This window comes from Carassius gibelio, chromosome A17, assembly GCF_023724105.1.
Source record: "Carassius gibelio isolate Cgi1373 ecotype wild population from Czech Republic chromosome A17, carGib1.2-hapl.c, whole genome shotgun sequence".
Lineage (NCBI taxonomy): Eukaryota > Metazoa > Chordata > Actinopteri > Cypriniformes > Cyprinidae > Carassius > Carassius gibelio.
Window position 1 is genome coordinate 12532714 of NC_068387.1, and position 257332 is coordinate 12790045.

The 257332-nt window shown below is 37.2% G+C and overlaps 10 protein-coding genes, 3 long non-coding RNA genes and 1 pseudogene across 22 annotated transcripts; 6 read left to right on the forward strand and 8 right to left on the reverse strand.

Annotated features, from left to right (window-relative positions):
- Window positions 1–1986: 1986 nt before the first annotated feature.
- Window positions 1987–5446, forward strand: LOC127933311 (cell growth regulator with EF hand domain protein 1-like). Of its 2 annotated transcripts, none has more exons than XM_052530198.1 (6): window positions 1987–2223; window positions 2481–2596; window positions 3417–3476; window positions 3858–3931; window positions 4153–4277; window positions 4671–5446. In XM_052530198.1, exons 1-6 carry the CDS (start codon window positions 2134–2136, stop codon window positions 5028–5030), a joined length of 825 nt encoding a protein of 274 aa, XP_052386158.1. In that variant the 5' UTR covers window positions 1987–2133; the 3' UTR covers window positions 5031–5446. The 2 variants fall into 2 exon arrangements, with proteins under 2 accessions (XP_052386158.1, XP_052386159.1); XM_052530199.1 differs by having other exon boundaries at window positions 1987–2215; window positions 2485–2596.
- Window positions 5447–5740: 294 nt separating this feature from the next.
- LOC127933310 (cathepsin B) lies at window positions 5741–10270 on the reverse strand. Its single transcript, XM_052530197.1, has 10 exons — window positions 10108–10270; window positions 8686–8809; window positions 8457–8542; window positions 8167–8281; window positions 7961–8076; window positions 7532–7617; window positions 7315–7461; window positions 6569–6685; window positions 6355–6483; window positions 5741–6186 (listed from the first exon to the last, which is right to left on the reverse strand). Exons 2-10 carry the CDS (start codon window positions 8806–8808, stop codon window positions 6113–6115), a joined length of 993 nt encoding a protein of 330 aa, XP_052386157.1. The 5' UTR covers window position 8809; window positions 10108–10270; the 3' UTR covers window positions 5741–6112.
- A 1442-nt stretch (window positions 10271–11712) lies between these two features.
- Window positions 11713–15276, forward strand: LOC128031611 (XK-related protein 5-like; annotated as a pseudogene).
- Window positions 15277–15887: 611 nt separating this feature from the next.
- On the reverse strand, window positions 15888–31357 carry LOC127933623 (protein eva-1 homolog A). Of its 2 annotated transcripts, XM_052530716.1 has the most exons (4): window positions 30920–31357; window positions 20552–20595; window positions 18482–18612; window positions 15888–17768 (listed from the first exon to the last, which is right to left on the reverse strand). In XM_052530716.1, exons 3-4 carry the CDS (start codon window positions 18570–18572, stop codon window positions 17398–17400), a joined length of 462 nt encoding a protein of 153 aa, XP_052386676.1. In that variant the 5' UTR covers window positions 18573–18612; window positions 20552–20595; window positions 30920–31357; the 3' UTR covers window positions 15888–17397. The 2 variants fall into 2 exon arrangements, with proteins under 2 accessions (XP_052386676.1, XP_052386675.1); XM_052530715.1 differs by lacking the exon at window positions 20552–20595 and having other exon boundaries at window positions 15995–17768; window positions 30920–31312.
- On the forward strand, window positions 17670–29878 carry LOC127933624 (uncharacterized). Its single transcript, XR_008147544.1, has 3 exons — window positions 17670–17785; window positions 21950–22045; window positions 29151–29878. It is a non-coding gene; the product is annotated as an uncharacterized LOC127933624 (long non-coding RNA).
- An 11908-nt stretch (window positions 31358–43265) lies between the features above and the next one.
- Window positions 43266–50209, reverse strand: LOC128031612 (intron Large complex component GCFC2-like). Its single transcript, XM_052619926.1, is given in 13 exon segments — window positions 43266–43461; window positions 43972–44038; window positions 44216–44292; window positions 44382–44503; window positions 44739–44876; window positions 45203–45326; window positions 47372–47555; window positions 48595–48698; window positions 48829–48926; window positions 49021–49171; window positions 49369–49529; window positions 49641–49742; window positions 49815–50209. Coding segments are annotated over 10 exon segments (963 nt in total). The 5' UTR covers window positions 49055–49171; window positions 49369–49529; window positions 49641–49742; window positions 49815–50209; the 3' UTR covers window positions 43266–43446.
- Window positions 50210–51589: 1380 nt separating this feature from the next.
- Window positions 51590–60318, reverse strand: LOC128031762 (14-3-3 protein zeta/delta-like). Its single transcript, XM_052620151.1, has 6 exons — window positions 60211–60318; window positions 58512–58894; window positions 54710–54833; window positions 53417–53580; window positions 53230–53325; window positions 51590–52921 (listed from the first exon to the last, which is right to left on the reverse strand). Exons 2-6 carry the CDS (start codon window positions 58803–58805, stop codon window positions 52862–52864), a joined length of 738 nt encoding a protein of 245 aa, XP_052476111.1. The 5' UTR covers window positions 58806–58894; window positions 60211–60318; the 3' UTR covers window positions 51590–52861.
- A 17615-nt stretch (window positions 60319–77933) lies between these two features.
- LOC128031763 (uncharacterized) lies at window positions 77934–80371 on the reverse strand. The gene is made up of 3 exons (XR_008188167.1): window positions 80044–80371; window positions 79262–79328; window positions 77934–78670 (listed from the first exon to the last, which is right to left on the reverse strand). It is a non-coding gene; the product is annotated as an uncharacterized LOC128031763 (long non-coding RNA).
- Window positions 80372–92931: 12560 nt separating this feature from the next.
- Window positions 92932–112973, forward strand: LOC128031764 (grainyhead-like protein 1 homolog). Of its 2 annotated transcripts, none has more exons than XM_052620154.1 (15): window positions 92932–93101; window positions 97572–97758; window positions 98183–98256; window positions 99096–99228; window positions 99855–99937; window positions 100223–100379; window positions 101261–101372; window positions 102034–102128; window positions 104155–104401; window positions 104511–104641; window positions 106576–106604; window positions 106925–107010; window positions 109022–109107; window positions 110962–111026; window positions 111487–112973. In XM_052620154.1, exons 1-15 carry the CDS (start codon window positions 93082–93084, stop codon window positions 111599–111601), a joined length of 1620 nt encoding a protein of 539 aa, XP_052476114.1. In that variant the 5' UTR covers window positions 92932–93081; the 3' UTR covers window positions 111602–112973. The 2 variants fall into 2 exon arrangements, with proteins under 2 accessions (XP_052476114.1, XP_052476113.1); XM_052620153.1 differs by having other exon boundaries at window positions 92934–93101; window positions 99096–99426.
- A 1033-nt stretch (window positions 112974–114006) lies between these two features.
- LOC127933283 (uncharacterized) lies at window positions 114007–123891 on the reverse strand. 3 transcript variants are annotated; one of them, XR_008147484.1, is made up of 2 exons: window positions 123559–123891; window positions 114007–114597 (listed from the first exon to the last, which is right to left on the reverse strand). It is a non-coding gene; the product is annotated as an uncharacterized LOC127933283 (long non-coding RNA). The 3 variants fall into 3 exon arrangements; XR_008147485.1 differs by having other exon boundaries at window positions 114007–116014; XR_008147486.1 differs by lacking the exon at window positions 123559–123891 and adding an exon at window positions 115798–118725.
- Window positions 117588–122914, forward strand: LOC127933281 (Krueppel-like factor 11). 2 transcript variants are annotated; one of them, XM_052530134.1, is made up of 4 exons: window positions 117588–117714; window positions 120050–120304; window positions 121332–122127; window positions 122206–122914. In XM_052530134.1, exons 2-4 carry the CDS (start codon window positions 120059–120061, stop codon window positions 122499–122501), a joined length of 1338 nt encoding a protein of 445 aa, XP_052386094.1. In that variant the 5' UTR covers window positions 117588–117714; window positions 120050–120058; the 3' UTR covers window positions 122502–122914. The 2 variants fall into 2 exon arrangements, with proteins under 2 accessions (XP_052386094.1, XP_052386093.1); XM_052530133.1 differs by lacking the exon at window positions 117588–117714 and adding an exon at window positions 118851–119019.
- On the forward strand, window positions 123063–129812 carry LOC127933282 (fibronectin type 3 and ankyrin repeat domains 1 protein-like). Of its 2 annotated transcripts, XM_052530137.1 has the most exons (5): window positions 123063–123194; window positions 127250–127313; window positions 128316–128381; window positions 128473–128626; window positions 129280–129812. In XM_052530137.1, the coding sequence occupies exons 2-5, from the start codon at window positions 127294–127296 to the stop codon at window positions 129520–129522; spliced, it is 483 nt and encodes a 160-aa protein (XP_052386097.1). In that variant the 5' UTR covers window positions 123063–123194; window positions 127250–127293; the 3' UTR covers window positions 129523–129812. The 2 variants fall into 2 exon arrangements, with proteins under 2 accessions (XP_052386097.1, XP_052386096.1); XM_052530136.1 differs by lacking the exons at window positions 123063–123194; window positions 127250–127313 and having other exon boundaries at window positions 127971–128381.
- A 196-nt stretch (window positions 129813–130008) lies between these two features.
- LOC127933280 (disintegrin and metalloproteinase domain-containing protein 12) lies at window positions 130009–208221 on the reverse strand. 3 transcript variants are annotated; one of them, XM_052530132.1, is made up of 24 exons: window positions 208054–208221; window positions 207781–207917; window positions 198054–198160; window positions 195975–196048; window positions 177970–178048; window positions 176331–176407; window positions 174264–174450; window positions 172662–172727; window positions 171395–171466; window positions 170946–171115; window positions 169993–170077; window positions 163393–163541; window positions 150146–150323; window positions 149127–149216; window positions 148337–148532; window positions 147837–147945; window positions 146764–146962; window positions 142553–142630; window positions 139464–139572; window positions 138102–138288; window positions 136754–136862; window positions 135654–135893; window positions 132064–132233; window positions 130009–131982 (listed from the first exon to the last, which is right to left on the reverse strand). In XM_052530132.1, exons 2-24 carry the CDS (start codon window positions 207890–207892, stop codon window positions 131943–131945), a joined length of 2883 nt encoding a protein of 960 aa, XP_052386092.1. In that variant the 5' UTR covers window positions 207893–207917; window positions 208054–208221; the 3' UTR covers window positions 130009–131942. The 3 variants fall into 3 exon arrangements, 2 of the variants coding, with proteins under 2 accessions (XP_052386092.1, XP_052386091.1); XM_052530131.1 differs by lacking the exon at window positions 208054–208221 and having other exon boundaries at window positions 130010–131982; window positions 207781–208042; XR_008147483.1 differs by lacking the exons at window positions 130009–131982; window positions 132064–132233; window positions 138102–138288; window positions 208054–208221 and having other exon boundaries at window positions 135866–135893; window positions 207781–208042.
- A 1489-nt stretch (window positions 208222–209710) lies between these two features.
- On the reverse strand, window positions 209711–215245 carry LOC127933618 ((E2-independent) E3 ubiquitin-conjugating enzyme FATS-like). The gene is made up of 5 exons (XM_052530707.1): window positions 214656–215245; window positions 213988–214156; window positions 213188–213251; window positions 212775–212874; window positions 209711–210263 (listed from the first exon to the last, which is right to left on the reverse strand). The coding sequence occupies exons 1-5, from the start codon at window positions 214851–214853 to the stop codon at window positions 210225–210227; spliced, it is 570 nt and encodes a 189-aa protein (XP_052386667.1). The 5' UTR covers window positions 214854–215245; the 3' UTR covers window positions 209711–210224.
- Window positions 215246–257332: the final 42087 nt, after the last annotated feature.

The following is a 257332-nucleotide window of genomic DNA, read 5'->3' on the forward strand; positions in this document are numbered from 1 at the left end:
TACACATTCATCAGTGTGACTAGAATAACAGCCACCTTCCTGTCTATAGGAACTTCCTGTTTATTAATTATACTGTTATGAAACATGTTTTAATGTGCAATCACTGTGCTTTCAGTTTGTGTCTATACAGCAGGCTGACTACATTAAAAAAAAAGATCCTGAATGTAACCCTGCTGACCTCAAATAACACTGTGTGAAATGACTGGGAGAAGAAATGTCTGTCCCAGTCCAACAGCACTTTCTGACAGGCTTCTGTTTGTGCTGCTCAACCCACTGATGCTGCAGAGACAGTGGGATCGGAGACAAAGAAAAGAGCAGCTCATGCATAGTGTACAGAAGGGCTGTTCACACCAGTCAGAGCAGTGAGAATATGCTCATCATCTTTATCATGCTCTACTTATCATTGGCACAAAATTTACATTTTTGCTGACAGAAACAAGAAGGGCATTAGTGCTCCTCTCTGGCTCCACACAGGCTTTTTAAGATATCTGCATATCTTATTGTGGTCATTCATTTAGTATCAGATTGCATGGACAATATTTTCATTTATATGATCTGTATGAATTCTGATGGGCTGGAAGGTGTGCATTAAAATTGTGTAATGCACAGGTAGTCACGGTTGGTGTTATGTGCGATCGTTGATAAAACGAGGTACGCTATGCAGGTGTGCAGCATAATTCCAGGAAATACATCTGCTTTGACCTTTGACCCTGTGATTTACTAACAACAGCTGTTATATCAGTTTACTCAGGTGTGGTTAAACAAAAACCGAATGTAACCATAAGGAAAAGCTCGGTTCCAATAGCACTGGATTAGAAGGATTGGCATAATAATTGTTCATAATGTTTGTGAAAACACAATAGCATTTTGGCTGAACTCTCTATATGAGGCAGAACAGATGATACCGAATACTATACACGAAACTGGCACAGCTGTTAGGAAATCGATTAGATTTACAAATGGCTAAGAAGAAAGCTGTTTCGATTTATGATCATGAACGTAAATAACAATTTTATCAAAACTGTGAAACATTTGTGTAGTGTTGGGTGCAGTACAAACGATGGTTTTACCTCCATGTGTTTCTGACAGAACACCTCTCAGTGACCTCTGTCTGGACACAGATGATATACAAGTGGAAATATTCAATCAACATTAGATTTACCTACAGTATGACTGACTGCTGGCAATGCAGGTATTGATTTTCTACCATAAACTAAGCATTAGTGCACTTTGAGTTGATCAACAACTAGTGAATCAATTATATCACCAACTCTGAGTGTGTGCATCTAAGTGATGATGTGATCAGACAGACAGACAGACAGAAAGATAGATAGATAGATAGATACACCTGAGGAGTACAAAATGTGTAATTTGGCCTTTATTATTTTGCTATTGTGTCTTTATAACCCACTGTGTGAAAATATTTCAACAACACGAAAACTTTATTTTATGAGAAAACTTTATCGTAGTCTTAAGGGAAGCAACGCCATCATGTGGCAAAACCTTGTAAAACAAAGCCTATAAATTACTAAAGTAAAGTAAAATAAAGTAAAACTATAAATTTTTATATTTTACAGTAATTTATTTTTTATTAATTCGTGATTTATTTAATTATTAAATCAACTTGTTATCAATCATTATTACATTAATTATTATTATTATTATTATTATGCATTGGTTTCACAAAGACACGGTATTATTCCATTATAGTTGCCTGCCACCTTGTGGTCAAATTGTGCAAAACCATTGATTTTTACAGTAATAATATAAAGCAGGAAGTCTGTCAGCAGCAGGACCGTATGAAACGTTTGTGCATTACACACTTCTAAATACAAAAACAATAAAATATATTTTCTGACGTCATGTGTTCTTTTGTTCTCCAAATTCTAGTATAAGAAATAGCTCTTACTTACACTGGTCACTTACTAACAGGGTTTCCGCAGTAACGGATAAGATATGGACCATAATAAGAGGCGGTGCATGCGGAGGAATTGCATGTTGTAAACGCAGTGTCAGCGACTCTACGTGGCGATTTTGGAAGCCGGTGGAAGGCGTAATGTGGAGAGCGCGAGGAGGAGCTGATTTTGTTCGGCCAACGACACGTCCACGGAATCCACGTGTAGCCCGTCACTGATGCAAACATACGGGGCTGTGCTGCTCTCATCAGCCGGGCTGGGTTTCATCATTGGGCGACCGCTAACCGTCGCTGCGAGAGGTAACGTTACAGGAACGTTTCACTTCTAGCTTCTCTGTTAATCCTTAATGTTTGCCTTGGGGGCCATTAAATCATACTAGCATCCTTAAGTACAGTGCGCATAAAAAATAAAAGAAGATAAGGCTCTACTGGCTGGTCAACTCAGACTCCTCATTTCCGAAAGAATCATTTTGGTGTTCGATTCAAACACTAGATTTCGTTGCTGAATCATGCTTGAGTGATCGAATTGCCTCTCTAATGATTCATGAATCGTTTGACTGTGGTGACAGGTGTGCCGAAGCGATCCAGTGGAGCAGTTAATATGTTCACAGCACGGATACTGTTCTTGCTCAGCCTCTTTACACTGAGTCTGTGTGCTCCACAAGTTCAGCAAACGCTCAGGTAGGCCGCATTAACGCCACGAGAGTATACTCTACTGTATTGTACTGCACTATGACTATTGGTGCCCCCAGTGGGCTTTTACTGATAAATTGAAACCTATTTAGAGAGAATGTACAGGATGGTGAGATATCATCCAAGATAGTATATAGTGTGGTGCAGTAAATGGTACAGTACAATTTGCTCAATTTTGATTAAAAAAATTTAGAACATGTAAAATGCATCTGATATAATTTTTTACTTAAGTATTATTTAAAATAAAAATATATATCACTACTACTTTTACTATGATCTATTGAAAAATTTGAAATGCTAAATCAAATATTATATGTGTGTGTGACAATTTAGTTGAGTAATTTAAGTAATAATTGAATAATGGCAGATAAATCAAATAGAAAGCACTATATTTAATTTTTCTTAATTTTTTTATTCACAATTGGCTATAATTATTAAATATTTGACATTATATTAATTCAACTAACTAAAATTAATGTATATTAAATGTAGATTATGTACATTTTTAGATTTAGATTTAGATGAGGCTATATTCAGTCTTAACAATTGTATATGTGCACATCTCAGAATTGTACAACTGTAATTAACATCTTGAACTATATAGCTGTAAATAACAACTGTACATTCATAAATATTTCATATATACCCTACATATGTTCTGATTCTGATCTACCATAATGGATGGAGTATTTTGATTAGGATGTATATAATAGCAAAATATGGCGTGAAACATTTACAAACTGTTCACAGATTTTTTTTTCTAAATGTGAAATAAATGGCCATTTTTCTTCTGATTGTTGTTTTCCAGTGATGACATCGTTGTGCCAGACCTTGCAAATCCTTTTGGGTCCAACGAAGACAACCACAGGTTAATTTCTTTTGACTACATCTCCGAGTCTTGCTTAACGATCTTCAAACCCGCCTGATCCAATAAGGTAGTACAGTTGGCCCAAGGTTCAAAGTCACATCAGAGATAATGCTGAGATTTCCACAGCTGACAGACTGTCACGCTGAACAAGCAATAGATAGAAAAGGTGCCAAAACAAAATGTTGTTGTGCCTTCCAACTTATTTAAAGTGACTCCTAATGAAAGACATTATACAAAAATGTTTCTTTAAAGTGTAAATGTTAAATAAGTCAATAAAGTACAGTATTAATTCATATTCTTGCTCTTTTTTTCCTTCTATAAATACTGTAATAATATAAAGCGAAACTAAAGTGGCCTATGATCTTTGATTCTGTATGACAGGCTCTTGCAAAGCTACATCAAGAGCAGCCTGAAGGAAGGACAGAACAGTCCAGAGCTGAACACAAGGGAACAAGGTTAATATAGTTCATTATTAACATGGTCTCTCACTAAACTGCTTCTGTGTGCTTTTCCATTTTTACATACCATTTCAATAATTTCAGTACTATTTTGTAACATTTTCATAGGTTTATTTTCTTAAATACACAGCAAAAATGATCCAAGTACAATCAGTATAGAGTCTTCTCAGGTTTTTAATAAGCTTCTTATTGTATGATTTGTTCTCTTCTTGTCACAGAGATCTTCTTCCTTTTCTCCCTGTATGACTATGACAGAAGTGGGCAGATGGATGGTCTCGAACTGATGCAACTATTGACAGATTTCCTGACTTATCATGAAATGATGCCAAAGTCATCAGATTCTGTGAGTGCTGCTTAGTTTTATTACAACCTTCAAAGTAAAAATGGCCTTGAGTTCTCTTATGACTTAAGCGAGAGTTTGAGTTAAGTTTATATACACTAGTTTAGAAAATGGTAATAAAATATGACAAGAACTCAGAGTTAAACTGTCTCATCTTGATAATGTCAGATAACACCCAAGCAAAACATGGTCAGGTCAAAGTGTTTGAATAATTTGTAAAATTTTGTAAAGATTTTACTGGTGGACCACCGTATAAATTTGTGTATGATACGGTTTATTTAGCTATGCTTACATGAACTATAGTGTCCAGCAACGTGACTAGCAAAATTATAGATTTTAAAAAAGAAAACAAAAAAGGGATATCTGGTGTCTGAATGATTTTTGGTTTTACTGTAGATTATATCTTTGGTGGATGATCTGCTACAAACTCATGATCTGAACCAGGATGGACTGCTGGTTCCTTCAGAGCTGTTATCATCCACCATAGACCATCAGCAAGAAAACATTGCTCCCCCTGCTCCACCTGCTGAGGAGGCCTTAAAACAGGAACAAACACACACCCAAGTGTCCGAACATGGAAATGAGACTGAAGATTCAGCTAAAGAAGAAAACTTGGAGGCTGAGGATCACAATCAGATACCTGAAAAGCCTGAAGAACAGCAGGACCGACTGCAGCCTCCAGAAGAGCAGGAAGTGCAAGATGCTCCTCAGGAACAGAAGAACATACCAGTACATCAAGGGCAACCAGAGATCTAGTGCCAATTTAAGCTTGAAACGCAAACTTTAGAAACTTGTACAAATCAACTTTTGAAACCACTCACCTGCTGCATATACTTTTTGTGACTTACGCATAATTTAAATTTGGATATACTAAAAGTTATGAAACTGAAGAGCATGTGTTAATGCTAGCATTGCGGTACAAATCACCTTGTGAATCCTCTGAATGGCGTATCGGGACCCAAACACAACCACCTGAATAAGTAATGCTCGGTTCAGACTATGCAAATCCAGAAAGTACAACTTGGATTTACTCCGTTAAATACTGGAGTCTAGTCACAGCCAATTTAGCAACCATTGTAAAGGTTTTGTACCCAACTCATGGCATATTTCTGTACCTAGCTCTTTTTGTTTTGGTGTTAAACACCATTGAAATAAACATAGCTCTATTAGAAGTGGGGAGTAGATTTTGGGCTTCAAGACAGTTGCTGAAAGTCTTTCATTTCAGATGAGAACAGAATTTGATGGTTAAGAATGGTTTAGAGTGCTTAATTACACTGCCATAAGGGAACAATTTAAGTGAGCAGTATTGCGGAAGTTTCGTTTTGAACCCGTTGCACAGTGAAGCTATATACTGCACTTACAAAAAAAAAAATCATGTCAGATATTCCTGCTTCCATTCTCATTTCTTGGTGCTTGGAATAAAATAAAAAACTTTAGAGGGATTAAAAACCAGTCATGACAGTACATTTAATACTTTTAGTATTTATTACATTAGACAGTGCATTAAAACAAATCGAGTAAAAACCATTCAACCTAAATAAGCTCATTTTAAAAGTCAAACATACTGGAAAAATATGGCTGATGCATAGTTGTGCTGAAATTCTAAAACTGATCCAAAATTGACCCAATGACCCGGACCGGTTTACATTCTGCAGTGCCTTATTGTCATTCCAGTTCTAAAACATACCTGATCAAGGATCCCTTTTATAAAAACTCAGTGATTAACAATAATGCATCATGTATCATAGCCATAGACCGTGGCAGTCAGTTTAAAGTTGAAGACGTTCAATGTCTAAATTGAACTGTACTCATTTCAGCCCTCCTCTTGCGGTTTTTGGTTACATTGGGATTCCAGCCACAATTTCAGATTCAATGCCACAGTGGTCCTCACCTCGGAGAATCTTGAAATATCCTGTAGTTGCAAAAAAACAAATATTGAGCGGATAAAAGCAAACTCCTGTACACAATACAGTCTGGAAATGTGTTTATACAAAGAGACATGAACACTTAAATTTGGTTGGGTAACAAACTGTAGACAATAAGGGGAGCATTTTAGTCTTCATAAGAAAATAACCCTTACCATTATCACCCCAGTCAGTGTTCCAAGAGTTAGCAGCAAGCCAGTAGGGGACGCCATTCTCCTCTCCCCAGCCCAGGATCTTAATGGCATGACCCCCTAGTGCAGATCCACTCACATGCTGATATACACCTGCAAAAAAAGGAGTAAAGAACCATATCATCAACAGCTCCATGTTGTATTAGTACTCTTGCCATGTACGTCAAGACAAACCAACCTGATTTATACAGCAGGAAGTCCTCGTAGACCGTGAAAGCTCCCTCTACTGGGCCGTTCTTAAAGAGCTCATTCATAATGTCCTTCTGATTAGATGGGACACTATAGGATGTTTTCCCTGTAGAGACAGACAAGACACAAATTGAGTAAGAAAGGAGAAGAAAAAAAAAAAAAAAAAAAGGGGATTCCACAGTTCTGGGAAAACCACTAAATAAAGTACAGAGCACACACACGACATGCAGGGAAAATAATCTATTTTTATATAAATCCACTTCCTGTCTGCTTTCTCATAAATCGATGTAGATGCATTCATTTAAAATGATTCAATGCAATGCTGCAAGGCTTTTGAGAACATCAACTCATTCCCAACTCAAGTCAGTCCAAAACACAAATTTATGAGGTGGACCGAAACAAGCTACATTTAATAATTTCATGCGCATAAATTAAGGGCACAAATTATAGAATCAAGCTCACGAATAAACTAAACCAACGGAACAAATTGGCAAGTGGTGCTCAATTTCCCCCATTCTTATTTTCTCCTCTGTCATGTGTGGGGCTCTGTAAAGAAACAATTTTAAAAAAACCATTAGGGCTGGGGGCCTTTAGATTTTCTTGTGGACAATGGAGAGGCTTGGAATCAACCGGATTCAGAATCACTGATCTAAAGTGATGTCTGAGTAGATGCAAATACGTAATCGGGGTGAAACATTAACTGAAAGTGAACCATTTAGGTCTGCAAATTCTTACCAAAGTGTTTGTCCTCCTTGTAAGAGGGGCTGTATCCAGCTTCACAGGACATATCACAGTTAGGAGTGTCTCCACCCTCTCCGGTACAAGGAGGGCGACTGCCATTCACATGATGCTCACAGGGTTCAATGGTGTATGGACGGCAGCCTAAATACAAATCAAGTTATATTAGGTTCCAGGTTTCCCGATCAATCATATTATCAGGGAAGTCACCAACCAATATGGGAGTTATAGAGTCCACCGCTGACCAGACCGTCAGAGCTCCAGAAATTCCAAGCAGCAGAGGGGTATCCACCGTCACATCTGAGAATAAAACATAAAATTTCCATCTAGTGTGCCAATTAAAGTGCTAAATCTGGAAGTGATTTGCAGTCAGCAATTGCATAACTAGGGTTTTAGAGTGGCTTCAGATTTTAAAAGTCATGTAGTGCATTCCAACATTTGGCCAAGCAACTGCATTAAACTAAAACACCAAATGCATGAGGACGAAAGTCAAAAATAGCTTCTGCAGTCTTGACATTGTTAAATCAATTGAGACATACATGACAATAACTGCATTTAATGCCATCATAATTGCCTAGTGTTATCCAGAACACATTAGAGCGCTCCTGTAGCTGCAGTGACATCACAGCATTGTCCAACTTACCCAAAGCCACAGCGGTCACAGCAGGTAAGCAGGTCCTGAGCGGAGATCTCCACACTCACTTTGGCATTGCTGTGGATGCAGATTCTGTCAGATATGGCTTCAGCAGCGCCAAATGCCTGCAAAGACAATGAAGATGCTCAAAACATGAAATGCATAAGTAATGGAAATCTAAGGTTGTATTGCAACCACCAGAGAGAAGCCCTCACCCAGCATGAACCACAAGAGCCCTGGTCTCTGATCTCTTTAAGAGTGGGGCAGTTGGGCCACTGCTCTCTGGGGTCAAATTTAGCGGGGAGCTTGAGGTCATCAGCATACTGTACCCTGGTTAAAGACAAGGTAAGATTTGTTATACCAGAATGCAGATAAATAGAAGGAAATCTTAATAGCATCATATGACCGTAGTCATATGTATACCATGACGGAAATGAAAGTTGCACTTCCTTTTTTATTCTTTTCAATTCACTTTTCACCACATACACACGTCTACTGAACTCACATGACGGGGAGTTTCGGTCCTTTCAGCAGTGTCCCACACAGCCTCTTCACATAGCTGTAGTCTACATCATGGAAGTTGTGTCCAGCCTATAGGCAAAATAAGTTTAATGTGAAATTATGCTATGGGCGCTAAAACTAAAATGCCTCAATACAAAGCCTTTTCCAATACTGGCTCATTTATCCTCACTAGGATGCGGTTTAGGAAATCAGTGTATAGAACAGCTTCTTACCTTCCAAGTAGTGTTTGCTTTATTGATGAAGTTTACCATCTCATGGGAGAGGGGAGCTAGGCGAGGTCGAGCCCAGCTAACCGAAAGGGCTGAGACCACGCACAGGAAAGCCAGCCGCCACATTCTGGAACACAAATTAAACCTCACTTACATACAGAAAGGTGGCTTTACGTTTAAGTCGAACAGTCGAAAAATCCTACTTTAACCACTCTTAGATGCAAACTGCAGCTTAAACGCTGCATCTATGCGGTTTCATGAATTACTTTAGCAAAATAAAGCTTTAAGTGCTAAACATCATAGCCTTGAATCAACATCAGTCAGGTGACCCATCAAGAACGGTTCTCTAACTCCAGATGAAACGGATCACTGACTGCTTACAGTAGTGTCCTCTTCAGACTGCAGTCATGCTGAAGTGAGAGCTCTAGACATGTTAAAAATAAACATGGTCAAGATTCCTAACAGTTATACAACCAGCCAAACAAGTCTTGATCAACTACTCTGGGTAAGAGGTCTACATTTTAGACACTTATTTTAAAGGGGGCCCCCTCACGCACTGGTTTAACAGTAGACGTGGTTTAAAACCATTTTAAAATTAATGCATTTAGCATACGCTTTTATCCAAAGCGACTTACAGTGCATTCAGGCTATCAATTTTTACACATCACTTTGTCCGCGTTACGGACTTGTACCACAATCTTGACAACTCAACTATAGTGAACGGTTGTCAAAGCACGCATTTATCAATATATTTTTTATTTCTTGAATTGCACTTCCTCCAAAAGGTCTAAAATGACGTCACCAGTCATAAGATGTGTGTGTGAGTCAGCAGTTTACAGGAACAACCTGCTAAATTTGAGAAAGCCAGCCTACTCTGACCTCAAACCCCGCTGTAATCCGGAGGATTGATCAAAAACTGCTTCAAAAAGCATCAACACCAACAGAATCCAACTAACGTTATAAAACGTAGAACGCACAAATTAAATTGTTAGTGCAATTGAAAAGTATCAACTTAAAGAAAAACTAAATTAGGCTGTTTGTGTTTGAAACCTAACGGTGTATTTATAAGTAAAAGAGCAGCGTATTGTCAATCCGAGAAACTGAAGCGTTCACTTGTGTTAAAACAAGCTCTGGTTTCCAGTTCTCCTGCTTTCGTTTTCAACTGCAGGCCTTTTAACTGTAAAACGAACGATGCATCCATTTCATAACAGATCAGGAAGGATCTTTGAAATGAAGATAAAGTCATACTATCCCGCTTTAATTGTTTCGCACTGTAATTTTCGCATGATAATATAAGATATGCTGCTTTACCGCCATGACATTTTTCTCATGTCTATCTGGAGATGAAATGATTAACTAAAACTACAATAACGCACGTCCTTGTCATTTAAAAAAAGATTCTTGGAACAAAAGTCCTAACGTTACCTGTCTTTTGTCTGCTTGCTGTCGTTCTCTTTGAAATGTGTGCCTCACTCCCCAAGAAACCCACTTGGCGGAAATAAACAACTTACGATGCACAGCACGCTGATGGCTTTATATCGCAACAACGGATCACGTGATGTCGTGGTCTCATGACTCTCACGTGATCAAATCTCTTTTCTTGAGTAATCGCGGTACTGTTTGTTAATTTAGTTTCGTGTGTAAATGTAGTGAATCGAATGGAAACCAAAGAAAATCATGCTCAAATCATCATGACATAAAAAATCTGTGGCATTAAGGGTCGAATTATTAGGTCATAATTTAGGATTTTTGTCTCAACTTTTATGTCATAATTACAGAAGTGCACTTATTTCAACATTATTTAGATTCTGATTATTTGTTATGAAAGAGGTTTTTTTTTTCATTATTGTCTGAATATTTTTTTTTCAACTTTGTTTAACATTTTATAGTGAAAATAAATATAAATAAATTAGATAAAAAAATTAATACAGTTATTAATAAACCAAACAAAGGCAAACAGAGATCAAGAAAACAGGTAAAAAGATAATCATATACGTACAATTCCCTTAAATAACAAATAAGTAAAAAAAATAATTATTATTTATTTATTAGCTATTATTATTTATTTTATTTTATTTTTTGAAAAAAAAAAAAAAGTTTGGGTTTCATACTCGGTATGTGACGTCACATTGAGCGGCAGCCACCGAAAACTGATCGGAGAAATAACACACAATGGCCATAATAGCAGAAATAATATCACAAACTTTAGACGCTTTAGTGCAACGATGAAGAATTGAAAGGGGAGTGCGAGTCATGTCTACCTCTACTATTTTTCAGGACTCTTTAATGTTTTATTGGAGAAAGCGGCATGTAAGTTATTTTTCGATTAATCATTCCTCCCCAAACCGTTATCTGTGCTTACTGAACATATTTTGGCAGCTGCGTCGGCATGTGGATGTGGTTTTAGCCTGTTTGGACATCTTTTATTATGAATTCAGTTTTGTTATTGCACATTATTGCTGCTAAGGTTTTACTGCATTTGAGCGCCTTTTCATGAATGGAGAGCAGGGGGCGTGTTCTGTCCATATTGTGTGTGTGTGTGTGTGTGTGTGAGAGAGAGAGAGAGAGAGAGAGAGAGAGAGAGAGAGAGAGAGAGTGTGTATGTGTGTATGATTTAGTGAGTGACACACACACACACACACACACACACATGCTTTATCGTTCAGTAAAATGTAAAATAAGATGATTTTCATCTATTTTGTTAAAAAAAAAAACTAAAAAAAAATTCACCCTGAGCAGTCAAACAAATGGCAATAACAAATTAAGATAATTAAAGATTAAATGCTTTCAAAAATATTTAATCACTGATGCAATCTTCATCAAATATGATACACAAGTCAGTCAGTGCTGATTTAGTTCAGTTCAATAACTGTGTAAAGTTCATCAATAATTAAATGCATCCAGTTCAGCTATAAGCAGCTCTACAGAAGACAATAGTTTTGTTATTCAGCTCGAGTCATTGTTTATTCAGTTCAGATCGGTTATAGTGTTGTTGTTGAAAATGGACTCTGTTGTTTGACTTTGCTGTTTATGTCATCACCTCTGGATGGGAGAGGGGAGGTGCTGCTGGCCTGGCTGACTCTGGCTCTGTGTCCGTCTGTCTCGGCTGTGCAGCTGCTCAGTCTGAAGTGGTACATCACTGATACAGAAAGATCCAAGCCTTCACTTCTGCTTGTGTACTGTCTGCATCTGCGTGGTCAAAAACGGTCTATCATTTAGAATTGGTTAAATTCAGTTATAAAGAAAGAGATGGAAAACTGTACTAAAATACTGTACAATATAATGATAGTGATATTTAATTGAGAAAAAAGTTAATGAGAACATGTTCAGATCACATTTAAGTCCAAACTCATGAAAATATCATAATGTAAAACATCAGAAAGTTCCTATAATAGGTTTAATAGGTTTATTTAAAAAATATAACATAAAAATAATAACAATGTATACATTATCATTCAAAGGTTGATCGAAAACATTATTTTCAGAAAGGGTGTTTTAAATTACAATCAAAAGTGATGGTAAAGAGACATTTATATTGTTACATAGATTTTTTTGTTCCAAATAAATGCTGTTTTTTAACCTTCTATTCATCAAAGAATTGTGAACAAATGTAACCCAATTTCATCACTGATAAAAATAAGAAATGTTTCTTGAGTATCAAATCAGCATATCAGAATGATTTCTGAAGGATCATATGACACTAAAGACTGGAGTAATGATGCTGAAAATGCAGCTTTGCCAACACAGAAATAAATTACATATTTTTTTTTTTTAAATACAAAATGGTTATTTAAAACTTTAATGATTTTTCACAGTTGAACTGCATTTTTAATCAAAAACTTAATGTTCTTTCAACAAAAAAAAAAAAAAATCTTACTAACCCACAAACTTTTGTAATTGAGTTAAAATATTTATCATACAATAGGCTGTTGTTGTTTTTTTAATGCCTGCAGGTTGTGGTGCTGCATGAAGTCTCAGGGTGGGCAGGTTAAGTTTTGTGCATTACTAATGCAGCAGGCTGATGTGTCTGTTACTGATCGAGGCCCTGATGCTCAGCCTGTCTCAAAGTCTGCTGCAGACTTACAGTTAATTCACCCTTCAGCCTTCAACTTTTTACAGTGGTCTTATGTGCCGGACTGAGCCTGCTGAATGTGTCCTGGTTTCTGGTCCTGGACAGCTGCTCATGCTTTCTGCTCTGTCCCAGTCACCTGCACAGGACTCCTGCTCATATGGAGAGGGGGCATGCTGGGTGCCAGGGTGGCCATTCTCATGTTCTTCTGCAGTTGGTTTCACTGGTGGTCCTGTGGAGTTATGGGTGAGTCAAGCTATGTGATATTGTGTAGACAAATACTGCACACACAAAAGCTTTCACAGTTAGTTCGCGTGACAGCCATGAGTGCTTTTAAGTAATTTGTCATTGCCCAAGTCTGACCTGGAAATGGATGAATAGTTAATAAATGGCTGCTTTGTGGTTGTCTCTTTAAATCCCTGCTCAGGTTTCCACTGGCTCATTTTTAGCATTCTGGCAAGTATCCCAGCAGACAGACATCTGCATTAACTGTGCTTCCTGGCAGCTCTTCAACTTTATCTTAGGAGCATTTTTCTCTTCCTTAACATTAAAGACGGTCCCTTCCGATACCGCAGGACTGGATTCTATTTGGTTGGTCTCTCTGAACTGTGTTATTTTAGTATTATTTATATATTATCAAAGTATTTATTCATATTTTGAATTAGCTTTTGTTTTTATATATTCAGTGTTCAAGTTTTAGTAATAGTTTTTGTCCTATTTATTATTTTTTAAATATTTATATATGTATATGCATATGTATGTATATATATATATATATATATATATATATATCCTTCATTCAAATATTCCTATTGACCTTTTAGCTTTTATTTTTATTGAATTGTTAGCTTTAGTGATGTTAGTACTAAAATTAAAACCCAAATAATAATATTAAAATATACAACTAAAATAAGTTGTTTAACTGAATTTAGGAATCACTATATTATCATGTAAAGTTTGAAAAATGGATACTCATTCTGAGATTTACTAATGATTATATTTAACAGTTTTATTAAATTAATGATGTTTTTAAACATTGCTGTTAGATTACAGCAAAGTGACCTGAATGGAAAATAAATATGCACACAATTAAATATCCAATACAGATACTGATCAAAAAAAAAAATAAAAAATAAAACCTTTTTCTAAGAAAATAATAACAATCATAAAAATCTGGTGTAGTGTACTGCAACATTCCAAAATGTTTTATTTTTTTTCTGTTTTTTTTCTGAGACTCCAATTGAGCTTGACAACTACTGACAGAACAACCGATGTGGACTGCAAGGACTCAACGCTGGAATCCTCCACACACAATCATGGGACTTTCTCAATGGATTTGCTCCCAAGTCCTGATAAGCACGCAGGAAGCTCTTCTGTTCAGCCTCTAGAGGGCGACTGGCAACATCATCATGCCTTAATACACCTGGCTCTCAAAACTGGAAACAGAGACAAGATCAACTACCTGTATGGAGACAGAGGGCTTTCAGATGAACCCAACACAGAGTAGTGGGAAGGTATGTAATGGAACCAGGTCAACCAGCCAAGCATGGAAACAGGTCAACAATCTAAATGTAGTCCAGTTGATTTTCTGTTACTGAAGTGAGAGAGCAGTCTCCAGAGAAGGGTGCAGTGTATAACACCTGCCCTGTGGACTGCAGTAGCACTGTTCGCTTCAGTGCAGAACCCCACTCCTCTTATAGTATCAGCAATTCTAAATTAGATAAAGAGAATATGGCTGTGATCAGTCCATTTATGAATGGAGCTGATCTGCACCTGACTGCCAAACAGCTGTTAAACAAGAACCAAGTTATACCTCAACTCCAATACCAGACCTCAAAACAATGCAGAGTATTGGATTAGGAGGGGCCAGAAGACAGGTAAATTTTTAAGTTAAGTTTTTGGGATGAAGCTGGTAAATATTTTAATTTTAATAGGTTTCTGCAGGTCTTAAAGATGTTATCAATTTCCCCCCTTTAAAGCTTTAAAAAGGTCTTAAATCAAAGCATAAATCTTAAATTCATAAAATTACAGAAATAAATCAAAAAAATTAATTTGCATTTTCTTTCTTTCTCATCATTTTATTTTCAGTACAAATGTCTGAACATCCTTAAATCAATCAAGATGCATTTACTTGCGATGCAAATGTAAAATGAAATGTTGGAAAATGTTACAAAATTAACTGTGTATATGCTTAAAGCAACAACAAATATCTATCAGAGGGGTATGAAAACTTGTTTACCTTTTAATTAAGCACCTTTGCAGATATTTGTTCTTGTTTTAATCACAAAGATGATTCATAAATCCTTTTGATCAAATGAAGAAGAGGATATTATATAATCGTGTTTCTGAAGTAGGTATTTTGATTGTAAGAATCAAAAACAGATTTGCATTGGAAAACACTGATGAAGAACATCACTTTTTGCATCATGATCAGAAGTAAAAGGTATTTCCATATTCTAGTGGATGGGAGCAGAGCTATTCAAGCCTCAAGGCTGTTATTTTGGGTAAAATTTATTAAAAAACAATGGAGATTACATTTAGTTTTACATTTTGAAGTGTTGTTAATACAGATTATTACAACTCCTTTTAATTTATTCCTTACATTTTATTTAATTGGTCTTATAATATAATATAATATATATATATATATATATATATATATATATATATATATATATATATATATATATATATATATATATATATATATTTGTCTTCATAAAACCTGCAGAGAGTTTATTATAAGCACAATTATAACAACTATAAACTGGTATTATTTTGTCTAAACTGATCTGTATTTTATTTTATCAACAATATTTATTTGTGTGTGTGTGTGTGTATATGTATGGGAACACATAATATTTTATGACAATTGTTATATTTGTCAAAATAAATAAGTTTCAAAATGTTTGAACTAAACATTCTGCATTTACACTTTTCAGAAATCTTCAAACACTTCTAATAAATGTCCTAGTAATTTAAACAGTTAAGTTTATAAAATATGTTTTAGGTAGCCTACAGTACCTGTTCTTCCCTTTATACTGCCCATCTATCTGTCATCAGCAGAGGGCACTAATACATAGGATTTGTGCAAAGAGACATACAGAATTATAGGTTTATTGGCATAAACGAAAGGTTTTGAAAGCTTTGGTTTTTATTTAATCGAAAGATGCAGTGACTTTATCCACAGACAAACGTTTTTGCACGTTACTTCAGAACAAAAAATGTTTAAAGACAACCAGATACAAATTCCTCACATATTTATTTTCTAGTAAATGCATATGTAAATATTGCTGAAAAACTTACACTGAATGAGTGTGGAATGTCTCATTGGAAGCATATGAGCTTATTTGTAACGTTATTAAAATGCTCCATATGTTGAACACCAAAGGGTAAAATGAGGACAGAAACATATTTGATATATCTGACATTTCTGGACCATTATGTTGGACTGAGCTGCTCATGCATGGATGGATTGTACCTATAGCACAATGTAGAAAAGTCATACTACCCAGTGAAAAATCTAGGAAAACAGACGTGATTGTCTTCCACGCATAATTACTAATTGCTTGAAGAAGGCATCACTGTAAAAATGAAAAGATACTCTGATCGACATACTGGCAGAACCCTCTAGAACTGATCTTTTAGTAAAATTGTGAATAGGTTTTCCACCTCAAGTATCTTTTCATTTTTACAGTGATTTTATTATTTTATTTTTTTTTTCTCAAATGAAGGCACAGACCATTGTATTTTGTTGGCTGGCAAAATATGGCAAATGAGTAAAAATCCTTCACGGAGGTCATGAAAACCCTGAGCTCCAAGACAAAGCTTTAGTATAATAAAAATGTTTGTAACAGAAAGACATTTTGCTTAAATAAAAAAAGATATTAACCATATAAAAAAAGAATAAGATCTCAATAAAATTAGGTGTCTGAATCGTCCAAAGTCAACATGGCCTAACCTAATTTCAGACAAAATTAATTCTAAAATACATATTTCAAGTCAAGCATATGCAAAGTTCAAGCATATTATTTTTCCTCCACTTGTTTATGATTGCATGGTGTATTCTTCATCAAAAACATGCTTTCATTAAAGGTGCACTAAGGAATTTTCCCTCATTAAACTGTTTTACACATAAAGATATGAATAGCACTTGGGGGGGGGGGGGGGGGGGTCATTAAGTCAACAGTTAAGTCAAATCAGTAACTTAATAAGCACTGATTTATTTTACATTGAGCAAAACAAGAGTGTATATTTGTTAAAGTTTCTTACTCGTGAGTAAAATTGCATTTCTACAGTGTCATCAGTAAATTCAGGTTAACTGGGATATTTTTGATTAGGACATTTCAATGGCAACAGTGTCCCAATTTACCTAAATTTACCACTAACCAAAAACATTGCTTTTTCAGTTGGTTGCGAGCCGCCCATAAGTTTAACACGACTATCGGTGCAACATAAACAAAACATATACCGAGTGCACCTTCAAAAAACACAAATTCTTGACTAGTTGCGCCAGTGCCACCAGAAGAGTTGTTCCTAAACGTTTCGTAAGTGTTTGTTTTTCTCATATTTCAGTCCCTTACTGTATCCCAAAACTGTATAGTTTAATATTTCCTCAAAACTTCAGTCTCATTCTTTCAAAAACTTCAATAGTATCGGTTCAGGCTGCGCGTGCCCGGTATGTCCGGCTGTCCGTTCATCCAGATCTCCCGTATAATGCGCTCGCGTTCCTCCAGTCGCTGCGCGCGCTCCAGCTCTTCCGCGGAGGTGAACACGTTACCGAGCGTCCGTTCGAAGCGCCGGTGGCGGCGTGCCGACAGGTCGGAGGTATTGTCCCAGTCCGAGTCGCTGTCGCTCGTGTCGCTGGTGCTCTCCAAAGTCTTTCCTGTTTTCTTGGGCGCTTGTTGCGTTTTGCAGTCAGTTCGACAGGAGATCTGCACCACTAACGCGATGAGAGTGAGAACCAGTCCCAAACACACCCCACACACAAAATACAGGGCCGCCCGTTCCGGGTTATCTGCAGAAACAGTTCAGGTCAGTAACAGTTTGCAACGGGCCACTCTTACATTGTGTGACGGAGTAAAAGTAGGTTGATTTGTAATCATTTGTTTTCTAATGATTGTATACAGCAGCTCTTGTATAGTAATGTTTTTGATTTCTAAATAAAGAATATGTGTGTACACACATCTATCTATCTATCTATCTATCTATCTATCTATCTATCTATCTATCTTTTTAGTTTAAAATGGATTTATTTTTAAGGAATCATTATGAAAAAAATTATGCAGAACTATTTCAAAGAATTTATCCTTTAAATTTTCCATATTATCAGGATAAACATACCACTCTGAAACAAGCCATTTATTTAGTAATGAAATAAAATTGTATAAATAGAATAAACATTTTAAAAATACAAAATGTAAACATGGTGCCACACAAAGTTTTACCAAACTGTACAAGTATTATACAGTAAGGCTGCTCAATTCTGTAAAAAAAAAAAACAAACATATATTTTGCTTAAAATTGAGAATACTTTTTGTTATTGTTATTTAACTTTTTTTTTACCTTTTTAAAAGTGGATTTTCTTGTACATTTAATATAATTACACAAACAAATAAACACAATTATATATATATATATATATATATGGGTGTGTGTGTGTCTGTGTGACCCTGGAACACAAAACAAAAGTCAAAAGTGTCAATTTTTCGTGTACCAAAGCTGTTTTACCTGCTATGAAGGAGTAAGCAGCCAGTGCATTGCTTACTAAAGCCATCTCCACAGGTGTGGCTTGCCTTTCATTGAGGAAAGCTGTAAACATTTCATCCACAGACGCTCTCTGGATCACTTATTGTGTGTAACTGAAAGAAAGTGAAAGAGGATGAGACTGCAAGTTTAAAACCAGTCAGAACCCACCTTCATTTTTTTAAATCCCTATAGAGGGAAGCCCTGAACCCTAGCTTATAATGATGTTGCTTTAATTATATTGGGATTTCTCCCTAGATTTAGATTGTATCATAACCTCGTGTGCAGCAAAAACTACTTTTACAGACAGGCTGGAAATTTCCAAACAGCAGAATAATGCTATATTTGACTGTGCACCCACAGACATTGTAACAACCTCCTCATCAAACTGTCACACAAGATCAGACAAAAAGACATCCAACACATACATTATTATTCACTGACAGGATGATTGACGATTACAATTTAGACAATCATAATAGAAATTATATGCTTTCATAAAGATTTTATTATAGAATGGCATCCTACCCCTGACATTCAATAAACCACTTCTAGGCACCGGGGACATTTTTAACAGTAAAATATTGACAGAACATATTAGCTGGTTTCTGTCTTCTATCTCAAGAAGAAGAAATAAAACGTAATGAAACAAAGGTGGCTGAACACAAACAACAGAGAATCAGTGAGGCAGGATGGCTGGACAGAAAGCTTGAGTTATCAGATGTTTTTCAGCAGTAGTCTGGTCTGAAGGTAGACTGCATTCACGTGGGTGTAAAGGAATGTAGAGTCTCGGTCTGTCTCATTTAAAGGAAGACAGGCTTCTCTTTCAGCGTATATCAGCAATCAGACTGCTGGCACTTCCCACAAATATAGGTACACATTGGTCAATTTAAAACACTCAAATGTCTGTATCCTTAGAATTTAGAATATAGAGGTGCAACCCTGCATAAATGTGAATTCTCATTCTATTTTCTTTATAATATATTTGTTTTTATAATTTTACAATACACTCTTCAAAGGTTTTGGGTTGGTAAGAATTTTTTTTAAATGTTAAAGAAGTCTATTCACCAAGGCTGCATTAATTTGATAAAAATCATTTACGCACATCATTGATAAGAAATGTTTAAGTATTATTAAAGTTTAAAAGAAATTAAAGTTAAATTTTTAGTAGCCATTACTTGATATTTCAGTGTTGCATGATCCTCCATTTCTAATTATGAGTTGAAAATAGTTGTACTAATTGATGTAATTAATTATTATTATTATTATTATTTTAAATGATAAGCCTATATATAATTTTTTTTTTTTTCAGGATTCTTTGATAAGTGCAAAAGAACATAATTTATCATGTATAAATGCCTTTAGTATCACATAGGATCAATTGAATGTGTCCTTGTTGCGGTAAAGTAGAAGTTTAAATTCTTTTAAAAACTAAATCTTGACCCCAGACTTCATATATACACACATATTATATATATATATATACACACACATTTTCTGAATTTTGTCTATTTATTAAACACATTTAATAACAAACATCAGATAATGTTAATATACATTTGCAAAAATTGCTAATTTTAATAGAAAATTAAATACTCTTTATAAAATTCTGATTAAGTCTAGTTTTTAAAGCCCTGTTTCGTACCATATTTGCGGAAAGTATCTGTTACCCAGCACTCCTAAGCTCATTTAACTGCGTCTGTTCTTCTGTGCAATCTTACAAAGCTCTACATTCACCCTCATCATTACTATCTTGTAATTATGAATCTCTCCCAGCCTCTGCACCATAATTTGATGTTTAAACCATATTTTCAAGTGTAAATACTCTAAACACTCTGTGAAACGCCAGTGCAAAACAATCTCATAAACTTTTACAAAGTGCTACGATCTGTGATGCCTGTACTCTCTCACAAATATTACACCAACATGCATTTGTCCCAATATTAATACTCAAGTGCTCTAGACTGGATCTACTTAGTGTTTTAGTTTTTTGACTATAGTTTGTGATTCAATTTCCCTGATTAACATAGAATAGCACTATAAATTTAGACTTACCTGGAGTGTGCTGACACATAGTGGTTCATTTATGAGATCTCACACTGCAGAGAAATAAGAACAAAAGCAAGTCAAAATGAGAAAGAAACTTCAGCATCCTCCCTTTGGCTCTTCAGAGCTGATGGACAAAGCAAAAAAAAAAAAAAAAAAAGGCTGGCTACTGTGTGAGTCATAATGATCTGTATAACAGAGCAGCCCCCTCAGCATTACGATAAGACCTTCAGTGGAAAAACTCTCTTTCCCAATCTGTGTTCCTGTGTTTGTGTGTGTCAGAGATCATACATTACACAGTATCACTATGAGTCCTTTTCCGGTACACACACTCCTCCATTCAACCACAAGTGATTAGTCAGGACCAAAACCCTCCCTAACTAGACAGAACCCCCCCCACAAAAAAAAAAAAAAACAGTAAAAAGGGGTCATGGATAACTATCTGACTATTTGAAAGCCACAGTGTGTAAAACACACATTTCTGCCGAAACTTGGTCACTGTGCATATCAGGATGTGATGTAAGAGCACTACACTGAGAGACGACTAGTTAGTGAGCGTTCCTTTCTAATTTTACACATTTTGAAAATCATTATCTGTTGTCCTATCTCTACTTCTGGCTGTTTTTAGGTTGGAAAACAGTATGACTAAATTGTTGTTCTTGTGGTTTATATCTTTTCATGTTTTTGGAAACTACACTGGACTTTTCCCAGGACAAGTTCTTCTTTCCCACGCAAATCTCATGGGCCGTATCCTGTCTTCATATTAAAATAGATCTAAATTATGTAACATCTTCCAGTATCAACACAAAGTTAAGAGAGGCCTGTACTTTAATCCTAAAACCCTAAATGATGTTTATGTCAGCTTAATTTAATGAATTCTGCTTTATAAAGTTTACATGGCATCACATTTTATAAAAATCTTCAACTTAATAATGATAGATAAAAGAAAAGCAAGAGAAATTTAGCACTACATCACTTGCTCACTAATGGGTCCTCTGCAGTTAATGAGAGTCTAAAGTGAAAGTGAAAATGCTGTGTGTTTGTAAGAAACAAATCCATCATCAAGGTATTTTAACTTTAATACATCACTTCTGGCCAAAATGCCAGTTCATAATCTATAATAATGCTTCCCCAAGTGTCCACTACCTGTCGTCCTCTCATATCAGCTGTTTTGGACTGTTTTGGGTGTGAACCGTGTTTGTGCATATTTCTCTCCTGTTTCAGATGAGGCAACGAGAAAGCAATATTATAGATAGATGGCTCCTATATTAGCCAGAAGCAACAGTTTGAAGATGAAAAAATCTTAATGATGAGTTTGTTTCTTACAAACAGCCAGTTTTTCTGGATTATTGTGATGTTTTTATCATCTGTTTAAACTCTCATTCTGACGGCACCCATTCACTGCAGGGGATCCATTGGTGGGATCCATTCATTTGTCACCACATTTCTCCAGGTCTGTGCTGATGAAAAAGAAAACTCATCTTCATCTTAGATGGCCCGAGGGTAAGTGCATCATTTTTTTGTCAAATTTTTAATACTTTAAATATTATTATATTTAATTACGTATTACTGAAATTGAGTCTTTAAGATTATGATCTGTTCTTTGACAGAAAGTTTGGTGTAACAATTCTCAGATTCAGACAATTCAGTGTAAACATTTGAAAGTCATTGAAAATTCTATCAAGAAAACTCTGAATCTATCCATTTTAAATACATTAATCACAAAGTCATTTTTTTAAGCTTAGTCACCAGGCCCATTGTATTTTTGAATGAATTGCACTACTACATGTTCCTAGATTTGTCCATTCAAATGTTTGGAGAGAGTTTTCACCATTGTCCTCCAGATGGAACCACCGTTACGTGCCGACATCAACAAAGGAAAGTGGCAGCTCATTTTTGGCATGGTTTTATTGAAGCCGGCAGCCTATAGTATTTCAGGGCCTTGACCAATGGAGCCTGGCTTTAATCAGACACCGAGCCAAACTAAGCCCAAACCTGAGCTTCAAAGCTGGCATGAGCCAATACTCTTTCATTTGACTTCACAAATAGATGTCGCGCAAATGAGTGACTCTAAAATGATGTTGTTCCTCATTGAATAAGTTAAGTAGTGCAGCCGTTCTGCATAGTCACAGATCACAAACTTTAATATGACTTTTCCAGGCTCTAATCATTTTAACAGGAATCCAAGCACCTGTTCCTCAACTACTGTATAAGGGTCAAAGACGTCAAGAAAAATGTACAAAAGTGATTTTGTGTCCATAGAAAGCACATTAAATGTAAGTAAAATGTCTACTTTTAAGGTTTTAAATAAGTTTTTGGAGAATAAAATGTCAAAATTTGGTTGAAATAATGTCACATTGTCATTCAGTGTAACACAATATTTATGCAAAAATTCAAACAACATGCTTATTCTGACGTGTACATATTAAAATATCTAAATGAATAATGGAGCATACTAAGTTTCATTGTGTTTTAAATTAGTAAAAAATTCATACTGACAAATGGGCAAAACCAAGGATAGTGGCAAATGTTAAAAATGTAAAATTACAACTTATTAGTATTTGGTGTGAAAGTAATTAGTCTTTTAATATGTCATAAATAGATTTTTGTTGTAAATACGCCTGACAAGCTTGTTACACTGAATGCCATTTTACTGGTTGTCTTCTGTAAATCAGGGGAAAATGTATGATATTTATTTTTTGCTAAGAAAAACAAAAACATAATTGCTATTAAGTTAAACAGAAAACTTTTAGCATTTTTTTTTTTGGGGGGGGGGGGGGGGGGGCTACAACAGTTTAAAGCAGTATTACACTTTTTTATGGTTAAAACTTTTTCGTCTTTGACCCATAACATGATATTTAAGTTGAAACAATAATGGATGCACAACTGCTGTCATTAGTATTCACAGCCAGTGTTAAAATGAGTTGAACTAGACCTCCAACAAGCATGCCAACCAGCCTGCTGCACAGCATGTGGATCAAGCAGGTCACTTTTAGCTGGCCAGGCATTTTCCTGTGCCTTCCGTGTCAGTTCCTCAAGAACAAACAGGTGGAGTGGAAAACAGGTGCATTTCACAAGTGTTTTACAGTTCCTTAAATGGATAGTTCATCCGAAAATTAAAATTCTGGTATCATTTAATCGCCTTCATGTCATGGCAAACCTCTAAGACATTTTTCTTTATAAGGGAAAAGGATATTCTTAAGAATATTTCATCATTCTCATAATTTAGAGCCCACTGACTTTCATTAATTAACTTTTTTTTAAATATATATACTGTACTTAACTTTACTATAAGGATCAGTCAAACCCCTGCTTATTTACATGGTGAATGTTGACTGCTAACAAATTTATTTCCTAAGAGAGTTTCCTTTTTAAACATTTCTTCCAAGCGTCAGAATAAACAGAAACAGACCACATCTTGTGGAAAAAACATTTCTGTCAGAGAATTGGGATACAAACTACAAGACCATTTAAATCTATAAAAACATCAGAAGGAGCATCTTACTGTCCTTATAAAATTATGATTATGAATTATGAACTCATGAGATCCAGTGGAGAAATGAAAGGGCAAAGGGGATTACTCAGACTTCAACATTGTTTTCATAGTAGAGAGAGATTAAACTAGTGCTCATAAAAAAGAGTGTTTGGAGAGTTTCAGATTTCTATTTTTAGAGGAAATGGTAAAAAATAGAGGGCAACACACAGCTGTTTTTGATCAGAGGTAATGACAAAATGGAGCTCTGTTCAAAGAAAGTGTAAAACAAAGGACCCCTCAACTAGTCATGTCTCTGTTACATAATAAAAGCCCTGAAGAATAAACACAGTAGAATGAGTGGGTGAGCATTTGATCAGATGTAAAGCGAACTGAATTCCCACAACTAATGACTGTTTTTCTTTTGCATCATTTAACTTTTATCTCATGTAGAGTTGGTTGTATCCACAAACCACTCAATCTCCTCACTTGTTATGATGGGAGATTAGTAGAGATGGCATATATGTATGTCCAAAATAATTCCACACACGTATTTGACTCATTTCACTTAATCTACTATGAGCCCGCAGGGTTTATAAACTAATATGAAGAGCACATTCACAAAAACACTGTCATTTAAAAAGAACAGAATGAGAAGCTTGTAACCTTTTTCAGTAATTAAGCTGTATGGTCTTTATCTGCTACACCAAGGATAAACAAGTTCTGTTTTATTATGATTTTTATTAAAGGTCTTCAATATTTAACAGGAAAAAGACTGATTTTCAGTCTTGTGAATTTCATTTTCACAGAAATGTGTGTGTGTGTGTGTGTGTGTGTGTGTGTGTGTGTGTGTACATTTGAATATATATTGGGTATAATTTATTTAATGTAACATGTATTTCCAATCTGTTAGAACATTAATATTAAAATAACATAATTTCAAAAATACCAGAACCCAAAACAGAATTAAATCTGTATCAATGAGTATTTCATGTGAGGGCTTGAGATCCTAAATTTGGCCATGATTTATTTCACTCTCATTATAATCACAAAACATGACTTTGGGCAGATTCATTTGCCAACCTTAGAGCTACACGTCCTCTCTACCTGGTGTTTTCTCTCTCTCTCTCTCTCTCTCTCTCTCTTGCTATTTTCTTCTCTAATATTATGTTTCAGAATGTAGGGCCAGTCTTAGCTCTCTCCAACTCAGCCTCTGTTAGCGCAGTGAAGCAGAACAGTGGAGCTGGAGGACCTGAATGTACTTAACCCCACACAGATGGGAAACTTAAGCTTTTCCATACCTCAGCTGCCTAGAAAAGAAACGAGACGGACAGAATGTTACTATTATTTAACGTCACTATAGCCGTTTTCTTTTCAGAAGGGTTTTTATAAAACTGTGTTTAGCTGTTTGTAAAGATGAGAGATTTAGTATGAAAAACAGAGGGCTGTTGAAGGATGTTGCCCTTTTGTTCTGATTTAGCACCAGTTACTTTGACCCATAACCACTATGAGAGAAAAGTGGGTACTTATGAGAGCCATGTTTAACATGCTATAACAGCAAGAAAAACATGATGAGTTCATTTAGGGCTGGCTTCCTGGAAACAGAACCTAGCTTTTGACTAAAGCAATTATTTTTTTTTTTTTTGTAGAATCACTTCTTTTTTGAGCACTTTAGTGGATATCTATGTTCAAACTGGCCCCGAGGGATGTCAGTGTGTGTGTTCTGTGTTTGAATGGCTCTGTGTACCTTGGCTGTAAGTGACTTGCACAACATTCCCAGTTGAATACTATCCTCAACTGAATGTTTCTTTAAATTTGGGGTTATGGGTAATTATTCTAAAAATGCAAAACCTCCATATTGGCATAAAATAAGTACAGCAGTATAGTTCAAGCAGAGACTCATAACCAGAGGCTATTGAGCCGTATTGTCCTCCATGTCCTCCATGCTTTATTAAATCCTGGCCACACGGTACTAATTAATTCCCTTGTTTTAGTAAATCGTGACCAGGTTTTACTAATTAGTTAAAATAGCTTTAATTAAAGGGGTCATATGATGCTGCTAAAAAGAACATTATTTTGTGTAATGAAATGTTTATGCAGTATAAGGTTCAAAAAACACATTATTTTCCACATACTGTACATTACTGTTGCTCCTCTATGCCCTGCCTTTTGAAACACATTGATTTTTACAAAGCTCATCGGTCTGAAAAGCGAGGTGTGCTCTGATTGGCCAGCTATCCAGTGCGTTTTGATTGGCCAAATACTTCAAGCGTGTGATGGAAATGTTACGCCCCTTTACATATTGTGATGCCCTGTCTGGCCGGAGCGTCGAGACATAAACATAAAACATATTATAAACGTGATTTAAACAAGATTTCTAGTTGTTTCCTCTTTTGGAAGGCCAAACAAAGTAGTTTCACTTTCTCAACAAAACAGCATCACACACCGCGGTCTAGAGTGAGCAGAGGCTGGCTTGAGTGCGCTGAGGTGAGCCGGCTTGAGAATGGTGTGACTGGCGGATTGCGGTTACCACATGTGACGACCCCACCTTTTATTCTCTAATAATAAAAGGTACGCCTTTTTGCTTTGCATGAACATCTGGGCAGTGTTATGCAAATCTTTCCACATAGTGATGTAGAGATGTGGGGGCGTGTTTGAACGAGCTGTTTTAGGAGGGCGCGGACGAGTGTTGACTTTTATAAAGAATATCTCTTTGGGTTTGAGACTTTAGTCTTTTCAACTTCACAGATCTTCTTTATGTACCAAGAGCTTATAACTCTCTTAAGAGAAAGGACAAATTCTAATCGCATCATATGATCCCTCTAAATCATGGCCATGTTGTTCTCTTGTTTTAGTAAATCATGGCTAAGGTGTCTAACCCTAACCCTAACTAATTAATTCCCTCATTTTAATAAAATCTAAATGAGGGATTTAATTAGTACAATGTGGCTATACGGTTAACTAAAAAGAGGGAACAAATTAATAAATCATGGATGGATTCTTAATTAGGGGCCATGATAAATATATTTTTGCCAATGTGTCATGTGCAGGGCTCTGTACTGAAGTAATAATGTATACCTTGTAGGGTTCATGCCATTCCACTGTCCTTCACAAAAACCAGGACTAGCTTCACCACGTAAGCAAGCCGGAGGCTAGATTATGCTCTTACTGACAGATCACATGAACACACATTCAGAGCAAACCCCACAAGATAAACAAACAAGCATTCAGCTAGTCCTCTTGCCATCGTAGCGCACATGGTACACAGTATCATCTTTGATCAGGTATCTGAGAGACTTATTAGACGATTATGAAGAACACTTGATCATTTATTTAATTTGCTATTTTATTTCCATCTTAGAAAGTATAATGCATTATGCATTGTTAGTTCTTTCCCAAAAAGTACTGGTTAACCTGCAAGAGAACCACAACAAATTATAACAGCTGGCCAAAGTCACTTGCTACACTGAGTGTAAATGAATCTCAGGTCTGAAAGAAAACGCATTATGTTAAGCGATGGTTAGTAGTGAACAGCTGAATTGTTGCCTGTGCAGTTGATCTGCTGGAGGCGACGTACACCTGGCTTAGAATTAAACAATTAGCTTCTGCGTAATTATAGGTCAAAGAGTCAGCCCTGTTAACATCAGACATTAACTGATCTGCAGTACATGTCCCAAAGAAACTGTCTGTGTGACAGATGCGAAGTATTACCATATGATTGCAAGATCATGTTTGAACAGAAACTATGATTGGTTTCTAATGCAGATTAGACTTCCTGGCTGCCAAAGAACTATTAAAAGCATTTTAAGTCTTATTATGCCGAACTTGTTCACCACACAAGCTCATGAAAGGCATGGGTTAGTGTCTATAAACTAAAAACTATTTTATTTACTCGCATGTATGTCTTCCAAACCCATATGAATTTCTTTTTTATTCCATTGAAAACACAAATTATGTGAAGTTTTGAACTATTTTAACTACTACAATTAATGAGGTCTGAAGCTATCAATTAGCTTTAGTAATATAGACTCAAAAAGCAAATAAAACCAATTATAATTATTTGTAGCTGTCTGAAGTAGATGTAACGTGCTACAATGTGTGGAGTTGTCAAACATAAATGGATATTTTCTTTATTTCTGAGGTAATTTCTGCATTTGGTCTGATTCCAAAAACACGTTCAAATGTTTGCTTTGATGGGTCCGGTGTAGCTGATTTGTGGTGCAGTAGAAATGGTGCACCTCTAGCCAATACAATCTTCAGTTTTAATTTCACACAGAATGTGGTTTTGACACGGGGCAGTGGAATGGGACAAAATGCAAGGTCTGGAGATGCTTTTTTTTTTAAGTTTAGTTTGCCTAACGCATATCTAGTCCATGTTTGCATAGTAAAACAATGGAAGGTAGTGCAGTGGAATGCAAAAACTTTTTTATTGTCATAGAGTAAGACTTTTAATTTGAAAATAGTAAACGTTGCAGTATTGAGGCAGGCATGTTTTAAAATGATGTAAACCTTAAAACAGACAACACAAAGGCCCATTGTTTTAGTTTGTTCCTTACTTTTTCTTTTTAACCATAGCCAACTGTTATTGTTTTCTTTTTTAATTGCTTAACTGCAGCCCATTGGCAGAGCAGCTGTATGCTGAATCGTGAAAGTGTGTGGTAGGCCGGCCATAGTGCAGCACAAAACACATATCTCATACAAACATAGGCAAAACTTTGCGTTTAATGGCACAGGGGCTCATAAAATACCACATGCTCCCTGTCAGAGTCCTGTGCTTTACTGAGCCTGATTCATACTGGCACAAGGCTTTTTTCCACTTTGTTGAATTACATAGCATAGTGAATTCAACCAACCAAACCAACAGGAAAAGGATTAAATTAAGTTTGGAGAACAACTGAAAATAAAAAAATAAAAAAAATTAAACTGAGTGTAATGAACAACAACAGGCTCCTTAAAAGATTTCAGGAAATAGTTAAAAAGGTGCTGATGATAAAATGTTATTCATGCTTTTCAAATAAATTAAAATGCTTTTTGTTCTTTATGGATCTTGACTGGCCCTAGTTACTGTATGCTTTCAATGTATAGAAAAGAGCAGCTAGAACATTCTTCTAAATCTCTCCTTTTGTGTTTCCACAGGTGAACGAAGGTCATGCAGGTCTGGAACAACATGACCATTCAGTTTGAAGTCACTGGCCACTACACTTATTTCAACTCAGACCTAAACAATGCTGCCCAGTGTGTGTTCAGGCCCACATGGCCCCACGGTTACTGCTCTAGGAGACAGGAGCTGACACAAAGCAGCTGTCTGAGTCCACTAGAGTGGCAGGAAGTCCTGCCAACATCTGGTCCTTCTATTAAGAGACCCTCGAGAATCAGAGCAGGCGACAGCAGGGAGACTCTAAAGGTGAGTGAATGTATTGTAGTCATGAGGTCTGTGGCCACAAGGACATCACACTCTAACAATCGGCTAGGTAGCTATTACCTAATAGTTCAATTATGGTTTAGACATTAAGGTCTTTGTGTATCTGAAGATAGAGGAGGAATGACTTCCTCTCCACAGACTCCATTGTCCAGCACACAGAAGCTCCTGTTAGTGTTGCCATTAGATAAGAATATAATGCTAAACATCCAGACTGAGGTATCTGGGCATGCAATTGTGTGTCTTTACAAGTTTAGCAATTTCTGTCTATCTACTAATAAAAACATCAACACTTCACTATAAGATTCAGCATGTTAATTTAGAATTGTACTATTAAATTACTTTTACTTTTGAACAGTAATAGCTTAACATTATTGTTTGCATAAACTAATACATTTTTAACATTTCAAGTTGTATAAATTAGCATTGACTAATGTATTTTGAACAGTCATGAATTAACAATTAACAGTATTATATTTATGCATTAGCCTTGATTAATAAGTGATGCTTATTGTTAATGCATGTTACCTTATGCAATAACTAAAGGTACTGAGCTGAACTTTATTGTAAAGTGTTAATCAAAAACCCACAAAAATACTCTAAACTCACTTTAATTACTTAAGTAATTCTACAGTGTGTCTACAAACAGCCATAATCAACATTTAGGTTTGGTTTCAGTCCTCAGTGGGTGTCTGGTTGTGCTTGAGGGATGGTGTTGACCCTGTTTGGCCCTCCTGAGCAGGGAAAAACATCCATCTAATGTGAAGTGTTAAAGGAAGTCCTGCGAGCGTGCTGTTGTTCAAACAGAGTCCAGAACCCCTGAGAGTCATTCGACAGCTTTTATTTAACACAAAGAGCAAAGGTGTTCCCCTTTAACTTCAACATGGCGCTCTCTAAAAGCCCCCACCTGAGACTGGTGAACTGACTTTCATCCAAAATCACTATATCATGTCTGTATACATGGCCACAGACAGGGGAAAGCAGTCAAATGCATTGAATTGTATTGAGGAGAACTTTACAGCTATTCATATATTACAGGTGTAGTCAATACACAATTGACATTCCACTTTTGAAAAGTGAAATCTAAAAAACTTGCAAGCAACAGAGCAGTAAAGCACATATAAAGCAGTCTTTGATATAATGTACAATATAATAGTTTAATATAATTGTATTAAAGTTATATATTATATAATTTAGTAGTTATAATAATAATAGTTTTCCTGTAGCGCATTGCAATATCAAACGTAAGGTTGGGGGTTCGATTTCCGATTTCCCGGGAACACATGATAGGTAAAAATGTATATCCTGAATGCACTGTAAGTCGCTTTGGATAAAAGCGTCTGCTAAATGCATAAATTTAAAATAATTAGAAATGTTAATACTTATTTATTCAATGAGTGCAACTCATTTAATTTAGTTGAATTAGTAACTAATGATCCAAAATCACAGTAACAGCACAGCAACATATAGCGCCACTCCAACTCACCCAATGTATTCTGTCCTTTCTCTTGTCCAAGCAACACACATCTGAGCTGGAGTCGTGAAAGACTGTTTTGCTTGAGTTTTCCACTGTTTGTGAGTGAGCTGTTTGTGTAAGTGAGTTTACATACAAGTCCAAAAAACTCAGAGAAAGGAAGAAAATAGAAAAGTAAGTTGTCCTTAGAGAGTCTGTTTGCCTATTCAAAACAGTTCAAACGAAGCCACTGGAGGTAGAAGGTGATCATAACGCCGTGTGCAGATGCATACTGGAGCTGTGCTTCTCTTTATAACCCATGTCAGGAGGACGCTGTGCTCTGGAAGCTGGAATGTGACATGGAGAAGGCAGGAGACATTGACAGACACAGACCGGTCACAATGGAGCTCTGGAGAGCAGTGAATATGAAAGAAAGGGACATAGGCAGGTCTGTGAGATTGAGAGAGAGAGAGAGAGGGAGAGAGGGAGAGAGGGAGGGAGGGAGGGAGGGAGGGAGGGAGGGAGGGAGGGAGGGAGTCTGGAAAAGGAGGGGGATGGTTAGACAACTAGTAGAGAACACGACATGACATGAGAATTTCATTCAGTTTGGACTTGGAATTTGCCTGTTAACTTTTGCTGGGATTTCTGTTCCGAGGCTCTCTGAAAAAAAGCCAGGTCCATGTGTACAGGAGTGAAATTATTATTAATAATAATAATCATAAAATTGAAATTACATTAAAATTCATGACCATCAAACAGCCATGAAAAATACAGAGTTGCCACAGAATACATTAGTTCACATAAGCCAAGATTAATAATGTATGATTTCTTGGCAAAGTATATCAAAATGTAATTCAGAGTGGCAGTTATTTTAAAGAACAGCACAGGCTCACTTTTAAAGCAAGTTTGTTAGGTTTTAGGAAACAAAACAATATATACACTATTCAGAATTGGAAGTATTCTGACACTTTATGGTTTTTAAAGGTTAGTGGATCATGTTCATAGTTAATGTGACAAACTGCATCTGTGGATGCCTCTACGACATCTTCGTGAACTTCAAAAAGTGAAGGTAGTTCTGAGAAAATGTCTAGCATCATTTGTTTGCAGAAGCCACTTGATATGTTGTCATTAAATGCAATGAAATGCGTACATTATTATTACTATTATTTAAATAGGGGAAGTTGTGGCCTAATGGTTAGAGGGTTGGACTCCCAATCGAAGGGTTGTGGGTTCTAGTCTCGGGCTGGACGGAATTGTGGGTGGGGGGAGTGCATGTACAGTTCTCTCTCCACCTTCAATACCACGACTTAGGTGCCCTTGAGCAAGGCATCGAACCCCCCTAACTGCTCCCCGGGCGCCGCAGCATAAATGGCTGCCCACTGCTCCGGGTGTGTGCTCACAGTGTGTGTGTGTGTGTGTTCACTGCTCTGTGTGTGTGCATTTCGGATGGGTTAAATGCAGAGCACAAATTCTGAGTATGGGTCACCATACTTGGCTGAATGTCACTTCACTTTTCACTTTTTCACTTTCACTTCACTTTAAATGTGCATACATTTCCAAATGCTTTTGGCTTGTAATTTTACTATGATAATTATTTTTATTTTATTTTTTTCATTAAAGTTTAATGCTTTTAAACCCACGTTTGTCCATCTAAATAATGAGCATTCCCATGACCTTTGAGCACACTCACTAATCTGAGTTTGTTGCTTTTATAGCCCATAAAAGCGTAGATAGTCTTTGACCTGTCTCCCCCCAATGTGACCATCTTCCTTTAATCTGATAGGAAGCTGTCTGTCTGTGATTGAGACCTGAGCTTTTGATCACTCAGCCGGATCTTTTAACAACTGACAAGAACAGAACTAGGGTTAAAATTAAGCAAAATCACTAATGAACATTGTCTGAAACATGATCTGAAGCAATGCTAAGATAAGGAAAGTGACTAAAAAGTGTTTAAAATTAGCTTTTTTCATTCTAAACAAGTCTAACATGCGGAAAAACATAAGAACCTTGTCGTTGCAATAGTTCCCCCCCCCCCATATTGCATTAGAGCGCTTAATCAAAAAGTAGCCCAGAGTTATCTCAAGTGAAATGTGATGTCTATTGATAACCTGACTAGTTAATGGCTGGTAATAAAGCGATTCAAGTAGAGACAACCAGCTATAAACAAACAATGAGCTCTGTACATTGTTGTCTTGCCCATCTTCTGTTTTCAAGTCTTCTGTTTTCAGGTTGAAAAACAGTGCCACTAACCTGTTAAACTTAATGGGGCCATCCTGAATAAGAAAACCTCTTTTCCTATAGAAGGTAATTAAGCATTTAATGGGCATGTTAATAGTTCACCAAAAGAACATGAAACCATGTGAGTGAATAAAAGCAGAGAGATAGAGCCGTGCTCGGCCAGATGAGATTCACAGATTCTGAAGGCACTTTATGTAGCAGATTGCAGAGCTGCTGAAGTCCAAACTCACTCATGGAGATGATTTGATTAGTGTGATTGTTCAAAAGCTTTATGTAACACTGGAGCATCTCCGGGGGAATATATATATATATATATATATATATATATATATATATATATGAGGAAATCTTTGCCAGGCTAAAGATCAAATCTAAAACCATATTGGCAATGCACAAAGGGAGAATATATACGAAAAAAATGCATTCAACTAAACTATGTAATTATGCCTTTCGGGTCTAAACCAGTAAAAACATTGAAACAGTATGACATACCAGCTTTGCGATTCATAAACTGCATCCTTACCTACACCCATCCTCCTGTTGTGTTCCTGCTGAAACAACGGGCGTAACAATTCAGCATCTGCCCCATGTGCTGGCCTTTATTGCCCTGCTGCCCAGAGTCACCAGGGCTGATGGGCTGTGACTGCATTTGACACAAGCTTCTGATGGGCCAGCAATGAAAAAAAATCACAATATGAAACTGTGTTAAAATTAACATTAATACATTACATCCACAAAATATGAAAGACATTTATTAGTTTTCAGTTCCAGTGTGTGGTTTATAGCATTATATAGGATTATTATTTTTATTCTTCAGTGCATCCTCAGATTTTGACGCAAACATATTTCATAATTAAAATTCTATTAGCTACATTTTAATATTACATTTAAGCTTAAGTATACATAAAATGCATATATGTGTTACTGATTGGCAGTGAGTGTGTTTTTGGACTCGGTCTGACATTGTGGTCAAAAGCGTTTTTTCAAATATTGCTTAGTGCACCTTTAATGCATAAATCTTCTCAATTGTTTTCCTGTACTAGGAAATGGAACACCCATAATAAAACTTTGGAATGCGACAGCATTTAAAAATGTTTTGTGTGTAATACAGAACTCTGTATCCATTTCATATGCTAGATTATGTGTTCTACATTTCTAAAAGAAACAAAAATATAAATACTGTACATGTAAAAAAAAATAAAAAATAAAAATACATAGAAAATACTATTCATCATTAGTTAAAACATTAAAATAAGGTTCAATTTGTTAATAACTAACAATGAAAAATACTTCAAGCAATTTTCAATGTTAGTTAGTTAGTTCATAATTTTCTAATACATTATTAAAATCAAACACTGAATATCTGCAAATATTATTTTATAGACCTGAGCTAACATGAACTAAGAATGAATGAACAATGTCCACCCAAACATTTATATGCACTATTTTCTACTTTTCCCTTTCACATGAAATGGCTTGGTGATGCTTTTCTTATTGATATTATATTAGCTGAACATCTTTAAAATTCTCAATTTTAGAAATGCACAAGAAAAAAATTGACATATTGCCCTTGAAACCAATGAATGAATGAAATGTTTATGTATGCATTAAATTGAAACATATACTATACATAAACGTTCACTTCCATGTTGTATTTAAATCTGTGAATATATAAATATGAGATTGCTAGAGGATCATTTACTTGAAACAAAAATGTATGTGTGTGTGTGTGTGTGTGTGTGTGTGTGTATATATATATACACACACAAATAAACAAACATACCGATTAGGATTCAGAGTTACTTTAACAGTGCTTGACATTTGGAGTCTCTCGTGTCCAAAAGGCTCCTTAGGAGGCACACAATTAATCACATCCTTTTGGCATGACACAAAAATATGGACTCTGTGAAGCTAGCAGACAAATATTACCTCAGTGGGGCTCAAGAGTCACAATGAAGAGCTGGGATTCAGTATAAACCTGATAATAAACAGAACATTAAAAATGTGAAATATGGAAACAAAGAAGGGTTATGATGCTCTTTAGAACATACACTAAGAAATATTTTTTTTATAAAAATGCAAAATATAAATAATTTAAATGTGTACTAAAATATTTTTGAATTCATTTTACTCAAAGGGATAGTAAAAAAAAAAAAAAGGAAAATCTGTCATCATTTACTCACCCTTAAGTATTCAAAACGTCTTTGAGTTTCTTTCTTCTGTTAAACACAAAATAATATTATATATGTCGGTGGCTACCGTTAACTGTTTGGTTACCAACATTCTTCAAAATATCTTATTTTGTGCTCAACAGAAGAAAGAAACGTGTGTTTTGAACAGCTTGAGGGTGAAGGCATTTTCATTTTGAGTGAACTATCCCTTTAAATGTCTTATTTACTTGTAACATGCTCTTCAGATTCTTTCTGAGTCATCTTCACAACTGACACAAAAGGTTCTTGCTGTGTACTATGTAACGGTAGAAATAGGGCTTATAATTCTACCTCGTGACTCATAAGATGAAGAAATCTGATAGGAAATCAAAAGTTCAGGATGAGGCGAAATATATGTATTCAGCAACTCCCATTAAATTGTTCATCCTGTGTTTTCACAGAAGTTGAACTCCGTGTCTGTTTAAATCATTAGGAAGGATTACCACCCCCTCCTGACCAAGACCGGAAAATTTGAATCCCCATCAAACCCTGGGATAACCTCTGTAGGTATTTTGTGTAACCAAAAAGACATGAATGGATCAAGAGCGGCACAACAAGGATCAAATGCCTCTGCCTGAGGGAAGGAAGACAAAAGGAAAAGAACATTGTAGTTTTATGAAACACTGTCTGGTATAAAATAAGTACTTGGATCCTAATGTGAACACCTAATTCAGTTTGAGAAGAGATGCCAAGTCCTAGCCTTCACGAGAATGCAAATCCTGGATCGGAGCTTTTGAACTACAATCTTAAACCTTTTGGGGTAAGAAGGTTCAAGTCAGGGCTGATTTAAACTTTAAATGATGATCCTTCTTAATGAGCAGTTTTCTTTCCTATCTTCATGCATTTCTTACTGAACAGGATTTATGTTTTTGAAAGAAGTCTCTTATGTTCACCAATGCTGCATGTATTTTATTAAATCTACAATATAACAGTAATAATATACAAACAAATATTAATTGTATGAATTATTATAATAGCTATAACTTTTTTCTTTATAAATGTATTTTAAGATGTAATTTATTCCTGTGATGGCAAAGTAAAACGGTCATCATCATTACTCCAGTCTTCAGTGTCACATGATCCTTCAGAAATCATTCTATTATACTGATTTGCTGCTCAAGAAACATTTCTTTCTATAAATTTTTTTTTAAATTCACAGTTGTGCTGCTTAATATTTTTATGAAAACTGATACATTTCAGGATTCTTTGATGAATAAAATAGCCTTTTGTCACACACCAATTCCACTTCCTGTTGATCTGTTATGCAGCATTATTCCAAAATGTTACAAACATATGTTGATACTGAATACTTTTTTTTTTTTCATAATTAATTTCCAGGTTCAAAAAAGACATTCTAAATCCCAGTTTTCAGTGAGGACTTTTGAACCTTATGCAAGTTGTCTCTGAGGATCCATTCAGTAAAATGCCATTGTTTGGTTTAGCGGTAATGATGTCATCCCTTATAAACCAACACGCACAGGAGGAAAACAAGCCACAACTAAACAATGAAGCTATTTATTGAGTCTACTGAGAAATAAAAAGCCCAATAAAATATATCCAGACTTGTATATTTTCCGGATGCCTGATGCTTGGCCATGCAAATCTCATTGCATCAATGCTAGTGTTTTGCTCTCTGGTTGCTAAGGTGTCTTGGGTGTTTTTTCTTAGCATGCTGTTATGTCTGTAAAGAGGACTCGTACTGAAACTTATTTTACTTTTTATTGTTCTCATCAACCTTACTGAACTCCCATCAACTCAGCACTCACATCACTGAACTGTGTGAAAACATTCTAGCGTCAACGTCACTGTCTGTTCCTTACTCTTAAAGTGACCAGCGCTCTTTATATCTTATCAATGTAACAAACACATAACTTTAATTAAACACCAGATTATAAGTCTAACTAAGCATGCAACATTTCCCCTCCCCTCCCAGTGAACTAAGTGTGAAAGAACGTTAAGTAGTCCTGAAAGCGAGCAGGCCGAGTGTGTGATCTGGTAGGCCTGCCTTGGGATGGTTCAGATGGTGGTAGGGATGTTGCTTGCAAGGTCACTGGATGCTGTGGTTGGGGCAGAAGGTATGAAGAACCAAGCAGAGAGCAAGGGAGCACAGTGTCTCGGGTGTGATCTGCACCAGAAGGGCACGGTACTTTCCTAAGCCGACTGGCATGCCAACGGGAACCATCAGATAGCTGGAATATAACTGGACCTTACTGCTTTTGTACTTGCTGTGGCTGTGACCAGAAAGTGTGGAGCTTGTTGTTCCGGTATGGCCGCTGGATCCGCACCCAGTCCATTGGGAAGATTCTTGGAATGCGGGCCTTTTTCTTTGTGTCGAATCTGCCTCGTGCTTTGAGCTGTTGTTCGCATACCCTGGCTTGCACCACAGGATTTCCACCATGAGAAGTAGGAGGGCAAAGTCTATGCAGGGGTAACTCCAGCTCCCGTCCCAGCATCAGTTTTGCTGGGGACACCCCAGTGGTGGAATGCTGAGCTGCTCTGTAGTGTAGAAGAGTCTGAGACAAGGCCTCATTGAAAGAGCAGCCTTGTGCTAAGTGGGCTCTCAGACCATTTTTTAGTGACTGATTGAATCTTTCTACGCCCCCATTCGACTGTGGGTGATAGTAAGCTGTTCGAATGTGTTTGATGCCTTTGCTTTGGATGTAGCTGGTAAACTCTGCGGACACTAGTTGGGGGCCATTGTCTGTCGTCAAGGTCCTAGGCAAGCCCCAGCGGGCAAAAAGCGACTCCAGAAAGTCAATGATGGAACTGGATGTGACCGAGCCTACAGATGTAACCTCTGGCCACTTCGAATGTAGATCATAAACTACTACAAGGAAACGCAAATGATGAGGCACACCATGGAGTTCCCCACATATGTCCAGCTGAATGTGGTCCCAGGGTCGAGTTGGCCAAGGCAAAGACCCTAGTGGCGGCGGCACTGGTGAGCCTGTTTTCCCGCTTACGAGACATGGAGCACAATCCCGAACAAGCTGTTCAATGTCTTTGTCCAACCCCGGCCACCATACTAGATCCCTACAGCGCTGCTTTAGTTTGACTATGCCGAGATGGCCCTCATGAGCCATGGTCAGCACTCGTCCTCTGAGTCTAGCAGGAATGATGGCGCAGTGTCCACGAGCCAAGCATGTGTCATTCCAGCATGACAATTCGTGTTTCACTCTGGCATATGGCTGGATATCTGTTGCCACTTGAGTTGGCCAGCCATTCAGGACATACTCACAGACCGCCGATAGTGTGGAATCAGCAGCAGACTCCGCTGTGAGTTCCTCCAGGGACACAAAGGCTGTCAGGGGTGCATGCACTAAATTAATAAAATCCCCGTCCTCATCCACCTGACAGAAGGCAATGGTCGATGACACAGAACGAGACAGCAAATCGGCCACCACATTATCTCTGCCTGTGGTGTATTGTATTGTAAAGTCAGACTGCTGGAGGCGGTCAGTCCAACGGTACATGCGCAGTGGTTTGTGACCAGAACCAGAAGGAGACATAAGCGCACTGAGGGCTTGGTGATCAGTCCGAAGGGTAAATTTTCGGCCATAAAGGTAGGCATGCCAGCGCTCGCAGGCCCATACACAAGCCAGAGCCTCCCTCTCTCCAGTGGAGTACTTTTGTTCAGTCAGGCTGAATGCACAAGAAGCAAAAGCCACTTGCCGTTCGATGCCATTCTGGAGTTGTGAAAGAACAGCACCAGCAGCAGTAGCTGAAGCATCACAAGTGACCAGTGTGGGGCAGTCAAGACTAAAGTGTGCCAAGACAGGTGGGCTTGTCAACAGCTCCTTAAGCATGCGCACAGCATCAGAACAGGCTGAAGACCAGGTCCATGGAGCATCCTTTTTGAGCAGTTGGCGTAGAGGGTATGTAATTGTGGAGTACTGAGGCAGAAAACGCATATAGTATGTTGTCATCCCTAGAAACGATGCCACCTGTGCTACGGATGAAGGCTCCGGCACCTGTTGTATAGCCTCAATATTGGAGTGCAATGGCGACAGGCCCTCGGCTGAAACATGAAAACCAACAAAGTCAACCTCTGGTACTGCAAATAAGCATTTCTCCATGTTAAGTGTCAAATTGTGTTGACTGAGTGCAGCAAAAACAGCCCTTAAGCGCTGTTCATGAATCACTGCATTTGGGGCATGGACAATGATGTCATCAAGGTAGATGGCAGTGCCAGGGACACCAGCCAGTATAGTGGACATTATTTTTTGAAAACAACTTGGGGCCGAGCTGAGTCCAAAAGGCATCCTTGTGTAACGAAATACGCCAGAGTGCGTAACGAATGCAGTAAGATTTCTGCTGTCTGGGTGGAGGGGAACCTGGAGATAGCCTTGACGGAGGTCGAGTTTGGAAAACATTGTCGAGCCATGAAAGTGTGTAGTCAGCTCTTCGATTGATGGCAGAGGGTAGCGATCTGGGATTACTGCTTTGTTGACGGACCTTAAATCTACACAAACTCTTAGTCCGCCAGATTTTTTCTTAGCCACTGTCAGATTAGACACCCATGGGGAGGCGTCGACAGGTTCGATGATGCCCTCTGCTTGCAGTTTCACAAGTTCTGCTGTGACTTCCTCACGCAATGCCAGCGGAATGCGGCGAAGTGGCTGAATTACTGGTTTAACTGTAGGATCCAAAAGAGGCTGATGAGTGAACGCAGCTAGGCAGCCAAGGCCTTCAAACAATGTTGGCCATTCATGTTGCCAGGGACAGCTGACAGTCAGAACTTGAGCCCCCTTATTGTCCAGCAAAGAAAAGCCCAGACTAATAAACAGGTCCAATCCAAGGATATTGTTGCCATGGTGTGTAATGTGAAAAGGGAAGTCGGGCAGGACCTTGTTGCCATACTGGACAGGCGCATGTACAAGGCCGATAACATCAATTGCAGAACTTCCATATCCAAACAGATTCAGAGAAGGCGACTGAAGGGGCAAGTGTGTCAGGAAACGTTCATAAGTAGCCATATTGAGTAGTGAGACTTTAGCCCCTGTGTCCAGTAGCAGTGAAATACAGGAATCTGCTATAGTAACAATGCATGTAGAAAACCCTGCTGAGTTGGTATTTATTGAATGAATAATCGCAGGTGTTGAATTGTTAACACGTGGGTTTCGTTGAGTAGGAGTTTGAACTGGGGCAGACCGACAACATTTTGCAAAGTGGTTCGGTTTTTGACAGCGTCGGCATGTTTGTCCCCATGCAGGGCAGTCAGGAGCACGTGATGGGTGTCTAGTGGACCCACAATTTCCACAACGCCGATTAACTTGAGGACGTGCATATTGTATGTCTGCATTTGAAGATACATCTGCCTCTGCCCTGTAAACTTGTGTGCATTCATGTATCATGTCTCCACTGTTTACACTTGATTCGTGTGATGTATTTAATTTAGCAGCACAATGGGCAGCAGACTCAATTTGAGAGGCCAGAATTACAGCTTTCTCTAAAGTGAGATCATCATCTTCCAATAACAGCCGCTCCAGAACGAGTGTATTGGTTGTTTTTTCAATCAACTGATCTCGTATCATCTCATCTGATAAAGCACCAAAACAGCACGGTTTTGCCAGTCCTCTCAAGTCTGCGACATATTGAACAATCGACTCACCAGCGCGCTGTCTGCGCTGCCGGAACTGCAGCCATGGGACCGTAGGTTCGCCAGGATGGGGCAAAAAGGGGTTCGGAGAAGATAGCGACAGCGCGGGGAATTCCTCAGCCATCCTTGTCGCCAATTGTTATGTCTGTTATGTCTGTCTGTAACTTATTTTACTTTTTATTGTTCTCATCAACCTTACTGAACTCCCATCAACTCAGCACTCACATCACTGAACTGTGTGAAAACATTCTAGCGTCAACGTCACTGTCTGTTCCTTACTCTTAAAGTGACCAGCGCTCTTTATATCTTATCAATGTAACAAACACGTGCTATTTCTTTTCTAAGCAGTCATGTTTTTTTTTTTTTTTAGCATGCCACGTGGTTGCTAGGTTGTATTTGTTAGTGGCAGAATACAGCCCATCTCAAAGCCTCTGATATTCTGGCACTGACAAATACAACCTAGCAACCACGTGGCATGCTAAAAAAAAAAAAAAACATGACTGCTTAGAAAAGAAATAGCACAATCTCTACAGTGTTTTTTAAAATGTTTTTAAAATAAGTATTTTATGTTATGTCTTATTGTCAGTGTTAAAAACAGTTGTGCTGCTTAATATTTTTGTGGAAACCATATATATATATATATATATATATATATATTCTTTTTTTCCCAGTATTCTTAAGATTAATAGAAAGACTAAAAAATAAAAAAACGGCATTTACTTTTTTAACAGTATGTATTTCCTGTCACTTTTGATTAATTCAAAAAGAAGTAAATTGGCCAAAATTAAAACAAACAACATTCTTGTTTCATATCCTTAATGTCAAATGAAAATGCATTAAATTAAAAAAAAATGTCAGACATACAAAAGTTTGGTTAAAAGACAGAAATTCAATGATTAATGTTACAACTGAAACTGAAACATATATTTGATGCGCAAAAACATCATTGGTTCTCACACGTCAAGTATGCATGTTTGCGCTAACCATTTACCATATTTACTGTAAGCTGAAATTAAATTGTAAGGAGTAACAAGTACTATTGTTTTCTTCAGAAAGTAATACCAGTCAGTTTAAATTGTCCTTGAGTAAAGCATAAATCCACCAAAATACAATATTACGTAATCAACGTTGGGTTTAATGCATCCTTGTCCAATAAAAATATAAATTTCTTTTAGAAAGAAAAGGTCCAGACATTTGTATGGTAATGAGACAATGAGGTAGTAAAGGTGCAACATTTTAAATGGCTTTCCTACTTGCCGGTCAACGTAGGTATCTCTGAATACCTCTGTGTACCTGGTTTGCACAGACATCATCAGCACGTTCACGCACGCTGTGCAGACAGAGCTAGAATGGCAGACAAACATCAACAACCCAGTCTTCATTCTTGGTATTGTAGTACTTTTTTAAAGTTTTCTCACTTGTGAATGGCACATGATGTAGCCCAGTAGTTCCCAATTCCAGTCCTCGCGCACATATTTTGCAAGTCTCGCTTTAACACACCCGATTCAGATTACCAACTCATTAGAAGTGATCTACATGAATAAACTGTGTTCCGATCTATATGATCCCTACACAGTGTTCATTGCTTCCTCCTCCCTGAGCAGGGGTTTACTTCGCTTCGGAACATGGACTGGAATTGGGAACCACTGATGTAGCCTATTGTAGTAATGTTGTCTCTGGTATTCTGGTCTGTGAGCATAAATGCTTTCAGGGGGCGTGGCTTTGGACTGTGATTGCAGGTAGGGTGGGACGTTCACTTTCAGTGCTATCAGGTTAATGTTAGCATTTCCCAAGATCTCCTATTGCACCTTTAATACAATTATGTGGCCATGATTGCTGCTAGAACGTAACTTAAATGTAAGCTGCTAGTATGCAAGTACTAGAGATAGTAATACTGCTTCTATAGAAAGTACCACTAATTACATCACTGAATCAGTGGATCTCTGTACAAATGCAAATGACAGTGAATTATTGTAACAAGTTTGCAAGAGAAGCATCAGTTATACTGATGGCAGGATAGCTTCTCAGTTTCAAACATCTGCAAGAGTATTTTCTTGGAAGGGCGAGTTACTTCACAACAGGATGAATGTTACATCTTGGATTAAGCTAGTAATATCTGAATTACTCGAAGTCTGGGAAACAGCTCTTTTGGGATAAACTGTATGTTCCAGAGACATCAGACCTTAATATATGTAGCATCCATAAACAGGTACAATGAGAACCATATATCCATCTATAAAAATAACTACATCGTGGAATAGTAAAATAATTATTTTTTTCTCACTGGAATAAATGACAGTTCTGACCAAGGTAAAGGAAAATGAAAACCATGTGGACCAAAATAAAATTGTATTCACTATACATACATATACATAGTGACTTGGCACCTTAAAACATGGCCGACACAACATGACTGCTACTGGAGAGCTTTTAACAGATCCTCACAATGACATTTTTCTGTTATAGACTTAATACTGTCGTGTGCCTTTATGTTCTTCAGGACAAACAGCACATCAGATAAAAGTTTCCTGAAAAAAAAAAACAGCATTAGAACTATTATAATAAATAAATAAATTGTTCGGCTCACGCATATACCTTTACTGTTTGGGTCATTATTAAACTCTGTTTCCGACATGCGCTGTATACAGTAGACTAATCACAACAGACTGGGCCATTGGACCAATCAGAGCAGAGTAGCTTCACGCAAAGGAGGGGTTTAGAAAGACGAATTTTCGGGAGTCGAGAAACCTGTTGTTGCAGACTCCCAAAACCAAATTATGAACCCTTTAACCTGTTAGCCAGCACCCCCAATTTAGGGACTCACAGCTGAAAGTGCTCTACCTAACTTATAATTGTAACGATCATTGTAACAATTTCCTACTTGTTACAAACATAATTTTACATTATAAATGTATTTACTGTACTAAATTGAAGTGTGTATTAAACTTACTGACCCTAAACCTTTGAAAATTATAAGGAAACAGCAAGGGCATGTTAATAGTCACAGTCACAACATGACCAGAAGTGAAATGTCAAACCTTCACTGATGACCAAAACTGCTTGTTCTTAAACTGGAACCGTGGGGACTGTTTATCCTCTAAAAACCTTAGCAAAAAGCAAAATTCTTGATTGGACACAAGACACAAGTATTTATTAACTGATTACAACAGCCTGATAATCACACACAAACATCTGAATGCAATAATTATCAAGCAAAGCACACAAATCGTTTTTTTTATGTTAATCAAAACATTAAAAACAACAAATCCAGATAAAACTTACTTTTTTGGGTACAGTGGAACAAAGACGTCGTTGTCTACTGCACTCCTTAACCTCTGAATAACAGCTTCTACAAAGGCCTGCAGGATGAAGTCACAAGCTGATTATATTTACTGACCTTATATCCATGAAGTTAAGTCTGGAGTTATAATGCATTATAAGACAACACCTTGACAAGTTTGCTTTGTTCACTATCAAATACAGAATAGTCATCCTGTGTTCTCTTGCACAGTGTCGTGAGGGTTTGAGACTGCTGCGCAGACAGAGGATCCCACACCAGCTCCACAAAACCTGCCCAAAAGAGAATTAGTTCTGGATCTCATTCTGCACTTCTGAACGAATGCTGCACAGACACCAATCAGAGAGCCAGAACAACACGTTCTGATATGCTTTGTAGTAAATTAAATTCAAAAGCATGGTTTTAAATTATTCTTTGAAACGTTCTTTTCCCAAACTCAATGTAAAATGCAGCAGGCTGGTGGCTGTTATAAACCTGTTAATGTAACTATGTGCAAATGACAGTTACCTTGAACCTTAGAAAGGATTGTCTTCTCAATTATGATGGGCAGCGTCGTCTTATCCATGCTCTCTGATTCTTCACAACCCTGAACGTGACAGAACCTCTCAACAGCAGATTACCCCAGCAATGCCTCAAAGTCTTCACCTGCCTACAGCAACAACAAAAAAACATACAGTGAAATACATTTAGATATAGTAGTAATCAAAAAGATTGAGAAGTTGATAGACCGATATAAAAACAAAACACTGGACATTAAAAAGTATTTTAAAATGAAATGGACTGATGATCCAGTGATGTGAAACAAATCTGAAGAGGGAACGAGAGTTCTGGAAATAAGGGCTATTCAACGAAACTATTTTTGTATATGAAAACATTTTTATTCATTGAAATTGTCATTTGGTTTTAGGACTGTAATGATATCAGATTTTCATTGCATGATTATCATGACCACAGTTCAGTTGTAATCTTACAGGTTAACTTCTGAATTTGTGAGGACTCCTCTTTTAGTGCTTCTGTTCTCTGACTCAACAGCACCTCTGCCTGGTCAATATAGAGACTGTGCATGTCCAGCTCAACTGAGTTTATTAAAGCCATCTGAAAAATAAAGCACACCACTATACTACTTTCCCAGACAGCAAACAGTTTTGGCCCCGATCCGGCCCACATCTGGCCCGCATGGATTTCACGTGGGCCAGATGTGGGCCGAATCTGGGCCAACACTATGTTGCTGTCTGGGTTATAAACAGTGTTGGGGAGTAACTAATTACATGTAACGGCGTTACGTAATTTAATTACAAAATTAATGTAACTGTAATTAGTTACAGTTACTAAGAAAAAATGAGTAATTAAATTACAGTTACTTATGAATTTTTTAACGATTACAAAGGGGATTACATTTGAATATTTACACACATCCACATACAGATTTAACTGATTTCTTTCCCAAATTGCACTGACTATTCTAAGACATACGCCCTAATAATTTCCGGGATACGGAAACACAGTCTGGTTCGTAGAATCCAGTCAGAAAAATGGAATGCCTAACGCGGACGGAATATGCCACATTTTGGATGATTAAATCAAAAGTAGGTCAGTACACTTGAATCAAAACATGACATGGACTGGTGTCTGTGAATATCAAGCCCCCAAAATGCAATATATGACTCCTGCACGTTCTGCGTGTCAGTTGAAATCACGCGCGGACTGGACACCGGGAGAACCGGGACAATTCCCGGTGGCCTGCCAGCTTCCTCAGTCTTCCTCAACTTGTCCCAATATTTTAATATCATTATTGTATAATTGCCTGCCTATTGTACTAAAGCGATCATTTGCGAATCCGCCATTTGATAATTAAATCTCTAATAAATCTGTTAGTCGTGACTTCGCGCGCTCTCGGCGCCTCCGCCAAACGGTGGCCAAAGAGTGGACTGTGGAAGCGCACAGCTGGAACAGAGAAGCAGAACTACTGTTCAGGGTTTCAGGTCAGTTTCATCTGTAAAGATGCTTTTTTATCTTTGTTATTTTTTTTATTTTTTATTTTTATCAAGCAGCAGCACGTTGTTCATCAGTCATCACTCAAAATATATAAAGGACATCATTATTATCTGTTGTAATGTTACAGAAGTAATTTAGTAATTTAAATGGTTACTATTGTTTAACTGTGGTAACCAAAAATTTAAAATTATTTTACAAATGTATTTATTTAAAAATAAATACGAATCCATTTGCAAAACAAAAAAACATACAAGGTTATTGTACTTTTATATAGGCTAATAAAAGCATGGTAAATTTTTGTAAGGGAAAAACATGACTCGTGTACAGTATTAGGATTTTTCTATAAATATATTGTAGTATTGTAGAGTATTGTATTGTAAAGTACAGTTTTGTTCAATCTTGAGTATTAAGATGGATAACGGGGCAAAATAATGAGACTGAAGAGAAAAATGGAAGTGAAGGTGCTGTTCAGGAGAGAACTTTTAATTATTTGACATGTCCCCATATTAGAGATTTAAACCTTTTTTATGTCAGGTCCATACAAAAAAATAGTATTGTCCATGAATTTGTTTGTATGAGTTTGAATTTTCCATTCTGATTTTTTTTCCCAATCTGCCCCTCCTGTAAATTAATGGCAAAGACATGGTTTCATTTACTACACATAGGCCTACTGAAGCTCGCAGTGTTTTCAACCTCTGCCGTCTCAATATATGAGTACACGAGCACATACACATAATTTCTAGAACTGCTCTGTCACTTCATGCATTTTACTTATTTTGAGAAAACTATCATCATATCATATATAAAGAGACAGCAGTTTAAAAAAAAAAAACAATGTTTCAGGAGTTTATTAAACAGCATATGACACATGCTTATTAGATAACTGTATTTGAGTTGATATATATGCTTTTATTTATTATAATGTTCACAAATTTAGAAAAGTAATCAAAAAGTACTCAAAAGTAATTAGTTACATTACTTTAATAAAGTAATTGAAAAAGTTACACTACTATTACATTTTAAACAGGGTAACTTGTAATCTGTAACCTATTACATTTCCAAAGTAACCTTCCCAACACTGGTTATAAACTATATATAGTTATATTAAATTACGTACGTACATGGTTAATTTAGCAAAGTTCAACCTTCTCAGACAGGCATTCCAGTAGGTTCCGGGAGAACACATTCATGGTACGGTAGAACCGCAGCTGCTCTTCTGTGGTATGGCTTTCGAGGCTCTCCAATGAGCTCCTGGCAATTTCCATATCCAGTTGCATCCTCCTTAGCTCTGCCTCCCGCGCCCTGTGCACCTCCCTCATTGAAACTAGTCTGAAGCAAAATATATTTTTTATTCTTGTGTGTGTGTGTGTGTGCGCGTGTATACATACATTTATATATATATATATATATATATATATGTTAAAAAATATCGTTATTATCTTGACGAATTATTTAAAAAAGCAGCTAATAAAACAAAATGTTACAAATAAAGTGCAGCACTAGCATGCAATGACTGGCAAAATTACATATTATTCAAATACATTATGTAATATGCCTATACATAATGTGAACATAACCAACTTAAGTACATTATGTATTACAACAAATACCTCCAGAGGGCGCCAACGGCCTGATGTTTAACTTTACATCATGATTCAAATCCTTGCTTAATGTTTTCCAAATGACATTTAAATCCATTTATTTGCAACATTTTGTCACATGCAAACTTAGAGCAAGGTTTTAAAATTTTAATTTATTTAGAAATATGTTGATGTATTCTCCTGTGATGGCATAGGTTTATAAATAATTTACTTTAACAAATCTATTGAGACGTTAAGAAACCCAAACATAACATATACAGAGGAAGAGTTTGTCCACCGAGCTGCTGAGATGGAGAAGTGCTTAACGCTTGTGAATGATAACAGTGCAACACAAAGACTTTACATGCATTCCCAAGTGCACGTGTTTGGAAACCCAAACCAAAAGCACATGCAATAAAGACAGAATATAATGCAAGGACTTTAAGAGGTTTTTACCACAACCCAACTTTATACTAATATACTTGTATGAAACAGCTTTTCACCTTCGAGTTTCATTGTCACGTTTAATATCGCAAAATCTTGTGTACTCCTGAAAGCCAGGTGAAATGGTTCTGTATTTATATTGCACTGAATTGCATCAAACATAAATTAGCTGCGATTTCATAAACACTGCCTTTTAAAAATTCAAGTACCTTTGCATAAATATGGCTGTTTTCCAGGACTTAAATGTCAAGAAGTCCAATTCATTCACTTTAAGCACCTTGTACGAACCCTGTATAGATATATAAACTATCAAATGAATCCATTCCTGCAGCTCTGCAGCTTACTTTGCAATGATTCTCTTCTTAATGACATCAATACTGACTGTTGGAAGTGTTTTGGGGATGTTCATTTTCTTCTGTCGGGCTGGTCTAGGAGCCTGGCATTCCTTCTGAAAATACAAGGAAAGGTCCTTGAAACACTTTGGGAGCAGTGTGTAATAAAAAGCAGGTTAAAGTTAAGTTATATACAATGGCTAAAGGAGATTAACTGAGCCTTCATGTTACAGCAGAGGGTCTCACTTGGTGTCTTCTGACTCCTTTTCTTATCTGCTGTTCTTCCCACATCTGCTGGTCTTCCTCCTCCTGGTTATCAGAAAAACTCTCATCACTATCACTCGCTACAGAACACAAACACAGAACAGACAGAACATGTCATCTATCGCCCAACTACTTAGTGTCTTAATATACACAAGTAGTATCACAGTTTCTCACCCATCTTCTCAGCCATTCGCTCTCTCAGAGTCATGTGTTTGGATGCAAACTCGATTCTGCGCTCATGATCGTCCGGCTCATTGTCACTTTTTTATTCTCCGCTGCTCGGACCTTCTTCCTGTACTCTTCCAGGAGTGTGGGGTGAATCTTTCTAGCATCAGGAATGATGACATTAACAACCAGACTTAAGAGTTAGTGAGTAAACGGTGAAAATTGTAATATTTTTTAAACTTAACTATTGTATACTTTTTTTTTTTTTTTTACTATTGCTTTAACTCTCTGGACTTTGGTGTAATGATGAACTCTGGAGGGTTATTGGTTGATTAGAGGGAAATGAAGCAGTCAAACCTCTTTTTGTTTTTAAAGACCCAGATGAACTTGACATGGAAGAAGATCATCGTCGTCGTCATCATCATCATCATCATCATCGCTGTCAGGAAGAACGTCTTCAGCTGAGCCTCCAGAATCACTGTCAGGCTGCACACTGACATCCTTATTACTCTTCTGAACTGAAATACAAATGTATTATTGATCATAACGGTCACTGGCAGATGAACAGCATGAATCTGCAGAACTGTGCCGTTAATGTTACTCCAGTTACTGTAAAACAGCAGACACACCTCGAAAGCTTGGCAACGATGCAGGAGAACCTTCTTTTCTCCGAGCTTGGAACAAAACCTCTCTTCTGACCGAAAGTCTCACGGTATAACTCTCCACGGTGGCTGTAAGAGTCAAGTTTCTTCGTTAAAACCGATATTATTAGCGCTTAGAACAGGTTATAATAAAATACTCACCGTCTCTTTCGTCCAGAAAGCTGAGTGTACTGCTCTTTGACAGCTGTCTGATGTCTGTGCACTGGAGCGCAGTGACTGAACGCTCGTCATCAATATGCTTTCTTTTCCTGCATCACCGCCGCCGATCTTGTCATTCTCGTCCTCATCGTAGACATTATATATCATCACTCATCACTGGATTCCCTAGTTCTCTGCAGAGCAAACGTTGGCGTTTATCACCATGTGGGTGTTTTCAAACTGCTGGGTGTTTCTGAATCATGCAATCTAAATGATCCCCCTTACCCAACCCCACCCCTAAACCTAACGTCACTATTACATCAACCAATCAGGTATCATGGTGCAAAAACACCTTGATCTAGTAACTCCCATTACTTTCCTGCATTGACCTATACTCATAGACATCATGCCTATACTTGTTTTCATCATTTTCCTTTGCCTGAAATCTTCTTCTTCTTCATTGGATTTTTACGGCAGTTGGCATCCATAGTGTTGCATTACTGCCATCTGTTGTCTCACGCTAGCGTACTCGTTTTTTCATTTTATTTAAACCCTTCTTTCCAGTCCATTTCTCCTTAGAAAATTAAATAAATATCTCCCTCCTCGGTCATTATTTCCATTTGTTACTATATTTCTAACACTATATTCTAATATACCTATTTCCCGTAGATGATTCTTGAACTCTTGCCTTTATAGTATATATTTCTTACATGACATAAAGATGTGATTAATTGTTTCCTCCTACTGACATTCATGACATAATCCTGTTGGGAATACGTAAATTAATCTCACAACTAATTTAAGAGTTATACTATATGAGTTGTCTTCAAAATAAGAATTCAGTTGGCAAGGTAATAGCTAGTGTACTATTTGGGTAAATGTTATGAGTAAATAAATTAGGAAGTAGCATTTCCAGTATTTTTATTATTATTATTTGTTGTTGTTGTTGTTTTGTTGTCATATTATATGAGGTGCAGTTAGTCTTAAATAATAACTAAACATAACTGAAAATGTCATATGGTGTGACTGTCTAAAGCATCGTTCAATAAATTACAAATTTATAAATTAAAAAAACATAAAAAACATAGAATTCTAAGAGCGTTGGAACTTGATACATTTCCTCACTGAAAACCATGTCCTCTTTTGTATATCTAGGTTTTAAATCGGGCAATTACTCTGACAACTTTAATAAGTTGAAGGACCCCATTCAAGGTCATGTTTACTTACAGAAGGCCATGTTAGGTTTCGTCTCAGAATTGTTCAAATATTCAATTTTTGAACCACTATAAAAGTCCTTTGGTGCGATACCACTAAATTATATATGTTTAATTAAAAACTGTATGTTAAACGTCATAATAATGGAAAATTATGCAAATGTGTCTTGCTAACTGCTAATGATATGTTAGCTAGAAATAGCAAGGTCATGAACTGACACAAAAGGCTGAAACACATTTATAACTGATATAACTATTCTAACAATTCTATGGGTGACAATTTTATCCAAGAACACAGATGAGTTTGTTTCTTCCTGACTTTTGTCAGTGTATACGATGTTACTTTATAAAATATAAACAAATTTAGGTTTGGAGGATTGAGCTGGACACCACTTTTAATTATATGTTTGAAATCAACAAAACAAGACATTTGTGCAAATAGACTTTGAACTTGCAACCTTACAGTGACTTAAATAGAGCTCTTTGGGCAACTAGTCCAAGTCTCCAATGTTACTTCCACTGTTAAAAATGAGACCAAGAAAAAGAACCCCACAAGCCAGCAAACTGGTTTATAAAATGTAATTAAGCATGTTACATAACATACATAGGGCACAAAATATTTTCACAAGGCTTTTGTGAGACTAAAATTCATGGGAAATTAAAAAAAAAAAAAAGAGAGAGAGAGAAAAACAAAAATCACATACACAATAGAATAAAAGACAAAAAGGAGAAACCAAACATGTAATAGTGGTCAAATCTATAATGACACTCTCTGGACAACCACACACCTGTGCACAATGTGTTGAAAAGTACTGAACAGAACTAACATTGGCGATTGATTCTCATTCGTGTTCTGGAAACACACCGGCCCACAGCACAGATTCACCACAAGCAGTCAGAGACTCGTTCCTGGTTTCTATCATTCATAACATGCGTTATGTGAAACAAGTTTTTAGAGTGGGTCGTTTATAGGTGGACCATCGAAACCATATTACCGAACTGTGCCACAGATCGTATCAGAATTGGTCTGCATGCTAGTGGGGTACTGCTAACCAAACAGCTTCACTTTTAACATAGCATTACTAAACAATCAAAATAAAATATGCCCTAAGTCGTCTTACAAATCGTTTTAATTTCTATGGATGATTTCCATAAAATAAAAGCAAGGGAACACTAAACAGACCAAAATCAAGTGAAAAACAGTAAATATATTATTAAACTGTTCATAAACCGAGGACCGTCGGATACTACATACCACTGCAGATGCTAATTTTTCCAAGTAAAATGCTGTTTGAAAAATGTCCATATTGAACTATTTAAAGCGTGTCTGATCACAGGTTTCAGTGGAAGTGCACGACCCGTGGTAGTGCTGAGGTGACACAGGTAAGAGTGTTAAAATACAACATACAATAAGTGTATACGGTTATCTAATATTATGCTTTTAATATCCCTGCAATTACTTTTTAGTCCCAGACTTACCTGTGATGAAATGCATGTCCTTATTTTTTATTTATTAATTTATTTATTTTCCATTCACTATTACTTTAAGATTATGTTTGTATAAAATGACACTAGTCATATTTTTCTACAGCAGAAACTGCACATTATGAAAGGCCAAGACAAACAAACTAAGGAACAGGGTTTCACCCCAGATATCTTTCTTTTCTTGTCCAAAAGCTGCACTGTGAAAAGACTCATTGATTTTATTTTAATTTTTTTCATAAACAGCTCTTCATTAATCATGGGTTTGATTTTTACTGGAGGAATTCTGGCATGGAGTGATAAGGAATGGAGATGTGTAAAAAGGTCGTTTTCTTTGTTGAAGGAGCTTATGGTCTAGTTCTCTCCTCCCTCGCCTGCTTCTGCCTCATCTGGAGCGTTGTCGGATGTCCATAACTGACGAAAGAAGAAAATATGACATGGTCAGTACACATTCAGTATTATTTTAGTATTCGTTATATACTGGTATAGTTTTTATTAAAATTTCCATCTAGCCTTTTTTTATTTTATTAATTATTATCTTATAATATTATTTAAGCTATATTCTAATTTTGTTAGAGTTTGTTAATGGTAGCACTAAAAACAATGGTAATTTTCTCCTTGACTGAACTCTTAAATTGCATCACACCTGTATATAAAACCATAACTGCCCAAGTTTGCCTTGGAATCACCTGTGAAGATGGAATGTCTCTGCTGTTACTTACTGTGAGGTTGTCTCTCAGTAGCTGCATGATAAGAGTGCTGTCTTTGTAAGACTCTTCATTCAGCGTATCAAGCTCAGCTATGGCCTCATCAAATGCCTAAATTGATACAAACCACATTCTTAAAAACAAATGGAAGTGCATACATCATAAAATGGAAGATACAGCAAGCATGGCCATTAAAAAGTACCTGTTTAGCAAGGGCGCAGGCCTTTTCTGGAGAGTTAAGAATCTCGTAGAAAAAGACCGAAAAGTTAAGGGCCAGACCCAGACGTATGGGGTGTGTGGGCTGCATCTCTGTCTTGCTTATATCAAATGCATTCTGATAAGCATCCTGAGAGTTCTCTATGGTTGCTGTAAAAAAAAAAGAAAAATACTTGGTTAGGCTCACAATGCATATTAGGTACAATAATGTCAAAGAAGCACTCAATAATAAGTTAAAGCTTTAGGCCAGTGCTGATTTACTAAATCTTACTTTCATTGATCTTGTACATGCATTTGTCTTGCAATTTTTTGTTAATACTGTTGTTGCAAATTGTGATTTAAATATTACATTATCTAGCTTGCTAACATAAATGTAAAATGTCGAAAATGCAAGAAAAGTTCGAGTCTCATAATTTTGAATGGCAATTAGAAATATTTAGCATCTTCATAGGGAAAATTGCAATTACGATGAATTCAGGTAGTTACATTAGTTTGATCTTTTTTTTTCCAACAAATAAAAATAATTTATTTTTTTGTGAAAAATTAATTAAAACTAGAAGTAGAATAAATACTACTATAAATATAAATATTTTAATTGTAATAAACACTATGTATATTTGCATGTATATATTATACATTTTTTTATTTAACAAATAAATTGCTAAGAAATAAAAAACAAAAATAATAAATATTTTTTTAATATTTTTTTTAATCCTAAACTAGAAATAGAATAAATACTACTATAAATATAAACATTTTAATTGTTAGAAATACTATAAATATTTGCATGTGTATATATAATATATTTTTTTTTAATTTAACTAATAAATTGCTAAGAAGAAATAAACAAAAATAATAAATATAATAAATAATACTAATATTATAAATACTTTTAAAAAATGATACTATAAACTACATCTTACAAATGTTTTATTGCATATGTTTTTGTGGTGGGGCCAGTGAAAATGTTGGCAACAAAAAGAATAAAATAAAATAAAAAATACTTACTGTTGAGGCACACAAACCTACACAAAGAAACGCTGCTAAAACTAGGTCAACCCAGAAATATAAATATGAAATCACTAATATGAGCCAAAAAGAATTTGTTGGTGAGAATGAGTATCTGTATTGAGCAGATAATGATCAGCCTATACTCAGACACAAGACAAACTTCCCCTTGTTTAGATGTTTCCAGTTACATCATACCAAGGAAAGTCCAGTTCTCCATTTTACAGAAATGTGTGTAAAACCCACAAAACCAGCAGCCAAACATTCTTACATTTCTTGTCGTCTCCTGAGGCCACTTCAGCAAGGTATCTGTAGTAGTCGCCCTTCATCTTCAGGTAGAAGACTTTGCTCTCAGGATTTGTGGAATTCTGGATTAAATATTTGTTCAGCAGCTCCTGTAGAAGAAGAGTAAAAGAAAGAAATGAAATGGAGGAAAAATACAGGCTAAATATCAGCTCATCCTCCTGTTAGTGCCAGTCCCATGCAGACTCGAAGCAGTTTTAAGGGATTTCCCTCCTTCATTTTAGTCCAGGATTAAGTTTAATCTCCATCTCAGAGACTAGCCCCTAGCTAAAGCTGAAGCTCCATCTCTGCATCCGTCTAGCCATCTACCAGTAATCGGTTTCAGGGAAAGCAACAGCTTTAAGGCACGGGTAAATACCAGATTAACCACCGCACCAAGGATGAGACAGATTACCACAGAAAGGCCAACACAACATCATGAGGTATGACCCCCTCCTTACCACGCTATGGTAAGATCAGGTCAAAAAATGCACCATCAAGAGCTTAATATTTCTCTCCATATACTTCACCATTACAATAGAAATCATAAGAAAACAGGAAACATGCTGAACTGGTAGGAGGTTTGCTCAAATCGAGTATAGTCCAACATTTCAATGCTCACTCAGTGATTAAAGGGATAGTTCACCCAAAAATAAAAACGGAGTCAACAATCACTCACCCTGAATGACTTACTTTATTCTGTGGAACATATGTTTTTGGCCTTACAATGAAAGTCAGCTGACTACCATTGTAAAGTATTTCAAAACAACTCCTTTTGTGATGAGTAAATGACAGAATCTCTCTTTATGAAAGGCCTGTAAATAATGTTTAGTCTCGAGGAGTACAAACTGCACCCAGAGGCTTCAAAACAGACAAAACCAGAAGTGTTTGAAAAATTCTCCGACGCGAGAGTCTGTTTCTTCTTGCTCGCCCGAGTAGAAAGGCCTGCCAGAGCATTTTTCCCATTCTTCACACTTGTCAGGGATTCTCAGCACAGAGATGCCAGTCACTGATGACCGATCCAGAGAAACAAGGTCACATATCTGACCTAAACATTTAGAAGCTTCTGAGAAGACTGAAAGCAGAAACTGAGCATCGACCATCTTTTTATTAGGACTGTCAACTAGTCTATCATCATTGTTTAAGCTTTAATATTTTTAGTATTGGTGCTAAAACTGGGATGAATTTACCTCTCACTGAGGGTTTAGTGAGCAAACAGTAAGTAAGTTCAGTAAGTTCATGCCAGCTACAGTTAAAGTGGTGGATTTGTAACAAAAGAACCACATTAAAACAATATATTTCAAGATAATTATTGTCAGACGCTGGATATCTTTAGTTGTTGATCATGAACACATACAGGTGAATGTCTTTATACATTCCCGTGATGTTCAACAAATATAAATGAAAGGTAAATGCATGAAACAGTAGCAACTGGTTCCCTACTGAGAGTGTGAGAGCTGGCAGCATGTGGCAGGCTGTCTGGACAGGTGGGGGTGTGGAACAACCTTGATCCCAGAGCAGATTCAACAGTGAGATGAGTCACAGACACACCCTCAGTCATCACAGACGAACTGAGGAGTTCTCTCGCTAAAGCCCTGCAAAGAAACCGGCCATGACTCACCGCTTACATAAGTTTAGACCGGACTACAGCAAAACCACTGATAACAGCCCCACTGATTTACCAGAAAGACAGTGGCTGATTGTGAATATTGTGAATTTCCACAGGAAGCACTCTGTGGAAGACATTGATTATAATGCTGGAATGAGAGTATATTTGGTCTTCGTACATGATGTAACTACAGAAAAACTCTTTGGTCATTTTTGAGCAAGATAAGCTAACGGTCCAATCAAGCTAAGCTAAAAGTGCTCCCACCGGACCCTGCGATCTGCTGAATGGATTCGAAAACGGTAAAACTCAACTGTTTAATTGGAGAGTTGGAAAATTAGCTTCTTTTTTTTTTTTTTTAAGTGGAGTGTTCCTTTCAGAAAAATGGATATTAATTTTGAGATTTGCTAAAGTTTACATTTAAATTATTAGTAATAGTTTAAAGATTAAAAACACTAATAACAGTGTTGGATGTGTATAAACTAGATGAAAGATCCAATTAATATCCAATACTGAACAATACTGATAATTATCATCCAATGCTAATAAAAAAAATTAATCTTATTCATAATTATCAACTTTACCTATATCTCATATGATGTCACTAAATTTTATTATGTACATAGGTGGCTTAAATAGTACTAGCATCTAACATTGTAAAAAAATTAATAAATAAATAATATATATATATTAGGAAACCACTACATATTGTACAGTACTGTTGTACAATACTATATTTAGCAATTATCTATACAACACCCATAAAACACAGTCCAATGGTAAAGAATTATGGTCTTCTATGAATAGACCGCAATAAGACCCTCATGTTACCATTTCAGCTCTTTCTGTGAGAAAATATACCACAGCTTCCATTTTTGGAACAAACCTCCTTCAGGCAACATTAAACATTATTGCATTTATTTAAAGAAACAAAGTGTCAGAGTGGATAATGCTGAATTATTCCACCAGCTGAACACTGAGAATAAGGAACTGCATAGCTCACTATTACCCAGCAGGCAGTCAGAAAGCGTTACAGAACTGCACCCGAATGCACCTTCACACACATCCACTGCTGAACTTTGAACATCTCATCAAGTCAGCGCTATGATTTGATTATATAAACAAACACTTCCTCCTGTGAGAAGTGTCTAACACTTCACTTTATACATAATACCAATTTGATCAAGGTAGGTTTGCTATACAAAAAGGCATTAAATACAAACTGCACAACTTCTAATTGGACTCATCACTACATATTCTAGATATAAAACGAATGAGTCGGTGACTCTCCTTGCGCAAGACTGTGCATGCTCCCTTTAATATAGGCACCGTCATCTCCAGCGTGAGCCAAAACTGGGCTGCTGTTCCATCAGAAAAGAGGACACATTCTCTACAATGTTATGTGTAACACACATGTGGTGAACACATACTAATATGACACATACATATGAATAAAGTCAAACAACAGCAGTGCATACATTTAAAACCACACTCTTCCTTTTCATTAATTCAGCAAAGACCAGATACAAAATGGCACACACACACACACACACACACACACACACACACACACATATATATATATATATATATATATATATATCAATCCTACAGCATTGACATGTCATCCTTGTAGTATTTGCATACTAATTTGGATTGGTATTTATTACAGACTAGTGCTGCACTATTTGGGGGAAATATATTTAATTGAGAATAATTATATAAAATAATAAAGGTGATCTCAAAATAAAAATATCTGTATTATATTAAACCATCAGGATGTTATTTGGGTAAAACACTGCAAGAAGCCCTTGAAGCCTCTCTTCAGTTGACAACAGTTGTTTTATAAGCACTTGCCAGATATTGTTTAGGATGGCACATTGCTTTCCCAAATGCATAATATAAGTGATCCAAACACAGAGCACATGAAGAGATGAGTTTGTGTTCGGAGCAGCTTTTCCTGCTGAAAACCCCAGCTCATGAGCTGCTTATGTGCAAATTAACACAGTGTCACGCTTAACTCTAAAACATGCAAGACATTTAATTCATTGATATATCACACTAAGCCATATTCCTTAATTATGACTGGTGTTTTCTTTCTTCCTGTTCATCCATTGCTATTGCATATTATTTTATAAAAAAAGTTAGCACTATTCTTTTACATTGTATGAATGTTTATACTCACCAACACATCGTTGCAGATCTCCCGCAGTTCAGTCTCCACTTTCTCCCGGTATTCCTTCACCATCTGCAGTTTCTTGTCGTTTCCTTCAGTCTTCTGCTCGATGCTGGAGATGACCCTCCAGGCAGACCTCCGGGCACCCACCACATTCTTATAGGCGACAGATAGCAGGTTTCTTTCCTCGTTAGACAGTTCGGTCCCAGCTTCAGTCACCGCCTTCATACAGGTCGCCATATCATCATAGCGCTCGGCCTGCTCGGCCAGCTTCGCCTTCTGGATGAGCTCTGTTCTGTCCATCCTGCTGCTTTTCTTTAAGTCTGTGAGTGTTTCTAGGTCTATGGGACACTCGACTGATCAATGGAGCGGAGTAAACCACTGCTTAATCCCTGGAGAGGCCGAGGAGGAAAGATAACGACAGTCAGACTCCATATATTGATTAGAGAATAGTGTTCAAGAATCATTTATGCGAAAAGAAATCATTCTGTTCACTACTATTACTATACATTGGTGACCATACATTGGTGAAATGTGTGGCTACTTTCATGGCTTCAAAGACACAAGAATTTGAATCCAAGTTGTGGAGCATTTCATCCGTAAAAAAACACAATTTACTGAATGAGTCAATGTTTTGATTCGGATCTCTAACAGTGACGTCTTGTCATGAATGAACTGGGATATCTCAACTCTTAAAAGAACAAAACCTGTCAACAAAATGATTCAATGAATCGTTTATATCAAAAGACAAATATGTCGCCACCTACTGGCGTAACGATTAGAAAGAGTCACTGAACAAATCTTTTAGATGAATGATTCAAAGGATTCGAATCATTGCAAATACTCAAAATCTCTATCACCCTTAGATAAAGCCCTTCCGTGTGAATCTTACACTTTCATTCGCTACAAAATCTAGTGAGTTGACTACCAAAACAGCATTTTGGGGCGCGTTACGTCCGATGCTGTCTAGATAGGCAACACAGATCCACGGATAAGGGTGTGTGTGTGTGTGTGTGTGCGTGTGTGTGTGTGCATCTTAACACATCTTTGTCAGTGCGATCTGTACAGCCCTGCCCTGTTCAATAAAACGTGCATGTCTTCAAAGTGGACCCATTGTCTTAACTTCATCTTAAACGCACAAAATAGGACACAGTAGTTCAATTTACCGATAACAATCATAGAGTCAATATTAAATCAATGAAATCCAGCCTGATTTCCGTTGCAACGAGGTTACAAGGTGTTATATCTCAGCAGTCAGATATGCATAGTACCATATATTACCATACATTTTAGTTTACCAAAAATAGCTCTATTTAAATCAAATTCTAGCAAAATAGAAACAAATAAGCATATTTTTAAAAAAGCATTTACAGCGATCTTACGACCCGCCTTTAACAGCGATGGGTCTCGTCGTATCCAATATATGCTAATATTTTAAGACAACAAATGTATAACAGATAAGCAGTCGGGAAATACAAGTGACCCATATCGCAAGTAAATAAATGTTTACTACATTGTAATAAGCAAATCAACCTTTTCCTGATCGATATGGACGCAGTTTTGCAGCCCCTCCTGCCTCTCAACCGACCGCGCGGTTATAACAATTACGCCTTTCACTGAAAGATTATAAATAGTATATAACAATATAAGCTTGTATAATAAATAAATACAAAACTGTAAAGCTAAAATACGTTGGATTACATCTCACCTCTCGATCAATGGTTGACTCCACCGGATTGATAGCCTGTGAGCTTGGATGGCTAGGAAAAAAACGTAGTAGAGAAAGACAATCGAAAGTGTTACCGTAGCACGTCGCTAATCCCGCCTGTCAGCCAATCAGATCCCGCGCTTCCCTCCCATCTCTCTTTTAACTTCAGATGATCATCCAATAGCTGGTTAGCGCGGGGAATGGAGGCGGGCCGATACGAAAGCGTTCGGTTGCCCCGTAGACTCGGACTTGTAGCCACGGGGTTTCCTCCAATTAGTGCACGGGGGATGACGTCACTATTGCTATGGTGATTCCCCCTCCTCCTACTCATCCCCAGCATCACCATCAGCATCATGATAGGGAACTGGATGCAGCAGCAGCAGATCTAGCCTACCTACCCAGACCCAAATGCCATCTCTCTAATTAATCAGATTTCAAAGAGAACTGCTTTGGTTCTCTCTGCTTTGGGCTAGCTGGGTCTATACAAGATGTTTTTGGGTTTTGCAAAAATGTGCAGTGTTCAGATCTTAAATTAGAAAAAGATGTTGTAATCCCAGCACAGATGTAAAGAGAAGGACAGAATTCCGAACATAGCAATAATAAATACACTTTCCCAAACTAAAAAGTAGGAGGCTGTTCCTCATTGTGAATATAACCATGCCTTAAGGACACCCTGACCAACCCATTTAACTGTGACTATTCACCATTGGCATTTTTGCATTTATATAAAAACTAAAATACTTCATATTAATGTTTTGTCTGTTACCATATCATGGATTCACACACTGATCCAAGGTTTGGGGTCGGTATGATTTTGTCTCTTATCAAAAATAAAAAATACAGTAAAAATAGTCAAATATTATTAAAATTTGATATATTTTAATGTAATTTATTGATGACAAAGCTACATTTCGCATTAACCCAATTTTTTGATTGGCAGCAAATAATACAGTTTTAAAATTTGTAGAAACAAAGAAATATTAATACATCAAATACAACAGAGAAAAACTCATTAGCCTGACCATTCCTAGAGCCTAAAACCCAGAGAGTTCCCATTAGACAACAGGCATTTTAACTTTGTTGAAGCATGTTTTACTCTCCACAGTCAATTTCCTGTGAGTTTACTTGGACTGAGTAATTGGGTGGAGCTGAATGTATGACCTATTTTGACATCCTAGCTTTGTCTGAACAAGTTAAAGTAGCCGTCCATTTAAACACACAATAACTCACATAAGTGACTATAGTTAGTAAAACATAGTTGGTATACATTTTGTTGAAATGATGTAAGACTTCAGCTAAGGACAATCAAGGAGTAAATTAAACAGGTAATTTATTATCAGATATAAAAAAAGGGGGGGGGGGATTTTATCATTACTTTAGACAACTCACACCCCACTCGGCTTTCAAGCAGAAGCTCATCTATTTTAGAAAGAAGCAGGATTTAATCTTCTCACACACAGTCTGTATGGGCAAAGACCAGGCTCAGCTCATAGATGAGAAGGCTTGTTTAATGATGTGTACTAAACTCCAGCAGGTCATGTCGTGTCTTACATCCTCACACACACGACCTACAGGTACATCACATGAAAATGTAGTTTGTTTATATATATAGTCCCTCAATTGTCCTCAGAGTGAAAAGATGGATCTCAAAATCTTACAGTCGCTGCTGGAAAGGGTTCAGAAAACCAAAGAATGTGCAGGAGCTGGAGGATCTTTCTGAAGAACAACATGCAGTTGAACTGTTTAGGACCAACAAGGGAGTCATAAACAACGATCACAAAACATAAAAACTGTCCTGTATCATCCAGGAAATGACACAAGAGTATTAAGATTTAAGACTAGGTAAACTTTTGAATGGGGTCATTTTCATAAATTCAGTTATTATTTTCTCTTGTGGAGAATATATAAACATCCGCTATGTGAAATAGCTCATTAAAGACAGTACTAAATAAAATATTAACATGCAATTTTCATGATCCCTTTTATTTTGTTAAAATTATAACCATTTTGCAGGGGGCGTGTAAACTTCTGTGCACAACTGTGGCATGTGATTGAGGTGTGCTGTGTTGGTGAAGGAAGCAGCAGAACTGAGCAGTCTGTCAGTGATGGTGCTGTCACTGTAACTCACAGGTCATGCTTCTACGGTCACACTGCCTGAGGGGAATCAATATGTGGCGTCAGTGCTCTGTCAGAGAGGAACAAAGACATACGCCGACATACAACAAAGTCCTGCAATGGCAGTATGCGTGTGTAGGACACATGACTCTGAACTCATCTATTGTTGTAGGATACAGAAAGGCTTAAAAGAGACCAGACGGAAAACAAGCGTTTCTGTCTGTACTAACTCTTCCCTCAAAGACCAGCACATTCCGGTTGATGGCTGTCCTCTGAGACTGCAGAAGGTCTATTAAGACTGTTTTTTAAGCCTGTGGTCTTAGAGATCCATATGCAGTAGCAGCTACATGGAGGTAAAGCTGTTCCACATGAAATGAACCACATTAAATCTACCCACCATAACCAAAAACACCTAGCTATTCTGTATTTAAAATGTCAAACACATGGTCAGTGTTGCACTTCACCCCGTCCGAACTTCCTCCATCCTATTAAATCCTATTAAACAAAATCGTTTACATTTCTAGAGTTTCCCACAGTAACGACACAAGCAGGCACTGGTTCAACGCAGTCATCCATCTTCACTTAAATTAGATTCGGTTCTAATTACCATATGAAAAATACAATAACCTTGTCTCAGTGGATACATCAAAGCCCCTGCTGAAAGTGCTCAAACCTGGAGAGCTGATTACCTTATTGCTTTGCCTCTGAAAATGAGGAGACCGAGGGGATGTGCTGTAGCAGTTACGTAGGTGGGTGGGCTCGGGGAGTTGTGGAGGCAATCTGATTGAATGAGACGAGGGTGTATTTTGTACTCTGCATGGCTGTGTGTGAGTGTGTAGGAGTGAAGGAGGTGTAATTGGCCCTTGGCAGCCTAAATTTCTGTCCTTTCACCATTGTGATCTTTATTGGTGAGCATGTAGCATTGGATCCACTACTGCACAGCTTTAACACAGCAACAAAGAGATCCTTTCTTTTCTTTTTCTTGCATCATTTGTTCATGTTATAGCCAGTTATTACTTTATTTACTTAATGCACTTTACTTTCTTCCCTTTGTGCACATTACTAATGTATACTTCATTAAAAAAAAAATCTTGTGCTCATAATATTTTATACAAATGTTTTATACAAATATATATATATATATATATATATATATATATATATATATATATATATATATATATATATATATATATATATGCCACGGGACAAAAACTGTAGATGGGACTTTTTTATCTGACCATTCAGACTTTTTTTCCTTGAGTTCTGAGTTTAGATATATTCTGAAAAAACAAATTTAGAGCTGTGAGATATAAATTATTTCAAGAAAAAAGTCAGAATTGTATGTTTGTCTCACAAAACTACAGATTGAAGTTCATAATTTGTGTATTCCTGCCCAGGGACATTAAGATCAATAGAGGGGTGGTGGCTGACAAATAAATGGGAAATCTGAGTGCAGCACACAGAGAAAGAGTACACCAACACTGTAATAACACAAAGGATGAAAAGCTGCTGTTCTTTAATTTATTACCTTTAAACATTGTGTGTTGATGTGCAAGGAATGCACACACAAGGCTTGCATTCTGTAAATCTATGAGTCCTGCCCTATAAATAATGCACCCACTAAGTGCAAAATGCTCAAAGGACCTTCACCACACAACTACACATGTTTATGCATGCATGTGGGCATGTTTGTGCCAGTGTGTGTTTGCATGTGCTATCTTAGGCTTAGTCTTAATGGTTCCTTTATGCTTTTTGCATTGAATTCATTCTGTCCCTGTATCTCGCACACTTTGCATCCATCTTATACACCTTCACTGTTAGCAAATCTCTTTCTCAGCCTTGCACAAGGCATTAGTGAAAGTTTCTCTTGATGTTAAAGGTGTGATATTAGCGTCAGTGGTATTTTTTTGCCTTGTTCAAACCTGCCTATAGCTAGACTGAGTCACAACCAAGAGCTCAGTCAGCTCCAGTTGTCTCTTAGTTATCATGGATATATTTTCGTACTGTTTCCATGGATGTGTATCACCTCTCCATTTGAAGAGATGGCTGGATGGAGACATGAGAAGGATATGGATTATAAAGAGGCACAAACAGATCGATAGTTTGTTTGAAAAGCTGTTTCCATAAGAATCCATTTATTTATAGGCAAAATCAGAGTTTCAATCTCAGTAATTATCATATTGAGTAACACAGGCATATATGGTAGCGTGGTTCTGCCACAGAATAAAAATAAATAAGCTAATTCCGATTTTTTTATTGCACAATTCTGACTATGAGTTAATATCTCACAATTACTTCATAATTTGCATATCATGCAAAATAAATTGCGATTACGTAAACTTGCAGTTGTGAGAAAAGGTCAAAGTTGCTAGTTTATATTCCACAGTTCTGCCATTATAACTTGCAATTTCAAGTTCTTTTCATGCAGTTCTGTGGAAAAAAGTCAGAATTGTTAGATAAAAAGTCAGTTATTAAATATTTTGTTCATTGGCAGAAACAAGCTACCATTGGCATATACCTATCTGTGTGGTTCGGAAAGATTAGAATTTCCCATTGACTCATTTTGCTGAGATGGGAGATCATTGTGTCTCTAAACAATTCAATTAATAGAGCTAATGTTAGCAAAGTGAGATGTAGATGGGCAAAGAGCGGTTAGGAGAACGTATAGATAACTAGTGTGAGGCAATAATCTCTGCTCCCGTTGCAGTGTGGAGGTGGAGAGCTGTTATGTAAGAAGTGGGTGTCCTCCTACTATCTGCTGTAGATTTCACTGCTCAACTCTGCTGTGTGGGATGAAGTGCTTTTGTCCCTTTTCACTTCTCTTTCTCTTTAGCCTTCCCACCTCCTCTTTCATACTTACTTTCTTCTAAACTCTCGTGCTAAAGGTCATGGCTGCATTACGTAAGACACACACACACACACACACACACACACACACACGCACACACGTAAAGCACACATATGTACAAACGTCTTCCTGGGAGGAATTTTTGTAGTGCTGTGTCAGCAACAATGCTATGCAAACTGGATACTTCATAGCAACCAGTTTCAACTGAGAATAGAAATATTAAATATAGAACAATTTGCATTCAATTTTTACATATTTTAAGTCTGTTTGCAAAACTAAAACGTCTGTTCATTGTTTGGGGCACAGAGAGATTAATTGTAAATTCTCCAATAGTATATAGTTTTATTGTGTTGCTATACAGTTGCTTGGGTGTTCTGAGTGGTTGCAAATTATGTAAAATAAAGCTGAAGTCTATTCAATTTTAAGTCATGTGCTCAATCACTGCTGAATAACAGTATCTCTTTACAGTGTACAGTTGCTTCCTGTGAGGAAATGCAGGGCCCTGACTGCAGATTTAGGGTGTCTCACGAGGCCTCTGGCTGAGGTGCCAGTGACTCAGGAGAACTCAAGCACACCCGCCTATTAAATTCACATTCAAACTATTCACTGATTGGAAATCTAACGACTGTAGTGAGAGAGAACAGCAGCAGGCTAACAGGTGTGGCTGTGAAATCATAGGAACTTTACACTCCATTATGTTTTTATCACCCCTTACGATAATTGTTCGGTTCACTCTGCTTCCTTTCAGATTATTAGACGTGCATCTGGATCACCACAGGAATCCTGTCATATGTGATATTGTGAGGTCAGGGTTTTGCTGGTTAGCGTGACCCTGTTAGAACTGCTGGAACTGTATGTGGCTGCAAAAAGCATTCTCCAGTAATAGCCATAGAAAATCAGCAGTGTATTGTGATTTTTTGCTGTTGTTTGCAAGCAACATATTAATCATCCATTTTTAACCAGTACTGGATTCTCTTGTCATAGTGCAAAATAATGACTAGTGCCAGGGCCCACTAGAGTGCCTCAGGATGACTTAAAAGTATCTAAATGATTTAAATATTATTAATATATGAAAGTGATCAAACTCTAATCTGAACTGAATAAAATAATAATGCAATATTTGCAATATAATGCATCTTTTTACAAGATGTAATATATGTCTCAGGTGTCCCCAGAATGTCTGTGAAGTTGCAGTTCAAAATACCTCATTGTTCATTTATTATAGCATTTTGAAAATGGCCATTTTGGGCAAGTGGAAGCAAAAACATGTCATTTTCATGCATGTATCTTTAAATGCAAATGAGCTGCTGTTCACACCCACTTTTCCGGGACATGGCTTTGCCTTTACAGCTCATTCCACAGATACACTGCCAAAACAAAAACATATAATTTTGATTATCATGTCTATCGTGCTGAAAACTTATTTGCATGCATTTTAAAGCCATATCAGAGTACGGTAAACTTCTGATATTTGTTTTCTGAGTACATGCGCACAGAAGTGAAGTGAAGTGAAGTGAAGTGAAGTGACATTCAGCCAAGTATGGTGACCCATACTCAGAATTTGTGCTCTGCATTTAACCCATCCGAAATGCACACACACAGAGCAGTGAACACACACACACACACTGTGAGCACACACCCGGAGCAGTGGGCAGCCATTTATGCTGCGGCGCCCGGGGAGCAGTTGGGGGTTCGATGCCTTGCTCAAGGGCACCTAAGTCGTGGTATTGAAGGTGGAGAGAGAACTGTACATGCACTCCCCCACCCACAATTCTGTCCGGCCCGAGACTAGAACCCACAACCCTTCGATTGGGAGTCCAACCCTCTAACCATTAGGCCACGACTTCCCCAAAAGAAAGCAGCTGTCACATGGCATCCCACATAGCAAACGGACTTGGCCCACATGTGGCCTCAAGGTGCCACTGCTGGCCTCCTGTCGGCAATGGCAATGGCCAGAGCTGGGCCACGTGTGGCAATGATGGCACGGCAGGGATCCGGCGAACAACTTGAGGGCCGATTGTTGGTGGGAGGAGTGTGGCCAAGATCAGTCCAGTGATATGTGACCCAAATCAGGCTAAGATCTGGCAGCATATTATGTCACCCATGATAAACAAGATAAATACAATATTCCATGATAATGGTTAAATGATCACATACATTTTAATGAAGTGCAGTATTGTTAAAATGTAGTCTTTGTAATGCTCATTGGCTCTCGGCGGTTTCGTCAGAGATTGCGACATGCCGTGTTTCCGGTGATGCTGAGTATCGGCACCAATAATTAAACCTGTTTTGGCCAAGATCAGGGCCAGCTAGGGCTGATTAACTGGCTGAGATTCGGGGCGGTTATGGCCAATGTGTGGCCCGAGTCTTTAATCCAGTTCTGGGCCACTTCCGGGCCGTTATTCTTTGCGGTACTTGGGGCGAGGGAAAAGTCATTGTGTGGCCCAGATCTGGCCCAGAAGACATTTGCTATGTGGGATGTGAGCACCCAACTAAGTTCTGTTTCATGCCTTATTGCGCTTAAACTGTCAAAAACACATAAAGTTATGTCAAAAACACACACAATTTACATAAACAAAGTCTGTGTAGTGGGCGGGGACTGTACAATGTGGCTTCACCTTGTACAGAGTCTGCAAACGGCTTGTTCCCAGATGCTGCTTATGTCACGGTTGGGTTTGGGAAAACACAAAGAGAGGGTAGATCCAAATGCAGGTAAGGGTTTTTATTTAAACAGAGGGGTAACTACAAAAATAAACAGTCATGAGAGACAAACGTAACCAAAAGAGGGAACCGGATGAAACGGGGAACTCGGAAGAATGAGAAGGTAGAGGAAGTCTCGGGGGAACGAGAGCATGAGACACATAGGGTAAGGACTCCATGAAGACAACAGAGAAAGACAGCTCTATATAGGGAAACTAATGACAGAGTATTGTCAACACCTGTGCGATTCTAATTGGAGTGCAATTACTGTGAAGACACAACCAGACTAGCGGAATTAAAGTGCCTATGGTGAAGTGCCTAAGGGGAAGTGAGCTCATTAGGGAACACCCAGGAAAACAAAGACTGGCAGCGTGACATTACCCCCTCCCTACGGAGCAGCTACCAGATGCTCCACCTAAACCCAGGAAAACCCCAACAGAAAAAGAGGCAGGAGGGAGGTGGAACGGCGGCGGACCAGGGGGAGGGACGGAGGAACAGAAAACAGGGACAGGAGCAACCAGGAGGAATGGAAAGGTGCAACACAAAACAAGGAGTCCAGGAGGGAGGCGGACAGGTGGAGGCTCAGGGGGAGGGAAGGAGGGCCAGACTAAACTAAAAGGAACAGACAGAAACAGAACTCAAAAAACACAAAACATAAGTCCATGAAGGGCATGTTGAGGCGTCCACCAGGACGGAGCAGATGACCACCACATCTTTGTGGTCGAGGCCGGAGTCCACCAGGGCGGAGCGGAAGACCACCACGGCCTTGTGGTCAAAGTCAAAGCCCTCCAGGGCGGAGCGGAAGACCACCACGTCTTTGTGGTCGAGGCCGGAGTCCACCAGGACGGAGCAGAAGACCACCACGTCCTCATGGTCACCGCCGGAGTCCCCCAGAGCGGAGCGGACGACCACCACGTCCTCGTGGTCACCGCCCGAGTCCCCCAGGGTGGAGCGGACGACCACCACGTCCTCGTGGTCACCGCCAGAGTCCCCCCGGGCGGAGTAGAAGACCACCACGGCCTTGTGGTCACCGCCTCGGGAACTGTATCAGGCACCGCCTCTGGAACAGCCTCGGGCACCGCCTCGGGAACTGTATCGGGCACCGCCTCGGGAACAGCATCGTGCACCGCCTCGGGAACTGCCTCGGGCACCGCCTCGGGAACTGCATCGAGCACCGCCTCGGGAACTGCATCGAGCACCGCCTCGGGAACTGCATCGGGCACCGCCTCGGGAACTGCATCGGGCACCGCCTCGGGAACAACATCGAGCACCGCCTCGGGAACAACATCGAGCACCGCCTCGGGAACTGCATCGGGCACCGCCTCGGGAACAACATCGAGCACCGCCTCGGGAACTGCATCGGGCACCGCCTCGGGAACAGCGTCGGGCACCGCCTCGGGAACAGCATCGGGCACCGCCTCGGGAACTGCATCGGGCACCGCCTCGGGAACAACATCGAGCACCGCCTCGGGAACCGCATCGAGCACCGCCTCGGGAACCGCATCGGGCACCGCCTCGGGAACCGCCTCGGGAACCGCCTCGGGCACCGCCTCGGGAACAACATCGAGCACCGCCTCGGGAACAGCATCGGGCACCGCCTCGGGAACAGCATCGGGCACCGCCTCGGGAACAGCATCGAGCACCGCCTCGGGAACTGCATCGGGCTCCGCCTCGGGAACAGCCTCGGGCATCGCCTCGGGAACTGCATCGGGCACCGCCTCGGGAACAACATCGAGCACCGCCTCGGGAACAGCATCGGGCCCCGCCTCGGGAACTGCATCGGGCCCCGCCTCGGGAACTGCATCGGGCCCCGCCTCGGGAACTGCATCGGGCCCCGCCTCGGGAACTGCATCGGGCACCGCCTCGGGAACTGCATCGGGCACCGCCTCGGGAACTGCATCGGGCACCGCCTCGGGAACTGCATCGGGCACCGCCTCGGGAACTGCATCGGGCACCGCCTCGGGAACTGCATCGGGCACCGCCTCGGGAACTGCATCGGGCACCGCCTCGGGAACTGCATCGGGCACCGCCTCGGGAACTGCATCGGGCACCGCCTCGGGAACTGCATCGGGCACCGCCTCGGGAACTGCATCGGGCACCGCCTCGGGAACTGCATCGGGCACCGCCTCGGGAACTGCATCGGGCACCGCCTCGGGAACTGCATCGGGCACCGCCTCGGGAACAGCCTCGGGCACCGCCTCGGGAACAGCCTCGGGCACCGCCTCGGGAACAGCATCGAGCACCGCCTCGGGAACTGCATCGGGCACCGCCTCGGGAACTGCATCGGGCACCGCCTCGGGAACAACATCGAGCACCGCCTCGGGAACAACATCGGCCACCGCCTCGGGAACTGCATCGGCCACCGCCTCGGGAACAGCATCGGGCACCGCCTCGGGAACTGCATCGGTCACCGCCTCGGGAACAGCATCGGGCACTGCCTCGGGAACTGCATCGGGCACCGCCTCGGGAACAGCATCGGGCACCGCCTCGGGAACTGCATCGGGCACCGCCTCGGGAACAGCATCGAGCACCGCCTCGGGAACAGCATCGGGCACCGCCTCGGGAACAGCATCGGGCACCGCCTCGGGAACAGCATCGGGCACCGCCTCGGAGACTGCATCGGGCACCGCCTCGGCCTCCGGAACATTAGCGGGCACCGCATCGGGAACAGCCTCGGCCACCGCCTCCGGAACAGCAGCGGGCACCACATCGGGAATGGCCTCATGGACGGCAGCCGCCCGCTCGGGAACGTTCTCCGGGTCCTGAGGAACAGTAGCTGCCTGTCTCCTCCTCCGCCCTCTACGATGGAGAGTCGGTGGCGTTGAGTCGGCCATCTTGTGCTGTGGTGCTGGGCTGGCGGCCATCCTGAGCTGTGGCGCTAGGCTGGCGGCCATCTTGGGCTGTGGGGCTGGGCTGGTGGCCATCTTGGGTTGTGGGGCTGAGCTGGCAGCCTTGTCTGGAAACTCTGGTGTGGTTGTTGCATTCCACTGAGCACGATGGTGCAGGTAATTGGTAAACCCCCAAAAGTCCAGGATCTCTAACCCCTTCATCTCCCATTGAGGTAAAGGATCATCCAGGCAATTATTAAACCAATCCTTTAGTGCTGCATCATTGTAACCTAACCCGACTGCCAAAGTCCAAAACAATTGCGCCAGGCCACCCACCTCCCTTCCCTCTTGATGAAGGGTGGTTAAGTTCCGGACTCTCCCCCTCCGTTCCTCCATGGTGGCTGGGGAACCGATCCGAAATCTCACACCGCTGGATCTAGGCATGATGGAGTCCTTCTGTCACGGTTGGGTTTGGGAAAACACAAAGAGAGGGTAGATCCAAATGCAGGTAAGGGTTTTTATTTAAACAGAGGGGTAACTACAAAAATAAACAGTCATGAGAGACAAACGTAACCAAAAGAGGGAACCGGATGAAACGGGGAACTCGGAAGAATGAGAAGGTAGAGGAAGTCTCGGGGGAACGAGAGCATGAGACACATAGGGTAAGGACTCCATGAAGACAACAGAGAAAGACAGCTCTATATAGGGAAACTAATGACAGAGTATTGTCAACACCTGTGCGATTCTAATTGGAGTGCAATTACTGTGAAGACACAACCAGACTAGCGGAATTAAAGTGCCTATGGTGAAGTGCCTAAGGGGAAGTGAGCTCATTAGGGAACACCCAGGAAAACAAAGACTGGCAGCGTGACAGCTTATGATTTATAGGTTAAAAACAGTAGTGGTAGGATTTTTAGCATTGAAGGGTGGTTGTGTACATACACTGCCACCACACATTTATGTACAACAAACCACTGTGTAAAAGTAAATTTTGCATAATAGGGTCCCTAAAATAAGGATGTTAAGGTTTTGGATTTGGTAAAAGAAGTCAAACTACAGAGGTCAGAACAATTGATCAGCTAAATGCTCATATCACAGGTGGGGCTTTTACCACACCTTATGTCACAACAACCTAAATCCCTGAACATTATTGTATTAGAATGATAATTGCACTTCTGTCCAACAGTGACGTCATGCTGGAAGTAGTACATGATGCACTGAGCTCTCAGGCTACACTGATTGAATTAGCAGCGCTCTCTCTCTCTCTGTTGGCGAGTGCAGGGGCAGGGGACAAATAGTGCAGGCTGCATGACAAATGTAATTACAGTTCTGCTGAGTCACTTTGTTTTGCCTCCAGATGAGTATCAGAAAGATCACTGAGGTCATGCTGGTTAAGTTGCATTATAGGCCAGGCGTTAAATTTATATGTGTATTTGCTTTTTTGGTGACAAACAGCTCACAGTAATTTTCATGGTACTTAAAACAGAGGTGAATGAAGGTTATTTTAAATTGGACTTTTATCCTTGGGCTTCGGAGAGGTTTTAGTTCTTGCCTTTGACCATATGCTGATTGTTATCACTGATCTCCATGACAAACCTCACCAAGAGGAAGGTAGGCTAATATAAAAACTGTGGATATAATATAAATTATACTGTGGTCTAAGACAGGGTTAAAAACATGTTTTAATTACTTAAAAAAAAAAAACATAATTTAACAATTTAAAAATAAATTAACTAAGTTTATAAAACTAAAATGTAACTAAAACTTATAGGAATATTTCATTTCCAAATTAAAATATACACTTTAAATGTACAAGGTTAACCAAGATGAAATATATATATATATATATTAGGGATGCACCGAAATTTCGGCCACCGAAAATGGCCTTTTTGGTTTTCGGCCGATAGACTTTTATCACCGAAACAACACGGCCGAAATGTTGTGATGACGCAAACAGAAAACGCGACCTGCAAGTGCACCTGCATAGCGCAGACCACGAGCTCCACGCGACATTCACTTAACACCAGTGAGAACATTCTCTCTCTTCGTATTCCTTTATTTGCAGCACTAAAACGTCTTCTAACAAAGAGATTAAGACGGACCACGAAGTGAAAACTAAGAAAAGTACAGTCTTATAGAGTCTGTTAGCACACGTCTCACTGAGATCTTGTCGGATCCTCTGCACTTCATCGCGAATGTGCTTGATCCGCGTTATAAAGACCATTACTTGGATGCGGAAATAAGGGAGCGCTCACGAGAAATGATCCAGGCCGCGCTGGATGCGGAGAACCCGCGTGGAGACGGAGAAGCGCCAAGCGCAGGAGACTGAGATCAGAGCGCAGAAAAGACTGGTCTCTGCTCCAGATAAGTGGCATGCACCCTCGGTGTCTGATATGTTCAGTGGAATTCTGCAAGAAAGTGCCTCAAATAATAATAATACGTTGGCTATTTTGTTCTTTAGGGTACTATATATACACACACATACATAATATCAGATTGTAGCCATATTTATGCTAGATTTTCTGCTAGATTTCTGCTTTAATTTGATAAAAATGTTTATTTATGCCCTGGCCCTATTTAAATACACTCTCTCAAATATTTCTCAAATGTCAGGCAGATGACAAGCTCAACTGCTCAACAGCTAGATGGTTAACTGTCTGAAGTCCCCATCCCCAGAAGTGATAACAGTCTTGCCAACTGGAGAAGTAATGCACTTTCTAGTCCTACATAGAAAAATTTCAAATGCACTTCACCTAAATGCACTTTGTTTTTATGAGAGAACTGTTCATTTTAAAACCTTTCTGCAGGCCAGTAGGCCTGTACATTATTATTAAATATACACATGAGTGGGATACATTTTTAGTTTGAATTTTATTTTATACTGTGCATTGTTGCAATGTGCTTAATAAATATTTGCATCATTTGTAATTATGTATTTTTATGTTTTTTTATTTTAAATAAGTTATGTAAATGTAATTATCTTTGAAACTTTAATATTAATTTATGCAATTGCAATGTCTTAATTTTAGTAAAGTTAGTACACGGTCATAGCAATAAATGCAATGGTACTAATAATTGGCATAATTTCTTTCGGTGTTTCGGTTTTCGGCCTTGGTTTTCTCTTTTTCGGTTTTCGGTTTCGGCCAAGAATTTTCATTTCGGTGCATCCCTAATATATATATATATATATGTATATATATATATATATATATATATATATATATATATATATATATATATATATATATTTTTTTTTTTTTTTTTTTTTTTTTTCAAATGTGTTCTGATGAAGAAGCAAACACATACACATCTTGGTTGGTGTGAGGGTGAGTAAACTATTTTTTTTTCACACATGACGCAGGTTGAATCATCCTCTAATGTTCCTTTTTATTTTAATTACTGATCAATACTTGATTTAGTCAATTTACTGAATCTTATTTAGCCACATGTGAGGACATTTTATAATGAGAGAAGATCAAGTGACTATATGCCTGCACATACAACGAGTATTATAGCTCTTTGCCTGTGCATCTTTTTGCATTCCTCCCTCCGCCTTTCTTGCTATGTCTAAAACACCACCCTCGTGGTTACTATAGCAATCCTCCACGACAACCTACACTTCCTTTTGTTATGATATGTAGAGATTTAATGCACAGGACAAAACCAGCAGGGCCATTATTGTTTTTTGCTTTGTTGTGGATTTAAACAAGCAAAAAATGCTTCAGGATATGCTTTGCACATTGCCTTCCCAAAGAGAGTTGCATTTGGTTTTTCAGAACAAGTCAGCTAAACTAAAAGGATTAGTTCACCCAAAAATGAAAATTACTCGCCCTCAGGCCGTCCAAAATGTTCATGACATTGTTTCTTCATCTGAACAGATTTGGATAAAATTTAGCATGACATCACTTGTTCACAGATGTATCCTCTGCAGTGAATGGGTGCCATCAGAATGAGAGTCCAAACAGCTTTTAAAAATGTGGTTTAGTCACATTGTTTCTGACTAAAATACTGTAAAAGTCATCTGTACATAATATTGCTTTCTCCGGTGAAAATGTCATCTCATCTGAATCAGGGGAGAAATATGCACAGATAAAGCAAGTAAAAACAGTTCTAAACAAATATATCATTTTGGTGTGAGAGAACAACAGGAGTTGACTTTTTTTACTAGAGGTAGCGTTATTATCGATTATGAAGTCGTATTTTGGCCAGGAGCGATAGTTTAAAGATAAAACATCTTAATGATGGACAGATTTTCACATCACAAGACATTAATTAATTGATTAGAGTAGTGTGGATTACTTATGGATTTTTATGATGCTTTTATCAGCTGTGTGGACCCTCATTCTGACGGCACCCATTCACTGCAGAAGATACATTGGTGAGTAAGTGATGTAATGCTAAATTTAATTAAAATTTGTATAGATGAACTTGTCCACATCATGGCCTGAGAGGGAGTACATTTTCAGCAACTATTTATTTTTGGATGAACTGTTCCTTTAAGTGAAGCCTGTGCAGATGGTTTCTGTGAAAGATACCAATATTACATTCACATTAGAGTTAATAGAAAACATGAGGTTTGAGAAGGCCAGTAATGGAAAAACCAATAACATATTACTTGCATATTCACCCTCTCTACTATAAATGCTATGATGTAAAGCACTCTTTATAAAGGTCCATCGTATTTGGACGTTGCTGCTTGTCATGGAGATTTGGTTTAATCAACAGCACAGTTCAAGAAGACATTGCTTATATCTTTCCATGAATCATTGTTGAGTTCACTTGTTCCACACACAGACACACACACATACACACACACACAGAGAGAGTGGATAATTTGTGAGTATACCTATCTTACACAGCAGAAGTTACAATAAGTCTGCAACAAATCCCCATAAAAAAAAAAAAGTCAAGGTTTGAAATGCTGAATGTGCAGATTCATCTTTATCACTTTAATCTATTTGAAATGCAGTTATTGGGGCGATTTCAACAGAAATGAAATGCACTAATGGCTGCTGTAACTTGGCAGTTTATGACTGATTATCAAAATTAAAAAATTCAGGCTGAAATCAGTTAGACATCATATGGTACTGTATTATAGAATGCACCTGACAGCTAAGAAATGTCATTTATTAAATATAAAATAGTGACAGGTAGGTATCATAAATTTCTCAGCAGTCATATGTGTTATATCCCATAATGTTAAACTACTGCTTCAATATCTGTTTGAGATTTGTGACATCATACTCAGTGAAATGAAGTTACACACTGCAACAACAATAATGCACTCCAGTATTTGAATCAGTCAGAGCCACATGCATTTCAAACAGAGAATCTTCTGTGATTAACACTGTTCTCTAGTCTCCATGGTTACCAGTATGCAGGGGCTGAATGTGGGCCGAAACTAATAACACGTCCACAGAGAATATCAGTGAGGAAAAAAATTTTCTGTACATGTAGTGTCTGTTTAGGCATTTTAATTAAAAAGGTGAACGGAATAAATGTAGGTCCTTATCTAAAACATTTTTTTTTTCTGTCAGTCACGGAAAGAGGGAAGAATAATGCACAATGTAAATAATCAAAAATTGTGAATAGTTAGGAAAGGTAAATAATTTAACCTTTATAATATTTGAAAGCAATTTCAAATGTTTATTTTACTAATAAATAAAAGGAGTAAAAACTGTTATTTGAGACTGAACTAAACTGAGATACTACAATAATTTTTATTAATAGTTTGAATGATTTAAATTTTTATTATTTCTGTTTTCCTTTTATTTTACTTAAAATATATAAAAAAAGATCAGTTAGTTTTTTTGTCTATACAGTTTTTATTACTTTTTTATTTCAGCTTTAGTTTCAGTGATTTTAGAACAAGTTAAACTGAATTAAAATGAGAAATGTTTCCTTTATGTATATACATTTCAGTTTATGTTTATTTCATTGTGCATTTTTTGTTTTGTTTTAGCTAACTATGATGACTCTGCTATTCCTACTAAAATATCTTATCTAGAAAAGTATTGCCATATTATAGACACATTATTATTATTATTATTATTATTTTATATTGCTTATATTATTTAATTTTTATTTATATAATATTCAGTTTTATTTTATACTGTTATATTGACATTTGGTCATTTAAACTAATTTTAATTCCCACATTCCACTCTGACAGCCCTAAAATTGTATTTATTAATTATAATTTTTTTTCTGAATATAATATAATATAATATAATATAATAAATGCATTAATTTAAATCAGAATCGAGACATTTGTGACTACAAGTTGTTCATTGTTGGTTGTATGCCTGTATGCTGTATAAACACACACACACACACAGTAGACAGTGATTACATTCTGCTTTGATAACAGTAGATTTTGAGAAATTGCCCAGGTGAAAATTATAGTCTACATTAGAATATATATATATATATATATATATATATATATACACACACATAATACAATAGCTGTCCTTCAGGAAAAGAAGTGTACGTTGCTTTCGTGAATAAGTGTGTGATATACATAAGCAGATGCACATGAAAGATGAAAGGCCATACAAACAACAAACCTACAGAAAGCAGCAGAGACTAAATTAGTGCCTTATTATCATAACATATTCATAGGTAGCTGCTCATCAATTCTATTTTAGGTGTTTTTAAGTATCTTGTCATGCACCTTCATTGTAAGCAATGTTGAGGTGGGAGTGAGAGTTAATCAAACCACACATCTACAGCATCAGCACTCTATGATTTCCATAAACACTGGATGAGGGGGATCATTTGAATAAAACATAGCTGTGAGTAAAGAGGAACAACTGACATTAGACAAGAGTAATGTCATGTTAGTGTGGCATAATCAAAACATTGCATCAATCCTTAACATGTTCTCATACACATCATGTTGATCATCAACAACACACGTCTTTAATTCACTCTAGACATTGATTGAGCAAGAAAATCAGTTCTGGGATGTAGCCTAATTCTATTATATTTTAAACATACAAAATATTATATTTTAGTTCATGTAATTGTTGGTATTTAAGTGCAAACAAACCCGTCATAAAAGCATTTCTGTGAATATGGGTTATGACAACAGGAATGGGTCAATGCTGTCCCCTTGTGGTCATGAGTTTAAATGATTCCTTGGTCCAATAAACCCGCCACATTTGGTTTCAGAAGTAAGGGTGCCCAAATGGGTGCCCTAAGCAGAACTGTACTGTTGTTGAAATCAAGCAGAACTCCAAATCTCTCTTTGACCTGAGTAAAAATTTCAAATCTCTCTTGAAGTGATGCCAAAGCAGAGTCCACAACACTGTTGAAAATTGTTAATGAGTCCAACAGCAACATCCGGTTGCATTGAACTAGACTGAAGCATCTTGTTCACCTGGTTAATATTTGTTAAGACCATACAAAAGTGCATATAAGAAACCTGAATGAAGCCACTTCTTCTGCCAGGGCTTGAGCCTCTACTTTGGCTACTGGATCATTCACAGTTTGCCTTGCCTCAATGAGAGCATTTCTTATTTCCTTCACTCGGTGTCTGACAGCTGTAATGCTTCCCATCTAACATCACTCCAAGACTTCAATGTGAGATGGACATGCTTCAACAAGATGTTCCGTCGTTGTGTAGATCCTGAAAAAAAATGTTTCTGCACATAACCAAAGTAGCCAACAGCATCCTTAGATGCCTTGGCTGAATCTGCTATCACAAGATTCATTGAATGTGCTCCACAAGGTACAAACAAAGCCAGAGAGAAGGATCAACTGGCAGAGTCCTCGAAGCGAACACCACATCAGTTTCTACTTCTTTATTGAGTGATGGTTCCTCTTTGCTCATGGAACTTTTGCCAGACTGAAGATTAAGAGTTGAGGCCACTGTCAGTGATTGTGCAGCTGCTGGGTCCCTCTGGAGCAGTGCTTGAGAGAACCGCTTCATCCTCTTTTGTAACAAATTTCAGCATTGATCCTGCATTAAATGAAGCAGAATATTTTAATCACTGAAAAAATACTGATGCACTTTTAAATAAACAATTATTGTTAGTTAATTTTTTTTATCTATTAAAACATAACATTAATAACAACAAAAAAGACCTCCTATTGCTTTGATTTTATTAATACTGTTGCCTGATTGAAAGCATTTAGAAATAACACAAAAGAAAATGAAGCAGTTTTACTACCATAAAACCATGGTTCATTTTTGTAAGGGTTGTGATGTCCACATATTTTTGTTGAAGAAATTATAGAGGCTTTAGCATTTTCTATAACTAAAAAGTGGCCAAAAATGAAAGATTAAGTGGATATTTGAATGAAATGTTTGGTCAATTATGAACAAGGATTTGATGTTATAAAAACAGCATTTGAAGTATAAAAACAGCCTTTGATGCCCTTGGCATGCATTTGTAATATTATTTTTTTTTTTAATGTTTTTGTTTGTAGTAAAACCATGCTTAATTTTGGCAAGGGAATATTGCCTTAGTGATAGTGAAATTGTTACAGACATTACAACACGTTATTAACGTTAATAGCCAAAAAAAGATTCAGAGGATTATGAACGTACCTGAAACTGATGCACGGGCTTGTTATTGGGCCTTTTTTTTTGTTTCTCGGTGCCGGACTGCTGATGTCTTTAACAATAATACAGAAAGGAAGGTTTTTTTTGTTTTGTTTAGTTTTTTGAGCCACTGGTATGGTGCCCCCCTGGGAGTTGGTGCACTACGCAGACTGCGTATTCTGCGTATAGGGAGCGGCGGTACTGAGCATACTGTATGCATAATAATAATAATTTTAACCCTCTCAGGCTCAAATTAAGTTTTAGTAACAAGTTTTTAGTACTCCAGATACATAAAATATGTATCTGGAGTAATAAGGTAGTTAGTTTTTAACTGTTGCAAATCAGCAACGCCTGGCTTGAGAGGGTTAAAAAGCACATTGAAAATGACTAGATTATAATATTTATGGTCAACTGTAACAACTTGAAAATAAATCAAACCTTTAAACAATTAAATTCTTTAAATTTAATATTAAAAATGCCCTGGACCTCACAGCCACGTTAAAGTCTTGTATAAGGAAACTACTAAAGCTAATACATTTCCCTCCAGTAAATATCACACAAACAATTACACAATAAGTTACAGTAAGTAACATATTGAATTAAACATAATTTGCGAAGTAAAATCATGAAATTGCATTTTCTTGGAAAACTTACTCCAATAATCTTTGTTTTATCAACTTGAGAAAATCATTTTTTACATTGTTTCACAAGAAAACTAGATATTAAATTGATGTACATTTAAATTAAAAAAGCAATACAATTTTAGGCAACAGAAGACAGTCATGTACCTCAGTCCTTTTTTTCTCTCTTTTCAGTACTTCCCAGATCTTTATGTCCGACAAGATGGAATCACAATCACAATCAGTCTTGTCCCCATGCTGTTGTTTGCTCACACATGAGCTAAATGTCTTGGCCAAGAATGCATGCTTATAAGTTTTATCCATACTGTGTACTGTTCAGTTATTTGGGCCAATGAGCACGAAGCTGCCACTCAGTGTATGCCCATCACATGGTGTGATAAGGGCACTAAATCCAGACTTGTCTGTCTTGTTGCAGGTCTAATAAACTGAACGGAAAGGAAATTCAATGATTTATACCATAATGCCTCCTTCTGTTTGAATGAGGAGGAAAAAAAACTGACAGTAAACTGACAGTTGAAGAAACATTACAGCTTTCTTTTGAAGTGCATTGATTTGGATCTTGAGGAGCATGGGACGGGCTGTAAGACTAGTTTAGAGATTAACACAGGACAGGTCAGACTGGTTTTATATAAGACGTTCCTCTTTAAAAGGTCCCACATTGACCATTCATGTAGAGTTGAATTCAGGTTTTAGGGAAGGTCATTTCTATAAAGAAGAGTATTTTTTCCCCAATATTTTATATTTCATTATTATTTTTTAATGTCTTGATATGTTCTTAAATATAAAATGTCATAGCTTTAGAAATAAATTGGTAAAAAAAATCAGTGATTTTTTTTTTATTTTTTATGTGCTCTAGAGATAAACATAAGAAAATTTGTGTTTGGTTTTATTTAAGTACTGTTCAGTAGACAAAAACACTTTTTACATATTAAAATATATTATTTGACATCTTAAAACAATTTGGTATTTTGCCTGGAAAAAAATGTGACATAAATTAGGTTAAAATTCAAAATAAATAATAATAATAATAATATTATAAAAAATATCACATATAGCTCAGAGTGTATATGTGCAATGCTGTAAATCTTATTCAATATTTATTTTTCATTTAGTTGCTTATATGTCCCTTAAAACCATCTATATCTATAACTGAAATTCAATAAATTCCATGCCATCATCCTTTTTTGATGTCATGGTAATTATTATTATTATTATTTTTTTCTTTTTGACAAATCACATTGCTAATCTAAAGACATTCAGATGTGATAATGTATGTACAGCAGACAGATTAAGTCTCAATCAGTCAAATTTATGCGACTAATTTGCTTTTTATGTAACTGAATACACATTTGCCTTTAAAAGTAATATGGATTTGCAGCATTTGCTTTGAATGACTGTTTCAGTGAAAGGTGTTTTAATCACTGAATTACAGTAGATGTCTTCCAGTAATACCCTGAACGCTGGCTTTTCCCCTTTGTCTGCAAGATCTGGCTCAGGTTCAACTGAAACTTGTTCGTTTTTCACAGGGAGTCGACTTGCCCCGAGTTTATCTGACACTGTGAAATCCTCTTGGATTGCAGTCACAACACAATTTCACACTTTACTCACTCAATGCACATCAGCCGGTCTTCTGCTCGGGCAGCTGTCTTGACCAAATGAGTGTCTGGGTTCAAATCTCTCTAAGAGCAAATACAAGCAATCTGGGATTGCCAGTAAGTTTGACTCAGATTTTGACATGTTGTGACTGATGACACACTTGTGAGGATAAGTTGTGCCAAACCATGCCCTGGATAATTACTGAAACTGTGTCATTTTAATAAAGCAGGAGGCAAAATAGGGGAAGTCGTGGCCTAATGGTTAGAGGGTTGGACTCCCAATCAAAGGGTTGTGAGTTCTAGTCTCGGGCCGGACGGAATTGTGGGTGGGGGGAGTGCATGTACAGTTCTCTCTCCACCTTCAATATCACGACTTAGGTGCCCTTGAGCAAGGCATCGAACCCCCAACTGCTCCCCGGGCGCCGCAGCATAAATGGCTGCCCACTGCTCCGGGTGTGTGCTCACAGTGTGTGTGTGTGTGTGTTCACTGCTCTGTGTGTGTGCATTTCGGACGGGTTAAATGCAGAGCACAAATTCTGAGTATGGGTCACCATACTTGGCTGAATGTCACTTCACTTGTTGTTTAAAATGAGATGATGAGGTGGTTTAAAGTTTATAGTTAAGGTGACTCAAGCTGTAACACTCACAAAGCCCTTCCCTTTGCAAGAAAATCTTAAATTAGGTTCTTCTTTAGTGTATCAGTCTGACACAAACAGGACAGATTTATGTGTAAAACTATTTTTTATTTCTATTCACAAGTAAATAGTCCTAAACAACTGAATCTAAGAGTGTTTTTTGAATGATTCACACTTTAATTTGTATCATGAATAAGGGCTATTGTTGGGAAGAAACTATATGGACATATTATGGAAGTAAGTTTCCCCAGAGTAGTCTTTTTGTGTCAAGATATTAAAGTTCCAATCTCCAACTGATGCTCTACAATGATCTCCAAAACTGAGCCACTTTTCAGGATAAAAGGGAAATCAATGTCTTAGAATTAGTGACGTGACATTCAGCCAAGTATGGTGACCCATACTCAGAATTCATGCTCTGTATTTAACCCATCTGAAGTGCACACTCAAAGCACTGAACACACACACACACACACCGTGAACACACACCCGGACCAGTTGGGGGTTCGATGCCTTGCTCAAGGGCACCTAAGTCGTGGTATTGCCGGCCCGAGACTCGAACCCACAACCTTAGGGTTAGGAGTCAAACTGAATAACAATAAAATCTAGTTATTATAGATCTAATTTTGTGTCCCAAAAATATCTGGACACTTAACATTTATTTAAAATGAATTTTCATTATATATTCGGATATATTAATTAGATCAAAAGTGACAGCAAACATTTCTATTTCAAATAAATGCTGTTCTCTACTACTTATGGCGTCTGCCCTTTTATTATGATGATAAATGCACGGTTAGCAGCTTTCTTCCAGGCTTTTTATAAAAATGTGTTTTCTTTTAGTACCTCATTGCCAGATCTTCACAATATGACACTACCACGGGAGGCAGAGTATTGTAACGGGAGACAGATGTGTGAACAGGGCTGTTTTGTGGTTCTGAGACTGAGTTGGCGGTAATAAGTTCAGTGTAATGGCTTTGGCATGGACTCAAGTGAAACCTGCCTGTTCTTACCTGCCCTGAGAGTGAATTTTACTGCAACTCTATCACACATACATACTATATCTGTCTGCATATCTGACAGCTTGCAACAAGTTTGTTTTTCTTTTGCAATACCTGTATTTCTCTCATTTTGCACTCTCGACCACAGTATTCAATTCAATTCAATTTTATTTGTATAGCACTTTGACGATACAAATTCAAAGCATCTTCACAGACAATTTTTATTTCCATAATATTTAGGAATAGCTTATCAGTGGTGACTCAGTTTATGTACATATGGCAGAAATGTATGGAAAAATATATTAAAGAAGAAATCAAACCACTCTCCTATTAGACACTGGACATATATACTTGGCAGTGGCACCACTGCTCGGTAAGTCCTGTATGGTCAACGGCTCGCAACCCTCCCTCCCTCCCCATTATAAGCATGAGCATATTACCATGCACCTTCTGGTTATCGTCTTCTTTTTTTCAGATCACTAAGGCTTTCTCACTGCTGAGAGACACTCATCTTCATAACCAGGCTACAGGATAGACGTCCCACTGCCACATCTACATGATTATCACTGTTTGCTTTAAAGACATTATTACAATTCTTAATTGTCATGTATTTCTAAACTCATGGTTCCGGGGGGATAATGTCAAAGTTCTTGTATGTTCAGTTATTCTGGGAGCAAGAACCCCCATAAGGAACCATACTGCCAAAGATAAATTGTGTTCGATAAACTCAAGTAAACTAGCCAAAGTGGTTCCTGCCTGAAATAGAAACTATATGTAGCTGCTGTTCCAACCAAGTAAAATGTATATGTTTAAACCAAGCTAAAAAAAGAATAATGTGCATTTGATCAGCAGTCCAGGATTATGAGATGCATTATTTGAATGCTGCCTTGGCCAAAGAGATGTCTCTTTAATCTAGATTTAAACAGAGAGAGTGTATCTGAACCCCGAACATTATCAGGAAGGCTATTCCAGAGTTTGGGAGCCAAATGTGGAAATGCTATACCTCCTTTTAATGGACTACCAAAAGTCCAGCGTTTTGTGACCTTAGGAACCGTGATGGATTGTAGCATGGTAAAATACTAATTAGGTACGCAGGAGCTAGACCATTAAGGGCCTTACATGTAAGTAATAATATTTGTAACTGATACAGAACTTAATAGGTAGCCAGTGCAGAGACTGTAAAATTGGGGTAATATGATCATATTTTCTTGACCTGGTAAGGACTCTAGCTGCTGCATTTTGGACTACCTGTAGCTTGCTTATTGACGAAGCAGGACAACCAACTAGAAGTGTGTTACAATAGTCCAGTCTAGAGGTCATGAATGCATGAACTAGCTTCTCTGCATCAGAAACAGGTAACATGTTTCGTAGCTTGACAATGTTTCTAAGATGGAAGAATGCTGTTTTTGTAACATGGGAAATATATTATTATCAAAGGACAAGATGCTGTCTAATATAACTCCCAGTTTTTTTTTTATTGTAGAGGGAGTAACATTACATCCTATTCCGTATAGTTGCAAATTGTAATCTACGAGATTGTGTGTACTGTTTTTATGTCCAATAAGTCATATCTCTGTCTTATCCAAATTTAATAAGATAAAATTATTAGTCATCCAATCTTTTAAATCTTTAATACACTCTGTTAGCTTAGATAATATAGAAGTTTCATCTGGTCTTTTTGAGATATATTGTTGAGTATTATCAGCATAACAATGAAAACTTATCCCGAATTTTCTAATAATATTACCAAGGGGCAACATGTATATTGAACATAGCAGAGGACCTAGGACAGATCCATGTGGCACTCTATATTTTACTGGTGATAAATGAGATGACTCCCCATTTAAATAAACAAAATGGTAGCGATCGGACAGGCAGGATCTAAACCATCTTAGAGCCTGCCCTTGAATACCTGTATAGTTTTGTAATCTATCTATGAGTATGTCATGATCTATGGTGTCAAACGCGGCACTAAGATCAAGTAAAACTAGCAATGAGATGCAGCCTTTGTCTGATGCAAGAAGCAAGTCATTTGTAATTTTAACATTTGTCATTCTTCTGCGCTATGGTGGGGCCTAAAACCTGACTGAAATTCTTCATACAGATAATTTTTTTGCAGGGAGCACAATTGAGCAGACACCAATTTTCAAAAATATGAGACATAAATGGAAGATTTGAAATGGGTCTGTAATTTGCCAGTTCACTAGGATCTAGTTGTGGTTTCTTAATAAGAGGCTTAATAACTGCCAACTTGAATGCTTTTGGGACGTGACCTAAAGATAACGATGAGTTAATAATGTTGAGAAGCCGTTCTTCTGCTACAGGTAACAACTCTTTCAGTAATTTAGTGGGTACAGGATATAAAAAACATGTTTTATTCTGGGATATTAAAAGTCTTAATGCTGCTGTGGTTGCATCATGGTCTGCAGAAATCCTGTATAACCTGAAGTGAAAATGTCTGACAGAGTTTTGAAGCGCAGAATGTGGAGGATTGAATTTGAAATCGAAAATCTCTGCAGTTGAAAACTTGCCTGAGCTGTAAAAGAAGCCTAACCGGGTATGGCGGAGAAGCATGTTTAACCTCAGTAAGTCAGTTTGAGGTTGTTTTACAGGTCCTAATCTCAGTTCTTTACAATGTAAACCACCCTTTATAACGGCAACATTCACAGCAGTTCAACTCTAATGAAGGTTTAAATGCAGTTGTCTCAGGAGGAAAGTGCAAGGTGTGACATAAGCATGTGTTAACTTGCTCGTTTAAAGTTCTCATCGTATCAAGCTCCTGTCCCTGTATCTTTGAGCATCAGGTGTCATCTTATGAAGTCTTTGCAGTGTCAAAAGCAGTGGCGTATAGTAAACAAAGAAAGAAAATGCTACTTGACCTCTTGATGATCTGAGATCATTTCTTAGCATGGCTCATGAAATCTGCTCTTCTCATTTTGCACTCGTTATATTTAATGGCTTGGATGAAGCATATAGATTTATCTGGTTTTTGCTATGGACCGTGTGCAGTGGTGTGAGTGCATGCTAGTATACTGTGACTATCCATAGGGTGTGTCTGTGTGTGTCATGCCTCTATGTATTATGACCTTAAAACAAATGTGAGAGGTATAATCTGCCATGCAACATTATTTTATACTGCAGCTGTTTCCATTACAATTCTGGAGTCTAAGAAAAACTGCCTTTCCATTCAAATTAATGAGTTCAGGTACTAAAACACCTTAGTCAAGTATTACTCTAAATCAATATCATTTGTGAAAAAAAAAAAGTAAAGTAAACCTTAGTTTAGCATCTAATATACATTCAAATTAAAACACACATGATTCTGATTCTGAAAATCTATTATTTCCTTAAGTATACTTATTTTTCAAAAGGGGTAAAATCATCCTGAATCTAAATCAAACTGAATGATAATTTAAATCTAGCAACATTTAAAATGAGGCTAAATGTGAAGCTTTATTGCAGGCACCACAAATGCTGTCAGTGTCTCTGGTGAAAGTGGCATTATACCAGTTTAAACTCTTAAAAGTAAGTTTAAGAGTCTTTGTTTGAGTGCTGGAACTAAATGGAATGCTGCAAGTTTTGTTCATCAGCATTCCTTCACAGTTCCTGTTTATGAAACCAGTAAACAACAAACCTGAGTGTGTCCCAGTATATTTACTGTGAACACTCACGGTAGACAAAGCAAGATCAGGACAAATCTGCGTTCAAACGTTTTCAACATCAACTCTAACTTTGTGTCTACTTTTATTCCTCCTAAGGGACCGACTGAGTAACTGAAATTGATATTTTAATGAAATATAACTGAGAACTCCATTATGTCTCCTGAGACATAAAAGAGCAATAAAAACATGCTGCAATATAAGTCAACAAGAAGTCTATGTAACAAGGAGCCAATAATTGTTTTATAGGGTTAACATATATTCAAAATACTGTATATGTATATAAAACAAACTACACAACCCACAAGTCTGAATGCATGTTTGTTTTAATAATTAATTCTGTCACGCAGCAATTACCTTGGCAAAAGTACAAAAACAAATATGGTACTGTTTATTTTATCAGAGGACAGTGTTCTGCAGTTTACAGGTTCTGTCAACCCTATAAGAATTATTCTGTGAGGCTTTGAGTATCTGTTTATCAAATGTACTTAATGTCATTTTTTTTTCGGATGGGCGTGCTGAAGCATTGCTCTGCGCTTCGAACATGTTTCAACCTGCGTGTTTCAACCGCTTGAGAGAAAGAAAGAAAATGATAAGTAAGTGAAATTGCTGTGGGAAAAGGGTCAGTTTTTTAGTCTTGACAGTTGCAAGCTCAAGCCAATCAGATGTCTTGCAACATCTTCACAATGGACCACGTCCCACCATCTATTGTTGTACAAATGAAATCTTTCACCCAACCCACTGGGCAAAACCTTGGATATAACATGAGTCATTTTTCACTGTCAGCTTGCTCTGACATGAAACTGAAGTTGCCTATGGAAATGATGTCATTATTTGGATTTCTGAATACTTCATTTTGGCCAAGTTTTCTAAATTAGATTTAATACTTCATTATGTTTTGTTGTGAGCAGGTAGAAAGCCCAGCTGTTAAAACTGGTCAATAACGTGATCTGTTCATTAAAAATACAAATCACAAAAACAATGACTTCTCTGACAAACACGTTTTTTTTCTGTATATTAAAATTAATTTTGATATATTTTGGGGCATAAATTCATAAATGCCAAACAACTGTCCTGATTGAATTCATCTTAATTGAATTGTCTGCAAAAGGCATGTGATGCGCCCAGCAAAGTAAAAAACCCAGGAAATGATAATGACCACTGCAGAATGCAGATCCTCATGATGGTATGTCAAGATCAATTTCTTAAAATATCAGATCATTTGACCTTTGGGACTGGTTTTACCTGTACCTTTGTAAAATGGCAAAAAACAACAACAAAAAAAAAACAAAAAACAAATAGGAATATTTATCAATATTGTTAATAATAAAATAGTAATAATAAAAATACATTAAAACATATATTTTTAAATAATAATGATTATTAAGATGTGTTCACTCACTTGTATTCAGCATATAAGGATTTGAAAGATGTGTTTATCAAAATGTATTCAGGGTATAAATACAAGAGTTATACTAATTAATGATTATAATAATGGTTACACACAATGACATTTTAAAGTCATTAAATTAAAACTTTAAAAATGGTATACAAATATTTAAAAAACAAATGCAATGAACATGAATACAAAGGGTACACAAGTTGACACGTGTTAGTTTTAGTGTCTTGTGTAAACTGATATGAGGTTAACAATGTACTTTTTAGTTTAACTTTCCAAGCAATTTAATACTCCACTAAACTAAAGCAGCCAGTCCGTTGATGTCCCATAAAACCTGCCCTTTCTGCTGACCTCAAGGATATGTCAGACATGAAAGGACAGGGATAGAGGAGGATTTAGCATACGGGCCCACGCTACCCTCACCCTCTCACTGTGTTTGCACTGTAAGCACACAAGACAGACTGATAACATCTTCCTAATAGTTTCTCCAAAACACCAGAGCTTATCCCACAACCTTCACTGCTGCTGTTTATTGGGAAAATGCAAATAGCAGTTAGTCATTTGCACACGTCAATTTCAGCTCATCATGGAGATCCTTAAGCATTTCTCTTTTATTTGAACAACATCCTTGAGGCAGTAACTGGTCAAATGGCAGTGAAGAGGTGAGAGCTATTACTGAGAGCAAATAGAATGTGTCTTGTAATAAATATCAGTAGGACTTTATCGGTACCTGAATACTGAGAAACACTAGACTCTATAAAATACACGCAGTCAGGATGAGTCCTGGCAAGCCTAAAAGTTGGTCTGTATTTGCATCTTATTACCCTCACATCCTGGTGCTCTACACTCAGACTTATGACTGGAGCTGGCAAATAACTGTCGAGAGCAGCAGCGAGGAGAGAGAACACAAACAGATCCTGGGGGAACTGTAAATAGACTCAAGCAAATCCAGCCAGCCGTCCTTCTTAGGAAAATGTTAAGCAACATCATTTCAGTGTTAACAGTGTTACAGTGCACACCGTAGATGCAATAAATGTGCATTATATTTATATGTATTTATAGAAATATTTTGTTTTATCCTACAGAACAAATGTGAGGAAACACTTCTCAGAAATTGCTAAAATTAATGAATAATTTTAATAACAAATAAATTCACAAGAAAACAAATCACTAAATTTCACAAACAATGATAAAGAAATGGAAAGTATCACACTGAATTAAATGTAAAATGGAGAAGTAGAAAGACTTAAATAGTATATTCTTGTAAAACATAATTCAATAATCGTTTTTTTCAGTATTTATAAGTGTTGTCACGGTACCAAAATTTCAGTATTAGGTACCGATACCACTGAAAATTCACGGTTCTCGGTACCAATTTCGGTACCAAAGCAAAACACAAAAATATGCTAATTAAAAAATAAACAAATAAAATAAAACCAATGCCATTCTTTATACCTATATTATACCTATTTACAATTGTGTTTAAAGTTTTTCTACAAGTAATATAATTATGGAAAACAGTAAACAAGTTTCACCCAAATTTAATTTGTATTTTAATTAATTAAATTTAAACACATTTTATTTTTTGGTAAATAAAGGGGATTTGCTATTAAAATTAAAACATGGAAGAAATATTGTGTGATTTATTTCTTTAAAAAATATAGTTTTATAAAAAAATGTCAACAGTAGTAGCAGTGTCACATACGTTTTACTAAATAACAGTAATATTTCCAGCACAATGTCTTTATGTAAAAATGAACTTATTTTGACGGGTTACCGTGAATACCTTTAAATTGAAACTGTTTTTTCTCAAATAAAATGGTAAAATGCTTGTGAAGTGACTCAGAACAGTCTGATTTGATTTGATTAAAATCAGATCAGTTTGATTTGATAAATTTATGCTAACTTTGACAAATTCTGTGACTGTCCATATTAAAATGTAAGTTTCATTTTCATGACTGGATTTTGAGATTCCATCCACGTTTTCTGCTTTGTGGAAATCATAGCGATGTATGCGTCATGAACCGGGTTGACTGGGTACTCGTTACCACCGGTACTTAAAGAAACCTGGTACCGTGACATTTTCATTTTTTTAGTACCGACTTGGTACCAAAGTACCGGGTCTTTTGACAACACTAGTGTGTATGTATGTGTATATATATATATATATATATATATATATATATATATATATATATATATATATATATATACACACACACACACAGTATGTGTGTGTGTGTGTTTACAGCTTTAGAGAGCCATTTTAAACCTTCTGCTCTGAGATTATACCTGACCTGTACTATCCTCATTTATATGTGTGATTAAAATCTAGAGGGATGCATAAGCTTGTGAAGTCTACATCATCTGTTTGTCATACATGCAAATGATTATTATGACTCTGCAGGCTGCTGTACTTCCTTGTTTAAGATTTCAATATAATACAGTTTCTTCCATATTCTACAGAATGCATCTTAAGTTACATGAGGAATATATGACAAATGACAGCTGTTCAGTGCTATTACATAGGTAAATAAATACGATAAATTTGCAGATCTATCCAAAACACCAAATAAAAAATAATTGTGGGAATGTTTTTTTTTTTCATTTCAAATCTGACTGACTATAATTTGCTCTAGGCTTTTAAGGATTTTCTTTGAATGCATAGTTTTGTAGGGAGTTTTTCAATGGGTGTTGGTTCAGTTGTTTTGCAATGAGCAAGAGAATAAATCCTTATTAAGTAAGCTTCATATGTACAATCACGTCACATTCTTGAGTCCAATAAGGGTTTAAGGACTCTAGATATTGCTCTTAATAATGAAACTGACAAGTACAGTAATAAACCTAATCTCTATTTTTGTAATACATAAATACTACAGCACATATATACTATTATTATTAATTAGAATCCACTCAATGTAAGGTTTGTGCCACAGCTGCCCTAAACTAACAGAATCTGTGATTACCAAAATTATTTTTTATGTTTCTGTAATGGTTAATCCACCAGTATGTGTAAGCTAATGTTAAAATATAATTGTTGTTGTTATCCATGAATTTTCAAATTTACTGTTTTACAAGAAAGGCAGAAAAAATTAAAAAGCATTTAATTTTTATTAAGATGCTCATATATATATATATATATATATATATATATATATATATATATATATATATACAATTCAAATAAATACAACCAAAATAAACAAGCAGCAATAGCTGAATTTGTTTTTGCCAGTTTGTCAGCAACCATTTGAACTACCCATTCCACTTACATACGGTCTCTAATATGTTCCTACTGTCAGCAAACATTCAAAGCCATGACAGCAAATATAAACAGTGTGCCTGCTCAAGCAAGAGTCTGTGCATTAGGGTAAATAAACACTGCAGCAGTAGTGTGTGTTTGGTGGGGGAGTATAAACTGAAAACTGACTGATAGCATCTCTTAAACCCTCTTTCACTAAGGAGAGCTGCTGTTTATTTTCTCATCCCTGTATCTTTTTAGGTATTATCTCTGCTTAACTGTCAAAATGTATATAGCGAGAACGACTTTCAATGCTCACATAGAGATATGTATTACTCTTTACAGTGAAAGAATGTCACAGATATTGAGGAAGTAATGAGTTTTGTGTGATTTGCCAATAAAAAATAAAAAAGAGTAAATGTCTTGGAATTAAGGAACTGCAGGCAAGATATACATCTCCTTTTTTAAATTAAAAGTATATGTAAATAAACACAAACCAGTGTTTATCTCATAAAAGAAACAAGCAGATTATTCAAAAGATCATTCACATTTTGCTCAGCATGTGTAATTATATTAAAAAAACATCGGGGTTAAATCAATATCATGTTTATCTTGAACATTTACATCATTAGCATGCACCATTATGTTATAATTCTACAGTAACTGATCAGTTTTTATTAAATATACATGTATAAACCACCCCCATCCTCCTTTTTTTGCTTGTTAAGGAGCTCTAGTCTTCAGTTTTGGGTTGGTGTGGGTGTTCACAGCAGTTTGAATCACGCCTACCCTACTCTGCTATCCTACTCTGAATGCAGGGCACTTAATGTTGTATTGGCAACACCTAATATTGTTATGCATACAAATCACAAGGAACTAAAAAGACACAAACACATGAGACTAGAAATGCTAATTTACAGCAAAATTTCATTGTTACTCTCATGTGATAACAGCATAGGCCTACGTTTAATTTGAAATTAAACTGTAATTTCTACATTTCAGTAAAATTTGTACATTTAGTATTTTTTAATCAATCTCAGGCCTTCATATGACAAAGCCATGGTTTAAACAATTCCATAATTTTCATCTTTACTGTAAATGTTGTCATTATACAGAAGCCTTAGCTACTGTAAGGTGCTTTGAAAGACTTCCATTCCACCCCTTGTACATTATAAAAGTTGTATTAAAAATAAATAAGTATCTTTTATGCTCAATCTAACTCAGACATGTTTGCAAAAAGCACATATTGAACATAAAATTACAGCAAAAAATGTAGTCCTGATCTATTTAAATGTTATCCAGGGAGAAAAACCTACTAAGATGTAGCTGTTATGTAGTGCTAAAATAAAAGATTATTACACTGCACCATTAATTCCATTAGGTTTTTGTGAAGTTAAACATGCACAGACCATAAGCAATGAGCTCATTGAATATTTAGCTCCTCCTCTCAGGTGTAATCCAATCCAGTGCCCTGTCACAGGTAAAACCGGCCCCAATTTCTCAGTATATCCAAAAAAGCGAGAAAAGCCAACAAAACCCGTTCTCATACAGGCAATTCTAACGCAGCCCTCATCCCATTCTGAAAACGCTGCTCCATACAAGAAGAAGAAGGATCGGATTTACAGTACCAACTAGAAAGTCCAGTTCGACCATAAGAGATGTCACAGGAGCATGACAAGTAAGTTCACCCATGTAGATCCATAGTCTACCGAGAGATGGTCAACAGAAAAGGATCTAATGATTGAAATATCATGCACTATTTACTGCTTAATCTTGGTTTATTTGTTGGAACTAACACAGATTAACTTCTTTAGTCTGACTTGTCTCAGTAATTCTGGAAAACGGTGTCTTACCACGAGAAGTCGGACTGACAGCCGAGAGCCGATTCCGCTACACAGTTGTGCTGTTTGGGCTCTTCAGTTCACCTGTCATGTTCAGACCTGCTTCGGTCACAGGTGTATCTGCACCTGCTGCGGGAGTTACGAGCGCTGCAATCTATGTGTCAGACTTTCGTGTTATTTCGTCAGTTTGTTTCATTTTTGCGTGCACGTTTTCCTCATTTGGAGTGAAATCACATTTGAGTCTAAACTTGTTAGCATTTATTATAAGGAAAGGCTTCTTGTAAGTACAGCTGGAAACAACATCTGTGATTTTGGAAAGGTAATACTTTTTTGGCGAAACATACTGGCTGAAATCGTTAGGTTTTTAGATAATAAAATACATTGTTATGGCAGATTATTTTATAGATTAGTATGTCAGTTTTTATCAAGTTAAAGGTTGTTAATGTTTTGAAAGATGAGTTCATTGCTTTCTAGACTTGGCAATCCTTCTCAGGAACACTGTTTAAGCCTTTTGTATATTGTTTAAAGCATTTAAAATACAATCTGCTGTGCTTTTTTAAAAGTTTGCGTTTCCTTTTCTACTCAGAATTGGTTTGCCTGTACTTAAAACATCAAGAAAGTATACACCCAAAATATTTCCTCATGCAAACAGAACTTTGTTGACAACCATCACCATAGTGTAAGCAATATGAGACCTTGTATCTGTGAATCCTGAAGAGAAAAAAAAACTCTCCTTAGTTAGTGTTTGGAGTTTGGTGGATGTGGCCAAAAAAATGCCATCATTAGAAATTTTTGCGCTTGGATGCCTCTTTTGTTTTAGAAGTGGGGTTGTGTGTCCACAGGGTTTTAGTGTCCCAGGATAACGGATCTATCAGGTTGCAAAGCTAAAATCAAACAGGGAGAAAGAATGGCACAATTAGTTATCAAATTACTCATAATCTGTTTGCGTTAACTAATCTGGATGCAAAGTTTTGTCATAGCAACACTTTATGGATTCATTACTTTAAAGGCTAGAGTGTTGTGTGAACTTAGAAAGACTAAAAAGACTACCGACCAGTAGTCCTATCCTGAATCAAATTTAAAAAGGCATGTCCTAAGTTTATACTTTAAAGGGGTCATATGATGCTTTTTTTAAAGATCGTTATTTGATGTATTTGGTGTAACAGAATATGTTGACATGCTTTAATGTTCAAAAAACATTAGTATTTTTCAAATACTGTACATATTTTAGGTCCTCTATGCCAGGGGTTCCCAAACTTTTCAGACCGCGACCCCCAATATTAGATTGCTGACGACCCCCCCCCCCCCGTGTTTCCTTCTTGTGATGATTTGCGATTTGGTTACATACTGACAGAGCTAAAACAAAAAGGAACACAATCTTTAAGCCAGGCTATTTTATTAACAAATTATGGACAAAAACAAATACATCCATAACTGTGAAATGCTTACAGACAGAATACGAACAAGCTGCCTATAACACGCATACAACAATAACTTACTTTGTATTCAGAAAAAACGCCTTACATACATGTATGGATTTCCCAATCAGGACCCAGATTTGGTCAATGGGTGGAGCAGATAATTTTATATTTTTATAATTTTAATTTCATTTTTAAGATTACAAGTAAACAGCATTCAATACTGCAAGAGTTCCAATCTATATGGGCCTTAGTACTCTTTTTGATGTTTTTTTTTTTTGTGTGTGTGTGATTGCATTGTTTGTGTAATATGTGCTAAATTGTGAATAATAATAATAAAAAAAACGCCTAATTTGATGGATGGGCGCTGTGAGCGGAGCAAAGCAGGTCCACTCTAGGTTTAATTTTGGAGATCGCCACCCGCAGATCATCTTCCACCTTAAGCCGTGACCTGTGTTTATTCTTAATGTAAGTCAGGGCGGAGACTGTCTTTTCACATAAATACGTTGAGCCAAATTGCATGAGGACATCCAACGCGGCTTTCGACAACTGTGGATATTCCAGCGCGACAGAAACCCAGAACTCATCCAGCGTCTTGCCGTCAAATGCCGTCCTCAGGGTTCGATCGGTTGAAAGCTATCAGCGCATCTTCCATATCTGACGCCAGATGATTTGCCGTGGTTACATTAAATTGTGACCTTGTCCAGTCATATTGGTCGGGAGCGTCTCCTTCAGGGAAATACTTATGAAAGTGATCTGGATAAATCCAGATTAAAAATTATTTTTTCATTGTGCTCACATATTAGATGGGGAAAATTACAGAGGGATTTATGGATATCTACTTTTGTTATCCTGTAAATCAGAATATACTATCAATAGCCTTAAAAAATGATTTTCGCCATGTTTTTTGTAATAAAATGTTATATAAATCAGGCTAGGAATAATATATTTACAAATCCCTCTGTAAATGTCTTCATTATAACTAGGTACAAGACTGGACAGTTTGGTGTATATAGGTGCTACTAAAGTGGAGATTTCGTACTTGGAGTATGAGAGAAAGGTCATTTAGAGAAAACGGCCTTTAAAGATTTATCATCAGCCAATGAGATTGCGCATTCAGCCATTTTACTTTCGCGATCTGTTGCTGATAAAAAGGAAATGACCATATTTGGATCTGACAGCATTGTACAGTGAAGAGAGAGCTTTCCAGCCATGCCTGTGATGAAAGAGAGCAGACAGAGATCGCGGATCGGCAGGATGATTTACAACGCTAACTTTTGTTGAATTTATGCGAAATCTACAGACGCAAACAGACAAAGTATAATAGAATAAAGACCTAAATGTGTATTTCGGACTTTTTTTTCACCATCTCGCATTAACATAAAAAAAAAAAAAGTTTCTGTAAATCATCTCGCGACCCTCCCCCACTTTGGGAACTACTGCTCTATGCCCTGCCTCTCTCAAATGCGTCGTTTCTACAAAGTCCCTCCTTCTGACAAGTACAGTCTGCTCCGATTGGCCAACTGTGACCCAGTGTGTTGTGATTGGACGAACTCCTCAAGTACTCGTCGGAAATGTAACGCCCCTTTCCATAATCGCGAGCTTCATCTTTCAAAATAAATGTAAAGACAGTTAATAATGTCCTTAGTTTTACCATCAGTTTAACCCTGAAATGGGAACAGAGTCGCTTGACAGACACAGTGATGAAGCTTGTATGTGTTTGCAGTACACAAGCCACAGATGGTTAAGACAGTCACTTTCTCTCTTACACACGCTCGTGCACACACACAAACACACACACCCACAAACAGACACATGCAAAACTCCACATTTGAACTTTCAATAGCAAAAACTTCAATAACAAAACATACTTACAGTAGCTGATTCAGAAGTGCCAGATTGTCGTAGCAAAGTTTGAATTACCTCTTCTCCTAGTTTCACGAAACGGATGTCCATAAAATGTGTTGCTGTATTGTTGTAAGTAATTTTAAAGATTCCTAAATGCATTTACTTTCGGAAGGCCAAATAAAGTGCTGAAACCACGCCTTCTTTCTTTGCGTGGACATTTGGGCGGCATTACAAATATTACCACATGGTGACGTAGACGTGTGGAGGGTGTTTGATTGAGCTGTTTTAGGGGGCGTGGCAGAGCCTTAACTTTGATACAAAATATCTCTTTGGATTTGAGATTTTAGTCTTTGCAAACTTTAAAGATCTTCTTCATGCACAAAGAGTTTGTAACACATTTAAATCACTTTATATGACCCCTTCAAAGCTTTATCATCATTTTTTGTCACGCTAAGTTCCCTACCAGACTTAACCTCACCCTGCTTAGCCAACCCAGGTTTGAAAGTTGAAAAATAAACTCCTTGTACCTTGTCCTTAATTCATTGTCAGATATTTTAACACATAGATACATTTAATTAGCACAATAATCAGAGTATATTTAATATTCTGTAAGCCACCTTTATCTAAATAATAGTTGATGGTACTCATAAGAATGACATAATGATGACGAAAACGCACAGAGGCCATAACCAGTTTTCTTAATGAACTTTGTCACAGTCTGAGAAAAGTCACTAGATCTCCTTCTGACACTTTACTGGAAGAGCCAGTAAAACATGTTGTCAAACGGGAAGCTGCGGTCTGCACAGAGATTTGTTGTTTGGGCTGGTTTTCTTACAGATCCTGAGATAAAGAAGGCCTTTTGTCAACTTTGACACCAGCAATAATGCCAAAACATCTTCAGATTGTTGATGCTCAACATCCATCATTTTGTTCCATATGACTCTGTGTGTTTACAAATCACACACCCCATCTACTTCTGCCTGAAGATGAATTGAGCTGTTGTTCTAGTACTGACTGCTCTTTCTGGACTGTTCCTTACAGTAAGCGGGCAGTGCTTGTGCTACAGAATGACCCGGCATACAGCCAACGGCGGCCTTTTACAAGTGAGGATGAGGCCTGGAAGTCGTTCCTGGAGAACCCCCTCACAGCCGCCACCAAGGCCATGATGAGCATCAATGGAGATGAGGACAGTGCCGCAGCTCTGGGTTTACTTTATGAATACTACAAGGTATGACTAGTTGTGTTTGATAACAATGATAATAACAATAAATTGTAATGCACTTTTTGCAAACACAAAATACACATTAAATATTCAATATTACAACAAACACAGTAAAAGTATAAATATCATATTAAATGTTATGTGTGTGTGTGTGTGTTTGTAGTCATTTTAATTAAAAAAGTAAAATAATCTTTAAACGAAGGGGAAGGAGAAACTTTAGGCAACCACAACAAAACTCTAACATTATTTATTACTTATGATTATTATTTGAGTACAAAATAACAAAGAATTAATTAAATGATGTCTGACATCCTTTTACTTCATAAAATGTCACCTAGTATGTTGTATATATTCACAGACAGATATAATGGGGAAAGCTATTGCTATTGGATGTGGTCAGACTTACATAGAGTTTGTTTACTTTCCCCAGGTGCCACGGGAAAAGAGAACAATATCCCAGCCAAAGGCTGACGTCCTGGGCTCTGATGTGGATCCCAACAAAAGGTGAAGCTCTCATCAAAGATGCAACAGTGAATGCCGTTTTTCCCATACTGAGAAGATGAGACCCTACTTAATGTCATCCATTGCAATTGCTACAATCCGCTTTTAAATAGGAAATAGTCAACAACGATTTATTTGATCAATCTGTCGGCTCTGTTTGCCAAATGCACAGGAGTTACATCAGTGACATCACTGTCAAAAAGTGCTTGAAGCTGTTCCAAGCATGAGAGCACTTTTTATTAAATGCTTCAAATATTATGCGCATAGGGTTTCAGGTTTCCACGCTGTAGTGTGAGTGTGCTTGTGTTGTTTAATGCGTTTGAGAGGGTTTCTCCCGAGCGCAGATATATTTTTAAATCTATATTCTGTATTTTATTCTTGTTTAAAGCCAAACAAATATAACCATTTCAGGGGTGAAAATGATTATTGCAGACAATACATATTAAAGTTTATACTAAATATTATACTCAGATGGATGCCCATGTGCGTCAGCCAGCAGCTGCAAAACAGAAAGAAAGGCTGTAATTCAGTTTTATTTTAAATGTTATTTGGGTTACAAAAATGTTGACATTTAATTTAAATCCTGTATACAAAGTATACTGTAAAAAAGTGACTCTTAATGTGTTTACTTTTTAACATTTAGTATTAAGCTTCTTTTTTTTTTCACGTTGTATCGTTTATATTTCATTTTTCTCAATGCGTAGCATTACATATATTGATAGGTTTATATATGTTTTAATAGCCTTGCATTTTGAACATTTGTTCGTATGGCATTGAAAATATATTTTAAACTTTTATATGATATATTTTGTTATTCACATTTATATTTGCATTCACAACAGAAACTTAATGGTCCCTCTCCAAGAGCCTTTGGCAGAGAACCGAATCCAGGGTCTGAAAGGAGTAAATATCATTCTTCCAGGGAACCAGCACACCCAGGACAAGAGAGGCCTTTTCCCCTCACCCGATACTACGGTGACAGTCTCCTTTGCGCCAAACTATCCAGTGAAAACCGAGGGCCAATCACATAGATTCTCCGTCACAGTCCCCAATCCCCACTGTTCAGAACCAGACAGTCACACAGTGGTATTTGACCCTCAGCTCCCCCACAACCAGTTCAGTCCAAACACACAGCCACGCACCCCAGACTCGACCTTCCCAGAGAACTCAGATGTGAGTTCTCACACACACACATATATCTCCTGTCTCCCACCCTCAGACAATACTTCATTTACCTGGTGACTCTAAAGACATTGTTGTATTGAGCCCCCTCCCTATTTTTATTTGAACATGCCAAAATAGCAGCTAGCATGTCATTATGCCATTGTCTCTCTTACACAATAAAGTGCTGTATTTTCCTCTCACATAATAGCCTGGGCCTTTTCTCTCTCTCTCTCGCGCTCTCTCTCTTTTACCCGCTCTCATTCCCGCTCCCTCGCTCTACCTGCTTTTTTTTTTCTGGAGGGAGAGTTTCCTTAGAAATTATAGTTTGTTTTGTTGTTTTTTTCTTTTGCTTAGCAATCAGCTTTCTCCCACTGACTGAATGTGGTGGTTGTTTGCGCTAATGCCAGGCCCTCTTGCCCCTCTTTTGTGCGCTACAGGTGTTCCCGTTCCCAAGGGATCTCCAGCTAGGCATGGGTCACATCTCACAGGATGACTATGCCACTTTTGACACAGTGTCAGGGTGAGTGTTTGTTGCCAGAAACATAACCTCAGAGAAAAACTTCCATTTAAGAGTTGGCAGATTCTATCAGCTGAGTGTGTGCAAACAGCTTGAATAAGGTCACTGGTGCATCCTTCTGACAGGTGCTCATGGCCCATTGGTAAATAAATGAACGTCAGTCAACAACAAATATGACAAGCTGCCTCTTCCCTGTAATAGCAAACATAGAAATTGTCATGGGTGTATTTGGTCTGATGGTGCAAATATGTATTAAGTGGTGACCCCTTTTTTGTGTTTGGTTAACAGTAACAATTTTGAATACACATTAGAAGCCTCCAAGTCTCTCAGACAGAAATCTGGTGATGGCACAATGACATACCTCAACAAGGGCCAGTTCTATCCCATCACCCTCAGGGAAACGGACAATGGCAAACTGCTGCATGGCCCCATCTGTAAAGTCAGGGTAAGAGGAGTATGAAAAAAAAAGTATATATATATATATATATATATATATATATATATATATATATATTAAAATAATAAAGTTACAATTAAATAATAATATTTCTACATCAATTCGTATTTTTTAAATATTGACATTTAAATGGTGGCTGTCACACAAAAAAATGGTGGATTTATTCAAGCATAAATTAAACATAAGAACAGTACAAATTATAATGAATATGTTATATGTTGCATATATTTAGCAAAATACCCCTCTCTACAGTTTATTTTTCTGGCTGACTAACGAGTTTACGGTCACCGAATATGTTTGTTTCTGAGTTAAATGTGACGTTACCTGACACTATTTACAAGACTTTATATTGACGTATTTACGCGGCTGAAAAACTGATTGAGCGATTACATGAGACACGACACGGATTGTCAAGTTGTACTTTTAACTTACCTTTGGATGTTTAGTCATGGCTCATGTTTATTTCTGTGCTGAAAATGGTATTAATGTGGAGGCGATGCTTAGTTCACGTGCGCCTCGCGCTACCGCGTCTGTTGAACTGCGGTCAAAATAATTTGGGGCAAAAAACAAAAAATATATTTAATTATTATTATTTTTATTTTTGGCCCCCAAATTATTTTGGACACTTCATCCACCCATTACTAAAAAATACAACAACAAAGATTTATATAATACATTTACACATTGTACTTTGCAACCACTAAAAGTAGACTAATTAACCCCACTAATTAACCTCCCAAAAAAAGGGAAATTATTGTAGCTTACTTCATAATTTAAGTGTAAATACATTTGGATCACTGAATGTATGGGTATTTGTTTGAGAGTGTGTGTACATTAATGGAAACCAGTAACACCATGTTGTTTTTCAGAGTGTTGTGATGGTAGTGTTTGGAGAGGAGAAATCCAGAGATGACCAACTCAAGCACTGGAAATACTGGCACTCAAGACAGCACACGGCCAAGCAGAGATGCATTGATATTGGTGAGAAGTCTTTGTCTATGGAGATCAGTACACCCTTGATCTCACTGATCTCACTCTTAAATTCATGTCTCTTTGCTTCTCTGGGTCCAGTGTGGTTCAGGAAGGATTAATGGGTACAGATATCAAACAAGCATAGAGACAAAAGGGATGCAGGGGGCTGCAGGTGGGGAAAAGGGAGAGCCATCAGTGACCTTCACGCTGAACAAAACAAATAAAACATGAGCACTGTAAAGCATGAAAGGATACACAACATTATCTTGCATTCAATGAAGGGGAAAATGCCCTTTAAGCCTTAAAGGGATAGTTCACCCAAATATGAAAATTCTGTCAGCATTTACTCACCCTCAATGTTGTTCCAACCCCGTATGAGATTCTATCTTATGTTGAACATATTTGTTTTCATTTTTCATTTTTGGGTGAACTATCACTTTAATGTCACAATATTATATTAGTAAAGTACAACATAAAAAAAAGTCTTGATTTTATCTAAATGGCTCATTAACAGTTAGCTCTAGTCTATGATAGTCACTTCTGCCTGTGTTATCGATTACAAATTATGATGCAACCAAAATATTCCATTCCCCATTTATCCGCTCTCTTACAAAATGTAAATCATCCACTTGTCTGACATTAATCAAGCTTCTCTTGTTGTCTCCCACAGCGGACTACAAAGAAAGTTTCAATACCATCAGCAATATTGAAGAGATTTCATATAATGCCATTTCATTCACATGGGACATCAGCGAGGAAGCAAAGGTAAAGACAATTTGGGGCACTTCTAATGTTTGCTTAGTTTTAGTGAACAGATTTAATCAATAAATAACATAATTGCTCTTTTATATTATTTGCCTGCCTTCTTGACATATGTTAAAGAAAATAATACGAGATAGGATAAAATTTACTTTCTGTTGAATAGCATTAGATTTGTTAAGAGCTTACAGGTGTATAATAGCAAACATCTTTTGTGAATTTGTTTCTGTGTTAAATATCTTGGTATGTGTAAAGGATCCTAAAATAGACATGAACTTTTCAGAAAAATAGTATGACTAACATAAAGATTTACACTAAAAATATACCCTACATAAACAAAGGGTTTATTCAGGCAACACAAACATTGTGCCGGATCCGGAGAATCATAACATGTCATTAAGAAAGATCCAAAGAAAGTGTGAAGAAGGGGCTTTCTGAGATTATTTTTAGTTTAGTAACTTGAGCTGGACATTGATATTTTCCAACATTGTCCAATACCTTTAGTTCAGTTTTTTCTTTCTCAGATAAAGATGCTGAACTGATGTAGATAATTATTATTTTTTTCATTGAGATTAGTAGTCTGACTTTGAAATGTCTGTGAATGCTGAAATGTTTAGTTCATTAGGCCTGACAGTTTAAGGGGAGACGCGCCCAACAATCAAGAATGAGGAAACACTGATGGGGGAGCAGTGAGCACTGACAGCTAATGGAATCCAGTTTGACGAGTGTGTCGTCGAGACTAGTCAGGTTAAACCCATCACAAAGTGACAAACAGATTTTGTTTAAAATCCTCTGCCTCGGTCTGATTAGTTAAGATTTTTCTGCCATTTTCTAAGTTGAAGGATCTGTCAATAGTCTTTGCACATACAGTTATGTATTCATGTAATTATAGTTCTCCAATTCATCCCACTAAAGTAAATAATCCTGAGTTTAAAAATTGAAATGGGGTATTTTGCAGTGAGCAGTGTTGTCCTATAACCAGTATGCAGATCATAAGATAGGCCCGGTGCTGTAGGATACTCATCCGTGTGCACAGTCTCCTGCGTGCTGACTGTTTGTAGTGTTGCATGTGGGCGTGGCTTGCGATAGGATTCTGTCTGCTCGGGAGGGACCGATAGAGAGAAACAGAAAGTGGAGAGAGAGCAAGGTCAAGACCCTTTAGTGATAGGTTTGGTAAAGGATGGTTGGAATGGGTTTGTGGCTCCCCCTAGAGTCTTTTTGAGAAATTACATGCATTGAGTGAATGCTTGTGCAAATATTTGATTGGTTGAAAATCCATTTGTTTGTAATTCTTATTATCATTTAAGAATGAGGCCTTTTGTTAATTATCCATTATTACATAAGATGTTGTATTGTCATTGAATAAAGTTTAAAGTTAACTTTTGCTTTGGTAGGAATAAACAGATGCTGATCAAAAGTTGTACATATACACAACCGTTCAAAAGTTTAGGTTCAGTAAGGTTTTTTTGTAAGAGAAATGAATGTGGGTTGGTTTCACAAGCCAAAATAGAGACCCACATTCTGGCCCAGAACATTAGTATTGTTCTTCACATAAACAAGTATGTTAACTTAGCATGTTTCTTAAATATCTGCAAACATATTATGGTATTTTTATGCTTTAGTAAAGTTCAAAGCTTACACCACCTTTAAGCAGAAGTCTAAAGAACACTATGTGCTGTGAATCTATTCTGTTTCCAAAAGGGGGAGACATACAAAACAGATAATGGCACCACAGTCTGGTGTTGCTGCTCACCTCTTACAAACCGTTCACCTTAGCATTCATAGAAAACAAAACTCATAAGTTCCAAACATGCAATGTGAAATATTTTAGAAAAATGATCATATTTAAAATAAATAATATTTCTTACCAGTCAGAATTTTCAGTGCATTTAGCTTTTCTTATCTTATGTCTTCACGCATCTGAAGTAATATAAGTTGAACTGAGAACGACAATACTCTTTATTTCCAAGGATCGCTTTGTAACAAATAATGGCTGCATGACAATTAATTGTTCCCTCTCTTCCCTCCTTAGATCTTCATCTCAGTGAACTGTCTGAGCACAGACTTCTCTTCTCAGAAGGGAGTGAAAGGCCTACCCCTCAACCTACAGATCGACACCTACAGCTACAACAACCGTAGTAATAAGCCTATCCACCGTGCTTACTGCCAGATTAAGGTCTTCTGCGACAAGGGTGCAGAGCGAAAGATCCGTGATGAGGAGAGGAAACAGTCCCGAAGGAAGGGCAAATGTCCTGACGTCAACTCTCCTTTGGGAAACTGTAAGCACAGTTTTTTTTTAACTGACGTGATGGTGCTTTATAGTAGAAACGTGTGACTAGAGCTCCAGTAAAACTTGTTTTCACTCTATCCTTGTCCCATTTTTCCCAGTTGGGCCAGATGTCAAGGTTCCCCTTCTGCACAAGCGCAGCGACATCACAGTCTTCAAGACAATGACAGAATTCGAGACGCAGCCTGTTCTTTTCATCCCCGACATTCATTTCTCCACCTTCCAGCGTCATGTGAGTACACTGTGTGCTAAACTTGTTTAATAATTTTCAAATATCAGATACACAGCAAATATCATAAGTTTCTAAGTTTTAAATTGCCTCTTTGAAACAGTTGGGGGGTCAATAAGTGCGGCACGTATAAAGCCTAAAAAGAGTATGATATTTGCAGCTTTATAACATTTGCATGGTTGTTAGACATTTGAAACGTATGAAACTTATGAAGCTCAAATGTACTGTGCTCTAAGTAATGTGGATTATGCAGTGTGTGTTATGACATATTACATGTGAGCGCTGGTGATAAGATAAGAGAATGTACGATAAAGTATTTTTGCAGCATGTGAGCAAATAATCTTATAGTTTAGGTTGATTTTGACCTCAGTAACCCTCCAGTTTCTGGGTTACTCCTGCCTGGCACTGAACTTGGCAACCTTTGCATTAGCAATCCAGAATTTTTTAGGATTTAAATTATATAATAATAATTTATTATTCTTTTTATTATTACTGATATAATTTATTACTAAATTCTAAAAATGTATATACTATACATATTTTTTTACATCAAATTAGGAACAGTGATTTAATATCAACATGATACTTTTTTTCGTATTAAAACCTATTAAACATAAATAATGCCCTTTTTGTTAAACAATCTGTTTAAGAGTATAAAAAAAGTATTAATTATCTATATGCCACTATGATGAAGCCTCCTTACAGAATAATTTCAGTTCCATATTATCATTCACATGTAAGTAGCTGTACATAAAAGCATATTGACATTATTATTTCAGGGCTCTTTATTGCATGTGTGAGTGTAGACTGTTGAACCATTTCACAGAAACAGCAGATTGTCGTTGGGTCACGGTGACCAGAATGATGCAGTCAGCTGGAAGGAGTAAAGTCATTTCTCGTGGTTATGAAAGCCATTTATTGCAAGGGATTGGCTGTTATCAGAGGGTTCTTGGCAAAGGATCACATCATAAGCCCACGCATGCACGGTTTCTTAACAAATCAAAACATGCATAATTTACCCCGCCAGCTTTTTTCAGTGTACCATTCTGGTTACCAAATGTTTTTAAATCAGATTTAAATCAGTTCAGTTTCTTGGTAGAACCCTTCCTGTAACTTCACCGTCCACCTTTGGCTCAAAAACCCGGTCAGCTGAAATTACATGAATCCTCATTCTGATGGAGAGCAAATGTTAGACAGTGTCCTTAAACATGACCTTTGATCATCAGTAGTTGTGTGACCTTGAAACCCAGAGTATATCTAGATCCAAAAATAAACCCTCCGGCTATTTACTCTTCACTAAAATCACAGAAAAGAACAAGAAAAGTGAACTTTGCCATACTTTTCTAGAGTCACACCAACGAAGCAAGCAATTATTGTTTCATCTCAAACTGAAATATATATATATATATATAAATATATGGCAAAGCAGGATTTCAGCAGCATTCATTATTCCAGTGTCACATGATCCTTCAAATAAAAAACTGATACATTTTTTCAGGATTCTTTATAGAAAGTTTTTTTTCTTTGGTAAAAAGTAGTAAAAAAAATTTTTTTAAAGGCCTTTACTGTCTTTACTGTTTTGATTACTTTAATGAATATTTATGTATTATGTTATGATGTTATTTTAGAACAAGCTTACAATAACACTTTAATGCTACACTTAATTGTATACAGTACATAACTGAGGCCCTATTTCTCTATGCACCATACTGTACTGTAAATGATTTAAGAGGTCAAAACTCAACATTTTATGTTGACTTGCTGCTTTGAAAAATTGCAATTTGCACCAGATCATGTGAACTGAAAGCCTTAAAATTCAAAATCAAAATTAGAGTTGTGACATCCAACATGCATGGGGCCCTTGGCCTGAAAAAGAGCCCTAGTTTATGCCTCCTTATTAATTAATTGTTTTTTTTGTGTGTCTATTCTTATTACAGCCTTTCTCTCCTGAGGACTCAGAGGAGGGGTGAGTTTCTGTTTTTTGCATTCTTTGTACTCATTTATGTTTTATTTTATTTTTTTTGTACTCATTTATCAATGCTTGTTCGAGATGGGGGAGGGTTTAAAATGTGAATTATTAGAGCAAATGGCCTTTAGCTTTGCCCTGAATACCTGCTCCCTGTACAGTGTTTCCAGGAAATGTGCAGGTGTTGCTAGTGTCATGGGTAATAATGGACATCCTAGCACCTTCTTTTTCTATAGGGATGGGGGTTTTCTCATAACTAAACTCATCTGCTGCATCTTTCTCTTCTTCTCCTCTCTCTTTCTTCTTTTCCTCATGTTCAGCTCAGCTATGAAGAGATTACCTTATTCCGAGGAGGAGTTTGGATCACCTCCCAATAAGCTGGCAAGGATGGATGAGCCCAAAAGAGGTGTGTTTTAACTGGAACTGGGTGGGATGTCATTTGTTTTGTCCCTGCTGTTGATAAGACAGATTTTTGGGGGTATTTTTGTGTGGTTTTTTTCAGTATTGTTGGCACTATAGTTTCAGCACTGTCATGGTGCAATGCCATTTGGTTGCTTGTAAGTAACCACACACAAACGCATCCTAATTCAAAGCACATTTGCTCTGTTCCAAAACCTAGCGAGCTCTCTATTGAGGATACTTCATAAGATTGTTTTTGAGTAACTCTGATGTGTCTCCTTCTTGGAAAAGAAAATCCCATAATGCACTGCAGTAGGCTCAGTAAAAAACAAAATCAAGATGGCAGGCTTTCTGAGAGAAATGTTGGTTTTAAATATATGCTGCATTCAAGCCATGTCATAATTATAATAAATATGCGATGACAACCCGTGGAGTTCATGTCCTCAAACTAGGAATTATGTCTTTCTGTAGCAACAGTATCAATGCCAAAATGAATTTGCAGCAGTAAGGTGGTACAACAGTCACATGGTACAAGTCAGAGCTCTCAGAAAATTCGGAGTTTACAAGTTTTAATTACAAGTTCTACTTGGACTATGCTTTTTACAAGTCAGAAACTCGTAATTACACTTATGATGTGAACCGTACCGAAGAGAATCTATAAAATAGTATAATTTCGAATATTTTTTTTAGAAAAGTAAAAAATCAATAATTGTTGTAAAAATATAAGGATAATAATACATAAAATGTTTTACTTTAGATTACTATTATGATATTTATTAATATTAATATTAATAATACATATTTTAAAATATAAAAATATAATTTTATTGTATTTAATTTGGATTATTTTACCTAGTATTTGTGTGTGCCATGTCACATGTTTTTATGTTTCTTAGCGTGTTAATTAGCTTGGCAACATGCTTTTATCAAACTTTATTAAAATCAGTTGTAGTTGTAGCTCTCCATTATTATTATTATTATTAATAATAGTACAATTTTAATAAAAATACTACTAATAATAAACTTTTTAAAAATATTTGTTTTTAATTTAGATTATTTTACCCAGTATTTTTGTGTGCTACGGTATGTCATTAATTTTATGTTTACTGTAATGTTAAGTAGCTTAGTGACATACTAATGCTCATATCAAACTTTTTTAAAATATTATTTATTATATGTGTGGCACTATTTATGTGGCATGCAGATTCGCTTGACCCAGTGTTCCTGATCTCCAGATCGGTTCTCTTATGAGGTTCCATGACGTTAGGATGCTGCCTTAGAAGGCAGATGCCTATGTGGACAGTAGGCAGTGATTCAGACTAGGTTTTAGAAAAGAGCTATTGTTTGTACCGAGATAGGTCCTTATTATAGACTATGTCTCAATATTTCAGTGGCAGTCACCGCTTCTTAGATCACTTCAACAAAGGATACAGAACGAAACATTGGTGGGATTTAGTAAATAAAGAATGGAAATTTGCAAGCTGCTAGCCCTCCCAACACGATGACTTGTCTCTCTGTGGCCATCCTTTGCTTGTTTATCTGTTGAATAGCAGTCACGGTCAGCCGTGTGGGTGGGTGTCTGTTTCTGTGGATTTAACCAAACCTCTTGCCAAAGGCAATACATCGGCTTTGGCTTTGGAATAGGATGTAATGTGTGTAATCTGTGTACTCCGGACTGTCCACAGAAATGAACCTCCCTTGCTGTAGCTCAGTGTTCCCAGTAATGGCTTGGGATGCTGCCCAGTCCTTCTGTGGCTTTTGGGTGAATGGGGAGGAGGGGACAGCACCAGTGTTTATACACAAGAATAGCAACCCCAACTACAGAGAACAGCATGTGAGACACAGGGTTTTTAAAGACATGCATTAGAAGAGCATATCAAATCATCTGCCACATGAAAGATTTGGCAGATGACTTGGACTTCACTTTCTAGTATATTTTGGTTCGCAAGTCTGACCTCAGTTTTAAGAAAACTTGTGCATGAGTGACCATAGCTGACCACATTTCTCTGCCTTTGCAGTTTTGCTGTATGTACGTAAGGAGTCAGAGGAAGTGTTTGATGCTCTCATGCTGAAAACTCCCACTTTAAAAGGCCTGGTGGAAGCGGTGAGTTCTCTTCTCTTTTCCCAAATGTCCACATTCAGTCTTATTAGTGCAGTTTGCTAAGGCAAGCATCACTATCACTTTTGATCGTATAGGGTTAAGAATGTGAACACACATTCCCAATGTGCACTGCGGTGAGCTCCATAAATCCAATATAGTAGATGTTAAAAATTATCCATAAAATAGTGCAAATAACTAAATAAAAAATGCTAAAATATAATAATAATTATCGAGATTTATTTACTAAAATATTTGGCAGTGCTTTGTGTTTTTATGCTTATTATGGTATTAGATTAACAGTGTGCTAACATCAACCTCTAATGAAATCAATTGCACTGCCTAAAGCATTCCCATAATGCATTGTAATAAATAAATCCGATAAAATTATTCATAAAGTAGCCGAATTAAAAATATATATTTATATGTAACAACAACAATAATAATAATAAAATCAAGATGCTATAATAAAAGTGCAGGTTTCTTTATGATTTTTTTTTTTGTTGTTGTTATTTGCATTTTTATGCTTAATAGACTTTTGCATTGTGTGACATCAAACTGTATTGAAATCAGTTGCACAACATAAAACATTCCCATAATGCATTGCGATGAGCTCTGTAATCCTATATCCCTACATTACTGTCATTAAACATATACTTTAGTTAAAATGATAATAAATAAAAATGCTAAAATATTATACCAATATAATAACTTTATTAAAATATTTGCTTGTGCTTTGTATATTTATGATTATTAGACTATTGTGCTGTTAGCTTAGCAACCTGCTAAATTAACCCCCCCTATTACCTAGAACTGATTTCACTTTTTAGAAACAATAATTCTTTGACCCTTTTCCCTGCCTGATGATAAAACTAATAGCAATGGGCTTTGTTCAGGCAAGAATAACTTAAATCTAATTTAACTAACAGAGTTTCTCTGCCTTTAGCGAAGGGTTATTTAAGGACACGGTCACAGAAATGTTCTAAACATTATAACAGTATAATTTAGTTTAGTAATGCATCGCTTGCCCCACACAAACAGACAATAACACATGAATACTTTCTCCAAAAAAGCTTCCACCCAAAAATTATACATCCCATCCAAACCCACAGCTACATTTCTAATGCAGGACAGCACCTCCCAGAGAAATTCAGGAACAGAAAGAAACCAGGGCCAGAGAAATGCACTAACATGTGGTCAGTGCAGAAAAGTCCCTGAAATTAGTGAGTTACATAGCAGGAGATTGAGTTACATAGCAGGAGATCGACAGACTGTCTGCATTAAAACATTGCAGGAGGGCACAATGAGAATCACGCCGGCTCACAAACACATAAAGGCTATAAAGGTTCCTGTGACAGGTATAAGAAAATTAGGCTGAACCACTCGTATCCCAAAATAAGATTAACTTTGATATTAGTTGGCTTGAAAACTTACTTAGGTCTACAAATTTTCCATTTAATCGTTACATAGTGTTGCATTACTCTGAGATTACTACTTTAAAAGAATAGTTCTCTCAAAAATGAAAATGTTGTCACAGTTACTCACCATTTGTGGAACATAAAAGAAGATACTTTGATAAATGTCTTAAAACTGCTGTTGAAAATACCTTTACCTTTAAGGAAGGGACCAGTCTGTGCTTTTCAAGATTGATTTGTTTTATTGTGACCACCTTGTATTGAGTGACAGTGATTCTTTCGGCCATTCTAAAAGTTTATTTACATAAGCGATACTTGCAAAGAAATACACACACTTTCAAAATTATTGTGCTTAGATAATGATCCATTGCTGTCCGTACTGCTATAATTAATAATAACATGTCAATAGACTTAACTTAATGCTAATTTATTTGCACTCCACCAGATTTCAGAGAAATATGATGTTCCTCTTGAGAAGATGGGAAAAGCCTACAAGAAATGCAAGAAAGGGTAAGACTTATTCTTTAAAAATGTATCTGGGCTGTCACTTGATCACATTTATTGGGGCTATCATTTGCATTATATATTGATTTTAACTTAATTTGTAATTATTAAATTTCTTTGTATAGATATTTATTTTTTCAATTTAGATTTTTTTCTTTATATTTTATATAATTTATATTTTTTTATTAAGTTATTTATTTGAACAATTATAACTAATGAATTCATTGTCTAAGGGAGGCTGTTCTGTTGGTTGGGGAGAATAATTACAAAAATATTAGCAAAATATTCTTCTTGCAAATTTAATCATTACTAGTTTTTGTTTTTAATATAATAAATGTCTTTTGTAAATAATTTTACTAAATGAACATGTTAAATTGACAGCCCTAATTGATCCGTCCTTTGATCACTGAAGTAAGTCAGGGGTGAAATTAAACCGTAGTGTCCCACCGTCTCTGCTTCGTTTCAGGATCTTGGTAAACATGGACGATAACATCATCAAGCACTACTCCAACGAGGACACCTTCCAGATCCAGATTGAGGAAATGGGAGGGATGTTTAAGCTCACACTGACAGAGATTTGAAGATCCTACAGATTGGTTTACACAAGTCTTCCTGCTCTATTAGGATACATTAGATCCCTCAGCAACTCACTGTCATCGCTTTAGTGTTTTCAGGTGATCTAACTCAGTATATGAGCCTCAAGTACTTTGTGAATTGAGAGTGAAATGATGCAGAATATCTCTCTCAAGTGTCTCTGCCAAATACCTTGAAGGTTTTGAGCCATATTTTCTATTTTACCCGAGTATAAGCAGAAAGCTGTCTTTTTATCGCTTCTCAGTTGTTTTGTAATGCTGAAAGAGGTCACAATAACAATAAACTATTATTTTTCCTCTTTAAAGTCATAGCACTGGAGATGCTAATCTCTAAAAAGAACGAATAGGATGTAGTGAAATGGGTTTGGGGACTCCGCAATGCTTCACTGTTTTGATATTAATAACCCTGAGCAGTATTTAGTGAGTACAGTATATTATCCCATGCTCAGCAACTCTATGAGATGCAGTGTCACAAACATGTGTGTGCATTATAGAGGACCAACAAAAATTCAGCTTGGTCATTTTACCAATTTTCAGCCTCAGACTTTCCTCAAAGTCTGTCATTCCTAATATGAACAAATAATTTCCATACAAATAAGGCCCTCTGATGAATCCTTCAGAAGGTGTTTTCAATATGTGATCCATAGGGAATCAAAACTTTTTTTATTATTCTAACAAAATAACATTAAAGATTTATAAGTACATTATTCTGTATTGTTAGCAAATGAACTGTGATTTTGTTGAATTTGCGATCTGTGCTGATGTAATTCATGGTTACCAAAGTTCCAACACAATATCAGTTTTATATCAAAATCAGCCAAAAGCACAGAAGAGGTGCAAATATCTTTGAAAAAACATCAGATTAATAGTGTTACATATTGTTTATTTGGTTACCTATTAACCATTATATGATGCTCTATAAATGACCTCAGTGCACAAACTGAAACTATAATTCATATTTCACTTCTGATTATTCCCCTTTCTAAAAATTGTTCTCTCCGCTTAAATGTACAGCTTTAGATTCATTTTGATCATTTGATCATCATCTTAATGTAACTGATACACTGTATACTTTCTTTTGTATATATTTATTGACATACTGGGATGGGACTTTTTTATATCTATAAAGTTTTCTATATTTTAAATGTTTAAACAGAATCATTCTAAATGATCTATTTATGTGAATGGGAATATTTTTAGTTTGTTTTGAATGTCTAAATTGGTTTTAATATGCATATTTAAGTGTTCTTATACACAAAAATATTATTTTCCTTCTTAACTGTTAGTCAGACATGTTTCCTTTTTGTATCAGATGCACATCTTAAGCACCAATAAAAGCCACTTGGGTCCTTGTATTTTATTTGGCTGTCTGTGTGTCCCGTGGTTTACAGCTAGCTGTATACAAAGGAGTTGTCATGGAAACAGGCGGTTCTCCAGTAGCTCATCTGTCTGGTGGACAGGAAGTGGGCGGCTAAATGGAGAGTGTCTCAAATCAGCAGTTGCCTCAAATACCCCCTAAGCCTCAGTTCCCCTCTTTTAAGTTCCTTCATGGAGGAATAAAAAAATCACTCTTCACAAAGGAGGACAGAGGAAGTTTGACACACTTGTCATAATATAGGTCAGAATGTTAAAATGTTCAAATATAGGTCAGAAGGGGAATTAAGTAGCGTGTCCTTCCTGTGTGTGTCTGCACGCACACAAAAACACTCATTATGTTGTTTGCTAACATTCTTGTCCTAATCCATTCTCATTCACAGCAGTTCTTTGTACTCAAGTGGGTAAATACTGAAAGGCCAGTATAAAACAAAACTAAACAAAAAAACCTTGCAATGACAGAGAATCTGTGGAGAGATTTTTCTTTTTCATCCTGTCGGTGGTTACCCTTAACTTGAAACTAGACATTCTAAACACCTTGCTTTGAGCTATGAAAATAACAAAAAAAAAACACTAAAACGGCATGTGGAAAAACAATATAGACCCATCCTGGCCCTATGCGCAGATGTGACTGTTTAGGGCCTGAGGGCTGTGCAGTGGCTCTGAGTCAGCACACTCTTGATGGATTACCTCAATAGTCAGTACAGACACACCCTTGACTCGCCCACTTGCTCTGACTATTGACTGACAGGACGACATGCAGTACACTGCCATTGCTCATCTTGACCTATATTCCCGAAACGCTATAGGACATAAACTTTGGGTTATTTATAGTTCACTGAGACAGCTGAAGCATGCCGCGCTCAGAGGCTACTTAACTGATTTGGTCTCCCCTTCTTTGCCGTCAGCCTGCTCTAAACTGACAGAAACCTCAACTGGGCCTGACTATATATGGCCCATGACAAAATACTAAATCATTTAATATTAACGAAATTGAACTTTAATTAATATACACTATGTTCAAAGGATTGGGTGTATTTATTTATTTATCAAAATAAATTAATACTTTTATTCAGCAAGGATGCATGTAATTGATCAAAAGTGACATCAAAAAAAGAAATAATAATAATTATAAATAATTATCAGTTTCCATTGAAATATTAAACAGCATAACGGTTTTCACATTGATAATAATTAATGTTTTCCCCCCTGTTGACATGTTACTCGTTTCATAATTCCAATCATTTTTTTATAGTTTCTTTGCACATAGTGACCACTTTGTCAGAGGTAAGTTATAACTTAAATATACTATGTTTATATAAAGTTAGCTTTTCCATACTTATAGACATTAAAAATGAATCTTACTCCTGTAATTTAACAGAAATATATTACATTAGCAAGTCTTTACAGGATTATTGCTACTGTACTGTTCTCTTAAGGCTGCCGTAGTGCTTTAAATGTAGACTGGGCTCCTACAGTTAACCTCGGTTATCAGAAATGTAGCCCCATGCCAGAAGCATCGCTTAAACGAATGGAGAGGATGAAGTCCAGAGATGATCAACATAGACACGCAGAAGCAGCAGAGGCCTTGCTGGATCTCCATGAGTCAGCTGAGAACACAGGGCAAGAGGACAACACAGAGATGTTACGTGATCAACAAGGTAAAGTAATTGTATTAATAACTGTATCCAGTATTTCAGACGATAAGGCAGACGATATTCTTACAACAAATAATGCATGTAAAATTTGAATTAGGCTTACACAATAGATAATTAATTATCTGTGGACACACCTGGGTGTATAAAATAAGTGTAGTGTAAAAATATGAATCTGCAGATAAATTGGAAAAGATAACTTGTAACTTTGTTAGAATGCGGAATACCAAGTAGTATAAATAGACAACAAGTCATGTCATTATTAATATAGAGAAATTTGAATAACTAATCCCTGTCCCTACCGCTATATATTTCTCAAGCACACCACAACACCACGCTGAGTGATATAAGAACTAAAGCACTTGACGGCCAGCTTAGCTAAGAGTCTTTTCAGAAAAACAAAGACTTGACAAAGCTTTATACTGGGACTGTCTAACTTTTTAGTTTTAATGAAGGTTTTTCAGCTGTGTGAGCCTTCATATCACATGTGGCCATTTCTTTGTGCTTTCTAAGATTGAATAGTTAATTATAGTTTGGACGAGATTGAGACTAAACCTTCCTCTGAAAGATTTGGCTTTCAGGTTCGATGTCTCTTACTCCAGTGTTTAATTGGTATACTTCAAGCCACAATGCCAATGCCATACAGGCAAGCGTTTGGATGTACTGTAGAGTTGCTGTGATCACAGACTGTTTTGAAGCATTTATTTTAAAGACCTTCTAATTTGCTTGCTACAGCCCAAACATGGTTTAACTATAAGCATCACCACACTGTTAAGTTTCTTATCGGTACGTTTCTTACATGTCTTCTGCTTGGGGAGGAAGAGTTAGTGATAAGCAAATTACAGAAGAGAGTGACCTTCTGAAAAAAAACCTGTTACCTGGAGATATTGTTCTAGCAGACCGTGGGTTTAATGTTGGGGATAGTGTAGGATTCTACGAGGCGGTACTGAATTGTATGCACTAAATTTAATTTAAATTTTAAAGTATAACTTGCTTTGTCATTGTAACCATCTACAGGTCGCATACAAGTCTCTACACACAGAGGGCCAGATGACAAATGTGCCACTCAGCACCTCGCGTTCCACAAAACAGGATCTGTTTTAAAACAAAACTGACGCTCTGTTCCAAATGTTGCCCTTTCACACAAATACACACCCACTGCAGTGAAGCGAGGAGTTTCTGTTGATCAGCCTGTTGTTGAAATCTACGTGCGTCTGAATTGCCAATAAGTGCTGCCAACACACACACACACACACACACACACAACACAAACAGACACACATGTGGCCGATACCTTTTAATGACAGCTGATTACAATGTAGGTACCTTACTTTAGGTCTTCAGAAAAAAGATTGAAGTAGTGTTGTGTAGCCTGCAGTATAGAAAATATAGTAAAAATGTTATTGCATTGCTGTACAATGAAAGTTTCAACTGATATAAGACTGAATTGTGTGCATAATACAACAACACCACAAGCAGAGTAGTATTTCCAACACCTTTTAAAATAACTCTGGATTGAAGCCATTATATTAGACCTGGTGTAGGGTGCTGGGAGGTTTGGGAAGGGGTGATGTGAATAGCATAACCTTTCCTCTAGTTTCCTTCCCTTCTTTCTCAGTCTGGCCCACTTATATCACTAACATGCCTCATGCTCCTAACATAACTCCTACACTTCCCACACGCCGCTCACCGTACTGCTGTTGGCAGAACATGATCATCACTACAGCACGGACCGCCTGAGCTTACGTGATGCACTCGGCCGTTCTGCTGCTTTCATAAGTGCACACCAGCAGACAAACTGACATGTGGCCTTTCATCCTATGGAGAGCTGAAGAGGATCTTTTTACCTTTAATAGAGATTGTTTCAAAGCAGCTTCACAGAATTAAACAAGAAAGTAACAAAATCACAGATGATTTTGATAATGATGCAAACTTAAAAATTAGGCAAATCAGTATTTTTTTTTTTTTTATAAAAATGAAAATATTAAATTAAAATATTAGTGCTCAAAGAATTGGAAATCATACAGCCTGTTATTTATTTAACAGGCATGACACATAACTTTGCAGCACATTTTCTTGTTTTTGTCCCATCAAATGTCTTAGCCTAATAAACTAAATCGAAAATGATTAAAATGAACAATTAATAAATTAAAAGATTGGATATTTTTGTTCCTGTCTGAGCAAGGTACTTCAACTTTCTTATGGGGCACAATACAGATTTTTTTTAATTATTGATAATGCTATACAGTATAAACTTATATTTGAAATATTATTATGTTCAAAGATTAACATTTTGTTTAAAGATATACATTTTATTTTATCTTAAGGATATATCTATACATGTTTTATGTCTATACATGTTTTATTACCATATATTTATGTGATAAACAATTTATTAATCTTCAGTCACAAAATGCTGTCACTATTCAACTGTTCTGAAAATAGTCTCCAAACACCTTCATGCTGGTTCACCATTTGAAATATTTCATACTTTAATCATGTAATTTAGGGGTAATAAAATCACTATATCATATTTTTTTCATTCATATCTCCCATTTTAGGGTAATTCTCTTCAAAGACTCATGCATAATGTAAGTTTTCAAATGATTCCCTGGTAAAGTAAAATGACTGATAAATGGTTAAGATAAAATACTTGGATGTCTGACAGTGTTCATGCTCAGTCTGTCGGTATCAGTGTGTATTTGTAGCAGGGACTGAAAAAAGACGTTCCCTGAACAGATTTTCCTTTCAAAGAATAGTCTCATAAAGCACTTTTACAGCATCGTCTATCACCTGCAGGGACTGTGATCAGAACATCCTGACATTTTTCAGGATGACTTCATTTAACATCGACTTCCTTAAATGTCACTGCTTCTGAATGTCTACAAATGAGTTACTGTCACCCCGTCCTCACTGAGAGGGTGTGACTAAAAAAAATACTAAATTCAGACAAGACAGGCGAATTTTCAGCACATTATCATAAACAGAGATGGTTACATCCACCTCACAACTTCAAGAATTATTGTTTTTTTAAAGGCCCTTAACTGGGTTCAAATCAGACCAGAGATTGAGGTAAGTCTATATTGCATTAACACAGCTGATTGCATTAAGAGTTGTGGCTTATTTTTATGTTTAAATTTCATTGCATATTATGCAAACTATATAGATTGTAAACACTAAACTATTCTGGGCCAAAAATGTTGTGATTTGAAAACAATCTATTACATTTCAACAGGACAAATTGTATGCTATGCTGCAAGAAAATTTTATAAAGACAGAATTAATAAAATTGCATTAGTTTTTCAATTTTTCAATAATTTTTTTTCAAAGGACAGTCTCTACAAAAATGTTATGTATCTTCGTGTTCATGTTTAGACATGATAAGCATCTGGAAATTCATGGAAATTCATTGTTCATGTTTTCACTTTCACATTTGTGTGCAGTCATGTTAAAAGTATATTTTTAAAAAATTATTTAAGTTGTTCAAAATACATTAAAAAGATAACTGGAGACTGTGAAAAATACTTTAAAAAGCTAAAAGAGCAGAAAACTACTTTTGGTGTCATGTAAAAGAAAACCATAAAACAAAGATGACCCCTTTAGACCCTGCAGGAATGTGTCAAATGTCAATAAAAATTTAAAACAGCACATAGTTTGCCTTTAAGAGTAGGCTAAGCTTAAAAATGCATGGTTGTTAACCATTTTATCATTATTTAAAATTAAAGAGTTTTTTTTATTATTATTATTGAAGTTATGCATTGCTTAAGGATTAATCACCATTGAAATTATTAATTTAACATTCGACTGGATGTAAGCATAAATGCATTCGTGTTCTTGCTTCTTCGTGTCTGCGGTTCTAATTCGGCTCCCGGTGCAGTGTGTGCAGCCCTTACGTGTTTAGACTGACCTGACACACAAACACTATTTTAACTCTTACACGGCTCCTAAAGGCTGCGAACTTTCGCCCAGTTCCGGACTGTGAGTTCAGCGAGTTTACAGCGGCACTGTTGACTCTCTCCACACGGCACGCCCAGCCGCAGCCACGCACCCCCACTCCTCCAATCGCGCGCCTATCACGCACTGATCACGCGTCGGCCTTCACACCATTGGTCAAGGTCTCACACACATTTGTTTTTTCATTGGTGGAGTGTTACCACCCGCCAGACTGTTGTGAATTTTGTTTTCTTTTCATTTTTTCTGGGGCTTGTTTTACTCAGCTGCTGATAAAGGCGAACTGAATTCCGGTGAGAGTCGCGTCACTGAACGGGCGGAGCAGCTCCGTGTCTTTGTTCGGCTCTACTTTTGATTTAGTTATTTTTCATACGTTTTGAGCAGATGACAACACGTCAGTTTTCTAACATGGAGGGAATATGTGGGGTAAGATCGGAATATTTAATTATACAATATTTATTTCTATGTCATATAGCTATTTTAATATTTGAGCTGCTTATGATTCACTGACACTGGCAGGTTGGTAACTGGTAATGGATCTGAAACGCTTGACGTCACCAATTACTTACTTTGTAACTATTCATATCAGCATCACGAAATGTAACAATGTGTCTAAAAATTATACATTTCTCAAAACATTAAACTGTCACTAACTGTGATGATAAACAACAAGGCTCTTTTGTAGTAGACAAACCGTTATTCCTGTTAACCCTCAAGTTGACGTATGCAAGAAATAATTTTATTTATATTTGTGTCTTGCCTATTTTTTTATACTTGTCTGTGTATATATACATTTTACTTTTAATGCCTTTTTTTAACAGTCTCCATTGCTGTTAATTTATGTTGACATCAGCGAGCTTAATTCTAGTGTAAAATATGAGACCACATTGATTTTAAAATTAGAAAAATGCAGAAGAGAAGTTGTCTTTTGGATCCCTCTGGATATCCCACCAGTTTATTGTATTATGTAAAGCATTGAGGCTTTGATGACTCACTATATGCAGATTGTACATAAGTCAAGTCACCTTATTAACTGTGCTGTAAAAAAAAAAAAAAACATATGGATGCTGGCTAATGGTATTATTTTTCTAAACAGCAGCGAATGGGAGGGGTTTACAGTCAGTAAAAGTTTTTCTGGCCTCTGGCACCCTCGAGCTGTTCCCGTGTCTGTCAGGGGGTTACAAGTTTTGCTCCCAGCCATTACACCTGGCCAGCTTGTGAGCACGTCACTGTTTTTTTGTTTGTTTTTTGACGGTGGGAGGTGACTTCGGTCTAGTGATGGATGTGCTAAAAAGGGCTTCTCTGTTTAACGTCATACTGCTTCTGGATCCATGAATAGATAAAGGCAGAGCAAGTCTCATTCAGATCCACCCAGCAGCCGAGCTGTATTTGTCAATAAGAACCTGCCTATAAAGCAATATGTTACATTAGTATTGTCTTCTTGTGCTCTTCTCAGGGAGCTCGGATGGATGTCTGTGAGGACTTCCTGGAAGGGAAAAGGCACAGTGAGCACTCTTCGTGCAGTGTTCTGGGATACAATGATCTCGAGGCTGCTGAAGCTCTGGTCTATATGAGCTTCTGGAGTCAGATGTCTCCAAAACCCAATGCCTTCAAACCTCGCCCTCTCACGCCAGCATCAGACTCCTGTGATTCTCTCCTGCACCCCGAACCGCCGGAGACCCCAAAGGACTTTGTCTCGCTCTCTTCACTGGTAAGTCATCTTTAATTGGAATGATCTGCTAGAATATAAAATATATTCACTTCAAGCTCTGTTTAGTTTGTTAACATTCACTCCGGGGAACCTTACAGTCTTCTGGTGCTGCGTGGTGTAGTACAAAGCACTTATCAGAACCTGATTTGTTTGCTGAAAACTTTGGGAGGGTTTTATGACACCCTGGACAGGTGGAAATCTTGAGATAAGCTACATCTGCAAACTGAACTTCAGCACAGGCTCCTTCAATGTGATTACACGAATCACCTGTGCCGTAATGATGCTGAGAGATGAACAGACAAAATAGTACAGATATGAATAGAAATCACAGAATAGAAAAGCCAGTCATCCATATAAAATTCCACAATAAGGTTTAGTTGTTTTCCAAAGAGCTTGATTTTTAGGGATGTGTCAACATTTGACAGATAAGCCTATAATTATGGTGTTGTAACAGATAAATAGCCGATATTAATATGCTTAAAAAATATTTTTTAATGAAAGATAAAATAGTAAAACCTTGTGAATGTGAATTTAGACATTAAAACATTATAATGTACAGTATTCAAATTTTATGTTAATTGTGAGAGTTGCTCAATTTGTTTAAAAAAATTTACACTGTACATTATAATATTTAGATTTATGTGTAAATTTAAATTTGATTGTAGTTTTTAGTGTTTTTTTAATTTTAAAATTATTACTTTTACCATTTTAATATCGGCCATTTATCGGTGGTCGGCCATAACGTACAAGTAAAAATCAGCTTACTGTTATTGGCCATTTTAATATTGGTGCATCCCTAAAAATCAAGATTATATTTTACAATAGTATTAAATTATTAGTGTTTTTAAAGATTAACTTCATGTGAGTGTTAATTAATTGCATGCACAATAAAATAAAATACAATATTGGTCTTTATTTATCCAATATTGCTACTGATAAATAAAAAAAACTCTAATATTTTACTGTTAATGATATGGTACCAATATATTGAGCGCCTCTTAACTCCGAATGCATTCTCTCCTTGCAGTGCATGACCCCTCCACACAGTCCAGGCTTTACTGACATCTCCAACACCACATCAGTGCCAGCCCCCCCTTCCCCACTGGCCCAGCCCTGTCCCAGCCTCCCGAGTCCAACCATGACCTCCATCACTCACATGCCCTGTTCTGAGCACCCCACAGAAAAAAACACACCCACACCTTGTAGATCCATGGCAACCAGCGTAATACGCCACACAGCTGACACCACCTTATATCAGAACATTCCACAAGCTGTCCACCCACAAAAGACTGAGAACACTTCTTCATCACCCACCTTGTCCTACCAAACCGAGACCCACACCCCTACAGAAGGCAAATGCCAAAACATCAGCAGACTTCCTTCTGAGGCTGATAAGCCCTCCATTACATCATCTTCTCAGTCGCCGCCCCCAACCTCCAGTCCGCCAATCATATGCCAAATGTTCCCGATGGCCCAACCTGGAGTCATCTCCGCCACGTTTATTCAGAATCCCAGCCCTGGGGTGAAGTCTGTCTTACCACAGCAGCTCCTGATGGGCTCTCCAATGCCTCAGGGGACGGTGATGTTCGTGATGCCACAGTCACCAGTTTCTTCAGCTCCACATTGCCAACAGACTGTTATGACCCTAGGCAACACAAAGCTCCTCCCTTTGGCTCCAGCACCTTTATACGTGCCCTCGGGACAGAGCAACGTCACACAGGTGGAATTTTCCCGCAGACGCAACTATGTCTGCAATTTCTCAGGCTGTCGGAAAACCTATTTTAAAAGTTCCCACCTCAAGGCGCATCTCAGAACCCACACAGGTAAATAATGTTCAGTATGTAGTCTCAACCTCTAATGTCTGGTCAAGTAGGTCATCTAACAAGTCTTCTGTCTTCCAGGAGAGAAACCTTTTAGCTGCAACTGGGAAGGATGCGATAAGAAATTCGCTCGATCTGACGAGCTCTCCCGGCACCGGCGGACACACACGGGTGAGAAGAGGTTTGTCTGTCCAGTGTGTGACCGACGGTTTATGCGGAGTGACCACCTCACTAAGCATGCACGGCGACACATGACCACCAAGAAGATCCCATCTTGGCAGACAGAGGTGCGAAACTTCAACAAGATCACCACAGCCAAGGCCTTGCCCACTGGCACAGCACTACCGGTCAGCATGTTGCTGCCAGCCTCAAACTGACATTCTTTGAGACTGAAGTCTGAACTCTCACTGATGTTATGCAGGGACTCACTTTATGAGGGCAAGGCTGTAAATTTTCTCATGGGCAATAACGTGATTATGCACTGGACTGCTGTCTTTGCTGCACATATTTCGCACTCTGCAATGGAACGTTTTGTTTCCTATTGTGTAAAAGATTTATGCACTCTTTTGCCAAAGTCTTTGTACTATGTTTGTCTTAAAATTTCTTCCTTCTTATTATTTTCTTTTGTATACATTTATATGTACATATCTAGTGGAAATATATGCTAGATTATGCAAAATTAAAAAAAGGAAAATATGTAAAAATTTATATGTGGATAATTAATCTACACTGTGATTATCATATAATACTTTTATTTAATACTCTTTTTTTATTAAACTATGAAGATTAAGGGAGCGTGTGTAATTTTTTTCAGCACTAAAGAACTGAAATTGAAAATGTAAAAAACGAATCTGTGGCAAAAGAAAAATTCAGCAACTCTTGTGCGCTTCTCGCTGCTCTTGGTGGTAACAGAACTTCCACTCTCACACTGCTGACACACCCATGATGCATCCACTTCCTGTCAGATTCGTGAGGTCTGTGTACTAGATCTTTTGTTTAATGCATCACCACTAATCCTTATCAGCAGCAAGATGACACAAGTCAGTTTGTTCATTGCCAGCAACCCTCAGGTCAGTAAAAAAAAAATACAAAATTAATTTAAGAGAAACCCCATTGAATAAAGAATAGATCAACTTCTTTATTATAAAGACTCAGTTGACATGTTTTAAAAGATGTCATTATTCCTTCTCTCACAAGGTATAATTATAAATGTTATATAATATGTGTGTGTGTGTGTGATAGTTAATAATTTAATATGTATATATTTATTTTCCTAAGATATGTATTTTATATGTCAGTAATAAGGCCCTGAATCTAGACGAAATGGTCAATTTATTTGCCAAACGTGTTGTTCCGACGTGGAAAAACAAGTTTTGGAAAGGACATTGTGAAATAATCCAAAAAAAAAAAAAAGTTTTGTGCGTAATTGCTTACCGCAGGCAGGGAATAAATCGTGTTCTTTCCAGTAATATTAATGTTTCCTCAGAGATTGAGACCGGATGTCTGTAATTACTGCTCAGCCCATTGTCACAGTTTTAATGGGAAATATGCACTGTGGCGCATTCGACTGCTGCGCTTAAAACAGGGCCAGTGGAGGCGCGACCAATCAGCTTTCAGAACGGTGCGCCGCCTCCTGCCTTACTGACCGACTTTCCTCAGCCACGAGCCTTCAATGACTCTCCTATAATACAGCAACAGCGAAACCCTACGGTCAAAAGCTTAATTATTTTTTTTTAAATTGAACGCTCCATATGTATATTATATGAATTTCTGATGTTATAGACCAGGTTGTTTAATTTATTATATATATATATATATATATATATATATATATATATATATATATATATATATAGCCTATATATCGAAAGGACAAAGTTGCTTATCACTCAATACAAAAATAACATAAATATTTTTAAACAGGATGTCTTTATATACCGATGTTCGTCTCCATCATACTGAATCGTCAGAAACAACAACAACAAATACTACAGCTTTCGGTGTTGACAAAACAAACACATTTTTTTAAACACAATTGTATTAAATTTAGGTACCATAAAGATTTTGATGCTGTTGTTACAGCTAAAACTAACCAATTTTTTTTATTTATATTAATTTTTAATTTTATTAAAGCTACACATGATTTTCACTGTGTGCCTCAAAAGAAATTGTATTCAGTATTTGGAGGCTATTCAATCTGGTGAACATACATCAGGGTGGTTTAGGGCAGTTAGGGGGCCTCCGTGGAGCCTCTAAAACTGCTGATTTGAATTCCTGTCTTGGGACGGGTGGACGATTTTAGAAGTGTGGTCAGGAAATGGAACTAAATGATCCACTCCATATGTTATTTTCTCAGGCAAGCTGCTTTACAGAATATTATTCTTCAAAGACATCAAAAGCAAAGTATATTTTTTATTAGAATAATGACTTAATAAACTGAATAAACTTAATCCTTAACCACAAGACATGTCCAGTCTCTCAAAGAATTACAGGCTTCTTTAGCAGCCTTGCTGAGAGCATGGACTTTATGTAAGCCTGTATATATATATATATATATATATATATATATATATATATATTAAAATCAAACATTTTATGCCAAAACATCAGTGATTAATATAAAAATGATCTTAAATACACTGTAGTAATTAATTGATAGTCCTTCTCATACATCAGTTGGTTGTTAACCAAACTCTCTCTCGATTGTGTTCATGAGGTCCTCTTCTGAAACATCATACATGATAGGCAAGGCCACAGGTGAACCACCAATTCCAGAACCCCTTGAAAAAAAAAAAAAGGTTAATAAAGGTGTTTTGCTTTTCATTATACATCTAAAATTATCAAATGATAAAAATATTCTAAAATATACAGGTAAAATACAACTATATATATATATATATATATATATATATATATATATATATATATATATTTTTTTTTTTTTTTTTTTTTTTTCAACAAAGATCTGAAGTCATCAAATTATAAAACGTGTGTGTAAAATATGCAGGTAAGATGCATTGGTAAATCTTTACAATAAGCTTCCATTTGTTAACATTAGCTAGCTATATAGTTAAAATGAATTAATCCTTAATCCTAGCTAATGTTCATTAAAAAATGTATTGAATTATTAAAATCGAAAGTTGTTTCTGTTAATATTATTTAATGGACCTGAGCTGACATGAATTAACCTTTTTAATTTGTGTTTTTATGAACTAACGTTAACAAAGATTTAAACATTATGTAAGAAATGTTTTCCTCATTGTGAGGTAATAATGCATTAACTAACAGTAACTAATGGGACATTAAAGTTACCACATCATCATTTATTTTTATTTTATTAACCAAAAAATAAAGAGGTGATTTCACAGTTTATACAGTACATTTTCGTTTTCAATAGAGAAGTCGTCAAATGATAAAATGTGTTGTAAAATATACAAGTAAAATACATCAATATTTATTTGTCTTTTTAATCAATATTAAGATTTTAAACCAGTACTCTCAACCAAGCATGGCACTGGACACAGCCTAACTTCCTTCACTGGAAATGATGTATGTCACTAAGTTCAGATCAATAATTGATGGAATTGACTTAAGAAGCTGTTGCTGTGTTCTCTGTGTTGGCACAGCTCTGTGGAGGCCTGACCTGTTCAAGCCAGGAAATAGATAGGGATTCATTCCTTACATAATGGCTTTAATAGTTTCTATTAATAATTTATCATTGATTAGTTGCCATTGTCACTGGTCAAATGGAAAAAGGTGAGACCTTAGTATTTTAATGGAACAATTTTAAAAATGAACAGCAGTCCTACCTTTTCATCAATAGAGATTGGTTTGTTCACTGTTTTAATTACATTTTTGTCACGTGCACTGCCACTGTAGACGTTGTTGCTGTCTTGGCCTTTGGCGTAGTAAAGCCCTAAAGAGTTCGATCCAAACAGTGGCATCTCATAAGAAGTACTGTTCAGTGATATTATATCAGTGCTGACACACTCAGCGAGGATTCTGTCCACTTCCTCCGCGAGGCCGTCGGCTGAGAGCTCAGAGTCCTGCCCCTCACTGCTCCAGTCAGCCTGGGCTCTCCTTCTGACTGTCAGGCGCCGGGCTGAGCTTTTGGTCTCTGAGGGACCACACAGCCGACGTTCATCCCGGCGAATGCCGCTGCTACAGACGTTTTCCTCGGTTGCTGGTGCGACTTTTTTCATCCTGCTTTTTGCTGCGCCCATCTCTCAATGACACATTTTCACGGCATCCTTCTAAAATAAGCCAATTTCCACATGTCTACAAGCGCTGACAAACAATTTGAGTATCTGATAATCTAAAATAACAACATAAAATAGACATTTTAGAAGAAAAAAAAACACGCAAAAATAATTTACATCCGTAAAGTATTTTTATCTTATTGGATTTAATACTGCATGTGTTGCAAACAACGACGCAACGAAAAACTAGATCGCTCTCAGAACCAGCGAAAGGACGCGCTGCAAGTACACGACGCGTCTGACAGAGTTGTGGATGACGTAGGCATTCATTTGGCCAATCAAAAACGGTGTTTACAAACTGCAAGCGTCGCGCATCCACTTCTGCCATCGGTCATAATATGAGTGAACTGGATCTGTAGTTTGAACATCTGTGGGACGATACACTGCAACAACACTCTAAAGAGCCTTAAGGGGAGTGCAGCCTCAGCCATGTGCTCTCTGTCTTCACCACCCGTGAGATTTATCTCCAGTCCAAGACTTGGTCTATTATTTTCTTACTTTAAACTTAATAATCCCATGCTTCTCTCTGTTATTGGTAGAAACAGACTCTTTTAGGAGTTCACTACACTATGTTCAAAATTCTAGGATCTTTTTCTCTTTTTTTTAGGAAAGAAATTATGTTTATCAACAGGGACACACTATATTGATCAAAAGTGAAAGTAAAGACATCCATAATGTTACAAAAGATTTCACATATATCTGGTTCTTTTTAACTTGATTTATCATAAGAAGAAAATTGGTACTAAAGACTGGAGTAATATCTGCTGAAAATTTAGCTTTACCATCATAGGAACAAATTCTACTGTAAAATATATTAAAATAGAAAACCCTTTTTAAAATTGTAATAATATTTCACAATTTTGCAGTTTTTACTGCAAGGGAGGATGAAGAGGAGCTGACCACAGTTAGGATGAGACTCACTGACCATCTGTAAGACCACACTCACACTTCAAGCTTCTTCATATGCTATAATGATACGAACAATGTACTGATTCAAGAAATATTTCACCCAAAAATGAAAAATATGTCATCATTAATCACACCTATGCCATTCTAAATCTGTATGACTTTCTTTCTTCTGTGGAACAGGGTGATTAATGATGATTACGTGAAATATCCACTTAACCCCTTAACTGTCACTCACATTTTTGAACTGACTGTAGTGCACGATCCAAACTTACATTTTTATAATTCATGAATGAAAATATTTTGTAACATGATTTTGATGTACCATTTACATGGAAATGGAATGTCTGATTTTAAAATGGGTTTTAAAGGATACATTTTGAGATTTTAAGTTTTCAGTCGATATATAACTTCTGATGATTTCTAAAATGTCATAGAGAAAAAGGCAACAAACAAGTCTTCTTTTTTAAACAAAGGTCAAAACTCCAGTTATAATTTAAATTTTTTAAGGTGCACTCTTGGGTGCATAAATTAATCGATTACTTTTCCTATATAATTTTTAGAAAAAAAAAACACTGGTAAAATATATATTTGGGAGTCTTAGACCTTTCCAACGATATATAGTTTGTCAAGATTAGATTAGATTTAATTGTAATATAGTGAAGTAAATGTAGGTGTCCCACAGAGCGGACGGGTGACAGTTAACAGGTTAAATGACAGTTCACACATCATTCAAAACCCCTTTCAAGTAATTTATCACTTACAATTGTTGACATGGATGTTTATGATATAATGGATTTCACCCCTCTTTCATGGTGGCAGTACAGAAAGGTTTCACCAGGTAAACGTACTTCTGATGTTACTCATTTAAACACAAAGCTAGTGTACAGAGAGATGAAGTCACAGCAAGAATCTCACATTAGGTTGTTTGTAGTTATTTTTATGTGGTTTAATGAGAGAAAAGTGTAGTTTGTTGAAATATAGTCATATATTTCTAATAATGATCAGCATCTGTTTGGTTTGTAGCTTAGTGGACATTTTTGTGAAGCATGGAGCTGATATTAACAAGAAAGACAGCACTGGAAAAGACAGGTGAGCCTGCATATGTCTTTTCTGTATAGCTGAATTTTATAATTTATGTCTTCTAACATGCATATTTTTATCTATGCATTTTTTTTTTCAGTTTAATGCTGGCCTGTTTTGCTGGTCACCTTTACACCGGTACACGCAGCTCCACATTGCAATCTAAAGATACAGACACCTGCATGCCGCTCCACTGGGCCATGGATGGAGGACACCTGTCTGTCATTACATATATGATCCAGGATAGTTGTGAGGTGAGAGGACATTAAATGAATAGTTCACCCAAAAAGGAAAATTTGCTGAATATTTTGCCAAGATGTAGATGAGTCATCGGAACAGTTTTGGAGAAATGTAGCATAACAACACTTGCTCACCAATAGATGTTCTGCAGTGAATGGGTGCCGTCAGAATGAGAGTCCAAACAGCTGATAAAAAAATCACAATAATACACAAGTAATCAACAGGACTACAGTCCATCAGTTATGTCTTGTAAAGTGAAAAGCTGTGTTTTTATTAAAAACAAATCTATCATTAAGGCGTTTTACCTTTTAACTGTCAAAAATACAAATCCATAATTCATAAAGCTTCCTCCAGTGAAAAAGTCCATCCCCTACCACTCCCACCGACGTATTTTGTTTAGAACTGTTTTTCCTTGCAAACATTAAAAATGTCTTGCTGGATTGATTTCACAAGTTCACACGCATTCAGGTATAATAAAGTATGATTATTTGTTGTGCTGTCTTGGGGAGGGCCCTAAGTAAATATTTTCAAACATCAGTTTAGCTCTATAGTGGTGATTTTTGAAAGAATTTTCTTTTTTAAATGCACCGTCTGGGGCAGCTCACTACTAATGTTGAGACGGACCCTGTATTGTCAGTTGAAAGCATGTGTTTTTGTACTTTGACAGGTGGATGTTTTGGATAAAGTGTCTCTCTGGACTCCTCTTATGCGTGTGTCAGCCATCATTGGAAAGGCTGCGGTCACCTCCATCCTCCTCCAGGCTGAAGCTGATGTAAAAGTCCGTGACAAAGCTGGCAAGACACCACTAATTGTATTTATCATCAAAACAGCCATGAGAATTGCTGAGGACAAGATGGATGACATTAGTCGATTTTTTTTTTTTTTGGTAATAATTTTGTGGAACTGGTGAAACTTCTGCTTGACAGTGGGGCAGATCACCACATGAAGGTAACAGATTATGATCATTATTATATTCATAATACATACCTGATTAAACAATAAGAGTAGAGCAATAAAACATTTTGTCGCAGGAAAATTGATAACACTAAAATTATATGTACACTCTAAAGTAGTATGGAGCAGGTGCAGTAGATATGGCAAAAGCATTTGGAAGACAGGTTACCTGACAAACTACACATTAATGAATTAATATTATTTTATAGCTTCGAACAAAAAAATAATTTCTGTTTCAGAACACCATAAACTTGCTGGATAAAATAAGATTTGAAGGTTAAAATAGACTGACATCAACGTGACATTTCTTCCATGGAGACAAGAAATTATCTTTATCTTATAATGTCGTATTGTACACATTACATTAAAGCCTCGGGTTATTAAAAAACAACTTTTATGTTTCTGTAGTGGACCCTGTAAAATAAAATGAAATTGAATTCACAATAGTAATATCCTCATTTATTATTCTCATTCAAGTCCTTGAAGTAACAGTATCCAGTTTCATTTTTATGTGTTTGAAGGCATTCACATTTCCCTTTTAATATCCTACTGGTAATTCATAGAAATAAAACTGGATTTTGTAGTATGCAAAACTGTTACACGATGATTTCAATACCAAGTGCAAAAACTGAGCAGTCTTCTCTGATGATTGATCATCAAATTTGACAGACTGACAGATTATCTGTCAAAAAATAGCATTTAATACATCCACATGAGTGCATATAAAAAGTTGAAATGCACATACATTACTGTGAATAGGTAAACAAGAACATAAAGAAACACACACAGGCTTGGCTTGAATGAAATACTGTGACAGCTGGGTTTGTTATACTCCCAAAGTAACAACACGGGAAAATCAAGTGGAAAAACTGAAGTGTAATTCCCCCCTCAGGGTCAAGTACCAAACAGAACAACAATCACATACATTTAGGAATAACTATGAGTCCAGCTGTGCATAAAGAGAGCTGTGTTATGGGCAAGAGAGAAGCACTTGTGTAAAAATGCCATAGTTGTGATAACACACACCAGCAGTGATATTTATTACATCCTGTTTACTTTACATCATTTTGATGTCAAAAGTTTTTTAGAATGATGAAAAATTACTATTTGGCTGAAAAGACTACTTTAAAATCATTCAAAATTTTGGGGTCAGTAAGATTAAAAGAAAACATTTCTGCAATTCTCTTGAAAAAAATATTAAATGACCCTAAACTTTTGATTAGTAGTGTATACTGTCTAAAATAACACAAGAAATATAGTACAGAAAATTCAACATCTATAACCTCAAGCATTGGAAGATATTTCACAGAATTATTTTTATACTGCACAACAAGGCCGTAATGACACAGACATGACAGCTGCCGGATCCTGATGGCTCAGTGGGAACGCTGATCTGCGACTCCGTGATATTTTAAGGTCTGTGGTGTCACTACATATTCTGTTTTGCCACTGGTATTCCTCTGAATGTTTCAAAACACGTTGGAAAAAGGAACATCACAACCTTTCAAGTGTTTGGACTATAAATACTCACTGGATTTTGTTATGTAGTTGCTATGCATATTCTGCTGTCTAGCTATGGCTCTGCCCCTAGTCAATATAACTTATATAATAAGGTATATTTAGCCTGTTTAATTGTCCAGCACATCTCTTCTTTAATATTGTAGAAAATAAGTTAAAAGGGCTGAAGTTGTAGCAATAGTAGTAATGAATCTTGTTTTGGCAGATACTGCAGCACTGCATTTGTTCAAGCACATATACTTTTAAGGTACTGTAGTTCACAAAAAGATGGTTCGTCAAAGGCCATAAGCGTGGCACACATAATTTTTCTCCTCCCTGACATGCCTCATTCAAGTAATTGTGCAGGTTTTTTTGCACTTAGTTGCTCATTCCAATCCAGTGTTTAGTCATTCAGATTTCAGGTTGCTTATACTCCAGTATCCCAGACACGCTGCATCATTTTAAAGCATGTCTTTTTTTTATCTTCACAACACCAACATAAGTCTTACCATAAGATAAATTAAGTGAAATAAGCACTTAAGAATGGAAAACATGATTTGTCACCTAATTTTCAATCAGATTTTTAAAAACAAACAAAAATGGTCATACAGTAAAAAAAAAAAAAAAAGTGTCAAGCACAGCACATAGTTTCCTCCTCACAATAAATATACATCTTAAATACTTCTGCAGTACCTGAGTGAGGACAAACAAACACCTTTTCTGAGGAGGCGCAGCACCAAGGTGTTCGGTCAGCCCTCTTCTCTGTGAGACCCTCCGTGGAGTTTCTGCAAGGGTGGTCACTTGGTCCAACAGTTTTCATAGTGCAAACAAGTGTGTTAGGTGCTGGTGAAATTCACCCAGTGCTGTGGTGTCCATGTGTCATTGATCACAAAAGGGCTGTGGTAATCTGGGAAGAGGTCTAGAATGTAGCCAAAAAAAATGCAGTTAGTTGTCATCCATGAATATGTGGTTTTGCCAGCAGTCTCACAATGGCACTGACCTGTTTGGCAGTGGTATGGCAGGGGGTGTTCGTGGTACTGTTGGAATCGGGACGGCTAGAGGTCCATGTATCCGCTCTCCCACCACGGACATGCTTCGACCCACCCCGTGGCCTCTGATCAAGGGGTCAGCAGGAAGTGGTTTCTCCGGGGGACTAGGCTTGTCCTGGTCCTACATGTGGCAACACATAAGAATTTCCTGGTTTAACACACATATTTAAACTATTATAGTCCGGGGGTCTCAGCTAAATATTTAAGTATTTAAATTATGAATTATATATATATATATATATATATATATATATATATATATATATATATATATATATAAAACCCAAATGTAATTAAATTAAAATGCTAAAAATATATGTAAAACATCCCCCTCAATACTCTATATATACTAGAGTTTTTATTGCAGAAAATACACTCATGACTCTGGAATTACAAAATATGGTTAATTAAATAAATATATTCAATAACATTCAAAAATTAAACACTGCTAGCATCTTAGTGCCACTAGATGGCGCTGTGATTACACTCCTCGTCCTGAAAAACCCGGTTGACAACAATACAAATAACAGAAAAACAAAACGTGTAGCACTCCCATTGCCAGCACCCAGTTCACACAATGTTAAGTCAAGAGGTCATCATATATTAACAATTTACTCGGAGGATGAGGTCATGGCATACAGCTGTTACCTTTTCACAGCTGTTCAGCCTTGTTTTGTGGAAAACAATGGAGAAACTGACTCATCCAAAATGCTGAGACAACCAATTCACTCATTTTTGTGTCTTTCTGAAACAAAATTTTTGCCTCATTGCCATTTCTAACTATTTTATTTTAGTAATTTCTTCCTGTGAACCATCAGAAAGCAATGTCATTATGGCAATACAAGACCTTTTAATCATGAGCACACGGCGGTGTGTCGAGCCATAAGGCCAATTTGTGAGAACGCTGTTAAGAGTTGAAAGTGTTTCATGGATCCCTGAGTAAATGTGAACTCAGTCAAGTAGAAAAGGGCACTCAAGATCACTAAACAATCCACGGTGATTTTGTATGTAAAAGGGTTTAATGTGAATGAGGTCAGCATAGAAACCAAGCGAGCGTCAATGCATCAGTCATTTGTATTGTGTTGCACAGCCCCAGCATGTGAGCTATGAAAGGCTTTTTGATGAATGGCCACTGATGGAGAACAAAAAAATCATTTATTATATATTTGTTAGAAAGAGAACTAAAGGTTTATTTATATTCCATTCAATACTTGATAAGATCTATAGACAGAATCTGTGGCATTATCTATAGAGCTTTTGTAGCAAAATACAGTAATGAACTTACAATGGGGCAAGGAAGAAATCTAAAGATTATATATACATACAAAAATGCATAGCTGTTAAGTTTATACTGTATTTTTAAAAGCGGTCTCTTGTTAGCTGTTTACTGATGTAAATCCTTGTGTGTTGAGCTCAGTATTTTACAAGTTGTCACATCCCTTTCTGGTATCCTTGCACCATGTGACATTTAGCTTTATAATATGGTCATTACAAGCAGTTATGATGAATATAACTGCACAGACAAGGTTAGTAGATGATTTTATCAATGCAAGTCTCATGCTAATATGTATAGTTTCAAAATATGTGAAAATACTTGACCATTTATTTGAGTATAATGTCTTGCCGTGTATATATATATATATATATATATATATATATATATAAATGTTAGCTTTCACAAACTGAGCAGAGAAAGAAAATTATTTTCAACAGCATATCACAGTTGCTTGTATTCAACTAGGTATACTTCAACTGATTCATTACTTGAACAGGTTCTAAATTAACTTTTTATTTAATAATAAATAAATTATAGATTTGTGTGTGTGTGTGGGTCAAAATTTCTACTATTCTACTATCTACTGTAGTATACTTCCAGTATCTCATAGATCAACCTTTATTTGTTTTTTTATTGTACAATATAATGTGTTATCATAAAAATACCAATCTTACCCTTAGAAATGTGTCCTTAAAGTAAGACTTTTTTCTATGGATCTAACCCCGTTAGTTCACTGCAGTGTCATGAAGTTGAGCTGAGATTCAAAGCAACAGATGCTTCATGCGGTCTTATAGCATATCCTGCCATTGTCCCCAAGCAGCACTTATTGTCTAAACCACATACCTTCACACATGGACATCTCTCATCCCATCGCACAGGAAAGCTCTCAAGCACCCGTCCAATCTCATTCTTGCCGTATCACTTTCACTCCGCCACCCGCTCTGCCTAACCCACTCGAATACTTTTTGTCTTCATTTTATCTTCAACTGGAAACTTCATATAAAACATTTATGTGGTATGTGCAGAAATGGAAAGTGTAACGTCTTTGCTAATGTCTCCTTATCTCCCTCCACTTGGTTCCGGCATCTGTCCACACAGAACGAGTTTTTGCATTAAAAAACGAGCAGTGGAATGGAAAAAAAGCAATGTCTCAAGAGGGGTTTTAACTTACTCTAACTTTGAGTGCTACAGTTTTTAGAATGCAGAGTCGTGAATGAGAAAAGACTTAAAAAGACGCTTGGCGTGAGCCCAGCTGTCAAAGACATCAATCTAGCTCATTTACAATTCATTTTTGCATTCAACTGTGCTACTGTTGTGTTGTTTTTTTTCTGGGTAAACGGGTCCTCATGGTATAAACCTCCTAACCCACAAGCCTTTTGCAAAAAATTTTGTGATTACAGGCTGACAATGCTAATTCATAATGTGACTGTAATTTTGTATTTAATAATATTCATACTTGCACTGTGTTCTAATCTGGAGCTACATAATAATGCATTGATTCTACATTATATATTTCTTGACCCATTGTTGACCCATTTATATCTGATATATCTCACTGATTGTATGTAGATATTTAATTAATGGATTCTTATTATCAACAATTAAATATTATCATTATATAAAAATCTCAAAATGGATATCCATCTTAAATTATCACACACACACACACACACACACACACACACACACACACACACACACACACACACACACACACACACACACATAAAAACATAAGCATTTAAAATGTTATATTAATTACATAGTATATTAAATTCATAATTCAAAGAAAACATTTTCAGCACAGCTAATTAATTATTTTCTTTTTAGTGTATTTTACTACATTTATTATTTTAAAAAAAGTAAAGAATTTTTAATACCCATTTCCAGGGTATTAAAGTACATTTTTGGTTATTTGATACCAAGTTTATAGCTGAGATACATTTACCGGTTCCACCTGGTATAAATAAGGTTTGAACGGATCTCCTTTGAACACTTCTGTTCACTTCTGTTTAGATTTGATCAAAATCTACATCACTTGTTGGAGTGGGGCACACAAATACAACTGATTGAATCAACCCATGTATGTGGCCATGTAATCGCCATTAAGCAAATTTAAATGAGAACAGCTGTGATTTTTGGAATTTAAGTTAAGGAGCTACTTTATTCATGTACTACTATGTGATTAGGCCAAATTCGGAGAATGGGTTTTTGCAGGTTGGGATATCTGGTACACGGTGACAGTCTGAAGCTGACAGCACTTACCTGGATGTTAGTGTAGGGCAGCTGGTGAGGGAGGGTGTAAAACACTGCCGCTCTGCCTGGTGAGTGTGTGTGGGACACTAGAGTCCTGTGAGGCGGGACTGAGAGCAGAGGCTGCAGACCTGTGATGGGCATGGGGTGGCTGATGTGGACGGGCTGACAGCGAGGGGGACGTTCAGGCAGCCGATGCAAACTATAGAAGTTATGTTGAGAAAGGAGAGGCTCTGAACTGGGATGAGACATCTGTGGAAAACAGACAGCTCTTGAGAATAAAGACAGAAGAATTCAATACACGCTCTACTGCTCACTACTGCTAACCTTTAAGACCTTTTGAGGAATCAATCTAAACTTTTTTCTGCATACACTGCTTCACAATTCAATAGCATTCCAGGTTGTGGCATGGCACACAGACTAAAAATACCCAGATGAAGCAATCGATCAATGCTTTACAATTCCAACACAATGGCGACTGTCCAATCACATTAAAGCCTGACCTCCCCCATTGAGCATACAGATGCTTCCAGCTCCAACAAACAATTAGGATTTGATTGTTATGCTACTCAAATACATTACACTGAATTAAAACTGAAATGCTTCAAAATGAATGTTTGAGGTTTTAGATGAAGACCTGGACTTCATTAATATTCTTTGAGGGTTGATACTGGAGAATAAATCACAGAAAGCAAGGGGTAAATTGGCTTGGACAGCTAAAGTAATACAGCAAGTGAGCTAACCTCATCTGCTCCTCGTCTGGCAGGACAGACACTGAGGTAATGAATTATGGAATTATGGAATTCTTCACAAAGTGATACGATACATAATAAAATCGGCTATTTGGTCACAGACTGTCTGCTCTGATTCAGTTTAATATGATTATTTTTACAAATGTTTTCACAAATGCAATTGTAAGGAACTTGTACCATACTGAAAATAAGCAACTAATTCTGGATAAGAAATATTAAAATCATAAAATATTTAATATATTAAATAATATACTATATTTGGCATATATAAATAAGATTATTTAAAATATTCTTCAAAATAGTTGGACAATTTTATCATGTTGTGTGCCTGAGTGTGTGATGATGAGCATAGTATCATACCTTGTCACAGCAGGAGTGTAAAGGTAAAGAGGTGGGCTTGTGCTGAGGCGAGACCCTGAAGACTGACTGTGTCTGTGGGGGGCTTTGTGCTCGTTTTTGTCCTACTGATCTGTAGAATTAAGAAACAGTTCTCAAAACGTTTTAAGATTTAGATCTAAATATGGTGAATTTGATTACCACAGTGGGGGTGTTCACTTTTATATACTACTTTTTATTAAGCTCTATTGCAGCATCTGTGGCATCTGTTGCTTACCACAAACATTTTTACTTGCTCATTATTATTTTTAAAGAGTAAAAAATAATGTTCATAGTAAGACATGTACAATGTAAGTATACAAAGTCCAGGCAGTAAATATTAAAATACACACCATTTAAAATGATAACCATGGTCTGACAGAATAGAATATTTGGGGTATATATATATATATATATATATATATATATATATATATATATATATATATATATAGACACACACAAAATGATAAAAATAAAATACTTTTATTTATCAAGGATGCAACAAATTGATCAAAAGTGAGAGTAAATTGTAAAGACTTTTTGAAGCTACAAAATATTTTTATTTCAAATAAATGCTGTTCTTCTGAACTTTCTAGTCTTTAAAGAATCCTGAGATTCTAAGAACAACTGTTTTCAACATTGATGGTGTTACAAAATGTTTCTTGAACTGCAAATCAGCATGTTAGAATGATTTCTAAAGGATCATATAACACTGATTTCTAGGGTAATGGCTGATGAAAATTCAGCTTTGCTATCACAGAAATAATTAACATTTGAAAATTCACAAAGGCAAATTATGTTATTTTAAATGGTGAATATTACAGTTATGTTAAGTTTTTTTTTTTTAATCAAATAAATGTTGTGAGTATTAGAGACTTTGGTTAACAAATCTTCCCAGCCCCAAACTGTTGAAAGGAGGAATTACAGAAGTAAAACAGAACTTCACCCAACTATTCTCACCTCAAAAAGGGTGATTTATACAGCTTTAAAGCTTAAATAGACAGGGTTTTAGAGAATAATTCAAACATTTTAACAAAAATACAAGCTTCACATTTAGACTTTTAAACCCTCAGGAATTCTGGCCCAGTTTGCTTCCATTGTGTGTTACTCTGACCATGAATTATTATTATTTTTTTTCAAATCAAATAAAAATTATTTTTTGTGCCTTTATCTCCCAAATTCCTGTCGATATGAACGTATACTGAACTTGAAACTTGATTCTATTAGGCTTCAGTAAAACTCTCGGGCTCTTGGTGTTCCTGGGTGCAAACCAGCAGGAATCCACGATCAAACACATTTTGGAAAACATTACTGCATTGGTTGACAGTACCTGAGCTTTTGAATGGCACTCTTCTTATTGATGCAGAGCATTTGAACCAGTGATTTCCTCTTCAGGCACACAATCAGTCCCACAGACAGCAAGCAAAGAAGGGTGACCAGCACACCCACGGCCACAGTGCTACTGTCAGCTTTTGTCACATATGACAGCACGCACATTAATACACACACTCGCACATCTGTTGTACAGCACGGCACAGAGTGGCACAGAAAGGGAAAACACAAGAAGTCAGAGTCAGGTTAGAGAGAAAAAGAATCGATCAACATCCCTCTGTGTCTCCACCTGCACTGATATTACAAGCGGTCTCAAAGTTCTTGAATGTCTGCTGAGTGACATCTAAGCGCAGTGCTTCAGGTTTCCACCAGTAAATCAATGACGTGTCCTGTCAATGCTGTTATGCTTTTCCACTGGAAAATCGTTTAATGGGTTTTGTAAGTACATTGCACTTTCATGCTGCACTGTTCTACCTGCAGTGCAGCTGTCACAGAGAAAGTGGTTAGAGCCAGTGCACTTCCTCAAGCAATACAGTTGGAAAATGTGAATTCATGAGGCCAAAAAGGTCTAAACATACTCCAGACGTGTTAGCAAACAGAAATGCTTTAGGCATGCAAAATGTAATGTATGCATCATTGCATTCTGAAATATGTCATAATGCAATGTATGTATCCATTCTCAATAGTCAGGTATTTGTATAAGCTTCAACTTTTTAAAAACTTTTTCTTCCATTAATGTTTGTTTGTTTGATAAATACATAAAAACAAAGTTTATAATAATAATTGTCTAAAAATCTGCCATTGTGTATAAGTATTGCTTTTTTCCTCAAATCGCTTTGGATAAAAGCATCTGCAAAATGCATAAATGTAATAAATTTGTATATTTAAAACTTATTTGTAACTACAGTAAGGAAGGACGTTTTCTTCATTTTGCTTAATTTCTTTGTATAGAGTTTTTGTTCTGGAGTAACTAACTACATACTGTAAATAAAGGTTAACAATACGTTCATCTTGTTTATTTTCTTTTTGTAGAGTTACTTGTGAAATTTCTTAGAATGATAGAACCATAGAATGATAAAAGACAGACAGACACACACACACACACACAAACACACACAGATAGATAGATACATTTAGTTTAATTTAAAGTAAATTTTATTCTGAAATCAATAAAGTAAAAAAAAAAATGTGTTTGCGTGTAAATGTGTAAGAGTATATTTCTGACCTTAGACTGGACACGGGAAAGAAGCACATTAGTACAGCAGTAAGTGTGGGTTAAAGCATGTTAAGTCATGCTGTGTTATCATATTGCATACTGCTCTAGCAGGTAAATTAAAAGTGCAGTTAGTTATTACTGTACCGGCTTGTCTCATTGGCCCACTGTCGACGCTGCCGCCAAATCCTGCCCTATCACAGTAAGGAGGTGCCCAGTGGGCTTTACAGTGGCAGTTCTTCTTGTTGTTGCATTCCTGTAAGCATAAAGCATCTGGCATCAATGCCACATGCAGCTCAACACCACCTGATCAAATTTCTTGCTGGACATTATCAACAACATCCTGCTGTTCAATGCTTAAGGAATTCTGGGGGATAATGGTATGAAATCTCCTCATGAGCATTCAGATCATGGATGTTATGTTCAATGTTGCATTCAAGGACAACATTTTTCCATTTGCACAAAAATGCATGACATTTTTACATCAGGGTATGTGTCAGGGGTCGCTGCATAAGTTGATTGATATCACTTGATGTTTAAATCTCGGTCTGAATTTTTAGATGTCTGCCTTCTACGTCTTTCCAGCCAATAAAAGCACCAGGGAATTTATCACTCTCAAACTTCTGACTTGCTCATCCAACTTTCATGGATGCTGTGATGGTTTCAACATGTGTAAAAAACCCTCTCAGCAGGCCAACTCTTACATTTCAGGAATTCATGAGTATGTATTAGAGTGTGTAAGTCTTGATTTTGTGGCCTTCTTGAGAGCTCTCAAGACTAGAAATCAATAGACTTAGTGGTCTAGTATTAATCAAAATCTTAGGGGGTCTATTTTCGGTGTAGGGCTTAAAGGGATAGTTTACCCAAAAATGAAAAATAACTCATCATTTACTCACCACTTTTCTGATGCCGTATGTCCTTCTTTCTTTTTCAGACCACAAAAAGTGATTTAAAAAAAGCATAATGGCAGTGTATGATGATCAGGATCAAGTTTTTAAAAAAGATGCAAAAGTGTTCAGGGTATACAATAGGGTTTGGTGAGAAACAAACTGAAATTTAACACATTATTTAAAAAATATCCTGACTTGACTGTTGGTGTCTGTGCAGGACTATTACTGAACTACTATGAGTGCAGCAGTTTACTCAAACTCATCCAGGAAAAGCGCACAAGTTGTAAAAAAAAAACAAAAAAAAAACAAAAAAAAAACAAAATGAAAATAAAAAGTGATAAATGACCTACAATCCATGTACTTTCTTCTCTGAGGTAAATATATCTGTTTTGCCTCTTTGCAAGTAGTCACGTTCATCTGTCACCTGTCATTTTGACTATCATGACAACTGGAGCTCAACTCAGCGAGGAAAGTGCACACATACTTTTCTAGGAATTTCAAGGCATTGTTTCATGTTGCGTTGTTATGACTCTTGCTTTCTCACAACTTGTATGCTTTTCCCAGATGAGTCAGAGTGAACTACTGTGCTAGAGTCTCACGAACATGCAGACATGCACATAGACCAATGGCCAAGATCTGGACATTTATTAAATACTATGTAAAATTTTGCTTTGTTTCCCACTAAACCCTATCGTATACCCACAAACACTTGGTATACATGGCATGTGTCACATGGGATCATTCTGTGATATTTTTGCAACTTTTTTAAAAGCCTGATGCTGATTGCCATACAGTGCCATTATATGGACAAGCCAGCATGGGGCATTTTTATTTATTTCCTTTTGTGTTCAGAAAAAGAGACAGGCATACACCATTTGAACAAATTGAAAATTAAGTAAACAATGACAATTTTCCTCTTGAGTAAACTATCCCTTTAATGGGTCTAGTACTCGTCTTGGTATTTATTGGTCTTCTATTGTTCTTAAGTAGTCAGAGGATCCAGGATCCCAGGATGTTGACAGATATTCCAACATCTTTATTAACAATGATCAATTCATATTGCAGCACAGTTCCAATAAGGAAATAGACCTTGGAGAAAAAAAGGGATGCAATTGCACAGCCTACAGACAAAACTAAGAATTCCAATTTAGGAAGTGTATAACAAGATAAAATGAATAAAACATTATACGCTCGTCCTCCAGAGCTGACAGTGGGTGCAAATGCAAAAAACAACATAGGGGTATTCATGGCCACAATGTATAGCTATTGCATTTTAGCGCTCCTCTGGCAAAAAAGTGCATGTGCATATGAGCCAAAAGATTATAAATAACAAATTTGGTACACGGATGAATTCAATATTATATTATATGGATGAATTCACTCCTATTACCTTACTTGAGTGACAGAGATTGATTGTGAAGTACTTCAACAACTGAGACAAGCATCAAGTCAACCAGCATGCTGGAATTTACAGTGTGTGTCACTGAGGTGAACCGGGGTACGATTTAGTTAAAAAAAAAAAAAAATTCTTTATGACTTTCTTCCTTAAAACTCAAAAGGTGAAGTTTTGAAGGACATCTGAGCTGCTATATTCTATGCAATGGAAGTGAATGTTGTCCAAGAGCTGTCGAGCTCAAAAAGCATCATAGAAACAGTTAATGTGACTTGTAAGCTGTATTGCAAGACTTCTGAAGCCATAGCTTTGTTGTGAGGAGCAGTTATTTACAAGAATCTTGCCCAGAAAATCTTACTTATCTTGCTTTCCAGCTGTGGTCACCATTCACTTTCAATATAAAGGAAAGAGCAGCTCAGACATTCTGCTTCGTTCCTTCTTCTGTGTTCCCCGGATAAAGAAAGTCATATGGGTCATTCCAGAAAAAAACAGCAGGATGAGTAAATGATGACAGATTTCATTTTGGTTGAACTAGACCTTCAAATGTATCAAGCTTCCATGAAAGACCATGAATGACACCGATTATGCTGTGATCTAATTTAGTACAGAATCCGTGTCATGTCTGTGCTTTTAAATGCTATTTCATTTGTAGAAGTAATCTAGTTCAAGTGAAGTTACAGTGTTTGTACCCAGTTAGCTAAGTGCTATTATGGTCACATGCTGTCCCCTTGGCAGATAGCTACAGTATAATGTAATGAAATGGACATTTCTGTAAAAGGCAAGACTTTCAGTAGAGGGCAATAATTTGTGCTGACTTACTATTAACATTCCTGACTCAAATCTGAGCCTAATGCCTGATAACCAATGTCAGAAAAATTAACAAGATAAAAAAAAAAAACCTTTTTCCAGCAGATTTGAGGAAATTTCGACTGACAGAGATGAAGCAACCTTACCCCTCTTCCATTACACTTCCTGGAGCACTTGTGCACTCCAAAGACACTGACATTCTGACACTGCCTGTTCAAACAGATCTGTTATGAAGAAAGAGAGACAGAGAGAACTACAGGTTAAGAAAAATAGGTATCAACTGCTAGGAAACATTTTTTGTTAATGGCCTTAACTACTGGTTGACCGAAATGTTTTTTTAAGTGCCAGGGTGGCCAATATAATGCCAATAGCTGGTATAATATTTTAATAGAAAATGAGGTACCAATTGTACAGTCCAGTTCTGTATATTCATACTACGCTCTAACTAATTACATTAACTGTGTATAACGAAGTACTAACCCTAACCCATGTAGTTAACATTATATTACATTACTTTTTTGGGCCAAAGACCACTGTAAACACATGTAAATGCACATTCTGTAAGAAAATTACATATTTACTTAAAAAAATAAATAAAATAAATATACTGTTAAAAAATAGGTCTATCAAAATAATAAAATAAATCACAATTACTTTACTATAGCTAACATTTTGAATTTAGAATAAAATTATTTACAAAATAATAATAAGAAAAATAATTATGAAAGCCTGTTTAATTAATGGAGTCATTTTAAATGATGATTCACAAAGTTAGATAATCCAAATGAAGTAAGTAGTTTATTGAAAGTGAGTTATCTAGAAACTAGGCAGAATAACAAGACCAGGAACCAAAATATGGGAGAACCAAGATACAAGGCTTAGAACTGCAGTAATGACACATACAAGACTTTGCAAAAAGTGACTGAAAACACCAGGCTTATATACGCAGAGATAATGGGCAACAGGCGAAAACAATCAGTCATGATGAGTCCAGGGCAGGCAATGGGTTATGGGAAATGAAGTCCAAGACTAAGTGGCAGAGGTATGGGTTGGAGTGCCCTCTGGTGGTTATCAAAGGCACTCTAGCTGGTGATCAGGACATACCCCCCTCCTTTTACGCTGCCATTCCGGGAAATACACGGGTAAAGTGTTCCGGAAATTGTTCCCGGGTCGCTAGATTTTGCACTTTTGCACTGCCAGTGATTACCTGGGATATGTGTGTGCTTTCACACACAACCCGTAAAGATCCCGTAATGACACGTGACATCAGGGCGTGATGTGTAATGTACGAGTCGAAAACGTTAGGCACCGTGTACTTTCACTGAAGCAAGCTAACGATCTCGGCATCAGCGCGGAAAGTGAGGAACTAAGTGATCTTTGCTTCATTATAGTTTGCACATATTTTTTCGTCGCGAACATTGATCTTCCTTCAAAACAGCTGGTAAAAGAGTTGCGCAATAATGCACATCATCACTTCGACACGGCATTAGATCTGGCTTTTGTTCACACAGCGCTCATCCCGGGTCGAACCCGGCAATGTTACTAGGTCCCCGACCTGGGTTCAATGCTGGAATCAATCAACGAACGTGTTTGCTTTTTTGTGAACGAGATGACCACTAAATTGGAGCTGATGAGGCTGATGAGACAACCAAGGAAGTCAGGCAGGACTGCGGCTGTAAGAAGACAGGCAGACAGTTCAGAGACGGCATCTTTGGCTGTGACAGGGTAGACAAGGGATTCATGGACAGCCTCTTTGGCCATGACAGGACAGGCAGGGAGATCAAGGGTGACCTCTATGGTTGAGAAAGTACAGACAGGGAACTCACTGGCTGGCACCAAAACAGGACTGAGCTCTGGGACTTGCATTGACTCGTGGACTGGAGCAGGCTCTGGAGCGGACTCATATGCTGGAGCAATGGAATGGAGAGGGCTCTGCAGCGGACTCATTAGCCGCGTTTCCACTGGCGGGCCAGCTGGGGCTAGAGGAGAGGTTATGAACAAAGGCAGAGTTTCTCCACGTCTTGAGAGCGTCAGCGCCGCAGATCATTTCAGAAAGTTAACAGCCTACACATTACGCATTAAAGACTTTTTAAAATAAGGTGAGCAAAACTCACTTTCAGTCATCAGTGAAGGTTTGAAATAACTTGATCTAATAATCACTAAACAAGGCAAAAAAATGTATAAGCGATGCAAAAGACTGCACGCTAAACATTAAGATTACGATAGTAAACATAAATGCAACCACTTGGAGAAATCAGACGTCAGCTTCTTATTCTTTGTCACAATCGTGAATTTATTTAGTAACATATTTTATCTGTCATAAGTCTCATCTCAAGACTTATTTCTTAGTTTTCTGATAACTTCTCTTTGTTGGTGAAATGATGAGGTTGCATGACATTGTTCCTGAGAGGTGTGTAAAGGGGGTGTTTTAGTGATGCGCAGCGGAGCTTCAGGCTCGACTGTGGGAACGCTGTGCTATTCTGGCCTCGGTGCTACTGGCCTGAGGCTATTAGCCCCACCCGGCCCGTTTTAAGCCCTGGCTCACACTGGTTTATTGAAGGGACAATCCACAAATGTTATCCAAAGGCAGGCAAAGGTCACTTGCACATAGACAATCTAAAACAGTGACAGAGTAAGGGGCTCAGGCAAACAGAGTAATCTAGAAACCAGTCAGAATAACAAGACCAGGAACCAAAATACGGGAGAACCAGGATACAAGGCTTAGAACTGCAGTAATGACACAAACAAGACTTTGCAAAAAGTGAATGAAAACACCAGGGCCCGTATTCATAAAGATTCTAAGAATCCTCTTAGAAAACTCTTAATTGAGCTTAAAAACTTTTATGTAGGAGTCTTAGCTTAAGAGCGATTCGGGATCGATCTGAGAGCAACTCTGAGTAAGGAAAAGACAAAAACTTTTATCTTAGTGAGGAGGCGGGCTTGACCCTGTTGCTATCTATGACACAATCTTTTGAAGACTGTGATTGGCTGGTTGTCCAAAAAGGAAAAAAAAAAAGTGATTTTAAGCATAGGGTCTATTCTAATTCTCACTTTGAATTTACATATGTACTTTTTCCTATTTGACCGTTCTCTCTCTCACACACACACACATTATATGTGTGTATATAAATCATTTTTTTTATTTACCATGCTTTTAATTTCCTATAAGGTATTTGATTGGCTTAGAATGATAAAAAGTGTTCCACTCTTTCCAATTACAGTGATTGCTGTCCTATTTAAGTGGCGGTTTGAATGTTGGTTTTAATGTATCAAATATGGAATCAAAACCAAGAAGGGTAAGAAAGCCAAACTGGACAGAGGAACAGTGTTTACTGTTAGCCCAGTTAGTGGATGAACACAAGGCCATTCTTAAAGGAAAATTCGGGTCCGGTGTCACAGCAAGGGACAAGAAGCAGACATGGGAGCGTATAGCACAAACTATTAATGGTTCATTCCCCCTGCTTGTGTGCACAAGCCTGCTATATTTATAAATGCAGTTTTTTGAGCCTGTAAGGTGGGAATGTGACACAATAAGATGTTCTGTAAGTGCTGTAATTGTGTGATCACTCTGCTTACAGAAGGTTGTGACAGAAACAAATCATCACTATTGCATTGTTGCATTTTCCCAGTTGCCAAATATCATAATGTAGTGATTACTTTAATTCATATATTAAATTATAAATTATTATATAATCTATACCGTCTTATTAACTCACTGTCATCCATTGTCTGCAACACATTTCTTCTGCCTCTTCATCTTTCTGCCATTTTCTCCTCTGCTAAAGAAACTCTTAAGCCTCTTAAAAGTCCTCGTCTGTGCTCCTAACAAATTTGACCTTAAGACCTCTTTTAAGGGTTAAGATGCTTTCTGGATTACTTTTTTCTTTAATTTTAAGAGTAAACGCCCACATTTCTAAGAATTTTCTTAGAATTTTGTCACTAGGAGCTACTTTTTGCATTAGGATTCTATATGAATATGGGCCCAGGCTTATATAGGCAGAGATAATGAGCAACAGGTGAAAACAATCAGTCATGATGAGTCCGGGCAATGGTTTATGGGAAATGAAGTCCAAGCCTGAGTGACAGAGGTATGGGATGGAGTGCCCTCTGGTGGTTATCAAAGACATTCCAGCTGGTGATCTTGACTAATATAACATAATATAATATAATATAATATATGCATATTGAAACTGATGCGTTTGGGAGGTTAATCAGCAAAACAAACACCAAATGGTCAATGGAATGCAATAAAAATGGCCAAATATCATCTCAAACTGGCTGATAAAGCACTAGCATAACTTCTTGATCACACAAATAATCTCAACCAGATACATCATGTGATGATTTATTCTCATACCATTCCCTCAGCACACTTTGTGCCTGCCAATACCAGTCCTGGATCAGGCATATCATCACCAAGGTACACGTGTGTTCCACGGCACCGAATATTCCCACCCTCCTGCGGATGTATGGTGGTGTCTATTGACACTGCATTGGTTCCGATCACTGGACTGTAGGCACCACCTTGGCACTGAATTTTCCCACACCTAGCATCCCTGTTTAAATCACACAGACAAAATACAAGGAGTGAGCATGCAAGAATAGTGCTAAATGTTTTTACACTTAATAAATGGGATAAGGTGATAAAACAACTGAAAAACGGAGGAGATTGTGCTGTCTTGAAGTAATCTCACCTTTCACACCCCCTCACTCATGTGTGAGGTGCAGAGAGTGTAATTAATAGTGACAAGAGATTACATGCAAAATCATGGGGCTGCCTCTGTCACTGAATAATAATGTCAGGGCTATAAAGGAATGAATAAAATTACATTCATTACAACATGTATGGTGGGCCATCCCATAATAATTAGACAGCATGTAACAGGAATGAATCAGGAAAACCTTCATAGATACTATTCTTTGTCTCACAATTATTCTTTATTTTAATATTTTATTGTTTTTGAGAATGTCATGAAAATGTGTATTTTTGTGTTAGTCACTGGTTCAAATTTTTTTATTATGCATGCTGTATTGGCACTATAAAATCTAAGAATTTGTATTTGCCAAAGTGCTACAAAATTAAGTAGGATAAAAGTTAAAAGGATGCAAAGAAGTTTAACAAACAGAACAGAGGAAAATGATATAAAAAATAGAGCAAAACAAGCAAAACTTAAGGCAAAGCAAAGGTAAATGAAAGAAATTAGCAAAGCAAAATAAAACAATGAAATGAAGCAGAACAAAACAAATCAAGCAAACAAAACAAAAACAAGAACAAAACAAAAAGCAAAGCATACGAAGCAAACAAAATAAAATAAAAATATAAATAATAAAATAAAATGTAAAATTAAAGCAAATTTGACAATGGATGTAATTGTACTTTAAGTAAAAGATTCAAGTGCAAAGTTCTGTAGTATCATGTCCTGCCTGTACCTTGCTTGACATTTAGCAAAGGAACCTTTGGAGTCTTTTCCGCAATTTCCATAGGGATCACCTGCAGAGTTTACTCTTTCAAAACAGATTCCCGGGGCAGGTTTCGCTCCTGGAAAAATTAAAATAAAACAGCATATGCCCATGTGTCAGAGATGGAAAAATGAAACTGTACAATCCTTCCATTTTGTTTTAGCTTGTATATAAATCAAAAACAGATTAAAGGATATCATATGTCAGACTGTGGCCTGAATCCTTTTGTAAGGGACTATGAACAGACATATGGAATAAATAACAGCAAACAGTGTGAGTTTTCATATTGCTTGAGCTCGTCGTATGAATGCATTCAGGATTGAACAGAATAACTGGCTCTACAATGGTTACACATAGAATTACAGTGTAAAAAAAATAACGATGAATAAAATGTATATCTGCAGAACCCTACGATACATTTTTGGCCAACCAAATAAGCCCAGGAACCCTGCAGCTATCAGCATACCAACCTGGTCCCCACAGAGTGATGCACTGCTGCTCATGAGTCTGACAGATGCCGTTGTAACAGTAACCATCCATATTGTGGCACGCGTGTCCATCGTGCAGGTAAACATTGGCAGGGCAATGGGGGTTTGTTCCGGTGCAAAACTCAGGTAAGTCACAGGAGTTACTGGGCTCTCTACAAGGAGTCCCAGCTGGTTTTAACTGCACAGACAAACATAGAGCTAACGTAAAACGTGCAGTGTCACCTAAAAGGGAATTCTTTCAAAATAAAGCAAAGAGAAATACAGTATATACTCAACTCCGATGCAGGCTATGGGATAAATTCAAAGTCATGCAGAGACAAGCTTTGCATGAACTACAAAGGCTATTGAAAACAATAACCATTTGTACATTTGTTTCTACTGTACAGTTGTTTCTACTAATATTCATGGAAAAGTTCTCCAAAAACGATTCCTTTAAGTTGCACTAAGAAACGTCCGAAAAGTGCCCAGTTAAATTCTTTTAGTTGGAATTTTCATTTAATGAAGCACTATGTTGAAAGCTTGTTGTAGTCTGTTGTAAAGTCTGTGGTCTGTTCCAAAGGGCCTGTGTCTGGCTTCTTTCCTCAGTAAGTAAGCAAGCTGAGTGCTCTGATTTATGTGTCTGGAGGCCTGAAAGGGAACTTAGAGCACAAATGTCGGTTCATGTTGCACTTATTAATGGGGCAAGGAGAATGTGATTTCCACACCTTTATTTTACACACAGCGAAAGAATGAATGAGGAGGAAAGAGGGATGGGACAGATTTACAAAAATACCTGGCAGTCTTCACAGCACTGACCATGGGCACATACAGCATCTCCCTTGAGAGTGCAGGTTTTAGCATTACAGCAGGGGTTTAGACACTCCTAAAGAACACATGGAACATGTGGAAAAGTCAAGTCAATCACAGCACACTTCATTTAACTATTGAAGTTTTGAAGTATCAAAAAGAGTGATTAATTTTAAGAATCAGAGAGAAGATAAAAATGTATGTCATTCAAAGACTTGATAGACCAAAAGCAAACAAAACAAGCAAAGTAAACAAAAAACAAACACATAAAAAACAAGCAAAGCAAAAAAAAGAGAGAAGAGAAGCAAACAAAAATCAACTAAAGAAAATACAAAAAAAAAAAAACAAGCAAAGAAAACAAAGGACAAAAATTTAACAAACAAGCAAAACAAAGTAATCACAAAACAAACCAAGAAAAAAAAAACAAGCAAAACAATCAAGCAAAGTAGAAAAGCAAACATAAACCAAAACAACAAAAAATCTAAATAAGCAGAACCAGAAAAACTAACAAACAAAAAAAGAAAATAATTTAAAATAGAAAAAGAAAAACTACAGTGGGTATAGAAAAGAATCGCACCCCTTTAAAATAATCACATTTTGTTGCTTTGCAGCCTGAAATGAAAATGGATTACAGTTGTATTTACTCAGTGTAACTTATAACATCCAAGAGAAAGATGGAAGGAATTTTAAAATAAAAAAAGAAAAGAAAAAAAGAAAGAAAGCTTGGGCAAAATGTATAAGAAACATTTTAATGTCTCAGACTTGCAATAAAATAATTAGCTATTTAACAGGTGTGCCCAGATGTGAGGCTGTGTTGTTTCTGAATGTGTCAAATCAGGAATGGGTTTTGAGGACGAAGTCAGAGTGACAGCCAGGCTTGGCTGTGAATATTAAACTGACAAAATCAAATTCCAAACATCACCAAAGACCTGCTAATCCTCACAGCTAGAGGAGCAGCTTTATGGTGATGAACAAAGATCATTGTTGTGTGTGAGTCCTTCATACCTCCGTCTCTCCGCAGTCACACTCCTCTCCTTCCTCAATGTATCCGTTGCCACATTTCTGTCCTCCGTAGAGCAATTTGACTTCAGGCATATTGTATAAACACATGCCCACTCCTTTCTCCAGACTAGCCACCAGATCCTTCTTACTACACGTGCTGAACACAGTGGGGAATGGGTACCTATTTACAGAGTAAGAAAAGAGAAAATTGAACATATTTTATTTAGTGTTTTTTACATTATTTAAATTAAAAATATCTATTTTATTGCTAATTTTGTTTTATTTGTTTATTTATTTAATTAAATATCTTCAATTTAATTTGATTCAACATTTAAAGTCAGCAACTCTCATCTGAAAAATCATGCTATAAGCTATTAGTCTATTAGCTTTACTAACTTTGTTTTACTGGTTAACGGCATGACCATACTGGTTCACCAGCACCAAACCAACATAAACCAGCCTGGACCAGAAATTCATCCTGATGTAAGGGCTCTTTTCAGCAGTAATTTTAACCAGTAAAAAGCTTTACAAGCAAATAAATGTCTGGCCAAATCCATTTTAAAGTGAAGGGACACAATCAGTGGTGGTTCGTCAGGGACAGCAGGGCCTTATTTGCTTGCCGTATAAAAAATCATCAGCCAATCAATTTTGACGTTCCATGACAGCACTCCCGGACCACCAGTGCTTCCTCCAGCTAGGGTTGCCAGGTTTTCTTGACAAAACCCACTCAATCACGTTTCGAGGTGTCCACCATAAAAAAATTGCGTTCCAGGAGTTAAATAACCGTTTTTGGTGTGCACGGCATCATTTAAGAGTGACGTGAATGTTGAAATTGTTGATCAACTGTCATTGTCGTTGAGAGCCTGAGTGCAGCATACAATGCAAATTATATGCATATGGCTGCGTTAGCTGTTACAGAGATGTGTAAGATAGATGTGTAAAGGTATGTAGTTTACAGTTGCTTAAGGCCCTGACTGAAACCCCACGGTACGCTACTGGATATAATGTATAATAGTACATAATCTCAACAAACCAGCCAAGCATGAAAAGTATTTAAATTCATTAATGGTATTATTTCTACAAGAACAAAAATGTTAACAAAACAAAGCAAATTAGAATATTACCTTCCACCATAACATTCACTCCGGAGTACTCTACATGATATAACACTAAACAAGCTAAGCGTAAACCCAGTACCATTGATGTTCATTCATCGCTACCGATTTATGATTATAAACAAAACAGCACTGGACCTGACCTCAGCCTGACCATAGTCACTGTAGTGGCCACAGACACAAAGACTAAGCTCTTTCAGATGAAGCAGAGTAGCAGACAATAATATGACAGCCTCGGGCAGGGAGCGAGATGAGGTGAAATATCTGAGAGGACAGCAAATGAAGATCATTTTGGGTTTGGGCTCTGCTCACTGGAGAGTACTGCAGAAGATCATTCATGGTCTGTTGCCAGTATCTTCGGTTCACTAACTCACCACAACAAACAAGCTGAAGAACAAAGTGCATATTTGCTATGCACTCATAAATATGCGAAACACTGAACAAGTGGACGTCCTTGAATTTGTGTGTTTTCGAAAGCTAAACTGATTCTTCAATAAATGAATTCTATGAAATAAACTAAAATGTTATCTTTAACCTGTTAACCAGAACCCCACATTATGGGACTCACAGCTGAAAGTGCCCTACCTAACTTAAAATTGTAACAGTTCCGCATTTACACTGATTTCGGCTCATATATACAGGTATCATGTGTCGATGTGCTGATGGCCAGTTATAGAGAATTATACAAATGCGCCATAAAGACAATAATTACACTCTATTCATATAGACGGTATTCACATTGATTGTTTTTTTTTACTACCAAGACGCGTTATTCCATAACGAACACAAACAATACTGTCCCTGAAGAAATGAAAAACAGGTTAACAGGTTAAAAAGCATGACATTTCCATTTATACCTGTAAATAAATAAAAAAAACTAGCATTTGTACAGTGTAACTAGGGGGTGTCTGCCCAATGACTGGCCACCGAGAGGGAAATGGTAGGCATGAAAGGCCGACATATACACGTTCAGGGTGGAGTGGGTTAACCCTGCCAAGAATGAGGTCGAGCTGGCAGTCTCCTCCCCAAGAAGAAAAACATTTCCACTTCAAGGTGTACAGTTTCCTCATTTGGGGAGCTCTGGATTGGAGGATGGTCTCAACAACCTTGGTTGAGAAACCAAAAGCTACAAGATGTGCCCCCTCAGGGGCTACACCCTTAACTTCCACAACTCCGGGTGGGGATGGATTAACATGCCCTCCGCCTTTGAGAGGAGATCCCTCCTGATGAGAATCTCCCATTCAAAGCCCCAGTGGAGCTGGATGAATCAGAGAGAACCAGAGGGGAAAGTGCGATGTCTCGAGTCACAAACAGGTCCACCCAAGCCTGGCCAAAAATTCTCCATATCTGCTTCACCACCTCTGTGTGAAGCCTCCATTCCCCGGCCCCGGCTTCGACAGAATGTTTGCTCCCATACTGAGATGCCCAGGAATGTGAACTCCACAGACCGTGGGCAGGGTGGCCACTCATGACTGAACCCCAACCAGTGAGGGACGCGTCCGTCACTAGCATTGTGCTGTGAAAAGGGGCTCCCAGAAACGGGTCCTGAGAAAAGAACCAAGGTTTCCTCCACATGCCTAAGGCACTTAGTCATCGCCACGTGACCTTGATCATGCGAAGAGGGTGTTCCCTCAGGGAGAACCCATAGGTCTGGAGCCACCACTGTAGGAGTCTCATGTACAGCAGGCCAAGATGTTGGATGCAACTACCATCTGACCCAGCAGTTTCTGAAACTACTTGCAAGTGAGTGACCAGCCTTCTCTGACTCTCGCGACTGCAGTGAGGATCGACTTTATCCGAGAAGGTGACATACATGCTTGCATCCTGGTCGAATCGCACATCACGCCTAGATAAGTGGTCCTCTGTAATGGAGAAAGCACACTTTTCTTGGCATTTAGTCTTAACCCCAGCTCTCTCAAGTGGGGGAGAATGACATCTCAATGTCAAACCACCATCTTATCTGATTGAGGATCGTCAGTGTAGTTCAGTATGCAGTTGCCCAGGAGTCACAATGGAGCCAGAGCTGAATTCACATACTTGGTGAAAGTGCGGTGTGAGAATGCAAGGCCAAAGGGAAGAACCCGATATTGGTATGCTCTGCCCCCAGAAGCAAACCTAAGGAAATTCCTGTGGAAAGGATGGATACATGGAAGTATGTGTCTTTTAGATCGATTGTGACAAACCAGTTCTCAGACAGGATCTGAGACTCAACCTCCTTGAGTGTGAGCATCCTGAACTTCAGTTGTATGACCGAGCGGTTCAACTGATGCAGATCTAAAATGGGAAGCAACCCTCCATCCTTCTTTGGAACTATGATGTACCGCCTGTAGAACCCAGACTCTCTTTAGTCTGAAAAAGTCTGAGCTGCAACACCTGGTCAGTCAGTTCACCGATGTGTTCTCTCCCCAGCCAGGGCGGACCCACGTACTCAAGCACGATATCCGCACAGCACCCGGAGTGATCATTCGGCAGCGGCCCTATCATGTTCCGGTGAGGAGGTGGTACAGGAGACGTTGAGGTTAGGTACCATCAAACCATCACGCAGCCCTTGGTCCAGCCCCATCATCATGGTTCCAAAGCCCGATGGCACCTTCCGCTTTTGCAACGACTTCTCCAGCCTGTCTCGGAGTTTGACGGCTGCCCAATGCCGCGGATGGCCGAACTCTTGGATCGCCTAGGAAGGGCCCAGTATATCTCAACTCTTGACCTCACCTAAGGCTACTGGCAGGTCCCCCTAACTGGGCAGGCCAAGCCGAAGATGGCATTCTCGACCCCTAGTGGCCACTGGCAATACTGGGTCCTACCTTTTGGCCTGCATGGGGCTCCCGCCACCTTCCAGCGGCTTATGGACATCCTCCTGCAGCCCCACCAGGCCTACGCCACTGCCTACCTAGATGATGTGGTCATACACTCCGAGACTTTAGAGGACGCGTGGCCCGAGCTCTCATCAGCATTGCCCTGGAAACAGAGCAAGCACACCTGCACCTGCTCATTACGGGCTGAGCGGTCACAGCTGCATCCCATCAGGAGCGGGCTTTATAAGCAGCGTCGACGAACACAGAGGTGAGAGATATCTCCGAAAGACTCGAATAACAATTCTGTGTTTCCCCTCCAGACAGTCCGGTAAGGACACAGACCTCACGGACCCACACAGCACTGCGCACCAAAGGAGGAAGAGAAGGCTGAGCACTGAGCACCGGAAACCCCTCTCGTTGGCTATTTTTCCCTACACCACCTCAATAAAATCCACCCTTCGGGGAACTTACCTTGATCCTTGTGTCGTGTGCTTCTTCACCCCGTCACAGTATACTCATTTTGTAAATATGTTGTGTTATCAATTGCATATGTTTAACACATTAAGGTTAACAACCTGAAGACCCTTTGGGGGTTCGGACCTCAGTTTGAAAATTTCTGGTCTAAGAAAAACAATCAAGACATTAAAAAGATCACATTTTGACTTTTGTTTCCTATAAGACTGCACACACACCATCATAATTCAGCAACAAAAACAGACAAAACTCTATTGGCACCTGTGTTATTGCAATTCAACACAGTCAGCTCAGTGACAATACAATAGAAACAAGCAATTTAGCCCCAAAATACTGATTTGCATTGAGCCCCTGGTGTTCTGCAAATCTCACAGATGCCAGCAGTGTGGCAGTAAGCTGGGGCACAATCAAGCATGTATGAGTTTTAATGCCACCTTTAAAGGGATAACAGTTGAAAGAGACCAATCAGTAGGGGCGTCTGGAAGTAAAAGTCATGACATTTGCAAATGGAAGTGACACATACTGTATCTTAAACACCCTAAGAAAAAGCTAATGATACAAAAATGACATTTAAGCAGTGCTGTAGTTTGTGCAATGAGCCGTTTGGAGCAGCAAGGTCTAGAATAGTAATGTGACAGAGGAAATGACTTTGGTTTAAAGACGGATTGACTTTGGGGATGGAGAGCTTGGAATGGTACAGGCTAAGCTGGCAGAAGTTGGCATTAGGTCAAGTGGGTTAAGCGGACCTGGCATGGTGAAGAATGGCAGGAGCAAAAACCAGATTGGTTTGTATGACCTGACATGCAGAGATGGTTTGAGGCACACATGAGCATGATTTGTGTGCTAGTCCACTCTCAAAAAGTGCAGTAGGAGGGTTTTGCGATAAGAGAGAGCACATAACAGGCATATACATGCAAACACATGTACATATTTACAGAGTGAGTGTGCGAGTGCACTCAAACCTTCACATCATTCTTCTCTTTACTCAACTTTCATGGTTGCCAAACGATTCGCTCCGTTCCCAGCATCTGTGCAACCCCTAAAGCCCTTCTTATAAATTCAAACAACAAATCCTTCCTGCCTGAACTGCACTTTACTTCTTTACCACAGTAAATCAAAGCAGCAGATGCACAAAAATCCACAGAGAACTCCTGTAGTCTACCCTCTCAAAGCCTCTTTTTTCAACTCAAAGATCTGCTTGCATCTGAAACATTAACTGCTATCATTAAGCATCTGCTTCATAATTCTCGCTAAGTGAAACCACATCTTTTCCAAGACTATTGAGCACAACAATGAACCCAGATGCTTATTACGGTGTAAATTATTCTGAAATTACACACCTGCTGTCCTCTCCAAAATGAGTATGCTTAAACATTTGTATATATTTATTAAACAGTGTGATGTTGAGTGATTGCAGAAAACCAATGGCTCTAATCAATCTCTCTCATGCTGTTGGCAACTCTGATCTGAGGCCAGGGCACCTGCTGTGCTTTATAGATCTTTAAATTACAGGGCAGGAGTGAGAAGAGACCCAATGCAAGCCAGCTACAACACTCCATTGAGCAAAACACAAGAGCTACATTTAAAAAATAAGTCAACTGAAAATCAAATACATGTTAAAATCATACATGTTAAAAAAAGACTAGGCTTGTAAACGCCTTGCTCACGCAGTGATTGACAGGGCGGGAGGGGGCGGAGATGTGATCGGCTCGGAATGCATTTTCAATGTACTCATTGAATTTTGCTACATTCATTGCGGGACATTGAATGAAAATGCAATCGTAAGTGTCTTGACTGTGAGTGTTAATGCATTTAAGAAAAATAGCATTTAAATGATCATTTTGCCACAGTTTTTGCTTGAACATGTTAGACATATCTAATCATTTCTGTAATACGTTTTCATTTTCATTTTGCAACTTATAAAGCGTCAAAATTAATATTCATTTTACATATTAAAACTGGTGTATGAAATGGCAAATTAAACTTATGTAATTTAATTTTCATTTTCACTTTGCACCAAACGTTGCACAAATGTATTGGAAAATGTAAATACAGAAATGCATTGCCATTTTACATATTGCATTGTCATTTTGCACATTACATCCCAAATTGAATAATGCTACCCATATGCTTCCATAGTTCACTAGTGATGACCGTTTTGCGAACTGATCGTTTGAAACTGTTATCATCTCCAGTAATCACTAATCCACATTATTTAAGTTATTCACTTTTTTAAACTCCCTCCGACTTGAAATAAACCAATATCCTGTAGTTATAAATAACTCCAACACTACACTGACTGCACTGTTGTGAAAATAGAACTGATGATGAATACGAGCAGAGCAGCTGATATACTGACTGTGTGTGCAGCGGACTGTGTACTAACAAACACACATGCCTACTGCTAGAGTGGTTCTCATTCTTGAGTCAAGAATTGGTTGCAATGGTTTTCGGATCACCAGGATACTCAACCGAGAATGGTTTCTTTCATCAAAGAACTGATGAGCTGATGATACTGCGCATCTATGTAATTTTTTTAGAGGACAAAAAGCATGTTAGTCTTGTATTTTGTTGAACATCAGAAAGAGTGATAATAATATAGAACATATTGGAAATATATTTATGACTTAATTATAACTGAATGTTTACGAATGTTGTATCATTATATGAGGATGTGTTTGGCTTGGATTCATTATAGTTTTGAAACAACTGATGGAGCAAAAGAAGCATTTTAAAAATATCATTCATTTTATTTATTTATTTTTTTAAGATGAATGTATCTGCGTGTCTTTAAGGACTTTGTGGGTTTAGTTGAGGAATCTGTTCCTTAGGCTAAAAGGGTATTTATGATCTAGGCAGAGATGTTGGACCATAATAATAGACAATATGTTTAATAGGAAACAAGGAATGATTCATGAAATACCTGTATTCAAATTTTAGTAAATGATGACACATTCACAAATTGAGTTTGTATTAAATAAACAATGATACTTTTGTATTGCTCTTGCGGTTTTCGAATCTCGATCTCATTACAGAGTCAAGAATCAGTTGCAATGGTTTTCAGATCACCAGTACACTGAACCAATAACTGTTTCTTTTGGATACTGTTTGTCTGATTTGAGAACCAAAGAGCTGATGATACTGTGCATGAGTAATTCAGCGTGAAGCTGCCAAACAGTATATGAGTGCCTACTGTGACTGACTGTGACACAGCACAGTCTTAACCAAACTAGTTTGGACAGCTGATTCTATATTGATGTTATGAGCGCAGGTAAACTGAGGACTTGAATGAGGGGGCCAATCTGGTAAAACTTAAGTTTATTTAATAACAAATAAATCACAATGGATTATGCATAGTAAGTGGATCATGATTTCTTTGCTGTATCTTCAAAACATCCTTTTCATGCACATCACTGACTGTACCTGTTATTTGGATGCTTGTGTTGCAAAACTTAATTGTAAGAAACTTTTCAGATCATGGTGAAGATGTTTTAACTGACTTAAGTTATGATTATTGACTTTATATGTTTGAATGTTTTTGAGTGTATTTTCATCCCGGGCAGGGGCGATAGTGAACTGTCTGAAAGAACCAGTTTGCAAAAAAGAAATGGACTTCCCATCACTAATCTTCACATACACAGAAACACACCCTAATGAGTATTGTTTCAGCTGAGCTTGCGTGTTACCAAAGTATTCCTGGAAACAACGGAGCATTCCTGATTCCTGAGCGATCTTATGGTCATTGTTAGCATGAACCTCTCTACAGTATGTAACAAAATTCAAAACGTTCAAATTTCACTTTGGGAGATGTCAGAGCATGAAGTCAAACCACGACATCTGGTATCATAACACACACACACGTGCATGATAATGTGTATAAAGAAAGCACTTTGGAAACCAACTCAACTGAAATGAAGTTGACATACCCTCAATGAATGTCAGTAGTTTTATTCCTGTTTACACAAAATATGATTCTGGAGCAGATTATTGATTAATAAATAATTATCTTTTCTAAAGCTTCTGAAGCAATATGGACAATTAAAGTAATAAAATGTTGCCAGATGAATTTTCATCCGTTTCATTTGTGGACTGAAGTCACTTTTAGTGCCACTCACTGGGCATTTCACTTTGAAAGTGTTGTGAAACAAGTAAGAAGCAACTTATCAATTCACAAAAAAGTTGCTAAAGGCACTTTTTCTAAACAGCCTTCACTGAATACACTACTTCTAAATTATCATATTTAAACACATTATTGCTCTTTGTGTACACACACACACACACCCCACACAAGAAGTTACTGAAAATATTTGAATTCCATAAAAACACTGTTTAGTATGTTTTGTAAGCCTTTCGGTTTTGAGGAATACAGAAAGTGTCCTCATAAACCATGTTTATGTTGTAGTACCCATGTCATTATACACATTTGTGTCACCATAAACCATATATACTGTACCAGATATCTCTCTCTCGCTCACAAACACACACACACACACACAAAATCATCAGCAGTAACTTTACCAGATATTTTCTAAGTGTTCCAAAAAAGTGGCAATTCAAAGTCATTTGCATCTAGATTTTTTCAAGCCGCCATTGACTTTGACCTATTAGAGCTGTTATGCTAACAGCAATAGGTGTGGCGTGAGGAAATTAATGTCTGTTTAATCAGCCTCCTCCAGCAATGCAATCTGATTTGATGTTGGGCTCTATTGTGCTGCCTGACGTTTAGAGGATAACATCGCCGTCTGGGGTTCTGTGTGTGGCCACCACAATAAAAGGTGAAAGCGATACCCAATAAGCGATAGCATCTGATGTGCTCTTTCCAAAAGGCTATCTGACATGCTTGATTTTATGGGCAAGTATTCTTCATGAAGATACAAGCAGAGATTGTGTGAGGTATACAGAGTCTAAAAAAGTGAAATCACAACGTTTAACCTGCTGCTGAGAGCTTCATATCTGAAGCTAAGATATATGATGTGCAAGTACTTTGGTGCCTTTTATGAGTAAGTTAGTCCACCTTGCAGTCATCTTGGTTCAATCCCTAACAGTAATTCCCAGTTTTGCATGTACTGCTCCCGTCTAACTGAATGAGGAAACAAAAAAACATACAGTGGGGTTCAGAATTTTGGCTCAACAATGAATATTTAGTTTTTTTAAATCAGATTTATACATGGATATAAACAAAGAGGTCTGATTAGCTCTTTAAATTAAAATACATTCTTAGAGCCTCTATGTTTAGTACTGCAATTTCCTCCATTCATTTTCAAACAAGTGCCTTATTTCTTCCTCAAACTGTTGTTTGGCGCAAATGTTGAATATTGTATTTGGGTGAAAACATTAAGCAGTGGACGATAACCTGTTTATGCTTATGCTATGTTAGTTGTTTAGCCTGCTCTTTTAATTTGCAACTTTGTCTCTGTATCATTCTTTGTGTTGTCTGTTTGTCCTGTCTGTCAGTCCTTCTTAATCATTGTCATTTGCAATTCTGTTGAGTTTCCAGCTCCGAATCTCTCAGACTGTTTATTATAAGTATTATTGTTTGTTCAACGCTGCAGGATAGGACTCTGGCTCCCAGCAACTGTCAAAAAGACAAAAAAAACACATGCAAGATCATTAATTTCTCATGTTTGAACTTTAAAATAGATCCTTGCAGAGCGAGAACAGCACAACGCATCCAGCAACAGCAGGAAAAGGGTTTTGAGGAACTGAATAAATCTGAATGTGTGCTTTGTAAGAGCCAACTTACAAAAGGTTTATTTAACCAGTGACAACACATGGAGAAAATGAAAACTAGTGTTTTTTTTTATCTGCATTTGTGTCAAGTATATTTTTAACTGATAATAATGATTTTAATCAGCATTTAATATGCTTATCTGATGCTCAAAAACATATCTTATTATTGTCAATGTTGAAAAAATTTGTCGGAAATGTTTTTTTTGAGGCAGCTTTGATTAAAGTTCAAAAGAACAGCATTTACATGAATCTTTCAGAACAATTGTCTTTACATTTATTACATTAATATACCCTTGCTAAATAAAATATGAATTATTAATAACATTATTAATAAAAAAAAATCCTTTCTGAACCAAATTTCTAAACGGTAGTGTATATTCTCTGAAAAAAGTACCAGTGGTAGTGTGATGAGTTGGGCGGGGGCCGAGAGCCGTGGGAACGGAGCGAGGCCAATGGAGTTTACGATAATGAGTGACACCTGCGCCACTCACCGGTCTCAAGTCTCACGGAGGAGCTCCGGAAGGAGGAGTATAAAAGGAGAAGTGACGACAGTGCAAGATGAGAGAGGACCAGAGCTGAACTTTTTTTTTATGTTGTTGTTATATTATGTTTTATGCGGCAGTCGTCCGTGAGTTCGTTTTGTTTTTGTTTGTTTGTTTATTTAGTAAAGTTTGTTTAGATATTTAAAATTTTGCCAGTTCCAGTCTCCTTCTTCTTGATCTAAGAACTTTGTTACAAGTAGTTCTAATTCAAAAGTACATTGATCTTCAGTAAAAAATCTCTCAAAATCCTTCAAACAAGACCAAAACATTTAGAAAGTGTTTTTTTTTTTCATTCTATCCATGAGCTTGTAGTATATAGGCATATAGCTGATCTGTTTTTGTGTCTTTGAGACCACGTGTCCATGAGTTTCGGCCTTTAGGGCTAAAAAAAAACGAAGGAAGTCTGTGAATATCCCATGGGAAACAAAAAAATAGGCCAGCATTTTCCTGACTCTACAATAGTACACAGATTCGCTGATACAAACTCATGTGCACTGCCCCTAAAACAATACAAAACAAACACTTTGATTTACATCCCTACATAAACTTATCAGAATTAGACACCAAACTTCATCTAAACTGTGACCTCAAAATCTTTAAACAACGCTGCAATGAACAATGTGCGAGTGGCTATTTTGAAAAGTAGGGACAAGCTTTTGCACTCCAGCACTCTTTTAAAAGCACCTTTTTTTCCAGAAGTGTCACATCCTTTTTAAGCATTCATCCATTGTACTGCTGGAGAATTTGGAGCTATGAATCTTTAAAGGAAACAGGAAAAATGATGCCAACCTCTCTGTACCCACGGCTAAAATAGACTACAAAACACCTCTCTTGACTTTTGCCACCTAAAGTAGCTTTAAAAAGCCCAGAGAGGTATTTTCCCAGCATGTTGTCCCGTCATATGAACAAATAATGGGAGAATAGTGTTCTGGTGTTTATGGCCATCATCCAGGGTTCAAGCAGCAGTCCAACAAAAAATATCCCCACTATGAGATAAGACACCCACAGGAGAGAGATTGCAAACCAGCCACAGCTGAGAGCGGACAGATGATTACTGGTGACTGACTTTTGTGATATGAAACTGTAAACCTTAGCCTTTCTTTAGATTGAACACAATTCTACAGTTCTGATCATGGAATATGTCAAAAGCATTAGAAGGTAAGGTAATGCGTGTCTTGCATGCATTTTAAGGCTTAAGTCTTTGAGTCTTTTTTAAGAATTTGTTTATAAATAGAATTCTGAGCTACTGGCATAATAAGTCCTATCTAACAAAAAAGAGAAAAATCCTCCATAGTGTTATCAGCATACAGAAAAGGATGACGAAAATATATTGCAGCAATTCAACAAGGTTTATTTATCAAAGCATTGGAAGAGGAGAAAACAATGATCTTAGGTAAGGCTATACTTGAGAAGTTCTGAATATAGCTTAGCTCGAGCAGGTGGAGATGGACCTGGAGAGCTAAGCAGATGAACTGGTAAGTATCCAGCAAGAGAAGCCAGGTAAGTCGATGCAAACATGTGAATAACAAAACCAGACACTGAAGGAGTGATGAGGCTTTATATCAGTCCTTATTAGTGACAGCAGGTGGAGTGCTTCAGTATCCAGGTGACTGTGAAAGTGGCTGAAGAAAGTGACTGTGAAAGTGGAAGTGTGAAGGGCTGAAGGATCTGATGTGGCTGTGGTTATTGACTCTGTGACTGTCAAGTGTACTAGTGTATACTAGTGTTTTTATTTTTATTTTTTATGATTAATGTTTATTGAGCAGGGAGACTTTACATTGATCGAATGTGGCAGTAAAATATATTTTTAATATAACAGAATCTTTTTATTTAAAATAAATGCTTTTCTTTTGAGCTTTCTATTCATCATTCAGTTATCTTGAATATATATATATATATATATATATATATATATGAGCATAATTAGTCACAATGATAAGTCACATGGCATTTATGACTCAAAACTGGCCACAAAACTAAGCAAAGATGGCAAATTCACACTCAATTCCTCTATTCCATTGACACATCTAAAGACCTCATCCCAGGTGACTTTCTGGTTCATCATCTGATAAGCGTAAGGAGAGGAAATTTCCCATTATGAGTCATCCTCACCTTATCAACGTGGTGTTTACCCAAGTCTGAACCAGCTGCATGCCGAAAACCATTACCAACAAGCACATTATCACGAGAAACCAGGTGACGGCTAAATGTCCAAATCCAAAATTCTGAGTGAAGAAAGCAAGCCTTCCATCTATCAACAAATTTTTGAGTTTCAATCCGAGACCAGCCTCACGTCAATGGTGACGTCTGCCTATGTAGTGCAAATTCATCACTGAGAGACGGCTAATTGGCCTCTTGTGTACATGAATGATGAGAACTTGATTTGCCCGTTCCCCATATAATAGGTCTTGTCGGAGACTAACTGAGCTGTAGATAGATGTGTCTGCAGTGCATTAATACATCAAATCCAGACAAGGTTCTCCACTAAGGAGCAGGAGAGAAGGTTATCAAAGACTGTTTAGATCTTATTTTGTTTGGTTGTGAAGTGGTAAAAGCTGGTGAGTTATCAATACATTTCTATAGCATATACTCACCCTGTAGAGGGGGTCATGATGCAGCCGCCACGATCTACGGTCATCCTACAGCCACATCCTCGCTCTGGTGTGTCATGGTTCATTCCAAAGTTATGGCCTAGCTCATGTGCCAAAGTCGCAGCAACTCCCAGAGGATTGTCCGAGTGATCCTAGGAAACAACAGGATGTCATATAGTGCCTTAAATTCCAGCTAACTTTCAAACAAAGCAGCTTTTTTTGGGTCAGTGGGGCAACTTAGCTTGAGCCACTTGAACACATTGCAAAATCTGTGAGGGGAAATCTTTTGCTCTCACACAAAATTCCAGATTGTGTGTATTCCTATAGAAATTACTGGATTTCACCTGTGAAAATTCGCTGAACAACAAAAAATGTGACTGCAGCTTCACACTAAAGGAGAGATTGGAACTATGTATAGGGACAAGAACAGAACCCCACAGAACACTCTAGAAACCACCTAGCAACACCCTGGCAACTACCAAGAACATCTTAGCAACTGTGTGGCGACACCATAGCAACCACTCACAACACTATTGCAATGTGAGTTACTTTTTAAAATACCACTCACAGTTTTTTATACTAAAATATTTTAAATAACTAATGTGCTAGAAAAATAAAGACATAAAAAATGCAAAAGTAGCACTATTCCGTGGCCACAATGTTATATGTATACAAGTGATCTTCATTTCAGGGGTTTATCCAAATATTGACATATACGATTATTTGGAATTAATTTGATCTATAAGAGCATAATTTCATTCATAGGTCTTCAACCCTGCTCCTAAGGACCCACTGTCCTGCAGAGGTCAGCTCCAAACCTAATTACACACATCTGAGTCAGCAAATCAAGGTCTTCAGGATCACTTGAAGAGTTACAGGCCAGGTGTGCTGAAGCAGGTTGAAAATAAACTTAGCTGAACAGTGGGTCCCCAGGAGCAGGATGTAAGACTTATGATATAATTAATTTGATTAATTTTTAATCAAATAACAGCACTAAAATTCAGTTATTTCCTAATACTAAACTGAAAAAAAAAAACATAACATCTGATTAATCATGTATGAGAAATGAAAGACCAGCAGACAATGATGTTGTGTTAAATGTCCTGAAAGGCTAGATGCTCCTATGAATTTTTATCCTTTCTCTTTCAAACTCTCTCTTTTAAAATCTCTTTCAACCTTGCCATAAAACACATACAAGCACCACTGTTCTTACAGTATTCTCCTTCCCTTTTTCTTCTTCCCTCTTCATCATCATCTGTTCACTGAGAACAAAGCAGAGCTTCAGCATTATCCATTTCAGCTGAAGTGAAGAAAACCTTCCTGCTGCCTCACAAACGTGACCTGGTTACCAGCGAACCACCTCTAAAATCCCAGAAACAGATTTCTTTCTTTTTTTCTCAATTTAGCTGCCATTTTTTTTTACACAACTATAACCTGACTGTCTTTTTTCCATTCTGCTGTACATCAAAATGCCATTTCCTGCCTTGATTACAGGGGGAGGAATATGACAGGCTCATCTTAGCTTTCAGAGCCAACAGGGGTTTTTATCTTCATTTCATTTATTCAAGATCTATAGTGTGTCACTGAAGACCGTTTATCTTGAGTATGAGAGACTTGCCCCACTTTGAGCGTAATTGCAGACTAATATGGTGTGGTTAATGCCATGGGAAATACAGACTTAACTATTCCAAGAAACCACTACCAAGCTGTCACACTGAAAATGTGGTCTTTATTGGTAACAGATATATTTAAGTACGCTTGGGTTTCTTTCAGGTTAGTTCCGGATTCAACACGGTTTTACAAATTTCCTTTCAAAGACATTCCACCTTTTGGAATCCTAAAATCATGCAAGATGTGTTCATTGTGGTTAGTTCAAATTTGTTTGCACAAAAGTCAGACTGTTAGATTCAAATCTTCTTAGACAAATTGTGAGTCAACGCAGAGGATTAATTTTCAAGCCGATCAGCTGATCATGCCATGGGAATTTAGCAGAACATTCATGCTGCTGTTTTGTAGAGTAAATGGTGTCAAAAATGACAAAGTACTGTAGAAAAGGTCCATTTGGGCAACATATGCACCCATTTTATGGTGCTTTATTTGTCATTCTTGGAGTTTTACAGTCCCTGGTGACCTTTCACTTTCATTGTATAGAAAAGAACATCATCATCCTTTTGACAGATTGAAATAAATAATCATGCGCATTTGAAAATAAAGGAGGAATTTTTATTTTGGGTGAAGTATCCATTTAAGAAGTTAATGGAAATAATTTTTCATACAGCACCACAACAGTTGGTAACTCAGACCTCTGGCTAATAACTTCATCTCTGTGAGGTCCTGTTTAAGAGGCACAGTTTGTTACAGTAGCATGGATGATCGATCTAGACTAATAAAAATGTAAATGTGTTTTATTTAGCCATACAGCAGCAAAGCAGTGATAGATGGTCGAATAAGTATTTAAAATTTAATTAAAAGCAAATCTCAACTCCACAAATATATAAGGTAAATGTCGAAAATATTTCTTATTCATTTAACAATCATATTTCTCTCTCTTCCTTTTTCTATTTATTAAATACATTTTTAATTCCAAAAGAGTCCTCAGATTTCAGGTTCCTACTGTATATGTGGTTTCCTGAAAATGATCAGAAACTAAATCAAATTTATAAGGGCAGTGATTTGTGTTTATCATATCGCTGGGATTTTAACTGTACAACACTGGCTTTTCAAAAGAAAACACACACCTAAAGAACAGCAGCAGGTTAAAGGAGTGCAGGGCCTTTTCATGAAATCATGAATAAACCAAGAAACTCATGATAAAAAAGGCAGAGGGATTTAGTAGTCTTTCTTTGAATCGCTACACCATTGCTTCCTCTATCTATCAGGCGGCCCATCCTGTGAGGCAAAAGCCATGAAAAAGTGACTGAAGCTAAAACGACTGAAGCTAAAAAAAATAAAAAAAGAGAACAGTGGTGAGAGCAGTATTACTGATGGCAGGTGGGTACAGAACAAACAACCAAGATTCATTGTCTATTGATCGGTTGGAAATTCTGGAATTAAAAACAAACAGTAATCTGTGCTGGATGGGACACAACCTATACACCCAAAAATTAAAAAGTCAGCACTTGTTTGCCCTTATGATGTTCCAAACCCATATGATTATGCAGGCGCGCAGATGGCACTGGGGACGGGGGGGACATGACCCCCCCAGATTCATAGTAACCAGATCCGCCCCCCTCACTTTCTCAATGAAAGGTTATATTGGTAAACAGAAGATTAATCTGAGTTTCCGCGATGTACATTAGACCCGGCCCGCCGCTCCTTTAAACGTGTGAAACACGCTTTTGACCACTGTGTCTGACCGAGTCCCAAAACACACTTATAGCCAATCAGCGGTAAGGGGGCGTATCTTGTCCTGATAGCGAGAAGAGAGCGGCGCGCTCAATTTGAGTGCACAGGACGCATACTACATTACATTTACATTTAGTCATTTAGCTGACGCTTTTATTGAGAGAGATAGTGGATAAAAAAGAGGGCTTACAATCAAGCAAGAGGTAGGACCCGTGTAAATATCGGAGCAGCTTTCCAGCGGTGGAGAGAAACTCAAATATTGGGAAGGGCTCGAATCGGACGCCGAGGTTTATTTTTGATAGGTGAGTAACATTAACGATTTTGCGTTGTTTCACACAACTTATCCATGTTGGCTTTTGTTTGAATATGCTTGTGTGTCATCTTCGCATGTTTCCGCAATCGTTGTTGCCATGGTTGCGTATGCACGTGTGGGGTTAAGATTTCAAAATAGGGGCGATGCACGGTAGCCGAGAGAGCTCAACTTCACAAAACACATTCAAATAGAAAAAGCACCAGCAATTTAAGAAAACATCTTCATCAGTTTGACAGCACACGTGCTGCAAATACTCAGCACAATGAAATACAAAAACAAGCTACAAATGCTCACAACACAAAACAAATACAGAAATGCTCTGCAAATACTCAACACAAAGAAATTACCCCAACAAAAAGAAAATGTAAACAAAGTTTTTTTTTTTTTTTTAGTATTGATTACCATTTGTATGTCCATATTTGTACAAATACCATGGTTAAACTATGGTTATAGTAGTAAATCCATGGTTAATTTGTTAATGATTACAGTAACCATTTTTTTGTTAGCTTTTTTATATAATAAATGTATTTATTAATTAATTCATTTCAATAGTAAAACCACAGGCTATGGTTAGTTTTTGTAAGGTAAGCTGTAAAAGTAAGTTAGCCAGCTTACATAACCTTTCACAGGTACAGAAATTGGGTATTTAGTCAGCTTATTTAGGCTAATAATATCCATAAAAAAGCTAAGGAATCGTATGACCAGGATTGTTAAAATAAACAAAATATATTTTTTTCAGAGCAAACATTTATAAATTATGTCCCAGCCACATTTGTCACTTTACGGTTCCCTTAAATATTTCCGATCTGGTCTGTGTTTTTGCAGCACATTTCTTTATTTTTTTGTATTCTGAGTATTTGCAGCACGTGTTGTCAAACTGATGATGTTTTCATAATTTACAGGTATTTTTGTCTTTTGCAGCATGTTTTCTCTCTCGGCCACCGTAGCAGGTCCTGTTGGTGTATAGGTGTGTTTGTTTTGGTGCTAAAGAATCGGGTCTGGGCAGATGCAGGCAGAAGCACAATAATAGTCTAACCATTGCTTAACCCACATTCTCACTACACACTGTTCTGTTGTCAATAAACACACATGACGATGGTGCTTCCACTGACGTTTACGTTCTCTGTGTGTGTATTGCTATGACTCCTGACCCCGGGGTCCTACGAGGAACTGGTAGCTGCCTCACTTGTGCCTGTAGCGGTAACCATAGTGATCATATACAGCTGCATCTCAAAAAAATTTGAATTTCATGGAAAAGTTCTTTATTTTTTGTAATTTAATTCAAATAAGCTAACTTTCTTATATTCTAGATTCACAGACTGAAAATATTTCTGACTGAAATATTTCAATAGTTTTTTTTGTTTTAATTCTGATGGTGACTTACAGCTTAGAAAACTGAAAAGTAGGAAACCTAAAAATAAAGAAAATCCGAAGTAGGTTTAATTATGCACTCAATACTGGGTTGGGGCTTCAGTGCGGCGTGGCATGAAGGCGATCAGCCTGTGGCACTGCTGAGGTGTAGCTGAAGACCAGGTTGCTTTGATAGCGGCCTTCAGCTCCTCTGTATTGTTTGACAGATGTTACTTCTCTTCCTCTTCACAATAACCCATAGATTCTCTGTGAGGTTCAGGTCAGGTGAGTGGGCTGGCCAATCAAGCACAGTCATATCATGGTCAGCAAACCACTTGGAAGTGTTTTTTTCACTGTGGGCGGGTGCTAACGTCCTACTAGAAGAGGAAATCAGCATCTCCATAAAGCTTGTCAGCAGATGGAAGATGGAAGTGCTCCCAAAATCTCCAGGTAGATGGCTGCATTGACTCTGGACTTGATAAAACACAATGGAGCAACACCTCCAGACTCCAGACCTTGATTTCCAAATGAAATGCTAAATTTACTTTCATCTGAAAAGAGGACTGTGGACCACTGAGCAACAGTCCAGTTCTTTTTCTCCTTACCCCAAGTGAGATGCTTCAGATGTTATTCTCTGGTTCAGGAGTGGCTTGGTTCTAGGAATGTGACAGCTGTAGCCCTTTTCCTGAAGACGTCTTGAGTGTGGTGACTCTTGATGCACTGACTTCAGCTTCAGTGCACTCCTTGTGACACTCCCAAGTTCAGCTTTTCATGATAATCTTCCCAAGGCTGTGGTCATCCCTGTTGCTTGTGCACCTTTTCCTACCACACCTTTTACTTCCAGTCAACTTTCTATGAATATATTTTGATACAGCAGTCTGTGAACAGCCAGCCCTTTCAGCAATTACCTTCTGAGGCTGAACGTCTTCTGGACAACTGTCAAGTCAGTAGTCTTTCCCATAATTGTGGTTGCATGTTCTAAACTAGTCCATGAGGTACACTGTATTTATACTCAAAATTTACCGAACTAATCAACCTCAAAATAGAATATTAAAATTTTTGAGATACTGAATTTTTTATTTTCTTAGGATGTAAGTCGTAACAAAATATTTTTGAAATATTTCAGATTGTGTGCAATTAATCTAGAATATAAGAAAGTTTGCTTTTTTAAATTGTTACAAAAAATAAAGACCTCGTCTATGACCGAGGTGATGGTTTTTATTGGACTGAAAAAATTTGACTGCTGGAGAGCTTGGTCCCCCGCAGTTAAAAAATCCCATCTGCGCCCCTGTGATTATGGTCTTTCTGGACCATAAATAAGCTGCAGGCTCATTACAATTAATATAACTGAAGTTTTCTAGCCTCAAAAGTCCTTTTGCATTTTTTAAGGTTAAATCCCTATGGGGAAAAAAATATGTACCAGTTTTGGAATAGCATGAGGATGATTAATAATGAGATAATTATCATAGAAAATGTGCTATCCCTTTAAATTTCAATGCTTTTTAAATCATGAAAGTCTAAATCTCGATGGTTGTGCAGCTCAGTGTGAATATGCTAATTATATGACACAGAGTGTGTAATGATTTATTTCTCACCACAACAATGCCTCCTGACTGCTCAGCGGTACACATACTCATGATGGGAGCCATGCCTATTGTGGTGCCCTGGAAGTGCACCCCACTGCCATACAAGAATAAAAGTGAGGTTAAATATACGGTACAAAACTTGCACAGCCATGTAATAGGACTAAGATTAATACATGTTCAGAATAACAATCTACCATGCTACAGCACCTGGGGAATTAATCATGCTTCCTAGAGGTCTTGTATCAATAATGCAGCATAATATATAAAAAGTTTATTGTTACATAATGGATTCATTAAAAAAAAAAAAAAACCGTAGGCAACATTCAGTATGCTATAGCATTCAAAAGTATAGGATTAGTAGGATTTTTTAAATGTTTTTGAAAGAAGTCTCATATGCTCACCAAGGCTGATTTTTACATGATCAAAAATACAATAATGTTCTGAAATAGTCTTAGTATTATTTATGTGGAAAATGATTGTGGAAACAAAATGTATCTTTTCTCAAGACCCTTTGATCAATGGAAAGTTCAAAAGAAGAGTATTTATTTGAAACATAAATCTTTATAATAGTATACGTATACAGCACAGAATATGTGTCAGTATTCAGTTCCGTTCACACAGAACACGTTTTTCGTTCCACTTTGCTGTTCTTCAATTATTTTGAATGGAAACGTGCTAGATTGATGTGTTTGACCATTGCACTCATGTCTGCATCTTCTGCAATGTTTCGCATAGCTCAAATTGAAAGAAGCTCAACTTTTTAAAAATATCTTTAGGCCTTTAGATCCACTGCCCTGCATCTAGTGTTTTTAACTAGGGGGTTATGGCCCCCAAGATATGCATATATTTCTGAGTTAACATTAGTTAGGTCTGTGCTGTTAGAGTACAGTTTGTTAAAGAATCTGACACAGGTGCCAAAGTGTGTACATGCAATAATTTGTGTAATATGAGTGTGTTTGAACCTAATAAGCTGGGCGTTATCATGTGGTTGCTGCGGCAGTAGTTTAAGTTTTCTCCAGTCCAAAAACTCATGCAGGGTTGTGAAGGGGTCTTGGGTAACCGCGCACTTATCGACATCACTCCACACCTCCAGTCCCACCAGAGCTACACGAATGTTCAGCATTCTGTAAAACTTAATATCAGACACACAATATCAAACCCCTCCAAACTATTACTTATTGAGCTTAACCTCATGCATCTTTTGACACAGCAGTACATCCATCAATCTATACGTCTGTCTGGACAGCAGTAATTTAACCTAACCAAAAAATACTAAGCTTCCTTACAAAAGGGGGTTTATTTAAAATGTAGTCCTTTACCTCAGCAGTCCTACATTTATCTCTCAGGCCTCTATTTTAGACTTCTAATCAAGTGTTCCTATTCATTCAGGTGAAAGAATGACATTTAATACCTTGTCCACGTAATTTGCAATCTCTGCTAGCCTTTGCTTAACCTTCTCCACATCTTTTCCTTGTTTCTGGAACTGTACAGGGAAAGAAAAGACATGAGTGAGATGAAAGATATACTCCAACAAGTATAGGACCAGACTCTAGATGGATTTTTAAACAATGCCGGACCCTCTGAGTGGTTGTCATATATAGGGGTGTTATATCGTCTGACGGCACACTCTTAAGAGCACTTGAAAGTGACCATTAAAACAGGGTAGAGGCACTGAACAATAGCAACCAAAGTAAAAAAAGAAAAAAAAAAGAAAATAAGAAAAATGCGACAGTCAACCACTTTTGGTCCAGCATCACTTCCCCTGTATGTTGAAGAGCCTAACCTGATTTTACCAAGTGAGACATGTTCCTGGGACAACATCGTTGTTGACCCTGGAACAACATTGTGATTAACCAATCAGATTTGAAGAACCAGTTTATAGATTTTGTGAAGTTTATGCTTAAAATCAGTGTTTGGTGCTTGTACATCAGTGTCATTCATCTATCATTTCCTCTGATTTTAGGGATTACTCATGGTTAAGGTTAGGTTTAGGTGTAGGGATATGGTTAAGAATATATTTTTGGAGTAAAATGTTGTTCCAGGGTCAACAAAATATGTTGACCTAGGAACACATCGGACTTGGCAAAATCAGGACGTGCATGTTGAAGAAATTAATAAAAGTAAAAAAAATGAATAAGCCTTTTTAGTAAAATACTGTTACATGAAAATTTCATTAACAGGAATGAAAACCATCACAATATCTCTCTCTCTCTCTCTCTCCCTCTCTCACACACACACACTTTAATATACAGACAGTTGTGCTGATAACATGATAGCTTTCTTCTTGCCCAGTTTCCTTTTCCCACATCCAATGTACACTTTATACACAACACTTCCTGTTTCCTGATCATTGCTCTAATTCAGGTCAGGTCCCACCCTCTATGACCTGCTTTTGGTTTGGCCTACCGGTGAAACAAAGAACCAAAACTGTACCGTAACCCAAACATTGCACAGTACTCAACCAAATACAACTGGTTATTACAGCACATTTCACTTCATTCTTCTTTCTTTATGAATCTGAGGTTAAAGTACTTAGGGTACACGGTGCAAACCAGTTTGGTGGAGCATCTAAGATAACACGATTCTATGATATCTGACTGACACTTTACTAAAATACTTTTTAACTTGTCTTGCACCACAATCTCTGTCAAACTTTTTGTGTTTGTTTGTTGCCGTACCTCCCTGTTATCTGCAACAATGATGAGCTCCACGTATTTGGTGGTCTTCTGAACATCCCGTTTATGCTGCCAAACAGAAAAGAGCAGGTCAGCGATCTATGTGTACATTCACCAGAGCATAGTGATAGGGATTTTGAATCATCTCAGTGACTTTGATCTCTCAGATCTTTTGAATCTGTTCACCAAATAACATATTATTTACAAATTGATTCACTAACTCTTTCAAGGAGACTTTGTGCAAGTTACAGCAGTTTTCTTTGTGTGTGTGTGTGTGTATGTGTATTATAAGCAACCAATTCATAATAAAAAAAAAACACCTTAAACAATTTACATTTTTCTTTATTAAATTTTTCTTTATTTTTCTTTATTTTTTTGACAATACTTACCTAGGCTTAATCTAAAAAAATAAAATAAAATAGGTCAAGTGATTCAAACACTTCCCATAGTTTTTTTTTTTTTTGTGGAACTTTGAACCAGTGTTATTTTAGTATCATATATTACAGTTTTTGTTGCTATTTTACATTGCTTTAAAATGTTTTCAATACTCTAGCTTTCATTACATTTCAGGTAATGTTTCAGCAATCTTTTTTTTTTTTTTTTTACATGTATATATACCAAGACATCAAGGAGCTCGGACCATCTTGAGCTGAGATACTAAAGTGTAAATGTCCACATGACCAACATTTGTTGTGGGCTATGACATACAGACAGCTGGTGTGGTTAAACCAAGTCATAAAAAATACCAATTTAATACCTGGTGGTTTTGCAATAGGATAGAGGTCACTAAATTTTTCACTTGACATGGATCGACCCTTTTCTCTTTCTCAGTTCTACTTTGAGTCTTCAAATGCTACATCCTATAGTCAGTCGTTGAGGGCAGGAAAGCAGTCACATGCTTTGAGACTTGAGTGAATAAGAAATATGAGGTGCACTTCGAATTTTGTTCAGTTAAATGATTAATTTAATTACACTGATTTGTTAATGAACAAAACACCACAACCACCAAAAATAGCTGATGCCTGAACCAACAAGTAAGCCCTCTGTCTGAACTGTCTATTTAACCTCCTTGTAACACCTTCAGTTCTTTATAACATCGACTAGCAGTTCTGTAGCCACCAGGGTGACAATATCAGGAGTCTTCATCTCCTTTAGATTTATTTCCATCAAATGGAAGATGAAATTATCTATAATCTTTAGCTGTGTCTGAAAATATCAGTGCAAGCATTGATACAGATCTGTAATGACTTTTATTATATAGATACCATCAGTTTGCCATTATGTATGTTGAGTTATAACAGCATCTTCTATCTACTGCAATCCTTTTGAATCAATACAATGGGATCTTATTTAGACAGCTATGTTGTGATGAGAAGATCTTCAATGACAAGACTGCTATGTTGGGATCATCTGTTAACCTCTGACGTTTTGCCGAGCTCTCTAATCTTGTTTTAGCATGCATGGGAAGTAAGGGCAGCCACAATCCCCTCATCTGCATTAACAAAGACATCACATGCCGAATGATGCATGTTAATTTGAACTCAAGACAAAAAAATATATACTCAGCCAAGCTGCTACATTGTTGCTGAAAGACCACATTCATACCCTTGTGCTGAATGATTGTGGCAGTCCTCCAGCGCTCATATAGCTGACAGTCGATATGTTGTGTCCATGTCCACAGGTCCCGGAGAGGAAGTGTAGGTGATGTCCTTCATAAATCACATGGGTGTCATTCGCTGGCTCAAAAGCTGGCTCCACCATCAGTGTTTTATTTTCAAGTAAGATAAACCCTCTGTGGATTGAATTCAGATTTAAACTACTTTAAAAAGTGGGTTTTTTTTTCCTCGACTGAAGCAAACAGACAAACACATATTGTTAAGTTATAGGCAACTTCTTTTGTGGAATAACTGCTAAGAAAATCAGCACTATTACTATCTCTCAAACTAAGCAGTGAAGTGTTAAAGGTTGGTGCGTAACCTGTCTCCACATTTGTGATATTGATAAGAATTACATCTCAAATTGTGCAGCTTGCAGAGAAGGGCTTTTAAAATTGATAAGTGCCTGGATTCATGAAACAAAACTGAATTTATTTGTCCATTTCTTCTTATTTTCTGAATTCTGAATATTTTCAAAGCTTTTTTAGATAGAATTAATAATAAAGTTGAGAATATTTTGTTTTGCCACAACATCTCTTAATGTTCTAATCTTTTTTCTTAAATTGTTCTAAAAACAAAGCTTTTTTAGATAGTTTTTAAGTGCATTCACTCTAGCACACTAAGAGAGGACAAAAAAAAAGACATAGCGCAAAAGAATGCATCAGACCAGTACATCTTGAGATATAGAGATAATTCTAATTTAATTATATTTTTATCAGTACAATATCATTGTAAAATTAAAGGCAGGTGACCCTCCACCATCTAATAAACTCTATAGTCAATAAATCCAGTTCTGATAAATCCATTTGTTTGTTTTATCTCATTGGAAAATGGATGGATATAGATTTTTCTGCAGAATGACACTGGACTGTATAAAATGTAATTTCTCCACCCAGTTCCATGACCAATAACCCATTACTCACCAGAGAGCGAAATGTCTGCATTTTCAAATGTTTACTTTTGTGACAAAACTGACATCCTTAATAATATAGCCATGGGTGTTTTTTTGTTTTTTTTCTTTTTTTTTTTTTACGATATCGTTGATAGATAATCGAATATGAAGGGTGTATGTATAAGAGCCACTGCTGCAGAATTAGGATGCGAGATGAAGAGTGAGTTTTCACTTTGCAATAGAATAACAAGCTAAAACAGATGAAAATCTGGAGCCACACTGACAGTTCAAAACAATACTTGCAGAAGGAATGATCATTTAAATTATATCTGAAGGTACTCTCCTTGCAATTTATAACCAAGCTAATATGAAACCTGAAAGTACTGAGCAGAGACAGTTCAACAGGATTGCCATCTGATCTAAAGTATTACATATTTCAGCATCAGCAGATGTAAAAATTTCCATCTCACACCCCCACACCAGTGAGAATAAAAAGCCACAATCACATTTACCTCTGCCTTGATTCACAGTAACCTTCTGTGTTCAGAAATGGCTTTAATATCTGCCAACCTGAAAGTCTCCAGGCTTGTGATAATCAAGATAAAGTAAAGACTTTCAGTAGAGGTGTTTTGTAATTACACCCAGGGGACCTTGGGTTTACTTCAATCATAGATCTGAATTCATATTTACCATTTCTGTCGTAAAAAAAGGTTGTGCTTCTACAACAAATTTACTGTAGCCACATGCTCCTTCTAATTACATCTAACAACATCATTAAAGTTTTTCATGACATTATAAATGCTTTCAGTCACTTTATGTGCTTATCTTCAAAACAATGAAGCATGGGATGATACTAAAGCTTTTATTGATATTTAATCTCATGGATTTATAGGCTCTAAATGAACCTTCACATAGGAAGAGTAGTGAAGTCCACTGGAAACAATATCAAGGAAATAAATGTTTGACAACTTAAGGCCTATAATAGCTTTCCACACTAAAGCGCACATGATTTAAACTACTTGTTTAAGGAGTTTTAATGACTTTGAAAATTGGAACTCAATATGGTTGAAATTACTGCCTACACATAATGGGACACAGGAACGGTGGTGGTGATACTGTGCGTACCTGATACCAGTGCATGTACTGAGGCTGACATCAGAGTGTGAGTATCCTTGGACTTCACCGTGGTAATAGCAATTCATCTGTGTAATGATAAGGAAAAATCTTCTCAAGTTTAAAGAATAAGTACCACATTCTAAAAACTACTTTTTATATTCATGTTCATTGCTGGAATATTTTACAAAGAAACTATTCTCCCCTGTTATGGCTGGAACAAACCCCCAAGACACACAACTCTGTCAAAAGCAATCAACGCTTGATGGCAGAAATCCTTCACATCAAAACTCAGCTGTCTGAGGGATTTTTTGTGGCTACCATTTCCACATCTTTAAGATTTAACAGACCAAGAATAGCAAATAGCGTACCAGAAACAGTGAAAGATGTAAGATATCTAAACAGCCAGAGCTAAAAATGATGAGTGACTTGCTAATGGCCATGTTAAATAATACACTAGGCCAGCAAAGTGAAGTCTCAGACCTATATTAGTAAAAGCAGGCCATTTTTCTTTCATAATGACCTGATTTTAAGGATCACCATTAAAAATAAAAATACTAGGCTGCTTTTTCTATGTGTCTGCCTTGGATAACGGTTCACACATGTATCTGCTGAGAAATTAGCTTTTTGACTGTTTTAGAGGAAATTAAAAGTTGAAGGAAAAAATTATAATTTTAATATGTTAAATAAACCATAAACCATTTTTATAATCTAACTGCCACCTTTTGATTCAAAGAACTGATTCTAAAACAATTTCTCACTGCTTTTCATATTTTTTACAATCCTTATTGGTTCTATTTTTTTTTTCAAGTAACTGTTTTATCATCACTTGCACCAAAGCCTTGTCTATTTGTTTTACCTACATTATTTTTGATGAATTAATCTTTTACAACAGCTAAATTTTTTTAGACCTTTTCAGCTTTGATAACAAAAATGGTTATGGCTATTTGGACAGGCTTACATGATTATAAATTAGAGCTAAATATGCTCAGCAGGAATAATATAGTCAAGCCTACACGTGTGATTGGGAATGGGGGGATGTCGACATGTTGTCAAAGCTGTCAGTTGCAGTTCTTAGCACTAGTATAATTATAAAAGTACAAAAGACCCAGCAGGCAATTAAAATCAGCCCTGACTATAATGTCAACATGCTGTCCTCATGTCAACATCAAATTACAGCAAAGATTAATCAGCTTTAGATGGCCAGTCAGAAAATGCTAGTAGACTAGCGAGCGCAATTTAACTTTTAAATTTTTATATTTGACAACAATTTAGGACTAGTTCACTCAAATATAATATTTCATCCACGTCTTTCAAAAACCTGTACGAATTCTTTCTTTCTTGGAATGCAAAATGTCCAAGCTGACATAAAAGGCAATGAAGATTTTTAGTTAGTATGAAGATTTTCTTCAAAAATTACTTCAATTTTAATTTGATTTCCTCTTATAGTACTGAAATGGGCCAATAATTAATATCCGGTCCACATGGTTGCCAGGTTGCCTTTTTTTTTAAATCACATATTGAGGGGGATCCCCGGTAAAAATCGCATTCCGGTGGGGTAAAATACATGTTTTGGGGACTAATTTGCATTTTGGGGGCCAGTCCATTACCTCACTGGAATGTGTGTACACCAAAAGACTGTTTGACGTACCGTAGAGTTGTGAGTGCTCACAACAGTTTGTCCATCTTCCCTGTAATGTGTCTCAGTGTAATGGCTGGCAAAGAGGCCGCTAGAAGAAAACACACACACTCACAAATCTATTAAGCATTGCATCAGCATCTCCCCCTTAAAAAAAAATCTATATTTTTAAAGCTGAATATTTATAATATTTAAGTTCATGGTTCGATAGTCAGTAAAATTAATTCCTGAAACATAATATCAAAAAGCCATTTAAATACACTCTGTTACATGTCAAATTTATCTTATTTATCATCCCAAATTTACTGAACACATTATGGAAGTGTGTCAGACAGTAGAGAGTAAACTAGCTTTTCAAAGACGCTCATAAACAGGGAAAGTAATGTGATCATAGGAAATGTTCAACAGGTCTACCAGATCAAATGATGACCCACCTAAACATATGGGCTTAAATGCAATAGGGTCAAAAAGTCCACTAAAGAAAATGCTTCTAATTAGCTTTTTGTTTTTTCTTTCTTTTTTTTGTTTTTTTTTTGTTTAATGCAGTTTAATGCACTTTTTCCAACAATGTAATTCACTAATTTCCAAAATTCTAAAGCTCCAGGCTAAAATATTATTTTTGAATTCCACTGTTCATAAAAACACTTTTCCTGTTGGAATGCTGGTTGAGCATATGTGCATATGTAAACAAAAAACACTTGCAAGCATTGAGTTTATGCTGGTATGTCAGAGTGATATGTGACAAGATGAAATCCAAATTAATCACCTGAACAACATAAGCAGATCCTCTAGTCCTCTAGGACACGTATATACAGGTATGTGTGTGTGTTTGTGTGCAGTGTTCTATATTCTAAAATCATTTTAGAGTGTTGTGTGCAGTGTTCTATATTCTGAAATCATTTTAGAGTGTTTTGTTATAAACTAAATGTAAGCAAAATTTAAATGAGCAAATTATGAAAAGAAAAGACCAGGAGCAGAGTCAAAAATCACAGCATGGAATTCATTTTTAAAGCGTCATGAACTGAGAAATCAAATCTCTCTTGATCTTTTGAACTATAAAAGGTAAATGTACTATAGAAAACATCTTGTAAGTTTCAAAACTCAAAACTTTCTTGTTATTTAAAAACAGCTTTTATTGAAACCAAGCTCAGAAAACAACTTGTCGTGGAATGTGCCACTTCATGATGTAATAGTGTGGCTAAGCACCGCCTCCACAGGAGAAGATCAATGCCAGCTTCTACAGCACTGCCTCTATAGCCTCTTTAGCCCCAAAAACGGAAATGCCCTTGTAGCGAACACAGGAAAACTCCATCTACAGAACCATTCAGACAACTTTACAAGATTACAAGACACTGTGTAGGGTAATTTGAGAAAAATAGTCTTTGAATTGCTTCCTTGTGCGGGTGAAATATCTAACACACACATCTTGACAGACCTCAAACTCCTCACACTTCTCCTTTAGGTTTTTGCATGCCATAAATATAACCTTGTATACACATTCATCAAAACATCAGGATATATATATATATATGTTTGTATTATCCAAGCAAAACTTCATTTTTAATTCGCCTCATGAACCTGCCTGGTTTAGACCTTGGGAAAACGCATTAGTAAACACACTAGTTCAGCTCCCTCATGTACAGGGGCTGCTGCTGTAAGGGCAGTCGTTTTAGGTTTAATGCCATTAGGCCATCCTTCAGTAATGACAGCACTCCAGTCCAATTCCCATTCTCCTCGATTTGATCCACATGCCAATGGAGGAACGGTTCGCTGTTTAGGAAGGAACTTCAAAGCCTGTAGTCGTAAGGCTTTGATGTTCTTGGGGATGAACTGGTGTGACAGCCATCAAAATCCGAATCCCAAACATGGCGTGATTCCCTCAGTGCCACAAAGCAATGATCAAGGGAATGTGGGAGTTTGTCCACAGGAAAGCGTGAATCATAAAAGAAACACTAAATGTGGTTTAATATGCCAATTAGGGTGGTTAGAAAAGGAAAAAATACACTGACCTTGAGCTGTCTACACCATGTCTGCAAGCTTTAGGTCTTATAAAAGGCCATTGAAAGCTCAAGACTGTACGTGAAAAGAGATGTACATGCAGAACTCCATGTTAAAAACCTTGCACGTTAATTAGGAGATTAAGTTTACAATAAAAAATCACTTTGTGAGATCACACTGTGAGATATAAAGTCTGAGATATACAATGTTGTAATTGCAATATATAAATCAGTTTTTAAAGAGACAGTCACATTACGAGGTATAAAGTCACACTGCAAGATATAAAGTCGCAATTTGTAAGAAATTATACAAAGTCACAGTTATGAAAAACAGTAGTCATTTTTAGATATAGTAACATTGTAAGATAAAGGTGCAATTGCGAGATGTCGAAGAAGTCGAAAATTTTAATATTTGATATTTTGTCAATTTTTTCAAGATAAAGTCACAATTGTAAGATACAAAGTCCAAAATATGAAAAACTAAGCTACAATTGCAATATTTAAAGTTGTTATTTGAGATATTGTTCATTGTACAATATAATTATATACTGCATATATAATCCATGAAAGTCCAAATATTGGAATTGAGTTAAGGAAAAATTGGAATTGCGATATAGAAGCCACTTTGCAAGATATTGTATAAAGTCACAATCGCGATATAGTAAGTTGCAGTTAAGAAAAATAAAGTTGCAATTGCAATAAAGTTGTTTTGTGAGATACAAAGTCACACTGCAAGATCAAGATATAAAGTCACAATGCTGCTGCTATTTTAATATTTCATGTTGCGGACAATTTTCTATGTCTTAAAGTAGGTAATGGCTGTCGTCCCAGAATAACTCTGTCTACACAGTTACCTCAGTAAGCACAGGCACAGTGACCCACAAAAGGGTGTTTGATAGAGGGCAATATGAACTTTTTACAGACAGCATCGTAAGCACTTCAGTACTTATAAAGACTTCCTCTAACAAACCTGCAGAGAAGTACAACTTGTCTAATGATCAACTAAAAAGGCCAGCGAGCATTGTGTGTGTGTGTGTGTGTGTGTGTGTGGTTGAGATGCTGTTGTCATCCCTGTATGTATATGTACTCTGCAGTCAACGGTGCCCATTATGACTGAATTCAGTAACTATAGATCCCTGAAATTTCACAGCATGCTGACTTCCATTAAATGTAGATAATTTAAAAAGATTAAACTGCACCTTTTCTGTCAAGTTTACAGTTTAGAGTGACCTTGACAAAAAAAGATCACAGGCTTTATTTGTGATGGCAGAACAATTATGGATGTTAAATATGGGGCCTAAAGCAAAAAAAACTGTAATACATAATACATTATTTACTGTGATACATACAAGTTCTGCCATATTTCTCTTAATTTGTGTCATAATACCACAGTACAGAGATGATACAAGATGGTGGTATTGTTACTCGCTTTGATAAATACCATATTACTATCTATATTTATGTTCCTTAGCATTTCAAAGAATACCATGATATTGCCATGGTACAAAAATATGCACTATTATCATGGCACATATTGAAAAAGACAATTACAATTTGTCCAAAAATCATTGCATTGCCATTGGTAACCGTAATGAAATTTTTGGTACTTTTAAGTTACTGATGCTCAGACTAGAGCTACTGTACAGCAAGACCTGACACAGCAGAGTGCATTCGCTGGACAAAACCTGATAGGTGAGTGTGGGTGCGAGCAGGTAGTACATCTAATAACAAATAAACTGTTATTCATCTATTGCAAAAAAGCAACAACAACACCAACTAATAAAACATAATGATTTCTGGAACGCAATGGCCAATCAGAAGTGTTTAAATTAGAATTCGCTCACTCCTCAAAACTTGTTCTTATGCTGTGCTGAAATCTGTGTGCTCACGAATCCTCATTATAACACGCATTAGTGTAGACATTATGAAAGAATAATTATATGTATATATTCCTTGTGTTTTAACAGAGTTGTGTAAGATTGTAATGAACCGAGATGTCAGTTTTTTTTAGTGGATTTTGGATTTTAGTGATCCAAACCATGCACACAGCAGCCCATGAATGTTGCGGGCGGGAGCGGGACAAGGTAACATATATTTCTGGGGGAATGGGTGGGTGTGGGAACGGGACTGAAAAATCTGTCCCTAGCAGGTTTCTAGGTCAAACTTCCTACTTTTCACTTTTTAATACCCTTTTATTCTATTAATCTGTTAATTGACTTCATATCTGACTAATATGGTTTTAACAGTCAGGGGGGAAAATGAGCTCTGAAACGTTTAAGGGGAAGCGTGAAGTCTCACTGGAGGAGAGAGACAGTACAAGAGGTCTTAAACATAATTTGGCCACTTTAATTAGACAGTTCATTGCTCTGCTGAAAATTAAAAGTGCGCATTGCTGCACTTTCTGACACTAACAGGCTCTAAATTGGACACACATGTGACAACTGCAGCAGAGACTGAAATACTGTGAATGGAGACACATTTTTCAAAAGCATTTTTTTTTTACTTGATGCAGCATCTTTAAAACATGATGCACGTGGTGTCAGATGCTAAAAAAACAGCGCGACCTGATTGGGGTTTTTAAAGTTACTGCATTAACATGCTTAACATTATTGTTGAAGTAAAAAAAAAATAATAATTCTTGCACACATCTTGTTGCTTCTCAAGCAAACCGGTCTTGTTTTGAGTTTTTTTGTTTGTTTGTTTTTTACTATAAAATAATTATGAACATTGATTGATTATTTTCTCTTTCTCACTCCTTTTGTGAACTTCTGTGACTTTCATCATGTGTGTAACTCTGTGTCTGTATGTGGAAAGATCTCAGGAAGCCCAGTTCTTTTGGTCTGTTTTTAGGCTCCAGGGTGTTTCAGTATGCATGTGTATGTCTGTTTTTTTATGTTTTTGTGTGTGTCTGTGGGGAATGGATTCAAAGATAAACCAGTATGCTGCAGTTGTCCCTGAAGAACACATCCTGTCATCTCTGAAGCATGAATGAGTGTGTGTATTTGTTCACACAACATACTGTACTGCAAACTTGGTTTTCCAATCCAGTCTTGAGGGCTAATTTTATTAAGTGTCAAGTCATATCCTAATTCAAAACATCGGATTTCAATGATACTCAAACTAGCCAGATATACCAAACAAAATCAGATTTTTTTGCCTAAAATAAAGTGAAAGAGGGTAATTAATTTATCCACACCAACAGGATTTGGTATTATCATACATTTAAGCAACATCCCATGACCAAGTACTGATTTTCGTTTTTTTCCTGAACTACAGTATCCTGAGTGTGATCCCTAGTGTTTTCATACAACAGTTCAAAAAACAAGAATTTAATACTTAATCAATTTAAGACTATATTTCCAGTTGCTTTGCCTATTTTTGTTCCGCTAACAAAAATAATTTTCAAACAGATCCAAAGGTAAAAACCATTGCATCTACGAACAACACACACTAGGTCTGTCAAAAAAAAAATCGATTTAAAAACCCTTTTTATTCAATTTTAGGTCTGCGTCAGACATCAGGCAGCCTTTTCAGTGGCGCACAAAATGTGACGAAAATGCTTTTGTTAGCATATCCAGTTAAACCTACTAGATGCGGTGCTGCTACAGTACATTGTTCATTCAATATATTGCGGAAAACAAGAGCATCAGTGTGGATAAGATGTTGTCCATCCATCCATCCATCATCTTCCGCTTATCCGGGGCCGGGTCGCGGGGGCAACAGTCTAAGCAGAGACGCCCTGACTTCCCTCTCCCTAGCTACTTCTTCCAGCTCTTCCGGGGGGACCCCGAGGCATTCCCAGGCTAGCCGGGAGACATAGTCCCTCCAGCGTGTCCTGGAACACATCCCTGGGAAGGCGTCCAGGAGGCATCCGAAATAGATGCCCGAGCCACCTCAACTGGCTCCTCTCGATGTGGAGGAGCAACGGCTCTACTTTGAGCTCCTCCCGAGTGACCGAGCTTCTCACCCTATCTCTAAGGGAGCGCCCAGCCACCCGACGGAGAAAGCATTACTGCAGAAGCTGCACTGATCCGTCTGTCAATCTCACGTTCCATCCTTCCCTCACTTGTGAACAAGACCCCAAGATACCTGAACTCCTCCACTTGAGGCAGGAACTCTCCACCAACCTGAAGAGGGCAATCCACCCTTTTCTGACTGAGAACCATGGCCTCGGACTTGGAGGTGCTGATTCTCATCCCAGCCGCTTCACACTCGGCTGCAGACTGTCCCAGTGCATGCTGAAGGTCCTGGTCTGAGGAGGCCAACACGACAACATCATCCGCAAAAAGCAGTGACGAAATTGTATGGTCCTCAAACTGGACACTCTCCGGCCCTTGGCTGCACCTAGAAATTCTGTCCATAAAAATTATGAACAGAACCGGTGACAAAGGGCAGCCCTGCCGGAGTCCAACATGCACCGGGAACAGGTCTGACTTACTGCCGGCAATGCGAACCAATCTCTTGCTCCGGTCGTACAGGGACCGAACAGTCCTAAGCAGGGGGCCGTCGACCCCATACTCCCAGAGCACCCTCCACAGGATGTCACGAGGAACACGGTCGAATGCCTTCTCCAAATCCACAAAACACATGTGGACTGGTTGGGCAAACTCCCATGAACCCTCCAGCACCCTGGAAAGGGTATAGAGCTGGTCCAGTGTTCCACGACTGGGACGAAAACCACACTGTTCCTCCTGAATCCGAGGTTCCACTATCGGCTGAATTCTCCTCTCCAGTACCCTGGCATAGACTTTCCTGTGGAGAATGAGAAGATGTTGTTTACATTAAAACTGAAACCAAGCCGTTCACACAGAACGCATACTTACATCTACAGTATCAGCATTGGACTCTCGTCTAGCACATGAGAGCGGCATGTTTAGAAAGCTATGTTCAATCTATTTAAGTTCAACTTTTAAAAAACATGTCTCAAGGCTTTATGGCGGTTTTTCCCCATCCAACTGTATCTCCTGTTTTTAAATGAAGAAAAGTAGCCTACTCTTTGAGATTGGTTTTCGGTCCTTTGTATTAAACTATACATACATGGTGTTTTCATATATATATATATATATGAGAACACTTCGTTAGAAGAAAGAATGGCATCGTTAGAAGAATGGCATCTACACTAATACAGTATTAGTCTGTTTCTCTCTTATTCCGAGGTCACCTTAGCCACCAGATCCAGTCTGTATCCAGATCAGATGGTCACTGCAGTCACCCGGATCCTCTGCATGTCCAGCCCTGAATGTCAGCAGAGACCAGGAAAACTAGATGAGCCCCAGAGACAGAGAAAAGACCCTGTTTCAGACGACCACCGAGACAAGACCACAGGAAACAGATGATTCTTCTGCACAATCTGACTTTGCTGCAGCCTGGAATTGAACTACTGGTTTGTACTGGTCAGAGAAGAACTGGCCGCCTGCCTGAGACTGGTTTCTCCCAAGGTTTTTTTCTCTATTCTGTCACCGATGGAGTTTTGGTTTGCTTAGTTGGGGACACTTCATATCCAGCAATATCGTCAACTTGATTGCACAGATACTTTTTAAACTGAACTGAGCTGGATGATGACATCACTGAATTCAATGAACTGCTTTTTTGCTTTATTGCCACACTATTTTACTATTTAATGCTGTTCAGTTGCTTTGCCACAATCTGTATTGTTAAAATCGCTATATAAATAAAGATGACTTGACTATTAACATTATCTTAAACATTATGCCCTTTTTTTTTCAAAGATAGTCCTGTTGTTTTATTATGCTTTGAAAAAACGTGCATAATATTTTGTGCGATGCACCCTCTTGTGGAATCAGGAGAGAAGCCAAAAGCTTTTTCCCCCCTAACTGAAATTATGCCTTTTAAATTAGAACATAATTAGAATTTTGATAACATTTAGTTTAACTGTCATTTTGACAGCCCTAACTCACACTACAGATGAACTCATTAGTTTAGTGAATGAATTAATGACTCGCTTGTTTTGTTCTAATCAGTGTTTTCAATGAAAACATTTAGTGGATTCAACTATCTATTTGTTCCTTTCCAGTGTTTTTAAACAAATCAGTTGAGTGAATAAATCAATGACCCAATAACTTGCTGTCAACTGGGGTAACAATTTTAGTCAATAAAAACAGTATATTATGTTTCATCTGTATCAACAATAAACCATTTTCATCCCATTCACAGACCACTTTACTTTTTTTTTCTTTTCTATTCTCCCCCTTGTTCTTTATTTCATTATATTTTAACAGTATTTGCTCCCCTGCCTTTCCTGGTCCGAGTCTAATCAGAAATCTAATCAGAGAACCACATAACGGAACCGACAGTTCTGGGTCATCTACCCACCCCTTACAGACACAGCACTGTGAGTCTGGTGGATTATAGTTTATGTTTCATGTTGTGTTACTGTTATAGATGCAGCCAAAGCAGATCATTGAACTGTACAGGTGTTGAGTAACCCTTAGTGAGGTAATCTGTAACTCGATGATAAATAACAAATGAAAGCCCAGGGGCAAGGGGTGTGAAATTTAGCCTCCATGATCATTAAGGACTTCTTCAAACCACAGATACTTCACTAGTTGGGGAGAAAAGGCCATTCACACTTGAATACAATTTAGCAGATTTCGGCTCTTGGCTCTTGTAAATATGTGCTATTTCTCTGTGTCAATTTCCAAGCCATTAACTGCTTTCTCTGTCTATTTTCTCTCTCTCGGTCTCCCTAAAGACTCACTGATGCTTCTGTACTAGTTTAATAGAGTCTCCTCTTTGGCTCATTACACAGGTCTGACCAAACCTCTGGCATTTTCTATTCTGTCTTATTTATGATGGTACAACTGTGTATGATCAATCCAACTGAGAGAGTGCATCGGTGTTCAAACGATGAGATTCGATTGCTTTTTTGTCAGAATGTAAAAGCCAAAGAACAGTGTGTGGAATGATTGTGAAGCTTTAAACATCTGTAATGCAGTAGAAGTGAGTTTTCACTGCAGAGTATTCTCCATTAACTTATCCAGATGCCTAGCAAGAAAAGCAGCTAGCAATTTTTTTGTTTGGACAGCTTGTTGATAGCTAGTGTAGAACAAAAGACAAAAGAACAAAGACACGACAGAGGGATAAAAATAACAAATGAGAATGAAAAAAAAAAACTAAAAAAAGGTACAGTTTAACTCCGCTTAACTACGATAACATAGCTGATTTAAGAAGAACCATTGATCTAGTTCTTCACTCCACTAAGAAGACCGCTCGTGCAATTGGGCAGTCCATGGCAGCCATGGTGGCAGCGGAGAGGCATCTGTGGTTGACCTTATCTGATATGAGAGAGAAGGATAAGGTCTTTCTTCCGGATGCTCCACTTGCACCTTCTGGCCTGTTCGGCGACGCTGTCAACTCAGTCATCGACAGGTACCAGGAGGCCCGTAAACACTTAGCGGCGGAGTTTCGGCGGTTCCTCCCTCATCACTCTCTAGCTCTGGGGGCTGCTGGACGGGAGCAGTCCCCTCTGCTTACCAGCTCCTCTTATAGAGAGGCTCAAAAACAGAGTGTTGCTTCCCGTGCTCCCCCATGTTGGGACCAGAGGCTCTGGGTCGGGGACTTCCCCAAGGCGGTGAAGCAGATATGGAGAGTTTTTGGCCAGGCTCAGGTGGACTTCTTTGCGACTCAGGAAACATTGCAATATCCCCTCTGGTTCTCTCTAGTTTATCCAGCTCCTTATGGGACTGGACGCTATGGTATAGACTGGGTCCAGACTTCGTCTGTATTCTGTATGATTGCTCTGTTCTCTGGAGTTCTTGTGAGATGGGGTTCTGCTGTTATTAGTAGCCCCGTTCTGGCCGGGCTGAGTATCTCGCTCCTCGATGGCTCTCCATGGAAGATTCCAGTCAGGAGAGATCTACTCTCACAGGCGCAGGGTATGATAATTCACCCCAGCCCGGAGTTATGGAAACTGTGGGTGTGGCCCCTGATCTACCATATCTACACTTTTTTGCTTTATCAACATGCAGCAAACCTGAAAGTTGTGAGTTGCAAGCTCTCAATGCAGCTACATACCTCACTCAAATTATACAGTGGCTCGCTGCAGGTCTTTACAGCTTCCTGTGAATAGCTTCCCTTTTGATACAATACTCAGATCATTGTTTGCCAGCTTTCTCTCTCCCTCTTTCTGAAAACCCCCTTGTTTTTCACTGAAGTGTTTCCTCAGTTTTTGCTGTTACCACAACTGGTCAATAAAAAGAATGACTTCCTGATTTGACTGTTGACCTTCAGGGATGAGATCATGGAGTGGTCAGCTGCTAAAGACTCCTGGGGAAACAAAGTGAGGCTGAATGGCTGTGAGATCGAGACCTTAGAAGTTTTAGCGTTCAGTGAGGAGAGAAACTCAAGCAAGATTTTCAATAACTGTACATTTTAAACTGAAAGCTCACAATTGAACATTATTTGCTGCAAATAATAATAATAATCATTATTATTTAATTTTTTTAACATTTGTCTTTGCATATTAAGCTAGGATGTTTTTTTTAATTTTTTTAAACCAATGTATTTTTTAAAATGAAAGAATTTAATACTTTAATTCAGCAAGGATACGTTAATTTGATCAAAAGTCACAGTAAAGACTTTTATTTTGTTACAATAGATTTCTATTTCAAAGAAATGTATCATGGTTTTCAACACTGATATTAAGAAATGTTTCCCAAGCATCAAATCAACATATTATGGTCATTACTTTGAAAAATCATGTGACAGTAAAGACTATGACTCTTGAAAATTAATCTTATATTTTAGAAAAAAAAAAAACAAAAAAAAAACAACAACAATAGACCACAGAGGTATACAAACTGGGAGTCAAGACAGCAAGGAGAAAGTTCACAAACAAAAGATTGAGTGCATACAGTACACAGAACGTATATTGGGACAGCATTATTAAAAATATATCTACTATGAATATCTCAAAAACCTGCAGTTCCTCACTTTCCAAAGTTTAAACAACTTCTGTGAATCTGCCGACTTAGATAAATATTCCAAGGGTTCTTCTGAACATTACAATTCATAAAGCCCATATGAAAAAGAATCCTGAAAAGCATAATTTACCATATATTTGGCAATGCTCTATTTCACCCTTATGTTCTCTATTATTATTATTTTTCTTCATCTAAGCAGCCTGCTGATTTCTAGCCAATCCAAACGAGCTGCGCTTGCTTCATTGAGGGATGGTTAAAACCAAATTACATTAGCATAACTCACCCTCTGTGTTCCTCTCTTTCTATTTCCTGCCACCAACTGTGGTTAATGTGCTAGCACACACACACTGACAAACAAAAAAGCACTGATGTAAGCTTCTCCTCGTCGCTCTTAGACGTTTTAAAAAGGCCCAACAGAGGCTGTACTTCCTTCGTCAGCTGAGGAAATTCAACCTGCCCCAGGAGCTGCTGAAACAGTTCTACTCTGTCATCAATGAATCTGTCCTCTGCACTTCTATAACTGTCTGGTTTAGCTCAGCTACCAAATCTGACCTCAGAAGACTACAGAGGGTAGTCCGGACTGCACAGCGATTGGTACAACCCTCCCTTCTCTCCAAGAACTGTTCTCATCCAGAGTGAGCAAAAGGGCTGGCAAAATCACTCTGGACCCTCACATTCAGCACACTCCCTCTTTGAACTGTTGCCATCTGGTTGACACTACAGAGCTCTGAGCACCAGACACAGGAACAGTTTCTTCCCTCAGGCAATCCATCTCATGAACACTTGACAACAACTGTGGAACACACAACACTATTTATACACTCATGCACTTATTTATCTAACACACACACTTAGTCTACACTTCAACTTTGCACATAATTTACCTGTACTGTACATACTTTCTATTAAAAAAATTTACGTGACATTCAGCCAAGCATGGTGACCCATACTGTGAATTCATTCATGCTCTGCATTTAACTCATCCAAAGTGCAGTGAACACACAGGCACCCGGAGCAGTGGGCAGCCATTTATGCTGCAGCACCCAGGGAGTAGCTGGGGGTTCAATGCCTTGCTCAAGGGCACCAAAGTCATGTTATTGCCGGGCCGAGATTCATACCCACAACCCTATGGTTAGGAGTCAAACTCTCTAACCACAATCTTTAATTGTCTATGAGGCAATCGGGGGGACGTGGAGGCATTAAGTCAAGGAAGAAGCCCATAGAATACTTACCAAAATTTGCTCCTGTTCATGCTCGCCATCTCTGCAAGACTCGGTGGGTGATTCAGATTACTCTTGTCACAGCGATTAGAAGACTTACAATTGTCAGACAGGTTGCTCACGTCACATCTACGTCATCAAGCTCAGTTTGAGTCTGCGCAATATGCCTGACCCCCAGGAAGTGCATGCTTCTAATTGACTTCACTTGTCTCCGTTGAATCCAATGGGGTCGCTGTGTCCATTTCTTTTACTGTCTAAGACTACCACGTGCCTCCCATTTTTTCTGACCCACTTGGTCAGAAGGCTTCAAAATAGAGGGCTGCATTGGGATTGAGTCCCGCCGGACCCAACGCAAATCTCGCGGGAGCGGGCGGTTTGAATTTTGCTGCGGGTGGGAATGAGCGGCTAAAAATAACACTGCGGGATAGAGAGGTTGCCTAGCGACATGATGGAGAAGATGTCAATAGATGATGTAGAAAAGAACCTAATGTTATTTATTAGTGTTGTTTTTTGACAGTGTTGCCATTTGTTAATTAGGTCAAGAGGCGTGATGATGCCAGTGTTATTGAGCAGGCTGCCTAAGTTTGAATGTTTTAATTCTTATGTGTATTTTTCAAACAGAATACCTGCGACATTTGGCTAATAATTGTAAAGCTGTTTTCCATGTAGCCTAGTTTATCATATTATGTATATTTTTTTTTGCAAAGCAGTCTATTTTTATGTGCAAAGTTTTTGATAAAAACAAAATTATATTTGAATGTATTGTGTGTTTTGTCTTTTTTTTATTTATTTTTTTTACATGCAGGTCAGGGAAACGAAAAAAAACCCCCATGAATCTCTTTAATAATATCAATACAAATACATGTTTTTTGTTTTGTTTAGTTTTTTCCTGCGGGACGGGAGAAGACAGAAAATCAATGCATCTCTATTATTGTGTGGGAATAAATTGTCAGAGTTTTGCGGGTGCGGGCGGGAGTGGACATACATATTGCGGGAGCGGGCGGGAGTGAAACACATGTTGCAGGAGCGGGCGGTAATGGTCAGAAATTCGGCGGGAGCGGGATGAAGAAAACAGTCCCGCGCAGGGCTCTACTTCAAAATCACTATTGCACGTGCGCAGGCTGTGTTTAGAAGCACGTTTCTACCAAAACCTGTACAATCTGTCGAAAAAATCAGTATAAAGACAACCAGATGTGCCATAATTATAGGCAATTGTTTGTAAACATGTTTGTTGCTGAGCGGACCATCTGCATATGTTTTCGGTAGTATAAATACTAGTAGTCCGCATCTGTGCTGTCCGTGTAGGCGTCCAGATTGCTCATTCAGAAAGTATAACATAGGTTTTATGGATGTATTTAATTCCATGAGCAATAATTATGAGCAATAATAAAAGTGATTCTTGCCCTTTTTTGTTTTGTTTTGCATAATTCTGAAAAAATTTGTGTTGTCCTGTCTTACACTGTCATTAGAAGCTTTGTCAAGGACGCGCTGTTATTATGTTCTCCGTCTCTCTCCTACATTCATGCATTCTACAACCCCTGATTACACTATACACCATGTCATTAATTTTAGCTCGAAGACAGATGAAATAATTGAAGCCTCTGAAAGGAATAATTTGAAACAGATGGAAAGTTCACAAGTGAGTCCACAACTGAATCCATAATTGAATGCGGCACTGTACACCTCATCTCCCACTCTCCTCTTTTCATTGTTTGCTCCAACTCTCTCTCCTTCCATCTTCATAACCTTGTGTATTGTTCAGCTGTTCAACGGAGCACCAAACAATCAAGGTAAAAGACAGCCTACCACCACAGCAATACATATTGTGTTGAATGTTTAATAACAGAAGTCCATATGAAAGACAGTTTAAATCAGGGGTCACCAAACTCAGTCCTGGAGGTCCGGTGTCCTACAGAGTTTAGCTCCACCCCTAATCAAACATATCTGAACCAGCTAATCAAGGTCAATGGAGGAGAGACTTCACTACGCTGAATAAACAGCTTTTGTTAGGAAACTTTTGGATTGAACTATTTTTAGAGTTTACACCCCAAAAAATGCTGTTTTTATAAGAGATGTCACTGACTTTTTGCAACAGGTGAGATACAGCTTATGGCATTTCTCATTTACTATGGTATCTGTAAATGGCGACTGAGTATGGCACATCTCTAACTGGAATTCAATGATGTTAAGGCTGTAATGTGATTGGTTAAGGCACACGTGATCCAATTTGACCATTACGCTTTCTCCAATAGTACGTATAGCAGACCCTCTCATCTCCCAGTAGTAAGACCATCTCTGTTTCTAGGCAGGTGTGTTGAGGCAAGTTAAAGCTAAACTCTGCAGGACCGACCCTCCAGGACTGAGTTTGGATAACCCTGGTTTTAATTCTACAATACCTCACACCTTCACCTTACAGCCACAGTGCATAAATGTAAAACATTAAAGGAAAATATAATAATAAATATAATAATAATTTTAAATAAAACTACAATAATAAAAATAAATAAGAATATTTTTGTTGATAAATTATTAAACAAATATGCAAATGAATATAAGAAACAACAAGAAATTTACAGCTGACTCAATCACACCAGGAGAATATATTTTTGTTTACATGTAAAATAAAAAGGCAAGTAAATTAAAGCTGCAGTCGGTAACTTTTGATGCTCTAGCGGTTAATAAACAGAACTGCTTCCATCTTGCGGAAGAACATCGTAGCCGGAACTACTTCTCTCTGTTTATGTCTATGAAGAATCACAAAGGTACTGGGTTACTCTGCCGCTGTATCCCCGAAGCAATCTAAAATAGTCCGAATATAAACACTTATTATAAGTGCACCCTAGTGATTCAGGACAAGCTAAAAAGATGGTTTGGAAAATGGATTCATGGTGTACTCGCTTATTATATACTTTTTTCTACATTTTGAACACAAACAAAGTTACAGACCGCAGCTCTGATTGGTTGTTTCTTACCGGGAGCGGTGTATTTCTGCAAATGGCAATAGGACCACTGGGAGGAGCCAGAGGAGCTTGATTTTTTTCACAGATTATCTGTCTCATATTCTACTGTCAGGACATGATGACAGGTTTAACAAATATGTAAAAAATACATTTTTACAAAAGTTACCTACTGCAGCTTTAAGTTTAATAATATTGTTTTTCCCTTTCAACAGTGTCGCATTGCCGACTGTATCTGTCCGACAAAATCGGTCATCATCTTCAACCTATTATCACATCTAAAATAGGATGAATTATATTCATTATCTAGCATTAATTAACCATTCATATGCTACCTTGTATAGCTTTTTTGATAATCTTATTTAACATTCAATTATTTATTTTAATTAAGTATAGCTTTTTAGATAATCTTATTTAACATTTAATTATTTATTTTTACCTCTAATATAATCTGCAAAGTGTCAGTTTTTTTTTTTTTTTCAGAGAAAGGGCCCACTGTCAAAAGCTTTAAAAATAACTGCTTTAGAAAAACACTTATTTCTAATTTATCTAAAGCCTGATGTTTAAAGGTTACTACAGGTGTGCATGTTTGTGTGTGATTGTATCAGGTGTTGAAGCAGAATCACAGGGCCAGTCTAATAGTCCTCTGCTAATAGTGTGTCTCTCTTTCTCCTGGACTCAGTTCATTAGTTTTACTTCAGCTTGACACCTAACATCAGAGAAGAGAGTCAATGATGTCATTCTCACATGAACAAGGACCCTCTTCCCTGTCCAAGTTTCTATGGTAATGTTAGCAGTCTTCAAAGTAATGATATGTTTGTTGTGAGGTTAGACAAATTTCAGAGAAAAATGGGAACTATTAAATCTCTTTTATCAAATGCATTGTCAAAGCATCTTTGAATAAATTAGATCCTTGGTTTGATTGTGGCGTGGAAAGATACACACTGGCTGTTTTATTTGTCGAGGTGTTGCCACTTGTTTATCTGTCATTAACATGCAGTGAATCACTTTGCATGTCTAGGAATGGACAATTCTTTGTAAAAAGGCTTATATTAAAAACGGTGAAGCTGCATAACCATGCAAATATGTTTATATTGTAGTGTCTTGACTGTGATGATTACTGTGATGATGAACACTCAAAGCTTCATGGTCCTTCTTGAGAAATGAGTGTCTGTCCTCTGTGTTGGGCTTTTATATATCTGGATGAGTGATGTTTTTTTGTTGTGTTGTTGCTGTGGGAAAGAGTTGAACTAAGCTTAATGTACAGAGTAGGTCAGTTTGTATCAAACATCTCTGGAGTTTCTTTGTTGGTTTGTCGGTAATTTATTTATTTCAGTCTGTCTCTCTTTTGCTCTTTTCTTTCCCATACAGAAATGTTATAAATGATCTACATTGCCCTATATCGAGAGTGCTATGTGTAGAAAATGCTGCTCCACGTGAACATGCACAGGTGATGGAGATTTACAGCTGATTACAGAACCGGCAAGATGCGTATTAAATATTGCATGCGATTTATCGTGCAGCCCTAACATACATACATAAACATTAATATTTATATGGGCTAGATGTACAGTGCAAAGCATAAATGAGTATACTTCCTCTGAATAAATATGATAGATGTATTTTCTTAAAGATCACTAATATGATTCATGGAAAGATGGAAAAATTTAAACATATTAAACATATACTTAATAATAACAACAAAATGTATTCCGATATTTTCTGTAAGATAATTGAATTAGCCAATTTTGTTTAAATGAGGGACTGCAGAAAGGAGTACACCCTAGATTTAATTCAGAAAATGTATAATATTTTAGTACTTAGTATGTCCTCCAGAACTTAAAGTTTCTGCTCTTACTCTTCTTGGCACTGAGTGTACAAGTTAATGACAAATTTTCACATCTGTCCTGTTAAACTCCTGGACAACCTCCTGAAATGCTCTGCTCTTTAATGGGGAGTGTTGCTCAGCTCGTCTCTACAGAATCCCCATCAGCTGATCAAGAGCATTAAGATTGACTGAAATATATGTCCACTGAAGGATTTTCACCTTGGGAGAATGAGTATCTTCATTGTCATGCTGAAAAAATGCTCAATAATACAGAGAATGAGGGCAGGGTAGCATCTTCTGTTTCAAGTTTTTGTATTACATCACACAGGAGTGTGTTAATTCATTGCAGCATTGATAAAGCACAACAACCTCACACCTTCAGCACTTATTTATCCTTATATAAAAGCTTTACTACCACTGAACGTCATGGGTTCCAAGCACTTCTCCCTGTACTCTGAACAACACCAGAACAGACTGGAAATTACTTGTCTTTAATAGTTTTGGTTCAATATACCTATACAAACCTATGAAAAACATTTTTTTTTACTTTCAGGAGGGTTTACTCATTTTTGCAAACAAAATTGTATCACTTTGATAAGAAAATCTTATTTTATTAAATAATTTTTCGCATTCTTCTTTGGTAACTGATCAAGCAGGCTTGTTAGAACATTATAACATTATCCACTGTATGTGTCATGAAATCCTTCCATTTTCTAATAGATGTTTTAATTTCATACATGTTCTTTACTTCGTATGACAATATGTACATATGACAATAAGGACACAAAAGCACCATGGAGGTATCATAAATTTGATTCATACGACTTATGCACTATATAACTACTACATTGTAAAGGATGTAAGTAAATGATGACAGAATTTTAATTTTTGGGTGAACTATCCCTTTACATTAAGTTACTCAGTAACTACCGTTTTGTTTCGATGAGACAGGATTAGGATTTGGAAGTGTTCAGTCATCCTACTAGAGCTAGATCATGTGGTTTTGTAATAACTCTGTATCTGATTATGTATATGGCAATTTGAGAGTCATGAGAGTTGTAAGGAAGACTTACTGGTTCTTTTCCACAGTTAAAATCAGCTGTTGTCCTTCTGCTTTGATCAGGATTCGCAGCGAAGCAGGAGGCGTCTAAATAAAAAAAATAAAAAAATCACTTCATGTCCTGTTTTCCTGTTTCAACCAATTTATTCTAAACCCTGCATCTTCCCCATTGAAGTGCACACACACAGCCTTCACACCTTTGAAAGACTCCGGATTTGATCCAGCACACCAGACAGAGCCATAGAGCCAAAAAGAAGCCTTCCAACTGTCATTTTGCACATAATAAAGTGTCAAGCACTCTGCACAGGGACATGGCTGATGGGTTCATGTTCAGCCACTGCATTATTATTCTCTTGACTCTTTCAAAGACATAAGGGATATGAACCGACCTGCACACACAAATGTCATTTAAGCAAAAAATGTGTCTTGACAAATAACAAAAAACAAGCTAGCAGTGAAGCCAGGTGTGTTTAAGTGAGTGGATCTTGGCGAATTGTGGTGGACATCTATGAGGTATCTGCTCCCTGTGTTCATTCAAAGTGGATATTTTATATTTCTTTTGCTTGCCTATATGAGACAATATGCTGAATGCTTCTTTTTCACAGCCTAAATTTGTTGTATCTTTATCGTTTTCTGCTTATGTAGTTGATTTTAGTGCTGCATTATTATATTGATTTACATCTTAATTTGCTTCAAAAAGTATAATGGTAATACCATTCATTTTATTTTACAATAAAACATTATTATTACAATATATTTCTAATTTTGTGTAATATTTTAATAAATATTATTTACATTAAATCTTATTTTAGAGTCATGTCGAATGGGTCAAAAACAGTGGGAATGTGGCCTATAAAAACTTCAAAGTCATTTAGCAGTTTAAAAAAATTATTATATTATGTGGATCTCAAACATTCTAGAATGGTTCATTATTTCCAACTATTTCCATTAGTTTTTTAGTAAGGATTGGAGGTGATTCTGTTTCTTTGAAGGCAACATGAAATCAAATTTGACAATTCTTATTTTTTATGGAACATTGTAGTGTTTAAGTCTTAGAAATGTGTGTTTCAAATATGATGCAAAAGGCTGTATAGGGTTAAAAAATGCACGTGTGCACACAGATCCTGAAATATTTCTGAATAACTCAGTTTAAGAATAACTTAAACTTTCCCTTTATTATAATAGAATGACCATCTACTTTTCCTTGCTAAACAGCTGATAGAGCATATCTTCCTCCCTCACTTCAGCTGTGATATGACTTTGGGCCATCAGTCAGGCCACTCGTGGCGCAGACCGAAAGTCCTTTATTCGGAGTGGAATTTCCTGCCTTAAATACGCTACCTACCCTTACTACAACCTCTGTCTCCACCTGCAAATGTTTAATCACAATCACCTTGAAAAGCAAAGCAAAGCCAACCATTCTCTAGCACTGCATTTTTATTACATACAAATCTTTTCCTTATCAATGCATTAAAGACATTTCCAATTATTCAGACAGTTATGAAAAGATATGGGTCTCGAGTTTCCGATGCCTAAGCCTTTGTGCAAACATGAATTCACTGCAAAATGGGCAGTGAAATGGCCTCTAAGAGCCATTGCTCTGAGCTACTGAAGACGTTATATTCACTGGAGCTCGAGTAACTCAGTGTGGAGACTGGAATCAATTAAGCCTTAATGACAAAGGCCCCGTGACTTTTTGTGACAATGTCGCCACGGCTTCAGGCAGTTAATCTAATCGAATGTACTCCAAAACAGTTTTCGAGATTCATCACCTCATCACTCAGCCTCCGTGCCTCTGGTGCTGTTTGGCAGTCAGGCCTTTCAATCATTTTCACAAATGACCCTTTTAGAGCTAAAAGGCTGTGGTTTAATAATGATACTGAATATGGTGGTCATACATTGTAAACTAATTTGTACCTTAGTCCTATGTTATACAATTTCGAACTGAAGTGAACTTTTACTGGACTCAATATACAGCATTATCCATCTGAATAGAGTATATGTAACTCAATGCTATTCAAAATCAAAAACTCAAATGTGAAAATATGTGAAAATAAATGATTCATCAACAATGTACAGTGTTCTTTCTTACTCTGGAGCGGAGCCAGCTGATTGGTCGCTGCTCTTTTCCTTCCAGCAGTAGCGGTACCATGGTGTCGTAGTATTCCAGTTTGTTGAGCACACTTTTTAGTTGCCTCCCTGCAACAAGCAACAATAACAAAAAAATCTCCCATTAGTATTGCAGTGAGGTACTGTACCAGTGACACGATATGTGATGCAGCTCGCTCTCTCTCTCTATCTCTCTCTCTCTCTCTCTCTCTCTCTCTCTGTGTGTGTGTGTGTGTGTGTGTGTGTGAGAGAGTGAGTAATGGAGGCAAGAATTTCAAATGACCAACAGTTAAAGGTGGAATTATAAGCTAAAGAATTGGGACCAGCATGAAGAGATGGGGAGATAAAGGCCATTAACTTAATAGAATTTGTAGTCCTATTTAAGTTAAATTTAACTTATGGGTTCCCGCTGGATTGCTTATGGGATTTTATGATGGTATTTTTCAATTTAAATATAAAATACATTTTCGGTTTAAAGATGCACTATATTGGGTATTTAGTTTAAAAATAAACAAAATTTTAGCATTCCATGGTAGTGTTATCTCAATTCACTGTGCTTAGCCTACAATAATGATACACAGTATAGTGGTCAGTTACATTCACTAATACACCAATAATAAAAATTTTAAAAAAAGTCAGCGTATCACAATACCTAAACTATTTTTTCCCCATAATATAAATTACAGTCTTCCCATGAAAAAAAAACTACTTTTTGATACTATTTGCATTATTTTGAGATGTAAGTTGCTAACACATTTCTACATATAGTATGAATTACAGTGGTTGTTACATCATGACATAAACCCACATTCACAGAGAAAGTATTTCCGCTATTTTCAAATATTAATAGTAGCTCATGTATTCAACAACTCATAAAAAAGATTCTGTGTAAAGAAAAGGAGGTTGAATGACAGTTGACTGCTGTCTTCCATTCAACTCAGAAAGTCAGAATTTTTACTGTCATACTTGGAAATGTGCAACAGAACAGCACATGATGTCTGAAAATTCCATTTATAAACTCATAAGGGAACTCTGACAGATGAAGATGATGTGACATGAAAATGACAGCACTCTGAGATGTACACTGTTTATTAAATTATATGCACTTTTATGTGCATACAATGATGAATCAAAGGAATGCTCAATAAATTAGCATTCCAGGTTGGGCTACAATATAACTGAAAACTTTTTCATGACGTATGAAAAAGAATGCAGTATATGAATAAGTAAAGCCCATGTAATAATTTGGCATCAGTATTTTTTAAATACAATGGGGTGCAATGAGGTCCCCAACAGTTTGAGGCCACTGATGAATATGTTTCTGTTTTGGTCTTTTTTATTACAAAATGTCATGCTTTTTCTCAAACAAGCATGTAATGAGAAGAATGATAAACTTGGCTTGACTGGGTTCTGTGTTTCGTGCGTCATCAGTCTAAATCAAAAGTCTTCTCTTTTTCCTCTCCCCTCAGAGAAAACATTGTGCCCCCACAGAGCCAAAGCATTCCATCCTCAGCTGAACCTCAACACTACGGCATCCATTATGAATGAGTGTGACAGACACAGAGAGAGAGCAAGAAATGATGAGGAGCTGTAAAAGAGACATAGACAGCACAACATGTTTTTTTTTTCTCAGCTCTCTGAGGGTCATTAACCCTTATTTCTTTATCTCCCTCACTGTGACTCACATACAATCATTTGTCATTATATATATATATATATAATTTTTAAATATCTTTTTATATATTTCTTTTATATATTTTTTAATAAGAAACAATAGTGTTAATATTCTTTTTACATTTGTTATATTTATAATTAGACAGTTAACTTGGTCTAATTGGTCACACTGAAGTATTATGTAATAATATATAAAAACTTTTTAATCAAATAAATGCTTTTTTATCAAATAAGTCCATTTCATATATCAGTATATCTGCATTAAAAAAAAAAAAAATACCATGGTATTTCCATGTACCGTGTCAATATTCTTTGTGGTAGACTGGGTAACCGTGTAAATGCATGACTATGGTACTTATTCAGTACAGTTCTTTCAAAGATTTAATCTGGGATTAAATCCAAGAACTGTTGTATTAGCATCCACTGTCACAACTATACCATAGTACCTTTTTTTAAAAGTCGGAACAAAGATACTGAACTTCAAATAGAGTAGAACAAAATTATATGATCACTACACAAATGCAGTGAGACACTAGGAACCAAGCAGCTCCTGAAAACACATACTTAGTACACCAATATGCCATAGAAAACATATATACCCAGTGAGAATCCTGTCAGCTCATAATAACAGCTATTTGGTCTGCAGGGCACACTGGGCTCATAGCTTTGCACTGCTGGTTTGTCAGACACCCATTATTACCTAGGATTCAGCATTCTGAAGGAGACAGGAAGTGGCAAAGCACTCTGGAAACTTCTTTTCTCCCCAGTTGGAAGCCATCACTCAATCACTTCAATGTTTGTGCACATTTTGGATATAATTTATAGCACACCAGCACACATATGCACAAACCCCCACACTTTCTTTACCCAGACACAATTTCCTGTTTGTCATTATAATTCTCCTCCTGCTCTATTTGTCCAAGAAGGATTCAATTCAGAAAGAGGCTTTGCACACTAGAACAAAGCTAACATTTTTGGGTAATCGTGAAGTGAGTAATGAAATTAAATTGAAAGACATTGCATTAGAGACATCTTTTAAGCCCCTTTCACACTGCGATTCCGGCAAATAACGGGTAAAGTGTTCCGGCAATTGTTCCCGGTTTGCTAGATTTTGCACTTTCACACTGCCAGTGATTACCCGGGATATGTGCGTGCTTTCACACAGAACCTGTAAAGATCCTGTAACGACACATGACATCAGGGCGTGACGTGTAATGTACGAGTCGAAAACGCTAGGCACCTTTTACTTTCACTGAAGCAAGCGGAATCAATCCAGGGACGTGTTTGCTTTCACACAGAAGGCGATCTGGCAATCTTCCGGCAATTTGCCAGGTCCGACGTGCATTGTGAAAGGGGCTTTATTGTATTGTATTTAAGACATCTGCTATCTATGTGTATCTGTTAACTATAAATAAACTAAAGACACACATGGATAGATGAATAAATAATATACTGAATCAATGACTCCTAAATACTGCACCAAAACTACACTTGAAAAATGGCATCAGATAATGTGCTTTAACCCTATAAATTAACCTATAACCCTATAACCCCAACAGAACTAACAAATATTGCTACAAGTGTGATTGCATCATATAACAATTGCTGTTAATAATGTTCATCGTCTGGTTGACTGTCGTTTTCTGAAAATCTTTCTGAAAAATCCTGTCATATGCACACAAACTGACAGTCACCACTTATAAGCTACTACTAAATATTGTAGAAACGTAATTTTCTGTAAAGTTGTTTTGTAATGATGTGTATCATAAAAGTGAATTGCAAATTGAATTTAATAAATTCTACTGTATCATATTTAATTTCGAGTCACACAACATATCAGCAAAATTACCAGAGCTCAGATTTCATTTTCAGCAGTATTCTCACACCATTCTGTAAATAACAATGTTTTTGCATATAGTGTCCAACTCTGGTAAAACTTTCCCTGCATCTAAATAGAGTGCAACACAAGGGTTCTGGAAGTAAACATCCCATTCACTTTCGCCACACAAATAGGTTTAAAAAAATAAAATATATAATATAAATATAAATTATATATAGTATAAATTCCCAAAATGGACCTACCATGAGCTCTGCAAGTTATTAATCAATGGTATGTATATGCTTCAGTTAAAATTGTTAGCAACATTAGCCCCATTTCCACAGCATGAACTTTCTCCAGGAACTAGGGTCTTTGGGCCAGATCTAAATAAAGTTTCAGGTAAAAATTCTGAGTGTTTATTTACACTATGTGCAAATTTTAGGCTATAAAGACAAACTCCACCCACAAACATGTGATTGGGCTGGTCAACACGATAAAAGACGGCTGTCAATTGACAGCTTTAGTGGTGTAGATAGTTAAGCGTGCGCTAACTTTTCCTTCTTTTTTTCTCTCCTTACCTCTATGCCCATGTCATGTTCAAGCTATCTGAAGCAAGACCTGATGGCTTGACCAGATTTATTAGTCTAGTGTCAAAGTGAAACCCCAGAGAATGTGGGTGTGTGCATATGCGCATGCGCAAACAGATATGTTTTATTGAACATAATGACAGTCCATTGAGGCTTCTAACTAAATACAGCACTGATAGCAGCAGGCCAAACAATTCATCAGTTCACCATCTAAAGAGCTTGAGTGCTTTATAGATGTTCTGTTCGATAGGTTTGGGGCCAAATAGAGTTTATAAACCAAAGTTCTACGATATAATAATTTTTAAAAGACATACCATAATTTTAAAAATTAGATGTTGCTGCTCAGAAAATTACTTGTTTAACTTTTGTCATATTCTCTTTATTGATACAAAGCCATATATATATATATATATATATATACACACAGACCACAAAGGAAAAGTCTAAGATGTTTAGCAGCTTTTATGTGAAAATTTTATTTACGTGTGAAAATCGCTGCACGTAAATGTAAATGGTGTAGGGGGAAGTCATAGCCTGGTGGTTAGAAAGTTTGACTCCTAACCCTAGGGTTGTGGGTTCGAGTCTCGGGCTGGCAATACCACATCTTAGGTGCCCTTGAGCTCTGGGTGTGTGTGCACTTTGGATGGGTTAAATGCAGAGCACAAATTCTGAGTATGGGTCACCACACTTGGAGCGACAGGGCAAGTCTTTAAGAAAAATAAACAACTTTAAGTAAACTAATTCCAGTCACATTTCTACAAAAAAGCTCAAAAGTACTTACTTTGTCATTATGTCCATGTAAAGCATAAGTTTATTCGGTATTGTGACATATTTGTGAGAAAAGAATTTCAATTTTCAATTTTGATTTCATGTGGACTGGAAGTACCAAAAATGTACAGATATATTTGACATCCGTTCTCCTGCTCTAAATATCTATTTAAAGATAGAGGGGTCTAATAGTCAAACACACTGTCAAACATACTGGATAGAGCTTCAATATCTAAAAGCTTAGTCCTACTTTATTATGAATCACTAGGGGTAAGCACACTTGGGCTCTGAGGATCATATTACTTCCTGTTATTTACTTATTTTGAGTTAGATCAGACCAAAACAATGATCTGTTAGCGTGAGAATCACTGACAAAATCACTGACTCGTAAAATCAATAACTGCAGCAACTGAATCGGAGCATTGCATTGCTGTATCTGAAATTGCATAATTCAGGCAAGAAACAGAATGTTTAAAAAAAGAGAAGTGTGCCTGAATTCACAGCTCATAATAAAGTAGTTGTACCCAAATGACTTACAATTTCCAGTGTGATTCTGAAGTGCGTCTGTATTAAACTTTACAATCCCATGAAGTCAGAGGAGAGGAGTTTTGAATTGCAGTGAAGTGACACAAAATGACAACATGACCAATGCAACACATCCAGATTTTATTTCATACTACACATGGTTTTCAAAGTAATTGCTTATTCAAGTACCTACTCAAATAGTATGTGATTTCACCCAAATAATCGGTTCAAAATAATAATTCGTTCAAGAAGTGGACATCAGAGTGTGTCTCTGCTGTGCCTCAGGCAAATCATAGAAAAAAATCAGTTCAAAATAATAATTTGTTCATGCAATGAATATCAGAGTGGTGTCAATTTCTTCACTTCAAAACAAAATTTTCTGAAATGTAGTGGAGTAAAAAGTAAGATATTATTCTTTAAAATGATAAAAGTAAAAGTTTAAAAAAATAAATGCTACTTCAATGCCATATCAAGCACAAGTGCATGGTAAGTATGTTTTAATGCAGATTTTTGAGCAAATACTCTTGCTTGCTTATAATATTTATTTATGTAAAACCGTAAGTTATGCAAATAACCAGATCTGCATAATTCCTTTAGCAAAACCAATCACTTTAAGAATACACTGTGATCAGCGGGCACAGTTTAGTCTCACTTAATCGCTTTCCAGCTCACTTCCAAAGCATCTCAAAATCAGACGGACTTTCTTCTACCTGTGTCTTCAGGTTTCTAAGTGGATGAGTTGAATACATTAGTTCTCACCTAACAGCCTGAAAAAGCAGCGTCAGCACTTTGAGAGTCAGCTGCTGAAACGAGACGAGAGGTGAGAGACTGAAAGAGGAAAGCGCAATAGTGAGTGAGAGAACTGGAGTCGGGAGATTAAGTGTGTGTGTCAGATAGAAAGAGTGAGTGTGTTGCTAAATGGCTAATGTGAGTGTGATGGTATGAATGAAGAGAGATTACTGACTGAGAGAATCTATAGACTTTATGACCTTGCCTTAATAATCTCTTTCTCTGGCTCTGCCTGTCATTCTCTCACTCTCTGAGCTCGAACTGGTATCGATGTGTAGCTACAGATTATGATTTTGAGGCTCTCTGATGGGGAAAGAAATGAGAGTCTGGAAGATCGACAGCTTACGTAAATGGTTGAGGCTAACTATGAGTGGCATCTTATGGTTTATTAGCCTCTTTAAACAGTGGCCCTTTGGTTTAAGGACTCCTGCTGTTCATTGTTCTCTTCAGAAACACATTTATCCTGGGGCATATTTATAAATCTGAAACACTGTTTTTTTTATATATAAACTAATATACTACTGTATTCATAGCCACATTTGAATTATACTTGTAGTATAACATATTCATCTAAAAATTTGCAAGATGGCAGGAAAACTGACAGACAGACAGACAGAGAGATTAATAGATAGATCTACTTGATTCATAAATAATCTAAATATAACCAAATTCGGACTCAAATGACAATATTCTTGCGGGTGTAAACATGTTCACTTGTCAATTCAGTTGGTCACAAATTTTTTGACACTTGCATTTGGTCACATATGTTCTTCACATAATGAAGAATCAAATAGACTACAATGTAAATTATATATTTTATCAACTAAATATACATCAAATAAATATTCATACAACACATTTCTAAACAAATGCAACACATTCACAAATACATATACTAAATTTTGAAGACAGCATAGCTGTCTAATATGTCCGACATTTAGCCATGTTTGCACACCTAAAGAAAATGGCATGCACAATGACAGCAAAAGACTAATGAGTTTAGAGAGCTTCCCACCTGACTGCACAAACTGATCCCTATTGTCTGAGCCAAAATCAATAAGTTTGTTTTTCTGCCAATCAGTGAATAACAGAGAGAGAGAGAGAGAGAGAGAGAGAGAGAGTGTGTGTGTGCTCGTTTTTGTGACATATCAGCACACAACTCTGTTTAATGACATTGGTATGGCACAGGTATTACAAGGAGAGGGTGACTTATGAGGACATAACCCATGTCCCCATTTTTCAAAACGCTTATAAACCATACAGAGTTAGTTTTTTGAGAAAGTAAAAATGCACAAAGTTTCCTGTGAGGGTTAGGTTTAGGTGTAGGGTTAGTGTAAGGCCATAGAATATACAGTTTGTACAGTATAAAAACCATTATGCCTATGGGATGTCCCCACTTTTCAGAAAAAAAAAAGTGTGTGTGTGTGTCTGTGTGTGTGTGTGTGGCGTTGAGTTTTGGATCAATACAGAGAACAACAGGGGTCTGATAAACATGTCAAAACTATTCCCTCACATTCCACTGACTTCCATTGATACGAATGTGAATGCGGGAGACAGGAAACGCAAGTTTATGTGAATTTCACTGGATTCCAAGTTTGATGAACTCTGCAAATTCGAATCGTGTGAAGATGTGTGACCAACAGAAGACTGATACGTTGTGACCTCATACCTGAATTAAAAGAACGCAAACAGGATTGCATTATTGCAGTACGGTGGAATAGACTGTATATTTTTACATTTGATAGCATCATTTACTTCCACATGCTGTATTGTTTTAGTATCAGATTTACAGAACGGATTATGAAAATCATACACAATCATGCAAAACAGCACAAACATGCCTCAAAAACCCTGAATGCAATTTTGTGGACTGGTTCAGAACGCTGTGGTGTGGAGTATGTTGCAGATTACTATAATCTGGCCTACTTTGCTGAAATTGCATAGCATTGATGTACTACTGTGATCCAAACATCTGAATGATTCAATGATTTACTGACAAGACAGTCACTTGATGCCACTCACTGGTGGGTTTAGTTTCATATTTATCATCATCATACACACCCATACACACAAAGACAAAATTCAAGTAACTTTAAAAAATAAAAGGCATATAAGAAACAGACTGTTCACATGTCCCTTTTGTTTGTATTCTGTTTCATTTGCTGTGATCAAAGTGAGAGTTTGGAGAGTCTTCTGCAATCACAGCTCAAATACGCATTATCATACTGCCTTTGCTGTAATTACTGTCTTCCTGAACACCAGCTTAGAGGAGCATGTGTGTGCTCTTGAGAAAAAAGACAGGAGAGGAGGGGAGGATCTGAGATGTGTGGAACAGATGTGTCAGAACAATATGATCTTATTAACTAATTGGTGAAAACCACAGGTGAAAGAGAAAACTTAATCTAACCTAATGATTAACATACACTCACAGTCTGTGTCAATCATGTCTCACTGAAATGAATGCAGCACATTACATACCAAACGCAAGTCCTATTTAAAACCTAATCCCACTGACCTAATAAAACTGTGGAGTACTGACAAACCCATTGTTGATAAATAAATGCACATCATTGGATCAAATGCAATTTCCATATAGCTGAATTTCACCTCTAATATCTTTGACTGTTAAGTGAATGTCATGTGCAATTAAATTTGTTCTTTAGGTAATAAATACAAGGGATAATAAGAAATAATGCAATAAGAAGCATGCAATATTGTCCAGATATTTTCACCTAGTGTTTTTTTAATATATTTATTTATTTAGTGTTTGAATAATTAAATATTACATCAAAAATATTACTTCATAATAAATATTATGTCATTAATATTTCATTGTAACTTTTGGGGTTCAGCTTGTCACTGGGCAATAATCTTAAAGGTACATCTTTGTGTAAATCTCAGTGTGTCCAAATGCCCTTGATGTTATTAATATACACAGACAGGACATCCAGACGTCACAACGCATTAAATGGTCACTGTTGAACATATCTCCTAAAGTCACATGTAAATGTGCATCTCTGCTCTTTCCTGCTATTGCTGTCCATCCTTATTCACACAAGGTATCTCATTCAGCATCTCTCCTCTTGTTTTATTCATGTGCTCTCTTCACAAACCTTTGAGTTCTAAATCAAAAAATATATTCAAACAGCTGCCAAACTCATCCATGTTTTTAAAATTCAATATTTGACCTATAACTTGTCAGTACTGTAGTTATTATTGTTTAATTGGATTTCATTTCAAACTTTAGACAGTCATGTGTCCATTTCCACATATTTCAGATGGCTTGGATGTTAATTTTGAATGAACATTTTTTTGCAATAATAACTTTTAGGGGGACACCAGCTTGTCACTGGGCCAATACCCTAAAAGGTACATCCCTTAAGGCTTTACAGGATAAGAATATGCACCCTTTAGACAAGGCACAAAGGTATTCTGCCACAGCGATCGCATGTAATAACAATGAACTTACAGTAATTGCCTTTCTATATTAGGTTTACTCAGTAATATTGTATAGTAAGGTAAGCACTAATATAAAGTGTGTCTCTTACCGTCAGGTGAGTGATGAGCAGAGATGTCAGCTGTCAGTCCCACTTTCAGCAGCACAAAAGCACACAATCCGCTCATGAGGCACCAGTTCTGCATGCGCCTGTAGATCCTCATGATGCCCGGCTCCTTATGATGAGATCTTCATAATATACAGACACAGGATCACAAACACACACATACACTCACACACACACAGCGCAAGCAGAGAGGATGTGAGGGACTTCCTGCAATTCGATTAAATCCACAGGGGAGATAGGGGAGGGTGGTATACAGACCCGCGATTGCGCTGTCAGGAGAACTTTACAAAGCCAGTATTGTTTAAATCTTAATGTCTACTGTGTTCACACTGTCTCGTGTCACACTTGCAGAGTGTAAACAAAAGCACAGAACACACGAACAGCAACGAACAGAAGCGATTTGGTCTCGTGCCACGCTTTGGTCAAGTGCTGATTCTTTGGAAGAGTGCTGCTTGAATCTCCACGTGCTTTATAGCGGGCTTCTGCAGGGTCCTAAAGCTATGCTTTCAGAGTCCTAAAACTGTTCATAAATACTGTTTATAAACAGTATTCATAAAAAAAACGTATATATGTAATATTTAAAAAATAATGTTTTATCTTTAACCTTGCATTGCAATTTATTTACATGACAGTATTAGTTCAAGCATTATTTTAGGTCAATGATTTATTTAAAAAAAAAAATAGTTTAATAATATCAGTAATCATATATATTATATATTATTATGGTCCCAATTCCTAAAAAGTGTCTAACTCCTATTTAATTATTAAATAAATAAATTAAGGCGTAACTACATAAATTAATTACGGATGTATTGTCAGGAAGGTATTTTTACATTTAAGTACAAGGTAAAAACGAACACAATAAATGTATTGTATCAATTGATTTATTTAAATGTAAGCACACGTTAGTCTATTATTACTATTATATACGATAAGATGTGGGCTGTCTATTAATAAAACAAAGCAAATAGGTTCCATTTATATATATATTTATGTAACTACCATAGATCTTTATGCAAAAATGACATGTCTTTTGACATGCATTCCCAATAAATTTCATGATAGCATTATTTTATTGTCTGTTTCTAGTCAACTATATATGTGTAGCCTTAAAAATAAATTAATACATATATTTATTTACTTCACTGTCAGATTTCATTGTCACAGTGTTATTCTGATTCACTCAATCTTGTAAATGGATGAATATGACATAAATGAATTTAGTGCAGTTTGATTGGTTTTGTGGTTACAATCTAGGATAAAAGTTGTGCATTTTAAATTAAATATCATACAACATTTAAAATATTGTATGACTAATGTTTTTGCCTACATAATACTGTTGCAGAAATTCAGAAACTTTTTGTGGCTATACATATTTTGTGAGTTTATTTGCGAGGAAATTATTCATTTTCTTAATGGGGTCATTCCCCCTTTCCTTTTGGGTATGCAAGGCACTCTGTATTAACTCTCTCTTCTTTTCATGAGACTTTCAAAACACCCAAACCAGCTCTGTATTCTGATTGCTGAATAAAGACACATTTTCCACCCTTAAGTTACTTCTTTCTTCTTTATCTTCATGTCATACAATCTGTCATCTAACACCTGATCACTGACTTTTCCAGACTAATCTCCCGTTACACTGTTCTCTCCTGAATTCTATTACCCCAAATTTCACGTTATGCACCAGAAACCCTGACACTTCCAGAGCAAAAGTGTCCGTGGAATATATGCCGCTCTGTTTATCATACATCCCATGGCATTTTAACATTATTTCACTTACTGAAATTGGCTATTAAAGAAAGAGAACATAATGTCCACATTTTGATGTGGAGAAGATTGCATAATGAATCAGAATAAAAGCAGTTTCAAAAATGGCAACTCTGCGTTTTCTTTATTTCTTTTATTTTTTTCATATAACTACTTGAGACTATGAGACCATAATTGATGATCTTTAAAAACCAAATTACTATCATTTCAATAGTAGAACAAGCTGTACGTAATAAATCTTTGTAATGGGGTGTTTAAACATCAGATTGTTTAAACTTTAGATAAGGTCAACCCATTTCCACTGGTGGAAAAAAATATGTAAAATATATTTTAAAACTACATTTTTATGTTTTACATGCCGTCTTCTGTAGTATTTATTTTACAGCATATTCTCAACAGAAAACAGACTCCAACCAGGTCTAGAATCTTGTTCTTATAATGCATTTTCAAAAATACCTATCATACAGCCCAATTTGTCATGCATTCTTATGTCATATGGTTTCACCCCAGGTCCAAGAAAAGGTGTTTTATATTTGGAACAATGCATCAGAAACCAAGCTCTGCTCTCAGGAGGAAGCTGCAAAGGTCTTCCTTGTCTTCAGCTCTTTACCTCAGGCAAGGTGAACGCAGGGGGATATGAATCTTGTGAACTGGCACTTCCCTCAGTCACCGTGTCTTTGAAGAACCTGATCCAAAACTTTCTGTGGAAAAAAGGAAAGGAAACTTTTAACTAAACTACAACCAGGCAAGCAGCCTGTCAGTAAAAGCACCTGCAGGCTCAGGTCAGGGAAGTGGTGAAGTGACTCTGCGTAATCTACAGATTCTCCCCCCCGTCCCCCTGGGTGGCCATCTCCCCCGGGACCAATGCTAACTTGCTATCTGTGCTCCAACCACATCATGGCTTTTCCATCCTCAGAGGTATTCATTTTATTTTCTGCCGGGTTCTCTTGACATCTTTGATGCTGTATATTCCAGTATAGATTAGAAAAAGTTCAAATCTTATGTTCGTGAATTTTTTTTTTTTTTGTCATGAACTAGATTTTTGCCAACTCTTAAAGGAATTAAAAAAAACATTATCTCATATTTACTCAACTTTGTGTTTGTGTAAGCAAATAAAATTTTAGATCATTCACAAATAGTCACATCACTGGTAAAATTTCAAGCATTTTGAAACTACTGTACTCCTTGAAGTTTTAGTGGTAACAACAACAGTCAACTCTAAAACAAAGATGCTCAGTAAGCACGGTACATTAAATGCACAGTTACTATATAATGAATGTGTGGTCAAGCTACAGTCTGTCCAAGGCTGCATAACTGTAATAACAATGAACTGTAAAAGCCTTTACTGTCACTTTAATGATATTAAAATATTTGAAGGATTAAATATACATCCAGCATCCATCCATATATCCATATATTCAACACAGTACATACAGTAAATATACAAATATACATTGCAATTGGATTAACATTTACACATGCTGGAAGACGACTGGTGTGCTTTCATTGAGACTATGACATTTTAATGAGATTAATTAATGCTTTTTCCAAATTGTAACAAAACTTCTAAGATACAGTACATGTAAATTAGCTTATTGTGTGATAATTATTGTCATTATCAGTCACTGGAATTTTCAGTGCTCAAGTATATCACAGGGCACACATAAGATACATAAAGTTATGCACACTATGAGCTAAAAACAATGTCTCTGTTAACTCTTTTGGCACTTTTTTGGCATCTCTCTCACTATCTCTCCCCTCACCTGCTTCTTTCTATCTTCAGCCTGACTTATCAAGAATTCATCACTATCACAGAGGAGGTGCAAGCCTGAGAGACAGAAATTATTGTTGACACAATTATTGTGTCACAAGTGTCCCATATGTATCAGGACCGTGTCTGTCGCCGAAAATAACAAAAGTAATGCATGAATATATCAGCCTTGAGTGTAATTAATTTGGATTACCTAAAAGTAGTTTGATAGGCAGGATTCATTTGAAGAACTATACTGACCTCTGCTGGAAGACAAGGTAAGTACAATTCATGTGAAACTTCTGTCTCTATTTCTTCACTCTCATTGTACCAAAGCTGTATAACTTTCTTTTTTTCTCTGGAACACCAAAGGAGACATTCTGTATAATGTACTAGTAAATCTGTTAAAATGATTGGGGAGCTTCAGAAAGGATGCAAGAGTACCATAAAATGATCATAAAAGTGGCCCATATGACTTGTGCAATATAAGCCTTATGAAGTCATATGAGGGCTTTGGGTGATAAATGTAAGTCATTCACTGGTTATCCCTTCTTCGTTCGAGCTTTTACATCAATAATTGTTGTGACTGAATCATTGAGTCTATGAACCATATTCAAAAACCAGCGAAGTCCAGTTAGTTAATCATTAAGACTAGTTTTGTCAAACAGATCAAAACTGAAATTTTTAATTCTGTCAAGCAATGAACAACAGCTTAAGTATCATATGACATCAGTAGACTTCAATTATATTTTATCCTTGTTTTATAGTGTATTTACAAAAAGTTGTAATTTCACGGTAAAATGACCAGCACAGTCTTTAAAATGCCTCTTTGTGTGATCCAATGAAGAAAGTAAGTCTACATGGAACTATATGAGGGTGAATATATAATGACAGTTTTCATTTTTCGGTAAACTATACCTTTCAGTGGGTTTTCACAAGGGCCCAACCAGATAAATGTAATGCTTAAGTTGTATATTATCATTTCCAATCTGCTGTGAAGCACTGTTGGATCCCTGCATGAATGCCCCTCATGAGCCTCTATATATCTTTTGACACCTCAGTACGGAGGTAAAAGGTGAGATCAGACAGTCTGGCACCACACAGCACCTGCTGTTTCTAACCAGAGGGAAGGTTTTCACAGGGCAGCACAAGTTTCATCCCTGCTGAAACACTTGTGCTGACAGTTGTGACAGAACACATTAGGAGACAAAAGCCTCAGGTGTATTTGTCCTTACAGGGGTCATTAAAGGTCAGTCTAGAGAATCACTTTAGAGTGTTCACTGTTACAGCAACAGCACAAAGGAACACAGCCATTCGGTCATGACATCAATTCATAGGCCAATCCGGAAGGCTAATTCAATGTGTTTTCATTCATGAATTATTATGCATTTTTTTGATGCATCTATGCATCAAAAATAAATGGTGGAAATCTTTAATAGCAGATTGAGTTTTAAAGCTTAACCTTTTTGAACACCTCTGCCCTCAGTCTGTTGGTTTCCAACACCAGCCGCTTCCTCTCCTCCTCCTTCTTTTTGGCCACCTCAGGGAGTTTGTTGTAAATCCTATAAGCGCAGACTCAGGATGATGAATGCATAATGACATGAAAAAACTGAAGTGTAGGTGGAAATAGGAAGTGATTCATCTACTTTTCATCCAAACAGACAAACACAAACACACATGGAAATATCTAGATATACAGTCCATATATTGATATATATGTCCATATATGCTTTTATCCACTATACTTCATGTGCTTTGGTGGCATTTGTTCAAGCAGAGAGAGCAAACACTCTCCTTATCAGAAAGGGGTCATATTGTGCATGACAAGCACTGATGCATGTGTGATATTATGAGTGTGTGTATGCAAAAACTCACCGCCTGGATCTCCACTGCATCTCCTTGCATGAGATGGCTCTGTCCCTGGGTTTGAAAAGGTTATCTTCAAAACACACATACAGCAGGGAAATAAAAAAATAAAAGTGAAATGGAAAGGTTGTTACAAAGCTTTGTATTTAATCGTTACATTTTATTCTTCAATTTCAGTTTTTTTAAAGGTCATGCTAGTCTGTGACCTTCTTGGCCTAGCCTTACAAATCAATAAACTTTTTAAGCAATTATAAGCTTATGAACAAATATTGCAGTTGCACATACAGTAACTTATGAATGAGAACATTTTTACAGAGTTCAATTGGAGCCAATAGGGGGCATCAGTTAGCTGTAGGAGCAATAGGACGCGTCATGGACTTCATTGTTCATTCTTAACAGGGCCGCAGTGAAACATGCAGAGGTCTTTGAGATCTCTATTGTATCTGTTTGCTTTTAATAAGTCTGTCCCACCTCAAGTTTGTTCTGATATTACGAAACTTCTAATGCACCAAATGTTTCACTGCAGTGCTGAATCATGTCATCCTGTGACAGCATTAGTAATGTGTCTCACTGCAATGTGCTTGCCCTAAAAGTCTGAAGTTGATGACCCTTATACTCAATGTTGGCCCAGTTCTTAGGCATTTGCCACACTGATGCACCATTACCAATTAATTGTTCATTGCTACTGTTGGTACCTGGTTGAATGGTTATAGCAATAAAATTGAGACTGCATTGCTGCAGCACAGGTTTTCATCACAGCTCCTTCAACTGTGCATAGGGAGGATGTTAATGAAAACGGAGCATCTTACCACTAAGTGGGTGTGGCTTGGAGCAGTTCTGCCTACAGTTAGCTGTCTCCACGCCCATGATAAATTCAGCTGTTTGTAAGCTCCGCCTCTCTCTGGCCCTCAGTTCCAATCGTCGCATCCGATTCTGAGAGTGAGAGATGAAATCTGGACGAAACCGTTCAAGAGCCTCCTACACATATTTGGATATGAACACAAGGTTTGTGCCACAGTGAAATGCTGGGGTGTATATATATATATATATATATATATACCATATTTGAGTGTTCAGGAATGAAGTAAACTTGATTCACAGAGGATTTCTTTGTTTGTCTGTTTTTTTTTATAGCAAATCTCAAAATGGGTATCCAATTTATTATATTGTACATTAAAATGATGCCTAAATTGTAGCATTTAATATGTAATGTAAAAAAGACATTTTGTACAGAATTTTAATATCGGTCATAACATGAGGATAATTATATGCTTATCAGTATCAATATTTTGCAAGTAAATAATTTACTAATCCAAACCACATGTGGATGTGTTTATAATGGTTTGCAAATATATTTGCAGTTCCAATTTTAAAAAAAAGAATCAGATATGCCCCAATAAATCTGTTGTGTTCTGCCTGTCTGAACAAACCCTAAGGAAAACCTGATGGTAGTCAGATTCCTCCAGTAAAACCATACCCTCAAACTAAGTGACAGGTGTCCTGTGTCCTGCTGGTCAGTCTTGGACCCACAGGTGCAGTTAGTTAAATGAGGAGAAACCAGGTACTCAGTGTGTCTCCTGACTTTCTCAGCAGTGTGGAACACTGTTCTGACCTCATGAGGGGCCCTTAAATGCACCTGAGTCACTCCTGTAATGATAAATAATGATGTTAGCATAGTACCTTAGCACACAACCTGACAAGCACTCGCTATAACACACTTTTACCTGGATAAGATATAATACATTGCAATACACAGAAGTAGTGGTACATAGAAATAGTGTAAGACATGCAGGGGAACAGTCCACTATAGGGTTTGTGAACTTCTTAGTATTTAAAAGCAATGAATGTTAAATGAGAGGAAATGTGGCAGGACATTATTTATTTTTTAAATTCTTTTCAGGATTTGATTAAAACCTGTTAGCCTGCACCCTGACGCCTGCGTCCTCAACTCCCCTCAAACTCGCACGTGTCAATGTTTACGAATAGATTAAATGAATCTTGACAAACTATATATCACTATAAAGATCTAAGCCTAAAGAATTGACAACAGATCGCTGTTTTTGAATGGGACGCTTATAAAGACTGTATTTGCTACATTTGTGTGAGCAGTACACATCAAAACATGAAGTACATACCAGATTCGTCGTAATAACGAGTCATAAACACATCCACAGCTGTAAATCCAGGTTTAGTTAGAAAGGTAAGGGTCCACTAAACGACATCTCATGGAGCACGTTTAGTTCAACAAAGCATTACCACAGTAACATGGATCATAATTCCTTTGTTTACATTTCAGTTCTTCAGGGACAGAATTGTTTGTGTCCGTTACGGAATAACTCATGCTCCAGAAACTGTGTCTTGGTAGTAAAAAAACAGCATGGTTTTGCAGCATACAGTGTCACAAACAGAATGAGATGATTCACAAAAAAAAAGTGAAAGAAATGCAGAAGATTGTTTATCTGAATTCTGCCACTCTCTTGTAACGGCTCGTGACGCGCTCTGATGCACCATTTGTATTATTACCATCTCTATAACTGGCCATCAGTACATCAGCACGTATTTTCATTGTAATTCATTGTAAATGCTGCATTTCTAGCAATCTCAGGATGTTCTGTATTTGGCATACAAAGTTAAATCTTTGTATTTTTCGTACTCAAATTATTCTTATTGTATTTTTCTAGTGCTCAAATAAATCACTAATATGATGTCTAAGTTTCTCTCTAGTGTTTTATAACTGAAAAATATGTAGTGGTACTGTATTTTTACTGACTAAATAGTTTGTAGAATAGAGCTGTAATCGGGCCTTAAAGGGGGGGTGAAATGCTATTTCATGCATACTGAGTTTTTTACACTGTTAAAGAGTTGGATTCCCATGCTAAACATGGACAAAGTTTCAAAAATTAAGTTGTACGTTTGAAGGAGTATTTTTGTTCCCAAAATACTCCTCCCGGTTTGTCACAAGTTTCGGAAAGTTTTTTTCGAGTATGGCTCTGTGTGACGTTAGATGGAGCGGAATTTCCTTATATGGGTGCTAAGGGGACTTCTGCCGGAAGAGCGCGCGCTCCCGTAGAGCAGAGCACTGAGAGCACTACAGGCATGCACTGATCAGAGCGAGGGCGTCGCGAAATGTCACTAAAGAAGTGTGTTTTTGGTTGCCAGGGCAAGACAACCCTGCACAGATTACCAAAGAAAAAAACAGCATTAAGGGACCAGTGGATGGAGTTTATTTTTACAGAGCATCAACGGAGTTGTGCAAGTGTTTTTGTTTTTCCCTGCATTTCGAAGATGATTGTTCACAAGGCCCAGGTTGACAACGGATTTGCGTATCGTTTATTTCTTAAGGATGATGCAATCCCAACGAAAAAGGGTCACAATCGTGTGTTGGAACCACAGGCGGTGAGTAAAACTGCTTCAAATATCTCTGCCTCCTTGTTAGTGCGTCCCCTCCCATGCCGGAGACCCGGGTTCGAGCCCCGCTCGGAGCGAGTCGTTGCTGCTGCTGCTCTCGTTCAGTTTCAGCCTCTGGATCTGGTTCTGGATCATAAATAAATGGCTGAATCTGACTGTAAGCCATGGTTTGTTTTGGATGATGGTTTTGTCCTCACGGTAATGTCACAGCTTCCACATGCTCTCAAAGCAAAAGCTTACTGGCGCTTGTGATTCTTTAGCTCCGCCCACACGTCACGCCTCCAGCCGGTCGTGTTTTTCCGGGAAAAATCGGTACAGACTATCTTTCTCTTATGAATATAATAAAACTAAAGACTTTTTGGAGTTATGAAGTATGCAGTACTACTCTATAGGTACTCAAGATTAACAGGATATTGAGTGAAAACGAGCATTTTTTTATATACTTCAGTGTCTTTAACTTTTAACATATTTGAGCATTATTAACTCTAATTACTATAATTACTTACTATAATTTTAAGTTAGGTAGGGCACTTTCAGCTGTGAGTCCCATAACTGGGGGTGCTGGTTAACAGGTTCTTTTGGAAGCTCTTGTCACTTGTTCCGCTAAAGGAAGAGTAAGATGTTGCATTTTCATGGCATTTCACACTGAGCACATTTAAGCTCTTGATCATCACAGGGGACTCCAGCATTTTATTTAAAATTGGCTCTAAAATAAAAGTTAAAATCCTATTCACTAAAGCATGTCAGAATCTGTGAGAAAGAGACAGATGCAGACGGTTGCAAAAGGACAGTGACGGATTGGCACATAAATAAACTAAGACTTGTGGCTAAGTGGCCTTGTGCACCCTCCCTCCCTAGCTGGTGTTAGTTCATCAGAGCCCAGTCATGCTGCTGTGCCATCACACGCCTCACGGACCACATGCAAAAGATCAGTGTGCTGCAGAGAGGATGTTATCCTTCGACTCATCTCGAGGAAATGTGTTTAGTTGTACAGAGCCAGAATAGGGGCCAGAGAAACCAATATACTTTAGATGCAAGGTAATGTGGAGTCAATGATGCATCATCTCACATAAGAAGATTGAAACTCACCCTATTTTCTTTTAAATAGCTCTACCTTACTAGCTACGTCCTTTATATAAAAGAAATCTTGTCCTGACAGTGCATCTACTAGTTGTCCTGCAAGATAAATAAATGTAAAATACCAGCATCAAATGCTGATAATGCTTCAGTCCGCTACTTGGCTTTACTTGAAAAGTATCTCATTATTCCAAGATCAAGACTCTCTCTGTTAAAACCTGAAATGCTGCCTTGGAGCAAACTTACAGATTTAACAGATTTCATTCAATCTCTGGATACCCAGCCATGCACTCTGTATCAAATAATGTTAGATTAAACCTATTCTACCAATTTGCACCAGCAGGCCATTTTATCTGACATCTGATTGACCCACTTGAGCTGGCACACTCTATTCACTTTCTAGGTGCATTCTTTTGTTTTCACAAAGCCATTTATAGTTTTTCTGATAATGCATTCCCATTCCCAAAGGAGCTTGAGGGAAGGCTGTCCCATTAACAATGCATGAGCCAACAATCACAAGGTGTGCAACCAGAGTAAGAGATGTTGAAATGTAACCGCACTGGCTAAGATATCACACGGTGGGTCAGAAAGGAATGCCGCAGCAATGCTGCAGAATAAATGAGAGCAAAAGAAAGAGAGAGAGGATGGATACATTTGCATGGCTGCTGAGGAACATGGAGGTGATATAGGTACCTGATGGCTCGCTGAATGCCTGTCTGGCTCTTAGATTGCTCTGCGGAGGCCCTAAGACATCATTAGCCTTTCCATTCAGTCTGAAGGCAGCAGAAGATGAGTGGCACCTTGTTCTGAATGGCAATGATGTTAAAGTGGAACACAGCATGTCAGAGCCAAAGCTAGTATTAATTTTAAAGGCAATGCCATTGATGGTTGAACCATTATTTGGTTGCTGGGACAGCCTTTCTGTTCCATCAACGGCAATGTTCGCCATGTCCCAGTCACTTTTAGTCTGAATCATCGTTTCGGGTTTCTCAGGGGTCTGAGTAAAAGATGGTTTTCTAAGGGAAAGGGACAGAGTGGATCTATACAAAGTCTGTCCAAGAGAGATTGAGAGGGATTTATCCAAGTATAGAGTAGCTCTGGACAGCTTGGATGGTAGGAGCTCCAGATGGGCACAGGAGCGGAATATATGACGTTTTAAAGGGGGCGAAGAGTCTGTTTGGTCTTCTTCCTCTGTGTAGCTGTGCTCATGGACTGGTGGAGCTTGGGGACTGATGGGGGTCTCGCTGACACAATGCTGTTCTCTGTTCTCGGTCACTGTCACCACAACTGCCTTGTGTCTAGGAGGCACCGGAGTGCCAACACTGATTTGTAGAGTTTTATTTTCTCTGTGGGCCATGAGAGAGGGTGGTCTGTCAGGCATGTTCGGAGGACGAAAGGTTGAGTTTAAATAAGCTGTACAATCCCTTTTAGGAGACAAACTCCGAGCGGTGATGGTGATCGAGGAGAAGCTTGACCGTAAAGTGGGTCTGCTGTAGCAGTGGAGAGCTTCAGGGACACTGCGTGTCCGACCCAGGAATAAAAAAGGACTAGATGTGTTTTCTGATTTCCAAGATTCATCAAATGATGTAGAGCCAGATAAAAATGGGGGTGTTCGCCTTCCAATCCCTGGGTGCTCCAATCTAGTCCTCAGACTCTTCCATGGTGTCATGGCATTTTGGTGCCAGCAATACTCACTATCTACTGCCTGTGAAGTATAAGACCTTTAGTATGACGATTAACTTTTACAAAATATTACAGGAATATTCTGGGTTAGAATTATTTAAAAATAAACGTTAGTATTTGAGAAATTATTGTTAATTTACACAGTTGACACCTTATTTTAATTTACAATGGATCACTGCCGATTTACAGGAAAGGCCAAATAGTGTGGCTGAAGCTGTTGTTTCCAATTACAATAGCAAACCTCCAAATGTATTACCAAAACCTGATCATACACCACAAGACTAAAGTGTACCATACTGAAGTTTAACTCACAGATTTAAATAATAAGCAATTACCAAGAACAAAGTGAATGTTCAGTCAACATTATGAAAGTATATGCTGAAAAACTGAGAAACACTTTTCTACATGCACCGGAAATTAAGGACAATGTGAGACGAGATACTTAGACTCTTTTAAAAGAATAAATAACATCATCATCATCATCATCATCATCATCATTATCATATTCCAAACTGCTTTACAAAATTTAAATAATTTTGTTACCTATAATATTAGATCTACTAGATAGAGGTCTGGTTATTATGCATGTAACTACTGCAGAAAGGATAACCTTGAACATTTTTTTTTTTTGTAGCTTTTATGCATGTATTACAGAAACAAATATGTTTGTTGTAAATTAATTAGTATAGTTTTCTTATTTCTTATAATAGGCAAATATAATTATATTTTAAGAAATTTAAACACGTGAAATAACACTAATATTATTATATCGCATAAGTCATCATTAATACATAATCAAAACGTTTTGTCAGTTTGAGATCGACATTTATGTCTTTTGAAAACTTTTGAACTACACTTTAAAAAATTTCGAGCAATATCCGATACATTCTGCATACTGTAGGGTTCTATATATTAACATGTAAATCGTTGTTTAAGTCTCTCTTACCTCATTCGACTGAGAGCACTTCCGAGCTCTGAACCGCAAGTTTGAGCGCATGTCGCTTACATTTCAAGCTGTGGAAAACATAAGTAGCCTACGTAATTCATAATTATTAGATAGTTACGCAGTTCACAAGTTCGCCTAAAGTGTGGTCACACAGGTGGCATACTACCATACAAGCTCGAACGCGTTTGCAGCAGCCGAATTGCGTCTCAACCCAAAACGAAACGAGAACGCGCCTCTCGTTCGTCAGCCAAACCAACAGATGTCTGCTCACCTTTACTTCAATTATTCACGAGCTGACACTATTATCCAGTGACCACAGAGGGCTTTCAAGTATTTTAGCCTACCTGTTACTCTAACGCTCCCAGCTAACTTTACTTCATGATTAGTTTTTATTCCAAACAATTACAGAGTACTCAAAAGCTTTTGCTTATTCACACAGTGGCATGTTTTTTATCTGTTACCGCCCAGCTCCCATATCAGCTTACATCATTTAAATATTTAATAGCAAAACAATGAACATTTTTGTTCAACCCTCTGTCATGGTCTATACAGCATATAGGCTACACATTGGTCTAATAAGTGCCGCCCAAAAGCTGGCATTAAAAATCCATTTAAAGTGTGGCTGTCATTTCCAGGCAGTGTTTGGGAAGTAACTCCAAAAGTAATAATTGTGGATGACTTGTAATTTCAAAAACCTCTCCTTTAACTAATGTGCAACAGGGTTACAAGGATCAGTGAAGGAAAATGTAACAGCAAAAATGAAACAAATTTAATAAATACTACAGCAATACGGGAGAAACTACATCCCATGTGGATTAATGTGATTATGTTCCCTTAAAAACAATATGATTCTGTTTTATACTGGTGGTTTGGAAACCCTAAACATGGTTATTGTGGACATGAAGGGCACCCACTTTAAACAAACATGTACAGTGTGCAAACCAACTAAATTTCCCCATCTATCTTCTGAAACAAAACTCATTATCTTATTCTCTTGCGCTTAGCTCAACAACCAAAACACCCAGAGGATGCAAAAGGAAGAGAACCATAAAACATGTGAAAAAGAAAATTATGCATTAATTTCCTTTGTTTTCTGTTGGTTCTGCTTGATCTGTGTTGAACCAGTGAGGGGAATTGTACTAACAACTGATCTGTCTCTAAAGAGTAGCAGGGCAATATTGGATGTGTCACTTCACATTGACTGATTGCTATCATCAGAAGGGGCTGAACAGTCATGGCTCTTGCCCTGACCTGAGGATTCATATGGAAAATAGGGAAAGGCTCAAGAGGGTGCATCTGTGGGGGAAATTGCTTGCTATGTGAGACTGCCAAGTCACTGCGGACCATCTGCGATGAGTTGGTGTGTTGAAGATTTAGAAATTTAATAACTGTTTTCATACTTCTGTGTTGAAGATTTAGGATTTTCATCAGCAGCAGAATTTTATTCCATATAATTTAAGAGTTTCTCCACTCATTACCATTTATCTTTGTCCCTAACATGTATTAAGTGGTTCTCAGCTGAGAGGTTGTGACCTTAAAATGGATTGCAAATCTGTTCTGATTCAGGACAGCAGGGAATAAGGTTGATGTCCTTAAAATGATGGACAAAACTATAAAGTAAATGAACATACTATAGATGGCAATAAATAGGCTCTCAAAGATTAACATGTATAGTCCTGAACACCACACACAATATCATCTCCACATTGTATCATCTCTATATCATCTCAACACTGGTTACCTGTTAAGTTCTGTATTGATTTAAAAAATATTGCTACTGACCTATAAGGAACTAAATGGTTTAGCTCCTGTATATTTAATGGATCTTTTCATGCCCTGCAATCCATCATGCTTATAAGGTCACAAAACTCTGGACTTTAGTATACTGGCTTAAAATCATAGTAGTACCTAAGTCCATTAAAGGAGGTACAGCATTTCCTTATCTGGCTCCTAAACTCTGATACAATCTTTCTGATAATGTCCAGGGCTCAAACATACTCTCTCTCTGTTTAAATCTAGATTAAATACACATCTCTTCAGCCAAGCATTCACATAATGAATCTCATACACTTGTTCCTAGTTAGATCAGATCACAAAAGTCACAATCGTATTTTTTCGCTTGAAACATTATGAACAGCAATTATGCTAATTCTTTTCCATTTGTCTTCCTGTTGCTGCCTCAGGATGCCCATCTCGAGGTAACTAGAGATTTTGCCACCTCCAGCATGAAACCAGCGTCATAGAAAGACTTAAGATGATCCAACACCTGTGAAGAGATGATGCTGACCCCTGCAAGGACCCCAGATGATGCCAAAATGTCTCTGTATTGTAATCATTATGATCACAATCGCTTTAATAAGCTTCTGCCTAAAATTTATTAATGTTAGCTAACTGTATGATTCTATTATCTTGAACTTGTGAAATGAACATTACTTGGACACATTCACTTCTGATAAAAGATCATTCTAAATTATAATGTAGACACATGCATTTCTGTAAATCTGCTTTGAAACAATGCATATTGTGAAAAGCGCTATACAAATACATTTGAAATGAATTTAATTGAATATGGTTATACTGATTGTGTGAAATCATCGAAATTCAAAAGATCTTTAGAAACAAAACACTCAAATTAAACTCGAACTAAAAAACTATGTAAAATTATTCAGTTTTGAGATTAATATTAAGATTTCCTTCCATTCAACCAATGTTATCGTTCATATTTTTAATATTATTATTCATATAATTATAAATAAAATTTGGTATGGTAAATTGGGTCACTAAAATCTGCTTCCTTTAAAGTTGAGAACTTATAGTAACTCCTTTCAAAACAACTCATGGGCAAAGAATCAGATTTACATCATTTGTTTCATTATGTCGTGGACTTATGGTTAAAGCATCGGACTTATAACCTAAAGGTCACGGGTCTGAGTCTTGGTACCGACAGGGATCATAGGTGGGAAGAGTGAATGACCAAATGAGAGATGACTCATCCATCCTCAATACCACAACTGAGGTGAAACCATTGAGAAAGTCACTGAATCCCCAAACTTCCCCCGGGCGTTGTAGCAAAAATGACCCACTATTCTGGGTGTGTGTTCATGTTGTGTGTTGGTGTGTGTGTTCACTACTCACTGCTATGTGTGTGCTCTTAGATGGGTTAAATGTAGAGTACAAATTCCGAGCATGGGACACCATACTTGGCAACACGTCATGCCTTTTTTTTTTTCACTCTTCTCTCGTCTGAATTATTTTGGACTAGCAAAGCTGCTTTGGGTTTTGCATTGGACTAAAGCATATACTAACATGGTGTTGGTAATGTGATATCAAGCATGTCTCTGTCTTCTCCCCAGCGCTGTTGAGTCGAGAACAGTATGTGGTCTGTGAAGTGCTGTTGTTTTTCCAGAGCTTATTGTGATGGGTGAATACACTGATTCACATGCAGAGGGAATGGGATGATGCCATGGGGGCATTGCAGCTGGTTAGGGAAATATCTCTAAGCACTATCGCACACAAATAAACACATCAGCAGCCAGCTATAACAGCAGGGGAGGGGGCTCTGGATGTTGAGATTCCCTGATAGGTAGTCGATTTGTATCCAAGCATATCTCTGCTTTGACTCCAAGGTGTTTGATTACAATGATAATTCAGCCACTTAATTAATGCCTCTTATAATATGTAAGGACAGTCCGTTGAAAGCCAGACTTAACTTGTAAATCTATTAGACTTTGATGGGACAATAGTTGCTCAAATATAGGAATAATTAAATTTTGCAGATAGCATCAAACATATGCTGTGTCTCTTACAATCCCTAGTTCCCTTTTATGTGAATCTGTTGTGAAATATGGCCATTATAAAGGTCCTTGATCCACTAAAAAAAAAAAAAAAAAAAAAACCTTAAGAGTCAGTAGTAAATTTAGACTACACTGTTTGAGCAGTTTTGATTCACTAAAAAGAAGAAAGGTTTCACTGTCAAAAAGGTCCTGTGTCTTTTGTCAATTATCTATTTATATATGAACTGCACTGTCATGATTCTGCCCTCGTGTCCTTGATTTTTCCTAGTCTTGAGGCAGGATCATGACAGACCCTTGTTTTGTGTACAAGCACATGGCCTTGCCTTTGGGCCATGTGCTTGTGTTGTCTCGTTCCCTTGCCCCGCCCCCTTTGTTATCCTAGTCTTGTCGTGATTGTCCTATCTGTGTCACCTGTCATGTCTTAATTGTTCCCCCTATTTAGATCTCCTAGTGTGCTCTGTCTTGCGTCGGTTCATTGTGATTGTACCTCATATGTGATTGTTCCACTGAGATTGTTCCACATTTGTGATTGTGCTGTACCTCTAAGTCCTTGTATTACCGTGAGTGTTTGTAGTTAGTGTTAAGAGTTTGTTTGTCATGTCAATCCTGTCCTGTTAAGTTGTTTAGTTTCCGCCCTAGCTGTTGTTTTCCCCCTCGTGGGTTTTGTTTTCCCCTTTTTGTATTAAATAAATCCTGTGTGTTGTGATCCCTGTCTGCACTTGAGTTCCTCCCTTGCCAACCCTGACAGAATGAACCGACCAACAAGGAACTCAGCAGGCAGGAGGGCCTCCGAGCTCCAACACCTGTTGGAGTTCCGCCAGCAATGCTGGATGTCATCCCCCCACCGACAGGAAGGGGGTCACCCTCCCATACTCGCCCGAGGGGGAGTGGATCCTCCAAAATTATGCCCGGCTGTGGGAGAGCCTCTCCCAGGAGGAGCCACAGAGGTCCCCTCCACCTACCCAGCTGCCAACGATTCCAGAGGGTCGTGTCCTGGCCGAGGCAACCCTGGGGGATCAGGCAAGTCCCTCCCAGAATCCTGAGGCACCTCCCACTACCTTCAGTCTCCCCAACAAGCGAGGGAGACTGTTTTCGTGGGAGTCAGCCTCGGAATCGTCGGCGTCAGAGTCCGCCCTGCCTGAGACCCAACTTCCCCAACCCGTCTCTGTCCCAGCTGTGACCTCTGCACCGCGGCCTAGGAGGAAGAGGAGGAAGAAGGGGTCTCCCGGTTCTGCGACTCTGTCTCCTCCTGCAGCGGTGAGCGTGCCCGAGCCAGCAGCGGTGAGCGGGCCCGAGCCAGCAGCGGTGAGCGGGCCCGAGCCAGAAGCGGTGAGCGCTGGCGTGCCCGAGCCAGCAGCGGTGACCCTTGAACCCAAACCGGCAAATAAGAGAACTGTTTTCAAGTCTGCAGTCGTGAGGGCGGAGGAGAGAGCCGCGGCCGACTCTGCAGCAGAAACTCTACTACAGTCTGTCTCATCTCGTAAGGAGATGCCGGTTATCATAGCTGCTAAAGCCTTGTCTGATTATTTGTCTTGTCTTGTCCCCAGACCCTGTCCCCAGAAATCCCGGTTGTCCAGCCGTTGTCTCCCCGTGTCCTGTTATCCCCCCGTGTCCAGTAGATGTTGTCTCCCCGTGTCCAGTAGATGTTGTCTCCCCGTGTCCAGTAGATGTTGTCTCCCCGCGTCCAGCTGTTGTCTCCCCGCGTCCCGTAAGTGTTGCCCCGCGTCACGTAAGTGTTGCCCCGCATCCTGTGTCTGCTCCTGTCATGTCCTCTGTCAGTTGTCCCGAGACCCCTCCCCATCCCTCACCACCCAGACCTGCCCGGACCCCTCGTCGTCAGCCTTCGTCCCGTCCTCCTAAGACTCCTGCCCCACCCACCCACCCTGGTCTGTCCCCCATGAACTTTGTGGTCCCGCCGCCTCCCCTTTCCTGTTTGTTTTTTTTTTGATTTGTCAACCTAACCCTGCCATTGTGTATTCATGTTTGCCGTTGTTACTATTTGTCATGTCTTGTTGGTTTGTGTCTGTGTCCCAGTCTGTCATGTCAGTCATGTCCCGTGTTTGATGTTCCCTTGAGGAGCGTCTGGAAGCCGCTCCTTAAGGGAGGGGTTCTGTCATGATTCTGCCCTCGTGTCCTTGATTTTTCCTAGTCTTGAGGCAGGATCATGACAGACCCGTGTTTTGTGTACAAGCACACGGCCTTGCCTTTGGGCCATGTGCTTGTGTTGTCTCGTTCCCTTGCCCCGCCCCCCTTGTTATCCTAGTCTTGTCATGATTGTCCTATCTGTGTCACCTGTTGTGTCTTAATTGTTCCCCCTATTTAGATCTCCTAGTTTGCTCTGTCTTGCGTCGGTTCATTGTGATTGTACCTCATATGTGATTGTTCCACTGAGATTGTTCCACATTTGTGATTGTGCTGTACCTCTGAAGTCCTTGTATTACCGTGAGTGTTTGTAGTTAGTGTTAAGAGTTTGTTTGTCATGTCAATCCTGTCCTGTTAAGTTGTTTAGTTTCCGCCCTAGCTGTTGTTTTCCCCCTCGTGGGTTTTGTTTTCCCCTTTTTGTATTAAATAAATCCTGTGTGTGGTGATCCCTGTCTGCACTTGAGTTCCTCCCTTGCCAACCCTGACATGCACAACCCAATCTCTAATGAAAAAATTAATATTTTCAAGGTGGTCATTTCATATGAAGTTCTAAGATTTGTAGAAATGTAAAAAAAATTAAGATTTTTAGAAAAAACTATAAGGCGAACGCGACCTTCGTTGTCATACGCGTAAACATAATGGTTTTCTTCTTCCATGAGGGTGTTCGGCATCATGACATCTTTTTTTCCAGGCAGAACGTTAAATAACTTGATACACACGTCTCCTGGAAATCCTGTATAATTCTACCAATCAGATGTCGACTTCAAAACGTGTTTCCAGTTTTGTGTGCCATATGCATCAGACATTCAACCAACGGTCCACTGGTGCAACATCTGAGGCTGAGACTTTCAGTGGGGGTAAAGCAGATTATACATGAACAAGCCACCAGTTTAGCTAAATGTATTGACAAGAAGAGAAGTCACAGAGAAGTCACTTTCAAACCAAGCATATTTCATTTGGTCAACGCGACAAATCGACATTACCAGCTTAAACCTTTTGTAAAATCTGCATGGAGAAATATTTTTGGACTCCAATAAACCAATAAAAATGTGCAGAAAAACTGTAAATGTGACTACACATTTAGAGTAATTTATTTGGAAATTAGATTAAACAGATTGCACCATTTATAACTGATTTGCTAAAAAGTAATGTCTTATAAGAGTCATTCATTCAGGAATTGGACTACATTGAAAAACAATTTTCGCTCAGAAATGCTAGTTAATTTCATAGAAAGTTACAAAGAATCAGCAAGTGGCACATTAAAATAAAATAAAAAGTATAAAGACCAAAATTTAATGTACAACTTTGGAAAGTTATTTTTCAAAGTGTACAGTATATGGGTAGCGCTGTCTGTTTCATGTTGCAGATTCAAAAGTGTTGTTGCAGTGCCATTAAATATTGTAGGAAACTCGCTCATAGTGATTTTTATTATGGTGTTTTATCCTCATCGCTGTAAGAATGTAAACACAAGAACTGCTAATGGATCCATACGTTACAGGTTCTGAATAAGATTGAGGAAATGGTTTGAGACTTACCCAGTCATATATAAATCTGTGACTCATAAGAAACGAGGGTAAATGTGCTGAGGCTGCAAATATGTCTTCCACATATTCTCAGTTCTCAGTTTATTTCAATAAGCCAAAAGTAGTCAGAATTGTGCTGAGTTCCTGTAGTTCAAGTGCTAGAGCATGGTACTAGCAACGCCAGTCTCTACTGTTCTCTGCTGCTCAAGATACTACATTATCAACCAATTAATTAACAGGCCCTTATGTCACTATAGATCATCACTCCCCTCCTCTCAACATGCATGCTTATGGGATCCGTGTGATTAATACATTTACAAGGACTAATGGCCACGTGTCATATTTGTGTAGACTGACACAGACAGTGACAGTGATAGTAGTCATATTTTGGATTTTCCCTCAGGCTCTTCAACAGGTGTACCACAAAACATTAACTGGAATATTCCACCAGCCAGAATAAATGCTTTATGCCAACAGTCTCATAATCCCTCGACAAAAGGGGGTGTGATGTTTATGTAATCCTTCTTGGAAAGTTGAAAAGAATAGATTTAGAGCTACTTTATACAGTATGTATGTCTTAAAGCCAGCTCAACAAGTGGTTCATTCTAACCTATAACTGTTCCAAGAAACATTTAGTGTTTTAGGTAGGGGAGAAAATGTTTATATAACGTTTAAACAATAATCTTGTTTTGCTGATACTGTACTAAATATAATGGATCTTTTTTTTACTATAAACTTCATATTATAATTTACATTTATTTTATTATTTCAGTAAAGAAACCTACACTGTATTATGACAGTATGTGTCAGAAAGATTATAAATACCATTGGTTCTCAACCAGTTTTGCTCCAGGATTTTGGCACCCCAACAAAAAGCCAAAATTGCTTATCATTAAGCCTTTTGCATTAGACACTGATGTTAAATGTTATGCAAGCCTATATATATTAATAAAAAAAAAACAAATGGTAGGTTTACCATAACCAAAACCCCTCACTCACTTATTTTAACAAATGAATGGGGTTGTAGGAATTTATATGAATAGGCCAAGAAATTTGCCAAAAATTGTAATTGTTGAGTATTACTGCAAGATTATGTTGTTATACCTGATTTAGAGTTGTTAGACATCTCCAGCTCTCTTTCTTAGTGGCAGCCACCCATTTCCAACTAAGCTGGGGGTGTTCAACTGCACCCACTTCCTGTTAGAGGTGCTTCTCAATCCTTTTTTGTCAAATTATCTCTTTGTTTCCTCAGCTCCTTTCTCTGTGTGGGTCTCCTAGTCTTCCTGTGTGGGCACCTCTCAGCCTACTCTCCACATCCCAGGGGAGCTGGCTAATTTGCCATATAGCCCAGCCTGAAAGGTTTCCTCACTTCTTAAAGAAGTGCTGGATCGTTGCTCATCAGAGGACTTGGTCTCACTGTAACTCTCACAAGGGTTGATGGACCCGCTGTAGAGTAGTTTTGTGCTGAGCCTGTTCCATTTATGTCCAGTCTCATTTGTATGAAGGATACTTTCCAGCAAGAAAGCTCTGAAATGGAAAATAATGTAAACCCTCTTGGGATCTCCTGTCCTTCACAGGCTTGTTTTCTCTCCCATTTTTATATAGCGGTTAAACTTAGGAATCCCAGGAGATCTCATTCTGAAAGGTCTCTGTCCAGTGAGTCTTTCGTTTGGGTGAGGCTGGTACTGCTCTTCCTGTTGCTGCATCGATTCATTCCCAGGCAAAGGATCAGATGTAAAAAGGGTCCTATTACACCCTGCTTCACTGCTCAACTTATTCATTAAACTAGGGTATCATTAATTTGTTGCAGTACAGTGAGAAGTACTGACTGTGTACAGTTGCCTGCTTTTGAGTTTTAGTGACCTGGTTTAGATAAAAGTTTAGAAAGAAACAAACACATATTTGCATAATGTCTTGAACATGCTAAACGTTTCATCCTATTTCTGTCTTTCATTAAGTAACGGTGCTGAGAAAGTCAGATGATTTGTTTGAAACTGAGTTTTCACATAAGAGATAAATGTGTTCACCTATGCTGTTTTATTAATATAAATTAAAACACCATGTAACTATATATCAAGTCAAGTCAAGTCAGCTTTATTGTCAGTTTCCACATGTACAGTACATACATACAGAGAATCGAAATTGTGTTAATCTCAGACCCCGGTGCATACAGATAACATTAACATTAAAGCCTAAAAATCTAGATCAAATATGAAATGTAGATACAACTATACAGTAAGGGAATGTAAAAAAAGGCATATAATAAAATTTAAAATAAAGTTAAATAAAGCAACACAAGGCAAATGACAGATAGAGTGCTAATCAATGAAGTGCACAACAGTGCAGATAAAAGATTTTTAGTGCAAAAAAAAAAAAAAAAACACCTTATTAAGTCGGATTAAAGTGTCAAGTGACAAAGTTCACGAGGGAGTTCAGCTTCCTGACAGCCTGGTGGATGAAGCTGTCCTTCAGTCTGCTGGTCCTGGCCTGTAGACTAATCAGTCTCCTTCCTGATGGCAGCAGACTGAAGAAGCTGTGTGATGGGTGGGTGGGTGGGATTACCTGCGATGCAGAGGGCTTTGCGGCTGAGATGGGTTCCATAAATGTCCTGGAGGGAGGGGAGAGAGACACCAATGATCTTCTCAGCTGCTCTCACCATGCGTTGTAGAGTCTTTCGGCAAGACGCGTTGCAGGACCCATACCACACAGTGAAGCAACTCGTCAGGATGCTCTCATTTGGTGCCTCTGTAGAAGGTGTACTTGATGAGGGGTGGGGCTCTGGCTCTCCTCAGTTTGCAGAGGAAGTAGAGACGCTGTTGTGATTTCTTGGCCAGTGCTGCTGTGTTTTCAGTCCAGGAGAGGTCCTCTGTGATGTGCACACCCAGGAACTTGGTGCTGCTCACTCTCTCCACAGTCGCACCGTTGATGGTCAGAGGAACGTGCTGAGTGAGTGCTCTCCTGAAGTCTACAACAATCTCCTTCATCTTCTCCACATTCAGAGACAGATTGTTGTCACTGCACCACTTGGCCAGGCGGCTAACCTCACTCCTGTAGTTTGTCTCATCTTTGTTGCTAATTAGACCCACCACAGTCGTGTCATCTGCAAACTTAATAAAGAGGTTGGAGTTGTGTGATGGTGTGCAGTCATGGGTCAGCAGAGTGAAGAGGAAGGGTCTCAGCACACATCCTTGGGGGGCCACAGTGTTCAGTGTGATGTTTAAACTTCATACATTTTTTCATACATTTTCTCAAGTAGCTAAAAACAACAGAGAAAACATTTTTGTACATTTTCTAGAAAAAGAGAAGGGTTTTCACCTATACAAAACCAGCCGCCATTATGATGTTTTGTGGATTTGTGGTTTGCAAAGTGTTGTTATGCAGTCACAAGTTTCTTTGATATGTAGGAATAGTAAAAATGATGCACTAGCTATAGCAAAAAAAAAAAAAAACATAAAAAATATATATTGTGACAAAGTAGAGCAAACTTCCTCTAAAACACAAGCTCACTGATAAAGAGCATTACTCTTACAAAAGACATATGATCTCCTTTATTTAAGAGAAGCGTTGTTTTGTTTTTAGTCTGCAAACGACTGGTGTATTGTATGCTTTTGGATGCTTTTTAGAGTTTTAAACATGTTTTGATGCTAAATTGAATTAGCTCTTGTTATGAGAGATTTGATTTGGTTTGAGAGAACATTTTTAGTTTCTCAAATCCTCTGAATTTCTCAGTAGGAGACAATTAGCCTGAAAGGGCAACATCTATATAGGACAAATTATATTGTTATTTCTGTACTTGTGTATTGGTCTGGCAGATCCCATTTAAAATCATGATAGAGTATTACAACTGTACTAAAGGATTCTCTAACTTTCAGGCAGCTCGTCCATGGTGTTTTAAATATTTAAAGATTTAATTTAAAGAGGTTAACTTATAAATGGCCTGCAGAAGCAGTTTCTATTGCTCTCTGCAGGGCTAAGTATAAATTAGATTGCCCATTTATTTCACTCAGTATCTGGAGGGATGGTAGGCCATCTATCCAATCAAAAGTTCAAGTGTCTTCATCTAGATAAAGTAACGGACAGTCTATGGAGATCCTGGAGTTTTGATGGTTCCTGACATCAGTCACATCAGTCATGTGACATCAGTGGACTTGTGAATTATATATACATACATACAATCGAGTGAATGAAATAGTAAATCGAGGGAATGCAATGGTAATCGTGTGCACGTTTTAGTACATTGTGGGAATGAATTAGTAAATCGTGCACACTATTTAGCCTACTATTTTTCCCTGCATGTCATGTGCGGGGCTCCGTAGTATATGGTGGGTGGGGTGGTATAAAATGTAAAAATGCAAAACAATTTCACAATATTGCTGCATTTATAGTAATTCTGATTAAATAATGCAGTCTTTGTGAGCATAAGAGACTTCTTTTAAAAACACAAAAAAAACTTATCAACTACTTTTTTACATTTTTGTAGTCTATGTCTAATGCTTCAACATGAGTCCATTGATCATTTACTATCTCTCAAGACAATTTAGTGTGTCACCTTTGACCTTAAAATCACTAATCAATAATCACATCTATTTCATAGCATGACCTCATTACATGATCTGTGTATGTTCTAAAGCATACTGCACCTTAGTGAGATGTCAGCGACTGACTTCCCATTTGTCAGAGCTTTGGCAGATAAATAGATGATCTTGTTCTGCTCTATTCTAGTCTGATCTGATTGAGTTGTTTAGGGGAGATCTGGCAGGCAGCAGTGCTCTAGGGCATTCAGCCTGTGCATCACTGACCTTTATCATTGTTCCAGCTTTCCGTTTTAACACACTTTTAACTTTTAAATTTCAGAAGAGTTTTTCACTCAGATTTCATGAAAATGGAGTGCCGAAACTAGGAATATTAGGTGCAGTGTTCTGCATTAGGACTGAATGGTATCATATGTAAAAGTTATTTATTAAATTGATTGATTTTGGTGTTCAGCAAGTGTTTTTAATTTAGTTTGATCTAAAGTAGTAGTAAACCCAGCTATGTTTTCCTTAACTGTGCATGCATTTATTGTTAATATGACTTGATTTGCAGACATTAATTTCCTAGATTAAACAAATTAGTTATATTTTATGCTCCTACACTGCTTTTGGCTTCTCTGGATTCCTTTTCTTTCTTTTATGCTACACAGATTTTTGTTTCCTTCTTGTCAACATGGTTCGCCCACTGCATGAACCTCTGTCATCTGTTGTCAGATGTCAGAATGTGTAGGAAACCAGATCAGACCATTTTTTTATTTTCTTTCCGCACCTTTCATTTCTTGTACATTCTTTCCTAAGGTGCCTTTCTTTTCTGTTTTCTGTCTAATGTTTAATTCAGCTGTCACACTTATGACTAATGGTCCAATGTATCTAATGGCAATGCATGACAGATGTATGGTCCAGTGATAGAGAGATTCTTCCATCCTACCTCCCTCGCTCTTCTACACACAGAGGTTGTGACAGATGTTCATTGAATTCATGTTTGTGCAGAGGCCCAGATATTCGATACTCCATCTGGCCATTAGGCAAATTATGTAGGTAAACTCCACTAACAGTTTAATTTCTGCTTGGTAAAGCATTTTTATTTTTTTACGTCCATATGCAAAAAAATACCACACTTTTCCCCTATTCTTCTTTCAGACTTACCTTGTGAACAAATACTGTAGCTTTTTTATTCATTTAGTCTACTGCTTTAGAAGATAATGAAGTGAGTTCAAATAGTACCACTAAGGAGCAGAGAAAAGAAACCTAAACCAAAGACCTGCAGTTTGATGTGATTTAGCAGCCCCTGTGTTGCCTGAATGCTAGATGACAGATTGTCATTTGAAACACAGCAAATGAAACATGCATGAATTCTACAGGACAATAAAACTTGCATTCCTCCTTGTTGCAGAGGTATTGTCTTCATTAAGACTTGCTTAAGACAGGTACATTTCTCTGAAACACTTCATATATATATATATATATATATATATATTTGTTTTATATATGATCATTCATGTGTCAGTGGCATGAACACTTTTTTGTTTTTCCGTTAATTTATAATACATAATAAGTATGATTCATACATATAACAAAATAATATATATGTGTATGACTTTATTATATAATAATTGTATAGTTACTTTTTGGTAACACTTTGCAATAAGGTTCATTGTTAACATTAGTTACTAGGTAACATGAACTAAACATGAACAATACTTCTACAGAATTAGTTAATGCACTGTGAATTAACAATGAATACATTTATTTTCATGAACTAACATTAACAAAGATGAATAAATCCTGTAATATATGTATCGTTCAATGTTTGTTATTTAATGTTACATTAACTAACATTAACTAATGGAATCTTTTTTGTAAAGTGTTACCTACTTTTCTTATAAAGAAACATTTATTGACTAGTTTAGCATTCTTTTACAGTATATCACAATTTTAAAAATAAACAACACCAAAAAATGCTTATTAATATTTGAAAAGGACAATTTGACATTTTATGACAAGATATATTTTATTAATTTATTTTATTAATATCACGTGAGATGGATCCCCAAAAATGAGACTGAATCATTTATGAAATTAAAATGATATTGTATAAAAAAAATGAAGGTCAAAGGAAAATATCTTACTACTTTTTATCTTCATGGTTAACCCATACATTTTTTTGAGCCATTAAGCCAAAACCTTTCTTTTTCCTCTTCTTCTTCTTTTTAATAGATAATATTTTTTGCAACACCACTATTTACTTTTATTTATTTATTATATATATAATTTTTTTATGTTTGCCAGTCTGTGCTATCCAAATGCCGTGTTCTGCATGCAGGGTACTAGTCATTGAATGTGTAGCTAATGAGTGTATCTTTTTCATGACAGTACCAGCAATGTGATTAGCTTGATAACAAGCTCTGTATATGCTTCCAGTCTCCTTAAAGAAAGAAATATTACACTACAGCCATCCAGTGCCCACTGACTTCTGAATGATATGCATTCACGTGTGGATGATATATGAGATCGCTTCCTTTTCCACTTGAATAATACGAGGTCAACGTCTCCTTGTTCGGACCAGCAGTAACTGATCAAAGATAAAACTCCTTTAGTCCATGCTGACGGCTGCTTTGAGCACCATTACAATGAATCCTGATTGTTTCATTATTTTTTACTGCAGATAGCATCCATTCACTAAATAAAGAATTGGGTGACAACTTTAAAACTTGTAGTTCATCTTCAGTCCCGTAAGCTTGCCTTTGATTTATTAAGTTTTTCAGGAAACCACTCAGTTGTGACCGATTGCACGTGTTAGACAGGTTTGGATTTATTCATTGAGACATTTTGGATCTAGGCTATCATGTTTTGATGGATAAGCATGTGACCCTCCATTCTGAACCAACATTTTGTTTCAAAAGCCAAGTGATTTGAAGATGGACTGTCAGTTTGTGAGGCAAGACTATTATAAAACCCTTAGGACAGGATGGGAACATACTGTTATTATATGATCATCCATCTGCCGCAAGTTCCTGTGTGTTACTGGAAAATATATTTTCAGTCGTTATTCTTGGTACAAGCTATTTGCTCTCAATGGATTTCCTAAATACTTAAAAAAAAAAAAAAAAAAAAAAAAAAAAAAGCTTTATAGTCTAATCTCTGCCTTCTGTAATCTTTGTGAGAAATCTCACATTGATATACATTAGAAGTAGCTTTCTCTTCCCAGAAATACATTCTTGTCCTGTTGGACAATAATGCTATAGAATCTTACCTTAAAATACCTTCACCTTCTACCCTTTTCTTCTCAGTGGCTCTTTCCCTAGGGTTCAATGTACAGTTGGACTGCCTCTGATCTGGAACAGATGGTTTTTCTAGATTAAAGCAGCAAACATTGTCAGGTTGATTGATGGAGGCTCTAATTGTATTATTTTATGAATTTCGCACACTGTTTTCAACCTGAACTGAAGCAATGGGAAGCATAAGGTCACACACATAATCCATGCTTGTTAAATTAAAAGATAAAGTGTTTTGACAAGATGTCTCTTTGACATTATTGAAGCTAGAGTTCATATAAACAAAATATCTCATATAGTATACTTTTACTGTATTTCAATGCACCATCATTTTTCTAGTGTTAGCATGGTGTCTGTATTTGGTCCCCAAATATGGTATATTGCACATTGAGCATGTTGTGTTTTTAACAAGTTTGTTGTGAATGTGAAAGGGAACATTGAGAAAACGAATCAGTGCTTCCAAGTCGCTGTAACTGGCTAATCACCCATTTACAGTCGCAACTGGTTCACACTTGTATTTACTAAATAAACAATTCACAATTTAGACATCACCACATTCGGGTACATCTTATTCAATAAGAACTTGAAATTACTCACTTAATAATCTGAGACCACTTTCAGCTCTTTTAAAGGTGCACATAAACCTGCAGTGTTTACTGAGGATTGGTTTATTAATGCTAACAAAGATGTCTTTTTAAACGATAGCAGAGCAACCGTTACAAGCGGCGGTAACAGATAAAAGATGTGAAATGACGTTTAATGGAGTATGATAAATACGTTGTTCCATATGCTTTAATCCTGGAAACCGTTTATTTCTTTAAAAAGCATTTATCTGCAGTACAAACAAAACTGGTGAATTGTGTCAGAACTTGCCTTTGTTCCCCAGGCCCTTTGTAATGTGGAGAAATTGCAGTGAATGGATGCATGTCCAGCTTAGACGCAGTGAGATGGAGAGCTGACTGTATCAGATGTTAAGTGAGAGCTGGCATTGCCATGGTAGGCTGGATTGACCTCAGGCAGGTACTATAATCATAGCCTAAGGTACAGTATTGATTTCAAAACTGCCTGGGAAAAGCCAACCAAGTTACAAACTTTTCATGAGGCCTGTTCTTTAGTTGCCCTTAGGGGTTTTGGATGTAATCGGGGAGACCTTGGCGAAAATAAGGAGATGTGTTAGTGAATGCCTTTCTAAGAAGACGACCAGTCCATAGAGCTCCCAGTGGGACTGTCACCTTATAGACTCTTCACCCAGACTCAGTAAAAGGACTTAAAGGATACCGAAAGCAATATTCTTTTGCTGTGTATACAGCTTACATAATTTATGATTGGATTCTGTGTTGTCTGTTGAAAAAGAATGGCAAAGTGTTTATTTGTCCTTTCTGAGTGTCTCAAACATGTGTCATGGTGGATTTAAAACAGACAGATACATTTATTCATGTTGTCCAACAGTGAGAGTCCACATTGAAAATCTGGAATTCAATTTTTTTTTTTAAATATATAAATCAGAAAAAAGTGATAAAGGCAGCACACCATGGCTCCAAAGATGTAAAAATGTATTGACAGACTCTCATAAAGGTAAAGTTTCGAGCACACAAGCTCTGTGTTCTCGAAACGTCACCATTGTGAGCGTCTGTCATTCAATTTCTATATTTTTGGACCCACAGTGTGATGATTTTATCACTTTTTTCTGCTTTAAATTATTTTTGTCTGAGTTTTCACTTTGAGCAATCCACCAGTTACGTGTAGAATTTTGTTTTATATTTGCTAAAATACAGTAAAGTAAAGAAAATGTTTTTTTCAACTGCACTTCTAGCTCAATAAATTAAATATGTTAATTCTTGTGTAAATCCACAGAGCCTTATTTTGCTGCTTTTGAATGCCATAAAATGTTGTTTGTATAATTGTGGTGCTGATCATATAATTTGCAATTAGTCGAAGGGGTTGTTGGTGGTGGGGGTTTGGGGGGGTTGCATACAAATTCACACTGAACATGTTTTTGCTTTGATGGTTGCGGAATGGGGAACAGATGGAGGGCCTTTTTCAAAGGTATTTTAATTTGAGCATTGCATTTTTAAAATGCTGTTTCAATCCATTCCATGGCCCACATCTCACTGGCACACATTCTTACCCTTTTGGACCCCACTAAGCATAAGGTTGTTCAAAAACCATTAGGACATGTAAACAAACACACTCTTAGACAGAGGATTTGATCGATGGATGCACAATGGTGTATTCAAGAGGATCATATTCATCCAAATAAACCCTCTGTATCCTCTCTAAACCACATGGAATAATAATAGCATTGGAATATTATAAATCATTTTAAATTGCTTATTGTTTTTCGCTATTATCAATTCAAAATAGAACATTTAAATGTAATTATTGATGGGAAGCCCTGGGTGAAGACTAGCCGCCTGAGTTGCTGATGGATTTCCCAACTTGTCTGTATTTAGCTAATTAGATTGGCTCTTTGCCTTTGGTTTCTCAACATGGAAAAATGTAGCCAATTCTTCCAGATTCACTGCAGAGCCAGAGCACTTGACATTTGTTATTTGCTTATCATATTATGCTGATAGAACAACAGGGTTATTTTTTGGAAGAATATCAGCGGTTAAATAGCAAATATTATTCCATATTATTCATTTTCGGCAAGAGAAGAGAGTCTGGTGTTCAGCAAAAACAGAGAATTCTGTCCTTTTAATGCTGTTACATAAATACTTTTTCAATCAAAAACACTATTTAGGCATTAGTCAAGGTATTCCCATCAAAGAACTACAAGATTTTTTTTTGTATTCTACCTGTGGGCATGAATATACTGTGCCTCCCTCTACCAATTTCAAACTCAAGCAAAAAGCTGAGTGATTATGTATTGTATTTTTGAAGAAATGTATTTTAACATCAAGCCAACTGAAACATATTTTCTTTTCATCTTCAGAAAATTTCAGAGCTCTCCACTGAAACAATCTTGTGCATTTTGCATCTCTGTATTCCTCAGAGGTGGAACCAGTTAGATGCCAGTTATAAAGCCTGCTGCACAAACATGATTTGACATCAAACCATGTTTGAAGTGTGGGAACAAAAAACTTTTTAGGCTTGTCAACTGTCCGTGTAAGTTCAGTGTGAATAATCTATAGATTGTTTTTGTGTTTTGATTTGTTTTACATGGCAAGACCACATGATATCAGTTTGCCTTTTTTTTTTTTTTTAATTTTGACTTTATACCCTTCAAGATTTTAATTCAGAAATTAAATACATGTTCATCGTAGATGAGGTTTATTCAAGGTGTATTTTTGTACATTTTTGAAAAAATATATAAATCCGGACACAGATTCATCGTGGTCTGATTAGTCCTAACTTTGTAATGCAGGTGATTCATAGCCAAAGGGCCAAAAACAATTAGCAGTCCTAAACTACTTTGTTTCATTACAGAGGACACTGCACCACATGGTTTCAGTGCACTGAAATAAATTGTGCTATTCAGTGACGTTATTCTCATTTTTAAAGTTCAAATTCACATTCATTATAATCAAATAGAAAAAGAATAGATTAAAGGGAATGGTGAGACATTTTTAAAGGCAGACAAGAACATCAAGCTAAATAAATTTGCTGTGTTGTGTTGTGGATCACTATTGTGGTGCTAAAGCTGCTGTTGTGTGTTTTGCTCATTTTCAATTTGACTTCCAGCTTATTAGACAGTACATGCATGTTTCTCCAAGAGATCATTTTTTGCCTTTATCTGCTTAGATAACGGAAACGTTCAATGTCATAAGCACACCTGCACTGGTATATTATATCCCTCACGAGAGCCAGGATCCTCCTGTCCTATATGGTGGAGTGGGCAGTGTGCAGTCAACTCTAAAAGCTGATTATCTGCACTTTACAGAGGTGCTGCTTTGGTGATTCCCATGAGACTTCATTAAAAGCACATTGGTAATTACCTCACCAGACACCATTCAGGCCACATGCTTTACCCAGAGTCCACATACACACCAGATTTTGAGTGCCATAATTAACTTGTGAGTTTAAACTCTCTCTGCACTGAGCTCTTTGATTTATGCTGTATGACTCATGACCGGAATCCAAAAATGACTGCTTTATTTAGCAAATCTGCAGTCATATTTTTTTTTATTTCTTTTAGCGTTAGTCTATTTCCTCGAAGGACGATAGGATGGGTAGAGAGAAGGGCGATAAAATCAGAATATTTCTCTTTTGATTAATGTGTTTACAGCTGAGGTGGATGTTATTTTCTTTTTGCCCTTTCTTTCTTTACTTTCTTTTTTTTATGTTTGATATCATCATGTAATAATGTAATATAATACAATAATATATCAAAGATACTTAAAATATTATTGAAATAACCCATTGTATGTTTTTTATTATTATTATTATTATTATTTTATTTAAACCTTTTTCCTAGCCATTTTAATAAAAGTTATATTATTTCCAGTATAGTAAAGTTATAAGTTTTGTTTTAATAAAGTGGTTAATCACAAGTATATGAAATCCATTATTAATCATCTAGATAACAGTAATCATAAAATAAAAGGAGGATGGGGGGGGGGGGGGTGAAATTACATTTTGATAGTTTTTTTTCTTTGTGACAGAAATGGGGCCAAGAGTGCGCAGGATTTATATCTCCCCATCTTAAAGGTGCATTTCAGCCAATAAAAAAATACAAATAATAATAAAAAAAAATAATAAATAATAACAATAATGTCATCATTAACTCATTTTATTCCAATTTTATTCCATTTTTTCAGTGAAAAAAAGTAATAAGTAATAAGTAAAATAAGTAAAGTAGTAAAAATAAGGTCCAGACTTGTACTTTCAATTCAATTAATTTCAGTTCAGTTCCAGTTTATTAGTATAGTGCTTTTTACGAAACAATTTGTTGCAAAGCAATTTTACAGAAAATTATGTTTCTACAATATTTAGTAGTACAGTAGCTTATCAGTGGTGAATGTAGGTTTACTTTCACATTTTACAAATATCTTCTTTTTTTCACAGAAAATAGACATACAGTGTACAGGTTTGGAATTGGAACAACATTTTTGGGTGATCCCTTTAGAGGGTTGCTCAAAACAAGTTTTCCAAAGGGGAAAAAAGTTTGCTTTAATCAGTGTTATTGTAGTATTATTTACTATTAATTCATATTTTGAAACAGTTTGTATGTTTATATTTTCAGTTTTCAGTTTTGAGTTTAGTATTACTAATTCTATGTGCTTTAATTCTTAGCTTTAATTATAGATTTTCTTCTTATTGAATTTTTTTTTCAGTTGTAATAATTGTAGTAATTGTAATGTTTTATCTTATATTTATGTATTTATGTGTTTATTTCAGCTTTAAAAAATAACTAAATAAATAAATTATATATTCATCACAATTTTTTTTATTATTATTATTATTATTTTTTTTTTTTACTTTATTTCAAATCTCAAACACTCTACTTTGTTTTAGCTAACAACACCGGTTGAAATCTTCAGTCAAAATGTCTACAGTACAGAAATAACTCTGTTGTTCATTTAATGATGATCTGACATGTATGTTAGGTGCACTTGCATGTAATGTGACTTGCATAGAATTTACCTTGCTTATTTTCATCTTATTTTCCCCCATCCTTCCTTTTGTCTATGTGTATTGAGCTGACACTGAAGGTCAGTACAGGTGGTATATGTGAGCACAGAGCAAGGTGAAGCATTTCCACTAACAGCATTCATATTCATTTTCTTTTGTCAGGCACTAATAATCTCGGGTGGATGCTAAGAGGAAGCTCCATGCTAACCACTGATGAGGATTGATTTACCCCTGAATCATCCCATCACCCCTCACATCCGTTACAGACGGGCGTATTATCATACTTCACCTCTCGATATTTCATGAAGAGGCTTATAATGCCTCTCCACTTGTGTTTTATAGAGCACTTATTAAATCAAGAGAGCCGCCACAGAGATACGCAACCTCAAAAATAATGAAGAGGCAAAGAACCAATGGTTTGGGGATAAGGGGCTAGTTGCTAATAATATACATTTATCTAAATATGTATTCAGATGCAAAGTAGTCTATATGTCCAGGTATTCATCAGGCTATTATATTGCAGTAATAATCATAAGCATTTTCTTAACAAATATTTAACAACAAAGTTTCTATTTTGTCAACACTTAAGCATTTTTAGACAACAATAGCTAAAGGCATAGTCTGCTGTGAACTATCATTGCAGATCAGTAAGAATCTGAACACGAATGAATAATTGTGACTGTTTTTGTGAACTGAACCAGACAATTCATTAAGAAGATTCAAAAGAATGAGTCTTTCCTAAATTGGATATCACTAGTTTTCTCATCAACACTTCATGAAGAGCTAGCTCAGATATCAGCATTTTCAGTGAAAACCTACTTCAGTTGTGTGAACTATGACACTTTAATTGTACTTTTTGGTCTTTTGAAGTTTGAAAGCGTAAGTGCCCATTCGCTGTAATTGCCTTGAAAAGAATGACCCTTTTTGTAAGTAGTCTTATGAATTTGAAACACCATGAGAGTGAGTATGGTGTCAGAATGATCATTTTAGCTGAACCTTCCCTTTAAATTAAGTTCTTTCACAAGCAATATTTCCTAGTTCCTTATAAGCCATTAGCAAGTAATTTGATTTACTCATCAAACCAATACTTACACACATTTAAAACTTGGCGATTGTCATTTTGGACCCTAACAGTGGACTAGTGTGTGGCAAGGAATCTCTTAGTTAATTTGACAAGTGTACGCAGAGGCCTTGCACCAATGTTGCTTCATTAATCTAATGCATTGTTAATAAATGCTAACACGGTTGATTGACTAGGCCATGCTGAATGTCTCTGGATGTGACATACTTTACTCCATTGTTGTGTTGTCATCAGTCAGTGTGTAATTTTCAGTGGTAATGCCAACAGCCTCAGTTGATCATTATGAGCTGAGAGATACAGAAAATGAGAGTGAAACTGAAGATAACGGGTGAGGACAATCTGATAAGTTTGTGTGATAAAATAATAGATTGTTTAATCTAGGCTACATATTGTAAATAAGACTAATAGAGCTGAAAAAGTCCAATCTGTTCTTTCACTACAAGACAACTCTCAATATAGCAATGATGAAAAAGTGGCCAGATTCACTGATGGAAACCGTGTGCAGGCTGAGCGTGCTGTAGCTAATTTTGAAAGCCAGTCTAGACTGAAAAGAAACCAGCTGGCGACTTTGAAATGGTTTATGAATGAAAAAGACTAGCTGCTGCTGTTACTCTCTGGCTGGGAGAAGAGTTTGATGTGGCAGGTGTTGCTCTTGATTCTGCAGGAACAGTAGCTGGTGACTCTCTTGTCATTCTATGATGGCTAGAACTACAGAGACAACAGGCCCTCCCAAAACTGATCCAATATGTAACCCAGATCACCTCTTTTACTCTGTGCAGTCTGGGATTAATTGGACAGGAAAGACTTGTACTGAGTCAGTGCTACAAAATTCAATCCACTGCCCACTCTCGTTGAAATGATACATTTTAAACCTTAATCTTGGGATTTGTAGATTTATGTATCGGTTTATATATAATGCATAATTAAGGTATTTTGGAATTGGGTTTGGTTATCGGTGGTGCATTGCTTGAGATGTTATATTATTCTTGTAATATACATTTTAATAGTCAGAATGACTACCCATGTTATTGTTTAAATAGCATGAAGGATTAATGATCGTGACTTTTAGCACAGCAAATAAAGTTTGTTATTGCGAGTCTAACAACCGTGATACAAGTGGTTATTTAATCTTTATAAAACAATTAGTTATGCTCCACTAATTTGATTGTACAAATGGTGTTCTAACAGTGCTCATATTTTGTCTACCAGTGCTAAAACATTTATAGTTTCCATGGATGTTTAAATGTGTTTATGCATATGTATATACTTTAGCATATAGGATGATTTTAAAGGATCATGTGACATGGGTGTTGAAAATTACATTTGATGTCTTATATGTTCCATATTGTATGTTTTTGATCAAATGCAAACTTGGTCTTCATTATTCCAAACATTTGTATGCATCTATGCAGTTTAGAGCAACTGTGGCACAAACACACATTATATAGTATATAATGAAATAGCATTGTGTGGCGTAACAACATGTAAACATACAGTAATCCACAATAATCGGTTGTTCTATAATCCACATCAGTAGTATAAGAAAAGCATATTCAACAAAGCCCTGGATAAACAGGCTTATAAATCATGCATGTGTTTGTTTCGTGAAGTCTGTGCGAAGATTGTTGTACTGTTCAAGACAACTCCAAGAACAGGAGTTCAGTTTGACAGATGACCTTTTTCAAACAGCCGTGCGCAGCTGTGTGAGGAGGTGCCTCTTCACAGCAGTAAATGAAAGATAAATGTTAAAGGACAAAAAGGTATACAAGCAAACAACACGTGTTGACACCAACATTTCCTAAAAGGGAAGTCTGCAATTTATGTGCTGCTAGCACCACTGCAAGGACATGCTGACTGACAAAGAAAATGATGACTGTTTTCAAACAGGTTAGGGATTAGGTTTAGTTTTAGGGTAAATTCACCTTTCACATCTCACGAAAAAACAAATATACATGAACAGTCCAGGGTCTGTGTAGAAATAACACACATTTGCCTGTATGGTAGCATTATTTATCCCTTTTCTAATGAGTTGAAAGATTATTTATGGCCAGACTTTTGGTGCTGGATATGAATTTATGCATGCAGAGCACTGTATAACCTCCTGTAATCATAAATCACAACTTGATCTGATATTGAGATGTATAGCCTCTTCTGACTCAGAGACCTCCAAGAGCTGCAGACATTATTCTGAATTGGAAACCATTTGAATGCTAATACAGATGCTGCTTAGATGGCTGGTGGGAGTTTTTTTTTTTTTTTTTTTTTTTTTTGCTGTTGTTGTTATTGTTGTTTTTTTAGTGAAAAATAGGCACATTTGTACAGTAGTTGTGCAATCAGTCTATCATTGAAATCCTTAGAATTATTTAACAAATGGGCATAATTGCACTTGAATATGTTAAATGCAGTTTTTGTGGAGAGCTATTGCATATAATATACTGTATAATATACATAATTTTTAAATTATCTTCTATTCAGTGACTATTGTTTTTCAATAACAATAAGAAATTAAATGATAGATTATTGTACTGAAATTAGCCACTGTATGTGTATGTACATACAGTTTGTACACAACTATGTGTGTTACTGTATATCACTCTGTGTGCTATTTTAATTGCATTGTAAAAACTGAGACAGTTCCAAGGAGTTCTCCAGCCAGGGACTGTCCCCTTTTATTGGCGCCTTGTCCCTGACACTTGCATCAGTCCTTGGAAATACTTTGTTACTATGAAGTTTCTGTCTGTGTGTGTGTGTGTGTGTGTTGATATTTCTAAGGAGCATGCAGTCAACTGTATCTGCAGATGTTATGGCACAGGCTTTTTGATTGACATCCCTAACAAAGGTGAGCAGGTGCAAAGAGGTGCAGATCTCACCACAACATGTGTGTGTGTGTGTGTGTGTGTGAGTGAGAAAGAGAGAGAGAGAAAAAAAAATTTCACCCTCTCTTATTTTAAATTCCATCTTCATCTCCGCGTCCTCCTCCTACAGTCTGGCACAGAGTGTTCATGTAAAATACTTCTGGGTTACTTTAGCATTCTAATAAGGGGTGTGTACCTGTCTGCCTTGTTTCAGAAGGATTACATAAACCTCTCAATTGGGCATATTCAAGGCCTTTTTAACTTCAAGCATCCCAGCCCGAGATTGCATCTCATACATTGTCACTGTCTGGGTCATCAGAATGATCTACCACAACACTGTGATCTCAGAAAAAACAGCCCTGCTGCATCTAAATGGATGGCGGTTGGAGGTAATGTCACTGGTTTAATACAGTGAGTGCCTGGTACTGTTTAGCGTCACTCCATAAACACTGAAAGTGATGTCACTGCAGGGTTCATGATGCTTATCACTGCTTGCCTGCTGTTCACTGTGAGAGCTGAGGTTTAATGACACAATCAGGAGACTTGTTACTTTCACATTTTATGCATTTTACAGATACTTTTATCTGAAGCGAATAACAATACATTCAAATTTATTTTTTTCTTTAGTTTGTTTTATTTTTATTTTGATGTCATTTAGAGGGGTTTTATTATCCAAAAAGGTTATACAATAATATACCGCTGTGAAAAAATTGCAGGCTCCACAAAGTGTTGTTCAGAAAACACCAGAAAAATAACAGAAATGTTTATATACTTGATCAAAATTGCTGCCTGTCCTAAAGTATCACCTGTACTCAGTCAGTGAATGAGACTAATTCAAAATACATAGATTATTGATTTTGTTTTGTGTTCCTTGGGATCTGAATAAAACTGTTGCTTAACTCTTTATGAACAACTTGATTAACTTGATTAAACTCCTATGCTTATGCTTGTGACATTGCATTGTGTGTTGTTGGGTGGTTATTAGTTTTTTTTTTTAAATCACATTTTAATGTGGAAATAAGATGTTGCCACTACACTTGATTTCAGTCTTTAGCAACATTACTTTTGGAGTAGGTCACAAGCCACATATTTTTTAGTTTTGTACATTTATTTTGAAATTAAAAGCAAAGCTTTATTCTGCTATTCACAGGATAAATCATAAATATATCCGTCATATGTAAATCAAGCTTGTGTCACATACATTTAAGTCCTTTGACACACCACATGGTTGTTTTTGTCTTGAAGAGTCATCTTTAGTATGTATTAACCAGGTCAATGCAAGGTGCCTGACAGCTTAATGATGGTGAATTTATGGCCCACTGACAGTGACACATATCTCCACCCCCAGTGGATAAGACTGCAAGATGAAATATTGGAAAAAATAAAACAGAATGAGGTTAGAAAAATGTGCTGAATCTCTAGTAGAACAACAAAAAAAGTCAAAGTTAGATAAAAAGAGATAATTAAAGATAAAAAATGGGATAACAGAAAGAAAACATTTTTGTAGTTTAAGCATGTAAAAAGAAACACTTCAGATAGTCCAGATGAAAAAAAACTACAAATAGACTGACCAGGATGGTTTATACTGGTTAGTGCCGATTTGGTGATGATGGAGTCTAGCAGGCAAGCAAGAGTGACAGGCCTACTTTATTCATCTTAATAGTAGGACTGAAAATGTGATATTATTTTTATACAGCAGTTCAACAAACAAAAGGTTAATGCTCAATAACTTCATTTTGCCAGTTACTTTTTCTATTTTTGCTCCGCCAAACAATATTGTTTCAAGCCACAGCAGATCGAACTGCTGCATGTTAACATTAAGCACAGGCAGTGTTTAGTTCCTGAATCAAACAGCGTTTTAATGACTAATTTAGTCTTTTTGTTAATGTGATGAGTGGGGCGGGGCCGAGAGCTTTGGGAACAGGGCGAGGCTGGTGGAGTGATTGAGAAATGAGCGACACCTGCTCGACCCACCGGTCTCGAGTCCCACAGAGGAGATGGAAGAATATAAAACCAGAGCAACGACAGTGAAGGACGAGAGAGGACAAGGCCTGGACTTTAGTTGTGTTCGGTTTTTGTTTGTGCGCGGCAGTCGTCTGTGAGGGGCTGCCACGCTGTTTTGTCTTTATTTTATTATTAAAGTTTCATTTTATTGTCCACTGGTACCCGCCTCCTTCTTCCTGATGATTATGAAGTTTTAATGCGTTACAGTTACTCAATCAGTGTTCTAAGCAAATCGTTTAAAAAATGGTTTAATGCCTCGCTCAAGCAAGCATCAACTAGTTTTGTATTGTTTTTGAAGGAGTCGATCCTGAAATGGGCCTGACGAGTCATGAGATGTGAGGATCCATGTGCAAGGTGGTTTATTACACAGAGACGTGGTCGTAACAGGCATGGGTCAAACACTTGCAAACAGGTATATACTATATGGAGGGCAAGTCAAGGAATATTCCAGAGCAAGCGTGGGTTTTCGATGAACGAACAATATCCAGAGGGCTAAGCAAGAGGGGTAATCCAGAATCCAGAGCAAAGGGTTAAAACACGAGAAACAGGGCAAGGCAGGAGCAAGACTAAACTATGAAAACTATAAACTAAGATAAGACTATGAAAACTATAAACTGAAACAAGACTATGAAAACTACAAACTGAAACAAGACTATGAAAAGTATAAACTAATACAAGACTATGAAAACAAACACGGAATGGCTTGGTATCACAGCTATCACTAGGAGAGGGATATGTGCAGAACAATACTCAGCAGTGTGTGAGGGGAAGTCCTATGCTTATGAAGCATGTCTGATGATTGTGCTGTGTGTGTACAATTAGTCTCAGGTTCATAGTGTGATTGTTTTTAGGTGAATGTGATTGGTGCAGTGGATCATGGGAAATGTAGTCCAGGGTGTACTGTGTACTGTGTACTGTACTGGTGGTGAATTAACGGAAGTTCAGTGACCAGATCATGACAGATTCAATGAATGAAGCAGCTGAATAAATGACTCACTCATAAAATAGCTATTTGTCTACACTTACTTGCATATATTAATGTATTTCACACAATGCAGACAAGCTGAGAAGTATTTTATATAGAACGCGCTTTTGCTTTTAAAATGCAAGCCACAGGACAGTGGAATAAAGAAGTCAAGTCTAGGGGCACATTTTTATTTATTTATTATTATTATTATTATTATTATTGAAGTTACACTTCTTTAAGTGCAGCAGAGACCCTGAAAAAGCTGTTAGTGCAACTGTCAAATACATCAGTCAAGCGCATATTTACGTAGAAAGTGAAAATAGACCGGAACACTCTGTTGTATATGTTTATATAACGATGCTGTTGCACTGCTAAACTTTTCATACTTACAAAAAGGAACAAACCTTGGGTTTTTCTGTTTACTGAAAAATAGTATAACACTGTGGATCATCTCCCAAAATACAATCCACAGCAGATGTATTTTTCACTGTTCCCCAGCTCTCCTGTAACCCAGATAGCTAAAGCAGATGTAATTTGTGTAGGCACTGTGTTTATACAGAGATTGTATAGAGACACTGAAAAGATCCTCCACTGACACATCTTCATGTATCACTGTCTCCAGCTGAGCACTGTTGGGAGCCTTCACCATTCACAAGAGCCTCTGGGAAATCAGCTTCCTCCGTGCAAAGAAAAAAAAAAATGCCCCCCCCCCCCCCCAAAAAAAATGTTTGGGGAGTTTCTGGATACTGTTACTCTACATTTTTGGCTCATTGCTCTCAGTGTAATATTGTCTATTACTATACATTTGTATTTGTCTTATAGCAAATGCAGAGTGGTTCAGCCTAAATTTAACGCTAAGCTGATCATTTGTGCTTTAAACAATTCTGTAATTATGCTTATCCGAAAATGTAACAAACAAAAAACGCAAGTGAATAACTGAATTAACTCTAATGGTGTAAAATAGATGACTGGACTTGTTTTGAATCAGAGCCCCTGTTTGTCTGTCTAGAACTGGCTTGTGCTGAGAGTACTTACGAGATACAAGCATGAAGACACTTAGGGTATACCTCACCTAATGGTGTATCCTAGCAACCAAGTGATTTTCTAGTCCTCCCAGGACATATATCAACAAATTAATGAGCTTTATGGGAAAGTGTGTGTGAGTTTGTGTCTGCAGATCAGATATAATCTGCATCACTTGGCTATTTGTGGCCAGCGATAGAGAGAGATAAAAAGACTTGCATCTAATTATTTATGTTTGACAAATATTTATGTCTGGTTGCAAAGCCTTGTCAACATTCTGCTTGGAGCAATTATTTGCATCTAAGGAGCATGTAAGGAGTCCATGTAACAAAAACTGACATCAGTCAAACTATGTTATGAGTCTGAATTTATTTTATGAGATGAAATTAAAAGTCCAAATATTTGGGATAGATATTTCCAGACCCCATCTGGATTTGTGACTAAAGGCTGGAATAAACTAGACTTTTTAGATCGGCATCACAATACCAGACTTTCAAATCATTCTGAACCTAACAAACACACAGAAACATGCGCCTCATTGCTAGTAGATATACTGACAGTTGAAAACAATATGTGTTATAAAATCAGCTAAAAATATTAAGCATATTCAATATCCTTTGACTGGATTGAATTATAGTCTATAGTCTGTGCCTGTTATACAATATGCAGGTTTCTGTGAATTCTGTCAACTCAGAATTGCACTGGCACTTACTTTCAGCGGCAAGCGTCAACTGCTTCAGACTGTAAATCTGGGCCAAAATTTGTATACCATGTTGCAGCCTTAAAGGAACAGTTGACCCTAAAATGATTCTCTGCAGTGAATAGGTGTCACCAGAATGAGAGTTCAAACAACTGATGAAAGCATCACAAAATTTAGTATATTTTCTTTTTTTTCTTTTTTTGGTGAACTTTTGTGAGCAGTTTATTAACATAACTTTTTAAAGGGGTTGAAGTTCAAGCCAGCAGGTGCTTTTTATTCCTGTCGTTTGAATATTTGGTTTTCATAAGGATGCAAATGACTCAGGGAGCCACGTTTTAGCTGTAGGGGCCACTGACCGGAGGTGATTAATAGCGGAGGAACCATTTGCTCTATTAATAATCTTTTGAAGCACATTCATGGATAATGGCTTTGTAATAGGTGGATATGAACAGCTGACTGGCAGGAAGATAGTTCTGTTGTTCTGATGGATTAGTCTCCTGGTGATGATAAATGATTCTCTGGCATTGGAGGACACTATCATACATGCTTGAATGCTGAAACATCTTTTGTTTTCTTTATATTGTTAATGAATAACCAAAATATTGGGAGTGATGTTTGCAGTGCAGATACTTTGGTGGGTTGTATACAGAAGGATAGAAAACAAAGCTATGCAAATGATAAAATGCAAATAACAACATAATTATGCAGCCAAATCAGGCAGATTAGGTGAGGACAAGCTGCCTATTATGACCTCATCCTCAAAAACCATGAGCAAAGCTATGGAAAACAGTAAGACCCAGACTATATAAAATACTGGTACATTTCCAATGAGATTAAACTTGGGTTTGTCCCACTATGCATTTTATTGCAGCAAATTATTGGCTACTGAGAGCATGAAACCATAGAAAATCCTTGTAGAAAACAATTACATTAAATTATTATTATTATTTTCAGCAAGGATTGATTATTTGATCAAAAATGAGAGAATACGAATAAGAAAAGATATATAATTCAAATAAATGCTGTTCTTTTACATTTCTATTCAGTAGTTTATTTATGTTGCTCAGAAATGACATACAGCATATTTAATTCTGTACCTGTACTAATCAGGATTTTCAGTCATATAAACCCTTTATTCAGAATATGCATGAATGCAAACATACAGTATGATGTACAATACATGTAAACATTGTCACTCTTTCAGAGAATCAGCTTTGTTCTAAAGACTACATATGCAGAGAGTGGATATTTCTAGGTCTGATAAAATGTCTCAAATTATTTTTGAGAACTCTGAAGTTTGAAAGCTCAGTTTGTTTCTGCCTAGCATAGTCCTACATTGATGTTGTTATGACACTTTGTGGTTGAAATGACCTTAATGTTTATCCCAAGCAACCTCTGAAATGTCCTCTCTCATCGTGCCACTCTCCCTCCACTGTTTTTTTCCTTCTTTGAATGCTAATAAGTAAACAGCATGCTTTCTTCGCACAAGGGGGAAAATACTCCACTTTCCTCTTTACCCATGCTAGAGCCTTCTTTCTTTCAGATGGTAAGAACACAAGCGTAGATAAGTCTATCTGAAAGCAGCTGCTGTGTAATTGAATTTGTTATTAGTTGAACTGTCAGTAAATTAAAAATTGATCTTGGGGAACAGATCTACGAAGAAAAAAAAAAAAAAGGATTTGCCACCCACTGCAGCTCACACTTCTTTGAGGAGCACTAGAAATAGTTAATGTTTAAAGGAATGTTCTGAGTCGGGTACAAGTTAAGCTTGATGTTGATTCGCCACAAAATCATTTAGACTCAGCCTTAATTTTCTTAAGTAAAATAAAATAAAATAGGCACTTACAGTGGAAGTGAATGGGCCCAGTTTGTAAACATTAAAATCCCTGCACACAAAAATGTGTTTTAACATTAGTGTGACAAAAATGTTTACTAACCCTAATCTGCTTTGTGAAGCTAAATCAAAATAATATTTCATATCTATTACTTTAAATGATTATATTATTCATTATCTGATATTTTCATAAGAATACATTTATAATGCAATGATACAGCCTGTATCACCAGACAGAATAACTATAAAATCATATATTTTTCTGCTTCATTCTATGATAAGAAGCTCAACATTAAGAACTGAGTTTGGAGTAAGAAGGTGTCATTAAATATTCTCTTTTGTTGGACAGTCTTAATGTAATTGCACTGTAAATAGATGATTCAAACAACTCAAGTTTCTGCTTTTACGCCCCTTTTTTCCTGTTTATGGTAATCATTATTATTACACAAGTGCTGTCAATCAAACTTAACTTGAATCAGGAATATTTCTTTAGAAGCCAAATCTTTGAAGCAGTCTGTCAGCATGAACATCTGGAGATATGCACACAAACAACATGCACAGAACCACAAAGATTCACTAGAAGGGTCACTTCTCTTGTAAATGTCAGTCGCTGTGTCTCCAACCTGTGTCAGTAAATTCATTACACCACATGTGCACAGATTACCTGCTAATTAGCATCTTGCTTACCACCTGCCAACAAACCGTTAAAGCACATTAAACTGCTTGTGGCCACTTAGCCATGAGGATGAGCCACATAATCTATACCAACCTCCAGTCGTGGTTTTTATAGAGCTCTTGCTCTGCCTTAAAATTTTATAACCTGTAAACTCTTTAGAGAAAATGACACTATGAGGGTTGACAGCACCGATGCCTTGTCATCTAATTAACCGCACCATGTTGTTCACTCGATAGGCGGACATTAACATAATCTGCATAGCATAATTAGGAATCACAAGATTCTGCTGCCGCTGTAGAGCCTCCTGGAAGGGAATGTACTGACTGGGGCTGCTGTGATTTATGAGACGGCTAGAGTTCAAAGACAGCTCTCTCCCATTCCCCAAACAGTGCAGATCAGCTGAGCGAACATAGCTTTCCTGGGTCCTTCTGTGGCCTGATGGGTAGAAAAGGTCTTGCATTCCTGCTTCCAAGGGCGCATGTCTTGAAACTTTTCATAAGTTGCCTCACAACAAACAGAAGTTTGGGAAGTTCAATGGGAAGATTTTCACGCTGGCGTGCTCGACTCAAGTATAAAGTCTATATTTCATGCAATTGTGAATGGGTTCATTGGTCCCTGCTGATATAATCAAGAGCCTCCTGTAAGATTCCCTCTATAAAGGTCGTGGGTCAAAAGAAAATTGGCGTCAATCAATGTGTTCCCTGTGTCATGTCTAGACTTGTTGAAGTGATGTTGAAGTGTTTCCTGTTCCATGTTTGCAGTCAGTTTGTTGTTTTCCCCCTTGATTAAGTCTCCCCATGTGTGTTTTGTTAGCTTAATTCATGTTTAATTCATGTTATTAATACTCCCTTCTTTAAATCACAATTCTCTACAGCACATCCCTGTTGTAGAGATCCATGATGATCATGAAGTTATAGCCTCTGAAGTCCTCCCCGCTGCTTGGAACAGCTGGAGGAGGACGTGCTCCAACCTCAAGATGTGAACACTCCAGTTGGTTCCACTAAAGGTGACAACACAGAAGACAAGGGTACTGTTTAGCATTAAATATTCCTGGAATGTTTGCTGAAACTGTTGAATGTGGTATTGCCATAATGTTCTTATTATTATTTATTTATTTTTCACCAGCCATCACTGATTTTCAGTATTAAAACAAAAGAAAATAAACCATTTACTTGTGTTTTTTCATAAAATAAAATGTGGGATAAAAGTAGTTAGTAAACTAGCAGTATGCCTAAAGTTGTATAACTATACACTTAGTAAAACTTTATATATACTGTATATATATATATATATATATATATATATATATATATATATATATATATATATATATATCGGGAGACTAATATGTACTGTATATTACTGCATTGATTTTAGCATATACTTACTACACAAAGTGTACTAGGAAAATGTACTCAAAGATTACCTAATACTTGACATTACTTACTTTTGAACATTACTTAATGCAACATTACTTCAGTTTACGCATTTTAACAACACTGAAGTGTACTTCTTTTGCGTAGGATTCCTCAGAGTCATATTATAAAATAACTTTCTAAATTTCTGACTTGCCTGTTGCCCAAAACAACCTCCTATTTAATGTAAATGTCAATGTAATGGATGTTTAGGTCAACATATCTGTACCTCAATACAAATGTTACCTTTTAACTTGCATGGGAGAGCCTGGATTGCAAATGACTAAAAATGTGTCAAGTTTGTTGTTTAGCATCCTTTCTAGCATTGGCGTCAGTTCTAATATTGTGCATTCTCCATATTGGCAGATGTTCTGCAGTCATTACTTGAAGGACAATGGTGATGTTGACGAGGAAATTTCACCTAATTTGTAGGGTGCGTTCATCCCATTCACTGCTCTGTTTCATGGTATGTTAAGCTCAGCTGGAATTAATCACTGTATAGGCAGCTGAGATTTAGTTCAGTTTTTTTCTATTCCAGTCCGGGACAAGCTCCCCACATCCAGTCTTATTCATTAGAGTAAAAACTGTATATTAGATCAGGCCGCCTGCTGCCAACACCTTAAGATATAGAATCCTCAATTAAGTTTTCTAGTCTTTACCTCCATGGGTGGGTTTCTTTTAGACTAATGAGAGTGAAACGATAAAGGTATATTGATTTGTGTTTAATTTGTATGTTTGTGTAAATATATACAAAATAATTTAAAAATAGTTTAATGTTTAATATAGTTGATTTGTTTATTTTTTATAATCACATGAATATAGTTCATTATTATTATTAATTATTGTTCCAAGTTAATTTACTGATTGTGCTAGCAATTCCAAAGGTTATTAAACTTTTTCTCCAAAAAACTGAAACAAAGTTAGTACCATAACACCACTGACACCACACTCTATATCAACAACACTATTTAACAAAATAATTTTGAAAGATTAGACAAATTTTCAGAAGGCTTGTGGACACGTCATAAGAATGTTTGGTTGCACTTTATTTTACAGTACGTGTACTAACATGTATTTATAGTGTACTTACAGTGTATTTATCTAAGAAAGTTCTGGTAATACAAGGTAACTACATGGGGTAGGGTTAGGATTGGGGAAGGTTCAGGGTTAGTACCTAGTTATTACATAGTTATTGTAATTACTATAATAAGTACATACAGTAGTATGTACATGAGGAACAGGACTGTAAAATAAAGTGCTACCGAATGTTTTCACATAGATGAAAATAGTGTCCTTATTTGAAAAATCATCCAATTTGTGTTCATGTATGTGTGCAGTATGTGTTTGTCCACAGGTAAGGAGGTTTCATGGTCTCATCAGGACCGAGGGAGAGCAGCTGGGTCATGCTGTAATGGATCAGGGAGAGTGGACCTATAGCACATACACCCGGCTCATACTTTATTTACCTTTCTCTATATGACCCACTCAACCAGGAGGCCAGGCAGATGGGGCTTCCCACAACCTGTGCTTACTGCCCTGAGAGTTTCGTTTACAAAGAGACAGAAAGAAAAGAAATCAAATAGCTGCAGAGATGAAAAGAGAAGAAAGAGAAGAGAACATTTTACAGAAATAGAGAAAAACTTGTTTTGATAGTTTTGTATGTAAGGAGCAGTGTGCATGTCCATGAATTACCCAAGGCCTTGGTCTTTGGTTAGGCATTCGGATTCTTTGAAACATTATTATAAGTGTACATCCTTTGGATTTGTATACACATATGTAACAACCCACTGAATGGTATGTGTACCTACAAATGTGTAACAGGACATTGGTAACAACAGGTCTAACAGCACGTTTTGGTAAAGAAAGTGTTATACTTTTCATGTAATTACTCTAATGTTACACAGCAGTGGCCAGTAATTTATGCTTAACGTATAAATTGTGTTAAGTGTCCCGAATGTTACACTTTATATTACTGTAAGTAAACAGTTCCTGAAGAATTACCATTTAAGTGCACTTGAATTACAGTGGTGCACCAACTCCAACTCAAGATCTAACTCCTCTCACTTTACATATCCCCTAAACCCATTTCCACCCCCTGGATCCCATTTCCCCCCTGGATTAAATGGTTCCAATTACACTGGTAAATATTGTTGTTACAACATGTAGTTATATAATTCCTGTTACACGAGTATTTAATAAAGTGAAAAAAGTTTTGTTACCAATGTCCTGTTACACATTTGCACTTAAACAAACCATCCTGAGGGTTGTTACATGTGTGTAGTTACAGAAATATTACATCTTTAGATACTATGTATGTGTACTTACACTGTGGTTACATACTACTTACACATTTAGTTATTACCATATGTAAGTACACAGGTATTAGGGACACTTATTATAAAGTGGGACAAAAATTGTGTTTTAAAAAGTCAGGTAACGTTACCTAAAATAAGATACATCAATTTAAACCAAAAATCTTAATGATGTTAGAAAGAAAATCCATGTGCACCACTCAGAAATCATGTGAGAATGCTTTATAAATTCCGCTTTAGCTCCAGAATTTGAATTGAATTTAAATTGTGGTGGCAGGAACTATACAAGTTATATTTAAGAAAGTAAAATTAGAAAGTAATAATAGAAAATAACATTACTCCAGCAATTTTTAACAAGAAATTATAATATTTTACATTACTTCTTGTCAGTCTAATAAAAGTACAATTCAGTTTCTTATAAGATGTGGTCAATTCATTTAAAATTCCTTCTAATGAATTGAAAGGGAGCTGGTTTTTAAATTCTGAATTTCTGAACTCCAATGAAAACATCATGTGTCATCTTCTTGTGTGCAAGGGTGATGTGTGTCATTTCACCTCCAATGGCATCACCAAATGGAATATAAAAAAATAAATTAAAAAATGCTGAAACCTTCAAACTCTTGAACTGTTTTCAGTATGAGCTGAGCTCAGGTTGCAAAATAGTTTCTGATTACAGCAGAACAGCAGTAACATCAGTAAATGAGCCACTCAGTGCAGCAACAGATGAGAGTAGTGTGAGCGGTAACTGGTTAGGCCATCATATCCAGTTCATTGCAAATACTCAGACTCGCCGATCTCAGAATTGGGTTTTCCTCAGCCTCTTTCCTCAGTCTATATTGCTTTCTCACAATCTCATCTTTCCCTGCTCGCTCCTTCACTCTCTCCATTCTCAGTCAGAATCCACTTTATTTTTCTTCATCTATAACATTCAATCTTCAGACCATAAAAAAAAAGATATCGCTGCAGAAACCTAAAAGCCTCATTGGGAGAACAGAGAGCTATGATGTTTTCCTCGTGTTCCTGCATTGACCTCCCTCTGGGGTCTGCAGGCTGCTTGTGTTAAATGATGTTTGCAGGCCTGCTTGGCCTCTTTTAAAGCTCATACTTCTCTCTCTCTTTCTGTAAATGCATATCAGTGCTGTTGTAACCTGTCATGTCAGTAATAGTCCAGGGGATTCGCTAGACACTTTTTACTAGGGCAAGAGCCACAGTGAAATACCTCTGTGCCCTAGTAATATCTTACTGTTAAATTGTTGTCTGAAAACAGTGTTTACCATATTGATCTGAGAATAATTTCGCCTGATAAGATTTCATTTTGCGTGTGTTTTCAACC

Excerpts from the sequence above, each read along its gene's own strand:
- LOC127933618 (XM_052530707.1), bottom strand. The coding sequence starts at position 214,853 with ATGCTAACATCATTATTTATCATTACAGGAGTGACTCAGGTGCATTTA. Across the intron at positions 214,157-214,655 it reads ACCTGTCACTTAGTTTGAGG|GAGGCTCTTGAACGGTTTCG; the intron begins GTATGGTTTTAC and ends AAATATGTGTAG. Across the intron at positions 210,264-212,774 it reads GGGCAGAGGTGTTCAAAAAG|AAAGTTTTGGATCAGGTTCT; the intron begins GTTAAGCTTTAA and ends TTTTTTCCACAG.
- LOC128031764 (XM_052620153.1), top strand. The coding sequence starts at position 93,082 with ATGTCACAGGAGCATGACAA. Across the intron at positions 106,605-106,924 it reads CCTGAGGACTCAGAGGAGGG|CTCAGCTATGAAGAGATTAC; the intron begins GTGAGTTTCTGT and ends CCTCATGTTCAG. Across the intron at positions 109,108-110,961 it reads TAAAAGGCCTGGTGGAAGCG|ATTTCAGAGAAATATGATGT; the intron begins GTGAGTTCTCTT and ends GCACTCCACCAG.
- LOC127933311 (XM_052530198.1), top strand. The coding sequence starts at position 2,134 with ATGCAAACATACGGGGCTGTGCTGCTCTCATCAGCCGGGCTGGGTTTC. Across the intron at positions 3,477-3,857 it reads TCCAACGAAGACAACCACAG|GCTCTTGCAAAGCTACATCA; the intron begins GTTAATTTCTTT and ends TCTGTATGACAG. Across the intron at positions 3,932-4,152 it reads GCTGAACACAAGGGAACAAG|AGATCTTCTTCCTTTTCTCC; the intron begins GTTAATATAGTT and ends TTCTTGTCACAG.
- LOC127933282 (XM_052530136.1), top strand. The coding sequence starts at position 128,242 with ATGAGAGAAAAGTGTAGTTTGTTGAAATATAGTCATATATTTCTAATA. Across the intron at positions 128,382-128,472 it reads GACAGCACTGGAAAAGACAG|TTTAATGCTGGCCTGTTTTG; the intron begins GTGAGCCTGCAT and ends TTTTTTTTTCAG. Across the intron at positions 128,627-129,279 it reads TGATCCAGGATAGTTGTGAG|GTGGATGTTTTGGATAAAGT; the intron begins GTGAGAGGACAT and ends GTACTTTGACAG.
- LOC127933280 (XM_052530132.1), bottom strand. The coding sequence starts at position 207,892 with ATGAGGATCTACAGGCGCATGCAGAACTGGTGCCTCATGAGCGGATTG. Across the intron at positions 150,324-163,392 it reads ATCATGACCCCCTCTACAGG|GTACCCATTCCCCACTGTGT; the intron begins GTGAGTATATGC and ends CTCTGTAAATAG. Across the intron at positions 131,983-132,063 it reads GCCATACCACTGCCAAACAG|ACCTCTTCCCAGATTACCAC; the intron begins GTCAGTGCCATT and ends GCTACATTCTAG.
- LOC128031762 (XM_052620151.1), bottom strand. The coding sequence starts at position 58,805 with ATGGACAGAACAGAGCTCATCCAGAAGGCGAAGCTGGCCGAGCAGGCC. Across the intron at positions 53,581-54,709 it reads CTCAGGAGACGACAAGAAAT|CAACCATAGAGAACTCTCAG; the intron begins GTAAGAATGTTT and ends TTTTTTTTACAG. Across the intron at positions 52,922-53,229 it reads TACTGAGAGACAACCTCACA|TTATGGACATCCGACAACGC; the intron begins GTAAGTAACAGC and ends TTCTTTCGTCAG.
- LOC127933623 (XM_052530716.1), bottom strand. The coding sequence starts at position 18,572 with ATGTTTACAGCTTTCCTCAATGAAAGGCAAGCCACACCTGTGGAGATG. Across the intron at positions 17,769-18,481 it reads TGCTTACTCCTTCATAGCAG|ATAACCCGGAACGGGCGGCC; the intron begins GTAAAACAGCTT and ends CTGTTTCTGCAG.
- LOC127933310 (XM_052530197.1), bottom strand. The coding sequence starts at position 8,808 with ATGTGGCGGCTGGCTTTCCTGTGCGTGGTCTCAGCCCTTTCGGTTAGC. Across the intron at positions 7,618-7,960 it reads TGTGACCGCTGTGGCTTTGG|ATGTGACGGTGGATACCCCT; the intron begins GTAAGTTGGACA and ends TTTTATTCTCAG. Across the intron at positions 6,686-7,314 it reads CAAGGAGGACAAACACTTTG|GGAAAACATCCTATAGTGTC; the intron begins GTAAGAATTTGC and ends CTGTCTCTACAG.
- LOC127933281 (XM_052530133.1), top strand. The coding sequence starts at position 118,978 with ATGACAACACGTCAGTTTTCTAACATGGAGGGAATATGTGGG. Across the intron at positions 120,305-121,331 it reads TTGTCTCGCTCTCTTCACTG|TGCATGACCCCTCCACACAG; the intron begins GTAAGTCATCTT and ends CTCTCCTTGCAG. Across the intron at positions 122,128-122,205 it reads GCATCTCAGAACCCACACAG|GAGAGAAACCTTTTAGCTGC; the intron begins GTAAATAATGTT and ends TCTGTCTTCCAG.